Raw genomic sequence first — 288,358 nt, 5'->3', positions numbered from 1 at the left:
GTGGAACAAGGTTGGCTAAAGAAATCCTTTGTTTCAAATGAATTGTGACACTTTTGGGAAATCAAGAGTGAATATTCAGTGATTCATGGAACTGTAATCAGGGTTGGTAGAGCCATTCCACTATCCACACTTGGAGGTAATACGTGAAATTGTGCCACAAAGGTCATTGTGGCATTGTTAAGACCAAACAGAGAGTAAAGAAAAGGTACTGGTGGATTGGTATGGACATTTGTGCAAAATGACTGGTGAGAAACCGTATGTGGGGTGCTAATTCCGACAAATCATTAAGGATATTGAGTCCTAATACGAGTGAGCCAATTATTCCTGATAGACCTTGGCACAATGTAGCTATTGATATCAGCATACCATCAACATATATCATTGCCATGATTGATGTGTTCTTCAGGTGGCCTGTGATCAAAATGGTAGAGAAAATAACCTCAGTGGAAGTGCTAATGTTTACTGACAAGACTTTTGTGGACGAAGGGTTACCTTTCCAAATCATCAGTAATAATGGTGTACAATTTTATCAAATTTAGCCAAGAATTATTTTGAGAAAATCGGAGTGAAGCATACAACTACTGGTCTATATAATCCCAGACGAAATTGCATGATCGAGAAGTTTAACAAAGTCTTGAAGGGTGCAATACAAATGACTATAAAGAATAATGAGGATTATGAGATTCAAGTTCCTAAAACTGTTTGGACATATAGAACCACCATTCACGAAGCCTTGGATTTGTCTCTTTTTGAAGTAATGAGAGAATGGGAGACAAGGACAGAGTGCAATCCTGTATGGTTACTGCAGGCATCTGATTTCAATATTCCTATTGAAGTGGTGAAAAAAAGGATTATTGATAAGCCCTGGAAGTATAAAGAACCATTTAACCGCAAGAGGGGCTCAGAGATTGTAGAGATCTGTGATGGTATGTGGGTGAAAGTTTATACAACTGCGGAAGGTTAAAAAAGGTGAAAGTCAATTCTCCAAACAATTACTAGTGTGTAAAGTCTTACATAATGCTGTCCTTTTGAGCGATGGAAAGGTATGGAACCTCAGAAGAATTGCTGAGGGGACAATAATTTGCACAAAAAGGGTTTCAGGAGTTTGGGTGAAGAGTTACAACTCGATCCTGCCATGGAGAATAAGGATCTGTAAGTGAGCAATGAGAAAGAGTGATGGTCATACAAAGGGATGGAGACAGTAAAGTGGTGGCTGAAGAAGAGATGGCTAAAACAGAAAATGTACCAGTCAGTTATAGTAATTCTGAAGGTGACATTTGTTCAGATGGTAATTTGGATAATAATTGGAAGTAGGAAGGCCGTAATACAAAAGATACGTTTTAAACTGAAGTGAATGGCAGATTTTGTGTGCGACACGGAAGGACGTTGAAGACATCTGTAGTTTTTTTTTTACTGTTCTGTTAGTTTTAGCAATTCATTTGGAAATTCATTAAGAGGGGAAGATGCGTCATGTTTACTTTTGTCATGTAGATTATTACTGCCTTTACTATTTTATATTATAATAGTCTCACTGTATAACCTTCATGGGTGGGTAATTCGTATCGCCCGACCCCCGAGACATTAAGATTTAATGCCAGGGCAAGAAGTTTTAATTACTGTTTTGTCCGAAGGACAAGTAGACAGTAAATTATGCTAAACTGAGACCTCTTCAAATTGGCAGTATGTGTCGTCCTCAGTGTAATCCTGTAACACACACACACAACACAATTTACAGCAGGGTGCAGAGAGTCTGTTTTCGATTATGGAGCCCGCCTGGGCAGTCGAGCAAAGCCAGGTGAAATGAGGGATAAATGGCTCTGCTCAGCACATGTACCAACTGTAGTAAATTGTGAGGTGTAATGCAGGCAGTGATTCTTAACAGCTTATAATACATTGGACACCGCTTTGGGATCTAGAATCTCAGGAAATCACAGTGACGAGAGTATGCACATGGAGTTTAAAAATTCGAGCTCTGTCTCTTGTGCGTGCGGGGTAAACCACGTAATTACACAAATATCTGAGACCTTTTTCAATTTAGGGCAGTAAGATCACAATGTAAAAGCACAGCTTGAACTTTGAGAAGCTCGGAATTATCCAAACCAGCACATTCGAGAGCGAATGGTCTTTAGTATTTCCTTAGATCACGAGCAAACATGGAGCTTTTGCAGCTCGAGAACACTCCCAGCAATGGTAGGTAGGAGACTGGCCTCTCTGCTTATTGCTTTTACCAGATTTGAACTGTATTCACCCTTTTGATCCTGCCCTTTCTTGTATCCACCCTTGGGCCTCTGGTGCTGAACCCAGGTCGCTCTCCTCTCCCACACCTCCCATCCGCTGGCAGTAAAGTACTCGGATTTCACTTATATTGTTTTTAAGATGTGTAACTTTTATGGTTTGTATTATAAACCGAATAAAGTTTTCTATTGATTAATTGATTACTCTGATTTCTTTTGTCATGCACTTCTTGGGCCCCTCCCTTCACACTTTGCTTGTGGTCTGTGCTTGATGTCTCGGTCTCAAACAAGTCTACATCAAAGCCCTTACTTTCCTTGTGGGGCCCCTGTTGCTTTCATTTTCACCAGCCTCTAATTTCTAAACCAGTCCCTGCACTATGCTCTTTTCTCCCCCTATGGCTCTGCATTTATTCCTTTACAAGCACCCAGGAATCGGAGGCCAGAAAAAGAAAACAGAAGGGGCAAGGCAGAGTTTGCCGGAAGGCAGGATTGCAGTGATATACTTACCACAAACTAAAAACCTTAATTTTATCAAAAACCCCTAGTGGTTTACAAAAAGCATTGGCAATATTTCACGAGTTCTGTGTTGATCACGGACTTGAGGTGAATGCGTCCAAGACAAAACTCATGGCTTTTAACCCACATAGAAATTTTAAATCAAAAATTACCATGAGTGGTCGCATCCTGGAAGTTGTAAAATCCTTCACTTATCTGGGGATCCTGATCTCCAATGACAATAAGTGGCAGCAACATCTCAATATTGCCACATTAAGGCACAAACAGCTAGCCGGCACTATAATCAAGGAGCATAGGAAGTCACTGACAAAACCCATTAAACCACCCTTGATAATATATGAGGCAAAAGCAATTGGGTCTGCTTTGTATGGTGCCGAGTTATGGGGGTATGAAAATCTCCATGAACTCCAACTATCTGAAAATAAATTTTTGAGGTCGTTGACAGGTACCCCTCAGAGCAGTCCGCTATTGCCCCTGCGCTACGAGTTAGGTAGAAGAGAAATTACGGAAAAGGCAAAACTACGTCCGATACTATTCTGGCGTAGACTTTGGACTACGCCAGAGCTCTCCCACTACGCGGAAGGGTTCATAGATGTTATTAAAGCTGACCATTATAATAAAATCAGATGGTTTAAAACACTAAAGATTGCATTGTTCAATCTAGGACTGTATACTTTATGGACCGATCCTGCTGGGGCTTTATTTCCCTCTAAGTCTGTTTTAAAAGACATTTTTTGGGAATATGTTGCCAATAGGAGTATGCTCAATACTAATAGTGGGACCATGGCCACTAGTTACCTAGAAGTTAAAATGTACCCCACTTATGAAAAGTATTGGGATTACATAACGAACCCCTTGGACAGGAAACTGCTATTCCAATTGAGGGTAGGCTCGCTTCCCCTTCGTAATTTAACAAGTAAATGGAAATCTGGGGGGGTTGCATTTTTTCCAGCCTGTGGGGTAGGAAAAGAAACTCTAGGTCACTTTTTGTTTTGTTGCCCAGTATATTTTGCCCCAAGGCGAGCCTGGTTGGCTCCTATGTGTAGGAATTTAGGTACAAAAAGTAGCATGGTGGCACTGCGTATTGTAAAATCCACTACTGAAGAATGGATCAATATTGCAACTGCAAAGTACTTGGGGTGGGCATGGGTTTTAAGGCAGAGACTGTTGGTAAGTTAACTACTCGCCATCAAGTTGATCAGAGACTGCTAGACAGCTGTCTATTCTCTGTAACAGCTCAGTAATAGCCAGAGACTGCTAAACTAATGTTTATTCTCTGTAAATCTTTTAGCTGTCCAGAGACTGCTAGACTTTTGTCTATTCTCTGTTTATGTTTATGCTTATTTAGTGTGTCATCGGCTTGAACTTTGAACTTTCAATGGAATGAATTCTTGAGGATTTTTTAATTGCTATTATGATTATCATCCCTCTGGTATTTTTTAACGGTAATGATTTTTGCACCTGTATATATGATGTGTCATTGTTTTTAATTGCCTAAATTGTGTAATAGTTTTTAATTGTTCAAATTGTGCAATGTGCTTTGTCCGATTGACTATGTAAATTTAATTGTTTTTTATTATATGTTTGTATGTCTTGCTTTTATGAGTAATACTCGAATAAAGCACTTTTTGAATTGAATTGAAAAACCTAAGCCGCACTGGGGCGCTAGACTGAGGGTGATTACCTTAAGTCAGGACAAAAGCCTCACGCAGTCACAGAGACTATAACCAGGGCCACTGGAATTATGTGATTGAACATCTGCTGCGATTTTAACATAATCATAGATTTTCCGCATTTGCCACATAATCCTTCATCTGCTGCATAATACCCAAATTTTAACAGAAAAAAAATTTGCTTCTAGCTAAAACTGCGGCGATGCGTTTTGCTGCGCAATGGAAGCCGCTTTGCAAAGCTGGACTGGTCACCTTTCTGTTGCTTATTGCTGTATTTGGATGTTCAACCTATAATAATGAGTTGCAACCAATGCCCACAGGGTGTTACCAAGTTTAAAAATGTTGAAATAATGAACTAATACTATTTCAAAATGTGCTGCATTAGGTTACATAAATTAGCTTTTTCTGGCTGCATAATTTACTCAACCATGCCACATAATTCTGTCCTCTCTTGCCACATAATTCCAGTGGCCCTGGTTATAGCTCTTGGCTGACTGACAACAGGGTGCCCACAGCCATTTCTATATCCCACATTTTACCTAATTTAGAACAATAACAGGGAAGTCTCTGAAAGCTCTTCTTGTCCCCAATACCCCCTCCAAACACTATTAAAGTTAGGGTTAATAACAGTGCGCATGTGCTGTTTAGCAACTTACTGTTGTTTTAGGTAGCTCTTATTAAAATAGTTAACCTTTAAATGAGCACTAATAATCTTGCAAGATTAGGATATGGAGTACCAGAAAAATAAAACGCTTGCTTAAGTGGTGGTGAGTCTAGGTTAGAGGCTCAGTACCCTTATTTGGAAGCTGATAAGCCACATTCCTACAAGAGCGTGGTGTACTGCACGCTAAGATAAGGCAGGCATATGGAATGGTTACCTCAAATTTACCGGGAGGGGTAAATAAATAAAGGTGCACATATGGCTGGAGAGTGTGTTTTATATGGTGCATTAAAATGGGCTTTTTAAAAGTGTACAGAGTAAAGCAAACATAGTAATGTAAATGTGTTCAAATAAATCCTGCTTAGAGTAGATAGGTTGGTGAGGCCTTCTGTTGCTTGTCAACAGCAAGACTTGTGACTTTCAGGCTGTAAATTCTTCTCTGGGCCTAGAAGTCTGTCCGTTGTGTTGTGCTGGTCATCTCTACCCTATGCCCTGGATTGTATATTACTGCTACATCTTGCAAGGGAGCAGTGCTTGAGATGGCAACACAGAGATAAGGTCTGTACCCAGAGGCAGTGAGGAAGGCTTGTTTTTTTGCTGTTTGAAAGAAATCACATGTAAAGCAAGTGAATACACTACATGTAGAAAGTCCTATAGAAGCTGAGAACTCAGAAAGAGCTAATGTTACAAACCTCTCGGGAGATGCAGCAGAACAAGTGAAATTGTTCTTATGCGGTGTGCTTTATATCAGAAATCACAAAATGCCAACTACAAGGTGTTCCTTTCAAGCTGCTGCAGACTATTTATTTAGGGTGCTTAGATAGACGTCTCTGTTGCAGTAAGGATTCAGGCTTAGTGATTTTTCCACATGCTCCAAAAGACACTTCATTCCCTAATAATGCTTCTAGGACTGCCTGTGTAATGCTGGTAAGACTTCTACAGGATACCTCGATCTTGCCGTTATGTATCACAATGTCACAGATTGAGTCATCCAAATGAAAACCTTACACACTTTTAGAGATGATGCTTTGATCTAACTGGGACTGAAATCTGAAGACCCGTCCCTTAGGGAAAAAAGGAATTGTCTCCTACCCTTCCCAGGACAGCACGCAATTGGCCCAAGGGGGTGCATGTACCGCCTTCTCTGTTCTCTGGCCTAGGGTGCTCGGGAGCGAGCATTAGCATCATCTGTTTCCAAATATTGCGCCCATTAATTGGAAACCGATGGCGGTCGCGCTGGACCTGGTGCACTTTAAACGCGGCGCTTTCACTTTCGTGCTTTCCACATGCTGTCTTTCTCCTCTCAGATTTCCTAACATTCTCATTCTTGCCCTCTGCGAATTCTCTCATTCTGTCCATTTTGTTTCATTTTCATCCTTTCTCCTTGACTCTCTCTGTCATTGTACTTGGCAGCCTTTAGCCCTCACTCCTCAGCTATGCCAAGTTAGCACCATGGTGTGATCTGTGCTTCAGTCTGACGGCATGCAGACAGGAAAGGCATCCATTGAGGGGGTTCATGACAGAACTGAGCATGTACAAGTAAACATGAAGAGCTAGGAAGTGGAGAACGCAGATTCTTCTGTTCTATGTAGCTTCCCTGTCGCTGCTTGATGCATCTTAGAAGCTGACGCACCTCAACCGAGACCTCTTCAAAGGATAACATTCATACCACTTTTAGGAGGCGCTAGGACCAGTTTAAATTGGAGTGATTAGTGATCTCGCCGGGTAAGAGCGCTATATGAAAGTTTCATTAGACTGACGCATTCTGCCGCTAAATGGAAAGCAAACTTATACGTCATTCTCCGTTCCCGTGCTCCTCTCTCTTTCTTCATAATTGTATAATGTGACTCCAGGGGATGTCTCCTCTCAGAATCCCAACAACAATAACTTCTCTCAATGCTGATAACGGTGCGTGCAGCAGTTTAATCAAAAACGTACCACTTCGGTGAGGCGGGCTTCTAGAGGAGACTGTTTGGGAAATACAAGTGTTGCTATGGACATAGATCCGGAAAGTCAAACCAATGTCATTCCCCAAAGGTGTAAATGTCGCCATAAATGTTTGCTTGATGGAAACGAATGAGGATTGCGTGGTGAAATCCACTTGGTGGCGGTGATGCAGGTATAATGATCAATATGAGAGAAGGCACAGTTCAGTGGCTGGTATGTCAGCTCCCTGCCAGCAGAGGATGTGGCGCAAGACAATGCGAAACTCAGAGGCTATCAGAAATGATGCATTCGTAAAAGTCACCCTTGACGAACACTTGATTTATTTAATTTTGTGATTTTGCGCTACATAAACCCGTCTCTATCCTGAATGTACCCAAGCAGTAACATTTGGTTTGAAATTAAAATCACACATTTGAATAGCTTTTTCTACAGTATGAAAACCCCAAGTATTTATTTATTGGCTAAGGCAACACTCTTACAATGCAGCGAAGATGCACAGAAGAACTTTTGGAGAACAGGGCATTGGGCAAGGGAAAGTCATAGCGGCATTAGACCACAGAGAGCTGGTGCTTTTTGGGTTTCGCCTGAGCCAGCGCGCATGTGTGGCAGGTACACAATACAGGGCATCTAAGTTCATGCTCCCCGTGTACTACTTCAAACAGACAACATGGCGGCGGCAATAGCAGCCCCTTCTCCGCAGGGCGGTGGCAGGAAGGTGCTCACCCACACACTGTGGCACAGATCAATACAGAGTTTGTTACCCAGGTACACGCTTGTTCTCCAGACCACTTTTAAAAAAGTGCTTATGTTACAATCTCACTAAGCATCAGTTTTGAGTAAGGACTCCTATAAAACATACACAGCACATAAGCGACACTCCAATACTGACAAGTTACATGTAGTAAGAATTCTGCACTTCAAGCCACCTAGGATATCAAATAGGAGCTGGATAGCAAAAAGAGGTGCCCTGTGTCTATAAGGGACATGCATTGGTGTGTTGTGCGAATGGTGCCCAAATCCCGGCGGTCAGAGGTAGTTGAGAGATAATGCTTGCATCTTCAAGTTGACAGATGCCATGTGGGTGAAGGTTAATAATACATGTGCTTCAAATATCATGCACAAGTTTTACCAAAGATAACTCAAAGCTATTGAGAAGCTCATCCTGGTTTTTTCAACTGCGCAGGATCCGTAAGATCTGCCGTTTTCTCACCAGAGAGGCACTCATTTTAGTCTTACTGGCTCTGGTCATCTCCAGGATTGATTTTGCTAATCTCCTGTACGTGGGGATTCCTGCTTATCAGCTCCATAAACTTCAGTTAATCCAGAATCAGGCGGCCCGCTTGGTGTATCACCAACCTAAACACCAGCATGTTTCTCCCCTTCTGAGGAACCTTCACTGGCTCCCAGTGGCCCAACGGTGCTCCTTTAAACTCGGATGCACCGTCTTCAAATCTCTTCACGATCGCGCCCCTGAATTTGTGTCTTCTAAACTGAAGAGATATCTTCCCACCCGTAATCTAAGATCATCTGCTGATAATCTTCTTTGCATTCCATCTTCCCGCCGGAAGCGGCATGGCGGCTTGCGCTTTTCTTCTCTCGGCCCCATCTTTTGGAATTCCCTTCCCTCTTCTTTTCGTCACTGCCCTACCTACGAGTCATTTAGGAGAACCTTAAAAACTTTTCTCTTCAAAGCTGGAACAGTGTGATCTCCTGGCCCTGGTTTGTTATGTCTGTCATGAGCGCCAAGAAACCGTTTCGGTGTACGTGTGCGTTATAAATTACTTAACATAACATAACATAACATAACAAGCTCGAACTCCCAGAGTAAATGTAGTTGTGCTTTAGACCACTATGTGTTCCTGCTCACAAGCTTGTCTACCTCTTCCCTACCCTCCATGAGTAGAGTACCTGAGCGCACTGCCCCAGTCCTCTCCGATCCTCGCTGCATGACTAACCACTTCTAAGGTCCCAGAGGCGAGACCTATTGGCTATGCCAATGCTTGTTTACTCTGGCAGCTTGTTCAAATACTTGATTCGATAGGAAAACAATGGATGAGTTATTAGGTGGGAATCCACCAAAAAGCATAACAATACAAATTCATCAGACACCCATTTTTTTTGTCAAATCTGTTTATTAGTAATTTTTTTTAGGAACATTACAGTGAAGAAAATAACAGTGCATTGGACTTTTTCTCATTGGCGGCGCAGCAATTGGGTATACCGGACACACTACGGCAGGCCTTGTAACTGGTAATCATGGGGTACAAGTACATATGTGTAATTAGTAGGAAGAATACCCATCCAGTGCTGGCCAAACACATTCTGTCAGGGCCATCGCGCCAGGGTAAGTCCATAGCTGTCCACACGCTAAATCTTCGTGCATTAGCATAGTTGAGGATGGATCCTCCTAGCACCAGGTTTGCGCACAAGATTGACTTTTACATAACAGTTGAAACCAAACAGTAAAGGAAAAGAGAGAAAAACAACTGCAGCTGAAGTAAAAACACTGGTACCGACTGGTCCCCCCACCCCAGGAACAGCCCCCCCCGCACGAGCTCATTCATTGATCACAGCTTTACTACACACCGGGAGCCCACGTACCCCAGCAATCAAGGGTGTTATTCAAATAAATAATCGAATTGGAGTTCATCCCGCAGCACACCCCAATCTTCTGATGATACCACTCAAGCCTCCGCATGTCCTGCGCCCCCCGCCCCACCATCCTGCTGTAAGACACCAAGCATGCACTCCCAGCCTCTCCGCCATGGGTTCCCTCCGGAGGCCCACCGTTTCCTCCCTGAGTATGGCCGTCCACTCCGCCCGGGCCCACGCCTGAAGGGAAGAGGTCCACACCTGCACACTTGGCGGGTCACTCGCCTTCCAGTGCCTCGTGAGGAGGCACGTACCCACCACCAACCCCAGGTCCAAGAAGCGAGAGGACGCCCTTTCTTTGGGTGGTCCCTTAAATTGATGTAATATGTATTCTGGCAACTCCAGGGATATAGTACGTCCAGTGCATCTACGAAGTACCTCGCCGATTTCACCCCAGTAGGAGCCCAACCTGGGACAGCTCCATAAGAGGTGAAGGAGCACCGCATCTAGTTCCCCGGACCTGCGGCAGGACGCATCCGCACGGTGGAAATATCTATTTATGAGTGCAGGTGTGAGGTAGGCCCTGTGAACTACATAAAGTTGTATTTGGCGGAAGCAAAGGTTTCTGGGGATGCGCACCGGGCTTTTGAGTATTCTATCCCATTCCTCTTCGGACAATGTCCTACCCATGTCCTGCTTCCATTTAGCCCTGAGTGAAGTCAAACTAGCCCCTGTATGTACCCTCAACGACCTCAAACCAACGTACCAGGTGCCTACCCCTCCCCATGACGTGCAGGTATTGCATGGTTAAATGTGTGGCAGGCTCCGATGTCATGTCTCCCCACTTGGCCGACATCTTTGCCACTAGGGATTGGTGCAGCAGGAACCCCCCAGGGGGAAGCCCGTCTTCCTCAACCAGTGTCTCATACGGTACCAGCGCGCCATCACTGAAGAGGTCTGCCAGTGTCTGTATGTCCGCCTCTTTCCAATGGTCCAACATGGGCCGCGCAAGAACTCCGTCACCCCCCAGGAAAGCCTCCAGAGGCATCGCAGGCGCATATATAAGTACTCTCCGGATAATGTAGAGGGCTCTACGAAAGCACTTGTAGGCTACTGCCAGCAGTAGCGGGGCAGGCCTCGTTGGTGTCGCCAGTGGGTGGAAAAGCAGAGTGATTCGCTCTAGCGAATACGGTGGATCCACTGTGGCGGTGTTTTCCTACCTCTGTCTGCCAGCCAGCGGGCGACCCATTGGAGCTGTGCCGCTAGGTAATAATGATCAAAACAGGGAGCGGCCTGCCCACCACTATCCGTTGGCAGCAACAATTTCGCAAGCACCACCAGTGTCGGGACGTACCCCATATGAAGTCCGGTAGCGTCGTATTGAGCGACGAAAAGAAGGAGGACAACACAAAGAGAGGCAGATTGACAAAATACTACAGGAATCTAGGGAGCATAACCATTTTGGCCAGGGCCACCCTGCCCGTCGTGGTAAGCAGAAGGGTAGTCCAAAAACGTATCTGTGATCTAAGCGCTGCCACTGCCCTTTCCAGGTTGACGTCAAACAGATTAGCCGGCTGCTTATAGACCTGTACCCCTAGGTACCGGAAGGTGTCGGCCTTCCATTGGACCCTCGTGGCACTAAGACAGTACCCCGGATCCTCTGTCTCCGCATTGACAGCATAAAGACATGACTTGCCCGCGTTTACTTTAAGCCCCGAGACACCTGTGAACTACTCCAGCACCTGGGCCAGCCTCTCCGGTACGTGCCCCACATCATTAACGAACACAAGCAGGTCATCTGCATAGAGCGAGACCTGATGGGTCACATCCCCCAGTGGAATCCCCGCTCCCAGTGTCTGCCGCAACCCCATCGCCAACGGTTCCACCGCTAGTGCAAAGAGCAGCGGGGACAGGGGACATCCCTGACGGGTGCCCCGGCCCACCGCCACCGACTCGGAAATATATGGACCCAGCCGCACCCGGACCTCAGGGTTCGTGTAGAGGAGCTGAACCGCTTGTAAGAAGCCCTCGCCCAAATTGTAGCGCGAGAGCACCGCAGTGAGGTTCCTCCACTCAAGGCAGTCGAAGGCCTTCTCCAAGTCAATTATCAGGCACCCTGCCCTGGGCCAGTGTAGGAAGGTGGATACCGGACTATGGTTACCCCAGATTTTTTGCCTAGTGTTTAGCTGGTTTTCTACTTAGTTGGCCTGGGATCCTGCTAATCAGGGCCCCAGGCTATCTGCTCTCACTGTAAAATGGACTCCATGTACCTTAGGTAAATCACCAATTGGGAATTGGGTCACCTTATGAGTCCCTGTACAGTGTACCTTAGGTACCCAGGGCATAGGTGCATCCAAGGCCTACCAGGGGCTGCAGCATGTATTATGCCACCCCTGGCTGGCCATTCACATTGACACAACTGGCTGATCACTCAGCCGGGGCAAGGTCGTGTAATCACCCCTTGCTTAGGTGTAGCATCCCTATACATACCTTTACATATAGACACATATATACCCATAAGTCACTCCTTCGGCAGGCCTTAACAATCCTGGAGGCAGAGTGCTTGGTTTTATGTGAGATGAGGCTCTTGCATGAGCTGAGCCGGACTGCAGCTTTCGGAGCCATGTCCTTTTAGCTGTTCTATGATATAGCCATACCATATACTCTTAAGTGCATTATCATCCTCACGGTTAAATACTAACTTTGGTTTGGCTTTATCAAAACATGTCGTGTAAGGTGTCATACGCTTTGGAATACTACCCCCTCGCCAGTTCCGGTGACGGTGGTAGCATTCCACCCTTTTAGAGGGAGAAGACATGTTGTTCCTAGTAAACCCGGTTAAAGTTAACCAGAGCCTCAGCATCACAAAATGGATGCTGCTGCCACAGACACAAGTCTGACCTCCTGCTGCTGGGAGTCCTTCCAGCTAGGGGGGCTTGGAAAATAGGTTTCCTGTCTTGGGAGGTGCTAGCACCACCCCAGACAGGCCACAGTGTATTGGGGCAGGGAGGGCTGAATGAAATGACACAGCCAAGGGCACACAAGGTGTGCCATACATAGGCCGGTTCAAACCAGTTGCTTGGGCACTCCAGCCCCAGCTCTGGCGCGAAACTGGACAAAGGGAAAGGGGTGTAACCACCCCCTTCCCTGGTCCCACCTTAGGAGGGACCTAGCAGGTAATCCAGCCCCTCAGATTGGTATACAGGTAGGAGCTTAGTCAAGAGACTTTAGATTTATCCTGAACTGAAACTTGAAACGAAACTCTGGACCTATGACATTCTATTGCAACTAGAAGACTGAAGAATCTCCCTTGTGGTCAAGGAGTGACCACCCTGTGCAAACATGCACCATCCAGCGATCTGCGGTTTGCTTTGTCAACGCTCCCGCCGGAACCCGATCACAGTGCCTGACAAGAACCAGACTTCCAGACTTCCATGAGCCCGATCCACAGCCACAGCAAAGCTGAGACCTGTGGAGGTGACGAGAGACGTGGGACCGGCCATCTTGGAAAACCTGGACTTTGCTACCTGCGCAGCTCCCGAGGCACCCTCGAAGCTGTGCATTGGGGATTGAGAAGCCCCAGGCCCGAGCACCTTCTACACTGACGCACAGCCCTCCACATTCCATGAGTGCCGCGTGGGGCCTGCTAGTGTTTTTGTGCTCGGCGCCTCTGTCCGGTCACTTTCCTGTTGGCTAGTGGCCTCTGTGATGATGAACCTACAAATTTACACTACTGGCCTGGTTGTTCCAGGCTTAGGCTTGCCCTTGCTTCCCTGAAAAGGAGAAGCCCATCAGACCTTGCTGGGCTGATCAAGAAGCCATCTTCGATTCTTGCGTGGGTTGCCTTTGCCAAGGCTTGTTGACTCCAATCCGGAAGCCGACACCTCCGACAGCGAGATCCTTCGTGGGACAGTCTGTGCCCAGCTCCTGGTCATCTTCGACACCTTCTGGACCACGTGGCTGCAGAGACAACCTTCACGACTTCACCTGATTGCTTCACAACATAGCCTGGTTCCTTCCTGGTCACTGGCTAGTGACCCAGACTCTGTACCCTCTGCTTTCTGGTACTCTTCATCCTCGATCCGCCCTTGGATCCACCCGGACACTTCTCTCCTGGTTGCCTGCAGCATCTTTCTTCAAGGCTCCATAGGATTCAGCAACGAAACCCGACACATTTTGACACCTATGCACCCGCTTCCTGTGGGTGAGGTAACGCGAGTACTCCGGTGCTCCTGTAGGTTAACTATCCTAGTGTCTTAGTTTTCAGTAGCTTTCTCCTAGTCCATCCGGAAGTGTCCTAAAATAACTAGTTTCCATTTCTTTCGTTCCCATTCTCTCTATGGTAACTCACGTGTGTGTAAAGACACTGCACACGACTCCTGTGGGCCTCCTGCTTCCTATCATTGGGTAGTACAGCGTAGCGCCAGTGATTCCCTATATCCTAGGCCTATTCCTTGTTTGTGACGTGGTTCTTATACCACTATTTTAGTATATGGTTTTACTTGCCCCTAGGGCTCTACTGTATATTGTGCAACTTATTGTATGATAATTAAGTATCTTGTAATGTGCTTGTGCCTCTGACCTCATAAAGAGTTCAGAGGGGTTGTGTTAGTAAATAAATACATATATATTTTATATATAACCTGTGTGGTGTCCTTTCATTTGGGATTAAAGGGGTTACATATGGTAAAACAGCTGGCTTCACATGCCCGCTTGAGTTTAGCCTAAGACTGCTTTGTCCATGCTACCACTAGGATAGCTGATCTACAAGGTTGACTTTACAACCATCACCATAAGGGTTGTTTGGACTGATACAGGGTGCCCACTAACATAGTGGACATCACATATCAGGCCAACTTCTCACAGCCTGTCCCTTGGTGCCTCTGCCGCCACCCGAAAGAAACTCCTGAGGTTCAAAGATGTAAATCTCGCCGGCACAAACCCGTTCTGATCAGGGTGCACTAGGTGTGGGACCACTGCCGCGAGTCGCTCTGCTAAGATTTTCTCGAAGACTTTATAGTCCGTGTTTAGCATTGCCAGCGGCCTATACAAGCCTAAAGCAGTGGGATCCCTGTCCAGTTTAGGTAAGGAGACTAGAAACGCTTCCCGCATGGACGGGGGGAACGAAACTTCGTCTATGGCCGTGTTAAACAGCTGAAGGAGTAGGGGCGCCAGAGTATCCCTGTACGCCTTGTAATATTCCGCATGCAGGCCATCAGGCCCAGGAGTTTTGCCAGCCGCCATGTCCCCAATTGCGTCTCCCACTCTTTCCAGAGTGAGTGGAGCGTTCAGCACGCCCCTATGATCCTCAGTCGCCACGGGTAAGGTAAGGGCGTCCAGGAACGCGTCCAGTGCGTGCCGGGGGCCCGTGTCTCGAGACTGGTATAGTTGCTTATAATGGTAGGTCAGAGCGCAGTGAATTTCTCTCTGAGTGTATATCATCTCCCCCTCCGCGGTGCGCAGCGCGCCTATAGGGACTAGACGTTTTTCGCTTTGCACCAACCAGGCCAACAACCAGCCGACTCGGTTCGCCTTGGCATGCGTCCTAGCCGCGTGTGCCGCGTAATTATGTCAGCGCAACTGCTCCATGAGCGACGCAGCCTCCCAGCTGATCTTAAACCATAGGGGATTATGATCCGAGTGCGTTCTCCCTAAGTATTCTGTCTCGGCAAGGAGTGGGAGCAAGGACTGGATACCGATTATTATATCCAGGCAGACGTGTAAGTCGTGGACTGGGGAGTAGAAGGAGTAGAAGGAGTAGATTCTGTCTGTGGGGTGCTGCACGTGCCAGAGGTCACACACCCCCCAGTGTACAAGCCAATCCCTAAACGCTTGCGTGGTAGACGCCACTGTCGCGGCTCGAAGGGGAGGAAAGGACCCATCTAAATGCGTGTCCAGTACCATGTTAAAGTCCCCCCCAAGTAGCCTGGGGAGTCCAGCGTATGGGTGAAGGATGTGGTTCAGGCTCTCCAAGTAGGCAACCTGCTCTGTGTTCGGGGCATAGAGGGAGCCTAGCAGTATGTCCTGGCCATTCAGTCGCCCTCGCGCCAACGCGTACCTGCCCGCAGGATCCACCCGCAAGTCTGTACAGTTGAATGGGACACCCACACGTATCCAGATCAGGGTGCAGCGCGCGTGTTCAGAGAAGGTTGTACCAAATATCTGTCCTCTCCAGCGCCTGCGCAGCTTTTCTATCTCAGCCAGTGTCAAATGTGTCTCCTGGAGAAGTGCTATTCCCACCCCATGACACTGTAGGTAGGAAAACACTGAAGATCGACGAGAGGGGGTGTGCAAACCGCGGATGTTCCAGGACACTATGTTAGTGTGTGCCATGTGTCAGTTCTGTGCGCAAGCGCATCGGAGCAAGGGAGTGCCCTGTGAAGGGTCCGGGAGCGCCAGCGGGGTAGGAAGGCCAGTGTGCTGCATTAAAAAACATGTGAACTGACACAAACGGTATAACAGGAAGGGCGAGTCCCCAGCAGGGTGTACGTCTAAACAGAACAAGATCCACCACACCATAGTGAGCTTAAATCAGCGTGTTTGCTGATTGGGTACGTGTGCTGCCAACAATCCCAGTGCTCTACACCCCTAACACTTATCAGCTGGTATCACAGTAGGAGCCCCTGAGCACCTAATACCTGTACTCTCGCTTTAGCTGTGTGTGAGTCTCCTGCAAGGGAGCCCCCTAAACGATTAAGCTGTCAGTGCATACTAGACTCAGTCCAGAAGTTACACCCCACCTCCCCGCAGCCCAACAAGTGTCCGCGGCCATGCAACTATACATTGGGGAAGGCAAGCGTGTCTCAACAGTGTCTCTTCCGCGCGCTCAGCAACAAAAGGAGGCAAAGAAGCATCGTTAACAGTGAGCAAGCTAACAGCAAGTCCCCTTTTTCCCGTTCACCCCGGAGCACATCACATAAGAAGGTCTGCTGTCTGTGGTGTCACCACTGGCATGGCCACGTTATCGGAGAGCACAGTTGATGGGGATGACGGGCTGCTAGTGCCTGGGTCGCTCCACGTCTGCGAATTCTGTCGGCCCGTGCGGTGCATTACTCCCAGGTTCACAACCGCTTCGAGGGCTTCCTACCTCTCGAGCTGCTTTTCCTCCAGGCTAGGAGCTGCTGCTCCGATGCTTTGGCCGCAGCGGGCACCCTGTTTCCTGCGCCTCCTCGACTTTTGCACCTGCCATTCACCTTCCCCCTCCACGGTCTCAGGTCGCGCGCCCTTCCATTGCCCAGTTTCCTCCAGCCAGTCCCATACATCCGACGGCGCGTCGAAGAAGCGGGCCCCATCCTTGGTAATCACTGAGTCGGGAGGGGAACAACAAGGAGTATGGCAGACCCAGTTCCCGCAATTGCTTCTTCACCGCCAGGTAGGTGCTCCTCCATCTCTGCACTGTCGCCGTGTAATCAGGGAAGAACATCACACAGCTGTTCCCCACCGTCAGATTGTCCAGCTTCCTCGTTTCTCGCAGCACCACATCCCGGTCACAGTAACTGAGCAGTTTGAAGAGAAACGGGCGAGGTCGGGCGCCAGGGCGAGGCTTCTGCGCCGGCACCCTATGCGCTCGTTCCACAACAAAGTGCGGGGACAACACCTCATATGGCAGGAGATCTCTCAACCAGGACTCGGCGTATCTCTCCGAGTCTTTCCCTTCTTCGCCTTCCGGGAGCCCGACCACGTGAACATTGTTGCGGCGGGAGCACCCTTCCGCATCCTCCAGCACGTGTACCCTGTAAAGGATGTCCTGAAGCGCCGAGGTATGTTGATGCACCACTGGCTGCAACTCCTGGAACGACTGGCGCTGCTCTGTAACTGTGTCCACCAATTTGCGATGGTCGGTGCCAAGTAATGTAAAGTCTGACGTCACCTTATCTATTCGTGTTTCAAGTGATGTCTTTGTCTGTTCCAGCGTGGTGCCAATGTGTTCCACCGCCGCCAGCACGGAATCCATCTTGGCTGCAAGGGCTGCCGTCAGACCCAGGCCGGCTCCCTGAGAGCCATGCGGATGGCCCGGTCCATCCGCAGCCTGCTGTTTCTGCAGGATTTTATCCCTGAGCCTGCCCATCACAAGCTGCTGCGCAGACGGCATCCACTCTCGCTGACAGCTGTCCGACCTTTTGTTCCAAGCTCCCACCAAGGGTTCTATGGAGAAGGAACCTCTCTAGTCCAGTGTCAACAGATGCCGCCAGAGGAATCGTCGAACCAGTCCAAGCGTCCACACAGGCAAGGCCCCAGTGCCCAACAGACCCCACTCGCCCCTCGGGTGCCTCCAGGAGGGGATCAACCGGAACCGCACAGTCCGGCAGGGGTGAGAATCTCCAATCCTCCCGGGGCCCTACACCAGCAGATCCACGCCGGTGAGCTACTGCTATGCCCCCTCAACAGCTCCCGGGAACATAGGGCCCAGCGTCACAGTGGCGAGATTTAGCAGGCTTCTCACAGATCAGAGTTCTCGAGGCCTTCCCTGGGCACGACGCCTAGCACGGGCCAGGGGCGGCCGTCTTGGGAACAGCACCAGGCGAGATGACACCAGCGACCACAAAGATGGCTCCAACGCTGACAACAAAATGGCGCCCAGAGCCCGTCGTGCCCAGCCACGGGCGTACAGCCCGGTCCCAGCAGTCACGGCCTAAGGATAACAAGTGCGGCCACTCAGTCGACCCCAGTCAGCACCCAATACTGCAATCCGCGCCAGCACCTCCATCCAGGCTAGGGGCAAGCTCCATCCAGGTGGGCCAGCAGTGTCTGTCCAGTCTCAGCCCCTGTCAGCCGGCGTCAGTCCCGCATATGCCTCCAGCAGCAGCTCACCACGCACCACGGCCCACAGTGATAGCGCACCTGCGCAGACCCAGGCGGCTACTACACAGATGCCTCCGCGCACAAGTGATGGCGACTGCAGAGCTTCGGTGGTCCCAGCAGCGGAGGTCTCTGCCGTGCAACCAGGATAGGCAACACACTCCACTGGGCCTTGGTCACCTGACGGCCTCTCCCCTCAGGGTGCTGAAGTGTTCCAGGCACAGGGGGATTAAAATGGCTCCCACACATCCACTAAAATGGCACCCAGCTCTCAGAATGGCGGCCCAAAGGCACGAAACTCAGTCAGTCTTGGCTGCCCGGGGTGTCGCGAGCATCCAGCCTTCCATAAACGCCATCCGACTCGTAGGTCCACACAGATCTGGGGCGCCCGGGCTCCGGAGGCACCATGGGCCCGGGACAAACACCGCTATCCACCGCGGGCCCTCCTGGGTCCCCCAGCGGCCGCGTCTCCCAGTCCGTGTTGGTCTAGTTCCCAGGGGCAGCCCTACCCCACGCAACAGTCTCTTCCTGCATGGGCTGCCCAGGTCGCTGGCACAGGCCCCTCTCCTCACCTCCAGTCCAGGTACAGCGCTGCCCATGAGGTGTTGCTCTTCGGAGCAGGCGCGCCGCTCTCGGCTCTCTCCCCTCACCTCGGGCGCCGGCAATCTCCTCACCAGGGCCGCCAAACGCCGAGCCCGCCTCCAGAATCGCCAAAAGCTGGCGCCGGCTGCCCGAACTCCACACCTCTACAGGGCTTCTACTGATATGCCCAAGGTCCCGCTCTTCACCGTTGGCAGGGCCCTGCCAGCCGCAGCTCCAGTGTCACCAACGTGAGGGGGCCGCAGGGAAGTTGCCACAGGCCGGACTCCTGTGTCAGGTCTCCGGATGCCGCCAGGCCGCGATCTGCACCGGCCTCAGATGTCTCCTCACGCCTCTTTCCATCTGTGTGTGGCCCCCACGCTGCGTCTAGCTGCTCCGCCTGTCACTCCACCAGGCAGCGCCAATTCCTCCGCGGGCCCCACAGTCCTCCGGGAGCCCGGAGCAGCACCCAGCGGTCCGGAGCCTCTCTCCGCCTCTGTGATGGCCACCAGTCACTCCGGGCAGCACTCCACTGCGGGCCGCCCCACCCCGCCGCTGTGCACTGCCCCAAATTAATGCCAGCCGGCTCAGAAAGCTCCCAGATACGTTCACACACCGGCACCTCGCGGCACAAGCTCTGGGGGCACCTCCTGTAGGGCAAATGCAGGATAAATAGGGGTTTTGGAGTGGAGCTCTACGCTGGCACGTGTGCCATGTTGGCTGGCTAGCCACGCCCAATCATCAGACACCCATAAGCAATATAAGCCTAAATCCCAGGAAGCACTGATTAGCCCCATGTATGCTTTGAACACAGACTAATGGGTTTGGGCTGGGAAAACCTGTAGCAAGAAGGTGTTAGTTAAACAGAAAAGGAGACGGGCAGAATGAGGACAGTGATTTGGGCGAAGGGACAAAGATTCTGACCCTAGGCTGTTTAGTACTGGATGCTAGTAGCTAAGTTACCAGACTTTGGTCGTAATTAAGTGGCATGAAGGGAAAAATTGGGTGGGGTGATACTTATTTGTTTGATAGATGATTTGGGTTTAAACAGCGAGAAGGCCACAGGAAGAAACCCTAAACCTTGCTGCTGTATACCTAGGCACCCAAAATAGATGCCTTGGGAGGAAAGATTAAGTATACAGTACCGAGGTGGGAGGACTCCTGAGTAACAATGCATGTCACATGACCTTGCCAAGCCTCCCACATAGCTAGCTGTGGTGAAGGAGGAAATAGCAGCCCAAAAACAACGCACAAAACACATCAAGAGCAACAAGCCATGGCAAAGCCAACAGTTCTGGCCTTTAATGTCAACAACACAGACTTATTAGTTTGCCAATGTACTCTGCATTGGTGAAGTAATTTGAAACTGGAGGCAAAAAATTAAGCTGGTATCCTTAGTTTGATTTTGTAGAAGTACAGCAAACAGAATCTAGTGTGGACTATTAGTGGCCTCAAATTAAACACTTGTATGCACTTCCAAAAAGAAAGCAAGTATTAGGAGCAAAAAAAAGCCAAAGTGATATGTTCGGGGACGTCGCCATAGCCATCACTGCTGCTGTTGCTGCACACCAGGGACCGCACTGGGCACTCCCAACATCCGCAGTGCCTTGCTTCTCCCAGGAGGGAGGGGCCTGGAGATGCACTCTTAAGCGCCGAAGCTTCACCGCGGTGCGGGACGTACCCGGGAAAAGCCCGGGTTAAGGGCGGGCCCATCATTGCCAGGGAGAGGCAGGGCAGGACCTTCCCCTTGGCTTTAATCTTTCAGCAGTCTTATCCTGGTAAGACTTTTCTGGACCCTCAAACTAACTCTGTACACGCTGCATTTTCCCACCGTTTTGTATAGTTGCCAACATTCTCCCTTTATCTACCATTGGGAGCTGGTGGTGGAGCCAGGAAACTGTAACCCAGTGACCCTTTTTTAATTTTTTTTTTATTGATTTTGTCTTATACAACAAGAAAAAGCAGATCATACATCAGTCATGTGCACCAATTACACATGTCTCAGAGTTCCATCTTTAGATCTAATATGTAACATATAAAGTTAGCACAATGTCATAATTATAGCACAAGCATTGATACTAACAGTTCAGTCATGTTTAGCGATGATAACAGATAGTAAGGTCTAGGACTGGAACGTGGCGTCAGAGACCATTGTTGACAGATCTGGGTTGCTACGTAAATAGTCAGATAGCGGCGCCCAGATATCAGATGGTCTAGAGCCTGTCAGCAGTTCCTCAGCATACAGTAGAAAGTTATCTCCGCAATAGGTTGTGTCAACTAACCAGTCCCTAATCGCTGGAGTTCGTTTGCTGTCCCAGTGCATGGATAGTCTACGTTTCGCTAATATAATAGTATGCACACCAATTTCTTTCGTAACCCAGTGACCCTTAAGTAAAATTAGTGAAATCCATCTAAGCCTTGTATTACCCGGGGCAGCAGCTGAGACATCTTCATCGTGTCCACTGACTCCTTGACTCCCTCTTTCTATTTTCTCTTTATTTGTGTTTTTCTTAACTGGCCTATTTGTGGTATTATATCCCTTCTTGATTTGAACATGGGAAAGCGTGCTTGTGCAGCAAAAAACACACCCTAATGTGCCCATTCCTGCTCCTCTGCCCGTAACTTCAATTTATAGGAAACTCCAGAGGGCTTTAGAGGTGGTAATGACCGAAATAGAGTTGACGGAGAGGCCCCTGTCTATAACTCCAGATATTGTCTGTCAGGTGCCCGTGCCATTTACCTCCCAAGCTGTAACCCCTGGGTCTGCATCTAGGCTAGTAGAATCTATATCTGGGCCAATAGAGTCCCTTCCACCTTCACCTGAAAAACTGCCAGTGAAGCCGGTAAATTGTAAAGGCGGTACCACCGCTAGTTTATCGAAGAACGGGAGACGTGAAATTGGAATTGGGGCAGGAGCTAAGAGAAAGAATAATATTGAGCTAATTCCCAGCGAAAACAAAATAGCTAGCACTGGGAGAGTGATAGAAAATCCTATTTACTCTCAGTTCCTGACTATCCTTCTTGGGTGAGTGTTGAGTAAATATGTCCAGAATCTGAATACTTCCATGAACTATTTATTGAAGTAATTAGTAATAAAGGCCAACACTGTAGCAGCTGCTCAACACAGCTGCTACAACAAGTCCACCGTTGCTTCAAGTGATCCCTGATGTTAAATGTTAAATGTTAAATGTTACTGGATTTCTAAAGCGCATGGCTGCCCGTGAGCGTCCCAGCGCTGAACAAGTACAGATGGAAGAAGGAGAGAAGCTCACGGGAACAGCCATGTCTTCAAAGATTTTTGAAATGTCAGAAGGTTGGGTTGTGCGCGGAGGTCAGGGGGGGAGGGAGTTCCACATCTTGGACGCATTGTATGAAAAGCGTCGGCCTCCTGATCGTGCTCTATGGATCTTGGGTAGTTTAGTAAGGTGGGCATTGGATGATGGGAGGGGTCTGGAGGTGGTATAGGGAGTAACCAGACCTCCGAGTATGGGGGGGGGCTTTCCCGTTAAAAATGTTGTGCGTGAGGCAGAGTGACTTAAACAGCACTCTTTCCATGACGGGTAGCCAATGCAGGGCTCGTATGGCTGGTTTGGCTGAGCAGCGATTCTTGGTGTTGGTCAGAATCCTGGAGGCGGCATTTTGAACTACCTGTAGTTTGGTAGTAACTTTTCGTGGTGCGCCCAGGTATAGTGCGTTCCCTTAGTCCAACCTTGACAAGATGAGACCCTGTATCGAAAGTTTCCTTGATTGGAAAGGGAGTAGTGGTAGGATTTTCCGGGTGGAGCGCAGGAGACCAAAACAGACTCCTGCCGTTTTTCTTGCTTGGGTTTGCATGGTGAGATTTTTGTCTAGCCATAAACCGAGGCTTTTAATCTCGGGTTTAGGGGTTGGAGGTTTACCCATGCAAGGGGGCCAGAGGGAGTCTGTGAGGAGGTGGGCTTGATTCCCCATCACCATGATCTCCGTCTTGTCGCTGTGAAGCTTCAAGTGGGATCTGTCCATCCAGCTGACAATGTCAGTCAGGCAGGAGTAGAGGTCTATGTTGGGATTTTTCTGCTGAGTGAGGGAAACCACCAGCTGCGTATCGTCTGCGTATGTCAGGAGTTTTATCCCATGTGGGGTGACTATCTTTTCAGGGGGGACATATATACGTTGAAGAGTGTAGGGCTCAAGGAGGAGCCCTGTGGCACTCCACAACGTATAGGGGTCTCTTTAGATGTATAGTTGCCCTCTATGACCTGGAATGAGCGGTCTTGCAGAAACGATTTCTGCCAAAATAGGGCGAGGCCTGAAATCCCAAGATCGCTAAGTCGCTGGGCCAGGTTCTGATGGTTGACCGTGTCGAAGGCCGCACTTAGGTCCAGGAGGATCACTGCCACTGATCCTCCTGTATCCATGATCTTCCTGGCCTCCTTGACCACCGTCAACATCGTGGTTTCAGTGCCCTGACCCGGGCGGAAGCCTGTCTGTGAGGATTTGAGTAATTTGTTGGTCTCGAGATAGTTGGACAGCTGGGAGTTTATTAATTTTTCTGTTATCTTGCTTGTACACGGGAGGAGGGAGATTGGCCTAAAGTTGGAGAGGTTGAGGGGGTCTAGATTCGGTTTTTTAAGTAGAGCCCCGACCTTCGCCTTCTTCCAGCTGGGGGGAACCGTTCTGTTGGTCAGAGAGGCATTCATTACATTTACCAGTGGCTCGAGAATAGTCGGCGTTACCAACTTTAAGATTTTAACTGGGGCGGGGTCTGATGGTGAGCCACTTTTGAGTGACTGGAGGATAGGCGACAGAGTGTCAGGCTTATGAGGGTGAATGAGTCAAGTCCCGTGTTAAGGGTGTTGGTCTGTTCTGCAGCTACCGGAGGATGATCCGTATTGGAGAGGGGCGGAAGTATTTTTAAGATATTTTGGATTTTTTGGTCAAAAAATGTAGCCAGTTTGTCACATTGGTTGTCTGAGGGGTCGATTGGTCCTGACGGTTCTGGTGTTTTTAGGAGTTGTTTAACGATTCGGAAAGTCTCCCTGGATGAGCAGGATGCCGCACTAATTTTCTCTTGAAAAAAGGCGGTTTGTGCATTTTTCAAGGCTTTTTTGCACGTAAGAATGGACAGTCTGTAGTCTTTCTTGCGATCAGGGTCGAAGTCTTTCCGCCACACTCTTTCAGCTTTTTTACAGAGTTTTTTTTAGGTGGCGGGTCTCCTGGGTAAACCATGGGGCAGGTTTTTTTTTACGGCAGGTAAGGTGAGTTTTTTTTGGGGAAGATCGTGTTAAGGGAGTTTTCGATCCAAGAGGAGAACTTCATGTCTGCTCTGATAGGGTCTGTTTCATGGATTGGTTTACGGAGTTCTAAGGCCTGTTTCCATTTATCAATGTCTAGTTTGGCCCAGGGACGCATGGGGGCGTCAGAGGATTTGTTGGGGAGAGAGATGATAAGTACTTCCCATCTAAAAGGGATGAGTAAGTGGTCCGACCATGGCAGAGGGATCAGGGCGTTGGTTTTAAGATCATCAATGTTGCATATGATAGGGTCAAGTAAATGTCCGAGCCTATGCGTAGGTTGATTGTTCTGGAGCTGTAGCTGAAAAGTCGCTAAATCTGCGAGTAATTCTGTTGCGGTATCGTCATCGTCCTTATCAAAATGAATGTTAAGGTCCCCTAGGATTATCATGTTAGACGAAGTGCTAGATAGGGCAGTTGAAAATTCCAGGAGGGAGCTACAAAATTGGCCCAAAGGCCCTGGTGGGCAGTAAATGAGAACTTCTGAGAGGGAGTTACATGGGGATAGTTGGATGTTAAAATGTACATTTTCACAGTTCGATAGGGGGCTGTCGTGAAATCGTCATGTGAATTGGTTGTTGTAGATAATCGCGATCCCTCCGCCCTTACCCTTCGCTCGATCTAGATGTTGCAGTAGGAAGCCCTGAGGTAGCGCCTGGACAATGTCGTAGTCCGAGTCTGGTCTGAGCCAAGTTTCTGTGAGAAATAGGATCTCGAGTTTCTCCTCTTCTAATAGCATATGTATTTCCTGGGTATGCTTGGGTAGGGATCTACAATTTAACAAACCCATTTTAATGGTTGTCGGGGGTAGTTGGTTCTTCAGAGCTGGGGTGAATTTGAAAGGACAATTTGGACAGTGAGTACACTGGTTCTCACCTGTGAGGGAGTTGGTGCAGGAAGGCTGTAGGGGCTGGTTCAGTCGAAGCAGAGAGTCCCTGGAGTAAGACAGCCTTGCTTGAGTGAAAAGGTCCAGGGTGGCTGGCCCTAGGCCCGTTTTGGCACGGACGGGCGCAGACGGGCTTGCCTTAGGCGCGCCTTAGGCGCGCCCGCTGCGCTCGTCCGCTGCCCTTCCGCCAGAGGCACATATTTATTGGTGGAGAGAGAGCGCTGGGGGGGGTGTGGCCGCGAAGGGGCGTGGCCTCGGTGCACGCCGGCAATGGCGTCCGAGAAAGTTTGTTTTGGCCCAAGTCCGCTCTCAGCGCTAAGATCCGCTGTGCAGCGTGTAGCCAAGTGAGGGTAGTCGTTTCTACAAGTGCTCAATATGAGGTAACTTTTAAAAAACAAATACAATCAGCAAGTGACACTCAAATTTTTAAAATCAATTCTGCTCCCGGCTTCCGCCTCAGGAGTACTCATAGAGTTCTGTGTCATCAGTGATATGCCACGAGACAGCTCAAGGTATTTAAAGTGACACACATAAATACAACACATCTCCTTCCTTTTGCAAATTAAAGATACAAATATACTTACTATACAATTTGTTCAACGTATAAAAACAACACATATCCTATCAATTTATTCTAATAAAAATATAAACATATCTAAAATACATTTTCAAATAAAATAGTACTAAACAGAATTCCAAAATAAAAATTCTATTCTATCATTTTCTACTCTGCAAACGTATACAAGTAAATATAAATCTCTGAATAATCAATTCTTTGTTAAATAATCATTTAAATAAACAGGAGGTTTAATGACTCTCCCAAAACTGCTCACAGAAATGTTTTCTGAACAAGAACCTTGATCATGAATATCGACATTAACTGGATCAATCAACTCTGTTCTTCCAAAATCGGAAGAAGTCTCATCCTGCCCTTGTTCTTGATCCAGCCAATGGAAACTCATAGAGCTATGATGATTCTGAGTTTCTATTTCGTCATCTAAAATGTTCTTACATTTTACAATCCTTCCTAGATGCCACACCTTTCCATCAGACAATCTGGCCGAATTCTTGAAAATCTTAATTTATTTATTTATTTTGAGGGTTTTATAGAGCGCGAACAAGATCCTTGCGGATATCAGAGCGCTTTACAGTGATCAAAGCTGATTCCTTTAAAGGTACAGAAAATTTATTTTGACCTTTTCTTACTTTGAACAGTAACTCTGACTATCTCCTACCTCCAAAACAACCACTTTAGTGTTATGTTTGGAGTCGTAATGTCTTATATTTTTCTTGATGTAACTTAATGTTTTCTTTCACAAGTGTTGGAGTCCACTCCAATAACCTTGAGTGTTACATCAAACACTGGTTATCTTTGGTAAATGGTACTCGCCCCTTCATTATAGTAAAAGGGCTAAATCCTGTGACAGTAGGTGTGATGCGATACATCCAAACCATTTTCTTAATTCCAATGTTCCAATCCTGCCCTCTCAAATTAGCTAATTGAATGGAGTCTTTAATAACACGGTTGAACCTCTCAACCTCTCCATTCCCACTAGGATGATAAATAGACATAACCTTGTGAGTAATACCATTCCGTGTCCATTCTATGGCATTTAAATTGAGTACATTATCTGTAATAATATTTTTAGGTAAACCCTCTCTTTGGAATAATTCATCCATGAACTCCAAAACACAATCTGAATCTGCTCTGTCCACAACCTTAATTACCGGCCATTTAGAAAAGTAGTCTACAGCGACCAAGATATACCGGTTACATTCATCTTTTAAAATAGGCCCTGTAATATCAAAACCTAAAGTTTCCCATGGCATTTCAGGACACTGAATGGGACTCAAAGGAGTACTCATTTTCTGGGATTTAAACAAGCAGAACATGCTCTAACAGTTCTTTCAACTTCTGAACCAACCCCTGGCCAACAATACAATTCTCTTAGACATTTTTTGTTTTTACAATACCAAGGTGTCCTTCATGACAAAACTGAATAACTCTTACTCTTAAATCCTTTGGTGGAATGATCTTTTCTCCACGCAAAATATTGCAATCCACCAGATACAATTCATCACGTACCTTCCAGTATTGCCTTAATTTTTCCCTCAATGTACTTTTGCTTTGCCAACCATTTTACAATGCACTCCTTTACCTTTACAAGTAGTTCATCCTTAACTACACTCTCTTACCATTCTTGCGGACTTAAGGACTTATGGTCATGTTTTAAATCAATAGCTGCGACTTGTAAATCATCTTAATTTTCAGTTGAGGATACTAATGGCAATGGTAACCTGCTTAGACAGCTGGCTACTTGATTCTTTACACCCGGAATGTAAGAAATAGTGTACCTATAATCGAGCAACCTTACTGACATCTTAGCAATTATAGGGGTCGCATTTAACAACCCTTCTGGAGAAAGGACTTTTACTAAAGGTTTGTGATCACACCTCACATCCACATGCAAACCCCATATAAAACTCCTAAAATGTTTCAAACCCCATGTAACAGCCAATGTTTCTGTAATGATGAGAAGTCCACACGTTGAGTAGTATTTTGTGATGCTTTATTCCAAGTTGTATAGAGAGACCCCACCAGGAGCATCCAACATGGTGCTCAGCCCAGCCAACTGTAATCTGTCAGGCAGATCACCAACATTCTGATAGATGCATCACATCAACATTCCAATAGAGGTAGAGAGAGATAGCATAGAGAATACCAAGATACTACATTATCCTCTCTCCTTAAACAGAAAACAAAAGGCTTAAAACAGCAACGGAGAACAGGAGAAAATGAAAGCAAGTAAATTGAGCAAAAGCGGAAAAAGAAGAACAGTAAAGAGGAAACACCTTTAAAAAGAGAACAAGAGAGAAGAATGGAAAAAACTTACAAACCATCCACCCTTCTTACACCATATAAACCATCCTCTCTTCTTACAGAACTTTAAAAAGAAGAAAACAAAGGAAAGCAAAAGAAAAGAAAAGAGAAAGAACAAAATAAACATTAATTTCAAAATGAGGAAAAGAAGAGAAACCTCATCAAAACACTATTACCACTAAGCAAAATATAATAACATAATGCAAGAGATAACAGTGCAAAAAGTTGCAATAAAAATACATCAGATCCGAACACATGTACATCTGAACATATTTAGCATAAAAAGCATAAATGCACATAAATAGTAAACATAAGCTAAATATGAGGACATAAAACTTTTAAGACCTAAAAGTGAAAGTGAACAAAATAGTACCATAGGACTATAACCCTAGCATAACTCCTCTGAAGGAGACAAAAATAATGCACACCCAAAAGAGCACAAAACAAAAAAATAGACTAGGTCCGTGTGGACAACTGACATAGTGCCAGGTGGGACTAAAACCCATAACAGCAAAATGGGACATGAACCCCATAGCAAAAACATTAAATTAAGTAGATGGGACTAAAACCCACAACAAACAAATGGGACTGAAACCCATCGCAAATACAAAGAAAATGCGCAAGTCGGACTAAAACCCACTGCAAGCAAAATGGGACTTGAACCCATCGGAAAAACATTGCAAAGTAAGCAAATGGGACTAAAACCCATAGCAAAGAAATGGGACTTGTACCCATAACAAATTAAGCTAGTAGGACTGAAACCCACAGTAAGCAAGTGGGACTGAGACCCAATGCAAATTAGACAGGTGGGACTGGAACCCACAGTAAGCAAATGGGACTGGAACCCAATGCAAACATTTAGGAAACACAGATGGGAATAAAACCCACTGTAAGTAATTGGGACTAGGACCCATCGCAAACATTCAAACCACACAGGTGGGACTCAAACCCACTGTGTTGAAATGGGACTAGGAACCCATTGCAAGAACAACGAAAATAAAGCAGATGGGACTAAAACCAACTGCAAGTAAATGAAAACGGGACCCAACCCAAAAACATAACTAAAGCATGTAATCAAAAGAGCAGCTGGGACAAAAGCCCACTGCAAGTGTAAAAGGCACTGTAGTGCACAAGCAGGAAACATGTGTGTTGTGTGCAAAACGAAACGATGTGGCATTAAAACATGAACCAATGCAAGTACAGAATTGCCCAAAAAAAAACGGCCAAAAAAAGTAACATAAACAGCAGAAAGAGTAAATATTATTCAATTAAACCAAAAGTCAAAAGATAGTTCATATATAGACATCTAATTAAATCTTAAACGCCGGAGCTCGATCGTTGCCCCCGATATATTATCCTTAAAAATGAAGTACATATTGAGATTCATGACAGCGCTTCCAAAAGACTCCGTAATTTTCTTGTAGTGTACAGTACCTTAAATTTTGTTGAATTTACAAACTCATTTGACACCTACACAGTTCCATTAATATATTTCCATCTTCTACCCTCGAAAATCCATTCAGCGCTGAAGGAAGAAAAGATTTATGACACAGCTTGAGCCAGGCTATAAAAAGAAACTGACACCGCTTTTCCTCGAGATCACAGGAAGAGATTAATTTCGTCACTTTCTTCTGCTCTGTGAAGAAAAACAGACAGAGCTCTGACGTGCAGACAAGCTTCAAGCACGCATCCTACTGTGCTGAGGAGTGCTCAATCACGTTCCAGAATGACTGATGACGCAGCCAGATCACCGAATCCCTTTGCTGGATTCTACTGCATCATCAGTCTCAACAAGAAGCAGACCGATGAACAGCTCCAGTTCCAACAAACTTCCACGGAGCACTTAGAGCACACAGCTGATGTTAATAAGGCAGTCCACGGAGACATCCATAAATATGACTAATTTTAGCAGATAACACCATGCCCCTCCCGTTAGCCTCCTCACCAGTGCATTATGAACAAAAATCAGGCGCTGGAGAAATAGACAATGTGGCAGACTACTCTTCAGTAAAACTCTGCAGCAAGAAAAGGTAGGGCACATTCTGCTTTTCATTTCAAATGCCGTCCCATTCACTGCCATATACAAAAAAAAAAGGTATTAAGTCATATTTCTTCCCCAAACAACGTGATGAAAGTCAATGCCTACTGTCATGTGAGGGCAAAACACAGGATGAGCCAAGAGCAGAAACGATTCAGGTAAAACTCATTAGAGAGCACAGCTCCCCAAAAAAATTTAATTGACTCTCCTTGTAAATATGGCAAAATGCAGAGTTGGCAAATAAGATGCTTACCCTCATGTGAGGATACAGCGTGAGTCCCAAAGTCAAAACAAAGAGGCTTACCCAGCGTCAGGGCACAGCTCCAACTTAAATTTTGTAGACTCACTGGTACACAGGACGACTGCCAGACTGCTGTGGGCGACCGGTTGTAGGTCACTGGTGGGGTCATGCTGGCAGTTGGGGTAGCTTTTCTTGTTGTAGGAGGTCCTTTCATGTTTTGTAGTTTCCATTCTTAATTTCTTGTAGTTTGAAGTACTTCTTGACTTGACAAAAGTAGGTTCTTTCATAAGATCGTCGCCATGAATGTAATGATGAGAAGTCCACACGTTGAGTAGTATTTTGTGATGCTTTATTCCAAGTTGTATAGAGACCCCACCAGGAGCATCCAACATGGTGCTCAGCCCAGCCAACTGTAATCTGTCAGGCAGATCACCAACATTCTGATAGATGCATCACATCAACATTCCAATAGAGGTAGAGAGAGATAGCATAGAGAATACCAAGATACTACAGTCTTCCCTTTCGCTTACAGAGTATCTCTCCTGAGCTGGAGAAAGGGCCCTTGAGGCATAAGCAACTGCCAATTCTTTCCCATTCAACTCTCTTTGGGCTAACACAGCACTTAAACCCTTATTACTCGCATCAGTGGTGATAATACATGGTAAACTAGGATCAAAACCAACTAACTCCTTCGCATCACACAACTCATTCTTGAGCTGAATAAAATCACTATTTAAGTCAGTTGTCCACAAAAATGTTGACTTATTTTTCAGTAACTGATGCAGGTTGAATGTTTTCTCAGAATTGTTTTTAACAAACTTACTGTAAAATTCTATCAGGCCTAAAAAAGATCTCAACTCATCTTTATTCATGGGTGCAGGAGCTTCCCTAATGGCCTTAACAAGGTTCATTTTTGGTTTAATACCATTAACTGAGATCTCATGTCCAAGGTAATCCAAATAATTAACCCCAAATTTGCATTTAGATATTTCTGCTGTTAGCCCTCTGTCTTTAAGTATGTTTAACACCATATGAATTCTTTTATCATGAACACAACTGTTTTCAACCACGATAAGAATGTCATCCTGGAAGAATAGTACTCCAGGTAGTTCATGAAAGAATTTTAACATAAGCTTTTGAAACACAGCTGCCGCTGACGCAAGGCCAAACGGCATGCGTAAGAAACGAAAACATCCTTGGGGAGTCATGAAAGTTGTTAAACTTCTACTTACTTCATGCAGTACAAGTTGCTGGTACGCTGACGTTAAGTCGATAACAGAAAACAATTTCATGCCCTTAGTAAGAGACATTAATTCATTAATTTTGGGCAATGGAAATCTCTCAACGACAATATTCTCATTGAGAAACCTCAAATAAATACAGAGACGAACCTTGCCATTGGCCTTACGGGCTACAAATAAATGTGCAACCCAATTAGAAGCCTCAACTTCTTCAATGATGCCATCATCCAAAAGACGTTTCAGTTCCGCATTGACTTCCTCCCTAACAGCTCAAGGAACATGCCGGGACTTCTGAACGACAGGTTTTGCATCCTCTTTAAAAATGATTTTATGAACAAAACCATTCAATTGGCCAACCTTTTTTGAGAACACTTCAGGATATTTCTTCTCTAATTGGATATGATAATCTTTGTTAGAGTTTAGAACCATTACCTGTTCAACACCATTAGGATTAAGAATTATGTCCAAATTCCTTTGGCCAATCCACCCTAATACTGGAGGCCCATCTACTGCAACATACAATTTACCAGTTGAAGATCTATTCTTGAACTCAAAAGTAAGTTCTCTATAACCTATTAAGTCAATTTTTTCACCTGTAAAACTTTCAGGAGAAATATCAGGAGGAAGTAGGTTAGTCCCTAAAACTTTAACAAAATCTTTTTCAAACAGTGTTTTTTCAATGATAGTGTACGGAGACCCTGAATCTGCTACAATCAGTATTTCAACACCTCCAATAGTACTCTGACACACAGGTTTTGATCTTGACTTAATGTCAAGAGCATTAACAGAATCAGAAATTCCCAAAACACAATATACACTTCTATTAGAATTATCATCACATGACGAAGTAAGGGAAGAATCGTTTTACTCTCTAACAAGAGTAACCTTTTTCTTCTTTATAACACTCCGCTGACAAGCTTTGGTGAAATGGCCAATAAGGCCACACTGAAGGCATTTCTTCTTTCTGCCAGAACAGTTTTTAAAATTAGCCAAGTGACTTTTGCTACCACACTTGAAGCATTTCAAATCCTTATTGGCACTCTCTTTAGCTGTAGGTGTCATAACAGACTTAGCTTTAGTCTTAGACGAAACCTTACTTACAGTAGATTTATCTACACCCTTAGGCGATTCAACAATCGCTTTGGCACACTTATTGGTAATTTCCGCTTTTTTGACTAAAGCAACTACATCAGATAGTGTAGAATCATCATGCACCCAAAGACGTTCCTGCACATGTTCATTGTTCACACACATTATTATTTGATCACGGATAAGTTCTTTCTCCAATGATCCAAATCTGCAGGTCACTGCTAGCTTTTTTAAATCAGATTCAAAATCTTCTATTGACTTCTCCTTTCCTTGTTTCCTCCCAAAACATTTATGACGATCAATAGCTATACATACAGAAGTTGATTAATACTTGTCTAGATCCTCTAAAACATGTAGAAATACGTTAGGATCATCAGCAGGGTGGTCTTTTTTTTCATTGACTTGTAAACATTTAACCCTTGTGAACCAAGTGAGTGAAGCTAGATTTTCTTCTTCCTCTTTTGTGATAATTCCTCTTCACCATCCTCTAAAGCGTCAATATAGTTCAAGAAATATTCCCGCCATTCAAGCCATTTAATAGGAGGCTCTCCTTTGGTTGGCAAGAACGACTGTGGAGGAATAAGTGAAAATGTCTGTGCAGCACACATTTAAGCATGGGCGGAAAATCCGTTACGCTCGCGGATTTTGCGGCTTTTCGGTAAATTCGCAATCCGCGAGATTCGCGAATTTCCCGCAAAATCCGCAAATTCGCACGCAGCGGATTTTTTTTCTTTGCGGTGTAAGTTCGCAATTGCGAACATGTAGGTGCGGCGGGCAGCAACAATCTCGCACTCGCGAAATTACAAAAATTCCAATTCTGCACAAGAAATCTACTAGCAAGCAGCATAGACCTTCTGAAAATGATTATTTTTATCAGAATAACTCCTCAGGTTGACATTTGCCTGCACTTTTTTAGATTTGAGGCCTTTTGATTTTCTTTGGATAACTTTTGGATTAGAAATCAACTTTCTCATATAAGCTTGGTGGGGCATTAAAGTTGCTGTAATGCTGCTCTGCAGAAAAACGAGTTTTGCAAAAGTGAAAGCAGGTTCAAAAGTTCAAACTCATCATTAGTAACCGTTCCCTGTAGTGCTTCCTGACAAGGGCCCCTCCAGAGTTTAGTTGCTAGTTGCAACAATTATATGATCCTGCTCTGACCCTCACAGCAGGCTCATAGAATAGCTACAAATAGGCCACAAAGGTCCTGGAAAAAAAATTGCACTGCAACAGAAAGCAAATTACAGATAAGGAAGCAGGTGCCAGACTGGAATTTTAAAACAGTGACACATTAATAAATCAACCCCAAATTAATTCATGTCAGTTGAAGCAGGCAGGTGTGCTTGCTTTTTCCCCCCATAATCTACAGTGATGATGAACCAGAGGGTGGCATAAGGCATTGATGTACCAGAGGGTGGCATGGGTAAAACAGAGGGTGGCAGGGGTGAAACAGAGGGTGCTGGGAACCTATGATGATGAAATAGACGTAGAAACACAATCGTGACCGTTGCGAGCCGGCATGTAAGTTCGCAATTGCGAACTGTTACAAAACCCTCGCGAACTGTCAGAAATCCTTGCGAACTGGCAGAAATCCTTGCGAACACAAAAAAAAAATCCGCAAATTCGCGAGAATTCGGGAATTTTGCGGATTGCGAGTTCGCAAATTCGCAAAATTCGCGAACGCCAGATTCGCAAAATTCACCCATGGTTACACACATTCCCAAAAACCTCAATTCTAATTTTACTTTTCCTAAAGTGATAAACTAAAAAATGAAATCTTCAAAAGCTGTGTAATCTGTAATAAAAATAACTTATTAAATGTAAAATTGATAATATCAACTTGTTTAATAAAGGGCCTCCAAAAATCAATAGTGTGCGTATCACAGGAAAAGAGGCAACACGCTGGTTTGAAGGCTTAAATTTGAAATGGTGTGCGTATCACCGAAAATTGTACCGGAGTAAAAAGGAGGCAAAACACACACCGATAGGTGTGCCCATCACCACAATGTTACCAGATGAGTGAAGCGCACTATGTTGCTGTCGGCAAATTGCGGAAGTGAAAATTTACAAATCCAAGATGGCTGTGCGTAAATTCAGACACTCTGTTCATCACCACCCCCTTTTCTGAATCGTTCTTGGCCACTATAGGTGTGGCAGGGTATACTCAGACATGAGTCCCTTTCTCACTGCTCCATCAGGATTCAAGCAAGCAGGGCCGAAGACGGCTGAAATGCCAGAAACCGGTCCCCGGTAGCTTGTTTCCTTTCTGGTGAAGAATTGGCTTGGTAGTTTAGTCTGCCCTGTTCCCATGATGCACTGGGCCAGGGACAGACTGATTTGCATATAGCCAGGTTCTGAGCTGGGATGGGGCAGTGAGATAAATAACGGTGATGGATCAAGCCCTGATCTTTGGACTGGGTAAGAGTGGTCTGTTTAATTCAGACACTCTGTTCATCACCACCCCCTTTTCTGAATCGTTCTTGGCCACTATAGGTGTGGCAGGGTATACTCAGACATGAGTCCCTTTCTCACTGCTCCATCAGGATTCAAGCAAGCCGGGCCGAAGACGGCTGAAATGCCAGAAACCGGTCCCCGGTAGCTTGTTTCCTTTCTGGTGAAGAATTGGCTTGGTAGTTTAGTCTGCCCTGTTCCCATGATGCACTGGGCCAGGGACAGACTGATTTGCATATAGCCAGGTTCTGAGCTGGGATGGGGCAGTGAGATAAATAACGGTGATGGATCAAGCCCTGATCTTTGGACTGGGTAAGAGTGGTCTGTTTAATTCAGACACTCTGTTCATCACCACCCCCTTTTCTGAATCGTTCTTGGCCACTATAGGTGTGGCAGGGTATACTCAGACATGAGTCCCTTTCTCACTGCTCCATCAGGATTCAAGCAAGCCGGGCCGAAGACGGCTGAAATGCCAGAAACCGGTCCCCGGTAGCTTGTTTCCTTTCTGGTGAAGAATTGGCTTGGTAGTTTAGTCTGCCCTGTTCCCATGATGCACTGGGCCAGGGACAGACTGATTTGCATATAGCCAGGTTCTGAGCTGGGATGGGGCAGTGAGATAAATAACGGTGATGGATCAAGCCCTGATCTTTGGACTGGGTAAGAGTGGTCTGTTTAATTCAGACACTCTGTTCATCACCACCCCCTTTTCTGAATCGTTCTTGGCCACTATAGGTGTGGCAGGGTATACTCAGACATGAGTCCCTTTCTCACTGCTCCATCAGGATTCAAGCAAGCCGGGCCGAAGACGGCTGAAATGCCAGAAACCGGTCCCCGGTAGCTTGTTTCCTTTCTGGTGAAGAATTGGCTTGGTAGTTTAGTCTGCCCTGTTCCCATGATGCACTGGGCCAGGGACAGACTGATTTGCATATAGCCAGGTTCTGAGCTGGGATGGGGCAGTGAGATAAATAACGGTGATGGATCAAGCCCTGATCTTTGGACTGGGTAAGAGTGGTCTGTTTAATTCAGACACTCTGTTCATCACCACCCCCTTTTCTGAATCGTTCTTGGCCATTATAGGTGTGGCAGGGTATACTCAGACATGAGTCCCTTTCTCACTGCTCCATCAGGATTCAAGCAAGCCGGGCCGAAGACGGCTGAAATGCCAGAAACCGGTCCCCGGTAGCTTGTTTCCTTTCTGGTGAAGAATTGGCTTGGTAGTTTAGTCTGCCCTGTTCCCATGATGCACTGGGCCAGGGACAGACTGATTTGCATATAGCCAGGTTCTGAGCTGGGATGGGGCAGTGAGATAAATAACGGTGATGGATCAAGCCCTGATCTTTGGACTGGGTAAGAGTGGTCTGTTTAATTCAGACACTCTGTTCATCACCACCCCCTTTTCTGAATCGTTCTTGGCCACTATAGGTGTGGCAGGGCATACTCAGACATGAGTCCCTTTCTCACTGCTCCATCAGGATTCAAGCAAGCCGGGCCGAAGACGGCTGAAATGCCAGAAACCGGTCCCCGGTAGCTTGTTTCCTTTCTGGTGAAGAATTGGCTTGGTAGTTTAGTCTGCCCTGTTCCCATGATGCACTGGGCCAGGGACAGACTGATTTGCATATAGCCAGGTTCTGAGCTGGGATGGGGCAGTGAGATAAATAACGGTGATGGATCAAGCCCTGATCTTTGGACTGGGTAAGAGTGGTCTGTTTAATTCAGACACTCTGTTCATCACCACCCCCTTTTCTGAATCGTTCTTGGCCACTATAGGTGTGGCAGGGTATACTCAGACATGAGTCCCTTTCTCACTGCTCCATCAGGATTCAAGCAAGCCGGGCCGAAGACGGCTGAAATGCCAGAAACCGGTCCCCGGTAGCTTGTTTCCTTTCTGGTGAAGAATTGGCTTGGTAGTTTAGTCTGCCCTGTTCCCATGATGCACTGGGCCAGGGACAGACTGATTTGCATATAGCCAGGTTCTGAGCTGGGATGGGGCAGTGAGATAAATAACGGTGATGGATCAAGCCCTGATCTTTGGACTGGGTAAGAGTGGTCTGTTTAATTCAGACACTCTGTTCATCACCACCCCCTTTTCTGAATCGTTCTTGGCCACTATAGGTGTGGCAGGGTATACTGAGACATGAGTCCCTTTCTCACTGCTCCATCAGGATTCAAGCAAGCCGGGCCGAAGACGGCTGAAATGCCAGAAACCGGTCCCCGGTAGCTTGTTTCCTTTCTGGTGAAGAATTGGCTTGGTAGTTTAGTCTGCCCTGTTCCCATGATGCACTGGGCCAGGGACAGACTGATTTGCATATAGCCAGGTTCTGAGCTGGGATGGGGCAGTGAGATAAATAACGGTGATGGATCAAGCCCTGATCTTTGGACTGGGTAAGAGTGGTCTGTTTAATTCAGACACTCTGTTCATCACCACCCCCTTTTCTGAATCGTTCTTGGCCACTATAGGTGTGGCAGGGTATACTCAGACATGAGTCCCTTTCTCACTGCTCCATCAGGATTCAAGCAAGCCGGGCCGAAGACGGCTGAAATGCCAGAAACCGGTCCCCGGTAGCTTGTTTCCTTTCTGGTGAAGAATTGGCTTGGTAGTTTAGTCTGCCCTGTTCCCATGATGCACTGGGCCAGGGACAGACTGATTTGCATATAGCCAGGTTCTGAGCTGGGATGGGGCAGTGAGATAAATAACGGTGATGGATCAAGCCCTGATCTTTGGACTGGGTAAGAGTGGTCTGTTTAATTCAGACACTCTGTTCATCACCACCCCCTTTTCTGAATCGTTCTTGGCCACTATAGGTGTGGCAGGGTATACTCAGACATGAGTCCCTTTCTCACTGCTCCATCAGGATTCAAGCAAGCCGGGCCGAAGACGGCTGAAATGCCAGAAACCGGTCCCCGGTAGCTTGTTTCCTTTCTGGTGAAGAATTGGCTTGGTAGTTTAGTCTGCCCTGTTCCCATGATGCACTGGGCCAGGGACAGACTGATTTGCATATAGCCAGGTTCTGAGCTGGGATGGGGCAGTGAGATAAATAACGGTGATGGATCAAGCCCTGATCTTTGGACTGGGTAAGAGTGGTCTGTTTAATTCAGACACTCTGTTCATCACCACCCCCTTTTCTGAATCGTTCTTGGCCACTATAGGTGTGGCAGGGTATACTCAGACATGAGTCCCTTTCTCACTGCTCCATCAGGATTCAAGCAAGCCGGGCCGAAGACGGCTGAAATGCCAGAAACCGGTCCCCGGTAGCTTGTTTCCTTTCTGGTGAAGAATTGGCTTGGTAGTTTAGTCTGCCCTGTTCCCATGATGCACTGGGCCAGGGACAGACTGATTTGCATATAGCCAGGTTCTGAGCTGGGATGGGGCAGTGAGATAAATAACGGTGATGGATCAAGCCCTGATCTTTGGACTGGGTAAGAGTGGTCTGTTTAATTCAGACACTCTGTTCATCACCACCCCCTTTTCTGAATCGTTCTTGGCCACTATAGGTGTGGCAGGGTATACTCAGACATGAGTCCCTTTCTCACTGCTCCATCAGGATTCAAGCAAGCCGGGCAGAAGACGGCTGAAATGCCAGAAACCGGTCCCCGGTAGCTTGTTTCCTTTCTGGTGAAGAATTGGCTTGGTAGTTTAGTCTGCCCTGTTCCCATGATGCACTGGGCCAGGGACAGACTGATTTGCATATAGCCAGGTTCTGAGCTGGGATGGGGCAGTGAGATAAATAACGGTGATGGATTAAGCCCTGATCTTTGGACTGGGTAAGAGTGGTCTGTTTAATTCAGACACTCTGTTCATCACCACCCCCTTTTCTGAATCGTTCTTGGCCACTATAGGTGTGGCAGGGTATACTCAGACATGAGTCCCTTTCTCACTGCTCCATCAGGATTCAAGCAAGCCGGGCCGAAGACGGCTGAAATGCCAGAAACCGGTCCCCGGTAGCTTGTTTCCTTTCTGGTGAAGAATTGGCTTGGTAGTTTAGTCTGCCCTGTTCCCATGATGCACTGGGCCAGGGACAGACTGATTTGCATATAGCCAGGTTCTGAGCTGGGATGGGGCAGTGAGATAAATAACGGTGATGGATCAAGCCCTGATCTTTGGACTGGGTAAGAGTGGTCTGTTTAATTCAGACACTCTGTTCATCACCACCCCCTTTTCTGAATTGTGCGTAAAACGTGGTTACGTATCACTCAAGGTCAAAAGTCAAATGCGTGCTTAAGAATTTCACTGCGACGTATATCCGTGGTGGCGTCACACAGTAGGAAGAATACTGGGGCGCTCGACTTCTAAGCATGTACGTTATAGAATCTTGCTGCTTTAAATGATGTAGAGTTAATAAAATAAATATATTAATAATCCTCGGTGTTGGCCTTATAAAATTAAAGTTATTTAAAGATTGTACTCACAGACATTTACCGACAGAGATCTTGTCTAACAAGAATTTGAATATTTCTTCGTCGATTAGCCTGCGAGCCCGATTCTTGATTCCTGATATTTACTTGAAATTAGTTTCCATTCGTTCTTCCAGTCGTCGCCAAGTTTGTTGAGTAAATAGGTCCAGAATCTGAATACTTACATGAACTATTTATTGAAGTAATTAGCAATACAGGCCAACACTGTAGCAGCTGCTCAACACAGCTGCTGCAACAAGTCCACCGCTGCTTCAAGTGATCCCTGATGACTCAGAGTTCTATGTGTCATCAGTGATATGCCACGAGACAGCTCAAGGTATTTAAAGTGACACACATAAATACAACAGTGAGAAATTTGATTGCGGATTTAGTGACTTAGCTGAGAGCTATTGTAAAGGACGAGCTTGCTCATTTACTCAACCATATAGGCACAAGACATCTAATTGGTCATAGTAGTCATGCCAGATCTTATGATAGCACTACCCAAGTTCTAGGAAAGAGGAAAGACTGTAGCTCCCAGACAGATAGTGTAGGCCAATCCTCCCCAGGTAAGTGCGGTCCCCTGAGGGCTGTACTCCCCAGTGTGTCAATGTGTGCCAGTAGGGCAGGGGATTATAATACAGAGTCAGCTGAAACTATTCTGTCTCACTCAGTAAGGCCACAATATTCAGCTGACCCAAGATAAGAGGACAGCAAGAGGCCCCAGGAGCCTTACCAATGCGAAAGGGAGCCACAACCCTGTATCCAACATGTAGGACTTAAACATAAGAAGGCCCACCAGTAGAGAGCACAGGGCAGGCCGGGAAAGGGTGGACCTTGAAGTGATAGATGAGAGAGGATTAGGTGTATTGACTCCCCTGACTATAAATTCACCCCAAGCCTAAATTCCTTATGTTATTAGATTAAAAATGGCCAGAAGGAAACGCAGCTGGACCTAGGCACACCCAGTTCTCCCTCGATAGGGCAGGAGAAATTTTAATGGTTCGTAGAGTTGGCTGGGTGGGTAAGAAACCAAAATCAATGCAAGGGGACTGTATAGTTATCAATTTTAGTAATCCCCTGCCCATTCATATCCTAGCAGGCCAGACCTCGGGTCCCTATGTACCACATACAGAGGTCAGAGCTCATACTCTGGACTACATTTCTTCCCATACCCACAACCAACCTAGGACCCTCAACCCCAGGGCCCCAGTTAACTGGTTTCAAGAACAAGCAATTGCAGATCTACCCCTTAGACCTCTACTATTTAACATTCCAGTAGCAAACAGATTTGGGGCCATTGAAGAGGTGGGCTGACTTGTGCTGAAAGGTGGCCATCTAGGGGGTCTGCCAAGGAACCAGGGGAAAGCAACAGTGGGCAGCTAAGCCAGAATAACCTTTGTGGCAATGGGGATGATTCTGGGGGTCAACAATTCAAAATCCATCTGGGAGCCTCAGATCTTTATGGGACATATGAAATCCGAATATTAAACCAGTTCTCATTTCTTTAGACTTCTTAACTTCTAGTCCAATTAGGAGTGGTCCCCCAATGGAAGTTGCAGAAGTAGTCCCCATCCCCCAGCTGGAGACCTCCCAAAGTCTGAACCCTAATAGCTGTAATGCCCTAGGTGACAACTCTCACGCAGCCACATCCTGAGGGTGTTATCATGGAACATTGCAGGTAGGGCAGGGAACTAATCAACAGATCTCTCCAGTTGTCAGTAATTCCCAAATCCTGGAAGCATGCTAAGGTAGCTCCTTTACTGAAGAAGCCATCATTGGATGCTTCTCTACCAGAGAATTTCCGGCCAATCTCCCTACTTTCCTACTTGGTCAAAGTCATGGAATCTCATGTCAATTTCATCCTGACCAAGTATCTGGAAGATAATGTGATTTGGACAGGTCACAAAAAGGGTTCCGTCCTAAACATAGTAAGGAATCCGCCTTGTTGGCAGTCAAAGAGCAGCTGAGGGCATCGCTGGACGAGGGCAACACCTCAGCACTGATCTTACTCGATCTGAGTGCGGCCTTCAACACAGCCTCTCACGAGATTCTGCACCAGTGACTCAGGGAGTTCGGGTCAGTGGTAAGGCCTGGGCCTGGTTTGCGTCTTTTCTATCCGATTGCTCCTTTCATATCCACGCCCCACCTTACATGTCCAGTTCTTATCCCCTCAGCAGCGGTATCCCTCAGGGCTCTGCTCTGAGCCCCACGTTTTTTTAACATGTATGTATGGCCTTTGGCCCTTCTGGCCAAAGTCCGGAAGATCAAGATGATTTCATACGCGGACGACACACAATTGCTATTCACTTTCACCAACAACCCAGCCCACGACCAACTGAAGTTTTGTGAAGATATCTCTGATTGGTTGGCGGAAAACTACCTCCAACTTAACTCCAAAAAAACAGAGGTGCTTCTGGATGGCCGAGACCCCCACAAATGGGACGACCAGTGGTTGCCAGCTGCACTGGGTATTCCACCCCAACCAAAAAGCGCAGTGAAGAACTTAGGGGTCCTGTTGGACAACTCCCTCTCATTCGAACTCCATGGCAAAAAATTGGAAGGTACATGCTTTGGCCACCTACGCAGTCCCATCCTGGGTTTCTTTGACGCTTCTACCCAACAGGTGATCATTAAATCGGTGGTACTGTCACGTCTCGACTACTGTAACGGACTGTTACTGGGCGTCAATAAAACTGTCATGAAGACACTCCAAAGGGCTCAGAATGCGGCTGCTTGCATTCTTTTTGCCCTCCCTAAGCACTCACACCTCCCAGGTCCTGTATCACCTGCACTGGCTTCCTATTGAACAGAGAATTCAGTTCAAGACTCTTTGCACCACTCACAAGATCCTACACGGCCAGGGCCCTCAGATACTGCAGGGGCTTTGCACTTCATATGCCCCAACGCGTGCACTGAGCTACGCAAATCTGCACCTGGCTTGCACTCCGAGGGTGCGCAGGAGCAGAGCGGAGGGTCGTACATTTAGATCCCTGGCCCCAGCCCTTTGGAATTCTATGCCAGTCACGACGCGCAGAATACAAGATCATTGGACATTCAGAAAATAGATCAAAACCTGGCTGTTTTCATCCATCTAGCTCATTCTGCACGGACTTGCTGTGTGCAGGTCCCTTGAGTCTCTAAAATCAGATATTCCATGGCTGTCTCTCCATCTGGCTAGTAATACTCACCCTGGCCACCCGTCTGCGAGCCTGGGATGCCCCGTTGCTAGGTAAGCCACGTACTATGTAAGCATCCAAAAACAGACTTTGCAAGTAACAATGAAGGAGGGGCTGGCAATGGAACACTTGAGGCTAGGCCTACTAACACCATCTCTACCCAGACTGAATTTCCCCTTGCCAATGGCTCTAACGCAACTGATATGGGCATTGGCATTTTGGACACCTTGATGGAAGGCTTTGAATCCAGATTGGATGACTCAATGGGGGGTTTTGCAAAGAAACTGGATGGCCTATGGAAAGAAATGCATAAAATAAATGATGTAGCAGTAAATATAAAAAGGGTGGGAGAAGGTATAACTGCTTTGCACCCCATGCTGTCTGGTCTTATAACTTGTGATAAGGCCCGCACCGCACCCTCAATGTGTAGCCGACACTATGATACCACCTCAAGTAATGCCGGGTGACGTATGCAGGGACAGGGGGGGTTCGCCACTTCAGGACAAAGATGCTACCAATACTAGTAGAAGCAGTAGTTTGTTTCCAGTGACCACTTCTGGAAGCACGTACAAGGGAAATGCAGACTGTTAGACGGACCGGGAGGGTCGGCCGAGATTACGGGGAGAGGTCTCCAGGGAGAGCCGTCTCCAACGACTGTACAGATAAGTAACTTCCCCCCCACAGACGGACACCACACAAGATTGAAGGTTAACGAGACTTTATATGCAATTCTTAGGTTACGTTGATATGATACAAGGAGGTCTGGACTCAGGGGTCCCCTCGGTTCTGATCTCTGGTTGAGGAAAAGGGTAGCGGGACAGTCTTAGTTACCAATGCGTAAAATAGCTCTCAATCCTCGAGCTCGGCGTGGTTGCTGATCGGGCCGTGGAGGAGCCAAGCAGGTCCCGAGATGGATGAAGGATGGTCGACGGGCCGTGGAGAAGCCAAGCAGGTCCCGATGAAGATGACGGTTACAACGGTCCGCGGCCTCGCCAGCAGATCCGGACGACGGTGAAGGATGAAGGTTACGACGGCTGTGGCAGCGCCAACAGGCAGGACGATGGTGCACAGGACAGAGCTACGGCAGCGCCAGTAGTCCGTCCAGGATGAGTTCCTCTTACGTCTCTCGACTCCAAGATACAACTGCCTTCCTGCTCTGGAGCTGCCCCAGTTATAGGGCTGGCGTGCTTTGATGTCCGGACCCTCGCACTTGGAGGTCGGGAGGTCCGGGATGAGGGAGTCCAGACACCCAGCAGGGGGGTGGAGCCAGCGCCCGGGGAGGCGATGGGCGAGCGGCACTGGGCGGGGGAGAGCCATCGGCACCTCTTGCTCCCATTGACTTGCCAAGTAGCCCGCTCACCTCCTGGGTGGAGGGTGGTGCCGGAGTGTCGGAGGCTGGGCTAGGCCCAGGGTTGAGGTCGATCGGGGGCCAGGTGGCCTCGTGGCGAAGTGTCCAAGATGGCGGCCCGGGCTGGGCGCATGGGCCGGCAGTGGATCGGACCCACGAGGTTATCATGTTCGAGGGCAGGGGTCCCTGAGGGGACGTAGGGCGTGCAATGGTGGTGTGTGGTGCTTGCGTGACTGGGCTCGGGCCTGGTCGAGCCGGGGGAGAGCGGCCCGTCATGTGGCCTGTCCAACATGCGTCCCCCCCAGCTGAAGGCGGGGAGAGTTACCCATCCTCTTGGGGACTCTCTTCGTCGAGGCGGAAAAACCGGGACAGGCCATCGGCGTTAGCGTGGTCGGACCCAGGCCGGTGTTCGACTGTGAAGTCCATACCCTGTAAGGAGATGGACCAGCGTAGCAATTTTGGGTTTTCCCCCCGCATATGCATCAACCACTGCAGGGGTCGGTGGTCAGTCTGCACCCGAAAGTGGGTGCCAAAAAGGTAGGGCCGGAGTTTCTTGAGGGCCCATACCACAGCGAAGGCTTCCCTCTCTATGGTGCTCCAGCGTTGTTCCCGGGGTAGGAGTCTCCGGCTGATGAAGGCCACCGGTTGATCAAGGCCTTCGGTGTTCACTTGGGACAGGACCGCCCCAATGCCCTGGTCGGAGGCGTCCGTCTGGACGACGAACTCCCGGCTGTAGTCTGGGGCCTGGAGCACAGGAGCGGAACACATGGCGGCCTTTAACTGTTCGAATGCCGCTTGACACTCTGGGGTCCAGTTCACCTTCTTGGGCTGATTTTTTGACGTGAGTTCGGTGAGAGGCCCCACGATAGTACCATAGTCTTTCACGAACCTTCGGTAGTAGCCCGTGAGGCCCAGGAAGGCTCGCACCTCAGTTTGAGTGATAGGGGGTTGCCAGTTCTGGATGGCGGCAATTTTCAGCTGTAGAGGGGCCACTAGGCCGCTTCCCACCTGGTGTCCGAGGTAGGTCACCGACCCTTGTCCAATTTGGCATTTGCTGGCCTTGATCGTGAGGCCAGCTCGCTGAAGGGCTTGCAGCACTGCTTGGAGGTGGAGGAGGTGCTCGGTCCAATGATGGCTGTACACAGCGATGTCGTCCAGGTAGGCGGCGCTGAACTCTTCGAGCCCCGCCAGGACCTGATTGACGAGCCGTTGGAAAGTCGCTGGGGCATTCTTCATGCCGAAGGGCATGACCGTAAAGTGATAGTGGCCATCGGGGGTGGAGAAGGCAGAGCGTTCTTGTGCTTGGGGTGTGAGGCCGATCTGCCAATAACCCGCCGTCAGGTCGAAGATGCTGAGGTAGCGGGCAGCGCCCATGCGGTCGACCAGTTCATCTGCCCGGGGGATGGGGTGTGCGTCCGTTCTGGTGACTTCATTCAGGCCCCGGTAGTCGACACAGAACCGGAGTTCTGGTGTGGTTCCGGGGGCGGCTGCTTTGGGGACCAGTACGACCGGGCTGGCCCATGGACTGTCTGAGGGCTCGATGACCCCGAGCGTGAGCATCTTAGCTACTTCCGCCTGGATGCAGGCCCGTACCCGATCAGGTACGCGGTAGGCCCGGTGGCGGATAGGAGGACTGTCTCCGGTGTCCACATCGTGCACACACCAGGAAGTGACACCTGGGGTGAGGGAGAACAGACTGGCGAACCGTGATAGGAGGGCTTGGCACTCTTGGCGTTGTTCTCTGGTGAGGGTCTCCGAGAGTCGGACCCCATCTACGGAGCCGTCTTGCTCCTGGGTCCGCAAGAGGTCAGGGAGAGGCTCGGAGTCGTCTTCAACCCCATTGTCTGTGGCCATCAAGAGGCTGAGTTCTGTTCGTGCAAAGTGGGGTTTCAGTCTGTTGGTGTGGAGGACTCGGAGCGGATTCCGGGCGGACTCCATATCGATCAGATAGGTGGCAGGACCCTTGCGCTCGATTACCTTGAAGGGTCCCGTCCATTTGTCTTGGAGAGCGCACGGTTCTGTGGGGGACATTACCCAGACCTGTTGCCCCGGCTCGAATTCAATGGATGAGGCGTTCTGGTCATACCATTTCTTCATGTCCTCTTGACTGGCCTCTAGGTTGGCTTTTGCTAGGTCTCTGAACCGCCGGGACTGGTTGCGGAGGGTGAGGAGGTACCGGAAGACATCTGGAGGACTCTTGGCCGGAGGCATCTCCCAGCCTTCTTTGATCAGGCTGAGTGGCCCCCGTACTGGGTGCCCATAGAGCAGCTCGAATGGGCTGAAGCCTAGGGACTTCTGTGGGACCTCCCGGTAGGCGAAGAGGAGGCACGGCAGCAGCACGTCCCACTGGCGACGGAGGGGCTCTTCCAATCCCCCGATCATCCCTTTTAGCGTGCGATTGAACCGCTCAACAAGTCCGTTTCCTTGGGGGTGATAGGGGGTCGTGAAGCGGTAGGTGACCCCACACTGTTGCCAGAGGGACTTCATATATTTAGAAATAAAGTTCGTGCCTCTGTCACTGACGACTTCCCGGGGGAACCCCACACGGGAGAAGATCCCCATCAGGGCCCGGCCGACCACTGGGGCTGTCACGGTCCGGAGAGGAATAGCCTCAGGGTAGCGGGTGGCGTGGTCCACTAGTACCAGGATGAAGCGATGGCCTTGTCTTGTACGCGGGTCCAGGGGTCCCACAATGTCTATCCCGACCCTCTCAAATGGGGTCGTGACTACTGGAAAGGGTTGCAGGGGGGCCTTTAATTTGCGGCCGCTCTTCCCACTGGCTTGGCACGTGGGGCAAGATCGGCAATGCTGGTGCACATCGTTTCTCATTTTGGGCCAGAAGAAGTGGGTCACTAGGCGGCTGTAGGTTTTATCTTGTCCCAGGTGCCCTGCCAGGGGGACATCGTGGGCCAGATTTAGCAGGAAGTCTCTAAAGCGGAGGGGCACCACTAGTACTCGGTTGGCCCCCAGCTCGGCGATTCGTTGCTCGCTGTACAATAGATCATTGTCCCAGTAGACCCAATGAGTTCCGGAGGTATCCCCTGCGCTTTGGGCGAGCGCTTGTTGTCGGAGTCCCTCAAGGGAGGGACAGGTCTTCTGTTCCTGACGAAATTGTTCTTGTGTGGGTCCCCCTTCTTGAGCCCACTGATCAAGATTAGCGAGGTCGGAAGGTTGAGCAAGTTCGAGGGGGATGCCATGGTCGGGGGTCTCGGCGGGGGCGACCGGAGGCGGTGGCGCCGGCCATTCTGGTTCTTCCGGGTGATGGTTGGCACGGGCGGCCATGGACCGGGTGGTGACGCACGCCCAGTCTGGGACGCCCAACATCCCCAAGTGTTCTTTTCGCTCCACGGCTGCCCACGGGGAGCTTTCCAGGTCATTTCCGAGGAGGCAGTCCACGGGGGCGTCGTCTCGGACCGTTACCTTCAACATGCCGGAGACCCCTCCCCACTCAAAGGGGACGCAGGCCATCCGACACAGACTTTCCGAGTTGTCGGCTGATCGCACAGGGCAGAGAACGTTCGGTAGATATTGTTCTGGGGTCACCAGATGACAGCGGACGGCTGTCACACTGGCCCCGGTGTCTCGAAGGGCCTCGGCCCGTTGTCCATTGATGCTCACCCATTGGCTGTACTTCTGGGTGTTAGCGGGTAGGGGGACCCGCGGGACCATGTCTTTTCCCCCTAAGCACGCGAGAGTCATGGCGGCTGGCTCCCACTCTTGATACTCCTGCTCGCCTGTTTCTTGTTCCTCGGAAATCTGTTCTTCTCCTAGTGCCGCGGCGGCCACCTGGCGGGGTCTTGGACTCTGATACTGCGGGCAGCTTGGGTCGTTTGCATAGTGGCCGACTCGTTGGCATCGGTGACATGTAACATTGGCTCTGTATCCCGGTCGCGCCGGGGTGCTGCCCCGGTTGGCCGGGGGGGTGGTGCTGGTAATGGGGGCGGCCGGAGTATTGTCTCTTCCTCGTCCTTGGCCCCCTCCTCCTCCTCTGGATCGGTGGTGACCATTGTTGTTCCTGTTCTGCTCGTAGGACCCATTCCGGCCCACTCTGGTGATCTCCCACCGGTCAGCTTCGGCTGCGAGCTGCCTGGGATCGGTTAACTTGCTGTCGAGGAGGTGTTGGCGTAGTTCAATGAAGCAATTGTTGGACAGATGCTCCCATACCATCAGATTGAACAGCTGCTCGTAGGTCGTGACGTTGTTCCCTCTGATCCAGCCTTCGAAGGCTCGGCTAAAGTACGTTACATAGTCCACCCAAGTTGTACCTGGAATGCGTGTGCAGTCTCGGAACCTCTGACGGTACATCTCGGGCGTGAGGCCATAGCGGGTGAGGAGGGCCGCTTTCATATGGTCGTAGGAGGTCATCTGGTGGTCTGGGAGCTGTAACAGAGTATCGCGGCCCTCATTGAGGAATTTGCCCCATAGGCCGGCTCCCCAGTCGGCTCTATCGATCCGGTGCGCAGTCATCGCGATCTCATAGGCCTTAAACCATTGCTGGATGTCGTCTTCTCGAAAATATTCTCGGACCACATCCTTGGGGATGTGCACTTTTTTCTCCGTGGTCCCTGGGGTGGACGGTCTGTCGGGCACCCCTAACTCTTTATTCTGTTTGCGCAGGTTGATCTCGGCTAGGTTCCGTTCGTGCTCGTACGTTAGTCTTTTTTCTTCGAGCTCCCTTTGCCTCTGTTTCTCCTCTCTTTCTTCTCGGAGGCGAAGGTGCTCTAAGTTTATTTTTTGCTCGGCCAATTTGAGTTCTATGTCCATCTTGAGTCGGGCCATTTCGAGTTCGTGTAGTCGGGCTTTTTCTCTTTCTTGGATCTCGTCTTGCGAGAGACTGGTTCTTTGCCCCTCAGGGGCCGTGTTGGTATTTTTCGCGGTGCTTTGCTCAGGGGCTTCGACATCCCCGGTCTCTGCCCAAGATTCTAGGGCCTGCTTAAAATCGTCCTTGGTACTTAGTCCGGTGGTAGCGATACCTAGTTCGATGCAGAACTGCTTTAGTTCACGATGGCTGTATTCCTCTAGTTTTTCCATTTGGAACTTCTCAGTTGATCCGCTCTCTTTAGTCGACATTGTTGTTCGTTGTGGGGTGAGCTACTCTCTGTACGTTATGCGGTGATTCGGATCGCGCCGCTGGCCACCAATGTTAGACGGACCGGGAGGGTCGGCCGAGATTACGGGGAGAGGTCTCCAGGGAGAGCCGTCTCCAACGACTGTACAGATAAGTAACTTCCCCCCCACAGACGGACACCACACAAGATTGAAGGTTAACGAGACTTTATATGCAATTCTTAGGTTACGTTGATATGATACAAGGAGGTCTGGACTCAGGGGTCCCCTCGGTTCTGATCTCTGGTTGAGGAAAAGGGTAGCGGGACAGTCTTAGTTACCAATGCGTAAAATAGCTCTCAATCCTCGAGCTCGGCGTGGTTGCTGATCGGGCCGTGGAGGAGCCAAGCAGGTCCCGAGATGGATGAAGGATGGTCGACGGGCCGTGGAGAAGCCAAGCAGGTCCCGATGAAGATGACGGTTACAACGGTCCGCGGCCTCGCCAGCAGATCCGGACGACGGTGAAGGATGAAGGTTACGACGGCTGTGGCAGCGCCAACAGGCAGGACGATGGTGCACAGGACAGAGCTACGGCAGCGCCAGTAGTCCGTCCAGGATGAGTTCCTCTTACGTCTCTCGACTCCAAGATACAACTGCCTTCCTGCTCTGGAGCTGCCCCAGTTATAGGGCTGGCGTGCTTTGATGTCCGGACCCTCGCACTTGGAGGTCGGGAGGTCCGGGATGAGGGAGTCCAGACACCCAGCAGGGGGGTGGAGCCAGCGCCCGGGGAGGCGATGGGCGAGCGGCACTGGGCGGGGGAGAGCCATCGGCACCTCTTGCTCCCATTGACTTGCCAAGTAGCCCGCTCACCTCCTGGGTGGAGGGTGGTGCCGGAGTGTCGGAGGCTGGGCTAGGCCCAGGGTTGAGGTCGATCGGGGGCCAGGTGGCCTCGTGGCGAAGTGTCCAAGATGGCGGCCCGGGCTGGGCGCATGGGCCGGCAGTGGATCGGACCCACGAGGTTATCATGTTCGAGGGCAGGGGTCCCTGAGGGGACGTAGGGCGTGCAATGGTGGTGTGTGGTGCTTGCGTGACTGGGCTCGGGCCTGGTCGAGCCGGGGGAGAGCGGCCCGTCATGTGGCCTGTCCAACACAGACCCCCTAAGCTGTCCCTAAGGCCAACCGATGGTAGTAATGATGCAATTCGAGCATCAAGTGAGTTAAGTGCCACCAACAACCCGGATGTTTTGCACCTCCCACCGGCCTCCGTACCATATGTTCTGGTCTTAAGAGGCGTCCCAGCACTAAAAAAGGGACAGAGGGAGTCCTGGTTCGACCTGCAAAAAAAGTCAGTGGACTGGCTCCACAAGCATAAAAGTTTCGAACCACACAGAACGGAGGACATAATCATGGCCAGAAGAGTTGGGTGGGTAGGCCCCTCACACAAATGCATTCAGGGGATTATTTTGTCTTAAATTTTAGAAGGCCCCAGTAGGTTCGCCATCTTTTCACCGATGAAACTTTTAACCCTCCCACTGATATCAGTGCTCTCCCTTTGGGCTACTTTTACAAACGACCATCTACCCCCAATAGCGGCCCTAGAACAACCACGCTCCTGCCAAATAATTATCAAGTTTCTCATAGCTTAGACCAACAAGATTGACCACCAAAGCCCTTAGATTCCATGGCCGATAGTATTATGCCAATTGAAGATACATTGACGGTACCACAGTGTGCCCAAGGGAAGAGAGAACTAGCAAATAGGGATAATGGAGTTAATCTGAGCATACTGAGCTGGAATGTGGCAGGTCTTCGATCTAAACTTGACAATACCGAATGGGTAAATTCAATAAGGGAATATGACATTTTTATGTTCCAGGAAACCTGGGCGACCGAAAATCTATTCATCGAGGGTTTCCATTGTTTCAGTGTCCCTTCAGAAATACCCAGGAAGGGCAGGTCATCGGGAGGATTATTTTTGGGAATTAATGTGGCAGCTGGGGGAAGTTCTAAAGCAATCTTAAGGCATAGCCTAGATTTCCAAGCAGTATTGTTTAAAAGAGGTTTCCAACTTTACCTATTACATTTTTACATTAGTGATTTGCAGTCAGTTCCAAACAAAAGTTTTTTAAAGTTATTCGATTTTATTTCAAATTTAGATAACCAATCTGACAAGGGCGATTCTTTGGGTATTTTAGTAGGTGGTGACTTTAACGCTAAAATTCACGGTCTAGGCCCGGATATGGGTATAGCTTTCTGTGCTCAATCCTCGCTTAGCAAAGGTAGAGAACTTAAAAGACTGATCCAATCTTATAATCTATCCAATGTTATGGACCTGGTTGCAGGTTCTGCTAGGACCAACCATCCGACATATAGGGGAAGGGGGTGTAGTTTTACAATAGATTATATATTTGTATGCCCTCTAACTGAAAAACAGTTGGTTTCCGTTGCAGTTGTACCCTCCGATTTCGGGGACCATAACCCCATTAAGGTAACATTATATACAACCAGACGGCCTATTTCTCAGATCGAATGTGGGGCAGCAAATTTACTGGTCTCAACTGATAACCTAAGATTATGCTGGAAGGGGGTTGATAATGTAGAAATCTTCAGGACAATGGTAAAAGGCAATATGCCACTTATCGATTCCTGCCTTTCCCTTGAATCCCCACCAGCGCAGATAATTGAGGATTTCGGGAAGATATGTCAGACGATTAAACCTATCTTATCTAAACCTGACCAAAAGGTGGCATCTGCCCCTAGTTGGTTCAATCATGACTGTTCTGAAGCAAATAGGAACCTACGTAGGGCATTAACTACTAACCCGAGATGCCCCATTATGGTTAAAAAGGCTAGAAATGATTTTAAGGTGGCTACCAAGATTAGGAAAAATGAAGTTCTGAAGGAACGCTGGGACAAACTGTCCAATGACGCTAATCTAAAAAAATGGTAAGATCTTCTGGGTGGCAGTGAGGGAAGTGCGCTCCATGGGTCAGTCACTGATGCCAATTAGCTGCAATATAACTAGTGATGCCTGGGTGGATAATTTCTCAACTATCTACTCTGTCCCATCCTCATCCGACTCAACTTCTATTCTTGGTAATCCAATACCTATAGATATCAGTATTTTAGAAGTAACTGAAGCAATTAATCAAAGTCTAGGCAATAAAGCGCCTGGCCCCGATGGGCTGCCCATAGATTTAATTAAGTGGAACCCGGCCTTCTGGGCCCCCTTGCTTCTGAATATTTTTAATAATCTGACGTTGGCAAAGATACCAGACACAAGGGCCAGAAGCATAATAGTCCCGATCTTTAAGAAGGGAGATAGGTCACTTCCGTGTAACCACTGCCTCATCTCCCTAATAGATAATACCCTTAACATTTTAGGTAGAGTTCTTTATAATAACATTGCATATTGGACAGAAGCAAATAATATCCTAGATCCCTGTCAGCTGGGTTTCAGGGGTAAGGTAGGAACCAAGGAACAATGCCTCAATCTGAACCTAATTATTGGCAAATATGCTATTCCTAAGAAATCCCCGGTCTATTTGGCCTTCATGGATTTGTCCACAGCCTTTGACCTAGTAAATAGGCCAAAGCTGTGGGCAATCCTTCTGGCCGGGGCTCTGACAGAGATCTTAAGGCCCAAGTAAGAATTGGGGCGGGTGGAGAGGTCTCGGGATTCATTGACATCGGCAGGGGGTCAGACAAGGATGTGTGTTGGCCCCCCTGCTTTTTATTATATACATCAATGGCCTGAATGCGTCCCTGAAATTGGCCACAGAAGACGTTCCATATATTAACAAAGTATCCATCCCTGTGCTGCTTTATGGGGACGATGAAGTTTTAATAGGCCGTACACCAAATTCACTGCGCCTACTGTCCAAAATTTTAACAATTTTATGAAAAATCTAGACCTGCGGGTAAATTAAAAAAAATCATTTTTTAATGAGCAGTAGCCCGGGGAAGCGTGACATACACCCGATCATAATAGACGGCCATAAGATGACAGCGGTAAAATCTTTTTTATATTTGGGATTGGCCTTTGCTGCGAACAACTCCTGGAGTGAGGATTTAGCTCACCCCAGGAGCAAGTTCTCAAAGGCCGCTAATTCGATTTGAAGCATACCCTGCCCTAAGACCATGGGTGCAGTATTATCTGTACAAAAAATGTACAAACTTCAGTGCACCCCGGTAGCCACATATGGCGCCAAGATATGGGGAACGGTCAATTGCTCAGTTACACAGGAGGAGAATAGGTTTTGTAGGAAACTATTGAATGTCCCAATCTCAACCTCCCAATATATATGTCACAAAGAGCTTAATATTAATTTTATTACTGATTTTATTCGGGCTCGCCCAGCACTCATGTGGATTGCAGTATGGAAGAATGAAGCAGCTTCCTTGACACAGTTGATCATCAAGGACTGTCTAGGTTGTGCTAAGCGTCTAGAAATCCCATGGTTGAGTGGTGTGCTGAGTAGCTTGCGCAGTATAAATATGGAAAGCGTTTTTTGGGACTCCACACTTGCTGCCTCAGTTGCAAAAAAAGAAATGCAGAATGCTCTGTACTCCCTATATAAGATCGAGCAGGTGGCGGCAGAGGCCAGGAAAATACCTGTGCGCAACTACATGGATATTGAACGGTATTAGTCATCCACTCCACATGTATCTGTCTTTACCCATGAGCCGATGGGAGACAAGCTTATTGTTTCGTCTAAGAGCTGGTACAATTTGTTTTGCACTCTGCTTTCCACTTGGTTATAGTCCTAACTCAAATTTGAACTTGTGCCCTTGTGACGGGAGGAGTGAGCAAACTATCATGCACTTTATATTTTTCTGCAAATACTATATCAAATATTTTAAACAGTTCTTATTTTCTTATTTTAATAAAAGACCAATCAGTCTAGAGGTAGCATTTCGCTCCATGTTAGTATTAGACGATGTTGATCTTATTTTCCGCACTAGCACTTTTCTAAAAACGGTAGTAAGGGCGCGCAGAACTATGACGGACCCTTGATATTGTTACAAATAGACTCTGTAATGCTTTTCTATTTCAACAATTTATATGTATGGTTATGATGTATAGCTTTGCACAGTCACCTTAGTATCTGTATGATGAATATTTTTAAATTATTTCAAATTTTATGGTCAATTTCTGTGATGTATTTGTTTTGTGTGCTTTTATGGGTACTGCAGCATCCGAATAAAGTTGAACTGAACTGAACTGAATTAATGATTTTCCTCGCAATCAACATTTGTATCTAAATATGGGTCCATGCTGGACTTGCATGTCACTGTATTTGATGTTATTTTCCATTACTTGATTTATGCCAATAAAAAAAATTGCTACACATATTGTGTGTATTTGTTTGACATATACTTGTTTCAGTATTTTTGAGTATTGTTTTCAGGTTGAAACAGAAAAAGATTAGGCCAGGAAACATGGCATCAAGTATTGATTTGGGGGGCCAAGCCAGACAAAAGTTTAAGAACTTCTAGATTTAACGTAGAATACAATCCTGTTTGTATTATGGTTTACACAAACCATTTTATCCTATCGGTTTTATGTGCAAAAAAAGACACTCCAAACAGAAAGTCGTCAAAAAGGTATGTCCAAAACCAGTCTTTATTGTCAGTAACAGCAGAACCCTGTGCAAAGATTAACAATATAACACTACAGAGAAGGTTAAACATAGGATACAAAGTTCTGACACTATTAAATCGTATATTGCATAAATAGGCCCTGAGTATTTATAAGTGTTTCCAAACACAAGCCAAGCTGAAGTTCAGCACATTAACAGCTCAAGTTCAAATTGTGGTAACTATTCAATAAATGAGGGGAGGGGAGGCATTGCACTCTAGCTGGAAACAATATGCACAGAGCCTGAAGCCACTCACCACCAGAATAGTCTCGTGGTTTGAAAGTATCCGAATGCCATCTTGTGACTGGACACTTTCAGAAAAATGTTAATAGATAAAAATCACTAGGACATTGTAATGTAAAAATGAACTGTCAACAGTTTCCTGGACAGACACTGCCAGGACAGTTCCTTTTAGTAAGAAGCTGCCAAGATATAACTTTGTACCAGAAGCCCTCAGAAAAGTACCTTGTGGCCAGAACCCGTCAGCTTATATAAATAATAATTTACTCTTACTGTTCTTCTGGCCAAAAACAAACACGTTTAATGATTTGCGGCCCACCACCATCTCATTGTTATCAGGAAGAGTAGAAGCCACTAGAATACTTTCATCTAGCTGAAAATCTAACATATTGTCTTTAGGTCGAAAAACAATCACAAAACCATCAATGCGATGCCCTGGAGCTAAAAACCAAAGGAACAGTTTCTTGTCATCCTGAATATAAGTGGTGCATGCTATACCTGGTCATGCAATGAGGAAAGCTCAGAGGTAGCACTGATCACAATAAAACCCTAATATAAAAATGCGAAAAAATATTGGGACATCAAATATAGCCAGCTATAGACAACCAGATGGGCACACAGGTAAGCCAGCAGGTTTTCTAATGCAGAGTTTATAGAGGCATATTTCTGGAGTATGATGGGAAGGCTTCCTGCAGGGAGGACCACAATGAAGCCCCAGACAAAAACACATGTGGATCCGCTAGGCATCAGAAGCAGAAAAATCATCCATAGTAGGTGCTGTGGAGAGTTTTGGGTCTTATTGATCAGTTCACTGAAGGCTGAAAGACACCAGAGAACACAACCAGCATAAAACTAGGAAGACAAAGCTCTTTGTGGGTTTGATTTTTATACTTGGGCTTTCAACACAGTTATTACATAGTGAACAGTCAGGTGGAATTTTAATTTATGAACCACAGTTCAATTATTTCCAATGTTGAATATTTGTATTTTTTTACTTCAAAATGATGAGTTACTGAGAGTTATTTTCTTATTGAACACTGAACCTTAAGGATCTGTAACAGTTACACAGAAAAGTACACCAGACAAGAGTTGAAATTGAGAAGAGTGGAGATAAAAAACTAGAACAGGAAATGGAGGTGGTGGGGACAAAAGAGAGAATGCTTCATAGAAAGTAAGCGTGGGCGCAAAATCAGTTCCGTTCGCGGAATTTGCAGATTTTTGGCAATTTCGCGGTCCACGAATCTCACAAATTTGCCAAGAAATCCGCAAATCGCAAGCCGGTAAATTTTTTTGCTTGGTCGCGCTTGAAAAATACAATATTGCACGCGCGGCGCTGAATTACCTTTATTCTGAGTTCTCCAAGTTGTTTTTCATGCCATCTTACGTGTGTTGCGACATTTTGGAGCAGGCTGCGTGATCGCGCGAGAGTTTTTCGACCGCTAGTACGTCATCGCGACCCGCCATCTTGCAGTGGGAGAGTTTGACAACGCGAGTACGTCATAAGGGCCCGCGATCACGTATCGTGGGAGTAAACAATTACGAACACGTGGATGCGGCGTGCAGCTGACTTCCGGCGGGCGATTTGAACAGCTCGCGTTGCCGAACTTGCAAAAATTGCAATTCTGCACAAGAAATCCACCGCAGGCAGCATAAACCTTCTGAATATGATGATCTTGATCAGAATAACTCCTCAGATTGACATTTGGCTGCACTTTTTTGTGCAAGGAGTCCATTTTTGGGGAGGGGGGGAGAAAGGAAGTGGCCCAGAGTCTCCAACTTCCTGTTCCTGTCCAGCAGGCTCCTCCCAGTGCTTTGTCCATGGCCTGGTCACTTTTCATTTGGATCTGGAGCTGGAAGGATTACTTTTTGTGGCTGCTGCTGGATATTTGTATTTGATAAATTTTTGGACCACTTTTGGATTTGAGATTTTACAAGTAAGTTGGTGTTGTTTGTTTGGGGCATTGCAGTTGTTGCAACTACAATTTTTAAACTTTTCCACAACTTTTAATAAAAATATATTGTGGGTAGCTACAAGGCCCAGGGTTAGTCATGGGTGCATGATACAACTGTTTCTGTGAGTTTTGTTGAACTTAAATCTCATTATGTTATGGTATTGAATTTAATAGCTCACTGTTATATGTGGAGTTGGTTTAATTTTGGGGTGCGTGTAAAGCCACACTGGCCCAGTAGGCCCAGGGGTAGTGACTGGTGCATGGACCAAGGCTTTGTGTGGGGTTTAAACATCATTGAGGGCATGGATGGCATTGGATTGTGGTGATTTTTGTGTGATTTTCGACTTTTTGGGGTGTTGTTGGGGCCTGGCCATGTGGGTTGGGGCCATTTTGAGGCCTGGTCCAGGCAGGGCCTGGCCATGTGGCTGGGGGACAAGGGGCCATTTTGAAGCCAGGCAGTGTGCTTTGTGCCACAGGCCTGCACCCAGCCTGCCCTGCTTTCACCCATTATGCCCAGGGGTAGTGAGTGGTGCATGGACCAAGGCTTTGTGTGCGGCCTCTTGAATTTAAACGTTATTGAGGGCATGGATGGCATTGTATTGTGGTGATTTTTGTGTATTTCTCAACTTTTTAGGCTGTTGTTGGGGCCTGGCCATGTGGGTGGGGGCCATTTGGAGGCCTGGTCCAGGCAAAGGCTGGCCATGTGGCTGGGGGACAAGGGGCCATTTTGAAGCCAGGCAGTGTGCTTTGTGCCATAGGCCTGCACCCAGCCTGCCCTGCTTTTACCCATTATGCCCAGGGGTAGTGAGTGGTGCATGGACCAAGGCTTTGTGTGGGGCCTCTTGAATTTAAACATCATTGAGGGCATTGGATTGTGGTGATTTTTGTGTTTTTCAACTTTTTGGGGTGTTGTTGGGGCCTGGCCATGTGGGTGGAGGCCATTTTGAGGCCTGGCCATGTGGATGGGGGACAAGGGGCCATTTTGAATCCAGGCAGTGTGCTTTGAGCCATAGGCCTGCACCCAGCCTACCCTGCTTTCACCCATTATGCCCAGGGGTAGTGAGTGGTGCATGGACCAAGGCTTTGTGTGGGGCCTCTTGAATTTAAACATCATTGAGGGCATGGATGGCATTGGATTGTGGTGATTTGTGTGTTTTTTTTTACTTTTTGGGGTGTTGTTGTGGCCTGGCCATGTGTGTGGGGGTCATTTTTGAGGCCTGGTCCAGGCAGGGCCTGGCCATATGGCTGGGGGACAAGGGACCATTTTGAATCCAGGCAGTGTGCTTTGACCCATAGGCCTGCACCCAGCCTGCCCTGCTTTCACCCATTATGCCCAGGGGTAGTGAGTGGTGCATGGACCAAGGCTTTGTGTGGGGCCTCTTGAATTTAAACATCATTGAGGGCATGGATGGCATTGGATTGTGGTGATTTTTGTGTGTTTTTTGACTTTTTGGGGTGTTTAACTGATGTTCCTCTGACTTCCTTTGCTTTTAGGTGCACAAGAGAACCACAAGTGCCAGGAAGAAGTCCTGGAGCGGTGTGTGCAGCACAACGTCACATGACGTCACGTGTGGCCACAGACAACTCTGCAACTCGTGCAACTGCAGCCTGCTATTCTGACATCTGAAGAAGATGGGCCCAAAGAAAGGTGGGGCCGTAGCTCCTCTACAAAGAAAGTTGCCAGTGCCACTTCCAGTAAGAAAGAGCATAAGAAGCAAGCGGTGCCACTTACCCAGGAGACTGGTGTGCCCAGACACTTTTTTTTCGGTAAACAAACAACGCCTGCAGCAGCGGGGTCCGCCGGGGACCAAGCTGGGAGCAGCACCTCCGCTTCATTAGGCTCAGTGCCACCATGCAAGGTTAGGTCTAAGCCCATGAGTGCTCCAGAGGCAGGCACTGTCATTGCTCAATCACCATCGACCAGTGATGTTGGTTCATCGCAAGAAAGTAGCACCCAAACAACGCAGGGTGTAACTCAGCTGACGAGTGTTCAACAACCACAGTCGCAACGATAACCACAGATGCAACTTAGTACAAGCGCAAGTAGATGGGCAAGGAGAGGCGCACGAAGAGGCACAAGGAGAGGCGCAAGGAGAGGCGCATGGAGAGGCGCATGGGGAGGCACAACTGCCCACAATGCTTGTTCCTACAGAAGTAGGGGCACATCAGGAAATCGAGATTCAAGCGGAGGTATCATCCGAGGAAGCCACTCCTCCTGAGGATGATCCATTGTCTTCCAGATCCCCAGCAAGAAAAAGGTCAAGGAGGGCTACTACAAGTTCTTCTTCAAGCACCCTTCCTTCTGATGATCTTGATTGGAACCCACCAATGCAGTCTGAGGGGGAGGCACGCCATGAGCCGACAAAGGTAGCTAAGCCTAAAAGGAAGGTTCCCGCAAGGCTTTCAGTTATGGGTGATGACGACGAACAAGAAGTGGTGTATTCTGCTACTGATGAACAGTCTGACGACGACCCAGTCATCACTCCAGCCCCAGCGGGCAAGCAGCAGACACACATTTTGACCCTATCCTGAATGGCTGCTGGGCGGGATAGGGGCGGCGTGGCACTGGTACCACCACCAACGGAGTTACCTACAACACCAACACAACCTACAGCTTCCATATTTTCTCATCAGAAGGGCCGGCAGGGACCTCCATCCAGCTCGACCTCCATTACCTCAAGTAGTGGTGCTGTAAGTGAACAACAGAGTGGAATTCAGCCACGCCCATCCTCCACTTCATCTGGCATTGAAACTGAAAGTAGCACCTCCACCATCAGCAGACATCTCCAGTCCCCAGTTTGGGACTTCTTTAGTGTTAGCCAAAGGCGGAAAACATGGTTGTTTGTTTGATTTGTAAAATATCAGTTAGTCGGGGTAAGCTTGGTACCAACTATGGTACCGGAGGCCAGAGAGGTCATCTCAAAAAACACCACACTATCCAGTGGGAGGGGCACCTAAGTAAGATCCAGGAAGCCAAAAGAAAAACAAATCCAAATGTATCCTTTCATATTGCATCTGATGATGATGAGGGGCTGATCGTGCAGGGGGGGAAGTGGAGAAGCAACAGACATTTTTTCTGGTACACCCAGTACCCCTGGCAGCAGCACTGCAGTGGTAGCGCCCACACCCTCTACCCCTGCAACATGTATGAGGCACACTAGGAGCCTAACTGGTTTGAAAATTCTGCATCATCATCATCACGTAAAACGGTCCAGACCACCTTTAGAAGCATTATTTGGTCAGATGCGCCATTTGAACGCAACCACCCAATGGCACGTCTGTATAACGCAAAGCTGGCTAAAATGCTAGCGCTGGACCTTCTCCCTTTTTCTTTCGTGGAAGGGGTGGGTTTTCTAGAATTTGTGGCAAGTCTGCCCTAAATGGAAGGTTCCTAGCCGGTCCTATTTTGCCAGAGTTGCGGTTCCAGCACTACATCAAGATGTGCTGGAGGTGATTGGGGCAGCTTTGCAGAAGAGTGCTGTTCACACTATCCACCTGACAACAGACATGTGGACCAGTTGCCAAGCCCTTGATTACATGTGCATCACTGCACACTGGGTCTCTTTTGCAGGGGTTAGAGACAAGATAAATGCAGGTGTTTACCTGGACAGTTTTTCAAGCTACTCGGAAACATGCAACAGTAGCCATGTTTGCCATGGAGAAATCTCATACTGTAGTAAACCTTTTGGAGGAGATAAACAGTAAGGTCTTTCAATGGCTGCATCCAAGAAAGCGCATGATTGGTTATGTTTCCACAGATAATGGCACTAATATAGTTAAGGCCACGCATGACGGTGACTATTTCAGAGTGCCGTGTTTGGCGCACAGTATTAATATCGTTGTGCAAGATTTCTTGAAAAAAGAAAAGACAGTCAGCAAGTTACTGACCACCTGCCGAAGAATCTGCAAATATTTCAGCCATTGTTTTAAGGCCCGGAAGCAGCTGAGGAACATGCAACGTGAACGTAGACTGCCAGTCAGAGGACTCATCCAGGAGGTGGTAACACATTAGAACTCAACCTTCTACATGCTTGAACGTCTGTCTGAGCAGTGGGTGGTAATCAATTAGTATGTCTATGGACTGGGTTCTTCTATGAAAGACATGTGGCTAGAGTTGGAGGAATGGAAGCTAGTTAAAAGCCTGACACACATGCTTCGTCCTTTTGAGGTCTTCACGCGTGAAGTCAGCAGGGAGGACTGTACTTTGGGCAAAGCTATCCCATTGTTGCACATGCTAGAGCACCAACTGAAGGCGGTGTCTTCAACGTTCCGAGATGATGCTGAAAAGCAAGACACATATCAGTTGGCGCAGAGGTTATTAAGCTGCCTATTTGACAATGAAAGGCTTAAAAAAATACATACAGAACAACATTACATTTGTGCCACTATTCTGGATCCACAGTACAAAAAGGCCGTGGCCAGCAAAGCATTCATTTGTTTTAATGAAGCAGATGTTTCAAAGTACAAACATTGGCTAGCTCTGTCAGCCACTCAGTTCGAAAAAGAGCTGCAGAAAATTGAAGGATCCGGCAGAAGTACTACTGAATCAGCAGGCCATCTGGCGTCAAGGTCCACTTCTGAATCTGTGGCCGAAGGGAGCCACTTTCCCTCATAGCCGTTAACGACACCAGCAACCGTATCATCATCCTCACTTGCCCCAGGCCCAGCCATAATATTGTCGGAAGCGGATTGGCTAACTCATCAAGAGTTTGCTCGTTCCAGTGATACAAAGGCCACTGATGGTACGCAAAGTGGAGCAACCCTGGAGAACCTTAAGTCGGTGGTGCAGGCCTATCTGGATGACACAACAGAGGTCTTTGTTAATCAGAACCCATTGCAGTATTGGTATGGGAAAAGGCCTCTATGGCGACTGATCACCAACCTGGCTCTAAATTCTTTGTCTTGCCCACTCGCAAGCGTATCTTCTGAACATGTTTTCAGTGCTGTTGGTGCCATTGTAACTGCAAAAAGGACCCGCCTCTTGGCCAAAAATGTGGAGAGGTTAACAATGATCAAGATGAATCAGCACTTCATACCACCAGATTATAAAATACGTGAATGCACGCAGGAAGAAGAGGGCACAGACTTAGCTGACGGAAGTTCTTCTCTGTTAGCTACTCCCGTCTCAATTCACAGAGTTTGAGGACGAGCTCTACTTCCCTGATAGAGGCCAGAAAATTACTTCGTTTTTTTTCGTCCTTATTCACTTTTATTCCTGTGTGTCTTTCTTTGTTTAGCAACTTTTACCACAACAAAACTCTAATCACAAGTCCATCAGCAGCACTGTCTTCTTTCCTTATTGATTTGAAGGTGCCGCAGTCTGCATTCCTGAGGTTCACAATTCAATCATGCTCCTCAATCATCCTCCTCCAGACTCCCCCTATCCATTTCCCTCAAGGCAGATGGCTGGATTACGCAGAATAAAGAAACTTTGTCTTTGTAGACCAGTCCCCTCAAGTAGGACTGGAATTACTAACTACATGCTTGCTGATTGCTGACAGTTACTACTGAAATTGACAGGAGAGGCTGCCCTGTGGGCCCTCACTTTCAGAAGAAAATGCTGTCAAAAAGTGGAACAGGTAATGAATAATGAGAAGATGGCATGCATTGGACAGCAACGGCTGTCTGGCTCTGATGAAAGCAATTGCTGTTTGTTTGTTGTGCATAAAATGAATCATATGTCTTTTGTTATTATTTAATCTTTTACACACTAAACGTAACCCAAGTCTACTCTGCTTTTTTTTACCTTGTTTAATTCAAATTGTACTTCAACTGCAGAGGCCACTACGTTGCATTTTCCAATATGCAAAATGTCCTTGGACGTACTGTTTGCCAATATACCATGATGATTGATGAAATAATATATCTTTTTTTCTTTACAGTCACTCACTGGGATGAATAGATCATCCGCGTCGGTTTACAGAAGAACTATGGCCAATTCGTGAGTGGCAAACAGGTAAACCAGTCTACAACAACTACTACAGCAGAACTACATGTCTGTCTAGTCGTGGTATGGAGTGGTCGAGGCAGTGTAGTGTTGTTATGCCAGGCAGAGTCCAGACAGCAGTTCATGTAAAATTGGGGCTATGTTGCTTGCTGCATACAATTAGATATGCTTTGTCTGTCTGTGACAAAGAGCCTAGGTATACTACATCAGGTTGCTTCACTCAGTGATGCCTGCCTTGACCGTCTGCATGGCCCTGCCGCAAGCAGGCTCGTTCATAATGATGTTGGCAAGGTTTTAGGGGGGTTTGACGTTTTTTGGTCCAGAATTGGCTGAATTTGGCCTTTTTTGGTGTTTTGCGGGCGCGTGTGTTTGGGTGAAAAGCTGACACCTTCCAGTGGATCGTGAGAGTTGGGAATGTCTAGTATTGAATGCAAGTGGTTTGAAGAAAATCCATGGTGGAAAAGGGGGGTTTAGGCCTAGTTGCAGAGAGCGTTTTGGCACGATTTTAACTTAGGCCTAGCAGTATTGCATGATTTTGGGGGGCTGTTTAGGGGTGTTTTAGATTTTTGAGGGTGGGTTTAGGGGTCTGGGAGCATTGCTGGGAAGGTCTAATTTTGATTGCAAGTGGTTTGAAGAAAATCCATGGTGGAAACGGCGGGTTTTGGGCCTAGTTTTGGAACGATTTTTAGTTAGGGCTCATGCCAGGTAGCAGTATTGCATGTTTTTGGGAGGGTACTGTGGGGTGTTCTAGATTTTTGGGAGTGGGTTGAGGGGTCTGGGACACTGCTGGGAAGGTCTCATTTTAATTGCAAGTGGTTTGAAGAAAATCCAAGGTGGAAAAGGGGGGCTTGGGCCTAGTTGCAGAGAGCATTTTGGCACAATTTTAAGTTAGGGTTCATGCCAGGTAGCAGTATTGCATGTTTTTGGGAGGGTACTGTGGGGTGTTCTTGATTTTTGAGAGTGGGTTGAGGGGTCTGGGAGCACTGCTAGGAAGGTCTAATTTTGATTGCAAGTGGTTTGAAGAAAATCCATGGTGGAAATGGGGGTTTTGGGCCTAGTTTCAGGGTGCATTCTGGCACAATTTTAAGTTAGGGCTCATGCCAGGTAGCAGTATTGCTTGTTTTTGGGAGGGTACTATGGGGTGTTCTAGATTTTTGGGAGTGGGTTGAGGGGTCTGGGAGCACAGCTGGAAAGGTCTTATTTTGATTGCAAGTGGTTGGAAGAAAATCCATGGTGGAAACGGCGGGTTTTGGGCCTAGTTTTGGCACGATTTTTAGTTAGGGCTCATGCCAGGTAGCAGAATTGCATGTTTTTGGGAGGGTACTGTGGGGTGTTCTAGATTTTTGGGAGTGGGTTGAGGGGTCTGGGAGCACTGCTGGGAAGGTCTAATTTTGATTGCAAGTGGTTTGAAGAAAATCCATGGTGGAAACGGCGGGTTTTGGGCCTAGTTTTGGCACGATTTTTAGTTGGGGCTCATGCCAGGTAGCAGTATTGCATGTTTTTGTGAGGATACTGTGGGGTGTTCTAGATTTCTGGGAGTGGGTTGAGGGGTCTGGGTTACTGCTGGGAAGGTCTCATTTTAATTGCAAGTGGTTTGAAGAAAATCCAAGGTGGAAAAGGGGGGCTTGGGCCTAGTTGCAGAGCATTTTGGCACAATTTTAAGTTAGGGCTCATGCCAGGTAGCAGTATTGCATGTTTTTGGGAGGGTACTGTGGGGTGTTCTTGATTTTTGAGAGGTCTGGGAGCACTGCTAGGAAGGTCTAATTTTGATTGCAAGTGGTTTGAAGAAAATCCATGGTGGAAATGGGGGTTTTGGGCCTAGTTTCAGGGTGCATTTTGGCACAATTTTAAGTTAGGGCTCATGCCAGGTAGCAGTATTGCATGTTTTTGGGAGGGTACTGTGGGGTGTTCTAGATTTTTGGGAGTGGGTTGAGGGGTCTGGGAGCACAGCTGGAAAGGTTTTATTTTGATTCCAAACAGCAGTTTGGTCGCAGGTGGAGGGGAAAGGTGATTTGGCCCTGTTTCTAAGGTGCATTTCGGCCCATATGCTGACATTGCCGGTAATGCGTTATTGCAGATGTAACTGGAGACAACTCTTATGTCACTTTACACAGCTGTAGTGTAGGAAAAGCACTATACATTTACCCAACAAGGTAGCACTTACTGGATTAGCCAGTAGAAAGTTCTCCAGTAATAGTTATGCAAATTGCAAAAAAATCCACGAGTTTGCGGGAAAATCTGCGAATTCGCATTTTTTTGCGATTTCCCGCAAATTCGCGGACCGCAGATCCGCACAATTCGCCCATGCTTACAAATTACTATCCTTGAAAAGGAGACTCAGAGTACGCACATTCGAAATGATGCTTGTATGTAATACTGTTGCCTCTGAAACTGAAAGTGTTATTTTTGCACTACACAGCGTACCTTATATTTTTTTCGCCATGGTGTTAATATCACTTCCTCTTTTTCCATCAATTACAGGCCGGCTTTTACCCTGTGCGATTGGAAAAACGATTAACTCAGACTTACCATTAGTGATCCGTAATTCCGCATCCGCCAGGGAGGCAGTGGACAGTGTGTCTGGTCACCAAGATTGATCGACGAAGCGTCAGATGGAATGGAGGAGTACCGCAAATAAGAGGAATGGTAATGCACGCTACTTCCCAAATTCAACAGGACAACTTCAACATAGTTAGAGTATCCTCTATACTTCTCCTTATCTTTTAAATAATGTTGTTGTTGTGAACTTCTAGGAGTGTGACTCTGTGCATTTGTTTGCTCTCTGCTTCAAATTCATCCATCCAGCCATTGTATACGTTTTTGTTTGCCATTTTTAAAACTAATTTCATGTACTAAGTGTTGTTTATTCTCTCTGAGGGCATAGGCAAGTGATATTGCGTAATAACTGCAGCCCTGTACTGTCACATTGTTTCTTCATAGTTAGTAAGTTGTAGAAAGTACTACTTTGTTTAAGTAACCTAACCATCAATTAAGCAATCAACTTAATGCCTGCAGTAGTGCATGCACTTCCTTTATGTCCCTTAAAAGATTTATGGATATCTTCGTATCCAAAGATATTTTTATCGTCATTTGTGGTTTGTCCATGCTGTTTTTTTTCCTCTCTCCACAAAACTTTCCCCAAAAAATCCATTCCTATCCAATTTTCAAACCCTAACCCTCTTCCCCCGGGCTGTGTGGTTTTCATGGAGGTGTGACTAAATGACAACAATAATTCCACACACTTGCTGGGGAAGATAAGGTCAAAGCAACAGAAAATCAATTTCAAGGCTGGTGAAGGAATCCGAGGATATATTCTTACTCAGCTTGACACACACCCATGACTATTTGCAAATCAAATCTGGTGATTTTCATGTGCGCCATCAACTAGATTGATCATCAAGAACATTCTCCTCCTACACATGGCAAATGATTACGCTGCTGTGTCCTTCTCCTTCAGTACTATTTCTTGAAGTAGCCAAAGCCAAACTGCACGCAACTAGTAGTTTGAATACTTTAGTATTTGTTAGGCTAAATTATGGCACTGTTCTTGTGTACTGTGCTATCTATCATACTGTTCTAATGCTCCGCTCAAGCCACTCAAGGTTTCATTTTCTTTTTTTTCATATGCGGCTACTGCCACTGTGTACCACCACTACTTCCACCACCACCACAACGATGCCATTTCATCCGCCCAGGATTGCCAACCTTAATCGCCATTTGCCATGCAGCCAGCCATGTGCCTAGCCCTATTCTCAAACACGAATCACAGGTTAGATAAGCGTTTGGGGGAGGAAGAATAATGGAGTAGGAGGAGAGAGGAGAGACTGACGGTAGTACTAGTAAAGTAGTAGGACAATTGAATTCACTAACTCTGTGAGTGGCACTTACTTTTGTAAACATTTGGGCGATTACTTCGACAATTTGAATCAAGCAGCCAGTTAAGTTTCAGGAAAACAAACGTACAGTTAACCTCTCCCGCAAAACAGTAAAAACGTGTATGCTATGTTTAAGTTGAAGGTAAATAATTATTTAGACTCTAACAAAAATAAACTAACCCACAAGACTCGACCCACCCCCCTCCCTAACCCCAACTAATGTCCATGAAATGTCCGGAAGAAAAGTTCCAAAACCCCAACGCCCAATTCCCACCCCCAAAAGTCTCTCCTCCTCTACTGCCGCCGGCGGTGTCCTTTGGCCAGGTGGCCCGACACTCCTCCCTGCGGCGGGCCTTGAGCAGGGTTTTGAGTCTTTCCACCTCCTGGTCAAGGTGGGACACCCTTGAGGGCCAAGCAGTGCAGACGAGCCTTGCACCTGCTGTGGGGGGCAGCTGATTTTTTGGCTGCTTGGCGGTGGCGGGTGGCTGCGGTACCACGGCTCCGTACCGCTGGAGGCTTGCGATGACTGGCTGACCCAGGGTGCGTGGATGAGGATGCAGCTGTCGTGGTGGATGTTGTGGACTGAGACTGCGTGTCCTCCTCCTCCTGGGCCACCAGCCGCTGATATTCTGCGACAATCGCCTCCAGCTTCCTTTGCCGGGCCCGTCTAGCCAGCTCCTTCCGTGTTGGTTTGGAAGGAGCATCTATATGAAGAAAGAAAAACATACTGTAACCAAAGCTCTTTAAGATTAACACAAAATAATTCAGCAGAAAGTTGTGCCACAGTAGCACTAGCAACTTGCAAGCACAGTACATAATATTTGTGGCCTGTATCTATCTAACCTTCCACTTCGTCGGCCTCTGCTCTAACATTAGTGGGAGTTTCAGGAATCAATTCTACTAGCACTATATGGACCCACTACATTAGACTCGAACAGTTCACCAGTCTTCTTCTTCTTCTTCTCTCTTGTTTAGCGAAATTGGTACGTAACTTCTGGAAGCCGGCATAATGCCAGCGCAGTCAATTTGCATCCGAGAAAAACTGACGCGTTATTGTACCATACATGCAGGTGGTGAAGCTCTTACTTTTCTATTACGGGTGGCACAGGCCATACTCTGTTACAAGGGCTACTGCTTGATTAATTTAATTTTCACCCTGCAGTGCCAATGACTACTAGAAAAGGAAAATGAAGATAAATAATATGATTATCTATCCCTTCACAGGATATTTGCTTATATATGGGATGCTTTGTTTTTTATTGAGTAAACACTGATAGGCCACACATGAATGACAGAGTTGTAATAAAATTATTAACAGAGGTAGTGAGTGGCCCCTGTAATGGCAAGATATATGCTGTGCTTGCAAGCTACTGTTACTAGTCATGGTAGTATTCTGAAAAATTACAACTTCTTTTCCTCGCCTTTGCTACACTGGAATGGACGTGCGGGTGAGGTTTTACATGCTCTTCAAAGTAACACTTACTTCATCCAGTGACCGTCTACTCGGTCTACATACACCTATGCTATCTATGAGTTAAGATAGCACCATGATCCAGGCATTCATCCATTCAAAGTAAATGTCAATCATTCTTCTTAATGTCTCAACTGGACAAACCTTAGTTTTTCTCACGGAAAAACAACCTTTTTATTTTATATTGGAAACCGCCAGCCATGCATCCGTGCTCGACGTGCATTTGAATTTGAACCAAAGGATATATTGCGCACACATACAGTTTCTGTGTCACCCACCCAGGCAGTCCTCTTCCCTTTCTCCTTCCACCCATCTTTGCTTCAGCCTTCATCTGGCCATGCATCATATTCCCAGCCACCTCCGGCGGCATTCAAAAACGCGTATCATTCTTTGCAACTCGCTCGTCCTTCCTTATACCCTTCTTTCCCGTTTCGTTCATCCCATCCATCAAGTTCATCTCTGATCTGACTTGGCTTCTCGATAAAACTTTCACAGCTCAGTTGAAGTCAAATTTAGAGTAGGCCATTGGTTACTCGTCAACTTCCGCCGCTAATGCGATTGCTCATCTAAAGTCAAGGGTGAATGTCTTCTACCAGGTTGACAAAAACTTACTTCTAAATTTGTAAGTCTTCTTAACAGTAAAGTGTACTTGTACTGTACAACATATACACCCGTGCAGAGAGCACACTCTGCAGCCTGCAATCTTAATAAGTAAGGAATATAATAGCTTACCACTGCCTACCACTACCGTGGCATCACCCACAGCAGTTCCCGATGGCTGTTGTACCACCTCCGGCCCAGGAGTGCCCACCTCCGCGCTGGCCCCGGCAATGGTGGATGGCTGTGCCGATGTTCCGCTTAGGAAATACATTTCATATTCTTAGATGCCATATACACCACTCCCTATTTTGTCTAGGAATGAAAAAAAGTACCTGTACTACATAAACAAATTTAATAATTTGTGACTCTCTAGTCTCTAAACTACAAATTTCCCTTTCTTCAGGGAAGGTTTTTTTTATTTATGCTTAGCCGTAACATGTCTTGCTACACTTTTTGGCACAACTGATGAATGCTTGCTTTTTAACACGCACCATTTTTTCTCATAACAGACAGAAGCTTCCCTTCTAAGAACAAGAGCAAGATCAGATCATTATCACTTGGACGGAGTCAGCAACGATTCATCCCCACAAAGAAGACTTGAAGTTCCACCCAGGTGAGGGCTCTCCCACAATTAATGTGTGAAATCAGCCACTTTTCAGTTTTGAATCCTTCACCGTTTACCATATATGATGAAGTTGATTTTAATAAATGTTTTTACTTTTAATAAAGCTTTAAAACTTACATAGACTCTGTAGTTTTTGGTCATGAGTGAGTGAGCGAAAGGGTTTGCAATTTGCAAGCATGAGTCCGTGGCTCAGAGAGGTCGGGACTTTGACTCCGTAGTCTTAAATCCTGGGTTGTATAATCATTGGGGATCAATCATCGCTGCATTCGGGAGCTAAATAAGGACTCTGACAAACTAGCTAGTCAGTAAGGAGATTGGGGGTTCAACTTCTGTTATGACTGAGGTATGTGGAAAATCTAACTGCGCCTATTATAATTTATAACCAATGCCCTATATCTTGTCCATAGTTCTGTTTGTGCAGAATAGTCCCTGCAACAGTAGTAGTATGGATTGTCCTCCTATCCAACCAAAAAGAAAACTAGTATCTTATTCTTGGTGGCCATTCACATTTTATTGTTGGGAAATGTCAAAGCATAAACATTTAGAAGACTTAAATAGACATTAAGGACAACCCTGAGGACTGCACTCAGTGCATAGAGCGATTGCTGAATAGAATAGGAGTTTTGTTTAACACCTTTTGCCAACTGTGCAAGCTTAGTTAGCTACACAGACAGACTAATAATAATCTAGTAGTACCACAAGGAGTCATACTAGAGGCAGGATAAGAATTTAGAAACAGTCTATAAGAAGATTAAAGACGAGTTAGGAAAAAGTAGAATGAGGAACATTTGGAAAAAATACAGGTGCTGTGAAAGATAGGGAAGTATAATTATTAATATTAACAGGAAAACTTACTGGGGCCAGCAGAGGAGCCCTCGCCAGACCGATCCTGGCCTTCCTGCTGTTGTCCCTGCTCCACCGGCGCCGCTACCTCCTCTTGTGTCCCCTTGCCCCTGGGGGAAGCTGATGTACAACATGAAAGAAAGACACAAACATGGATGATTGTTGTCAACCACATCAAACATTTCAAAAAAACAATAACAAATTATTTCGGGGAAATCGACAACAATTGCACTAAATTTATTGACCTATCTGATGTGGTCTACTAGGATATTGCTGGATTCGCGGACCGTCTACTTGGAAAGTTATGTTACTCACTAAACCAACTACAAAAAGGCTCTACTAGGACTGGCAGGCAGCACTCCGCAGCACGCAAAGTGACAGACACAGTCTGTCATGATCACTACCACTATCTCTTCTTAGTGGCAGGAGTACAAAGGAAGGACTGGACTTGAGTCTTTAATGTCTAGCATTACGCAGTTCTGTAAAGTACACTGATATATAATCATCACTCAGGCCAAATGAACACAAAATTGAAAACAAGTAAGCATAGTAGCACCACCAGTGAGCAGGCCAGCACCTGCGATCACAGAAGCTTTTGAAACATAATTTACCTGCAATGTTATCAGCAGCATTCTTGCTCTTCGGAAAAACAAACATTTGCAATATGATAACATAGAGCAGGAGAAAACAGAGTAGTGATTAAATAGCTACTACTACTCACCAAGCCCAGGGATCTTGACGCCTAGCAGGTCGAGCAGGTCGTGTTCCAGGTCCAGGACGTCGGACCACCGGTGCGTCGCCTGGCTGTAGGTGCGCCGGACCTCAGACTCCCGATACATGCCCCGGCACACCTTCCCCCATAGGCTTTGACGCTCCCGGAGCCAGTACCCAGGACAGAGCCTGCCGCGACGGTTTTGGGGAGGTGGCGCTTAACGAAGCACATCAGTGCGACCACCTCCACCGCGCTGAAAATCTCCAGGGCTATTACTGCTTCCCCCTTAAGTGCCCACATGGGAACGGGTACGGGGTGCGGGACCCTTCCCCTTGCTCTTCCCGGCTCCCTTTGCCATGGTCCTGGACAGCTGAAAAAAAATAGGAAAGAATAGGGAAAAAGTAAAGAAAAGAAAAGAGTTTAAAAAAAGTAGCTTCAAAAGTAGAAAAAAAACACAAAATATAGATGTAGAAAAAGAGAGGGATAGATAAGGAGTAAAAAAGATTTTTAAAAATGTCAAAGAAACAAAGGATTGCAAAGATTAGGGGAGGATTGAAAAAGCATGCCCAGAACCATAGCAATGAATGAAAAACAAGATGGTCACGCCCATTGAGGACCGCGTGGGTAAGTTTGCGCGATATTTCCCCCGTGAGCATGCAAAAACGCACGTGAACACGTAATTGCGCCCCGCGCACAACGCAAGCATGCAAATAGCGTCTGGAAACGGAAATACGCAACGCGAACAAGATGGCCGCGCCCATGTACGACCGCATGGGTAACTTTGTGGTCGATGCGCTGCAAGCGGCCCGCGAACACGCAAAAAGCCCCACGAACACGCCAAAAAAAAAAAATCTGCAAATTCGCGGATCGCGAATTCGGCCCATACTAAGATTGGCAGAAAGGTCTGGAAAACAGTAGAGTGCTAGAAAGAAAAAGGGAGACAAAGTGTTACAGGGAAAGCAGGAAAGAACAGAACAAACACTGACAATGCCAATCGGTCTGGCTTTAAAGAAATGTTGATTTGTGCTGCATTACAAATAAGATGGGAATAGATATGTATTTGTGTGGAAGCAAAGAACTGTAGAATACTATAGGTGTAGGTTTAAAGGTAAGGTGACAGTTGCACTGCCAAGTCAGACCCAAAAATTTGTGTAGGTTAATGACAGTCCTACTCCAATTTGTGCTGCCACCAGAGAAAAAAAAATAAATCATCAAGTTATTTAAGATACTTTATTTGCATTCCAATGTCATGTGTATGTCCTTTGAATTTCAAGCTTAGGCAGCTGGATAAAAAACAACCTGTACACTGTGGTTCTCCAGTATTGATATCTTGTTTAGATTCACATGCTTGAATCTTGCCCGTCATCATGGTGGGAGCACCACGTTAACATAAGAAATAGCAGTAATACAACATCACTATAGATCTCCATAGAACATAAAACTCACTTAAGTAACTTTTCAGCCTCATTTAAAACATCCAAACTACAGCCAATCACAACTGAGACATCAGATTTCCCTTCCCCACAGAGTAAACATACCTCAGATTTCGAGATAAAGTGTATAAGTATCCAAAAACTGTGAGGTGATTGGTGAGCCTAATAGGGGAGAAGGGAGGGTTGCATGTGAATCTATAAAAGATATATCAGTACTGGTGAACCACAGTGTATAGGTAAGTAACTTGTTTTTCTCCAGTATTGAATCTTTTATAGATTCGCATGCTTGAATCAGACTAGTAAGCAGTAAAATACATAATAGAAAAAGAAAGGTAGTGGGCATGCGAACCATCCCACCATGACGTAAACTTGTAGCATCAGAAACCAAGAAGAGAATCATAAGCATACAAATTTACAAACAGCATGTAAAGAACATAGAAGGGTAAAAGCCGCCTACCTAAGGCAAAGAGACGTCGGAATGTAGCTTGTCCCACCGCAATATCTGAGTTTTTCCAACCCTCAAGGCAGTGATGCTTTGTGAATGTGTGGGAGTTCGCCCACATTGTCGCCCTGCAAATGTCAGGGAGAGAAGCTCCCGCAAACATGGCAGAGGAAGACACCACTTTACTAGTAGAGTGAGGTTGTGCTTTCGCAAGAAGTGGACGGCCAGCTTTTTCATGACAGAAGATATTCGTGGAGGTGACCCAACGAGCAATGCTGGCCTGTGTCAAGGCCTGTCCTTTCCAGGGTGCCGAGAAAGAGATCAGTAGCCGAGAGGATTTACAGAAGGTCTCCATTCTTTGCAAATAATTTCAACATTGTTTAATATCCTGATAATGCAACACCCTTTTTGCTGCTGAGGATGGATTAGGAAAGAAAGTTGGTAAAACAATTGGTTCATTGAGGTGGTAAGTTGAAGGAACCTTAGGTATAAAAGAAGGGTTAGTGCATAGGATAACCCTGTCCGGCAAAAAATGCAGCTATGGTTCCTTTAACATGAGAGCTTGGATTTCACTGATACGTCTGGCTGATGTGATGGCCAAGAGGAAAGCCACTTTAAAGGAGAGGAACTTTAATTTGCATTTGTGTATTGGCTCAAAGGGAGGACACTTCAGCTATGACAGAACAATGTTTACTTGCCACAAAATTGTAGGAGGCTTAACAGGCAGAAAAAGCTCTAAAAAGTCCCTTAATAAATTCTTTGACAAGTCAGTTAGACCACAGAGAGGTTTGATTTGAACGTCTTCTATACCTAGACATCGAAGCAAGGTGAACTCTTATGGAGGAGTGAGAAGTCCTGATTTTGCGAAGTGCAAGAGATAAGGAAGCACCTGCTCCGGAGATGAAGAGAATGGGTGCAATGCTTGCGAGATACACCAAGCACAGAATCCCTTCCATTTAGCTGTGTAACATTTCAATGTATTTGGAGCTCGAGACTTCTGTAGTATCTTAGTAAACTCCTTGAAAAGCTTCAAATTCCCAAATTCAGTGTAGTGAAGAGCCAAGAAGACAAATGAAGAGGAAATCTGTGGATGAACTACTTGGCCATCGTTCATGTAGAGAAAATCCTCCTTTGGAGGGAAGAGAATCGGAGCACACTGATAGGCGATGCAGCTCGGTGTACCAGAACGGTCTTGACCAACCTGAAGCAATGAGAATGATCCGACAAGGCTCTTGCTGCACTTTTTGCAGTACTCGAGGAATGAGTGGAAACAGGGGAAATGCGTAGGCCAACATCCCCGTCCAAGGAAACTGGAAGGCACCTCCCCATGAATTTTGATGAGGATGTCTACTTGCAAAAAGAGGACACTTTTTGTTGATAGAACATACCGAACAGATCTAATGTTGGGTAACCCCATGATTGAAAAACCTCCTTCAAATGTTGGTCATTGAGTTCCCATTCGTGGCACTGTTTGGAAGCCCAGCTGAGAGAGTCCGCCTTCTCATTGTGAATCCCTGGAACATGCTCCACTCGCAAGGAGATGTGGTTGACAAGGAGCCATTCCCATATCTGTTGAGCAAGAAGGGAAAGTGCTCGAGATCTCGTTCCGCCTTGCTTTCGGAGGAAAAACATTGTTGTAGTTTTGTCCGTCCAGATGAGCACTGATGCACCTTTGATCCGAGGCAGGAAGGCCTTCAGACCTAAAAACACTGCTTTGAGCTCCAGAATGTTTATATGACACTCCGATTCCTGTTTGGACTACTTGCCATGAACCAGTAATGCTTGAAGGTGTGCCCTCAGTCCATTCATCCATCGACGCATCCGAGGTTATCACCAATTGTGGTACAGAGTGAATGAACGAGATCTTGCGACAAGTTGTCCTTGACCATCCACTAGGCCATAGTGGCCATCATTGATGCTGAAATGCAAACCTTTTGCAGGTTGAGGGGTACTTCCTCCATGGCCTGCTTGAGAAGAAGCAAATGTATTTCCTTCTTGAGATCTGGAAGGTGACGGAGCAGAACTTTGCATGGTGGAACATTTGGAGGATGCTGAATGAATTCTAGTGTGTGACCATGTTGGAAGATGTCTAGAACCCATCTGTCTGAAGAAATGGAATTCCCTTTACTGAAAGGTTGTGGAGAAGACGTGATTGTGGTGTGGGAAGATTTGTAGCAGGGTCCTGAGGAGATTCACTGTCTCCTATTGGAGTCTAGGGCCTTTAGAGCAGATTGCTGCCTCTTGCGTCCTGCTGGTCTTGAATAAGTTTGACCGTTTTTGGACCTGGAAGGATCGGTTGTATGGCTGGTAGGTACTCTGCGGATATGGCTGGTACCGCTGCTGAAATTGTAGACAGGTTAAAAATTGCCCCGTCCTCTAGTCCAAAAGGATTGAAAGCGGCGCTGCTGGAGATTGCGTAAGGCGTTGACTGCATCAGTTTCCTTCTTGTTAGGTTGTAGCTCCTCGTCTATGTGCTTACCAAACAAGCACGCGCCATCAAAAGGCATGTCTAAAACCTTGGTTGCTTTAAGCCATCCCCGGCGATGATGAACCGCCACTCCAGCCATCTGTCGAAATGCAGTGGATGAAACGTCCATAGGTATCTCAATGAACTCTGAAGATGCTCTATCTCCCTCCAAAAGAATATCTTTTGCCTTTTTATTTTTCTCCTCAAGAAGATACTCCAACAGAGTAGAGCTGTACGACCATATCCTCCGGTCATATCGCCCCAAAATGGCCATGACATTAGTGGCTCTAATGGAGGTGGCCACCCGAGCCGAGAACCTCTTCCCAATATTGTCGAGGAGACAAACCTCTTTGTCCGGTGGGGAAGTGAAGGGAAATGCTGGATTCTTGGCTCTTCTCTATGCTGCTTGCATGATCACAGAGTCCAGCCTCGGGTGACTATTAGGCTTGCAGTCGAGTCATCAGGAGCCTTGTATTTTTTGTCCAGTTTTAGAATAACAGCTGGAACAGCGGCAGGTGCTTTCATTAACTTTAGCCCTTCTCGTCATAGTCAATTGTAGGGATTCCTCTCACTGAACGTTGAGTGCCTGGTTTAAAATCATACAGAAAACATGCAGTCTGTTTAGTTAGCATTGGCAAATCAAAACGTTTGGAAGCACGCTCTAGAAGATCATGAAATCCTTCGATATCTGCTGGAGGGGAATCGGCAGCAGGAGGGTTAGGAGATTGTGGCTTAGGGGCTATGTAGTCATCCCATTTATCATGGGCATCTGTGTCTGTTTGCATCTCACTTGCTTCTGTCTGACCATTCTCAGTGTCCTCCGTGATGACTACAGGAGGAGGAAGGGTTGTCTCCCTTGCTGGATTTGGGAGTACTTTGGCCTGGAACAATAATGGGCTCCTCTTGCGGAAGTAAAGGCCTCCGAGGAGCATTTGCGTCGGGAAAACGCATGTAATAGTAATTAAGGATGTGACGGAGATCAGACAGGCACTGGACAGTTCATTGATGGTTCCCTGAACTGATGACGCTCCACCTCTCTGTCATTGTAAGGATAACATTCCTGGAAGGAATCCTGCCTCTGCATGACAGATGTGTCTCTTTCCGCAAAAGAAAATTCCCCTGCCAGATAAGAAGATGGATCACTCCTCTCAATGTCCTCATCATCAGAAGTTTGGTACTTGACCCTGAACTGCAATGGACTGTATGCAAGGCCAAACATACCTTCATCCTCTGACTCTTGGAAGTCCAGAAGGTGCGCAGGAGGTTAAGGAGATATTTTGGAGAAATCCTGAATTTGCTTGGGCTTAAGGAGACAGATTTTTCCCTCCGTAGACGGTCCCCTCGACGGTGCAACCGACTATGTAATCGTGTGTGGTACCGTCAACAGTGCTTGGAAGGCCTTCGTCTGCTGGGGATGTCGTCGCTGGAACAGTCAACGAACCTGTGGTCGATGGTGAGATTCTCGTCGACGGTGAAGGATTTGTCGACATGGTTACTGTCATCGAAGCTCCCGTCGCGGTCATTGATGTCTTGACACAGTTGTTGTCGTAGTTGTCACCGTGAAGCCGTTGACGGTGCAGGAACTTCTGGTTTTTTTGAGGAGAGTGAAATCTTCGACGCTGTCAACGGTCAAGAGGGTTGGTCTCTGAGAGGAGTCAGAGAAGCAGACACAGAAGTTGAAGAGGGTTTTGAAGCCTCTGACTGAGGTTTCTTGTGGTGTGTAGGCTCAGATTTGTTCCGGGACTTAGATCTCTTTGAGTCCCCATGATGTCAAGAGGGACTGCCCTCCTTTCTTTTCTTTGAGAAAGAATGGGCCTTTGCCTCAGGTTTAGAATCCGATATGAAGCAACGTTTCTCTTCTGTAGCCAGAGTAACAGCCTATCCTCCCTATCTTTGAGGGTTTTAGCTGAAAAGGTGTGTCAATACTTGCATTTCCTGGGTTTGTGGTCAGGGTAGAGGCAATATAGGCACGGTTTGTGGGTGTCTTCTGAAAAAAGCCTACACTTCCCACAGGTCTTACAGGGCCGAAAGACTTTTTTTTAGGCTCTGGCATCTCAAAGCAGGAAGGTCAAAAGTATAAAGGCCAAGAAATACCTTGAGAGTAGCTAAAGCAGAGACTGATGGTCAAAAGTTGAGAAGAAAATACTGTAATTGAGCAGAGCTCAGGGAGACTCCCTATCACATGACATGCGGTAAGAAATCTGAGGTATGGTGGCTCTGTGGGGAAGGGAACTCTGAGGTCTCAGCTTTGAATTTTTAGAACGAGGCTGAAAAGTTACTCAAGTGAGTTTTCCGTTCTATGGTGATACTGTATTGCTGCTATTTCTTATGTTACAGTGGGACTCCCACCATGACGACAGGGAAGATTCAAGCATGTGAATCTATAAAAGATTCAATACAGGAAAAAAAAAATGTAAACCTGGCTTCCAACATGTTGACGGACCCAAAGCACTCTCCAGAAATGCTCACATAATTGCCTGGCAACAGCTGTGCTGTGAAGCCAGACCATAATGAGTAAAAAGAAGTAAGACAGGGCTTGCTTGATAGTTGCAAGTGTTTCAATTTTTTAGTGCAAATGAATCAAGCTAAATGCCATTTTCTTGTAACCACAGTGTTGCGAAATTGAAAACACTTTTGATTTTAGCAGCAACACAGATTTAGTCCTTAACATTGTAGACAGCCGAAAGCAACAATCTGTAGCAGACATTGTGATCCTGGGATCAAGCATTCACTTGGAAAAACAATCAACGTTTGCGAGTAGATAAAAGGAATAACGTTGTATTCTATACAACTGAACACTTACTACAAACAAGTGCATAGATGTTGGGCCTTTAATCTGAAATAGTTACATAGGATCATACCAGCTGTAAGGAAATACAACTTGCTTCAGGATACACATACTCAAAATACAAGAATCATAAACTGACTGAAGACTTTGCAAAAAGTATACTCACATCAGTAGGTAAGTTTGAGTATTTTCAGGCACACGTCATAAGTGGTCATATTAGACCACGAGTGAGCACCCAGTGGTAAACAGCCATTGCTTTGAGATGAAACACACTTTACAAATGAATTGAGGAAATTGTTTTGCTCCTAGATACTATTTATATAGAACATGAGAAAACGTGTGTGCACATGCCTTGTTTAATACCAGGCTAGAAAAAAGATTCTACATAATATTTAAAAAACGTTATTCTAGGTCTGAGACCTGACAAGCTCATAATTGTAATTGGTACAGATTTGTAACACAGGACCTAAAACCTAGCACTGTTTACAGTATTCTTCGATCGATAACAAGTGGTCCCGAGTAAAAAAGCCTTTTTAGATGAGAACCAGAAGCTTGAGAATGGCACCCTGAGATTGCAAAGCTAGCAGCAGAAGCACAACCAGATCAGATATAGTAAACCTCAACCAGTCTCTTAACCACAGCTTCTGTTGGCTGTACACAAGGGATCAGTAGGATTATTCAACCTTATTTACTGTGTCGACTGTCTCACTGTGCATTAGTCTGGCAGAGCCAGTCATATGAGCCCAACATCTGGCATCACCAAAAGACAATCATATGGTAGGTACCTCCTGCACACCACCGCTCTGGTATATCAGCTCAAACAGCAAGGCTAATCCAAGGGGAATTAACTACTGGCCAGGTCCATAGCTATCAGTATCAATAGTGCAACAGGTGCAGTGAGACTGGGTCCAAAGGGTGTTACTGTTTTTTTGTTACTATCAACCAAGGGGATGTGGGGCCAATTTGCTTACTTGCATGAGGGTTCAGGTCTCCCTGACTAAGTCACTGTTACTGACCCTTGGACTCCTGGGCATTTTTGCAAACAACATCTAATCTAGTGCCTACCAACAAATGGCCAACAGGACACAGCATGCCACGATGACTGAGTTGGAAAAGTCTATTTGTGCCAACACAAGTGCCTCTAGCAACCAGTGGGGTCTTAAAGTGCTTCTCTCAAATAAGGCAGGATTTTAAAAAATAAATAAATAACTTTTCATAAAAATACACAAATGTCAATTGCACTGTATAGATAAAAAGATATACAGATTCCTATATCAAAATACCCAACAGGCCTAAAGAGTTAAAGCCACGGTCCTATGTATTGCAACTGAAATCTTGCATTCATAAAGTAGATTTGAAAACTTCGAAAGCATCCTTAGTATACTGAAGGGCTATGTTGTGCATCACAATGCTCACTCCCCAAAAACATAAGCAACCCCCGACCCATTTTCTAAAATGCTGAGTTATAACAACTAGCACAGAGTACTCCTTCAAAATGTAGAATAATATTAATGAAACAAGGCTGTGATCCATGGGAGGAACTGAGTATGAAGCTCAAACTGGTATAGCGATACCAAGCAGAAGCTCCTCTCAAGAATGCACAGCTAAATATTATAGGAAGATTCTCTTCCTTTCTGTGCCAGTGTTAGGAACCATGATCACAGATATGGCTATGGAGTGGCTGGCACAGTTACCTTTTTCCCCTTATGCCAGCGACCCTTACAACGAAGATCACCAGAGGCCCCTCAGAGCAGCAAAGGAAATCTAGCTCACCAGGATAGAACAGGGGGTACGTGGACAAAGTGAATTCGTAAAAACGTGGTCTGGGCAAATATTAATCAAAAGCATTGTATAATCATACACACCATCCAAGATGAACATCAGAGAGGTTAGATTAGCCGTTAAAAAAAATAGAAGAGTTAATTTTCTATCTTTTCAGATGAGCACCAGCAATAGTTCTCATTTCTATGATTTGGGGTATTTAGGTTTCACCATTTAAAATGTGAAAACAAAACATTCTGTTTATCAGGGTTATTGTTAAAGATTGCTTACGAGCTTTGCCTGATTCCTCTTTACACATCACCTGACAGCTCAGTGACATGAACCTGCAAAAAGAGTACTACTTAATTAAGACAAATACTACTAGTTTGATGTACTTACCATAAAAAGGTAGATATTCCACTCAAAAAGTGTATCTAATGCCTTGAATAAACGGTACAAGTTTGCCCTCAAATCGTGGACAGAACTCCGTGAAGCACAAGGTTTTGGTGAGAAATAGGTGCTATGACTTTCAAGATGACTAAAATGTTTCATGACCAAGTTTGGATAGCACAGCTCTATATGCTTGAAGTAAAAAAAAACAAAAGGTGAAAGGAGGGTGATCTCTTTTATAATCGCTATTCTGAAGACATTTAGAGGGGGGGTACAGTAAGTCTACTCATATTTCTTTATTTTAATTGTCTCAACTTTCTCAGTAAAAAAAAAAACTGGACTGCGTTAAAATCAATAGATGGCGAAGTGGAATATAATGCCATGCAAGATTGTCCTGTTTCGATGACAAAAGAAAATACTGAAAAACATGACCATGAAAAATCAACAGGATCTACCGTATTTTCTGCGTATATTCGCTTGCTTATAAAATGACCCCGGCGTATAAGACGACCCCCAACTTTTGAATAGATTTTCAAGGGTTAAAAAGTTGTCTTATACACCAGAAAATACGGTAGGTAGAGAGGCCTGGCGCCTTTAAGTTCTCACTTTCCAGACAGTACATGCTGTATGGTTGCCAGAGACCTATTGGGAACATATCCCCCCTTGCTTAGCATTGATTGCCTTTCTTGTCATTCATTTGCTTGCTTCTAATTTGATGGCTTGCTTTACCCATTTGTTTTTGTCCCTACCATGGAGCAAAGCCCCTTTACTTGTTTCATTCCACTGCTCACTTTCAGGGAAGCTTTTTTACTTTCAGCATTCCATGATACGCTTTTGTTTTCTTACTTTATTCCTCATAACTATCACCTGCAGCACACACTCCATATTGATCCTTCTCCCCCACAATGTGTTCTACTGTATGTTTAATTGTAGGCTTAGTTGCAGTTATACAAGTTTATTTTTGGTATCTGATCTGTTTATATGATGCACAGTAAAGCTGGTATAAAATAAATCTTGGTCTGCTCTGAACATGCGCTCAGCTTAATCACCCAAACACTATATATGTTACTGGAAAAGGCTTGGGGTGTAGGACACAAATGCCCCCCTCAACGCTTACGCTCCCAGTTTGAAACTAAGGATATTTTTCTACTTGCTTGTTTTCAATACTAAACATTCAATGACGTGGTTTCCTTTGTATCAGAGTAAATATTGTAAAAAAGAAATGTACACAAAAAGAAATTAGTTGCTCAGATACTTTCTATCAGTTTGCAAAGCTGCAATCTCTGACGAGATGATCTTGGGAGGGGAGGTTCTCCCTTGACTTTAAAGTTTATCTTTCTTCCCAAAACATTTAGCTGAAGTGGGGGTTGTTTCAAGTGCCATACGGTCACAGTGATCTGCTCTGTGCTGTGACATAAGACGGTAGTTAAGTTTTGAGCCTCGGGAGCTCTGATAGCATGTTTGCTTTACGTAGGCCTTTGATTGCACACCTCATCATTTTTTACTGCAGTTTGTACAGCACTCAGGGGCGGCTCCTCCACTAAGGCAGAGGAGCGTCACCCCACTGCTCTGTGAGCAGGTGAAAAAGGAAAAATAAAATAACGCATTGTGATTATCATTTTATCTTTTGTGTTGTTGCTCAACTGGTTAGGGGTGGGGCTGGGCTGGGTCAGAGGTGCAGGCAGGGAAGTGGTGGCATTCTGTAAGTGCGCATGACAGTTTGGCTGTCTGTCTTTGGTCGGCCAAACAGTCATGCACACTTAGCATGTTCTCCACCGGGCTGTGATGCATAGCCCGGTGGAGAACATGCCCAAGCTCCCAGTCCCTTCTCTGTGCGCTGAAACACAGCACTTGGACCAATCACAAAATTGCTATCAGCAGCGTTGTGATTGGCTAACGGAGTCTGGAAGCCTGGTTGCTTCCTGTTCCTGGCCCTGAAGTCCTGAAAGCGGGCAAAGAGGACAGAGAGGCAGCGGGTGACAGATAGGTAAGGGATTTTTTTTCCCATTCCCTCCCACCCCCTCATCATCGTTAGGCAGCAGTCGCCTCTGACAGCACTAGAGTAAAAGGACTAGTTACACTGCTCTCAGTCAGCTGCTTGCATAGAAACACGGAGCTCAGAGGCGCTGGACTATGGAGCGGAGACATCTCTCTGGCACTAAATAGGCTCTTTTATTGCTTAAATTGTAGGCTGTAATGAGAAAGTGTTGAGGCATTTCATGTAGTAGGTGGACATTGCTCGGGTAGTTTGTTTTGGAACAACAAAGCGTTGGGAAGGCTGGCAAAGCAAAGTGTTTTATGTCCACAAAATATTAATTATTTCGAAATAAAAAGGCATTCAACTTTTATTAATTGTGTATATCTTCCTGTTCTCCCTGACCTTTTATTTAACTATACTAAACTATAACATGTTGTTTAAGTAATGGCCCGGACACCAAATACACATATTTTAGATGTGTAGTCTGTTGCTTCACAGGTGAAATCACCGTCCACCTACACTGCGAGGATTTGATCTGACTTTAAATCAAAATGTGTAACACAGGCCTAGGAGTGATGAACCCAGGCCACATTTTGAGGATATGCACTTAAGATAACTTTACATACAATGAATTTAAATGGAATACATTTCCTAAATTGGTGGCTGCTTTCAAAATCTGGTGTTGACTGACCTTCTGGACCTAAGTTGGAACCCCCTACTTCAAAGTTTATGGCTCAACCAAAGGCACCTCTTTACGCAACCATGGCAGCATCTACCTACTTGGTTGACTTCCCAAGTCCTCCCCCCACCTCACTCCCACTGGAATGTCATCTGTGGATGGAATCCATTAATTTAACGGAGATGTAAATCTGTGTTCTAGCCTAAGACCACAGATGCAAAACTGAACACATCCATATATGTGCTCTTTATCTTCTGGATCCCTCTTTAGAGATTAACAGGGCACTTCGTAAACTGTAATAATGTAAATCACCTCATCAATTGTGAATTGTGATAGTCTTTAATATGTATCCACTGTGCTACCGAAAAATGATATATAAAAGAAATCTTGAGAAAAAAAATCCTGCCCTGTGCTACCTCCGTAAGACCTCTTGATTTGGGGAAGGGGAGGATCACGGTGCCAGATCATTTTCTGTTAAGCAGTGTCACTTGGTGTATGCACCATGCTTTCACTGCTTGTGGCCTTATTCAACTTGTCATGTAGCTGTACCACACCTTTCAGTTTAAGATTATAACCTGGACTGTGGATAGCCAATATTTCAACAAGGTTCACTTGCACCTCCTGTTACAAGTGATATTGCCCCACATGTACTATTTGTCGTGCTTGTGTCTTGTCTTCTTCATCCGGAAGTACCACACTTGTTAATGTATCTTAAATGCGATTAGCAAGTATTACCTACGATGTACAATTCGCTTTAACGGTTGGTACTCTTTGTATATAGACACAGAAGCAGTGCAACCATAGACACAATTGAGCCTTAAGTTCTTAGGAGCTTTCAGTATGAGGAGAAATGTATGGTCTAATGCAGTATAGGTGGAAGCCAGCCGACGAGTACACATATGAATCCGCTTGCACCACTGGATCGGACAGAAACCTAATACTGTATTTCTTGTCTAGAACACGCAGAACAATTTCTGGTGGAAGCCACATGTTGTCATTATAGTTATGAACTATCATTCTGCATAAAAAAACGGTACAAATGAAATTATGTTTAAGGTACTTATCTGAAGAGCTTCAGATACACATTGGATAACAAGTGTGTGGCCCAGTGATGGTGATGGGTGAATAAGGTGTTGCACAACCATGATTTCATGAATGGGGCATGGCAAACTCAGAAAAACAACTAATGGGCTCCAAAACTTTAGAGATGCCTGCGAAGGCTGGGTGAATGACCCCATGCATAATCGAGGTCTCCAGGTGAGCAGGGCATTTCTCTGTGAATAGTCTTGAGCCATTACTGGTCACATTTTCATTATGCTTACACTAATAATACAGAGGCAAGTTTCTTTCCTAGCCTAGGCTCATTAGGTCGTTTTTAGGCCTCTCCTAAGGAGAACGTTAGAGAGAGCATGTGAGAGAGTGAGGGTGTCTGTCTGTCAGTCAGAAGCTTGGTCCAACTCGATAAAAGCACAAAAAGAAGCATATTAAAAATCATGTATATCTGTAATTAACATCAGAGATCTCACTCCTTTACTGGTCCGTACGGTTATGGAGTATATCTTCAGTCTTCATTTTTACCGCTGGGAGCATTCACAAACATTTACCGGTGATATGGCATCATGCAGGTGCCCAGCCACCCGTTTCTGGGCAGTATTTCAACTAAAACTTAAAATAAGTGTCTAAAAGCGAGAAATTTTCCTTAGCCATGCTATGATTTCCAGAGGATGAGCGTTGATTCGTGATAATGATCGAGTCCTCTCACTCTGGGGTTTGGTTTACATAATTAAGTGCATTTCCTTCAATTCTGGCCAAGGTGCTTGATAATGGACGGTTGGTAATTTTTGTAGAAATAGCTTTTGCCAGTCTTAATTTTTTGGCCTTCACAGGAAAGGCTCCAAGTAGGTTCAGTCCTTCATATCACGTACCAGGCCACCAGCCCTGCAACCACTGCCATTGAGGCTGCCAGAATCAATTGTACTGAGGGGAGCCGTAGCAATGCGACACCGGCATGGAAAGGGCAACCTGCACCTTCGCTGCTACCTGGAGACAGACGTGAGAGAAGAAGAAATAATCACAAGTGTTAAGTCGAGTGGTCGTAAAAAACAGAGAATCACACATCAGGTGGTACTGGGCAAAATAAAACCACAACATGGACAAGGAAAGCGTCACAGTAAAGACAGATTAGCTGATCTATATTAAAGGCACAAAACAACTGCCCTATCATAACAATGGCAGGTGGTTTGTCAAGTATACGTTGTGGCTATTGTACTCCTATCTATAGGCATCCTTCCTGGGTACTTATGAGATGTTCTCTGGATACTGGAGGGGTCAGCCTTTGTTTGCTTCTTTAAGAAGCCTAAAGCTATGGAGGAAGGGTGTCCCACACAGGGCTTGCAACCGCAACACCATCTCTGGTTTCTTGAACCGCAGTCCCCCCGTTATCTGAACTCCTTCCCAAAAGCAAGCATTGGCAATTCAAATAGGTCTGGCTTCAAAGGAATGCTGTATGGTAATGTACATGTAAATATGTAAGAGTGGTGGCGTTTAACTCAGCAACATCCCCCTGTGCACAGCCGAAAGCCTGCTAGCAGCAGGATGCAAAATGTTTAACTGAAGTTCTAAGAAAGATAGAAGCTTATCAAATGTTCGTTTATTTGTTTATTCGTGAGATATGGATGCTTCATATCCAGATTAAATCAATTGACTGTCAATAAGTCCATATATCCATTTTCACATATCTCCAGATGCATTTCTGGCAGGTAGCCCTTCGTCAGGGGAAGTATCTATAAAGTTAACCAGCGAAGAATATCAATTGGTCACCAAACAAAAAAGCATTGGCATAGCCAGTAGGTCTCGTCTTTGGGACCTTATAAGGGTTTAGTTACCTAGCAGAATATCGTTGGTGCAACAACATCAAGTGTTGCATGGCTAAACACTTATAAGGTCACAAAGGCGAGACCTATTGACTATGCCAAATGATTATTTTGTTTGAGTGGCTCATGCAGGTATGCCACTGTGAGGTAGCGATGCTGCGAGTGCTTTTACAGGAGACATGCCTTTCCAGGACTTTGGGTCTGATGCAGAACATTGGCTACAGAAGTGACCACAAGAGGGTGCCATATTGCACGTGCCTTTAAAACAAGTCTTGCTGATAGAGGTAGGGAGGCGCAAAATAGTATTCGGCCCTGGAAACATGAAACTACTTGCACCTAGGCTCGGATTAGCTGGGCAAGAAGAAGGGCGAGCAGCACCCACGTCAAAGCTTGCATCTCCCATTTGCCCATAATTAATCTTCATCTTGTTTTCAATCATTTTCTTCACCGAGACCAGCGCAAGCCAATAGGTCTCGCCTATGGGACCTATTGGCTTTGACATATGCTTTTGGTGAGACCGTACAGCATCGGGAGACACACTGGGCAGAATCTTTACTCGGATGACCAGAGTCCTAAAGGTAATTTTTCTCGCACAGACGCAAAATAAATTTACTCTCGATCTCGCTCAATGAAAATGGTGTTTAAAAAAAATATTACAAACATTTAGAAACATTGGGTCAGTTACAGATCATAACGTGATGAACAAGTATGCTTAGATGCTGGGCGGAGCTATATTTTGTGTATTAAGTGCAGTAGCACCGGGTACCAGGAGTCTTAGGCAGTATCTGAACTCCAGTCTTGGCTTTATTTTTATAGCCCACCAGAGAAGCGGGTTCATAGTTTGTCTGCTTGCACCAGTGCACCTGGCACCCTTACTGCCCTTCCGAAACCTGCCTGCAATAAAACACAGTTTACCGATTGCCCTGATTGACTCTGGGAGCTGCAACGCATGGCGCAGTGGGGTTAACTCAGGTTTATAATGTGCACCCGGCTGCATTACCTAAAGCTGAGAGGATTTTACATGACAACTGCAGCCCCGCTTCTCTCTAAAAATACTGCTTCCACTGCACACACCTCATGATGTATATTGAACGCTCAGATGCTTGGATGACGTTTCACAGTGGGGATGGCTTGTGAGCCGGGAGCTGGATGCAATACGGTAAATAAACACAAATAAACATCGTAGGTGACTTCATAGCCCATTTTAGAGATCAGCTTATCTGATTTGTGAATATTAATTTGGAGTCCGCGACAAACGTTTAGTTCTATCCATCCGGGTTTGCTTGGTACATCATAAACGTGCTAGAATATTTTGTGTCATCTTATAGGCTAAGCTTTTTAAAACGTAATGCAAAAGCTGTGTTGCAAAATGCACTTTTTAATCCGTTTTTTATGTGAGAAAACTCTTCGGCCCACCCTTGAGAAAGTGGATGCAATTGTTTCACTGACTCAGTTTGTGGCAGGTCCAAGGTCCCACAACTTCCAAAGATCATCAGCCGCCACTGGAGTCTTCAGCCTCAGTTAATTTGTGATGTTCATGTTTAAAGAGGGCAGGCAGCATAGCTATCATCCTACTAATACAATTTCTTAGACATGAGCACCCGGCTGTGCAATGTTTTTTTCTGTTAATGTTTACTTTATGAAATATATAAGGGTATGCAATATCATGAGCATAAAACGTACATGCAAAAGTACTTCAAATGTCAATTAGTGTAAATATAAATCAATATAAATTAATACTATTATTAATACAAGTTGTGCTACATGAGTTGTTCTTAGTATTTCTAATAAAAATTAAATAGGCAGTGAGCAAAACTCTGAATACAAAAATGAAAAGGTAACCTGGTAAGTCACTACCACTGAAGAGTGCACTACCCATCTTGTTTAAAAATAGTGAAATCTACACATTAAGGGTTCTGCTGAAAAATTGTATCGGCAAGGATGACATCTTGGAGGCTTTCTCTTAGTTTTAAAGCAGCAGGCGGTACCACCGGTTGCACAATAGCAAATAAAACATACTGAGTTCTCTTAACCCATTGTTATGTGTGGTCTGTTGTTTGACAGGAGCATCATCTTCTGACCGCCCCAACCCAAGATCCAGGGTTGGACTATGAAGGTGGGTATACAGCCGCTGCCTGAGGTCAGATGTGGGCCATTTTTGTGAGCCCTGAGCTGCAGCAGCCCTTTGCCATCCTATCACAGACTGTGGAACGACCCATTGTCATTCTGTCTGCTGGCCCATTGGCACATTCAGAATGGCAATGGGCCGGGAGGATTTTCCCCAGGAGATGTTGCTTCGGAGCAGAAAAGTTAATGCTCACCTCGCAAGAGCACATTTTGGGGGCAATGAGGGCATTTTTGTCAAAGGGCGCAGCTGGCATGGTTGCAGCCAGTACAGTGCATCGGTGCATGAGGGAATAGCCTTCCTACCTCCGCACCCCCTGAATTGCATGTTCTTATATTTTTAGGCACTGTGTAAATCCCTTCAAACCAACCTTTTAAATAAATGGTTTAAGAAGGAATGCAAGTGGCAGTATTAGAACGTGTGACAAATTGGCAGGAAGAGAGCCCATAAACAGAGTGTTGTCATTTTATTGTATTATGAGGTTGAGTGAGAGCAGAGGGGGGTCCACTGTTCCATAACTGTTGCCAAATGCGCCTTGCACTCAGCGATTTTCGGGGCTAGAAAAGTACCATTTCAGTGTCCCATAAACAATCCAAGCAAAGGATAGGGAACCCAACTCCAGTCTCTATGGAGCGCTAGCAATGCGCTTGGAATACTAATAAAGCCCCACGGGAAAATGTCAGCGCGTCCCAACGATGCTGACTGCAAAGTCCTTCCGGGGGCCGAAGACCGGAAACAAAATCAAGCACAGAAGCACTGGCGAGCTTGTCTTCAATGCAGAGCGAGCCAATGTGCGTCCGTGAATGGTCATCCCACAACCACTAAGAAAGCGGCAAGAACACCAGCATAGAACAAGTATTTACTGCGCGGCCTTGAAAGGCACACGGCAGCGCAGCAGAGAAAGTGAAAGTGATTGCGATCATCTGTGCTTGTCACGCCCGTACTTGTGCGCGTGATAGTGAGCTGATCGCCACAAAAGAAGCATTTCTTAGAGCACCTACAAAAGTCTCGGCCAGACCAGCGCATGCGCTGGATCAGGCCGAGACCTAAAAATATGGAGAAATATCCCTACACCTACATGCGCTGGATCAGGCCGAGACCTAAAAATATGGAGAAATATCCCTACACCAATATAACCTGGTATCTGATATAAGTGAATAGAACCGAGACCAGTTGGATTTCCATGTAGGTTTATTGTAGATCAGGAATCACAACATGGAGTAGTACAGAATTAGATGTAGAGTAGGTCTTCTCTACAGAGTCACAGAGCCCCACCAGGTGCAGCTCCCTTGCTGATCAGCTCATACTCCCAACTGACACTCATCCACCAGGCATCCCCAACATTCTATTACCTCACCACACATACAACATTCCACTGTACTTCCACACTGGATGAGCAGCAAGACAGATAAGCAAGAAAGATGTATTGCACTTAAACCAAGATACAACACACCTTTCCCCTTTAAAGAACAAATGAATAATAAAAGTAGAGAGCATAGCAATAGCAAAATTAAAACTTGCAATAAATCCATAAAAGAATGACAAGACATACCGCTTCCCCTTTACAAAGCAAAGGAAGAATGGTAATAAGGAAATGCAAAACGTCAAACAATGAATTCAATAAACAAATCTTGCAATAAAAGTTGCAGAAAGAATACAAGAACTTGACCAGCAGGACACACCAGTTGGCCAGACTAGCATAAAGATGGCAAGTAGAGAACGTTAACCATTTAAAAAGAAAAACACAATAATGAAAAGCACTACGAGTTACTCCCAACAAATTACACCAAGAAAGAAAATGTTTGCGCACACAGAAGAAAAAGGAGTGTAGGTTGAATTAAAATAAATCCAACATGACAGTAAGTATGTGAAATCAACCACAGGTCCCATGTGAAAGTGGAAAACACACTGTCAGAAAATAGTAGCTAATAGCTATCACAACATATACCTAAATTAATACCGATTCCCATACAGAAACTTGTGAACAAAGTACTATAGATTAAACAACATGTAGGCACCATATAGGTGACAAATCCACGTGCAATAACTTGAACAAAGGTGGAAGGTCACATGCTCAAATGCTACACATAGCACTGTAAATTAAAATAAAACATCATGCACTAAAATTGTAGATGACGAATCCCTGAGCAATAATGTAAATAAAGGTGGAAGGTCATATAGCCAGTGGGATATGACAATGCATAACAATTAATGAAAATTATTATTGTGTAGGTAAGTTAAATAACATACAGTAATAATGTAGGTGATGTATCCACCCATAAGTGAAAAGTCACAGGCTATCAAACGCAAACAATGAAAATTATGTTACTGAAACTTACAACCCAAGCACCGTAAATTGGTAGGCTATCATCACATAACTCAAATAATGGAAATTCCAATCTTGGAACTTATTGTTAGAAACAAAGCCAATCCCCAAAACAGTAGTACCTTTCATTTTAGCAAGCTAAAATAAACATTTGAATTGAAAGTAACAAGCGTGTTACTATACTTAAAACAAACAAGAAGGTATAAATCTCCCATGCTTCTTATAACTGCCCCCAGCTATGGAGGAAAATGTACTTTACAAAAGACTAAGCTGCAAAACCAAACGTCTGTAAAAGAAACAGCACAACACATCATTGCCAAAGGAAGACGAATCCCACGTAGGCAGACTGAGGCACGCCGGAAAGAAGACTGTGGAAAGGTAACAACTTGCTCCCACGTCGGAAAATGAAAACGTCTGTTTGTTCTTTAACAGAAATAAATGCGCTCGAGATCTCCTTTCTATTTTTAAATTAGATCGCACTTGCATGACCTACCCCTCAGTGTTTGTTGAAAAGGAGTGTGTCGATATAATATTCGCCGAAATTGCCAAAGTTTGAGTCTTCCATACACGCAGCACTCCTACGCTACATATGCTGTGAACTTTGGATGCCCCAAATGCGAAGAAGAACACTTGCGCCTCTAATAAATCATCGACAATCTTGCACACGAGGATCGGAAGCCCCAACAAAGACACAAACTGCAGAGGAAAGAACACTGTGGATGGCAAGACCTACACAAAGCACTCTGAAAATTGTAATTAATGTGAATATTCCAATCCTAAAATGGTGGCACATTCATGACGTAGAGCCGGGTGGCTCACGGCACGCCCGTGCATGTAGGCATCTAAAAGTAGCAGGAATCAACCGTACAGCGAGGAACGCTGGATCCATGACGACCAGGACAATGACATGCAGGTGAGGCTGTGCGCACTAGGTGTGTGCGCGCAGTAGGCAGCTCATGCTGTGTTTTCAAATGAAAAGCAGCAGTTCAACTGCCAACATGCAGAAAATGTCAATGGCGCAGTAAAACTTTAAAAAGCAATCTGAGGCAAGGCTCCAATGTAAAACTAGGAAAAGTACTCACAGCATAAGTATAGAATTATTCAGATTAATCCTACCCTCTGAGCACAGATGTCCATGTGTTATCTGTACAATGCATCAGATGTGGTATGCTGACCCTTTCTGCTTTATAACTTGCAAAGCGCTACTTGAGCTATTATAAATCAAGCCCCTAGTGTCCAACAATCCCTTCTAAAATACTGAACCATCACTGGCACATTAAGTTTAACGGTGATCAAGAACTGGTGTCTTCTGCCGACAAATTAACTACACATGTCACTTGTGGCAATGTTTCAGGCAGAATAAAGAGTGTAAAACAGTTCTCCAATGCCAGTAGAAGAAGCGGGTATCAAGATAGGCAATCCGCAAAACAGAGAAGCAGTAGTGCACGCAGGCAGGAATTCTCACATTTCAGCTCTGTGTGACAGGCGATAGTAGGTCAGCATGTAGGAACAGTAACGTAACAGGCAGGAACAGTTGCAAGTAGAAACAGCAGGTCGAAACTGGCACATTACTGTTGTGGGCGACCAATTGGAGATCACTGGTGGAGCTTACCGGGTGCCAGTATGCCTTTTAAATGCGTAGCTGTAGTTGTAGTAAACTCATACCTTGGAGTTGCTTCCTGCTTTTCAAAAATTCTGTAGACTATCAGGTGGCAAGGCAGGCTCTTTCCGGATCGTCGCCAAATGATATAAGTGAATAGAACCGAGACCAGTGGGATTTGCATGTAGGTTTATTGTAGATACTGTAGCTGAACAATTGTTACTTACCTGTAAACAGGTGGTTCTCCAGTATTGGTCTCTTTCATAGATTCACATGCTTGAATATTTCCAGTTGTCGAAGTGGGAGTACCACGGTAAATAACCCCTCATCTGTATTGGGGGCTCACTGCGGGAACCCTAATAAAGTGGGTCACAGTAGCAGAAGTGAAGTTCTTTTAAATGTCTCTTCGTGTCATCTTCAGAATACCTGCTTGGTTCCCTCGGCGATAGGTGGGGTACGGTATAAGGGCAATGCATTCATGCTAAACACCAAGGGCAAGGCCCCAGAATTATGCATGTGGAACCCAGTCTTAGGATCCCCAAGAGTTAGTAGAGCATTTACTGTACCCAGCTCTGACTTAAAGTTTGCCTCTTGGAACAATGCCGGTCTAGCTAGCAAAGTGGTATCTACTGAATGGTCCGCTTTCATTAGGAACTTTGATATAATATGTTTCCAAGAGACATGGGCAGTGGACAGGGTATTTTTTGAGGGATACATTACTATATCCAAACCAGCTGTACAGGGTGAAAGGGGCAGGCCGAAGGGGGGCCTGACAGTGTGGGTTAGGCAGATTCAGATTATTAAGATAGAGGAGATCGCCATTGATTCGCAGGACATTCTTATTGTTAAGCTAAAACTGGGCAACTCCTTGGAAATCCTGATTATTAATGTTTATTCCAGGGGTCTTCCAGGGGGGAAGGCCTCTGATACTGTTGCCAACCTAGATGGCTTTTTACTGAATCACAGTGGTTACTTGAATACTGTTATAGCCGGGATTTTAACTGTACCTAGTATCCCAGAATGCACTGCAGGTCCCTTTTACTTTCAGTTCTTTTTGAAGGCGTAACACGCCAGACCTGTAGCATTCCTTACATGAATATCTCTCCACCGGGGAGGAGGGCGGGCGCTTATGACTATAACAGAGATACCCCTACTTCAGAACTGGAGTTACAGGACAGAAACTACTCCTTCTGTAGTAGGGGATCTCTTGTGTATAGTCATAATCTAGTGAATAGAGTGGCAAGCCCATCCCCACACCAAAGCGGCGGTGGAGAAACGAGAAATAACACCACTATTGTGCGAACAGATTTCGCAGCGAAGCCTGCCCAACCTGAGCATCTGCCCTGGCATCAGTGTCCAGGCAGTAATGCTTAGCAAAGGTATGGACCGACTTCTAAGTGGCCACCTTGCAGATTTCTGCAATGGGAACATTACGGAGCAAAGCCGTTGTGGCAGCTTTGCCCCTGGTGGAATGAGCCTTAGGTTTACCCCCTAAGGTCTTATTAGCCTTTTGGTAACACAGTTGTATGCCGGACACAATCCACCTAGAGATGGACTGTTTAGAGGTAGCAAGACCGGTCCTGACTGATCCATATTTGATAAACAATTGGTCTGACCTACGAATATCTTTGGTCTTATCCAGATAAAATTTCAACACCCTCCTAACATCCAGGGAACGTAAAGACCTTTCCGCTGGAGATGAAGGATTCTGAAAAAACGTAGGCAAAGTTATGGTCTGGTTGACATGAAAATCAGAAATACCTTGGGAAGAAATTTAGGGTGAGTACGCATAACAACCTTAGCAGCATAAAACACAGTATAAGGTTCTTGGCAACACAACGCCTGAATTTCACTCACTGTGCGGGCCGATGTAATGGCCACGAGGAACGCCGCCTTCCAGGACAGGCGCTGCAATGAAGCCTTATGAATAGGTTCAAAAGGCTCCTTCATCAATCTGGACAGCACCACATTCAATTCCCATGAAGGCGAAGGAAGCCGGACAGGAGGGAACACTTTCTTCAAGCCTTCCAAAAAACTCTTTGATCACAGGGATCTGGAAGAAGGACGTCTGTGAAGGGCATTTCCTGTAGGCAGTCAATGCGGCGAGATGAACCTTAATGGAATGAACATTAAGGCCAGACTGCGCCAAATGCAGAAGGTAAAGAAGGATGACGTATTCCTTGCACGTCGTCGGGTCATAGTTCTTGGACTTGCACCAGATACAGAACCTCTTCCACTTGTAAGCATAGGAAGTCCGAGTGGAAGGCCGCTTAGCCTCCTTCAGTATGTCCATGCTATCATCTGGTAGATTCAAATGGCCATATTGCACTATCTCAGGAGCCATGCCGCCAAACTTAAAGATGTGAGGTTCGGGTGCAACATCTGTCCCCCGAACTTCGTGAGAAGGTCCGGCCTGCACGGCAGCCGTATGTGCGGAAGGATAGACCGGTGAAGCAGGTCCGTGAACCACCACTGTCTGGGCCATTTCGGGGCAATCAGGATCATCCATGCCCTGGACTGAGACAGCTTGATGAGTACTGCCGGAATCAGGGGAATGGGTGGAAAAGCGCACAGAAAGCTGTTCGACCAGCTGATCCATAACGCATTCCCCAGCGTCCCCGGCTGGTAGTACCTGGAGGCGAAGTCTCAGCATTTTCTGTTTTCGGCGGTGGCGAACAGATCTACGTATGTAGTCCCCCACACTGCGAAGACTTCTCCTAGTACTTTGTCGTTTATGACCCATTCGCGGTTTTCCTGAATCAGTCTGCTCAGTGCGTCCGCCTGAACATTATGCACACCTGGTAGATGGGTAGCCGTTATCGTCAGTCCTCTGGCCAGAAGCCATCGCCAGATCGCCTGCGCCTCCTGCGGCAGAGTGCGTGATCTCGAGCCCCCCTGCTTGTTGAGGTAATACATCGTGGTCGTATTGCCCATTTGCACAAGCAGAGAGTTGGTCTGAAAGGACGGATGAAAGGCCTTCAAGTGCCAAATGAACAGCTCTGAGTTCCAGGAAGTTGATATGATACCTGGACTCCCTCGGTGACCACGTTCCTTGAATCTGTAAGTCTCCGGAGTGCGCTCCCGAGCCCTGGAGAGAAGCATCCGTCACGATAGTCTGAGTGGGAATGTCCTTGTGGAAGGGAACCCCTCTGAGGAGATTCTCCGCCGAACACCACCACTTCAGAGACTGAAGAGCATGCAGAGACAGTCGTATCTTGTCGTCCCAAGACCCTTTCCTCTGATCCCACTGATCCTCCAAGCACTCCTGCAACGGTCTCATGTGCAGTCGTGCGTGTGGCGTTAGGAAGATACAAGAGACCATCGATCCCAGTAGAGAAGACACCGTCCTCACTGTTGTAGATGGAGTGGTCATAAGAGCCTGAGCCTTCCGAAGGAGTGATAATCTTTGCTCCTCCGAAGGAGACACGCTTGCTGACAGCGTATTGATGGTGGCTCCCAAGTACTAAATGCACTGGACCGGAGTCGGGACAGACTTGGACATGTTGATGTGCAACCCCAGCTTGTTCAAGAGAACGTACGTCTTCTGGAAGTGTGCCCGAGCTTCCGAGAAGGAGGAGGCCTTGATCAACCAATCGTCCAGGTACGGGTAGACAAACACCTTGTTCTTCCTTAGGTGTGCTGCTACCACTGCCATGCACTTCGAGAATGTTCTGGGCGCAGACCTCAGCCCGAATGGCAGTACTGTGTATTGATAATGATTGGTGCTGACTTGAAATCGCAGGAACTTCCTGTGTGTGTGCAATGGGCACATGGAAGTACGCATCCTGTAGGTCTATTGCACATAGCCAGTCTCCCTGTTGCAGCTGAGGATAAATCTGATGCAAGGACAGCATGCAAAACTTTTCTCTGCGAATCCACTTGTTTGCCTGTCGCACGGCCAGAATGGGCCTGAACTCGTTCTTGTCCTTCTTGCGAACCAGGAAGAACCGGGAGTACAGACCTCTTCCTCTTTGAGCCAGAGGTACGTCTTCTATCGCCCTTTTCCTTAACAGAATATCAGCCTCCGCCTGGAGCTCGCGCAGTTGATACTGCGAGCTGACCGGAGGAATCGATGGAGGCGGGCTGGTGAACCGAAGACTGTATCCATAGCAAACAATATTCAGCACCCACTTGTCCTGAGTAATTTTTCTCCACTCTGCCAGAAAAAATTGAACGCTTCCCACCACCGGAGCGGGTAACGGATGAAGGGGAAGTAACAGCTCAGGCTCACGACCCGGCCGGGCCCTTGTTCGCAGTAGAGGACTGCTGTCCCCCTCTACCCTTCTGACGCTTTTGGAAGCGTCTCCGGAACTGCTGCTGTTGTTGCTGCTGCTGTCCCGCAGACTGCCCTCGTCCTCTTCCCTGTGCACTGAACCGTCTCTGGAACGGGCGGTAGGACTTCTTTTCTTTGGGCTTCTCCAAGCCCACAGCCGTCAGGGTCTCTGCCTCCACCTTCATGCGGGCCATCTCATTATCGGCATGCTTTCCGAACAGGGTTTCCCCGGAAAAGAGCAGATTGGCCACCTGCTGCTGGGCCTCCAGCTTGAGTGATGTGAGCCTGAGCCAAGCATGGCGCCGCTGGTTGATCCCATGACAGTACCCATGGGCAGCCAAAAGAGAGATATCTGCAGCCGAGCTGATGACCTGGTTTGACACCAGCATCCCCTCTTTGAGGATCTCTTGGAAGTCCTGCCACTTGTCTTGTGGCAGAAGGTCCGCAAACTGTTGCAGTCCCACAGGGCACCGTCGTACCGCCCCAGCAACGCCGCATCGCTGGAGGCCTTTATGGCCGTGGATGCAGTCCCACAAGCCTTCCTACCAGCCGAGTCGATCCATCGGCTTTCCTTATCTGGCGGCACGGTTGAGGACGGGGAGGTAGAGTATAACTTCCTGGCCGCCGTCACTATAACAGTCGGGTACCGGATCTATACGCAGAAAGGCCGGGTCCGAATCCGGGGCCCTGTACTTCTTGAGAAGTCGGGAGGGAGCGGCCTTCACCACCGCTGGCGTGAGGAACAGCTCCTCCGCAGGTTCTACCAGACCTGGCACTAGTGGTAGAAGAGGGCGAGACAAATGCTTCTTGTGAAGCGTTTCAAAGATCACAGACGTTGTGGGTGTTGGAGCAGTCACCGTGATTCCCAATTTTGTAGCCCACCTCAGGAGAACCTCCTGGAACGTGCTGATGTCGTCCACCGGAGACACCCGTGTCCCTGGGGAGTCCGACAAGGTCGGTGAATAGGATCTTGTCCTGGAGGAGTCCGTGCGGGACCTGGATCCCCGCCTCCTATGGCGACGTCTTGATCTAGTGGAGGATCTACGTCGACTCCTCGATCTTCCTCTCCGTCCGGAGCGCGATCACGACTTCCTAGGCCTCGGTCGATCCGCCGGTTCCACCGGAGCGGCCGTCTTTGGTTTGGCCGGAGTCCCCTTGGAAGGGGTTGGAAGTCTGGGCAGTGAGACCGACCTCGGAGGGACCGGAGGTGGCTTTTCTGGCAACTGAGGTCGAGGTCTGGGTTGCGGAAGTGGTGGCAAAGGAGGAGGAGTAGCGGCCCACGGAGGGAGACCCCTCGGCAATGGAGGCGGAGGTGACGGGGTATACACCTCGGAGTACACCGAGCCCGGTGATCCGCCTTCCTTTCCAGACTGGGACGTTGGCGAACCTCCCATGGCGTCAGGCCTCCTTCCACGTCTCTTCGGCATTGAAGAACGGCCACCGGACAGCGAGCGTCGGTCTCTCGCGGTCGACTGTCTCCTCCTCGACGGAGAGTGTCTACGCCTCAACGGCGACTTCGTCCGCCTCGACGACAACCTCTTGCGCCTCGACGGCGACCTCCTGCGCCTCGACGGCGACCTCCTGCACCTCGACGGCGACCTCCTGCGCCTCGACGGCGATCTACTCCTCGACGACGAGGATCCCCTCGACGACGATCTTCTCCTTTTTGCCGACGGCGAACGGCGGTGTCGCCTCGACGGCGAGCGCCGAAGCCGGGCCTTTCGACGTCGATCACTCGACGATGACTTCGACGAGGACAACGATGAAATAGTCACAGGAGACTTCGACGGCGGTCTGTTCAATGACGTCGAGCGTCGACGTCGCTTCGCCGCAGACGACGGGGAACAGACTGTAGTCATCCCTCTCGACGCCGTAGTCGGTGTAATCGACCAAGACGGAGAATGGGGACGCTTGCTGGTCTTCCTGCCCCTGGGGAGCCCCCCAGAGGCCTCAGCACGGGCAGAGGAAGCCCCTCCAGACCCACCTTGCGCCTTCAGCCTTCTTTCCTCAAGGCCCTGAAGCCTGATCTTCTTTCTGTCCTTCAGGGTCCTGCCAGAGAAGCCCTGACAAATCACACACTCCTCTGGTACATGGGAAGAGGGAAGGCAGAGGATACACACCTCATGGGGATCTGATTTGGCCTTCTTCCTGGAGCACTCCGGACGTTTGTCAAATAATGCAGGCCTATTTGACATCAAAAGGGTGCAAAAACCAAGAAGAAAAGCACTAAAGTACTTTAGAAAGCACTCAATTCGAAACAAAAGTGAAAAATCACCAATAAACCCTTGAAAAGGGAGAGCTCAATGCTCCAGGGTCCAGCTTGCAGGAGCCGGAAAAAAGAACTGAAAGTAAAAGGGACCTGCAGTGCATTCTGGGATACTGTGAAGTTCTGGAAAGTTCTCTTAAAGGCACAGTATCCTGTTCTGAGCCACATAATGGCAGCCTATGGGGCTTGTCTGTCCAGGTCTTCCTCTCTATCATTCCAGAGGGGTTTTGCTGCTGAGGCAAGGGAAATCTGGACAGGCTTTGCTGTTGGTGGATTTTTGGTGGAATTCTAGTTGAAGTACTGGACAGTGTAGCCTGGTTTTATAGGCTGCATTATCTATCTTTAATTCTCTCTTAAGTGTCTGTGCAGTTCTGCATTTTTCGACAGGTTAAGAGATTATTTTTGATTGCTCCGGGGTCCTAGCACACGGGCGGGACTATTCACTAGATTATGACTATACACAGATCCCCTACTGTAGAACAATAGTAATGTCATATAGACATATACATACTAATAGGCCAGAGGCCTCACATTAGTAACCTAAGTCCTTTTGTAAAAAGGACCAAACTTTGCCCAGGAGCCAATCAGCTGCTACCACCCTCTGGAACCTTCCTGGAAGGAGCCCTAGTCCCTCAGATTTTCGTAAGCACAGTGCTAAGTAGTACCAACTGAGAGAACCAAGGTGAGCCCTTCCTGGGGAGGCGGTGGGTTGCATGTGAATCTATGAAAGATACCAATACTGGATAACTGCAGTTACAGGTAAGTAACGCATTTCTTATCCAGTATTATGGGTATCTTTCATAGATTCACATGCCTGAATCAGAGTAGCAAGCAATAGTCAGCACATTTCGTATAATACACCATGTAAGACACTTAATAATACCTTATCATTAGTGCAATACCATGAACCTGGAAACATTATCAGGAGGAAGAAATGTGCAAGAAGGCAATAGGAAGGTGGGATGAGAGGAAGAAGGCTCACCTCTAATGAAATAGATGACGGAGCACCGCTTGTCCCACTGCTGCATCCTTCATAAGTTCTGAGTCCAAGCAGTAGTGCCTGGTGAACGTATGTGGTGTCTTCCATGTCGCCGCTCTACAAATGTCGACAATGGGCACCCCAGCAAAGAGCGCCATGGAAGTGGATACTTCTCTTGTGGAATGAGCCCAAACTTTGGAAGGCAGAGGATGTCCCGCTTGTTGGTGGCAGAAGGCGATTGCCGCAGAGATCCATCTTGAAATAATCTGCTTTGTCAACGGATGACTTTTCCTGGGCCTGCTAAAGGCAATGAATAATTGGCTGCATTTTCGAAACTGTTCCGTCCTATGGATGTAGAACTTCAGACATCTCTTCAGGTCTAAGGAGTGGAGAGATCTCTCCGCTTCCGTGGATGGATTCGGAAAGAAAGATTTTAGAACAATAGGTTCATTGAGATGATAAGTAGACGGAACCTTTGGTATTAACTTAGGATTGGTCCTTAAGATGACTCTGTCCTGTTTGAACTGAAGGAAAGGGTCCTAAATAGATAAAGCCTGAAGCTCACTTACTCTCCTTGCTGACGTGAGAGCCAATAAGAGAGCCGTCTTCCATGACAAGTATTTGATATCTGCTTTATGAATTGGCTCAAAGAGGCGTTTCATCAACTGAGCCAAGACAATGTTGAGTTGCCACGTAGGTGGTAACGGTCTCACTGGAGGGAATGTTCTGAAAAACCCCTTCAGAAATTGCTTGACCAATCTATTGGACTATAGTGACGTTCCAGACAAAGAGCGCCTAAATCGAGAGATGGCCGCCAGGTAGACCTTTATTGAGGCGTGGGCCAATCCCAAGTTAGCCAGGTGAAGTAAGTAAGGCAGCATTTGCGCCGGAGATGACGAAAATCGATGCAGTTTGTTAGCTTTACACCACATACAGAACCTCTTCCACTTAAGGGAATACGTCTTGTTGGTACTGTCAGCCCGGGCCAAGACTGCTCTGCACTCTTGAGGAATATCTAAGCCCTGGAACTCTCTGAACTCAGGAGCCAAGCCGATAATCTGAGAGATGCCATATCTGGATGCTGGACTTGCCCCTGGTTCATAGTGAGGAGATTCGGGTATGGCCTGAATGGAATCGGCGGCTCCAGCGATAGAAGGTGGAGTTCTGTAAACCAGTGTTGGCGCGGCCACGCTGGGGCTACCAGGGTCAGGGTGCAATGCTCTGTTTTCAGTTTCCGGAGAACCCTGGGAATCAGGGGAAATGGAGGAAATGCGTAAGCAAAGACGTTGCACCATGCGATCGAAAATGCATCCCCGAGAGATCCTGTCTGGGGAAGCCAGCTTGCATAATGTTGGCATTTTGCGTTGATTTCCGTCGCGAACAGGTCCAGGTGAGGTGTGCCCCAGCGGGAGAACACTGCGATGAGAGCATGTTGGTCAAGCTCCCACTCGTGGCAAATGGAGCGTTGTCTGCTTAGAGAGTCCGCCAGGGTATTGTCTGCCCCTGGGACATACTAGGCTCGAAGAGAAATGTTGTGTCGGAGTAGCCATTTCCAAATTTGTTGAGATTCTGGAGACAACGTCATCGATCGAGTACCCCCTTGTTTGTTCAAATAGTGCATTGTCGTGGTGTTGTCGGTTCTCACAAGCACTGGGGAGTTCCTGATCCGAGGCAGGAATGCTAGAAGTGCCAGGTATACTGCCCTCAACTCAAGCAGGTTGATGTGCAGTTGCTTTTCTGCCAGTGACCATTGGCCGTTGATCCGGAGCTCCTGCTGGAACGCACCCCATCCTTCCAACGAGGCATCTGTTGTTATTACGTGAGGTGAGATTGGAAGCAGGAATGGAAGGCCCTGGTTCAGATTTTTTGTTTGAAACCACCAGTGCAGGGCCTGCGTCATGACTGACGTGATCTTGATCAGATCGTCGAAGGACCCCGAGCACTGGATCCACTGAGATGACAACGCTTCCTGTAATGGACGCATACGGAGGCAGCAGTGTGGAATTAGTAGGATATTGGAGGACATCATCCCCAACAATGATTTGAAGAGTCGCACCTTGATGGTCTTTTTGGTCCGAACTCGGCTTGCCAGAGATCTTAGTTTGATTTGACGCTCCTGTGAAAGGAAGGCCTTTCCCTGGCATGTGTCCAGAGTTGCTCCCAGGAAGGTGAGACGCATTGACGTCGGCGATGGCTTCGTCGACGCTGGTGTCGACGTCGATGGCTTCATAGACGTCGATGGCTCCGTTGGTGATGCCGTCGATGAGGATTTCGTCGACGCTGATGTGACTTTCGTCGACGACAATGACTTTGCTTTCGTCGACGTGTTAGAGGTCGTCTACGATTTTTTAATAGCAATGACAGATATAATAGACCTACCCGTCGTCATGGCGGAGAAGGACGATGCCGTCGACGTAGATATAGTTGCTGTCGACGTCGTCACAGACATGGCCGAAGTTACCAGCAAAGGCTTCTTGAAGGTGGCATCCTGAATAGAACTCTTCCCTGCCATGGCCTGTGGACGAACCTCTGAAGACTTGGGCGTCTTCTTTTGAGGTGACTTTGCAGACCGGCCTGGAGATGACGGTCTGGGCCTTTTGGAGGAGGAGTGTGAGCTCCTAAAGGAACACTCACTCTCACTTGAAGAGACTGTCTGATCCTTCTCTTTAGGTATTTTGAGCCATAAAAGCAGACGCCCCTCTCTATCCTTCAGGGTCTTGGCAGAGAAAGTGCGGCAGACTTTGCAATCCTTCGCAGAGTGGTCAGGATAGAGACAGTAGAGGCAGTCTTCATGCCCGTCATCCACATGTAGTCTCAACTTGCTGCATGAAGCACAGGGTCTAAAGAGCCCTTTTTTAGGAGTGTCAGACATGGTGGACTGAAGTACTCCTCCACAAGAATAAGTTCTGTGAGAAAAATATGGAATAAATCCAGAAATACCAGAAAGCTGAGCAGAGCTCAGTGGAGACTCCCTTAGCACGACGTGCGGTAGAAAATCTGAGGGACTAGGGCTCCTTCCAGGAAGGTTCTAGAGGATGGTAGTAGCTGATTGGCTCCTGGCCAAAGTTTGGTCCTTTTTACAAAAGGACTGAGATAGGTTACTAATGTGAGGCCTCTGGCCTATTAGTATGTATATGTCTATATGACATTACTATTGTTATGTACCGGGGACTCCCACCCAGAGGACGGGGAATGATTCAGGCATGTGAATCTATGAAAGATACCCATAATACTGGATAAAAACAATGGCAACTGAAAGAGGCCAGTGGAGAACCCCCCACTTGGAAAGGTCCATGCAGAACGGAGAGGATGTGTGGGTGTTAAGGAATCTGGGGCTAGACAAAGTTGCTACCAGATACATTGTTACCGAAGGTAAGAAACTCATACATCTGATAGAGACATCTAGCCGCAGATTCCTTAACTTAGAATAGATACCACAGCCATACCCCAAGGGGGAGGTGGGTCTGCGACAGAACAACGGAAAGTGCCCAAGCACTGAGCCGGCAACAGAGGGACGGACAATGGGGGAGGCTGTGACGGGACAGCCAGACAGCAACCCAATTAGCTCGGAAGCGCAAAAGAGAACGGGAGGCAAGACATCCCAAAAATGCCAGAATGGTGCTACACCATACCCATATAAGCATCAGATGTAGAAACAGCATTAGCCATATACCAGAACAAAAGAGAGAGAGAGAGCGAGAATGAGGCCCAAACGAAGGAGGAAGTAAGACCACTCTCAGCTTAATGGTGCACTATGTGGACACCAACCAAAGGTTGAGGAAAACAAGAAGAAATGCACCCAGAGCCTGCCAGGCTGGTCCACGGAAGGAAGGCCGGAGAGGCTACAGCCAGGATCCAAAGGGCAAGAAGTAGAAACTGAGCAATGTTTTAGAAGTGCAGGTGGGAACAAGAAACACGCCAAGTGCACAACCAGTCACCAAAGGGGGAACAGGGGCTAACAGTAACAATCTGAAGCCCGCTGATGCGGGCCACCATTGAAACATGCACAGAGCAGACAGCAACAGAGACAACAAGGTGGCATAGCTAATTAAACATCGTCTTTAGGCTGCCTGGTCGGGCAGTCCTAAGGCGAGAAGAAACTGACGAAATACAGATATGCACGGTGTCGACCCTAGGACGACTAACTTCAGAAGAGATGAACCGCAGGCACAGCCGATATAGTATAGGGTGATACCTAATGAAAGGGGCACATCCGAAGGAAGTGGCAGCAGAGGCACCAGAGTACCAACAGACATAGAAACGGAGGAAAGAATCTCAGAATTCTAGACCACCTCCTCCGACTGGGAGTAAAAGTAACCCTTGTCCAGAAAAGATATTGTTCAGAATCTGAACACCAAGAAGGGAGCAGTGTAAAGCTGGGAACCACTCCAGGGTGTGAGACGCAAAAAGGGACCCAAAAGGAAATCCCGCATGCATCACTGAAAAGCTCTCCGACACATGGAGACATTGGACCAGACTTCGCAAAACGAAAAGGCACACCTTAATCCTATAAAGTGACGCAATGCAAAGGAACTGTGTGCAAACCCAAGACAGGATGTGCTTTTTAAACTGCCTTTGATGAAATTGCACGTTTGCTCTGAAACGTGTAAGGCAACAATGGGTTGGAGTTGTAATTCTGTCTTTTGAAAAATAAAGGTTTGTGGCCTACCAGCTGGAGGAGTGCGCCTCTAAATGCACGGATATTTCTTGGAAGATGTAACAGCGGCTCGTCCAAGCCACCGGAGATTGCACTGCCCAGAGGAAATCGGAATGGGGACCGGTTCCCTGAATTATTTTGGGAATGGACGGCGCAGCTGGCTCTTCATTGCAAGGACAAAATTCCAACTCTGGAGCCCACTGGAGGGCAACACGGGGTCCATGTAAAGAGTTTTAAAAGCACACAACCACCAAAGGTAATTAACAGGGTTTTAAAACCACGAGCTCCAGCATGCATTTCAATGTAGTAACCAGACTAACCGGAAAAGGCACACCTGAAGCCTATAAAGTGACGCAATGCAAAGGACCTGTGTGCAAACCCGAGTCAGGATGTGCTTTTTAAACTGCCTCTTATGAAAGAGCACGTTTGCTCTGAAATGCGTTAGGCAAATGGACAGAAATGGTTGGAGTTGTAATTCTGTCTTTTGAAAAAAAAAATATATATATATATATATGAAAGAAGGGTCAACAAGCCACAGTAGTTATAGGAGCACACCTAGTGCATTAATGGCAGGTGGTAGCCTCATTTAAAGCGTGATAAACAACATGAAAACCCCCCAAGGAGGAGAATGAGGCATATAAGCAAGACGACCCATGACGTATAGTAGATAGCGCCAAAGTCACAACATTGAACACCCTACAAGGGCAAGATAAGAGCACCAGAGGACACATAGAGCCCAAAAGGATCTCCAGTCCCACTTGAGACAGAGCTATATAATAGCATACAAGTACCCCACATGGGGTATGGCACACAGCACCCAACGGGGGGCACCTCTTAGGGCAAACCAGTCAGAGGACCAGACGCAACAATCTGTGGAACACTGACACAGTAGGCTTACTGCCAGCTCAGAACGCATAAGACATCCAAAGGATGCTAAATGAAAGGATAACCACCCCAGAACATGCAAAAAGAAGACCTGAGGCTTATTGCCAGCTTAAAACGTATAATGCATCTATAGGATGCTAAATGAAAAGGTAACCCCCCAAGAACATACCCCTGAGGAATACAGATCTAAGGGGGAGGGTGAAAGCCTGCAAGGAGGCGCTGAACAGCCGATTCGGCGTGGGCATCAAACAATAAAACCCCATCAAAGGGTACACCAACAAGTCGTTCCTGGATATTTTCCGGGAAGATGCTATCCTGCAACCAAGCATGGCGCCGCAAGGCAACCGAACCAGCCATAGCTAAGGAATCAGCAGTATTCAAGGCCGGGCGGATCATAAATCCAGTAAGGTCACGACCATCCTGGAGAAGATGAAGGAGGTCAACACGAGCACCTTCAGGTAGCGGAAAGCAGAGACTCTGCAGAGTCCCACAGGGCAGAGGTAGCCTGAGCCAAGATACACCCTGTATTTAGTGACCGTAGGGCAGCACTAGTGGAGGCAAAGATGTTCCGACCCCACGACTCAAGCCATCTGGACTCCCGGGAGGGAGGAAGCATTAACTGAGGCAAGGAAGGGAAGGTAGTTTGCAAAACAAACCCTTGCATGTCAGGGTGGACAAATAAGCAAACTGGATCATGTAGAGCAGGACGGTGGCGGTGCAAGAGAATGAGTCACCGGAAGCTGGCCGAACCCAGGTGCCCAAAAGGGCATAATAAAAAGAAGCTTTAAAGGGCAGAGGCGTCTCCACATTCCCTGACCCACGGTGAAGGACATCAAGGAGAGGGTCCACAGACATGGGGACTCAAGGGGGCTGCATGTTCAGAACACAAGTGGCTAAGGAGACTACTCTTAGAAAAGCCGCACCGGCCTCTGTAGCCTTCCGTGGAGGGGACAACAGCACATCTGTAGGTGAGGGCTGTAAACTAAGCCTCCCAAGACACTGAGGGTGTGACCAATGCCCAAAGGAAGGGAGCCCATGGACGAATGGGGGTCCTGATAGGGCTCTTGAGGAGACGGGGAGCCTGACGGGTCCTGGGGCCCCTGAGGAGGCAGGGATCCTGCCGGGTCCACAAATTTTAAGGGGTGCACAGGCAAGGATATATCCAGCGTCGCCGGACGTGAGGGCGACACCAAACTCTTTCCAGAAGCTTCTGGAGAAAAGTCAACAACCCAGCATCGATGCAGTGCCAAAACGACTTTGGTCGGCGCCGAATGTGCCTCGTCAGGCGCAGACTCAGCTCCATCCGGCGCCATGTCGGCCCCGTCCAGCGCCGATTCTATGTCCACCACGACAAGCTCCGCTTCCGAAGAAGGAGATGGTGCTAGAGCCTCCGGCGTAGACTCAGCCTTAACTACAACAGGCTCCGACTCTGAAGTAAGAAGCGGAGTCAGAATCGGAGGCGAGTTTACGGCGCCGGCCCAGGACAGGCCACCACCTGCCTGGAAGGCAGAGGTGTGCTCGAAGCAAGGCTTTGAGCACCGGCAACCGCCTGCGACACCACAGAGAGCCCCACGGGACTATAAGGCACAGCAGGGGTGCATGGGACGTAGAGGGGGACCAAGCCGGGCCGCACACTGACTACACCATATCTCAGTCGTCCCTGGAGGGCAAGGGCTCATGTGGCGCCAGTGGCGAACCCACCTGCGAGTCTGTCAGGGACCCCGTACGTAGCGGAGGCCCAGAGGACACCCCAGGGACAGGAGAGGGCTTGAGGGAGGCCTGCAGAGCCGCGGCATAGGCCTCCATCTGGGACCGAGTTGGCCCCGTGCCCGGAGAGAGTGGGGAGGGGCGACTGCTGAGGGCGCACGTCCGGAGGGTTCCGGGAACCAGTGCCTCCGACAACAGATGAAAGGACCTCGGCGACATGCACCTCGACTTACCAATAAGGGGCGAACAACGTCCCTGGGCCCCTGAGGGTGACCGACGGGGCATCTGGAACCCAGAGGGGCCGGCGCGGCGAGGAGGCCGGAGGACGAGACGACTCCGACCGGGACAGGCGAGCCGAAAGAAGCTTCATCCGATGCTCTCGCTGGGACTTCGGCTTGAGGTGTTGGCAGGCGTCTCAGTCCATCGAGTCATGGTGTTCACCCAAACACCACAAACAGATAAGATGTGGGTTTGTCGCTGACATTTGCCAGGAACAGGAAGTACAAGTTTTCAAACCCGAAGGCATCGCACACTGTTCCAGACGCGGAGCATCAAAAGAGGCCTCAAAACAGGCCAGAGGAACCGCTTACTCCGGATCCGCCTTTCACGTGGAAAAGAAGTAAACTGACGTCAGCGCGCCGGGAAGGACTTATATGACCTCGCTGACGTCCCGCATGTTGACGACGTCAGGGCGCGGTCGTGTGGTGCTGTCCCCCGGCGCGCAGAGGTGCTGCTGCTGCACACAAAAAAAAATCCGGATCCAGTCTGATGCCTGGGGATATTCTAAGTTTAGGAATCTGCGGCTAGATATGTCTATCAGATAAGAGAGACCATTACTGGTTGGAGAGTTAGGGTTGGGTTAGCCTACTTATGAATTTAGATAATCAGGTGGTCTATGCTGTGATAAGTGTGACAAAGGTCAACCTCTGAAGTCGAAGGGCTGATGCTGATGGATAGGGTTGGTCTAGGACCTATACTCCTTCCACCGCCTCCAAGCTGTCCAGCACCTCACACCGCAGCTGGAACAAAGTATAAGAAAGCCAGTGGACAGACGCCCTCAAAACCTCCCACGCTGACACCGCAACTAACCTAGAACAACCTGTCAAGCACTTCTCCGCCTGGATCACCGATTGTGCCGACAAAGTCACCTTATTAAGCCCGCCAAAGGCAAGAGACCCACCTAACAAGCCAGTTGGTTCTCCTCGGAACTGAGAACCATGAAATGAAACTGCAAATGAATGAAACTGCAAATGATTAGAAGGGAAATGGCACATCAGCAAGCAACCCACACACCAAGCCATCTTCAAGTCGTCCTTCAACCAATACCACCATTTGCTGAAAGTGACAAAAAGGAGCGCCCTAGCTGACCGCATCATAGCCAGCCCTAACCACAGCAAAGAACATCTTCAACATCGTCGGAGAGCTCTCGAACCCCTCAGCCATGGGAAACATCGCCCTTTTCAGAAACTCTGTGACTCCCTGGCAGACCTCTTCCACAGCAAAATCTCCACCATCTACAAAAAGTTTGAAACCTATCCCACTGCCGTCAACACCCTCAGCCTCCTCACTCCCACGGATGCCAACCATGATGCGATCTCCAACCACCAGCTCACCGTCTGAGACCAGCTTATCACACAAAAAACCACAGCCATCATGAACTCTGACCACTCGGGAGCATCGACGGAACGCTGTCCCCCACCATATTTTCAGCTTCAGGAGCAAGATGATCAGCAGCGAGCTCACTGCCATTTTTAACTCCTATGTAGCCACGGGCTCCTTACACTAAGTATGAAAACACAGATAAGTCAAATCCCTTCTCAAAGTTTGGGAACTGTGTTTAAGGCTAGGCAGGGATGCTGAACATCCTGTGATTCTGGGCAAATCACTTAGGGCTTGATGCATCAAGATAGCATTTTGCGATTCGCTAATTGCGAATCACAAGGATTCACAATTAGGGAATCGCAAAATGCACTGTATGAAGGTGTATAGTACACCTTTTGCGATTTCTAGGGGATCGCAAATGACCTACCTCATGAATATGATTGAGGTAGGTCACAAATTGCGATGCCCAAGGAATCGCAAAAATCACAGGGATGGTGGCCTGCTGAGCTCAGCAGACCACCATGTCCGAGATTGCTTTTAAAAAAAGCAATTTATTTTTGTAAAGCAGCCCGTTTTCCTTAACAGAAAACAAGATGCTTTACTAAACGAAAAATGAAAAGTTTTCTTTTCAGTTTTTAATAGCAAGCAGTGGTCCTTGATTACACATCATGTGGAGGTAGGCTCAGGGATATTGGGTATGGCATTTAATGCATTACCGGAAGTGCACCCATTCTGTCACCTCCAAGCCTCTTCATTCCACAGAGCTGCTGGTGGAAGATAGTCATCCAATGAGTCAGTGACCCAGCCTTTGGTAAGAGTGTCCAAAGCGAGTCAACGGAGCAGAAAAGGACTACCATCGCTAAAGAGTGGAGGATTTGGCTGTAAGGGCTCGAAGAAATGAACACAGAGATATAGAGTCCGGAAGCACTGTGAACACACATCCGAACCAGATGGTGGAGAGAAAAAAATCTAGCAAAGGAATCAGTGCCCATAGGCACTGCCAATTAAATGAAAAATCACATAAAACCTCATGACTTGAAAGACTTTTTCTAACGAAAACAAGTTGCAACTATTCAAGTCCAATATACGATGGCAGGATTATGCCGAGCATGTGTATTTACAACCGCACATGCCACAAGCATCCTATTTTGCCACTCATCCTTAATGAAGCACCACCAGTAACTCTTATTTGTTTGATTACTTTCCAAAAACTCGCGCTTGGTGAACTGGCATCGGCAAGGAAGAAAAACAAGAAAATGAAAATTTAACAGACAAGAGTAGATGATAGTCAGTGACCTACCCTGTTTGGCAGCATAATAGGGACACTTTCGAATATCCCCTTTTCCATCATGGAGTGGAATGCTTCCTTCTTGGGTTTCCTCCAGTAATGTAGGACTAATTTTGTCCAACTCATCGAACACCTGTGGAAGGAACGTAAACAAGTCATCTGAAGTGGTTGTTGTCATTGGGTCTCCTCTAATCTCTCTGTGTTAAATGATTGAACGCATTTGTTCTAATACCTTGGAAGACTGAGCATACTTAAACAATATAACAAAATGCACATTTACATTATGGAAACATATGGAGCAGTGCGCTCCCATCACCATTGAACTTGAATATCGTTGCATTCAGTCCTATCCCCTCAAACTGGATTAGGTAGCTAACCAAGGTGAAGAATCAAGTTGCGCTTTCATGCAAAATAATGGGGGGGGCGGGATCAATGATGTAATCGTGAAAGTTCTGTAGTGTCTAAAATTGAATAAACTGAAGGCCAACTGGGTAAATGATGTGGAAGATCTGGATGAAGGATTGGCAGGAAGAACTGTCATACTTTCTCGAAGTGGTTATCAGGGCCCTTCTATCATAACAATTAGTTTCAATGCCTCCATTTGTGCTCCTCTCCACTCAAATTTCCTCCCCTTTCTCAATACCTCTCTTAATGGCTCTGATTCGGAAGCAAAATCTGACAAACTTTGAGTAATATTCTACGAGTCTCAATAAGGAACGCAGTTTGTCTTTGTCATCAGGAATCTCAGAATTCACTATGGTACTGTCAAGATTAACTTTTGGCCTCACACCTGTCCCAGGAACAAGGCATCCCAAATACTCAACCTCTCTTAATAAAAATATGCATTGCTCTTTCTGCAATGTGAGGCCTGCATCCATCAGTCTAGACAAAACCTCTCTTAAAGTGCAATTGTGAGTAGCAACGCTGTCTCCAAAGACAAACATGTTGTCCTGGAAAAAGACTACATTGTTGACCCTGGGCAGCACACTAGTTCGTGATGAATGGTGTCATTTGCTTAGATTCGGGGTGTAAGCTGGCCTGATGATAGGCACCCTAGAGATCGAGTTTGGTAAAATATCCCCCACTATTAAAAATATCAATTCAGTAATGTTCTGTAGGGTAAAGTTGTTTATAACTATGTACTGATTTAGTGACCCATCAGCCTTCATCGTTATCACCACTGGAGATAACCACTGAGTTGACCCATTCGGTCTACAATCCTTCTGACTTCCCCTCGTACTGCCACTGGGATCTTCCTTGCCAGATGTCTAACAGGAATAGCATCTTTCTTCAAGACTATTTTATGTTGGTAACTGTAGGAAGGTGGATACCGGACTATGGTTACCCCAGATTTTTTGCCTAGTGTTTAGCTGGTTTTCGACTTAGTTGGCCTGGGATCCTGCTAATCAGGGTCCCAGGCTATCTGCTCTCAATGTAAAATGGACTCCATGTACCCTAGGTACATCTCCAATCGGATATTGGGTCACCTTATCAGCCCCTGTACAGTGTACTATAGGTACCCAGGGCATAGGTGCATCCAAGGCCTACCAGGGGCTGCAGCATATCTTTTGCCACCCCTGGCTGGCTATCCAAAATGACACAACTGCCTGTTCACTCAGCTGGGGCAAGGTGCTGTAATCACCCCTTGCTTAGATATAGTATACCTATATCTAAACCTATATCTGGAGACATATTCACCTATAAGTCACTCCTATGGCAGGCCTTAATAATCCTGGAGGCAGAGTGCTTGGTTTTATGTGAGATGGTGCTCTAGCATGAGCTGAGCCTGTCTGCAGCTTTCGGAACCAAGTCCCTTAGCTGTTCTGGGATATTGCCATACCATATACTCTTAAGTGCATTATAATCCTCGCGGTTACTTGCTAACTTTGGTTTGGCTTTATCAAAACCTGTCGTGTAAGGTGTCATACGCTTTGGAATACTACCCCCTCGCCAGTTCTGGCGACGGGGGTAGCATTCCACCCTTCTAGAGGGAGAAGACATGTTACTTTGCTTAAACGCGGTTAAATCTAACCAGAGCCTCAGCATCACAAAATGGATGCTGCTGCCACCGACACAAGTCTGGCCTCCTGCTGCTGACCGAAACTCCGGCAGGGGAGGCCTGGACAAATGGTATCCTGTCACAGGGAGGTGTTACACCACCCCAGACAGGAAATAGTGGATTGGTGCTGGGAGGGCTGAATGAAACTAGACACTGCCTCGGCCGCACAAGGCATCCCATGCATAGTCCAGTTCAAACCATTGCTGGGGCACTCCAGCCCCAGTCTGGCCCGAAACTGGACAAAGGGAAAGGGGTGTAACCACCCCCTTCCTGGGTCTCACCCATAAGAGGGACCTAGCAGGTGATCCAGTCCCTTGATTTGGTATAAAGGTAGGAAGCTGTGCCAATGCAACTTAAATCATCCTGACTGAAACTTTGAAACAAAACTCTGGACCCTTCGACATCCTACTCAACGTAGAAAACTGAAGAATCTCCCTTGTGGTCAAGGAGTGGCCACCCTGTGCAAGCAGGCACCATCAGCGCATCAAGACTTCCTTTGCCGTTGCTCCCGCCGGAGCTCGAACGACAGAGACTGACAAGACCTGGACTCCCAGACTTCCAACAGCCCGATCCCCAGTCCTAGCAAAGCTTAGACCCGTGGAGGCGACATGAGATGTGGGACCGGCCATCTTGAAAAGTCGACAAAGTGCTTCCTGTGCAGCTCCCGAGGCTCCCTCGACGCTGTGCTTTGGGGTTTGAGAAGCCCCAGCCCCGAGGAGCCTGTGCTCCAAAGATCACCCCTCCACACTCTCCGAGTGCTGCGTGGGGCCCTTTTGCACTTTTCCTGCTCGACGCGTTGTCCGGTCGCTTGCCCGTTGGGAAGTGGCCTCTGTGACGACGATCCATCAAAACTACACTGCTGGTCTGGTTGCTCCAGACTGGCCCCAGCTCCCCTGAAAAGGAGCCACCGATCGGACCTTCCCGGTCCGATCAAGAAGACATCTTCGAGTCCTGCGTGGGTTGCTTTTGCCAAGGCTTGGTGACTCCGATTCGAGTACCGACACTGCCTACAGCAAGAGCCTTCGTGAGACAGCTCGTGTTCACCAGCCGGTCATACTCGATCCTTCCTGGTCCACGTGGCAGCGGAGACAAACTACTTGAGAGCACCTGGTCGCAACCCGACATTGCCTGGTTCCGTCCTGGTCACTGGCTAGTGACCCAGACTCTGTCCCCTCTGCTTTCAGGTACTCTTCATCTTCGATCCACCCTTGGATCCAACCGGACTCTTCTCTCCTAGCCGCCTGCAGCATCTTTTCCTCCAGACTCCATAGAACTTCACGAAGAAACCCGACACACTTTGGCACCTATGCACCCGCTTCCTGTGGGTGAGGTAACGATATAACTGCAGTGCTCCTATAGTGGTTTACACCTTTAGTGTTCTAGTTTTAAGTGGTTAAGTTCTAGTCCAGTCGGAAGTCTCCGAAACCTAACTTTATGATTTTTACGCACCATTGACCTGTATGGTAAACACGGTTGCCTATAGACACTGCACCCGCATCCTGTGGGTCTCCTATGTCCTAACCTTCGTTAGTCCAGTGTAGGCCCAGCGATTCCCAAGGCCCTAGGCCCTACCATTGTTCATGACGTGGTACTTATACCACTTTTTTAATATATGGTTTGAGTGGCCACCCGGCCTACCCATAATTGTGCAGCTTATTGTATGTTATACTGTGTTCGTTGTTTACCGCTTGTGCTTCTGTGCTCATAAAGAGTATAGGGGATTATTCTAGAAATAAATACATATATTTTGTAATATATAACTTGTGTGGTGTCCTTTCATTTGGTATTCAAAAGGATTGCATATGGTAAAACAGCTGGATTCACATGCCCTCCTGAGTTTAGCCTAAGACTGCTTTTGTCCATGCTACCCCTAGGATAGCTAGTCTATAAGGTTGACTTACAACCAATCACCATAAGGGTCGTTTGGACTGGTGCACGGTGCTCACTAGAATAGTGATCATCATATACCAGCACAACTTCTCACAGTAACCCTTTGCCGGACCCATTTTTTTTTTAAATATGGGGTCATATTTATCCAACAGACACAGACCATTCTGAATCCTTGATAACCATGACTTGATCCACAGCACAGGGATTAACTGTGATGTTAAAGTCATACTGGTGCAATCAGTCTGAAATGGGTGGAACTTCACTAGCCACGTACACTATCCCCTGAGTGTGCTGCTCCTTAAACTGAATCTCTGCAGTGATATAGCCTATCATCCCAATACTGGCACCTTGATACTCCTTTAGAATGACATAAGTACTACACAAAGCTCTTTCAGGCCATGTGTTTTCATACAAACAGTTTGGAATAATAGCATAAAGCGAGCCAGAGTCAACCATCAAAGTGACCATTCTCCCATCCACTTTAAAGTCAGCTTTGGGGCGTGCTCTTCTTTTTTCATCCTCTTCAGAGTTCGACACACTGCCTTAAGAGTCAACCATGAGCATCCTGTGCTCCACTGCACCCTCCACTTCTGCAAGCGAAGTCACCCTTTTGTTGCTTGCTTTGCACACGCATGCAAAATTACTCCTTTTTCTACAAGCACGACATTCTCTACCTATGGGATAACAATACTTCAGGTCTCCCATGTCAGCGCTGCTGCCACACCGATAACACTGATGTGTTCTATTCGTGCCCTGTACCTTTGGTAAACTGATAGCTTTTGTGGTCCCTTCTTTGTTTAGTGTTGTGCCAGAAACAATCATCATCTTCTTTACCAGGGCCACAAGCTCTGTGTCAATGTCTACTTCCGCTACTTCCACAGTGCTCTTATTATCCAACCCTTGCATTTCCTTTATACACTTGTCGGACTCCTTTGCCACTTTAGCTATCTTCATAGCTTCCTTTAAATTGGGATAACTGGCCACCCAAAGCTGCTCCTGTATCCTCTTGTTTTTACATAGTGCTGTGAGTTGGTCTCTGATTAGCTCTTCAGTCATTGGCCAAAACCTGCATTTTTTTTGTTGAAAATCTTTATTACAAGAAAAGTAGTACAATCACAGACCTACAACCACAGAGGCCGGCCTGTAGCAATAGATATCAAAATCAAAAATAGCACACAACTCATCAGCCGACAACCCGTGGGTCCGGCAGCGATACCATATGCCAATGCGATGATCTTGCGGTGATAGGAGGATAAATGAAAGGTTTCACATTTTACATTTTAAAACAAACACACTAACAAAAATCCGAGGTAATAGACTATATGATAAGTGGCTGCCTCAAATAGCAGGGGGAGCGACCCAGTTAAAGAAGCTAATTTGAGAGAGGATAGAGGATCTCGAGGAGGGAAGGGGGCCAAGAGTATGCAAGCAAGTCGTATACAATAGGATATGGATGCATGGAATGTACGGTCACGGGGACAGAGGAATATCAGAGGTTTCTACGAAAGGGGGGGTGCAAATCTCTCCACGATACGAGTTCCATTGACCCCATATCCTTCCCCATTTCTTGGGCCTGCCACGGGCGACATACACAGTTTTTTCTCTGAACATGCACCAGTCCATGTTTTCCTTCCATGTTGAAACCAGAGGTGCCCTTTGAGACCCCCACAGCTGGGTTATGTCCCTCTTCGCTATCATGTTGCCGAGGGTGGCCCATTGAGTCTGAGCAACGCTGTAATCATTCGGCTCCCAAACATTCAACAGGCAGCGTCTGGCCTCAGGCAGTAATGAAACACCCGTCACCTCTTCCATAACAGCATGCACACGTCTCCAATATACCACGACATCCGGACATTCCCATAAAATATGGAGAAAAGTAGCAAGCATACTGCAGCCGCACCTACACAACCCATCCAAAGAATAACCCATACTCATCAGGAGTGGACCCGTGACATAGACACGGTGTAAAATCTTCAGTTGCACCAGCCGGAGACGCGCCGGAATCGCAACTTCCTTAGGGGATGATATCGCGGCCTGCCAATCTTCATCATCTAACTCCAGCCCATCACCGGTCCAGGCCCCTCGGAGCTGTACAAGAAGACCAGAGCGGTCATTGATAAGCTTTTTATAAATGAGAGAAATAGTACTATCGGGGACATACCCGTCAAGCACTCTATCTTCCAGGGGAGAGGACTCTGGGATAGCGGTTCCGGCCGGGAAGACCGATTCAAGTGCGTGACGAATCTGAATATAACGGAAGTGCTCCCTATCACTCAATTTGTATTCTCGTTGGAGTTCATCGAAAGTTTTGATCCTATTATTGACCCAGAGATCTCCAACCTTACTGATACCAATAAGGTCCCATTTGTCGAATCCCTTCGTCGTCCAGAGACTGCCCAGTCTCTCTGCCACGTAAAGCGGGGTTGCTCTAGTCAGCTTGTCCGACCATCCTGTGGCAGCAGTCGCACTACCCCACACTCGTACAGCAACCCCAGTGGGTCCAGTCAGATTCTTCCTAGCCGATCTAGAGTAGAGCGCCCTATTATAATCGCCTCCCGGTAGCTGCCATTAATCAATCCCGAATGCTGGATTCGGGACGTACCATACATTGCATGGTTGACTGCACTCAGTTGGGATGCCCAATAGTAGCGTTTTATATCGGGCAACGCCATGCCACCATCGTACCAGGGCAGAGTCAATTTCGCCAGTGCAATGCGAGGCCGCCCGCCCCACACCAGCTTCCTCTGAAGGCCCTCAATCTCGCGGAAGTAACTAGCAGGCACCAAGTCAAGCTTATTTTGGAGGGCGTACAGGAATCGGGGGAGAGACATCTTAAATAGGGCCGCTCTCCCTACCGGGGACAGCGGCAACCCACACCACGCCATGACATCCGATCGAAGCCGGCGAAGCGGCGAAAGCAAATTCCTCTCATACCATACAGCGGAGTCCAAAGAAATGTAAATCCCCAAATACTTAAAACTGTCGCGCGAGACCGTTATCGGACAGACGCGGGGCAATAGGGGCAATTCTCCAGTAAGCGGGTAGATGCAGGACTTGGCCCAATTGATAGCCAAGCCAGAATTCCTCTCGAGGGAGCTTAAAACGTCGAACAACACTCCTAATGATTTACGAGGGGAAGTGAGGTATAACAAAATATTGTCTGCATACAACGATATACGATCCTCAAAGTCAGGGGACCACCTGATGCCTTTAACCCCTTCCCTGCTGGCCCGTTTCCGCCCCTGTGCTGTAAACAAATGAACAGGGGCGGGTCATGACGAACCCCAGCCGTCATCAGCACACGAGCACTGTAGTGCATGACGGCTGGGGTTCGTCATCAGCATGGAAGGGGTTAAGCGATGGCTCCCGCCGAAGCCACGTGGCAAGGGGCTCAAGGGCGAGCGCGAAGAGCAGCAGTGACAATGGGCATCCCTGCCGTGTGCCTCTTCCGAGAACAAAAGGCTCCGAAGCCCTACCGTTGACCACCACTTGGGCTAGTGGTTGTTCATACAGGAGTCTAACCCACCCGATGAAGTTTGGGCTGAAACCAAACTTTGCGAGGACCGCCCACAAATACGGCCATTCTACTGTGTCGAAGGCCATCGAGGCATCCAAAGAAACCAAGATGGCCGGCCCACGAAGCGAACCCGCCCTTGCCAGTACGCCATGAAGGCGGCGAAGGTTGAGCGCAGTATTGCAATGGGGAATGAACCCAGACCGATCCGGGTGTATCAAATCACTAATCACCGTAATCAGACGATTTGCCAAAAGTTTCGCCAAAATTTTATGCTCGATGTTCAATTGCGAGATCGGCCTGTATGACGAACATTGGTCACGGGGCTTCCCATCTTTGTGGATGACTGCAATGGACGCCAGTCTCTGACCCCGGGGAAGGGTTCCAAGATCCTGCGATTCCAAAAACATTTGGCGAAGATGTGGCGCCATTTTGTCGGGGCACAACTTGTACAGCTCTATCGGGATACCATTCGGGCCAGAGGCCTTCCCCGAGCGAAGGGAGCGGTTAGCGAGCGCTACTTAATCAGTGGAAAAATTCGCCTCCATAAGCTCCCTATCTGACTCCGACAGGCTAGGCAAAGCGATATCCCTAAGTAGCAAATGTGAGTCCTCCTCCGGTCTGTCCGAGACCGGCGCATAGACCTTCTGAAAGTGCTGGGCAAAGACCGCGACTATCTCAACCGGGTCCACAACCTGCGTCCCATCTTCTTTTTCCACAACAGGCACCACCCGATTCAACCTTTCCCTCTTATCCAACCACGCAATCAACTTTCCCGCCTTGTCACCAACATCATACAGACGCCCCTGTTGCTCACGACTCATCATCCTGGCAGCATCTGTCACCAGAGCCCTATAGTCGGCCTGTTTAAGGGCCAGAACATGCAACCCCTCAGATGTGACCCCAGATTCCAACTCTTCTTCCAAAGCTGTAATTTCATTCTCCAAACGTACCACCTCCTCATTCTTGCTTTTCTTCGCGCTAGCAATCAAGGACAGAGTTTGACCCCGGATCACTGTCTTATAGGCCTCCCACAGGGAAATAGAGGAGGACACCGACCCCACGTTCTCAGCAAAGTAATAATCCATGCATTTAACCAACTCAGCTCTAGTTTTCGGATTACGTAGATGAGAGGGGTTAATCGCAGCAACCCGGCCCTCAGTTCCCAACTGCACATCCATAGTAAGCCAAAGCGGGGAGTGGTCCGAGATCCCCTTGCAAGATGTCGAATTTCCCTCACAGAGACCACCTGCACCGCTGGTACTAGGATATAATCAAGCCTCGAGAGACTTCCATGCGCTCCAGAGTAAAAGGTATATTGTGCCTGTCCAGGGTGCAGTTGCCTCCAGCAATCAACTAAACCCAACGCATCCAGGAAGTTGCCCTGCCATGACTGTGATTTCGGAAGAGTCCTGGGGGGGCTACGGTCCTCGCTACCACAAACAACCGAGTTAAAGTCCCCACCCACAACCAACATACCCTCAGGGAAGCTCAAAACCACCCTTCCCAAATCAGAAAATGTCCGACCACATTTGTCTGTCATAGCGGCCAAGGATGGCAAGGGAATTAGCCGCCCGGACAGTAGTTGCCGCCATGGTTGGTGGAGAATTTCTTACCAATGGAGTCAAGGCGTCTGTACTCTTGATCAGGAGGAGCTGACAAATGAGACTAAGGATTCCTGGCACAACGTTGTGCCGCCTGAGAAATAACCGAGTCCGGCTTCGGTTGACCAATTAGACAGGCTGGTGAACTGTCTGGTGCCTTGTATTTCTTATCCAGGCGCGGTAGGACTGCAGGAATGGAAGCAGAGTTTTCATGACCTTCAAACCCTCATGCCATATGAAATCAATTATAGGTATAGCCCAAAACTGTTATTGTGGCTGATTTTTGAAATCGAGTAAAAACAGTCCTCGTACTTGAAGACCATAGAGAGATGAAATCTCTTGGCTGCTCTGTCCATGAGGACATGAAATCTATCGATATCAACAGGTAGAGAGTCAACAGGAGTTGGAGTGGTAGGGGACGGAGTTTGTATTTGGTAATTGTCCCACTCAAAGTAGGGATCTTTCATCTAACTCCCCTTCTTCTCTGTCCATATTAGTGGTATGTGCGTCCTCTATGTTTTGGGAGGTGGATGCCACAGGAGGTGGCGGCCCAATGACTGATGAAGGCTGAGGGATAGGCATCTGAGGGATCGATGAAGCTGGCTCCGAAAGAGGAAACCGGCAAAAGTAGTCAAACATATGTTGCAAATCAGAAATGAGTGACATAGGCATCTGTGCATTCGGATTTTCAGGCTGTGATTGAATATTTGGCTCTGAGTAATAGTCATACTCTTGGTCATCTGCTATATCCTGGCACTTGATGAGAAGCTCCGAAGGACTACAGCCGAAACCTCTCATCCTCCTCTGAATCCTCTTCATCCGCCCCATAATCAAACAATTCTACTGAAAGATTAGGAGATGCTTGAATTGGCAATAAAAGGTTCATAAAAGACTGTTTGTGAAGGCTTTATTGCCATCGACAAAGCAACCGTCGACGAGGCAGGTGTCGACAAGCAGGCGTCGATGAGGCAATCGCTGACGGAGCCGGCTGATCCTTGGAGGGTCTCGTCAACAAATTGACGTCCGTCGACGAATGCTTCTTCTTTTTCATCGTCTACGAAGAGAGAGAGGCAGTAGATGAATGAGGCCTCACCGTCACCGATACAAGCATCGACGGAGAAGACGCCAGTGACATCATGATAGCAGGTTTAGGCGAAGAGAAAGTGGCGGTCGTCGCCGTAGTTGTGACGACGGAGGACTTCGTTGATGGAGGAATCTACGACGAGCTCGTCGACGAGGTGCCGGTTTTCTGAGGAAAAAGTCTCTCGGGCACAAATTTTTTGACGCCCGAGACTTGGATCGTGGACACGTAGAGGGTGGAGACTGAGCCTTAGGGAGAGTAGGAGTCACTTTTGAGGAGGAAGACTGGTCTTCACGCTTAGAAAAGTGGTGTTTCTTCAGTACCTTAGACTTAGGAGATGTAATCTGCGCCTCACTAGCCCTTTTCTTAGAGGCAACAGTTTTGAGAGAGGAATCACTCTCAACATCTGACAATGGGTCATCCTTCATCTTGAGCTTCTGTAGCCACAGAAGTAAACAAGCATTTACAATGCAATGGTTTCGCCTTTGCCAAAGTTAGAGCTATTGGCATTGTAAATGACAACATTTTTATTTGTGTGTCTATCGCATCACTCAGCACCACCACAGCATCACTCGGGGGCACCACAACCTCAATATGCGTTACCACAGCATCACTCGGCGCCACCACAGCATCAATCTGTGCAACCATTCAACAACTGGTTCAAATATGTTCTCTCAATGTTTCAAGCTTTATTACAAATGTCACAAAAAAATGTTAATATTTCCCTTCTGTTCTTGGATTTTCGTCATAATAAAATACATTGAACATAATCTTCACAAAAGTTATTTACAAAAGTTTAAGCTATTGCAATTATAAAATACAATAACTTTTATTTAAGTATTAATTATTTAAAAAAACAAAAGCAATTGTTAATTGTAATATCAATACATCTAAGTCACGTAAATACAACACATTTTGCATTACAAAGGCTGTAGGTGTCACATTTGCAAAAGTTATAACTATTGGCACTGTAAATGACAAAGCTATTAATTTCCCTATTTTCAAAACCAACACATAAATAAAAAATGTGTCATTTACAATGCCAATAGCTCAAACTTTCCTAATGTGAGACCTATTTTATTGCTTGTTATCTTGGGAGTTTGTTTTAAGGAGCAGGGGAAGATGTGAGCAGAGTTAAAGGTACCAAGATTTTGGCACCGCTGACCCTTCTTTCTAATTTAGATGGAGCACCACAGCAAAAGAATATTTGCAGAGATAAATAGGCAGTGTAACTTGTTTGTATGCAAAACCCATAATAACTGTGACAATACATAGTTCGCAAGGCGTTGCTTGAGTTGGCGACTTGACTGATTTAGATCGATTAATGAGGGGGCAGAAATGTGAGAAGAGAGGGCTGCAGTGTTTAGGTTCTGCACTAACAGGAGACATTACAAATAACGCATCTTGATTATGTTGCTAAAAGCTTTAGACAAATGAGGATATATGCCCTAATGGCTACATCTCCGGCTTTGCCACCTGGAGACCAGTAGCTTATTCTCACGGATTTCCCTCAAGTAAGCTGGGTCATCCTTGACTTTATCACAATTTCCATGTTAGTCGGCAATCTAGTCTCTACAAAAATAGGGGCCCTTAGAAACAAAAACAAAAATCACATTTTAAGCATTTTTTACAAACAGGTCAAATGTCATTAGTATTTCCTCAAAAGGAGATAATACTTTCATGAAAACGGTACAGTTAGAACCCCTAAATATATATAAAATGTGCCAAATAAAATCTGTAATATTTGTTGAGCAAAAAGCAACAAAATGTTAATTTGGTGAGGAGTGAACATATTTTATAAACCAGGGCTCTCAAATGTTATAAAATATCAACTTGACCAAGAGGCGAGATGCTTTAAAAACCTACCTGACGTGTAAAAAAAATTGTTTGGTATACAAGTAAGACACATTTGTTTTTTTTCGTCCTATCATATCACTGAAGGGACACGAGATAGTTTCGGACAGCTGAGGCACACGATAGCTAAAAGTGTGCCTGTTTTTTTTCCAGCCATAGATCGGCTAAGGTCTTATGTCCTGCAACTAATCAATACAGTAAAGCTCCTCCTGTTTCATTACATGTCAGAGAATGTATGCATGCATATATAAAGGTATCATCTATGAATGGAGGACAAAATTATGTGACATGTGGCAAAATAATGCAGCAAGATAGGACATTCAGCGGAACACTGCGCCAGTATTATGTTGCCATTTTACCACATAAACAGCAGAGTCTGCAAAAGACTCTCCGTATTTGTACCAGATTAGCACCTAAATACAGTGGGGGGAGGGGTGAGGAGCTTACGCACACAAGCAACCAGGGGGAGGGGGTGAGGTGCTCACACACACAAGCAACCAGGGGGGAGGGGGGTGAGGAGCTCATGCACACACGCCAGGCGAAACCTAAAAAAGTAGAGGTCGAGGAACATAATGAAATAAGGTTGGGCAGGCCATGCCCCTTAGATAACGCCCACTTCGTCCACTGGGATAACATCGCCTGGACAGCAGCAGCTCCAAGCCAAATGCCTCCAAGGAAGTCAACACAAGAGTCAAACCCCATCCAGTCTCGCTGCGATACAGACAACAGATCCGGGCCTGACCACAATCTGAAGCACTCAGCCCGGCCCCCCACGGCTCTCGCAGTCACGTCACTCACAGAAAACACTCATCGAAGCCAATAAAAATATCCCAGTGAGATCAATCTACCTACCCTCGCTAATAACAAATAGAATGGGCAGCGCGGGAAAGGTGCGAACAGAAGGCGCGTGCCCAGCTGGGGGTACTCCGAGAGCTCCAGCTCAGAACACCATCGGGTACAAGGCGCCCCCGTGAACAGTTCTCTCAGCGGTCCCATTCCAGAGCTGAGAACGGCAGCACGCCCGGGGTTTAAATAAAAACTCGTTTCACTGCAGCCGCCGCCTCCAAGGATGCCTGAACAGGGGCTGCTTAAGAGGCGGAGGCGAGGAACACGGAGGGGGCCGTGATGCCACCAGTGAGCTCTCAATCGTCTTTTGCTGATGGCAAACATTGGTACACTACAGACAATCGTAGAAAAACGAAAGGCATGGTGCACTGTGCTTCCAAAAACTAGCGCCAACCACAGCAACAGGGAACAACCCGTGGAGTGTGAAATAAGCCAGAAGCAAACATTAAACTAACTCGGCTGCAAGGCCACAGATACCAGAAATACTGCAGGTCTTGGCTTGGAGCAATAGGGCTTACCGGGAGACACAGCTAAAATAATACAGCTAGAAAAACACGGGGTGTGCTGGGAAGACACAACGGTACACGGAGAAGCCACATATGAAATGATCAAAACATGCCGTCCCAAAAAAAGAACCGCCCACCGCCGCAATGACGTTCTACAAGGGGCGGAGAGGGAAATAAATCGCCGGAACGCCCATGAATCGCCTCGGACAATTACAGACAGATCTCTCTTCCAATGGCTAGCCTCTATTTATGGAGCTAGCCAATGGAAGAGAGAGTCCATCCACATTGTTTTAATCACAATGGGGGAGTATACTGGATATACTGGACACTTGAACAATAAGTAAGCGGTTGTACGGTGCCCCGGGGAGGGAGGGGGGTGGGTGATCATGTGAGGATGATGTGATGGGAGGGAATTAGTGACAATACAATCAACCAATTCATTGCACCAGGCAATTCGTGCACCAGGCAATTCGTGCACCAGGTGGCCTTCTAACAAGATATCTCATAGAAAACATCATCCCGGTGGGGCTACAAATTAAGATTGAACCGGCCATCTTCATAGAAGTACCCAAATTCAAAGGAGGGTTCAGCCACGTCGCCAACAACTGCTCCCGTCATTGGATGGTTCTCGGTGTGGAAACTGCCGCTGAACAAGTTCAACTGATCACTGCTGAAATCAAGACTTTGAAAGCGGAGATAGCGGCTGATGCCAACTTTGCCAGCACCAAGGAAACCCTGAACAACCTTGAGGCCTCCCTCAAGGACTTTGACTTAACTACCCAGAACTGTAAATTGGAGAAACTAGCCCGTGACATACGGCTGTATGACAAGAAAAAGACTTACCCATACTTACAGGAAGATTATTTCCGCCAGGATAATCAAGGACGCTTCACCAACCGGGGGCGAGGATCTTATAGGGGCAGACGCAACTACCAAACCTTTTCGGATTCATCATATAGCTCAGAGGGCGAACAAGAACAACCCGGCCCTAGCTATCAATATAATTATCCAGACTACGGACATCAACACCAATACAATCCTTTTTTAGGTCAACGTCAAGGGACATGGCGCCCTCCTCGCGGCAGTGGCAACAACTGGCAACGTGGCAAACAACGTGGACCCCAACAAAACACAAGCAACTGGGACGGAGGACGTGGACAACCCCAGAAGCAGGTACACTTCCAGACGGAACAGCACGGGGAACGAGTCACTCGCAACAAAACATATAGGTGGTAGATGCTATAGATGGCTACATCCAACCGAAACTACTTGGAGGAGCACCAACCATGGCTGTCAGCCCCGTTGTCAACATATCCAAACAAACTCTAAATGATGATGAACTAAAAGTATTGGGCAAAGGGTTATCATACGTCCCCACGAACAAACCGGATAACTTCACTGTTCGCACAGAACTTTTCAAATTATTTCGCAAAATTAGGCTCAAATACTTCTTTCGAAATTCAGAACCGGTGGCTCAACCATCACTAACTGGTTTAAGAATTCCTTCCACCTTCGTTCCTTACACCAGCACCATGTCACATAAAATTCTGGCTTACGAAGCAGTGGTCTGGCGAGATGTGCAACAACTCTTGGATGCCAAATCATTTATCAGATACAACACTAGTAAAGTGGAGAAGACAGCATTGCAGTCACTCGCCCGGAACAACCAAGTTGTGATTAAGCCCGCAGACAAAGGCGGCGCAATCGTTGTCCAAGATGTATCCTCCTACGAGTCCGAAATTCTCCGCCAACTGAATGATGGCGCGAGCTACCAACTATTGCAGTCCGATCCCTCCAAAGCCATTGCTCTTGGAATCTTAGAAATAACACAAGCTGGTCTTGACCAAGGTTTCTTGTCTGAAAATGAGTTCCACTTTTTGAATCAAAAACATCCCCGATTGGCAACCATCTACACCATACCCAAGATCCACAAAAGTATGGTTGACCCCCCGGGACGGCCTATTGTGTCCGGATGTGGCTCCATCCTTGAGCCCCTACGCAAATATATTGATTTCTTTTTAAAGCCATTGGCTGAATCCACTCCTGCCTACCTGTGTGATACCATGCACACGATCAACATCATTGAGAATTCAGCCTTCGATCCTCAACACCAAAGATTGGTTACATGTGATGTGGTATCACTTTACACGTGTATTCCAAAACAAGAAGCGCTAACTGTGATAACACGATGCCTACAACACCGACCGGCCCCTGTACAAGTTCCTACGGAATTCATTGTGGCACTACTACGAATAGCCATGACAAAAAAAAAAAAAATCTATTCAAAAACAAATTCTATATCCAAACGTCCGGAGTAGCAATGGGGGATCCCTTTGCTCCCGATGTGGCCATTGTTTACATGGCGGCTTTTGAGGAAGACACCGTACTCAATCAAGTCAATCCATTCAGAGATCATCTTGGTCTCTGGATGCGATACATTGATGATATTCTTTTAATTTGGAATGGCGACTCAGAAGAATTATTGTCCTTCTTCACCTGGCTGAATCATCAATCTGAACATCTCAAGTTCACCATTCAATCCGACAACCGCACCATAAATTTTCTCGACCTTACCATCTATGAGCAATCGGGAATTTTACTGACCACACTTTACCGGAAACCGTCAGAGAGGAACTCGTTGTTACAATACAACAGTCATCATCCAAGAGCAAGACAATCTGCCATTTGGGCAATTCCTAGGGATCCGTAGGAATTGCTCCAACAAAGACCATTATTTCACAGAATCTGAGGATCTTTCCAACCGACTACTACAACGCGGATACCCCAGACGACTGGTCAAGAAATCCAGAAAACGAGCGTGGTTTTATCCACGAGAGGAATTACTGTCTCCCAAGGTTAACAGGGACCAACAAGAAACCAGGATTGTCTGCGTAACCACATTCAACACCAAGAGCAATAAAATCAAACACATCAATATTCGTCATTGGGAATTAATATCTGATGACATCAACCAGCCTGCTACACCCTTACACGCTTTTAAGAAAGCCAAAAGCGTTCAAGACTATGTGGTACAGTCTCTCCTAGCCACCCCAGATGATCCAACCATTGCCGCCCTATGGGACTTGCACCCTGTGATCGGCCACTTCAAATGTGGTAACTGTAAGGCCTGTGATACCACCATCCAAACAAAGGAATTCCAACATTGCCATCACAAAATTCGGCTAAGAGCACACACCAACTGTAATTCCTCAAATATTATCTACGCGATAATGTGCCCGTGTCAATTGATCTACATAGGCCAAACACAACAAAAAGCTAAAGTGAGAATTCTTCAACACATGAGCAGAATCAGATGCGAGGTACAGGGTGCACCCCTAGTTGAGCGTTTCAAATCGGCATCACACCCCCCAGAGAGTCTCAGATGGGTAGTAATAGAAAAAGCTGTCCTGGTACCCCGGGGTGGTAACATCGCAAGTATCTTAAATACACGCGAGCTAAAATGGATGTTTTTCTTTGATTCCATTGAAACAGGTCTCAACGAGCATGACAGCTCTTTTTCCCAACTAGCTACCTTGTCTTGATTGTAAACCTAACATACACTGTACCAATGTTGGCCTATACCCTCATGTGAGAGGTACGCCATACCATTTATGTTGAGGTATCAATGCTGATGTTTTCCACCATTCGCCCTGGCCTTCACCCTACTGTGTGAGGTACGCCATGAGACTGTTGGTCACCTAAGCGGGCTATGCCACTTCTCACGTAATTCATGTAATCTGAGTACTACCATAGCACATGCCTGGTTTTTCACCAACCACCATGTCATATACCCTATCGTGAGAGGTATGCCAGGACCTCGCATGACATTTATGTGGACCATGTCACCTATTCCAACTAATGTACTCCCGGTACCGCTGTACCAATGTCCGCACATCATGGTATATTTAATTCTTCCTTTTTTAATTGAACTTGATTTTATATTGGGCTAATTTCTCAATGTCTCTTTCCGTAATGAATTACACAATCCCGAGACCACCCTTACTATCCAGGCACATGATTGAATAGTATTGCTTTCTGGTGCGAGCGCTGGGTCTTTCTTCCATCTCTACACGGGTGCTTCGCATCACGTGACCGGGTTTCTATGGCAACACAGGAATCCGGAACCTCGGCTCGCCACTGTGAACACGAGCGGAATTCATTGCCAGATTGACTCGGCGTCGGGTAAGTTCATATCTCCCATCTCCCCGGCTATACCAATTTAGGTGTTCCGCCACCTACGGGCGTTACTAATGGTCCCCTAAATTTCGCTCGACAGATCCATCACTATCGTTTGTACGGTGGACCTTCTATCTCCCTGATCTGAGACGGGTGATCGCTTGCCAAACTCATTTTATGGGTAAGTCACCTTCCTCCTTATATCACTGAAGTCCGATTAGCTTTTCAGACACTACTGGTTTACCCAATTCCGAATTGCTTACAAACTGTACCTATGAGCCACAGTTTGATCCAATCTCCGTGTTCTGTTTCAGACACAGCGAAGCGCTCCCTTCAAACAACCCAATCCATGAATCTATACTACTAAGGTAAAGCCGGATAACCTTTAAAGTATTATGTTACTCTGAGATCCTCTTGTTTTAGACACCACCCCACAGGGCCAGTTGACGGCTCCAATCGCTCCCTGTCTTTTCCTTATAATTGCTCAGTTACATCATTATGATGATTCACTCATTCTCCCAATCGTGTATTTAACGCATAAGACTCACCACACGTTTTTTCCCCCAATACGGATCAGTCATTGGATCAGTGTGCCTTCTTTGGTCCTTTATGAATGTAGTGAGGTATATCCCTTTAGTTTAAATTTAAAATATAATCCCTATTTTCTCTATATATTAAATAGGTTGCCCGCCCCATGCTTTGTCCTGATGAAGACCCCACTGCAGGGACAGCATTAATACCTGCGTATTTTTGAGGGTCGAAACGTCGACAACCACCTGCTTTTGATTATCAATTTCACGCCCTAATTTTTCATTGATTGTACTATGTGAAGTATTTATCACAAAAGAGTACCAGAGGGTCAAGAGTGAGACAGGCTAATTATCAAAGACAGAGAAGGTGTAACGCTCCCACTAGCCATATGACTGAGAGACGAGTGATGTAAAACATGCCAGATCAAGATCAGTGTCTGGTCTCTGGCTCCCATCAGTCACCACTCGGAACCGCCCTTCATCATTTGGGGCTCCGAGGACCAACACTATACTAGATCAAATGTAAGGGGGTGAGTAAAATTGGTCACACCACTAGACAGGTCATAGATTTACCCTGTCTTGGCTATTTTTTAATATTGGTGCTAGGAGCTATACCCTATTAAATTATTTTTTTGCTCCTTAAAACCAATTTTACTCACCCCCTTACATTTGTCCTGGTTTTCCTTGCACTGCACACCACACCTTTTTTTCAACCCTGTCAGTTACTTTACCAACACATATGGTCTCAACCATAACACCAACACTTACTAACTAACAGGAAGGTTAATCCCTTTCTGCTAGAGAACCAAGATCTAGTATAGTGTTGGTCCTCGGAGCCCCAAATGATGAAGGGCGGTTCCGAGTGGTGACTGATGGGAGCCAGAGACCAGACACTGATCTTGATCTGGCATGTTTTACATCACTCGTCTCTCAGTCATATGGCTAGTGGGAGCGTTACACCTTCTCTGTCTTTGATAATTAGCCTGTCTCACTCTTGACCCTCTGGTACTCTTTTGTGATTAATGTTAGCTGGGCATGTATTCAGAGCTGGTCATTAAATTGCCCATGGGTCCCCTTTACAGTACGTGGTTTGGACTATGTGAAGTATGACATGCTTTGAATTATAATTTGAACTTATGGTCCTTTGTTTTGTACATAGTATGCAACTCGCCAACCAAATGGTTTCAATTGGTTGATTGTATTGTCACTAATTCCCTCCCATCACATCATCCTCACATGATCATTCAACCCCCTCCCTCCCCGGGGCACCGTACAACCGCTTACTTATTGTTCAAGTGTCCAGTATATCCAGTTTACACCTCCATTGTGATTAAAACAATGTGGATGGATTCAATGTCTTTGTGATTATTTTTTGTCATTGTTTATATTATTACTTACTCGTGCTGGGACCCCTTCCTCTGAGTACTTAGTTAGCCCAGGTCCCAGTGACTATGTTTGGGTAAATCCCCTATTAATACACCAATGGAAGAGAGAGGCGGGACAAAGCCACATACTGTTCTAACGTAAGATTTCGCCTGTGCGAACGCTGCTGCGCAGCGGACGCCAGGCAAAACCTAATAAACGTCCTTCTCTGTCTCTTAAGGTTTTTTGAGAAAAAGTCCTGCATATTTTACAGTCTCTCACCTGATGGTCAGGATGGAGGCAGTAGAAACACTTCTTGTGTGGGTCTTCAGAATGAAGTCGCAGTTTCCCAGAAGACTCACAGTGTCTGAAGAGTGATCTCTTTGTAGTAGACATTGTAGTGAAAATGTAAGAAGAATTCCGGAAGAGGAAAGTTGGAGTACTGAGCAGAACTCAGAGAGACTCCCTTCACACGACGTGCAGTAGAAAATCTGAGGGTCTGAGCCTCTGGGGAGAAGGTTCTAGAGGGTGCCGACGCCTGATTGGCTGGAGTTTGGACTGTATCTAATGACTTGGACGAGCGAGTAAAGTGTCAAGTTTATTCCTATTGATTGCTATGTTACAATACTTCCTATGGCATTTTTTAGCTATGCTATTGTTATTCTTTATTTTATGTACCGTGGGACTCCCACTTCGATGACGGGGAATGTTTCAAGCAAGTGAGTCTATGAAAGACACCCCAATACTGAAGAATAGGAACTTATAGACAAGTTAAGAATACCAATTAGGAGTATGCCAAGTCATTCATGTTTGAAGAGAGAGCACAGGCATTTCACTATGGGTTAGCATGTGCAGAGAGTTCTAAAGGCAGCAAAAACACATGGCAAAAATCTGTGGGTTAACACCAAAAAGATAAACATTTCCTAAAGACACTATTCCCTTTAATGCACTTTGCTATGTCCAGTTCCTCGCCTGCACTAACACACCGGATAGTTTGAGAAGAAAAAGGAGTCCCACTACCCCAATCTCCTAAAGACTCAAAGTCAGGAGCCTGGTGTTAAGGTTTATAAACAACATGCAAGAATCCACCTGAAATGCCAAAATGACCAGACCATCTATTAATACTTCCTAGTGCGACAAAAATAGCATACATGAATAGTAATAAAATAATAAGACTTTATAGTTTGATTACCTAAAACCATTACAATTTAAAACACATTCAATTGGTTTCTATAAAAAACTAATTAAAAAACTACAAAACAGTTTTTTCTTTTAACTCTCTTGAGCCCTGAAAACCGTTAATGTTCAGCTAAAAAGCCAGGCTCTAATCAGCAGTTATTAGCAGTCAGGGATTCTGTGGATGAGCCTATGATCAGTTTGCCACCCCCTTTTGTACCGCTTTTGGCCGCCATAAGTGTGGCAGGGTATGCTCAGACGTTAGTCCCTTGCTCACTTTGCCACTAGATTCAAGCAAGCCGGGCTGAACACGGCTGGAATGCAAGAAACCGGTCCTCGGAAGCTTGTTTCCGGTCCAGGGAAGACATGGCTTGGCAGTTCGGGCTGGACTGGTCCCATGAGGCACGGGGTCAGACTGATTTGGATATAGCCATGTCTGAACTGTGGTGGAAGAGTGGGCTAAAGAACGGTGATGGATTAAACCCAGATCTTTTGACTGGGTGAGAGTGTTTGATTGATTCAGATGCTCCGTCCATCACCACCCCCTTTTGTACCGCTTATGATCAGTTTGCGGCACTGCTGGGGTAAGGGAGATTTGCGGTACTAGTATCTTCCAATATTTTTGACGCTACCTTGGCAAATTTGGTGAGCCCAATATTCAGCTTTGTGTTATCTGGGCTTAAGCGGCTATTATGGCTTGGCGGCATGATCGTACTCCTAGCCTGTTCCATTCTTCCAGCAATAAAGACCATCTAGCTGTAAGCATTGTGGGGCATACACAAACTATGTGCTCCATTACTTCAGAATGATAGCCGCACATCCTAGATTTGATACTTATGCTGGGTCGGCGCCGTTCAGGGAGATTCTTTAAAAAAGGCCATTCGCCGATCCTCAGAGCAATAAACTGTTGTTTCCAATAAAGTGCAAACGTGCTTGATAAATAGGGTGACTCAGCACATGGTTTAAAATCAGTAATCACTGCCCAAGCATATTTCCTTCGTGACAGTGTTGTTGTGTATGAATGAAAAGGCCACAGCCGAACGCTCTTAATGATTGCCTTTGGCGCCAGCTGTGAGGGTTTTGTTCCCCAGAATTCTTTGACTCCTAGTAGTTGTAGGCTGTAATCCAGGTGATGCCGATATTTATGGCTGGTGTGGCTTTTCAATATTTTTTGCCAAAGTCTAGCCTCTAGAGAGTCCTCCCGACCATGGCGCAAGCTATTGCAAAGCTTTATGAACGTACCAGCCTCTACGCCATGGTGGTCTAGTAGGCCTAGTTTGAGTCGAACTTGGGCTGGCAAAGCTGATCTTTGCAGGCTGAACAATTTAAAATGTTGACAGTTAGATTATTTAGTAAAATGATTGTTTTACCCTTCAAGATCTCGTGCCCATACAACAGGGAATTGGTTATCTTCGCCTTCATCACCTTCAGCATACGGGTTAAGCTTGGGTCAAGTAGTTGTTTAGACAATTTTGCAGCGGCCTCGCGTGACAAAGCTTGGCCCTTAGAACTTCTTTCTGCTTGAGGAATGAACATCTAGTGTTGAGGAAGATTTCCAAATTAGTAGGTTGTTGATTCAAGCTTTACATTATTGAAATGCCACCCTCCGCGTGGTGAAATTGTTTTTGACAAATTCAACTCTAAAGAGTTTCTTGTAGAGTAGGGAAGCAGTTCAGCAAAGTAGCCTCTGTGGTAGTACCAGGTCATTGGCATATAATAGGTTACTGATGGGCGTTCCGTCTAGTTGAGGGGATGGCAGTTAACACTAGCAAGTGTTGGGGAGTAGTCCGATATGAACAAGTTAAAAAGGAGTGGGGCGGGGGGCGTGGCCAAGATGGCGGCGGAGTAGGACGTGCTTTGAGTCGCTCCGGCGCCGGGCCTTACAAAGCTTTGCCTAGCACTTATCCCCGGGCCAATCTGCGAGCCTTCGGACGCCCTTGCATCCCCTGGGGGCAGTGTCCGGCTGTTGGCTGCGGTCCAGCAGCGCTGGAGCCCGAGATCGGAGCCGGGCTGAGGAGGCGTTCCAAGAGGCTGATCGGAGGTGCAGCGAGGCCGCAGGGCAACGCGGACGACTGGCGGTAGGAGGAAGACAGGGGCGGTCTAGGAGGGCAGCCGGACCTGGCGGCTGAGAAGGAGGGCCCCGGTGTCAGAGGCGCAGCTGGACCTGGCAGCTGAGGAGGAGGGCCCTGGTGACGGAGGCGGCCCCGGTGTTGGTGCGGAGGCGGGCCGGAGTGGAGCGGTAGCGGTGACTCCCGGCCGGCAGCCTACGCGAATCCGAGGCTTGCGGCCTAATCGCAGGGGTGAGCCGGGCTCCGCAGAGGGCCGCACTTGAGCACTGGCGGTTGCCTGGAACGGCAGAATTCCCGCACAAAGTGATTCGGCGGTTCCTGGAGGAGAGAAGGGGCACGGCTGATAGAGGTGGGGGCCCCGACATCCGGCCCTGCTACCCACGCTAGCGAGCGGCCGGTGATCTAGCCAGCACGGGGGGGAAGAGGCAAGTGCCGTGGCTTCTGGTGTGCTTGGGCCCCTGGCGCCTGGGGGAGTTGGAGAAGGCGTACGGCACCGGGCTCCATTAAGTACTAGGAAGAGGAGTGGGGGACCCGAGCGCGACACGGAGAATCCCCGCACCAAGTGGGAGCGACTGATGGTCCGGATGGGACATTGGGGTAAGCCTGGCCCCCCCCCCCCTCCCTCCCCCTGTGGTAGAAGACTCGAACTCGCGCCTGGGATATACCATTGTGGAGTGGCGCCCGGAGTGAGGCAGTGGGGGTCAGAGGTGCGGCCTCAGGAGGGGCAACGTGGGCGGCCGCTGGAAGGACTCCTCTAGCCACGCGGTGGTGGAGGCCTGAGCTGGATCTCTGACTGCTGTGCATTCTCATTACCCTCATCCCTTGCAGACGTGTAAACGGCCGACATTGACTTCCAGACGGAATAGGGGGGCCGCGATGTCCTCCATGCAGCGCAAGGGGAAGCCTGGCAAGGATGGCCAGCCCAAGGGCTCCCAGCAACCGGCGTCTCCTGGCGCCAGCTCTTCCCCCAGGAAGTCGGATGATGATGCCCCGGCGACCAAGGCTTTCATGTCGGAACTCTTCGCGTCCATAAAGGAAGATATTTCGGACCTCCGAGCCCAACTGGCGTCTGATCTTCGCGAGGTGCGTAGGGACGTGGATGGCATTGGCGAGCGTGTGGCTACCTTAGAGGATCATGACCTGAGCATGGCGAATGATGTCCACCAATTTCAGCAAGATGTGCTGCGGCTCACGGAACAGAACCTGGACCTGCAGTCTCCCGCGGAGGACTTGGAGAACCATTCCCGTAGGAACAACATCCGCATACGGGCAGTACCGTGGGACAGCGAAGCGGGCGACCTGCGAGGCTATGTGCAGGCGCTCTTCCTGCAGGTCCTGGGCGAGGAGGATTTGCATGAGATCAAGATGGACAGCGTCCACAGAGTAGGCCTCCCTCGGCAAGGTGGAGGGCCGCCACCTGACATCCTAGTCTGCGTGCATGACTTAGAGTTGAAGGAGCGGATCCTCCGGAAAGTGCGGGACATCCCAACCTTGCAGTTCCGGGAGCACCGGCCCCAGCTTTATCAGGATCTGGCCGCGACAACGCTTCAGAAGCGGCGCGAGTTCAGACCAGTGACTGCCTTTCTAAGCGAGCATAACATTCCCTACTCGTGGGGTCATCCCTTGCGCATTGTCTTTCGGTGGCAGAATAAGCTGGCGCAAATCTGTTCTCTTCAGGTGGCAAAAGAACTTCTGGGCATTGAGGATACGACTCCTGCATCGGCAGCTGGCGGCTCTTCATCGCGGAGGAGGCGTCGATCCTCCTCGTGGCACAGATTGGGATCGGAGACGGATCACGGGCGGCCTGACCGCACAACTAGTTTGCTGGAGAGGGGAGAGGCGGTGGCGTCAGTTGCTTCAGCGACACGGATGGCTTCCTCGCAGAGCTTCGGGGCAGCCTGATCTTCGGGCTGATGGCTGGATGGTGCCGGAGGGGCGCAGGAACTCAGGCCCGTGGGTATGGTTGTACTTTTTGAGAAGACACCCCGGGCCGTGGCCTTGGGAGACCCATCGGTGGTTTCCCACCCCCTTCCCAAGAACTGTTCTATGCTGTGTACCAATCTGGGACTGATAAGTACTTTTTTCTTGTTCATTTGTTTGAAGGGGGGGGTGGGGGGACCTGGGGGTGGACTGCGCGGGGGTAGGTTGGGGCTCGGGGTGGGGGCGGGCAGGGGGGTGGTGGCGACCAATGGATGCTTGTGGTGAGTGTTGTCCCTTCTGGAGGAATGCTGAGTGGGCCTTTGGTAACGGAGTTTCTGTGCAGGTGCTATCACTGACCCTTGCTGTGATGGGGGTCCTATGCTTATTGCCGTATGATTGGACTTTGGGGGCCTTTGGGGCTCGGGCCTGAGGTGGGATGGGGGTCAGGCGGGGGAACTCGAGGGCGGGATTGGACCCTGGGAGGAGGCCTGGATGTTGGTGAGAGAAAGGGGACGGGGTCAGGTTACCATGTCGAGTGCACAGCATTGGGGCTTCATGACTCCTTATGACTGTTAGTGTTGCCACTTGGAATGTGAAAGGTCTCAACTCCCCACAGAAACGCCAGAAACTCTGGAAATACCTGTCTGACCATCATCTTGATGTGGTCAGCCTCCAGGAGACTCATCTGGCTAGGAAAGATGAACTCAGGCTCCGGCACAGACACTTCCCTCTCATCTATAGGGCTTCTGCACCCACCAAGCACAGGGGGGTGGCTCTACTCTTTCGGGCGTCCCTTCACTTCCAGCCTGTGGGGGTGAGTAGTGATAAGAAGGGCCGTTGGTTAATGGTGAAAGGGTCATTGTATGACCGATTATGTACCTTTGTCGTGGTGTATGTTCCCAATGCCAGACAGAATAGCTTTCTACAGGACTTGTTGGACAAGGTGGGGGACTTTCTGGAAGGGCACTTGTTCCTCTTGGGGGATTTTAACATGGTGTGGGACAAAGCTTTGGATAGCTCCTGTGCACAGAGGGCGGAGGCTGGGGTCTTCTCCGCTGAAACGCAGCGACAGGGGGGGAACTTGGGTTGATTGATAGCTGGCGCTTCCTGCACCCCCAGACCAGGGATTACACCTTCTCCCACGAATCGAGTCCGTCCAGGGTGACCCTCCGACCTCTAACAGCGGTGCGCGGGAAGCTGAAGGCCCACTACAATAACCGAGCTGAATTCACTCTCTTGCGCTTACGGCGAGTTTCCTACTCGCAGGGGAACAAGGTGGGGCGGCACTTGGCCCGGCAACTCCGGGATAAGAGAGAGAGGGACTACATTGGAGAGATTAAGGATTCGACGGGGTCCCTGCGGCACCGAGATGCGGGCAAGGCGAATATCTTTGGCCGCTTCTATGCCGAACTTTATAGGAGCGACGTCCTAGATCGGGATGCCCAATCTGAGTTGCTGGCCGGCCTCCGATACCGCAGGTCTCCAAGGAATGGAATGAGTTGCTATCTGCCCCTATCACCAGGGAGGAGGTGCTGGACGCTATCAAGGCCCTGAAGCTCCACAAGGCTCCGGCCCGGATGGCTACACTGCCTTGTTTCATAAAACGTTTGCGACGGAGCTGAGCGATTATCTGGTCTCCCTCTTTAATGAGATGGCAGTCACCGGGCTGACCTCTGGGACCATGGCTGAGGCCATGATTACTGTGCTCCCCAAACCAGGGAAAGATCTCACCAAGTGCTCATCGTATCGCCCAATAGCTCTTCTCAATGTAGATGCTAAACTGTATTCCTCTATCATCGCGAGTAGGATCCAGGACTTGATGCCGGCCCTCATTCATCCGGACCAGTCCGGGTTCATAAAGGGGCGACAAACACACGACAACCTGAGACGGGTGCTCCATCTGATAGAAAAGGCTAACAGGTTCCATATCCCGGCGGTGCTGGTGGGGCTCGACGCGGAAAAAGCATTTGACCATGTAGACTGGGGATTCTTGTACCGTACTCTGGAAGCCTTTGGCTTCTCACAACAATTCATAAAAATGATCAGTGCCAATTACAGCAGCCCCACCTCTAGGGTGATGGTCAATGGGAATCGATCTGCCTGCTTCCCTCACTCGCGCGGGACGAGACAGGGTTGTCCTCCCTCCCCTCTTCTCTTTGCTTTAAGTATCGAGCATTTGGCCCTTGCAATCCGGGAGGAGGAGCAAATCAAGGGTCTTCCCTTTATGGGTGAGCAGCACAAAATGTCCCTCTTCGCAGACGATGTGTTGCTGTCGGTGGGGGACCCGGCCCAATCGCTACCTCACATTCAAACGGTGCTCTCTGACTTTGAAGGGGTGGCAGGATTCAAGGTCAACTTTGACAAATCGTACATATTGAACCTGACTCTTCCCCCCGCGGAGGTAGACCGGGTGCGCGCGCTTACGCCCTTATCATGGACGTCTGCCTCTCTGTTGTATCTGGGCATCCGGCTAACACCTACCCTAGGCTCATTATTCTCGGCTAACTTCCCCCCCAATGCTGACGGCAGTGCGCGCTGAGCTGGAGCGATGGAAGCCGAAATACATCTCTTGGCTAGGTAGGATCCACGCTATCAAGAAGGTCCTACTTCCTAAGTTCTTCTATCTTTTCCAGGCTCTACCCATACCGGTGGAGTTGGATTTTTTTCGCCGCCTCAAGACTTTGATGCTGAAGTTTGTGTGGCAGGGAGGCTGGGCGCGATTCTCGTTTGCAACGCTGAGGCGACCGCGGAGGGAGGGAGGAGTGGGGCTCCCGGACATGCACTTGTACTATAAAGCCACGCAGTTGCGGGTTCTGGTGGAATGGTCCCAGCAGCTCTCAGAGAAACACTGGCTGCATATGGATCGGAGTGTGGCCGGAAGGTCCATATGGGATTTGGCCTGGAAGCCTAAGGTTGACCGACCCAGGAATGCGTATATCAGCACTCCCACCAGCACGGTCCTGAAAGTATGGGACACGGTCAGTGGCGATGACCGCTGGACCACGTTTCCGTCACCGTTTACGCCCATTCACTTTAACCCGGTATTTACCCCGGCTCTGAGAGAGGAACCCTTTGGACTATGGAGAGAGGGAGGCTGTAGAGCCCTTACACATTTGTTTCACGGCACGGTGCCTCTCACCTTTCATAATTGTATGCGAGATTATGGTGTTCCGCCCACTGAACGCTTCCGCCACAATCAGCTCCTGCATTGGGCAACCTCGGCGGGAGTGGTGGACGCCGCCACAAGACCATTGACACCATTTGAGGCCATTATTCTCCGCACGTCCACTATGAAAGGGACGATCTCCTTCCTATATGGGTTGTTGCTAGACACTGCAGTATCCCCACGTCCCCGCTATATGGAACACTGGGAGGCCCTTCTAGGCAGGGACATTTCAGACAGCGAATGGAAAAGCCTCTGGCGGGACGTGGCGGCGCATAGTCACTCGATGGACCTTAGAGAGGCTCACTTGAAGCTCATGTTCGATTGGTACCTCTACCCGTCCAAGCTGCATCGGATATTCCCAGCCACCTCAGACAGGTGCTGGAGAGGTGCGGTCTGTTAGGAGACTTCCACCATATCTGGTGGGATTGTCCTGCCATCCGCCCGTTCTGGTCTGAGATTCTGTCCCACATCAAGGATGTCCTGGGTTATCCGATTCCGGAGTCGATGGATTATGTCCTGTTGGGGCTCCGTGACCCGATGTTGGAACACCAAACTAAGGCCGACAAACGTATTATATGGCTATGTCTGGGAGCAGCCAAGTTAACACTAGCGGCAGCCTGGAAGAAACCGACTGCCCCGGCTATATCATTGTGGCACGCAAGGCTATGGCGATTGCTGAGCATGGAGAGAATGTCAGATATATTTTTGGGCAGTTTTAAAAATGTCTTGTTCCGATGGGGTCCTCTGGTCCGCTTTTTGTCTCGAGGTCTACCATCTGCGGTCTGTCCCTCCGCATTTCGTGCTCTTCACCTCTTCCAGATTTAACCAGCTGGTCTGTATGAGTGCCTGGAGTGAATGAGTGAATGGTCGCCACCACCGGGGAGGGGGGTGGAGGGGGGGAAGGGGGGGGAGGGGTTGTTGTTGGGGTTGTTGGTTCTTCTCTGTTGCGACACTGCTTAACCTATGGAGACGGACTGTTGTTGGAATCTTATGCAGCTCTGTCCCCCAATCGGGGTCGTCACTCCTTTTGCTTTGGCTAACATTGACTCTGATACCTGCATTTAACGCTTATATATGCTGCCTTCTCTTGCCTTCTTTGTGAAAGCGTTCTCCAGCACCCTCTGTGTGGGGTTATTTGCGGATTGTCGCCTTTACTTTCCCTTTTTTTCCCCTCTTTTCTTTCCCTTTGTTCTTTTTTCCTTCTTTCTTCCTGCAAAACTAAATAAAATTAAAAAAAAAAAAAAAAGGAGTGGGGCCATCCATGAATAGGCAACAACATCCACTCCATACTGTTTCTATGAAAAGGCACGCCTGCAGTAACATGCATAAGATCAGCAGCAAGTTATTAGGTATATGAACAGGTGGCATCGATTCAATAGTTTTTGGGGTGAGGAAGATGAGGATGAAGAGAAAAAATTACGTGTAGAGCGAGGAGGCGAAGGCAAAAGAGAAGGAGAAATAAAAGTAAGGGAGGTGGAAGAGGGGGATGGGAAGGAGCAAACCTAGCCTGAATGTTTCTCTCATGGTTTATTGACTGTATCGCATGGCCTTATCTCACACTTATAATGTCCTTTTTGCATCTCTTTTCAAACCACAAAACCAGAGAACATTACAGGGAATCACTGTACTAGCCGAAGCATGAGCAGAAGGAACCTGAACTGCCAAGGAAATCTGAATTTGTGGCAAATGGATAAATAATCTGGATCGTTAGTAGGGTTGAAGTGGAGTGAGACTCTTCAGGCTCTGACAGGTGACTGAACTTCAACCTTCTAAAGGTGCAAGCCTTCAAGAATATCATTCAGGTGCTTCTGGGTACATATACTGAGAGATAAACCTCCAGGAGCTGTACTTCATGGTTTCGTAGGAGTAAAGCGTTTTCTGGATGTCATCCCAATCTCATAACTTGAGTGTTTTAGCATACACTAATGGCCTGATTTACAAAGACCCTTCACAGTCATGCCTGAGGCTCCGCAGTCATGGCAGAGACTCCACACTTGTGACGGAATCTCCACACTGCAGTTTCTTATTGCGGAGATTCTGCGATGACTGCAAAGCCTCCAACACAACTGTGGATGCTCTGTGTGAATCAGGCAATAAGTTGTGCTATGCCACTAGATAGTGCATCAAAGCCTTGGCACACAAAACACCTGCTCGAAATCTGCATCTCTCAAGTCAGGGGCCTAGGCTAAAATATTTGACACAGAAATAATGCATAAGCTCTGCTCATGCTAAGGCAGAATTACAGTGACATTTGTTAATCGGCTACTTAGTATATTTGTACGTTGCTCTGCTGAGCTCTCGTTAGAGGAAGGTAAGATGTCTTGAACAAAATTATAGTTTTGCAACTTCAAATGAGCCATACCTTCATATTGAAAAGGAAAGCCTCCACAGCCTCCTCCACAATTCTCTCTTTGGTTCTGCTGTCCAGCTCTAAGGCATTCATTCTAGCTCTGTAGAGTTGTTTAAATCGCAGGGCATTAGTGACATTTTCAAACATGTAGAACTGGATGCCCTCCCCGGTGCTGGGCAGATGTAGTGCTCGCTGGGCCACCTTTTTCAACACCTGGCCCCCAGAGAGGTCGCCCATGTAGCGCGTGTAGGTATGGGCCACCAGCAGCTCTGGTTCATTCTGCCCCAGGTGATGGAGCCTATCCACATACTCCTGTGCAGCTGCAGAACACTGAATCGCTGTCCTCCATCCAGAACCATAGAAGAAGGCCAGGTCTTTCTCAAGCGCTTCTTTCCGGTGAAGCTCGAGGGGGAAGTACAGAGGCGCGAAAGATGGGTGGTCCTTGTTACGTTCAATCTCCTCTTCCAAAGCAGAGTACGTATAGTAAAGGGCCACTGTAGCCAACTGCAAACAAATTAGAAATCACAGGTAAAGAATCATTTTTAAGATGCTCAACGTAAACATTTTGCTCTTTACTGACAACTTTTCTTTGTCACAGTCAGATTGGAGGCTAGGTATCTATTGCTAGAACCAAGACAATAAGATATTCATTAAGTTGGTTAAGCTTTCATGTGAGTGGCTGGAACCAAGGTCAATTGCAGTATTCTCCAAGAAAAGAAGAACACTAAATAGATATTCACTTAATGCTCTGCAACTCAGGAATGAGATGGGAGGTATGGCTGTGGGACACCTCCTGCAGTACACAAGTTGGAGAAAAAAACGTCCAAATATTTTATACATATTGGGCCAGATTATTATTATTATTATTATTATTATTTATTTTTATAAAGCGCGTAGTCACCCGGAGGTATCCCAGCGCTAAAGACCCTAATTCTACAGACCTGTGGACCAGGAACAGAGAGCAGAAAGAGAGGGGGGATGAGGATTCAGAGGAGGGGGGGGGCAAGCAAAAACTAGGGGAAGAGGTGCAGATGTAGGTAATTCCGATTTACCGACTCTTAAATACCGACTCATACGAATCGGTATTTATGAGTCGGTAAATTGGAAGGAGGCAGATGTAGGTAAAAAATTACCGATTCTGTAAGAGTCGTATTTACCGATTCTGTAAATACCGAATCTGTATTTCCCATTGATTCCTATGGGCCTTGAAGCCCATAGGAATCAATGTGAAATACAGATTCGGTATTTACAGAATCGGTAAATACCGAATCCTGGCAGGGGGAACGGGGTGTCACTTTGACACCCTGTAGCACCCCAAATGCAGGCTTGTGTGCCATGTGGCACACATACATGCCCTAAGGGCATGTCTGTGTGTCACATGGCATAGGTGTACATGCACAGATGTGCATGTACACTGGAATTCGGTTTTTTACCACCCAATAGGATTGGGTGGTAAAATAAGACATCCTAAGGGCCTGTGGCACTGCAAACTATGCCACCTACATATGGATTTACAGAATCGGTATATTTACCGATTCGGTAAAATACCTAAGTGGTAAATTTACCGATTCGGTAAATATACCGATTCTGTAAATTCTGACCCACCTACATCTCAAAAGCCAAATACCAGTCGGTAACGGCCGAAATCGGCCGTTACCAACCGGTATTTGGCTACCTACATCTGGCCCTTAGAGTGTTAATTTGGGTGGTTAGGACCGTAGGCATACAGGATTTTCTCGAAGTAGTAAACACTTATGCAACCCCACTTACAAATGTCTGCCTTTCTGTTGAATGACAGAATGGAATTAAGTGTGCCGGCGGCTTTGGAAAAAGTACATCCTCTCGCTGGCACAGCTAACGGCATAAGGAACCAAGTTGCTTTACATAATTTCTGTTACAAACTGAACTCTCAAAGTTTTTCATCTTTTGCTACGAAGTCTGTGGTGTGCAGGGCATATTTGGTTGTTGTCTACCCAAAATAAATGTGTGTATAACTATCAAATGTGAGCACACGTTAACATCCACGCCAGTCCTGGATGATTAAATTCTGGTTGAACTGCAGATCCAACCTACTGATACCCGTTGTACAGTAAGTAACCACAATAATCTGACTTTTAGAAAATTAACAAAAACTGTCTATCTTTTTTAGTGTATTTCTTATTTGTCCACTCTTGTTTGAGCACGTGCATGCCCGTCTGTTTTTAGCACTTCATTAAAAAATAGAGTATAGGAGTTTGACACGAGTAAAGTTGGAAGCCAAATCTATGCACAATGCTTCAAAATGCCATTATTCTAGGCAGGAATGCAACACAATGGAACTGGGTGTTCATCACTTATTATTTATTTTAAGAATTAAGGATTTGTTCAGGGATTGATCTACCAGTGACAGAAGCATTACGTTTCGCAATTCATAGTCCTCAATAAGAAAGAGGAAAAGTAGCTCTGATGATCAAATCTGACCTTCTTTGTGTCATCCAAACGTCTAATTTGACCATATCTGCGGTATTCAAAGGTTTGATTACGGACGTAAATGAGGATGTACTGTGCCATGAATGGGGAATGAACTATGTATTTCCTCTAAGAGTTCTCATACGTTTGTGCTTGGCGATGCAAGCACATAAAGGGGCAACATTGATGACTTTCCTACAGCCTCAGTAAAATCAGGGACTCTTTTGCATTTACCTATTTTGTTCTGAGATCAAGGTCCGATTTCAGCAATATGCTGAGGTGTGTTACTGCTACAACGCATCTTTTACAACGTAATGCTGTTACAACGCAGCTATTACATCGCAAATACCATTACAATGCATGCCATTACAACGCATGGCATTACATAGCAGATGCTAATACAACGCATACCATTACATCGTAAGTATTGGTAAGTATTTAATTTTTTTTTTTATTTTATTTAATATTTTATAATTGATTTAATTATTATTAATTATAAAAAAATATTTATTTCGTTTTTAAATATTATAAATTAAATATATTATTTTAAGTAATTTTTTAAATAAGTATGAGTATAGGAGTATATGTTTTGGGGTACTGATGTATAGGTTTTGGGGTGTTTGGGTATTTTTAGGTTTTAGGGCAGGGTTTGGGTTTTGGGGTACAGGGGTGTTTTTGGGTTTTAGGGTAGGGTTTGGGTTTTGGGGTACAGGGGTGTTTTTAGGTTTTAGGGTAGGGTTTGGGTTTTGGGGTACAGGGGTGTTTTTAGGTTTTAGGGCAGGGTTTGGGTTTTGGGGTACAGGGGTGTTTTTAGGTTTTAGGGCAGGGTTTGGGTTTTGGGGTACAGGGGTGTTTTTAGGTTTTAGGGTAGGGTTTGGGTTTTGGGGTACAGGGGTGTTTTTAGGTTTTAGGGCAGGGTTTGGGTTTTGGGGTACAGGGGTGTTTTTAGGTTTTAGGGCAGGGTTTGGGTTTTGGGGTACAGGGGTGTTTTTAGGTTTTAGGGCAGGGTTTGGGTTTTGGGGTACAGGGGTGTTTTTAGGTTTTAGGGTAGGGTTTGGGTTTTGGGGTACAGGGGTGTTTTTAGGTTTTAGGGCAGGGTTTGGATTTTGGGGTACAGGGGTGTTTTTAGGTTTTAGGGCAGGGTTTGGGTTTTGGGGTACAGGGGTGTTTTTAGGTTTTAGGGCAGGGTTTGGGTTTTGGGGTACAGGGGTGTTTTTAGGTTTTAGGGCAGAGTTTGGGTTTTGGGGTACAGGGGTGTTTTTAGGTTTTAGGGCAGGGTTTGGGTTTTGGGGTACAGGGGTATTACGACTTTATATAAATTAAATAAATTTAATTAATTTTATTTAATTTAATTACATTAATAACTATATTTACAGGGGTATTACGACTTTATATAAATTAAATAAATTAAATTTATTTTATTTTATTTAATTACATTAATAACTATATTTACAATTATTAATTTAATTGTATTAATAAACGTTTATAATTAAATTATATTATTTAAAAATGTTTAATTAATTAAATTCTTTTAATTATATTAAATATAATTATATTATGTATTATTTATAAATTAATTAAATTATAATTATATTTATTGTAATTAATTACATTATATTATTTACTATTGATACATTTTTTATATTTCATTAATTATATTATTTTAAATATATTAAATTAATATCAATTTTAAAATTAATTAAATTACTATAATTAAATTAATTACTGTTTTAAAAATGTTATATTATTTTTATTAATTTAAATTATTTAATTAACTTTATTACATTTTTTTTTTAAAAAGATATACTTACCTATACTTACGATGTAATGGCATGCGTTGTAAAAGTATCTGCTATGTAATGCCATGCGTTGTAATGGCATGCATTGTAATGGTTTTTGCGATGTAAAAATCGTGTTGTAACGGAATACGATGTAAAATAACGCGTTGTACTGACACCAATCCATATGCTGAACGTACTCTCTGATCGGTAGGTTATGAGTCCTGTAAATTACATTTCATCCATCAAATTATCTGGTCATACGGTGATCACAACCAGGGTCAGTGGTCTTCACCTTAGACTAAAGTGCCCTCTAATAAATCATTCGTCTTATTAGGTCTGAGGCAAATTACATGATGTTGTGTTATTTTATGTACATTTCTGTTTCTGCCAACCCCTTCTTATCTTATGAGTCTCCATAGAGGAGACTGAGGTTTGTGAACAGTGGATATCCAGTCAGAGGCGTCTCTGTGTGAGGCAAGCAGGAGTTCAGACATGCCACATTCCCCTTTCACCACCTGATAGTCGACTGTGTAGTCTGTGGGGTTTCCCTGTTGTGGTGCTCCAAGGTGGGGATGGAGAAGGAAAGATGGGAGAATTTGCCAGCAATATTCCAACCAACTTTGCAAGTGTAAACGTGTTTGTAGGTCCCTAAGAGATCAATCTAAACTGCAGTACTTCCAGCATATGTGCGCATCCCCTATTAGAGACGACCCCCCACCCACCACGTTTTCATCCCACTTAAAGCTCCGGACAGCAGAGGCAGTAGAGAGGCCATCCCCTGCAATCAGCGTGACAGACCCCTGAGAGGCCAGGTCAGGAGTCACTGACAGCAGAAAGACCTGCAGGTGTGAGCTGTGACTGGCAGTGGAAAATCCAGAGGATGGAAGCACAAACTCATCAGTTGACATACAAGAGCGCTCAGAATGTTTTGAAAGTGCTGGAACCAGGGGTGCTGGCACCGTTAAAGTTGTTCCAGCTTCACACATCTTGCAAGCTATTACTATTGGTTGAAATCATATCAATTTAAATACTCGTATAAAATACTCGCAAAATGAGTTCAGCACCCATGCGTTTGTGGGGACAGGGGGTGTAGTTACCGCTCTCCATAGCATTCCGATGATAACATTCAGACAGAATGAAACTTTACACCAGAGAGCAGGCAACAGGCTTGCCTGCTGCTCGCAGCTAAGGCCCCTATATTCCACCCACTCTGTCAAGTGGGGACTCAGGGGCAGCCTTAGGCATGTGCAAGCTGTGCACCTGCACAGGGCCACCAAATCCTAGGGGGCTCCACACCAATATATATCCTTAATATAATTATCCTCTGAGGATGGATACATATTTGCTTAGTGGTCACATGCTGGGATTTGGCGGCCTCCGGCTCTGTTCCACTTCCAAACACCCTGACCCCAGTCCCCCCCTCTTCACTGTCCTCTGCGCCTGCATTCCTCCTAGTTCCTGAGCTGTGGGGGGCTCCTCCCCGCCCGGGCCCCCTCGTCCGGGGCCCCCTACCTACGCTCCCTGACCAGGGCCGCCATGAGCCTAGAGCCACCCCATGGGGACTAATTGAAGAACAAGGTCTCTGCTTGCAAGGGAGGAAACGCATAACCGCAGCTAAATATCGCGCATCGTGCAAGCAGACTCCACATGCATGTCCCAAGAACTTTTCTCGCCCACCCTTCCCCCAGTGCAGGAATGGAGGGATGTCCTTGGCTCTCTGTCCACTGTATTACATTCATGAGCTAGGGCCCACTAGCTACAGGCAGGGGTGGCTGCCCTATCATTGGATGTGGTGCTCGCTATCTGCTCTATCGTCCCTACTAGTCAGGTATCTTATAGAAGCACAGCCTCCCTCTGCGCTAAAAGGCCTTGCCACCACCTGCCAGGGCAGCGGCCTGTGCAACATGCATCTCAACCATTCACTAGAATTTTTGTAAAACGCCCACTCCAACTTTTCAGAAGCTTCAAGGTGTTACAGAAAACAGGGCAATAAAGTAAAACAAGCTGTCACCATTGCACAAAAGCAGCCACTTGTTTAGATGTGCATTGCGCTTTCACTTTACAATAGGTGCTGACCCACACAGCACTCGCGGGGTGGGTCAGCAGCTATTGTTAAAGTGAAAGGGCGATGCAAAAATAAACACGCAGCTGCCATTGCCAAAATAGTGCTCATCGACTAATGAAGGAGACAGTGTAACGCCACAAGTAAAAGATCCGGTCCTGATGGGCGGTCGCAAAAAGAGACAGGGCGGTAACGAGGAGGGACTAAGAAGCCTCATATTGAATCGGAAGACAGTGTTTACCAAAGACAATGATACCAGCCAATAAAAAAAATATGGGCAGGGCGTCCACTGCACTTCCACAACATGCAGAGCGAGCAGCGCATCTGCTGCAACACTAGGCTTGACCTAAAAAGGAGGACATTTCTGATACATATCATAACTCTGTGCTGATCAGACATCTTTTCGGATGTGCCAATGATAGTACTTTCGTCAAAGTGATCCTCATGGTAAAAAGGTCTCTGAATTTTGAAAAAGCAGTGCTCCAATGATATGTCCTCTAGTTTTTCAGGGTGGAGGACAGCTTGATAAATTAGATAGCACAATATTTGTGGTTTTCACAGCGACGACCGACCTAAGAATTTCTCTCAGTTCCTTGCAACTAGGATTATTCATATTTTAGAGGCAACCTTCAAAGTGCAATAACAACTAGCCTTTGGAAGACTGGCAAGAGCTGGATTCTATGTCAAGACTACAAACTTTAGACTAGGCTTTACTGTAGTGTAGTTCCTATTTTCCCTATAGGCCCTGCACATAGAAATAACATAAACAGCAGTGTAGACGTAGGACTGAGGTCTAGGTCTCTACTGACTATGTTAGACTTAATTTAGGTTTGCGCCAGCTAGCTCAGAGGTCACTGGAAACTTTCTTGACTGAATAGGAAGTGATCAGCTTCCCTGGCTCAGACAAGAAGAGATTCAGCTTCCGACAACCGCATAAACATGACAACTTTGCTCCCCAGAATAAGAGTCAATCTCTAGAGTCGTGTGAAAACAATAGACAATTATTTCACTCAGTCAGACGTGCGTTCTTAGTTTCACCAGAGTGCAGAGAGAGAGCCGGGCGTTTTCAATAAAGGGTATTATTTATTGAACAGTCTTCCTTCTCATGCAAGAGAAATGGATTGCCACAATTGCAATACTTAATATAAAGTAAAGTACGTACAGTAAGAGGAGTATTATGAAATAATACTGTAAAAGCATTGATATGGTTTCTTAGCCATAAGATGGTTAAAATGAATAAAATATATACAATATATACATTCATATATACATTGGCTAACGACCTCAACTGGTGCTTCTAACTACGCCTACCCCGGTGTACCCGGCCTAAGCCTAATACGTGGGAGGGAGTAAGTAAGTAGCAGTTTAAGTTAAGTTGGTTTTGCCAAGAGTTTGATTCAAGAATTCTCTCTAAGGGTTTAGTCAGCACCGTACCTTTGGAATAGAATGTAGGAGGTCTGGTATCTCCCTCTCAGGACCAGATATCTCAGTCACCCGCAAGGGTAGGCTGGAAACGCCGGAGCTGGATTTTCTCGGCAGGAGAAAAGACAGCGTCTTTCTCAGCGCGTCAAAGAGGAGGGGCAGCGTCTGTGGGCTTCTCGCATCTGCTGGGCTCTCTGCAAGGGGACAGCTGTTCTGCTCCAGTATTCACCACCGTGTATTTGCTTAAGGCAAAGTTGGTATATTTATACCTGAAAGATGCCAAGTTTGACGTACGTTTTGGACATAAGACGTCAATAAAGATGTCACTAAGAACTGGTCGTTGTTACAGTGCTCGCAAGAGTTCTATTACTAATCAAAACAAAGCAAACAAGGCTTTCCCAGGGGGTTTGGTGTGTCGAAAGAACTCGGTGTGCTCTCTAGGAATCTAAGGAAGTAGCTTCTGCTGTGTCATGGACTGCAGAGGCGAGTTACTGAAATATGGCTCTGATTATTATGCCATTATAGGGATATTTATTGATTATAGCCGTATAGGGGCACACGGTCACAATATTGATCGGGTTCCTAGATAAAACACATCATTACTTTCTTCTTTTATTTAGCTTAGCAGCCACCAACAATTACCCACAACACTGCGAATGACTTCAACTATCAACCTGATAAAAGAAGAGCAGAATCCATCAATCAGGCAGCTCAGGCACCATATGAAGCCATCTTCAAGGAAAAAACACTTCCTCTTTCTTCACTGCCTAGCAGCCAGATACGTGAGCTAACAGTCAATTTCAGGTTTCTCATCTGAGGATACAGATCATCCTTTCGCTCTTGTGTTGTGGAATTACGCGGTAGCATGCTGGGTCACCGCTCTGTCTTTCTTACATTTTGGTACCTTTACACAGGGGTTCTGCAATTGTTAGTGGGCAGACACAGCCCTTCACTTAAAATTCAGGTCCTGATCTTCAATGGCAGGTTCCAGGGAGGGGAATCCATCCAGGTTGGGAGAAGGTTAGCGCCTTGAGACCCTCCGGGTAAGTAGTGCGCTCTATAAATGTCTGTGATTGATTGATTGATTGATTGAAGGTTGATTCCCCCTTTATTTTGGCCAATGAGATTGTCAATATGATTGACGCTAATAACAGAGGGCCATATCCCTCACTTTTAGTCACTGTTCAGCGCAGGTTGAACCCAAACCCTCCCCCCGCCTGTAGTGCCAGAGGCACCCCCATGTATTGGGACCACGTGATGACCTTTGACTGCCATTGTTTTAATTCACTTTAGGTGTTTCCTGGAATGTACAACATCATGTTTCCTGAATGTGCCTTTTTTTCCTTGAAGATTTCTTTTGTGTCTCCTTGTAGCTGCACAGGGGGGAGTGTACGCTTCTTACAGCCCTGCCAGGAACAGAACATGTGGGATGTGCATTTGAAAACATGAGAGAGAGAGAGAGGAGAGAGAGAGAGAGAGAGAGAGAGAGAGAGAGAGAGAGAGAGAGAGAGAGAGAGAGAGAGAGAGAGAGAGAGGTGTGAAATGTACTCCTCTGAGTGCAGTGTTGTATGTAGTGGTGCTCAAATGTGTATTATGTTGTACATTGGGAGATGATGTGAGGGATGCTATAGGCATTGGTGCACAAATGTGCATTGTGTTGTACACTGGGACATATTATGAAGTTCTTACTATTGGCTTTGACATGCCCTCATGCCATCTTGAATTCTAACTATGTTTAGCTTAAGCTTTGCGCACACTGGCAGGCCCCCAGATCACTGAAGTTGTTTAGGCTATTCAAATTTAAGGTTGTTTTCTGTACTTTTTGCTGACGCGTTTCGAGGCAGGAAGCCTCTTCATCTGGGCAGCCTCGCAGCCTCTCCGTATTTTCAAGGATGGTGCTGTCCTGCGAGGAAAAGGGAATCCAATATGCTGCTTAGAGAATGCCACAGAACCCACTAAAGGTTAAAACTAGCTCAAGGGAATTGACTAACACTCCCAGCATGCCTAGGATCAACGCCGAAACGAGGCAGGGATATAAACAGGCATGCAGAGGACTCTGTGAAAATGTATTCCAGCTGCCCAGATGAAGAGGCTTCCTGCCTCGAAACCAATCGGCACCGATATTGAGAATACAGAAAGGAGCTGTTGGTATGCCTTTAAAATAAACCGCATGGTTACAATCAGATGCGTGTGCGTCCTGAATTGGCATGGGAGTTTGGTGAGCAACATAATCAGCGGGGAGCCCTTTTCTCGCAGGCAGCACCATCCTTGAAAATACGGAGAGGCTGCGAGGCGGAAACTACTTTTCGCCCGTGATGCAGTGCATCTGATTCGGCACACAAAGACCAAAGCTCGTTCTGGACTCCTACTATAGGGAATCAAATATGCTGCATAGAGAATGCCACAGTGATGTCATTTGAGATGTCATCAGTGATGTCATGAGTGATGTCACTGACCATGTCATGAGTGATGTAATATGTGACGTCATCACCAGTGCATTGCGGGCGCACAAGTTATAGTTAGCTGAACTAACTATAACGGGGGGATTTCAATGGTTTTGTATGAGTGAAATATCCAGCTAACTATAACATGTGTGAAACTTATGGTTTTTTCAGTGAATATATATATATTACATATACTACACGGGAGAGTTGGTGCAATCTCGCCAATTCGAACCCCATCGCACCAGCGGTTTGAAGGTTGGAACGTTTTGCGGGGATTCAAGGGGTCAAGACGGCAAGAGAGCACCTCATCAGGTATGCCCAGACTTATGAACGCCAATACCGAAAAGAAACAGCTTTGGTTTCCCACAACACGCATCCCCAGACATATGGCATTCTGGGAGTTGGAGTTTGACATTTACTGCAACTCGGCGGTTGATCACATGATTGGGGTGGCGCTCATAAGAGGACTTTTCATTAAGCCACTAACATTTCATCAGGGCATTACGGACGTGAGGAGCGGCAGCTAAGGGTGTCTGACGAAGGTTTCATTACCGAAATGCATAATGCCCAGGCTGCCTAAGTTTCCATTAAACTTGAACCCCACCTGAAAAATCCCTGCGTGTGGCTCCTTCCTTTCACTTGTTGGAGGGCGGATGGTGATATATATATATATATATATTTTCTGTCCGCTCCTCCCGTCAATGGCTACCGCTTTCACAATGGGTGCCTCCAGCTCACGAGGAGGTACTCGTGCAACATGCATTGCCAAGAAAGACACTGGGCACTCTGGCCTCCTTAAATCCTACAAGTTTATTTAGATTTGTATGTGAAACCCACTGCTGACAAACGTGTTTCCACACCTTGTCCTTTGTCAATGGATAATGACAAAGGCCAAGGCGCCTAACCGATTTTTTCAGCAGTGAGATGCACGTAAAAATCGAAATAAACATTTAGGATTTAAGGAGCTCAGAGTCCCCAGCGTCTTTCTTGAAATATATATACATATATGCCAGGATTACCATGCTTTCATCAAGAAGGGTCCTGCACTCGAGACTCTGAGATATCCATTTTATTACAAAGACAGCACATGCCAAGATTGGTGTCAAAAACGGAATGCGTTTCGGCCGCAGGATCGGCCTTTGTCAACCATAAAATGCTTGAGTTGTGAATTTTATTTAAATCCTTCTCACAGGTGTTAGTAATAAAGTAGACATAGAAGAGTCACCGTTGTATTATATTATTCTCGTGTTTAAAGTCTCTCAATAAAGGTTTATGCAAACACCTGTTGAAATATGTGCTTTTAAAAAAAGATTTCTTTCGGTTCCAGCGAGAAACAATACAACTTTTGTAAGAATTTAATTGTGCTTACTGCATATTCTTTGTGGAGTCAATACAAGAGTGATGTATTTGATTCACTTTCCCTTTACAGATGGACCGGTAGTCTTTCTCACATACATGTGTAAATTAATGGTAAGTATTTCGACAAAATTCGCACTGCATATTCTGCCACTTTCCATTTGAAATTACGATGCAAATTTAGTTTTTGTCCACGGAGTTTAGGCATCAGCTTTTATCTTTCGGTTTCCGATTTTTATTGCTGGAACTTGGATTTTCATCACCAGTGCTGTCAAATAATGAAAGGGCCCCAGATAATCACGGCTGGGTGTGTGCTTGTAGCTGTGCCTGGCTCTGAACATTTCAATATAGCAAATAAGAAGGGTTTCATGTGAAAGTCTAGTCCCCGCCAAGCGTAGCAGTCAAGCTCCCAGCCGAACAAGGAATTATCACAAGTACCCCTTTCATTCTTGGATGTTTCCTTGTAATGCTCGGGGGCTCCCCCGTTCATACCACTGCATTCTGGGTTTTGTGGGATTCTGGATCGCAGCCAAATCGCCAGTGGTGCAGGTTTAAGGTGATGCCACAACAGGCCTTTTTAAGTGGCAGGATTACCATTTCTTCATCAAGAAGGGTCCTGCACTCGAGACTCTGGCATATCCATGCTTTGCATAGACTATATAGCAGTAATCTCCCTAAGCGATGGCCAACCTGTAGTGGCTGTAGTTGTTTGAAATAGTGTTTTAAGGACTGCTTGGCCTATATTTGTCTGTTGTCTTGAGGGCACATCTACACAATAATGTTTGATGAATGTGTGCAGTGTAGACCATGTTGCTGTCTTACAAATGTCAGCTATGGGGATATCTCCCAAGAAGGCCATAGTAGCCCCTATTTTGAGAGTGGAATGCGCTCTAGGAGGTACTAACAAAGTTCTCTTTGCTTTAGCATAATATGATTGGATACATTTTACAATCCATCTTGCAATACCTTACTTAGAAATAGGATTGCCCTTATTTATTTAAACAGTTTTATATAGCACTGGCAAGACCCGAGGGTATCAGAGCGCTTTACAGGAGAAGGATAAGATCACATAATATAATATTAAGTTAAGACATAAAAGAAAGGTAAAATATGAGAAAGAAAAGCAAAGGACAATAGATAAAAATTAAAGATATAGGCATTAACAATAAGAACCAGACTGGGCATTGGATGACTGAGTAAGTGGGAAATGCCAGAGTAGATGGGAGAGGACAATAGGGGTCGGGTGGGGATTAGGGAGGGAGAAAGGAGAGAAGAGAACATGAAGGGGAATGAGGTGAGAACAAGAGAACAGGAGGAAGGAGGAAAAAGGTAGATGTGGGGAGCTAAGCGGGGGTGGCCGGTCAGGTAAGAAGAGGAGAAGGAACATGATGACATAAGGGCCAGGTAAGGAAACACCTGGGAGGTAAACATAATTAAGGACCCCAATATTTGAGGAGAAGGTGCTGTTTGAGATCTTTTTTGAAGCTGAAGTATGAGGGGTTGCAACGTAGATCTTTGGGGAGAGAGTTCCAAATGTGGGGCGAGTTACAGGAGAAAGAGCGTGCTTGAGTTGATTTCTTTTTAACCAAAGGAGGGACCAGCATGATGGCATTGGAGCTTCTCAATTCTCTGGAGCAGCCGGCTTTGTGAAGTTTTTGGGAGAGATACAGTGGGGTTTGAGGGTGCAAGGCTTTATGGGTAATGCAGGCATTCTTGTAGATGGCTCTGTCATTAAGGGGAAGCCACTGGAGATCTTTGAGGATGGGAGTGATGTGATCCCGCCTTTTAGTATCAGAGATAAGCCTGGCCGCAAGGTTAAGGACTGACTTGATTGGGGCTAGGTGAACATTAGGTGTACCTAAGAGCAAAGCGTTGCCGTAGTCGAGTCTGGAGAGTACTAATGATTGGACGACAGATTTAAAGTCATCAGCAGGGATGAAGGGTTTGATTTTTTTTTGAGGAGGAGAAGTGAAAAGAGAGCTCCTTTGGCGGCGTTTTTTATGTGGGGGGAAGAGGCTGATGTTTTGGTCAATGCTAATTCCAAGACATTTGACTGAGCTAGAGATGGAGAGGGAGCAGTGGAGAGTATTAAGGTCAGAGAGCCAGTGTTGAATGGGGAGCCGGTTATTTTTGGTGGCAAAGAGAATGACTTCAGTTTTTTTAGGGTTGAGTTTCAGGTGGTTGTGATGGAAACATTGTTGAATCTTAGTTAGTGTGTCGTTGAGGTGCAGAATGTCTGCATGGGATTTAATTTTACAGTCAGCCACGGCTGGTAGTAGGTGTAACTGCAAGGCGGTGACAAAGGGAGGGGGAGGGGCAGGGTGGAGGGTTGTAATGTATGGATTACGGACTATAACAGGTAAGTAAACTTATAAATAAATAAAACTAATTTTGTTGTGTGCACTGCATCACCAAATGCGATGCAGTGCACACAACAAAATCGGTTTCATTTATTTAAATGTTTACTTACCTGTTATAGTCTGTAATCCATACATTACACTCCCCCCACCCTGCCCCTCCCCCAGTCACCGCCCTGCAGTTACACCTACTACCAGCCGTGGCTGTTTACAGTAAAGTTGGGTATCATCTGCATAGAGGTGGCAGTTGATGCCTGCTTTATTTAGAATGAGGGTGAGGGGCTCCATGAAGAGGTTAAATAGAGAAGGAGAGGGAATAGACCCCTGGGGAACACCCAGGGAGACAGGTATGGGTTTAGAGAGGCAACTGCTGATTTTGATTTTTTGGATCTGTGCTGGAAGAAGGAAGTGAACCATTCAAGAACGTGGCCATTGAGGCCAAACCGATCGTTGAGAGTATCGAGTAGAGTAGAGCGGTTGACAGTATCGAAGGCAGCAAAAAGGTCAAGAAGGATGAGAAGGGAAGCCTCACCCTTGTGGAGGGAGTGATGGATGTCATCGACAATGTTGAGCATTGCAGTTTCAGTGCTACAACCCTTTCGGAAACCTGACTGAAAGGGAGAAAGAGTCAATGTGTTTGTCAAGTTGGTGCAGGACGCATTTTTCGAGGGCTTTAGAGAGTAGAGGTAGATTAGAGATGGGGCGAAGGTCGTTAAGGTCGTTAGTGCCAGCTGTGGCATTTTTAAGGACTCCTTTGTACTTGTGACGTGCCTCCTGGACCATAAAGGTGAAGTCAGGAAAAAGAGACAAGGTGCTGCCCTGCCACTGAATCTCACCCTTCTCGCGCGCAGCTCGAACGGCAGCGTCGCGGTCACGAAAATTCATGAGCCTAGCAATGATAGGGCGAGGAGGCTGGACGGGGGACCAAACACCTATGGGCTCATTCCACTACGAACCCCTGCGTGAACACCTCTCTGCCAAACAGGTCAATGAGCAGTTTTTCCACGAAAATATCCATTCGTCCAGTTGACATTGTCTCCCCCACGCCAAGGATGCGGATGTTGTTGCGACGGCTACGCGCCTTAAGGTCCTCATTCTTGATGGATACTTCTTTGAGGATTTTTTCGGCACGTTCCAGCCGTTCCAGATTTCGATGCGTTGTCTTCTATGTCCGAGACTCTGGACTCCATTACATCTAGTCGTCGGTCATGAGCCTGGACTTTGGATCCCATGTCCGCCAGTTTTTGTTCGAGACTGTCAAATCGGTCGTCCAACGATTTGAAGCCCGCCCTAATCTCACTTATCATGGCGGTGACCAAAGAAGTCACGTCGTCTCGTACAGTAGACTCCGTAGCGCCCGTGGAGGAGCTCGGCGGGGCATCCGTGGTGATGAAGGACCCTTTATCAAAACTGCGCTTACTTTGGTTTGGATCCGTTTTCCCCTTGGTGTAAGTCGATGGGTGCTGGGCAGTGTCAAGGCAGCGACTTGGCAGAGATTGACGACTTCGGACAAGAAGGAGGGATCAAGTACCAGCGTGGGAGCGCTCACGATCACCTTCGAGTGAACGGCATAGGCAGCGACAGGCGTGCAATGGTCAGTGTATTATTGTGGGGGAGGCAGTGGAGGGGCAGATGAGATCAGCACCCATACCCCTGGCCCATCTTGTAATCGATCATGAGACGCCCATAGAACAAAGTTCCAATGTCGGAGACCAAGTGGCAGCAACAAAAATTAGCAAGTGACCCTGCGGTAATTGGCACGTGGCGCCAAAATGGCTCCGCAGTGAAGGGCAGCAGACTCGCCTCAGCACGACCCCAGGATAATCATCGAAGGCTCCCCAGGACTGAACTGCTCTTAAATGGTGGCTACTGGCTGGGCAAGTGCAGGTAGATCATCAAAATAAAGCTGTGTTACTTGTTCAAGGGATTGCAGGCTCCCGGCAGCCCATTCACAGCAGGGGGGCAGCTGTAGAATAAAACGCTGTGGCTGGGGAAGAGGCAATGAGAAACGGGCGGAGCCGCCACAAAGCCGGGGGGCGCCAGCACCCGCAGCGCCTGTCACTGCCACTGCGCACCCCCGCGGCCCACAGAGAGCCCAGTCCCGTCCCCCGACCCAACAGGCAGGACCGCCACGCGAGGCCCCGGTCCGGGACGGCACCGAAGGCTCAAGAGCCGCGAGCGCGTCCCCGGAGTCCGTGGCAGCACTGCCCCACCCAGAGAGGGAGCGGGGAGAGAGGGAAGGCGAACCACGCGCCGCGATCGGGCGCAGAACGCAGCAGGGGCACGACGGGCGCGGCACTCACCGTCTGGCCGGACGCAGTCAGGGATTCCACCGGAGAGGGCGGGGAGGCCCTCGCTACCCTCCGCCGTTTTCATTCCTCACGCCATCCCCAATCGCCGCGCGGGGCGTCAGGAGGTGCCAGACCGGGGCCGCTTCCGGATGGCTGTGTGTTGCAGGCTTAACAGTGAGTAATTACATTATTGAATGTTTAATTGGGAGTCCGGCCGGCGGAGCTTCAGGCAGAGGCAGCCATCTTGGTTGCCTTCGTGGTCACGCCCCCCCGGTCGGTGCACATCCTTGGCGCAATCCTGGTGGTCCGGCCTTGCGGCCCAGGGCTGAGCTCTTACTCCTCTGGTGTTTAGAGGCGCACTCCCCCGGTGCGAAGGCCGATTGGTGGGAACACGTCGGAGGAGGACTCTGCACAAAGATATAGCCATTGAATTCACGGAGTTCCGCACCCCGCCTGCGAAAAATTGCTGTACCCCTAGCAACTGGGATCGGCGGCAGTTGAAGGAGCACTTATCCCCCATCTGAGGATACGTAAGGTGTGAGTCTTGTAGTCCTGTGCCCCACCGATCACGGCTACGGCCACACAATGATCGAAGAAAGACACCATGAAAAAGGACGCTTACATTAAGGACATACTCCAGAAATCGGGCGGGTAGAGGTCAGGGGGACCCGGCACGACCCCCAAGGGTCCCAGACCGGTGATGCAGCGACTCACTCAGCCACAGGGCATGCTGCTGATAGGGTCACAAAAGGGTTTAGGGAACAGCTATTTAGCTCATTATTGGGTGACTTCGCTGGACTGTGACAAGAGATGGCCTCAGATATTAAGCAGCTCAGGACGGAGCTCAGTGAGGTGGGTGAGAGTGGACACCCTGGAGCGCAATGGGGACTGACGAGAGCAAGAGTTCACTGAACAGGCCTGGGAACTAATCAACCTCTGCGAACGGAATGAGGAGCTATACTTCAAGCTGGAAGACCTGGAAAACAGCTCGAGGCGCTCTAACAACCGCATCAAAGGCGTGACACTTCAAGCAGACGGCAGTAATCTGGTAGACTGAGTTCTTCGCCTTTTAAGCACATGGCTCCTGAGTTGAGGGACAAGGAAGTCACTTTGGACCGCACTCACCACGCCGGGCGGCCCACCTCAGGCCTCAGCCAACCACAAGATATCCTAACTTGCCTGCACTCCTACCGGCAGAAGGAGATTATTATGGCCATCACACCTGACCGACCAACAATGGAATTCAAGGGTCTCCAGGTGGGGGTTTTGCAGGATCTCTCACCCCTCACCCTTCAGAAGCGCAAAGAGCTACGACCAGCTACGTCCTTCCTCCGAGAGAAGGGAATTTGTTACAGGTGGGGACACCAGACCCTCCTGTCCTTTGTCTGGAATAAAGAAACACATGGGGTGCCCAATCTACAAGAAGCGAGGGCCATACTTGGTAGTGCTCTAACAGTGGCTCAGGACTCGGATGCGACGGAGGGAGGCGCATTATCGGGAAAAGTGTTTAGAGTGGACAGGAGACGTGGTCCTAGGAAGGGGGCCAAGACAAAGTAGTCAGAGCAGAAGCGCCATTAATAACAGGAAGCCCTGCTGCTGATGGAGCAAGGTTTCGCACAATTAGCGACGTGCTTGTATTCATGAACCTCGAATAACTATACCTATGTAATCAATCTGTTTGTGTTACTAATATTGCACATTTTACACTGCACAGGGTGTCCCAGAGACGCTTGCATATGTGTTTACTAAAAGGTAATACGCTTGCTCATTAAAATGGTCGCTGCTACGCGGGAATTTAGTCTGGGCATGCGTCGGTCATACCCATGTGATGTGACGCACTCGCAGTTCTGGTGGGAATGTATTGCTCATGCGCAATGCAATTAAAATGGCTGCTTTGTGTTCTCACATGCTCTGAGCTTGCATTGCCGCTTTTGCAAAGCAGTTTGTTCTGCACTTACCCTAATGCAATAGTTATTATATAGTAAGGGATATAGTATAGCCATTTCATGGTATACAGTGTAATCTTTTATTCTGTGTTTCTAAATTGTTTTCGCTTGCTTTTCATGTATCGTATTCTTTGGGCCTGGGAGGTGCTTACTACCCCATCTTTGAAGCCCGTATGGTACCAGTCACGTGATGGGGGAAAAAGAAAGCCATGCAGCAGTGGAACCCAGCCAGCTGGCAGCCTTGCCCAAGATGCTCCTGGGAACCGACCTGTAACCCAGCAGGACGAAGCTGAATTGTACCTGAAATTGCTACATTTGTAATAAACTGCTGTGTACTCTATTGTTTTCTGTAAAATATATGCCATGGGAAACTAGAATGTAAGGGGTGGGTACGAAAACTGAATATTAAGCCTGAGAAAGTCTAAAATGTAGGTGGTGTGATGACTTAACCTTCTCCTTTGTCCAATCAGAATTTGGGGATCCTTACACTTGCAACATTGGGGGGGTGGTACACTGACCCGAAAACAGTATAACTAGCCTAAGTTTAGCTAGAGAAATTGTCCGACTTGTCCGAATAGCTGACCTGTCACTGACCCAACGCACTCTGTAGGTGACTGATACAGAGAGCTGCGGAGCACTCTGTCCTTATTTTCCACAGACCCAGTCGGGGTTTTGGGGAACCTTAAGTGCTGGCGAAGCACTTTGCTGGGAGATTCGAAAACCCAATTGGGGTTACTGGCAGATTCCTTGCAGAGAGGGAGTAGCGCAGGCGTTGCAACCGAAGCTGTGGGTGTTGGTCGGGTCCGGATCCAAAAGTCTGGGGTTAGCCTGTCCTGACTGTCCATGAGCTGTACCTGCTCGCCTACTGGCAACCTAAGTCCTTGAGGGTCCTTTCCCGTCTTCTCAAACGGACCCGTGGCCAGGGTTGGTCTTCATTCTATCCTAGGTAAATATAAGTCTGTGTGGGTGTTTGTTTATCTAAACTTTCTTTCCTCTCAAATAAAGCATAATTGCATACGTTCCTTTCTTCCCTGTCTCTATAAATGAGATTTTCATGTATTATTTGTCTATTAGCATGTTCCACTTTTTCCTACCTTTAGTGATATACTAAATTGTTTTGCATATATAGTTTGTTCCAATTTTACCCTCCCTATAGTGAAAAAGCACATGTGGATAAATCAAATTGCATAAGTTTCATTTCCTTTGAACCGTTAGAGAATTTCGAAAGTCTACTTTGATTAGCATGTTCCCTTTCTTTACCCGCCTTTAGTGAAGTTCTGAAAGTATGTTGATCCAAAATAGCGTGTTCCTTATTTTCTCCTTCCAGTTAATTTTCGATTTCTAAATGATTCTTTGCCTCATTCATAGCTATACGATATTTCTAATTCTAGTTATAGACAGTTTGATCTGTGTCAATCTTGGGCTCATGGCATATGATAATAATGATGATTAGATAAAGGTTTTCAAAACTTCCTGAGTTTGTGGTTAATATAAAGAGTACAAACATATTTGAAATTGTATATTGTATTGTGTTGTGTTGTCTACTTACTCCACAGCTAGCTCCTTGATCCATTGTGATCTTAAGTACCTGTGACGAGGATTGGTAAGTCAGGTACACGGAAATAATCAGAAGGGAACTGAATTGCTGGTAGTAGATACTGTGTGTCTCCTGAGGCGGAAGCCGGGAGCTTAGCTGTTAGTTTTTAAAACTTATTGTCACTATTGTCACTTGTTTATTTTAACATTAAATGCTCACCCTTACCGCATCTTGACGCTCATTGCATCTCCGTGCAGCGGATCTTAGCGCTGCCCACGGAAATCGACAACAACAAAGGCAGCCCCGCCATTCCTGGAGCGAAGCACGGCCACGCCCCTTTTCCGAGGCCACGCCCACTTTCCGCCTATTAAAGCGCCGCTGATTACGAGCGACCTGCAGATACTGTGTGTCTCCTGAGGCGGAAGCCGGGAGCTTAGCTGTTAGTTTTTAAAACTTATTGTCACTATTGTCACTTGTTTATTTTAACATTAAGAGCTCACCCTTGCCGCTCATTGCATCTCCGTGCAGCGGATCTTAGCGCTGCCCATGGAAATAGACAACAACAAAGGTAGCCCCGCCATTCCTGGCTCGAAGCACGGCCACGCCCCTTTTCCCGAGGCCACGCCCTCTGTAGTCGACCTCCGTGTCTCATAAAAATGTGCCATTTCCGGCCGCGAAGCGGGCGCGCCTAAGGCAAGCCCGTCTGTGCCCGACCGTGCCGAGACCGGGCCAAGGGCCAGAACCCCTGATCAACATCCTCGACAGGTTCCCCAAGTCTATCTCAAATCTACACTGATGGCACTGCGCACGATAAACACCTACTGTGCTCAATATAATCCACACACGTTTGGATACCACAAAATTCACATGTCCCCATTGCAACGTTAAGCTACAGATAGCCAATGATAAGGTCAAAACAAATGCTGCTACTGCAGCTAAGTCCACCGATATCTCCGCTGCACTCATTAATGCACGATCCCTTGTAAAGCACCGGCAGGAAATACATGACTTCATCATGGATAACAACCTAGACTGCCTCTTTCTTACTGAGACATGGACGGATGAAGCATCTGATCCTGATATGGCAGTCGCGACCCCCCCAGCCTACAACGCCTATCGCTTAGATAGAGTAGGGCAGCGTGGAGGAGGACTAGCCATCATCGCCCGCGACCACATAACAGTAAGAATATCACACATCCCCTCCACCTCCTGTGAAGCCCTCCTATTCGATCTTAAACTCACTTCGTCGTTCCATTTTAAAGGCATCCTCCTATATCGACCCCCAGGCTCGCTCACAAGCTTTCTAGCTAACCTAGGCGCAATACTAGAAGCTCCATCGTTGGAAGACTCCATTACAGTAATGGGCGATTTGAACTTCCATCTTGAGAACGAATCTGACAAGGACACCCGCACCTTGATATCAGATATGGACACCATGAGTCTTCGGCAACTGGTCACCACCCCTACCCATATAGCCGGCCATACCTTAGACGGCATCTTTTCTAACATGCAAGGCGTAAATATAATAGACACCTTACCAATGCCATGGACCGACCATTTCGCCATTTTAATAAAAATATCAGTCAAATTAAATAGAATTCGACCTCACCCCGCATGGAAACCACATGCCATCAAGGTATGGAAGGACACCGATCAAGCGGAGCTAACGGCCTTACTTGAAAGAACCCGACCTGATCCATCCTTTGATCCTAACTCTGCCACACGACAATTTCAGGAGTGGATAGGAATCGCCACTGACTCCCTAGCCCCAACTAAACAACTCTCAAGAAACAGAACAACGCCATCAGCCCCGTGGTTCACAGAGGAACTATGCAATAAGGGACAATTCTGCAGAAACAGGGAGAGACACTGGCGCAGATCCTATAGCGCTGAAAGCAAGGCTAGTTATAAGGAAGCACTTGGACAATATAAAGCCCTCATTGTTGAGACAAAGAAAACCTACTTTACTGAACAGATCAACACTGCTAAAAACTCAAGTAAAAAACTCTATGAGATAACTAAGGTCTTAGCGGGAAACGCACCGGACTTGAATCCGCCACAATCCCAAGTCTTTTGTGACTCACTGGCCAATTTCTTCTTCACAAAGGTGAATGATATATACCAAGCGTTCTCCACGAAAATAGTAATCAACTCACCCATGCCCAACAATGGGATTAAAAATATCGAACTATCTCAGTTCCTAGACCTTGGAGAAACACAAATTAAGGAAATAACAGCCACTATTAAATCAGGCTCAGCATTAGATCCCTGTCCTCTTAAAGTCATTCGTCCGATCATGAACTATCTAGCCCCCGACATTGTCTCAATCTGCAATACAATGTTCAGAACAGGGATATACCCGGACTCCCTGAAGAACACTTTGGTCAAACCCCTACTTAAGAAAGCCAATCTGGACAAGGACCAACTAAAAAACTACCGCCCCATAGCCAGTCTACCTTTTCCAGCTAAGGTAGCGGAAAAGGCTATGAACATACAACTCTCAGAGTTCATAGAGAAACACCAATTATTGGACAACACCCAATTTGGCTTCCGCAAGTACCATGGTACCAAGACTGCCTTAATAAAAACAACAGAGGACATAAGAATGATCCGGGACCAGGGAGGTACAGCAATACTGGTATTGCTCGATCTGCCTGCAGCCTTCGACACGGTCGACCAGAAGATCTTGGTCGACCGTGCCGAAAACTTGGGCATCCGCCACATGGCTAAAAATCTGCTTTCCTCCTTCCTGGCGGGGAGATCACAGGGGGTCACATTGGTGCCCTTTCAATCAGACAAGCTGTCACTACCGTGTGGGGTACCCCAAGGCTCATCCCTCAGTCCGACACTATTCAATATCTATGTGTCGGACCTGGCCTCTGTCATCAAGGCCCATGGGATGAGCCTTACCTCATACGCAGATGATACGCAGCTTGTGTTGGCCATCAACGGGAATGGAGAAAAGGTAGCAGAAAACTTCCAAGAGGGCATGCGGGCGATCGGAGAGTGGATGGCCTCCAATTGCCTAAAACTAAACTCTGAAAAAACGGAGGTCGTCATATTTGGACATCTTTCTCCCGGATGGTCAACTACCTGGTGGCCCCCTACGCACGGAACTCCACCTAAACCTGTCCTCACCGTCAGAAATCTAGGGGTGACTTTTGACGATAAACTAAATTTTATGGCCCCCTCAAACAAAATAGCAGCCACCGCCCACCATAAACTCAGGCTGATCAAGAAAATCATGCCGTTCTTACCAACCACGGCAGGTAAGACGCTGGTAAGCGCCCTCGTGTTGTCATCTCTTGACTACTGTAACGGCTTATTCATCAACGCCCAAGCAAGAGTGACCAACAAAATGCAGACCATCCAGGATGCTGCAGCCCGTCTCCCGTCTGGAACCCCGAAGTTCTCACCAATCTCTGAGACAAAAAGGGACCTGCATTGGCTCAAGACTCGGAACAGGATCAAGTTTAAAGCGCTGTGCATAGTCTATAAAGCATTGCACAACTATGGTCCGCACTTCCTGAAATCCCAACTCAGGTTCCAGTCTTCCACAAGATCACTCCGATCCAACAACCTTAAACTCCTGCATATTCCGCGAACAAAAACAGTCAACTGGGGCGATAGACGCTTCCTAGTGGCAGCTCCCAGATTAGGGAATTCCCTGCCAGCATCTATCAAAGACAGCCCGTCCTTGATGCAATTCCGCAGAAAAATAAAGACCTGGCTGTTTGATCAAGAATAGTTACTGGCTCAGCCTTTGGGAATACATGCACAGTTTCTAGCGCAGAGACGCCTACGGGCAATTGTTTGCGCTGTACAAATTACAAAAATAAATAAATAAATAAATAAATAGAGTGTAGGTTACCTGATTAAAGTGTGAATGAAAATATTTTTATGGGCCCAAGTGAGCATATTTGGTAAGAAAATTAGTCGGGTGACCTGCGCGCTCTATCAGTAATTTTCTGGTAGCAGAGGATGGTTAAGGACTAGTTAAGATAGGTAGATAGGTTACTTGCTGATAACTGTGTAAAATATAATTGCTGCTAATAATTTCATTGCTGCTAAAAGTATCGATCGATCGAATGAAAAATTGCTTTGAAATGTTATGAAATTGTTTTGAAATATTTTTTGAAATACTGTGATATTGATTCATATATTAACACAACTCGTTAGTGACGGTTATATGTTTGTCTGGAATCCCCGGGGGCAGAATAGCGGGCGGTGAGGAGAATTCACCTCGCAGAGAGGTCACTTACGTCGAGGAAAATTAGTGCATGGTTAGGCAGAACTGGAAGTGCTAATTAGGGTTTTCTGTATGAATAGTTGAATAAATGATAGCAACGAGTTCGCTAACGAAACTTCAATTGTGATATAACCTAGTACGGGTCACACGGAAGGAGTAGTAGGTTCGTCGGAGCTTGAGTGATAGCAAAAGAGTTCACTAGTGAAACTTTAGACTTAGTATATATATCCCGAAAAGAGTGGATGAGTCAAAGAAGTAGCAGGTTCTCTAATGCTTGTGTGAAGGGTAGGCAGAAGGAATCTATCCGCAGTATATGAAAAGTAGACAGAAAAGGTTTACTTGCAGGGAAACAAATCTTTCCTTTCTAGACACTCGAGTACAGTGGCGAATGTTATACTTTATAAATTAAATAAAGCACTTGTACTTAAAAGAAGAAAGAGAGTGTCCGTTACCTTGTGAAGGAGGGAGTCAGTCGCGGAGCTGCGCTGACGTCACTCTGTGCCGCGCTGGTATTGGTCGAAACAGCGGGTGTGTAATGGAGCTGGTTTTGTAAAGGAGGGGTGAGCGCAGGAGCGTGAGAACGTGTCTCACGGAAAGGCCGCACTCCCATTGGTCGAAATTATTTGCAACCACAGTGTTGATTGGTTGTCGAAAATTGAAAGACGCGCTAGCATTGGAAGAATATAGTAAACAGGAGTATGTATTTTTACATGTTTTAACCCCTTAGATGTGGCCGCGATTCCCCTGGTGTGCTGTAAACAGCACAAACAGGGGCGGGCCGTGACGAACCCCAGCCATCATCAGCACACGAGCACTGTAGTGCATGACGGCTGGGGTTCGTCATCAGCATGGAAGGGGTTAAGTCTTTGCGAAATATATGTGGTATCCGACTCATCCCGAGACTCGACCTGATCCAAGATATCAAGGGTTTGTGAGAGATCAGTGGAAAGGTTGTAGACTAAACGGAATGTACGGAGGCAAGAGAAAATGGACTCTAGTAGACAAAGTAAAGAATTATTTTAAGAGAGACACACAAGCCAATCAGAACTAGAGAAGGAGTTATCATTCCACCACCAAACACTCCAGCTTCATTTATGATGTTTGATAGAGGGTATCATGCTTGTGTATGGTTGGAAAATTGGGTGGAATACACTAAAGATGACGGAATTTTAGCATTTCCCTTAGAAGGTACCTTTAATGGTAGGATTTTGTTTAATTTGAGGACTCTAATGAATGATTTGCATCCCAGACCCAGACTAACGCAATATGAGGCCCTAGAAGAATGGGAAATAGAGGCCTTTGAGCGAGACAGACCCAGAATGGATAAAGGGTTAGCAAAATGTTATCCAAAAGCACAGAGGGAGACCCGAGAGAAAAAAAATGAAACAGTGGAGACAGAATATGATGGTAGAAGGACTGTTCCCAGTATTAATTGTAGACAAACCCTCGGGAAGTAAAAGGACAGAGAAAACTCGACACTTAATGACTACTGGTGATTCTGAGGATGAATACCTGGAGGATTTATTAATGAAAAATCCACTACCATATAATGAGGAACCTAGGTCCCCGAGTACGAAAATCCATTCTTTAGGCATCCCTGTAATGAGGGATCGAGCACGTCAGAGATGACTGTTCCATATTATAGACCTTCCTGTCATGAAGGACCAAGTATGGCAATTCCAAGAGCACCAAATCTTTACCCTCCTTTGATCCCACAGATTGTACATGAAACCACCTTGGAAAAGGTTTTACAGGACCGAGAAAAAGAGGCTTTAGTTAAACAGAGAACTGAACTTATTCAGAAAATTTCCCAGTTAAATACAAGTTCTGAGGCTTTGACAATCCCAGTAACTATTGGCCCAGTTGTTCCTCTTTATGGGGATAAACAGGCTAGTCCAAAGACTCCAGTTATTACTCCAGCTGTAGTGCAGCCAAGAAAAGAGCCCTTAATAGTTGATGATCGGGCAAGTGAATGTGAATCTGTAATTTCCCTGATGGATTTATCCATAAGGGAACCAGAAGGCAATTCACAGAGAGAGAACATTCACATTGGTGCAAGAGAAGTCCAGATTGAGTCCTCGTCTGGTACTAGAAGTGCCACAGTAGTGACTCCTGAAGAAATAGATCGATGGACCCGGGAATTAGAGAAAATAAATCCTCAGCCAAAACCATTAGATATTTACAAATTAAGAATAGAATTGGAAGAATTAATGGCTGGGAACGTAGGATTGGACAGGCTGAACACCCTTAGTGAGTAAGAATTACTATCCATTTGCAAAAGTATTACCCGAAACACCAGAGTGTTCCATGAGAAATTAATGGACACAGCAGCTAGCATGGGAATAGACGTCAGCAGATCCAAAGTATTGCAAAAGCCTTACAGAGCAGAATTTTCTGACAAAGATTTAGAAAACATGAACGTGTCAGGGAAAAAGGTGCAGATAAGAGAATTGATGAACCTGTTACAGAAATGGGGAGACTTAGAAAAATGGAAAGCCAGGTGGGCAAAGAAAAAGGAAGGCAGTAGATCCAGACAAGTGACTTCTGAATCTGTCCTAAAAGAAGCTGACAAGGCAGAAACATTGTATCCTATGAGAGAAGTGCCAGGTGGAGGATATACACATGTTCCATGGTCCAGACAAGATATTGTGTCATTTACAAATGATTTCCCAAAATTACGAGAGAAACCTGTAGAATGGTACAGACAAGTTGAGAGATTTGTTAAAGTTCAAAAATGCCTCCTGAAAGATCTAGATGGGGTCTTCGACATTGTAGTTCCCGTAGATTTGTGGACAGAATGTAAAATTGCTATTGATTGGCCAAGTGAAGAATATGCCAGAGACCCAAAGACAGGAGCTTCTTCAGGGGAGGTGATGAGGAATGATGACCAGGTAATATTGTACCTGAAAGGAAAGGTGCCTGCAAAAGAGACAGATTGGACTCGAATAGATAGACTACCCAGAATCGAGATGAAACTGTGCATTCATACTATGAACGACTGTTACAGGTGTTCATAACGTACAGCGGGCTAGATAATATTGAAATGAAGGACATGACTCATTTCATTTATCGATTTGTGATAGGATTGTGACAGTGGATTAAAGATAATAAAATCTGCTGGCAAGCAAAACCAATTGATGAGGTCCTGAAATATGCCAAATACTGCGAAGATGAGCTAGAAAATAAGAAAACGGAATTATAAGAAAAAGTCACGTGGGCACAAGTAAAATTAGCAGAGCACCAAGAACAACAGTTAAATAAAATGACAAATACTCAGAATAAGAACCCAGGGGGTGGAGGAAAACCAAGAGTTTTCTGGTGAAGAATTGGCTTGGTAGTTTAGTCTGCCCTGTTCCCATGATGCACTGGGCCAGGGACAGACTGATTTGCATATAGCCAGGTTCTGAGCTGGGATGGTGCAGTGAGCTAAAAAACGGTGATGGATCAAGCCCTGATCTTTGGACTGGGTAAGAGTGGTCTGCTTAATTCAGACACTCTGTTCATCACCACCCCCTTTTCGGAAAACCAAGAGTAAAAATGAGTCGAGAAGAGTCCAGGAAAAAGTTCCCATGCCATGGGTGCGGAAAGATGGGGCACTGGAGGGATGAGTGTAAGGCTGTGCAGAACGATAATGTCCAAATTAATGATTTAAATCCGCAGGTGCAGAAGGAGGGACCACGGAAGACACAGCAACAGGTAAAACAGAATCAGTTGCCTCATGCACCTATGCCAAACTATAGGAGCAAAGCAGAACAGAGGGAGGAAGCAGAGGTTTGGGAAGGAAAGGAGGATAGAAATGCAGCAACTTCGCAATTTTTGTTGAATGATACATTCCTCTGTGACGAACCTTTCTGACCGTGCCTGAGGGGGGAAGATGAGGATTGCGTGCTTGGCGTTTCCTTGCCGGTAGACCAGTCAGGGCCATACATTGAAGGAAAGGTTGAAGGAAATGTCGTCACCTTTCTGTTGGACACTGGTGCTACCCGTTCTACTGTGAGAACAGCAGACATTCCAAACCTACCCCTCTCGGGAGAAGCAATCCAAGTAGTGGGCGTTTCTAATCAATTAATTAGTACCCCAGTCACAGAACCCATGGAAATTAAAATAGGGAACTTCAAAGAAATGCATAGATTTGTTGTTTTCATTTTAAGTCCTGTGAACTTACTAGGACGGGATTTGCTGTGCAAAATGAACTGCACCATCTTTTGCACACCAAAAGGCGTTGAGATTCAGACCCCAGATGAAGACGGAATTTACTAATTAATGTTAATAAGACGTGACTCAGAAATTAAAAGACTGACAATACAAGACTTACCTGAAGAACTCCAACAGACAGTGAAACCAGAGGTGTGGGATTTCACTGGGAAAGATGTAGGACTAATGGCAAATGTTGACCCAATTAAAATTTCAATAAAAGAAGATGCAGTTTGCCCAAGTACTAAACAGTATAAAATAAGTGCAGAAGTGAAAGCAGGAGTTGCTATTGAAATAAAAAGATTGTTGGAAACAGGCATCATACAAGAGGTAATGAGAAGTCCTTATAATTCACCCATAATTGGAATCAAGAAACCAAGTGGTAAGTACAGGTTAGTTCAGGACATGTGCAAGGTAAATAAAATTGTTGTTCCTTGCTGTCCTATTGTGCCAAACCCTGCAGTGATCTTGTACCAAATACCATGGAATGCTGGATGGTTTACTGTCATCAACCTGTACCATGCATTCTTTTCAATTCCATTGCATCCAGAAAGCAAATTTCTTTTCTCATTTGAATTCGACAGTCATGTTTACGTCTGGAATCGTGTCCCTTACGGGTACACGGAAAGTCCTTTGATTTTCAATCAAATTCTGAAAAAATGCCTTGAATCCTTGGTATTGCCTAAAGAATCAGTCCTGGTGTAATACATAGACGACCTCTTACGGGCGCCTAAAAGCAGGAAAGACTGTCATTGATACCATTGCTTTACTGAACCACTTAGGTGAAGGGGGACATAAAGTGTCACCAGACAAACTACAGTTCTGTACGTCTTCAGTGAAATATCTGGGGCACCAGATAGAGAAGGGTATCAGGAAAGTTACTACAGAAAGAATTAGGTTAATTCGAAACATGCATCTGCCAAATACCCAAAAAGAAATCAGAATGTTTCTTGGAGTTGTAGGGTACTGTAGGCAGTGGATTGTGGGATTTGCAGTCCTAGCACGACCATTGATAAAAATGACAAAGAAAGGAGCAAAAGACCCAGTTGAGTGGGATGATGAAAGCATTACAGCTTTTGTAATATTGCGAGACTGTCTGTGTACAGCTCCTGCATTGGGAATGCCCGATTACACAAAAGAGTTTGCATTGTTCTGTGACACACGAGACAATTGTGCACTTTCAGTCCTGACTCAAAGTCATGGTTTAACCAGACAACCTGTAGCATATTTTTCCTCTACTTTAGATCCAGTGGCTGCTGGATTACCTGGATGTCTGAAAGCAGTAGCTGCAACTTGCATGAGTCTTGAACAGAGTGAGTCCATCATTATGGGACATCCTGTAACTATGTATGTTCCACATGCAGTCGTAATTTTGTTCATCAGAACCAAAACTCAGTACCTCACACCTAGTCGGCTGACTAAGTATGAGGGGATTCTTGTAGGTGCAAGCAATGTAACCATTACTCGATGTAATATCTTCAATCCAGCCACTCTCCTACCAAACTCACTCACAGCAGGAGTGAAGGGAGAAGTTGAGCATGACTGCCTAGATCTGACTGAGTTCAGCACAAAACCACGCCCTGACATAGGAACAGTACCATTAAATGATTAAGATTATGAGCTGTTTGTAGATGGCTCATGCATGAGACATGAAAGCGGAGGCTTAAGTGCTGCCTATGCGGTGTGCACTTTAGGAGGTCCAGTAGTAGCATCCTATTTGTATGGAGTCAAGGCTTGCCAAGTAGCGGAATTGGTTGCATTGGCAAAAGCCTGTAAATTTGGGAAAAACATGAAAATAACCATATACACTGATAGCCACTATGGTTATGGGGTTGTGCATGACTTTGGCCAATTGTGACTGCAAAGAGAGTTCCTGACTTCTTCAGGTACTCCTATCAGAAATGGAAATTTTGTGCAAGGATTACTGGAAGCAATCCAGTTACCAAAAGCATTGGGAGTGGTCAAGTGTGCTGCTCACAAATCTGGCGATGACAAAGTGACATCAGGTAATCGATATGCTGACCAACTGGCCCAACATTGTGCTAAATACAAAATATCAATCAATACAAATTTGGGGGTAAGTAGAAACAGCTGCCAACTTATGGTGTTTGAAGACATAAAACATGGGAAGAACTGAGTGATTTACAGGATGCAGCAGAACAAAAGAAAAAGAAAGGTGAAGAAAATGTGGTTGTCGCAGGAGAAATTAGGATGGTGTTATTGTTTACCTTGATGGTACGCCTGTGTTGCCAGACTGCATGCTTGCTCCTATGGCTAGATTGATACACGGAGATACCCATATAGGAAGAGATGCCATGATTCGTGTTTTTAGACAGACATGGTTCAATTCGAAATTCAGAAACATAGCAGAGGCACTCTGCCAGAGGTGTTTGATATGTCAGCAATTTAATCCTGGAAAGAAAACAGGAGTTTTACCAGGTACAATTGGAAAAGCAGAAGGTCCTTTCATAAGATTGCAAATTGATTTTATTCAGTTACCACCCTGTCGAGGAATGAAGCAGGTCCTCGTCATTGTCTGCCTATTTTCAAAATGGGTAGAAGCTTATCCTGCACGCAGAAACGACAGCATCACTGTAGCCAAATTGTTACTAAGGGAACTGATACCTAGGTACGGTTTTCCAGTCACAATTGAATCAGACAGAGGTGGGCATTTTCAGAACGAAATAATAGGACAAATCTGTGAAGCATTCAAAATCACGTAAACACTGCACTGTGCACATCGCCCAGAGGCTTCTGAAGTTGTAAAACAACTGAATGGCACAATCAAATCAAGATTGGGAAAAATGTGTGGATAGATGCCTTGCCCTTTGTCTTGACGGGACTTAGAAGTATTCCAGACCGGAAGACAGCCTTGAGTCCCCATGAGATACTGATGGAAAGAGCAATGCGGCAAGCATGGGTGCCAGGACACAAACTGATAAACATATCTGATGATTTGGAGCTAGAGTACTGCAAGCAACTGGGTGACCAAGTGCGTTCTATCTCTCACCAGATTGCAGAAGACGCCGTCGCCAGACCAGCAACTCCAGCCCATGACTTGAACCCTGGTGATTGGGTTGTAATTAAGAAAAATACTCGGAAGAGTTGCCTTAAACCGAAGTGGGGAAAACTAAGACAGCTGATTCTCGTTACTACAACAGCGGTGAAGTGTGCAGGTGCGCCCAGGTGGATCCATGCCAGCCATACAAAGAAAGTGACAGAAGATGAAGAAGAAACTGAGGCTGAAGATTGTGCAGCTGAGGGGTCTCCTGAAGATGGTCCTGAAGTTGCTGAAGAAGTACAACCGAGCTCCAGTCAAGATGATTAGGTCCCAGTAATCGACCTGACTCTCGATCCAATAAGAACCAGAAGACAAACCTACTTAGATAGAGAGTGGGATAGTGAGGACGAGACAGGAATAGAAGGAGAAAATCAGATCATCGAAATCCATATCAAATCTGATGATGAGGAAGGTCAGGTAGGGACAGAACAAGTTATTGACACACCTCCAAAAACTGACGTTGATGGAGTTGTGCACTACCAGGATATCCAGGCGATAATAAAGAAGCTCAATCAGTTTCTTCGTTGCAAATGTCTTTATTTGACATAATTCCAAAATATAAAATCAACAGCCAACGCGTTTCGTTCTTACAACTTTGTCAGGGCTGCTTGTTCTCCTGTTGTAAGCTTAGTACAGAATCTAGGAGTGGCTACTCCAGATAAGTCCCTAGACAATTGTGTAGGCCTTCTTTTTAAATGATTGTAACGTTTTTATTCACTTTGTGGTCTGTACCATATGAGTTTGGACCCTTATGTATTTTGTTTATGTTTTTATCTACAGCCCTGACGAAGTTCTAAGAACGAAACGCGTTGGCTGTTGCTTTTATATTTTGGAATTATCTATACTAATATAATAAAAAGAGAGCCCAAACCTTTGAGGCGGGTAATCTCAGGAACCACAGCACCAATCACAAAACCCAATACAGCGTTGGAAAGGGCAGTTGCAGCAGAAGGACATAGGCTATGCAGATGCCCACCATATACATTTAAAAGGTAAAAGAACCGTGCCAGCAAAGTAGTCCCTTGTGGGCGTATCTGCGTTGTGCTGTGGGTGTGTGCTGGGGTGTGACAAACGCTGGGGGCGTGTGGTACGTTCCGCCCTTCATGCCATGTCTCATACGTGTGCTAATCCCTCCCTGCTCCCTTTAAATACCCCTGCACCCCATAATCATAACCCACCCTTAGTCCTTAAAATACCCCAATACCCTTAAACACTAACCCATCTTAACCCTATAAATATACCCTGTACCCCAAAACCCAAACCTATCCCTAAACCCTAAAAATACCCCTGTACCCCAAAACCCAAACCTAGCCCTGAACCCTATAAATACCCCTGTACCTCAAAACCCAAACCTACCCCTGAACCCTAAAAATACCCCTGTACCCCAAAACCGAAACCTAGCCCGGAACCCTAAATATACCACTGTACCCCAAAACCCAAACCTACCCCATAACCCTAAAATACCCCTGTAACCCAAACCTACCCCTGAACCCTAAAATACCCCTGTACACCAAAACCCAAACCTAGCCCTGAACCCCCAAAATACCCCTGTACACCAAAACCCAAACCTAGCCCTGAACCCCCAAAATATCCCTGTACCCCAAAACCCAAACCTACCCCTGAACCCTAAAATACCCCTGTACCCCAAAACCCAAACCTAGCCCTGAACCCTAAAAATACCCCTATACCCCAAAACCCAAACCTAGCCCTGAACCCTAAAAATACCCCTGTACCCCAAAACCCATACTTATCCCTCAACCCTAAAACTACCCCTGTACCCCATAACCCAAAACTATATCTGAAGCCTTAAAATACCATAACACCCCAAAACATATACCTCAGTACCCCAAAACATATACTCCTATACCCATACTCACCTTATCCAAACATTTTTAAAAAACGTGCATTTACCATTCATGCATTTACAACGAATTTCGTTGTAAATGTATGCGTGGTAAAAGCATATAAAATGTAATGCCATGCCTTATAATGGCATTGCGGAGTCATGGTACTTTCGTAATGAAAGTATGCAGAGTGATGGTATGCAGAAAGAAAGTTGCGGAATAATGGGTGTTTACCCTTCCCCGGTAAGTACATTGGTGGCACGGCGGCCCACATCTCCAGCAACATACTCATATGTTTTTACCAACCATTTAAAAAATGCACAGGTCTCTCTCATTGATGGCCAGCACCGACATACACTTTTAGATACACCTCCCGCCACAAGTTCTAGAATTGCGAACTTTAGAGCTGGGGAGCTATGTTCGAATCTCAGCATCAGCTCAACATCCTGTGATTCCAGGCAAATCGCTTTGTCTCCCTGTGCTTACCACAAATAAATGTGTTCTTCTGTAATGTAAATTGTGCTCATGCCATGTTGTCGAGTTCGCGCTATATAATATTGCAAAAAAAAAGTAGGGAAACTCGAGTTCACACACTACTGAACGCGCACTGTGAATCGGAGCGTTTCAGAGGCCTGTCACAGATAAGAAATGCTATCAAAACGAAATCCTACAAAACAATATACTAATGGCAGCAATTCATACCCGGACAACGTCGGGACGGGCTGCTAGTATCAAATAAAGACTTTTGCAACAAAGAAACTGATTGAGCTTCTTTATTATCGCCTGGATATCCTGGTAGTGCACAACTCCATCAACGTCAGTGACTTTCTTTCCATCCCCTTGGGTTGTACCCCGCAACGGTGGGTGCAGGAGTTATGTTTGCACACTAACAGCTTATAAGTACTTTTTTGACACTTGTGGAAATAATCAGGAGTTGGTGCGGCATCTAGAGTCCACCGTTGGCATTCTGTACCTGTTACTACACCTCTAAAAACTCATGAGCCTGGAAAGGGACAGATAGAAATTAGAGCAGAAGTTCAAGCGGAAGAAAATCAAAGGTTCGAAGTGCTTGAACAGGATCAGATAGAAATAGATAAATGTGTTCGGGAAGAAGAAATTGAAACAAAACAAAGCCAAATCCAGCACATACCTGAACAAGGCCAGCTTAGTGACCAGGCAGAAGAAACTGACATAAGACCTGGAACTAGTCAGACAGGAAGGGAAGAAGAAGACACTGAAACAGATGGGCCGCAACCGAACGAAAATAAAAGAACATTTGGAGAAAGCCAAATTACAGTGCCAGTTAAAAGATTCAAGAAAAAGGATAGAGAACCAAGATTTGTCAAAAGACTGAGACTGAGACCAAAAACTTTAGACGAAAAACTTGAGCAGGAAAGTCAAGACTCCAGCAAAGCTGACCAGTCTGGAGCAAAGCCTAAGAATAGAAGTGCCCGAATAAAAAGACTAAACAACAAGTATCAGAGTTATGAATTGACTTATCTGGTGTTGGATGAAGTTGAAAATCTTGAAATAAGTGACGAGAGTGATGAAGAATTGATTGCTGATCAGACTGACGAAGAAGTACAACCAACCTGAAAATTGCCCTGTGTAAGCAACCTGTGTAAAGTTACAAAGAGGGGTTGAGACTTCTTTTAAGCCAAAATGTCTGATTCCACTGTGAATGGAAGGCCAAGGCGAAATTGTTGTAATACATGCTGCAAAGTATGTTTATGTAGTATAGCATTAGTACTGATATTATGGATAGGACTAATAATAACTATTCCTTACATGATGAGTAAATGTACTAATTTGTACTCTACTAAACCAGTGACAGAGGACCCAGAAAAGCCGCAAACGAAAGACGCACCACAAAGAGTAGATACACTAGAGAAAGCAATTAGCCTTAGACAAACTAGAATGGACTTAGATGCATCAGATGAGGAAGGACTACATTATCACAGAATAAAGAACAGAACTCATTTAAATGTATTTGCAAACTTGTTAGTACATTACGTAGAAGCAATGGAAATAGAAGACTATTACGTCTGTATGAAGCTACCTACTTCAGTAGCTGAGGGTGTGACCTACCATCATTTACCACTAACCTATGGAATTTCCTGTAGTATTTTAGCTTGTTTATTCTATAAAAGAGGACCGTTACAGTACTACTATTCTAACTCAGACGTGATATTTTCTGAACTTCCTATACGTGGAAATCTGAATCCTGTACATACTAAGAGTGATGTAACACATTATATGGGAGAATATTTTCTAACCATAGGTACAATAGATTTAAGTGAAGCACATAGAGATAACTTAACATGTTCATTACATGAACAAGAGAAAATGTTTCTAAATATGGCAGAGAAAAGAAGAGAGAAAGTTTCCAAAGAAAATCAAATGATAAAAGACAGAAAACTCCTAAGTGGGCTGAAAACACGGGGAGCACCTCAAATGGTGGAGCTAATCCTGCGTTGTTACTGGATTTCGAATAGAAAGGGAAACTTTGTCTTCACCGAGAAAAGACTAGTTATTATAATAACATTTTCATTGGTTCCAGTGAATGTGAACACAATTACAAGGTAATTGGAGGTTGGGGTTTCAAAAATGGGTCAGAACCTGTGTTTCCCAGAATCTATTAAATATGTGGAAACAAGGCTTATTTCAAATTGCCAGATCACTTGTATGGAAGCTGTTATTTTGGAATTGTCTTCCCAAAAATATACCATGTGAATGAAGTTGCTGGAAGCAATGAAAACACTAATGGATTAGTGCGTAGTAAAAGAGAAAGTGTAGGAGAAATATTAGGTGATATATTTAGTGCATTGATACCTGCAGTGGGAGAAACTCTGAATACACACAGAATCTGCAAATTGTCTACAGTGTTAGATCGGTTATCAACTGACACTGCTGCAGGTTTCCTGTTGGTTAATACCGAAATGGTTGCGATCAGATCTATGGTTTTACAAAATCGGCTTGCTCTTGACACTTTATTGGCAAAAGAGGGCGGAGTCTGTAGAATGTTGAAAGAGCAACATTGTTGCACTTACATTCCTGAGAAAAGTGTTGAAATGAAGAAATATGTGAGAAACATAACTAATTTGGAAAAAGAGTTCAAACCACTGAGGGTTGATAGTGGCTGGAAGAGACTAACTGATGGTCTCTCCTCTGTAGGTAATTGGTTTTTTAACTTAGGTAAAAGTCTTGTGAGTAAAATACTGATGCCAATAGCGGGAATAGGCTTATTCGTGCTCATCATAATAATTTGCTGCAAATGTCGAAAACACAAAAAGAAGTATGCTGTGAATAAGAGAGGAATGAAACGAAATGTTGATAAACTTGAATTAGAAGAGCTGAATAATCAGATGTATAAAAGGGTGAAAAATTCTCATGCTAATAAAGATGCAGAGAAAAGGCGGAATAAAAAGTTTGAAGAAATTGAATTGGGTGAAATGTGAAAAGTTAGCATCTGGTTCCATTAATAGTGATGATAGTAAATATCATCAAAGAGGGGATTGATGGAGCAAGGTTTCGCACAATTAGCGACTTGCTTGTATTCATGAACCTCGAATAACTAACTATGTAATCAATCTGTTTGTGTTACTAATATTGCACATTTTATACTACACGGGGTGTCCCAGAGACGCTTGCATATGTGTTTACTAAAAGGTAATATGCTTGCTCATTAAAATATTTACAACAAGGGGTGGTGAAGGACAGAGTCTCTGAATTAAGCAGAAAGCTCTCACCCAGTCAAGAGATCAGGGCTAGATCCAACACCGTTTTTTAGCTCACTGCACCATCCCAGTTTCAGAACCTGGCTGTATGCAAATTAGTCTGTTCCTGTCCCAGTGCATGATGGGAACAGGGCAAACCAAACTACAAAAGCCAATTCTTACACTGGGAAGGAAACAAGCTCCCGGGGACCGGTTTCTGGCATTACAGCCGTCTTCGGCCCGGTTTGCTTGAATCCTGATGGTGCAATGAGCAAGGGTCTCACATCTGAGAATACCCTTCCACGCTTAGGGTGGACAAAAATATTTACAACAAGGGGTGGTGAAGGACAGAGTCTCTGAATTAAGCAGAAAGCTCTCACCCAGTCAAGAGATCAGGGCTAGATCCAACACCGTTTTTTAGCTCACTGCACCATCCCAGTTTCAGAACCTGGCTGTATGCAAATTAGTCTGTTCCTGTCCCAGTGCATGATGGGAACAGGGCAAACCAAACTACAAAAGCCAATTCTTACACTGGGAAGGAAACAAGCTCCCGGGGACCGGTTTCTGGCATTACAGCCATCTTCGGCCCGGTTTGCTTGAATCCTGATGGTGCAATGAGCAAGGGTCTCACATCTGAGAATACCCTTCCACGCTTAGGGTGGACAAAAATATTTACAACAAGGGGTGGTGAAGGACAGAGTCTCTGAATTAAGCAGAAAGCTCTCACCCAGTCAAGAGATCAGGGCTAGATCCAACACCGTTTTTTAGCTCACTGCACCATCCCAGTTTCAGAACCTGGCTGTATGCAAATTAGTATGTTCCTGTCCCAGTGCATGATGGGAACAGGGCAAACCAAACTACAAAAGCCAATTCTTACACTGGGAAGGAAACAAGCTCCCGGGGACCGGTTTCTGGCATTACAGCCGTCTTCGGCCCGGTTTGCTTGAATCCTGATGGTGCAATGAGCAAGGGTCTCACATCTGAGAATACCCTTCCACGCTTAGGGTGGACAAAAATATTTACAACAAGGGGTGGTGAAGGACAGAGTCTCTGAATTAAGCAGAAAGCTCTCACCCAGTCAAGAGATCAGGGCTAGATCCAACACCGTTTTTTAGCTCACTGCACCATCCCAGTTTCAGAACCTGGCTGTATGCAAATTAGTCTGTTCCTGTCCCAGTGCATGATGGGAACAGGGCAAACCAAACTACAAAAGCCAATTCTTACACTGGGAAGGAAACAAGCTCCCGGGGACCGGTTTCTGGCATTACAGCCGTCTTCGGCCCGGTTTGCTTGAATCCTGATGGTGCAATGAGCAAGGGTCTCACATCTGAGAATACCCTTCCACGCTTAGGGTGAACAAAAATATTTACAACAAGGGGTGGTGAAGGACAGAGTCTCTGAATTAAGCAGAAAGCTCTCACCCAGTCAAGAGATCAGGGCTAGATCCAACACCGTTTTTGAGCTCACTTGTCTCCTTTCTGGTAAAGAATTGGCTTGGTAGTTTAGTCTGCACTGGGCCAGGGACAGACTGATTTGCATATAGCCAGGTTCTGAGCTGGGATGGGGCAGTGAGATAAATAACGGTGATGGATCAAGCCCTGATCTTTGGACTGGGTAAGAGTGGTCTGCTCAATTCAGACACTCTGTTCATCACCACCCCCTTTTGTAAATCGTATTTGCTCATTAAAATAGTCGCAGCTACGCGGGAATTTAGTCTGCGCATGCGTCGGTCATACCCATGTGATGTGAAGCACTCGCAGTTCTGGTGGGAATTTATTGCTCATGTGCAATGCACTTAAAATGGCTGCTTTGTGTTCTCACATGCTCTGAGCTTGCACTGCCGCTTTTGCAAAGCCGTTTGTTCTGCACTTACCCTAATGCAATAGTTATTATAAAGTAAGGGATATAGTATAGCCATTTCATGGTATACAGTGTAATCTTTTATTCTGTGTTTCTAAATTGTTTTCGCTTGCTTTTCATGTATCGTATTCTTTGGGCCTGGGAGGTGCTTACTACCCCATCTTTGAAGCCCGTATGGTACCAGCCACGTGATGGGGGAAAAGAAAGCCATGCAGCAGTGGAACTCAGCCAGCTGGCAGCCTCGCCCAAGATGCTCCTGGGAACCGACCTTTAACCCAGCAGGACGAAGCTGAACTGTACCTGAAATTGCTACATTTGTAATAAACTGCTGTGTACTCTATTGTTCTCTGTAAAACATATGCCACGGGAAACTAGAATGTAAGGGGTGGGTACGAAAACTGAATATTAAGCCTTAGAAAGTCTAAAATTTAGGTGGTGTGATGACTTAACCTCCTCCTTTGTCCAATCAGAATTTGGGGATCCTTACACTTGCAACATTGGGGGGTGGTACACTGACCCGAAAACAGTATAACTAGCCTAGGTTTAGCTAGAGAAATTGTCCGACTTGTCCGAATAGCTGACCTGTCACTGACCCAACGCACTCTATAGGTGACTGATACAGAGAGCTGCGGAGAACACTGTCCGTATTTTCCACAGACCCATTCGGGGTTTTGGGGATCCTTAAGTGCTGGCGAAGCACTTTGCTGGGAGATTCGAAAACCCAATCGGGGTAACTGGCAGATTCGTTGCAGAGAGGGAGTAGCGCAGGCGTTGCAACCGAAGCTGCAGGTGTTGGTCGTACCCTTTGGTGAACCCGGTCCTGATCCAAAATTCAGGGTTTATCCTGTCCTGACTGTCCATGAGCTGTACCTGCTCGCCTACTGGCAACCTAAGTCCTTGAGGGTCCTTTCCCGTCTTCCCAAACTGACCCGTGGCCAGGGTTGGTCTTCATTCTATCCTAGGTAAATATAAGTGTGTGTGGGTGTTTGTTTATCTAAACTTTCTTTCCTCTCGTCTCGAATAAAGCATAATTGCATACGTTCCTTTCTTCCCTGTCTCTATAAATGTGATTTTCATGTATTATTTGTCTATTAGCATGTTCCACTTTTTCCTACCTTTAGTCATATATTAAATTGTTTTGCATATACAGTTTGTTCCAATTTTACCCTCCCTATAGAGAATAAGCACATCTGGATAAATCAAATTGCATAAGTTTCATTTCCTTTGAACCGTTAGAGAATTTCGAAACTCTACTTTGATTAGCATGTTCCCTTTTTTACCCGCCTTTAGTGAAGTTGTGAAAGTCTGTTGATCCAAAAAAGCGTGTTCCTTATTTTTTCCTTCCAGTTAATTTTCAATTTCTAAATGATTCTTTGCCTCATTCATAGTTATACAATATTTCTAATTCTAGTTATAGACAGTTTGATCTGTGTCAATCTTTGGCTCATGGCATATGATGATAATGATGATTAGATAAAGGTTTTCAAAACTTCCTGAGTTTGTGGTTATTATAAAGAGTACAAACATATTTGAAATTGGATAATGTATTGTGTTGTCTACTTACTCCACAGCTAGCTCCTTGATCCATTGTGATCTTAGGTACCTGTGACGTGGATTGGTAAGTCAGGTACACGGAAATAATCAGAAGGGAACTGAATTGCTGGTAGTAGAGAGTAGGTTACCTGATTAAAGTGTGAATGAAAATATTTTTATGGGCCCAAGTGTGCATATTTGGTAAGAAAATTAGTCGGGTGACCTGCGCGCTCTATCACTGCCACAGATGCAGGACCGGGAGGGTTCCGGTGACCAAGGCCACTGAATGATCATAGTAGTCATTGTCCTGCAACCTGGTGATAGGAAGTGGTCCGAGCCTAAAGGTTTGAGGCATCGTTCTTGGTGGGGGGATCCCCATCTTCAGAGTGGTCATGACCGACCGTTGGACACATGGACCCTTGCACGTCGGTGCAAATTGTTCCTGTTGGAAGACGACATTGCAGTCTCCTTGTGTTTTTCTTCTTCGCTCACTTCTCTTTCTTTCTTCTCTTCTTTCTTCTCTACCCACGAGAGATCTGCAGCCCTCCCACAGACAGGTATGGTGAACCTTCGATACTGGTGGTCAGGGGCGGCAAGCGGGGGCAGAGGGGACAGGGCACTAGTGGGGCAGGGGAACGGGCCGCTGCGATCAATGGAGGTTCACTGTCTGTCTTATTTGCTTTTCCCTGGAAGGCAGCGCTGGATGCATGGACCGGTGCCCTAGGCTTACCCATCCACACACACATAGGGTCTGCTCAATCTTGCTCAATGGAAACTGTGTGGCGCTGCGGGAGGGAGCTGGAGTGACCTGGAGGCTGTCCACTGGCGGTGTGCAGGAGGGGGGAGCAAGTACCCTATCGCTGCTGGCTGTATGTGCGAAGTGCTAGATAAGTATTCCCCTCACAATATCCCATGACAAGACTTAAAGTAGTTATCATGAGCTTCAATGTTCGGGGGCCTTAACTCGTCTGAAAAGCGGCGAGCGATTCTTGCCTTGTTGAGAGATGCTAAGTGTGATATCTGTCTCTTACAGGATACCCACCTTGTGCGGGCTAACTGGAAGTGACTTCGATCCAAATGGTTCGATAGACAATACGAGCCTTTCTCAAAGATGTTTTGTAATCATGGGGTTAGAATGTGGTATTATTTTTTGTTTCCGTTTATATAAAGGGGTCACTCCTTCGTGCAGGTTTTAGGATTAAGGACATTGTCATATGTATTCATTAATCAGAGAGCATATCAGAACAGATCGTTATGCTATGAGCATTATCGATAAATTCTAGATAGTATATACTTGAGATTTCGAGACCTTATATGTTTGCATTTTATTAAATCCAGAGGTAAAATATTAGAAAGTTTTATTTTCTTCTTACAGATTTCCCTGATGAAGGCAATTTTTGCCGAAATGCATTGGAATGATGGAATCTAATGAATGATCTTTAAGAAAGTAGTTCTGATCACAAGAACATACGCTTATTCATGGAAATGAAAAAGATAAATCAAATTTAAGCCATACGTATGAATAAAATACTTTGAAGAGTTACTCCAACTGTGTTTCACATTTAATTTGAAGAACTTTTAGTAGCAGAATTTTAGCACACCTCTGTGCCCCAGGAGACACTCACACACCCTGTGTAGGTGCAACCTTATTGATCCTACTTTCTACTCCAGTGCAGGGAGTATACCTGAGGAGCACAAATTAATTTAATTAACTTACTTTACAAAACCCGTAGGGCGAAGCACAACATAGAATTCGATAGACAATACCTCATCGGGGCCGGGGAAGAAGGCTGGAGTGGCGATCCTTTTAGCCATGCACTTTCATGGGACAGTAGTGGGAACCCATACGGAAGTCGCTGGATGATTCTTTGCCTTACGGGTGTTGCTAGAAGAGCAGGTGCACACTATAGCTTCGGTTTATAGCCCCAATGAGCACCAGGATGCATTTTTACATGATATGATAAATCTGCTCCTGGAGTCCCCTGATGAAGACTTAGTAATTGGTGGGGATTTTAACTTGGTCCCGAACGCATCTTCGACAGGTCAGCGCTCAGGGTGGGACACTCTGGATCGATATCCAACACAATGCTTCAGAGACTGAGGGAGGGATAAGTTACTTACCTGTAATCCTAGTTCTCTTCCAGGGGTATCCTCATCAAAGTCATAAGCACTGAATATTCCCGTCCATGTGCGGGACCCCGGAAACAATATAAAAATATATATGTAAAAAACACATATCTCGCTCCACATATATGTATGTACATATATTATTTTCTCACACCAATGCATAACTGAGGCTAAAACAATGTAAACACATATACATCCACTGCAATTAGTTAGGAAGCAAAAGAAAAAACACATTAGGTCATATAACCTTTGAATTTTGTGTTTTAATGAGTAGACCACTCATAAATCCTGAAAATTGCTTGTAAATAGATATTGTTAGCCCTCAGGCTGCATTGCAAAACGAATAGCATAGAAAATGAAACAATTTTCAACAAAAACTGGCACCGTGCCTTTAAGGCAGCCATGACCCCAGGCTTCCCATCATGCCTCAGGGGTGACAGTTAGGTCAGTTGTTCTTTGCATAACCCTGAAGACAGGGCTCAACCACAAGATTGAAATAGTACCAAATCTCATTTACCTGGGGAGGCGGGTGGGTTGCTTATGACTTTGATGAGGATACCCCTGGAAGAGAACTAGGATTACAGGTAAGTAACTTATCCTTCTCTTCCAGGGGATCCTCATCAATAGACATAAGCACTGAATAGAATAGCAAGCCCCTCAACCACCTGCAGGTAAATGAGAAGTACATGACCCAACCAAGCCATAACAGCCAAATAACTCAGCTGTTAAACAGATTCCTCAGGGAGGCCTGGCCCACCTGGGTATCTGCTCTCGTGTCAGAATCTAGACAGTAATGTCTGGTAAATGTATGGACAGACCTCCAGGTCGCCGCTTTACAAATCTCAGACATGGGCACATCATGCAGGTAAGCCGCCGTGGCCGCTCTACCTCTAGTGGAATGCGCTTTAGGAGTACACCCCAGAGGTTTCTGCGCCAATTGGTAAGCAAGTTTGATACACAAAACTATCCACCTGGAAATGGAACGTTTTGATGCTGCATGACCAGTTCTGATCGATCTGTAGTTAATAAACAATTGATCAGAATGTCGAATAGACTTGGACCTGTCCAGATAGAACTTTAAAACTCTTTTCAGGTCCAAAGAGTGTAACGCCCTCTCAGCTGGAGTAGAGGGATTAGGAAAGAAAGTGGGTAACGAGATAGACTAATTGACATGAAAATCTGACACCACTTTCGGCAGGAAAGAAGGGTGCGTTCTGAGCACCACTCTGTTCAAATGAAACACTGTATACGGTTCTTTAGTACAGAGGGCCTGAATTTCGCTCACCCTACGGGCTGATGTAATCGCTACCAAAAAAGCCGCTTTCCAGGACATATGCTGTAAAGTAGCTTTATAAATGGGCTCAAAAGGAGGGCCCATCAACTTTGATAGTACTAGGTTCAGCTTCCAGGGAGGAGAAGGAGGACGTACAGGAGGGTACACCTTTTTCAGACCTTGCAGGAAGTCTTTTACTGCTGGCAGCTGGAAAAAAAGTCTGTGAAGGTGATCGCCTATAAGCCGTTATAGCGGCTAAATGCACCTTAATGGAGTTAAACTTCAAACCTGCTTTAGCCAGGTACAACAAGTATGGAAGAACTGCTTCTTCCTGACTCTTCACCGGATTGTGACCATTCCGCATGCACCACATATAGAACCTCTTCCACTTGCATGCATAAGAATGTCTTGTGGAAGGACGTCGTGCTTCTCTCAGAATGGACATGCAGTCCTGTGGCAGCCCTAGATGGCTGTACTGAATGACCTCAGGAGCCATGCTGCCAAGTTCAGTGACTGAAGGTTGGGATGGTGAATCCTCCCGTTCATCTTTGATAACAGGTCCGGCCTGCATGGAAGCCTCTTGTGAGGAGACACTGACAGGTGAAGTAGGTCCGTGTACCACCATTGCCTCGGCCAGTCGGGGGCAATCAGGACCATTGTTGTGCATGAGTGGTTCAGCTTGCTCACCACCTTCGGGATCAGAGGAAGGGGTGGAAAGGCGTACACAAATTCCCCTGACCAGTCGATCAAAAGAGCATTCCCTCTTGTTCCTGGTCGATAGAACCTTGAGGCGAAGCTTGCGCATTTGCTGTTTAAGTCGTCCGCGAAGAGATCTATGGAAGGACGACCCCAAAACTGAAAAATGTCGTCTAGCACTTCGTCGTTGAGAACCCAGTCTTCTTTGTCTTAGAAGTGCCGACTTAGTGCGTCCGCCCTCACGTTCTGCTCTCCTGGGAGGTGGACTGCTTGAACAGACAACTTGCGAGCCAGAAGCCAATGCCAGATGCGCTGAGCTTCCAGAGACAGAGTCCTTGAGCGGGTTCCTCCCTGCTTGTTCAAATAAAACATCGTGGTGGTGTTGTCCATCTGTACTAGAACCTTTTCCTCCTGAAGCGAGGTAAGGAACGCTTTGAGAGCCAGGTGGACCACTCTCAATTCCAGCAAGTTGATGTGATAAGTGCTTTCTTTGGGAGACCACAGACCCTGCACTTGTAGAGGACCCATGTGCGCCCCCCAGCCTTGCAACGATGCGTCTGTGATGATCGTTTGAGTAGGAGGAGGTTGATGGAAGAGAACTCCCACCTGCCTGTTCTGTCTCTTTGTCCACCACTGGAGGGAAGATTGAGCTACCTACGACAAAGTGATCTGATCGTCCCAGCGATCTGAATGCTGGTCCCATTTGTCCTCCAGATCCCGCTGAAGAGGACGCATCCGAAGTCTGGCGTTCGCTACCAAGAAGATGCAGGAAGCCATCGACCCTAAGAGTGAGGCTATCTTCCGCACTTTCTGAGACCTGTGGCAAAGAACTTGCTGGCACTTGAGCGCTATCGAAAACTGTCTCTCCTCCGAAGGAAACACTTTTCCTACCTCAGAGTCTAGCAGAGCCCCTAGGAAGTGGATCTTCTGAGTGGGTTGAAAGACAGACTTGCTGTAGTTGACATGCAGGCCTAGACGCTGACAAAGTTCTATGCATGTCTGTACTTGATTCCTTACATTGCCTGGAGTTGGACCTTTCAACAGCCAATCGTCTAAGTATGGGTATACAAAGACTCCCCTGCGGCGTAGAGCTGCCGCCACCACTGCGACACACTTCGTGAATTCCCTGGGGGCCGACTTCAACCCAAACGGAAGGACTTTGAACTGGTAGTGGGAGGTCCCCACCCGGAATCGAAGGAATCTCCTGTGATCGGGTCGTATTGGAATATGAAAATACGCATCTTGAAGGTCCATCAAACACATCCAATCCCCCTTCCTGAGATGTGGATATATTTGGTGAAGCGCCAACATGAGAAATTTTTCTTTTCGTACATGTAGATTGAGTGTTCTCAAGTCCAGAATGGGCCTGTATTCCGCCTTTTGGCCCTTTTTTCTGACAAGAAAATACCTCGAGTACACTCTTTTCCCCCTTTGGGCCACCGGCACTCTCTCGATGGCTTCTTTCTCGAGGAGTGTCGCTACTTCTTTCTTTAACCTTTGTAGCTGGTGGCTTGACGTTGACATCGGAGGAACGGGTGGAGGTAGACGATGGAAACTAAGACAGTACCCATTCTGCAGCGTAGACAACACCCATTGATCTTTTGTAATGGCCTGCCACTCTGTCCTGTGATACGCAATGCTTCCCCCCACTGGAGTGGACAACGGCGCTGGGGGAAGTGAAGACTCATTGCTTCTGCTGAGATTTATTGAAGTTGTTGCCTTGGCGCTGATTTCCATTTCCTTTGGAATTGCGCTTGCCTTTGTATTGAGACTTTTGTTGGCCTTGCTGGTTCTGGCCCTTCTGCCAGTGAGGGGTTTGAACCCTCTGCTTCGAAGAGCCCTTGTTGTCCGAACGGAACTTCTTCCGGAATTCCTTTTTCTTTTCAAGCCCCACGGCTTTGAGGGTGTCTAACTTAGTCTTCATCCGCTGCACCTCCTCATCAGCACTCGCTCCAAAAAGAGACGTGCCTGAAAAAGGAAGATTTAGAATTCTGGCTTGAGCCTCGGGTTTCAATGCCGTCAGGCGCAACCACGAGGATCTCCTCGCTGTGATTCCATGCACATAACCATGCGCAGCCAGCGTTGCCCCATCTGCCGCCGCTCCTATAATCTGATTGGAGACTTGACCACCCTCCATCAGAATTTCCTCAAAGTCCTTTCTATCTTCCTGAGGAAGTTTTGCAGAAAACCTCTGAAGTGAGTCCCACAGAGATCTATCATATCTGTCGAGCAGCGCTTCCGCATTGGAGACCTTGAGGAAAGAAGCTGAGGTGTTACAAACTCTTCTCCCCCATGAGTCTTGCACCTTGCTGTCCTTATCCGGCGGTACCGTGGATGAGGAAGCTACCGCATTGGATTATCTAGCCGCCGCAATGATTACTGAATTCTGGCGGGGGATCGGACTTGAGGAACAGAGGATCCTCATCAGGAGGACGATACTTCTTGAGAATCCTCGCTGGGACGGACTTCACCGTTGCCGGAGTGAGGAAGACTTCATTCACTGGTTCCATTATACCCGGGACCAACGGCAACAAAGGTTTGGGTGCCATTCTGTGCTGTAGGGTTTCAAATATGACCGTCGTCTTGATCTGCGGAGTTGTCATAGGCACCCCCAGCTTCAGGGCTCCCCTGCCCAAGATGTCTTGGAACGAGAAAATATCTTCAGTTGGAGATATCCTCGAGCGTGGACTGTTTGTCAGGGTCGGAGAGTACTCCCTGTGAGATCGGGTCCTCGAAGAACTTGAAGAGCTACGGGTCCTCCTGGACCTAGATCTTCTACTTGAGCGCGTTCTAGAACGAGATCGTTCTCTGTGACGAGATCTTCCCTTACTTGAGTGCCTAGAACGAGACCGTTCCTTGCGGCGGGAAGCCTGGTCTCGATACGCCCTCAGCCGATCTGCCGTCTCCTTGTCCTTGGCCCAGTGGTGAAGAGGTCTATACCACCTTGGGGAAAGACGAACAGGAGGAGATTTGCGGGTGGGATCCTTCACTGGTGAACGTGACCGTGGAGGCTGATCCGCTTGATCCTGTTGTGACCTTGCAGGGGACTTGGACCTCTCCTTATCCGAATCGCTGTCTTGTCCATCCGAGGATCTGCCACTTCGAGATGCTGAGGACGATGAGGATAGGCTCACTAGAGATCTATAGGAAGACCTCGACCGAGATCCCTCTTCTGCGACCCTCCTTCTCTTGGCAGGAGGATCCTGTACTGGAGATTGACCCACCTCCGCAGCCGATGCTGATCCTGGAGAACCCAATTGAGGCCTTAGGACTTGAGACTGGTTCAATGGTTCACTCTCTTTCTCCTGCATCACCTGCTTCAAAGGTGACCTCTCCTGTGACCTTGCAGGAGAGATGACTGGCAGCGAAACGCTCCGTTCCCTGGATCTTCGCTTATCCATCGACGGTGGCTGTATCGACGCCGAGCGCCGAGCAGATAGACGCTCTTTCGACGTCGACCGTGATTTCCCCAACGCCAACCTCGGATGGCGATGACTGCCCTTCGGCATGGAGCATCTCGCCGTTGAAGGTTGTCTGCTCGACGACGACGGAGGCTGCTTCGACGCCGATCGCTGGTGTTCTGTCGGCGACGGGGTGTGCCTCGAGTCCGAATGCCGCTTGTCTAAATGCGACAGAGGCTGCCTCGACGTCGAACGCCTTTGATCGGGCGTCGACGTGGACTGCTTCGACGTCGACCGACGATGTGTCGACAGAGGCTCCCTCGACGCCGAACGACCATGACTAGTCACCGACGGAGGATGTCTCGACGCCGAACGCCGGTGGCCAGGCGTCGACGGAGAATGCCTCGACGTCACAGCATGACGATGCTGCTTCGACGTCAGTTGGCTCGCCGTCAAACTCTTCTGCTTCGACGGTGACCTATCCCTCGACGCTGTCTGTAGCGGAGGTACCTTGGATGTTGACGCTGAAGCCTTCTTCGTCGCAGTCGACTGCTTCTCCAACGCCGATCTCGACGCCGAATGTGAACCAGTCGGGGCTTCTTTCGACGTCGACCGTGCCTTCCGACTTTTTTGCTTCTTGGGAGATCTTTTCATCTCAGAAAGCCCATAAACCCGAATTCTCTCACGTTCTTTCAGAGTCCTAGATGATAAAACCTGGCAGTGTTCACAGGTTTTCGAGGAATGAGATTCAGGTAGGCACAGGATACACACTGAATGAGTGTCAGTCTTGGCCATCTTCCTTCTACATGAAGGGCATTTATCAAAGAGGGAAGGCATCTCTGACAGAAAAATCACCTTTTTTAAGCCTAAAAAAGGTAGCAGTAACACCCTATGTCTAAAAGACGTCGAGTGAATGCAAAAAATTGTAGGTAACAAGAATATTTTTTGACAAAAAGCCAAAAATAAAGGGAGCTGTTTCACCAGGGTCCTGACTGAAGGAGCCGTAAAGAACAACTGACCTAACTGTCACCCCTGAGGCATGATGGGAAGCCTGGGGTCATGGCTGCCTTAAAGGCACGGTGCCAGTTTTTGTTGAAAATGGTTTCATTTTCTATGCTATTGGTTTTGCAATGCAGCCTGAGGGCTAACAATGTCTATTTACAAGCAATTTTCAGGATTTATGAGTGGTCTACTCATTAAAACACAAAGTTCAAAGGTTATTTGACCTAATGTGTTTTTTCTTTTGCTTCCTAACTAATTGCAGTGCATGTATATGTGTTTACATTTTTTTAGCCTCAGTTATGGAGCTGCATTGGTGTGAGAAAAATAATATATGTACATACATATATGTGGAGAGAGATATATGTGTTTTTTACATATATATTTTTATATTGTTTCCGGGGTCCCGCACATGGGCGGGAATATTCAGTGCTTATGACTATTGATGAGGATCCCCTGGAAGAGAAGCTGGTCTTACAGACGCCTGGCCTCCCGCTTTCTGTCTCCACGGGAATACAACTTTTTCTCGGCGGCACATCAAACGTACGCCCGCATAGATTTTTTTTTGGACCACGCCTACAGTCTCAGCATCCACCGACGACGTATCTATCGGGGTGGCGGCGCTTACTGACCACTCCCTGATTGTCTTAATGTTGCTCCTCCCTGGCGGCTCCCTGCGGCAGGGTTCGTAGCGATTAAGACATAACCTGCTCACATACAATGCCAATATTATTAAACTGAGGGGCGCTATCAAAGCCTACTTGGAAGTAAATGACGCAGGCTCTGTCTGGGTAAACACGCTCTGGGATGCCCTGAAGGCGGTCCTCTGCGGACGCTATATTGCTATCGCGGCGGACCTGAGAAAGGACGACAAGGCCAAGAGGGGGGAATTGGAAGACCAAATGAAGGAGATGGAGGGGGTCCATCGCCGTACTGGAGCGGTCCAAACACGGTGACTACTCACGCAGACGAGGAAGCAGCTGAGGGCGCTTCACCTCATTTGCGTCGAATATGTTCTGCTCCGCACTAAGCTGGGCTACTAGGAGCGGGGGGGACAAGGCTGGGAGACTCCTGGCACACGCTCTTCGGGTCGAGACGGCCGCACGTCGGCTCGCAGAAATTAAGAATGGCCGAGGAGAGATCCTGAGGGCGGACGAAGACATTGCAGCCAAATTTGAGGCCTTTTATACTGCTCTTTATTCAGCCTAAAGCCTGGACCCTACTGCGGCCAAGGAGTACACGCAGGCTGCGCCGGTGACTCCACTACTGGACACTGCCGCGACCAACTTGACCGCGGATATTTGACCTGATTAAGTCTTGCCGTTCATTAAGGGACTTTCCGTTGGAAAGGCACCAGGCGAGGTCGGCTTCCTGGTCGACTTCTATAAAATCTTCACTCCGGACCTTGTCACCCTCCTGCAGCGCCTGTTCAACACCTTTAGCACAACTGGAAAAGCTGACCCATCGATGTCCATGGCAGAGGTAGTGGTCATTCCCAAGCCGGGGAAGGATCCTCTAGAGTGCTCCTCATACCGCCCCATCTCTTTGCTTAATGTGGATCTGAAGATCTTCACCAGTATTTTAGCGTCTCGACTCACCCCCAACATGCAAGGCCTGGTGGACCTGGAGCAGTCGGGCTTCATACCGGACCACAATTGCGGCGATGGGTCTCGACGAGTGTCACCTATTGGATAAGACGCAACACACCCAGACCCGGCGATACTCCTATCGGTGGATGCTGAAAAGGTCTTCGCCCAGGTCCATTGGCCTTACTTGCATCAGGTCCTCTGCTGATTTGGGTTAGGGGAGAGATTCAGGAAATGGGCCAACTGGGTCTACCATGGTCCATAGGCCCCCATCCGGTTTAATGGGGTGGTCTCCCGTCCCTTTCAGATCGGGCAGGGCAGGAGGCAGGGGTGTCCCCTCTCCCCTATCCTGTTCAAGCTCTATATGGGGCCGTTTGCAAAAAGGGTCCGCCAGCTCCCCACGGTCACTGGGATCTGGATGGGAGATAGGGAGCACAAGATTTTATTATATGCCAACGATGTGCTCCTTTTTTTAACTTGACCATTGCCATCTCTTCCCCCCTTATTGGCAGAGGTGGATGCCTTTAGAGCGGCATCAGGATTAAAAAATTAACCTGAAAAAGACTCAGGCTCTTAGCCTCACACTGCCTGCCATAGATCAGCACCAGCTAATGATGCACTTTCCATTCACTTGAGCCACTAGCGACATCACATACCGGGGGCTCCAGATTTTGTCGACCAAGGTTCGCCAAGAACTGAGCAGTTGGAAGAAGCATGTCCTTTCATGGCTGGGCAAGATAGCCACAGTTAAAATGACTATTCTGCCCTGTCTTCTTTACATAATGCAGACACTGCCCCTGATACTGGCCCAACTGCAGCAACTACTCAATGGCTTCATTTGGGTGAGAAATAAAGCACGCATGGCTCGCCATCTCACATACATGAGACAGGAGGGGGGACTCAGGGTCCCACATCTTGGGGGCTACTATGGGGCAGCGCAATTGCATTGGATGATAGAATGGTACCAACTAGAGTCGGTAAAACACTGGTGCTTCCTTGATAGGGGTGTGGCAGGGATCAACATCATGAAGGGTCCCTGGCTCCCCAAACGTCATCGGCCACAGAGAGTGTACATCTCCCCGGTTCTGCATGCCACCCTGAAGGTATGGGACAAGGTAAAGGAGAAAAGTGAACTGTCTACGGCCGTGTCTCCCTTGACCCCTTTTATTGGGAACCTAGACTTTCCCCCGGCTCTCGTAGGAAACGCATACTTGAAATGGCAAGACGCAAACTGTAAACGCCTAGGTGACCTTTCCCCAACTGGTAACTGGCTATGGGATCCCCAAGGAGGGGTACAGGCAGTAATTGGCGCTGCGCCACTGAGTCACACAGCCCCAAGTCCGGGTACATGCAGGTCAGCGCCTTACAAAATTTGAGCTTTGGTATGTTACCAGCACCTCAAATAAATGCCTCCTGTCAGATATCTATAATTTCTCAACAAGGCTAAGAACCAAGCTAAGTCCCCAGCACAGTGTAAGTGGGATTCGGAGCTAGGTCGGGAAATTTGGATGAAAGAATGGGCGACATCATTCACGGGCCTCATCGTGCAGTACCTTGGAGAAGGAGATGCTCCTAAAAATTGTGCATTATTGGTATTATACCCCGACGCATATCGCCCAGTAGAAACAACCCAGCAGCGATCTTTGTTGGCGCAAATGCGGACAGACGGGCACACTATCCCACATTCTATGGCACTGTCCTAGGATACAAGCCTACTGGGACTCTATACTACCTTTGGTTGACCACTTATACCAGACAGAACTCCCCAGATTCCCTAGCTACATTCTGTTAGGACTTCCCACCCTCTCACATTCCCACTCAGGTCCTGTAGGGGGAGGGCGCTCCCCCTAGCTCTGGGGGCAGCTAAGCAGGTTCTCCTAGCAAAATGGGGTACGGAGGACATTCTAAATTAGACTGGCTGCACAGACTGTGCAAAGTGGTAGGGATGGAAAGGATCACTGCTGGTATTAATCACACATTGCCTAAATTTGATAAGACCTGTGTGTCCACTGTGGCATACCTATCCTCTGAGTTCGTTGAGCTTACTTGCCCTCGGTACTTAAGGATCCTGCAATTTCGCACTGCTCTCCCTGCAGACACGCTGCCCGCTCCGGAGGAGATTCCATCCTAGATCGCTTGCAACAAATTCAATAAAAGCGATTTAAACCATAAAAGAGAAAAGACCAGTCAAGAGTATCAAATGCCTTCTCAAAGTAAATCATTATGAAGGCTCAAGGATCAAAAAATGTGTGCGTCTGTGCAAGAGCAATGTGCACTCTGGATGCAGTGCTGTGATTGCGAATGAAACCACACTGGACTTCAGCAGAGATCTTAGTCTCTGTGTTCACTAAGGAGATGGGGCAATAGGATAAGCAGAGCTCCTGTGGGCACCCTGATTTAAGAATAACCGGATGGCAAGGCATCCATGTGTACAACTTCTTGGTACATATTTGGAAGGTGGTGGAACAACAGTAATTTGAATTTAGTATAGTAATTAAGGGGCAACCCATCCAGGCCAGGTACTATTGCCTGGACACAAGTCACATATGGCGGGCGCAGGTTCGTCCCCTGTGATAGCTTGATCCAACATATCCCTGTCTAGCGAATATAGGGTTGTGTGGTAGGTAGTTATCAATGAGCGGCACCAGTTGCTGTCAGAAATCTCCCACTTAGTATATAAGGTTTGGTAGTAGGAAACATAGGTAAAAGCCACCCCCATTACAGTGTCAGCCTCACTCCCACAGTATGCACTGGACAACTGTAGCCCTTTCCATGCTCATGACGGCTCCACGCCGTCATGAGCCACGGGCGGCGTGTGCTCAACTGCTGCTCCGCCCACGTTCCGCCTGCGCGGCACTAATTCCCCGCCTGTGCGGGCGAAGTAGTGAGTGGGCGGGGTCATGACGGCTCCACACAGTCATAAGCACACCCCGTCCGTGACTCATGACCGTATGGAGCCATCATGAGAAAGGGAGCACCACGCCTACCCCCTAGCCCCGCCGAAGAGGCTAGAGAGAGTGTGTTTAGTGGTCAACCGGTATAGAAGCTTCTATCTCCCAATTCATAAACACATCTGGTGGAGGCAATCCATATTTGTCAGCACGGATTCTAATTGTTATCAAGTTGGAGCTGGAGAACCGTCTTGTGAGTAGTCAGGCACTAATGCTCAATTTTAGCCTCAAGGTTAGAAGTAATACGTTTTTTTTCTTTTTCTTTCCCCTTCAAAAATGTCTTCACCATAACACAGAGTACCCTTCCCAACTGCCTGGTGGAATCACAGTTTATATGTTGATGAACCAAGACTCCTCCCCATGGGGATTCTGCTGTGCTCGTACCTGCTCACAGACTGGGACTGCAAGCCTCCCACAGGCTTTGCATCACAGCAAGACGACTCGAGATGGAGGCATAGACGGAGCCTGGGATAGAGTTGTGCTGAAAGCTCACACCTGGTATTGTGGTACCAGAGGTTCATTTCCCCGCCCTCACGATACGTTCTCTCCGTGGGGATAGCAGTCGGTTGGCCGGCCCCAGCCTACAGGAAAGACGGCTTGACGGCCTGAAAACTCCCCCGACCTCTTAGCCACCCTACGGTCACTGATGCACTCTTCATCATGCTGCTGTCACAACTGTGCCAAACACTGGGGGGGGGCGAATTTAGGCGCAGAGCAGAAGTCAGGGGTACACGCAGGTTCACAGCGTTCACCCACTCTTTTCACAAGGTGGATGCCGTCCCCCCTACCAAGACGTCGGGCCCCACAGAAATTTGCCGTACTTCTCCAAGGGGGTAATTTTCAGACACTGAGATGTTCAGCAGGGCATGCACATTATCTGCTTTTGATAACCAGCAGCAACGTGCAGGTGAAGCGGGAGAGGGCTTTTTTAATTCACCTAAGCTGGACCGAATTTAAGAGGCCATCAGGCCCCTTTTTGTTTGAATATTCTGACTGAAGGAAGCCCGGGAACCTCCCACTTAAATGTAAATCCCACAGAGGGAAACAAAGGCACACAGCTTATCTCTTCACAGGTACTTAAGAGAGGCAGCATTTGCCTTTGTTCAGTTCTTGTATGTAATAGATGCATGCACTGTAAAAATTTCAGGTGTGTTCATCTGTCCCAGTATTTACACAAATAATTTCAATAGCACTATTTTATTTCTTCTATAGCTCTATGCAACCTAATGCAGGGTGTCAGAGCTCTTTACGTAACATACACATTATATATTGACAATAAATCATGTATATGTGTAAATCAATGTAGAAGATGAGTTACATGAGATGAGACAATGAGGGAGACAAGGCGTAGGAGTCACATATCCTTCATACCTCACTTTGGTCTTTTAGAAGGATTACAATTTATGAACTGCAGGTAACAAAAGGATGTCTGTATTAAAAGCAGTAACCCCCTTTACTATCTACATAAAATAAAAATCTGTCATCTTCGTTTTACATGATGTGCTTAGCAGGAGACACATTAACCTTCTAAACTACTTTGATTCAAATCTGCGACTTCACAAAGCACAGGTCTCTCCCAAAAATGCATTAACCTCTAGAGATATCTCACCATTATTACTATTCCCTGAGATTTACTGGGCACCTTCACAACAGATGCCTTAGCCCAATAAAATATTTTTAAATGTAGGCTTTGCAACCAATTAAGCAGAACAGATCTCTTGTCCTGCTTCTCCTTGTTGCCATAATCTTTGTGACATGGTTTAAAAAAATAAAGGTATTAGTTGAGGCCCAGATTTTACGTTCGGATTGCACCACTTTTTTGGCACATCCCCAACGCCAAATTTCATTTGTTAAATCTCGTAATGCACTTAAATGTACTCATGATAGCTGATAATCGTGTGGGAGGTGTTAATATCTGAAGTCACTTCTTGTGATGTCCCTTCCACAAAGGTCCTTTCCTTTGAAGGCACATGCAATGTCACATATCGTGACATCATGCACTGTGAAGGCACGTGTCATGATTTCACTTGGGTACTGACAAACCTGATTAGTCCCCCCACTTCTTTTTTTAGGGCTTTTGCTCTGGGCACATGGCAAGGTGGATAGGTGGTTGGATTTGGTGTAAATGGGTGCAAGTGGCACGGGGTTGGTGGTTGTGGAGGGCCCAGAGCAACATTTGGCATCGCCACGCAGTGTCCCCCCGGAATTATCGTTCTTCATGCTCTATGCTTGTGCTAGGGCTTTAAGTGGAACGGGTACTAAAAAGCAGGTACCGAGACGGGTCCCTATCAGGCTCTCCATTTTTGCCCTCACCATCAGGGCGAAAAAGAAATTGTAACTCTGCAGCAGGACCACCCTACACTGCCTGTGATATAACTTCAAAGAGACTAGTTATAGTTCTTGCACAGTCTCATTATTTCAGAACCGAAGCATTTTCAATATTATAAACAACAAAGCCATGGTTGTTGCTCCTTTATCTTATGCAACTAAGAACCATTGACTTAGTCAATAGTCCGGGCTTGCTGTAGGTGTAATGTTACTTGTTGTATTATGTGTCCCTGCTTCTTTAATTCCATAGATTCCGTTCTTCTACGTTTTTATTTTGAATATGAGTCCCAGGGCAGCAGAAATAGCCAAGGCCTATAGATAAAGCTTGGCATTCGTGGCCGATCGGGGATGGGCAAAGAAGGAAAAGGACTCTGTCTTTTTCTGGTTGCCCAGAGAATACAACAACAGTGTCCACTTCTGCTATGCGGCTTCAGCTGCCCCCCCCCAACCTCTCTTTCTTTCTTACTCTTAATTCCTCTCTTTCTGTCTAGCAGCTTCTCCTCACACAGAAAAGTTTCTCACCCTCTCTATCCTCCTTTCATTTATTTGTTCTCCAGTGAAATTGAGCCAAACAAGAAAAACACTTTTGCTGTGAATGTTGTCTTTTTCTGACATTTTTCTATACCAAAGTGCAGCCTCTGGAATAAAAGTTTCAAAATATGAAAAATAACTAAATAAAGCCATACCGAGTGGTAGTAAAGTGGCAAGATTGATTTAGTTCACACGAAAACACATTTGCCCCAGTCTACAGAGTTTGCCAGTGAAGCACTACTTTTGTTTTCTGGTCTTTCTTTGAATATCATTGTTTACCCTGGCAGGGAACTAGTGCACCACTCCTGGAGGAAGTGCAATGTGTGGATTGGAAAAAAAAAAGTGTACTGCAGATCGGTGTTCAGGGAGGTGGTCTTTTTTCCATACTGCATAAGTTTTGTAAGGATATAAGCAATGGACATTGAAATGGGTCCATTCCGTGCCCTGTAGTCATGTCCTTAACTGATTTCTGAATAGTAAGTATAAAAGCTTTCAAGTAACCATGTTGTTCCTGCTTACATTTCACATGTTTTACTTAATTTTGCATTCCCTATGAGTGTTTCCTTTTTCCAGGATGTTGTTACTTTTTTTTTGTAGGCAGCATATTGCTCGTCTAGTGCATAATTTCAATTGAGCCGCATTGATGTGTTATAGCGGGGCACAATTGAATTGTAGTTGAAGGCAGTGCGACTTCCTCTCCGTTGGGCAGTATGGTGTTCTGTAGGGGAGAGGATGTGGCACTATGGTCAGAGCTGCCTAATTTGGAACTGGGGAACCAAGTTCAGCCTTTATGACTAGCCCACCAGACCACCCACCTGAGGAAGCACATTCCCATGCTAGACCTTAGAACAGGGATACTCAAAGTGCGCTGTTAGAAATGGAATTTCTGGCTAGCTGAGACGTGCGTCATAGCGAGGCAGAAACCACCACTCTAGTCAGGATAAGGAAGTTACACTTCGAAAATAACCCCTGCTCACCTCCTTGGTAGCCTGGCATGAGCAGTCAGGCTTATCTTAGAGGCAGTGTGTAAAGCATTTGCACATAACCAACAGTAATACAGTGTACACACTACAAAATGACACCACACCAGTTTAGAAAAATATCAAATTTTTATATACTTAAGACAAGACCAAATACAATTAAAAAAGAATCCACAATACTATACTCCAAAAACTTCACTTATCAAAATATGCTTTTCAAATATATGTCCTTAAGGTCTATAACTCCGTCCGGGGCTATCGCGGCGATGTGAACAACAAATCCAAAAACAGTTCTGGCTGACTGCTGGGTTGCAGGCCAACCACGGTGTCGGGAAGACCCGCAAACAATACCTTTCAGAGATGCAGGGCGATGGGGCCCTTGCAGTCACTCGCGTTGCAGGTTGAGCTCCTTTCTGATGGGATTCGGAGAGCTGGTGCCAACAGGCGTCCGGTGCTGTGGTGTGAAGCGCAGCGGTGCGGCGTCCACAGGTTGCGGTGCGAGCAGCGGCTCAGTGGCGGCGTCAGATGGCGTAGTCGGTGAGACCAGGGTTGCGCTGCGAGATGGAGGTGGGTGTCGTCACAGTGCTAGCAGGTCACAGTGCAGGGAGCTGCGTTGTCGTTGCAGAAGCGCTGTTGTCGGCTGACGAGCTGGAGTCGATGGGGCTGGCATCGGTAGGCCAAGGCTGCGGTGTGGGATGAGGGCGGTGCGTCGTGTTAACTCACGAGCGGTGCCCTCGAACCACGGTGCAGGCTGTGGTGCCGATTTCGGAGGGAAGTGGCGGCGTCAGGAAGGCTACGGCGTCGTCGTGTAGCAAGGTGGTGCAGAGTGCGGTGCCCACAGGTAGCAGTGCGAGCAGGGGCTCGGTGGCGGCATCAACAGGCATCGTCGGTGAGACCAGGGTCACGGTGCAGCGTTGCGGCGGTGCCCTCTGCAGTGCCAAAGCTTCGGCGTGAAGCAAGCCGGTGCGAAGTGCGGTGCCCACAGGGCGCGGTGCGAGCAGCGGCTCAGTGATGGTGTCAGCATGAGTCGTCGGTGAGACCAGGGTCACGGTGTGGCGTTGCGGCGGTGCCCTCTGCTGTGCCTTCAGGATACAGGTTTGGCAGAGTCGTCGTAGATGTTGTCTAGGGGCGTTCTTTGCGGTGCAGCACAAAACACACAGTCCCCAGTGCTGCGGGTCGAAGAACCTGAAGTCTGTGCTGTTCCTCATTTGTATCCAAAAATCCTTTGATCTTTCAGGCAGAGGGTGTCTGTGTAAGGCCAGAACCAGTTGAACCATCTCTTGCGTGAATTTCTGACAGGAGGTAGAAACGGCATTGTCAGAGGCAGACCAGGCCCTTTGAGGAGCAAGGAGATTCTCTCCCTCTTCCCCCCCATCGCAATCCAGGTCTGTTGAGCCCTTTCCTGAACTACCTAGACTATTAGGGGCCACCTCTCTCCCCAGCCATCTGTCGTCCCAAAAAGCAGACAGGCAATCCACATTCCAGCAGAGGCACACGGGACGACCAAGCAAAATAATACCCACTTTCTAAAAGTGGCCTTTATGAACTCAGAATGAAAAGGGCACCATTGCTAAAGGCTGCATTTTTAGACGCTGAGTTCAGGCATACCAAACTTCATTCACTTATACCTTTTTCGAGCTACGTACGTGGGTGGCACAATGCGTGCTGCAGGCCCACGAGCAGCTGCGGACTCATAAGACCCCGGCTCTCGCAGTGCCCGTTACTGGGGGCTGACAAGTGAGTCGCATATCCAATCATAACACAATTTACCACAGGAGCACCAGCGCTTTACTACTGATCAGCAGTGCGAAAAGCATGCAGAAACGTTATATAAGGAAAAACAGAGTCAAAACCAAGAGGGCAGAAAGCAAAAACTTGGGGGAAACACGCCAAAAGATGCCAAGTCTAACAGCGGCCCTCCTGACTTTTAATTACGGCCTCCTGATGAGCAGCAGCACTGGGCTGTTTACTTGACAGTGCAGGAGCATTCAGTAAGCTGTGAAACGGACACAGTTTATTTGCAGGTTAACTGAACTAAAAGTAAAGAATGTTTTCTAGGCAACTTCTCTTCATCATGCATCTGCTATGCATCCCCAAACGAACCTTTCAACACCCGACCCTCTCCTGCTGGCATTGGTGCGGTCCTCAGGAAGCCAAAGACAATACTTTGTGGCCCCCTGTTAATTTGTTGTGAGTACAAATGCCTTAGAAGCTCCACAAGATCTTAGAAGCCCTGGTGTCTTAGCACCAGCAGGTCGACCCTGGCGGTGACAAGTGTGGGTTATCCTTGAAGGCTTATCCAGCACAATCCCTACTGACTTTCACCTCCACTCTTGCGGGCAGGCCAATGAAGCAGCACACCCTAGAACAACAGTGACTGCCACAGAGGTCAGAGGACCCTTTAGAAGGGCCGTCTCTAGGGCGGTACAACATGTGTGACAGCACCAGGCACTGACTTTGGGTGGGGCATCGTGTTTGCAAGTATATTATGGTTTTAAAGGTGCTTGCTACCTCCTTTCTGGCCTCGCAATTTTCAGCAACAATAACAATTTCATGATAACAATGGAGATTAATGTTCTTCCTAGAAAGCAATCAGAGTTTTGTTTAGTGGAAGTTTTGACTCATGGAGCAGTAGCACAGAGGGTTAATGTGCCTGCTGCAAAGAACATGTATCATGCAGATCAAAAAGTGCACATAATGTAAATAGTTCAGTGGGTTACTGCTTTTGTCAGGGATCCTTTTGTTAAGTGCAGTTTATAAGTCAAGAGAACCCCCCAACCATGGTATTACATTTTAAATTCTGAGTTTGTGTTTCTCCAGACCAATCACTAATAAACTATACGGCCTACTAGTATAGTTGTCATGCGACTCCTACAGCTTGTAGTCCTTAGTCTTATGTAACATGTTCTATGCAGCGATTTACACATGTATAATTGATTGTTTCTGTGTAATGTGTGTGATGTAAAGTGCTCCGACACCCTACACTGGTATGAGTGGCGCTGTAAATCAAATTAAATGAATTTGAGAAAGAGAGTGGTTGTGGAGTCTTGAGGGGCACTGTTAAAGGGTGGTAGTGAGGGAATCCATGGCGGAGGTGATCATTGGAAGGCACTAACAAACATTGTTGCACAGGGCGCCACCAGCGCTAAAGCTGGGACTGCCATTGAGGCCAGTCCGCCTCACCCATTGGTACCTCCATTAGCTTTGTTTCAGCAGTAGCAGCTGCAACTCACCAGGGATCGGCAATGGAGGATTTGCACGCACACCAAACTAAGACCACAAACTTCATGGTCTCCTCGCTTCATTCACAAGCACTTTTAACATGTGCTGCCTGCTTTAGGGCCACTGGAATTATGCAGCAAAGGAGGACAAAATGATGCCCCAGTGTTGACTAAATTATGCAGGAAAAAAAGGCTGCATCGTAATAAAGTATATTTTCTGATATTTTAGTATTATGACATTTGTACAAATGCTAAGAGTCTCTGGAAAAATTTTGCCTTATTAGTACTACTGTAACATACAAATGCAGCAGTGAGAAAGGTGATCAGTCGACCTTTCCAATGGGCCGCCCACTTCGCAGCAACACAACGTTTGATCCGTTTGAGCTACAGACAATTTATTAGTTAAAATTGTCAGATTATGCAGCAGATCTTGTATTATGTGGCAAATATGACAGAGCCATAATTATATAAAAACATTGCCAACTAGTCTATTTTACCATTCATGTTTGAACTGCTCTGTGAAATAAGGGAGGAGAAGTGCTGATGACAGGAACTCCACGGCTCGGAGACAAATGTTTTGGGCTTCCACATTGAAGCCTATTTGGGACATTCTGTGATTGGAAACATATCCCACTTTGTGAGTTTATTGTAATGTCAATAACTGATATTAAGCCTTAACCAGTTTAGTGCAGCGGCAATTCCACCGAGGTGTGGACGTTCGATCGCAAGGGCGGGGACTTGTCGGCCAACGGACGTGCGCAGCACTACCGAGGTAGTGCTTGCAATGGACGTTGGCCGACGAACCCACTAAAGGGGTTAAATACTCATGTATATCCATTGGTTAAATTAAATAACATAATAAGCTGTAACTGGGCAGTGAAATGTCAACAAACACTAAAAATTGAGATGTTTTGAGCATTCTGGCCACACCTCTGACTCCGCCCACTGATCCAATCCTTGGGTTACTCCCGCCCTCTAATTCTCCGCTCACTGTTCCCCTACTTTCTTTTCCCCCACTTCGACCACTGGTTACCACTATGGAAGGTTTTCTGACTCTGGCTGTTTCAGTAATATCTAAAGAAATTAAGTTGGTGGAAAGGAGGTTATCGTTAACTAAGGGTAGCCCCTTGAATTCTCCTTTTGGCCATTCTTTATTGAGACATCTAGGAGGGAGGAGGGAACATCTGGTGTTTGTGCACAGGAGTCGTCGAGGGTACAAGGGGGCCAGGGGGCTTGAGGGCCCCTCTTTTGGATTCAACTCCCACTCGCCCCACTTGTTCAACCAACAATCTGAGAAGAGACAAAAGACTGGATCCTGGGAGCCTTAATACTTCCGGAGTGTCCTGGGTTGATCCCATTTTGTTTGGTCAACCGGGGGTGCCCACCTAATAGAGATTTAACGAACAAGTTACTTACCATCAGTAACAATATATCTGTAAGAGACAGATTAGTTATAGATTCCTCACCTTAGAATTACCCCCAGGCGTCAGACTGGATCCAGAGAATTTTTTCCTCAGCAGTACCCCTGCGCGCCATTAGGTGGCATCGGTTGACTCCGCGCTCGTCGTGGTCGCTGGAATGACATTGCGGTATCTATTTAGATGCCGCCATTGTGCGCTGGCGTCAGTTCTTTACACGACATTCCGCGCCAGAAGCGCAGAACTATGCAAGACACTGACCACTGGTACACAAAAACTAGGGCCCTGAAAGGGAGTCCCTTACCTTAGAAGTCAGTTTGCAGAACGGGGAGGATGAGTGGGGCGCTGAGGAATCTATAACTAATCTATGTCTCTTACAGATATATATCGTTACCGAAGTTAAGTAACTTGTTCATCTGAAAGAGACAATTAGTTATGGATTCCTCCCCTTAGAAAAAATACCCCAGCAATACCAACCCCGGTGATGGGTCTGCGAACCAAGTTCACACCAGAAAGTCCTGGAGAACTGAACGGCCAAAGAAGCAGTCTCTCCGGACTTGGCTGTCCATGCAGTAGTGTTTGGTAAACGTGTGCAGGGAAGCCCACATAGTTGCCTGGTGTATGTCAAGAAGGGGGACTCTATGTCCAAAAGCAGTAGTGGCTGCCGTTGCCCTGGTGGAATGGGCGCGCAACCCCACTGGAGGTTAGTTTTTTGCTAAGGAATAGCAGATTTTGATGCAAAGAACTACCCATCGGGAGAAGGTACATTTTTGCACGGCCCAACCTTACTTGGCGCCTACATAACCAACAAAGAGCTGTTTTTCCGCCCGGAATTGTTTTGTGAAATCTAGATAGAACAAAAGCACACCTTTTGGATCCAGACGGTGGAGCCTCTCTTTCTCTTTTGAAGGATGCGGAGGTGGAAAGATGGTGTGTAAAGTGATGGTCTGTTCTATATGGAAAGAGGTATCCACTTTGGGAAGGAAAGAAGGCCTAGTGCGAAGGACAACTTTGTCCGGATGAAAAACCAGGAATGGAGGCTTAGAAGCTCACTCACCCAGCGAGCAGAGCTGATGGCAACCAGAAAGGCAGTTTTAAGGGTCAGAAGTCTGAGAGGACAGTTATGAAGCGGCTCGAAAGGAGTGCACATAAGGTAAGTGAACCAGGTTCAAGTCCCACTGGGGCATTACGAAAGGAGTAGGAGGAAACAAGTGAGTAATGCATTTAAGGAAGCGATTTACAATAGGGGTCTTGAAAAGAGAAGGCTGGTCAGGCAGCCGAAGGAAGGCCAAAATGGTCGAAAGATAGCCTTTGAGAGTGCCCATAGAAGAGCCCTGCTAGGCCAAAGAAAGAATGAAGAGGAGTACCTCTGAAAGGAGGGCAGAAAGGGGATCCACAGCCTTTGCTGCGCACCATGCCACAAACTTGTCCTATCTGCAGGCGTATACCGTTTTGGTGGAGGGACACCTGGCTGCCAAGTTAACATTACAGACTTCGGGAGGAAGGTCGAAATCTGTCAACTGTCGCCGCTCAATCTCCACGCAAGGAGGTGGAGGCTGGGCAGGTTCAGGTGGAGGACTGTCCCCTGCTGCTGCGACAGAAGATCCTCCAGCTGAGGATGTAATAGCTCATGATACCAGACTCTTCGTGCCCAACCCGGGGCCACAAGAATGACTTGGGCCCAGTCACGCTTGATCTTCTTCAGCACTCTGGGCAGAAGTGGTATAGGCGGAAAGGCGTATATAAGACCGCAATTCCACTCGCGACACAAGCGTGGCCTATTGAGTGCCGCCTTGGAAATTCCGAAGCGTTGAACTGCTGACATGGTGCGTTCTCTTTGGTGGCGAATAGATCTAACCAAGGGTCTCTCCACTGCTGAAAGAGACCTTGCACCACCTCTGAGTGAAGATGCCATTTGTGATCCATCATGCACCTGCGGCTGAGTTTGTCTGCCCTGGCGTACAGAGAACATGCCAGGTGTTGACCCATCAGAGATATGCCCTGGTGTTCCAGCCATGTACAAAGGTGGACAGCCTCTTGTCATAGGGTCCACAAACCCACCCCGCCCTATTTGCCGCAGTACCACATGGTGGTGGTGTTGTCTGTGAACATCTGCACTACTCTTCCCCTGACAGAGGGAAGGAATGCCTTTAGTGCAAGACAAAACTCCTGAAGCTCCAGAAGGTTGATATGGAGTCCGGACTCCACGGGAGATCCGAGGCCTATGATCTATGCCTCACCCATGTGGCCGCCCCAACCCAGCAGAGATGCATCTGTCACCACTGTGAACCCTGGTTGGGGAAGGGAGAGGGATCTGCTGTTGACCCAATCCCGTTTGTTAGCCACCACTGGAATAGATGTGCAGTGCCCTCCGAGATCTGGACGCAATCGGAAAGATACCCCTGATGCTGTGCCCACTGAAACTCCAGGTCCCACTTCAGAGACCGCATATGCCGCCTGGCATAGTCCACCAGCAGGATGCAGAAGGCCATGAGGCCCAGTAGCCCCAGGGTCATTCTGACCGAAACCCGGGATAGAGGCTGAAAGATCAGAATCGTAACCCAAATATCCCGTAGTAGCTGCTCAGGAGGAGAAGCCCGAAACTGTGCAGTGTCCAGAACGGCTCTGATGAAAAAGAGCTTCTGAGAGGGAATCAGGTGGGACTTCGGCACATTGATGGTGAACCCCAGCGAATGCAGGAGGTTGGCCGTAGTCTGGAGGTGGGAGACGACAGCCTGGGGCGAGCCCGTATTCAACAGCCAGTCGTCAAGATAGGGGAAGACTGGAACCCCTGATCTGCGCAGATAAGCTGTGACAACCGTCATCACTTTTGTGAAAACCCGAGGGGCGCTGGTAAGACCGAAGTGCTTATGGCCTACAGTGAACCGTAGGTAACATCGATGGGCCGACAGGACGGGGATGTGAAATAAGCGTCCTATAAGTCCAATGCTACCATCAATTGCCAGGGTCAAGAGCAGACAGGACATGAGGCAGTATCAACATTTTGAACTTTTCCTTCCGGAGGAAGCAGTTGACGTTTCGGAGATCCAAAATAGGACACAGGCTCTTGTCCTTCTTAGGCACCAGAAAGAAGTGGGGATAACAACCACAAGCTACTTCTGGCGCAGGAACTCGCTCAATGGCTCCCTTGGCCAAGAGGGCCATAACATTCTGTTGGAGAAGGGCCAAGTGATCCTCTGACATGCGATGTGTCTGAGGTGGCATGGATGGAGGCGTAGTCTTGAAGGGGAGGGAGTAGCCCCTTCGGACTATCTGCAAAATCCACCTGTACGACATGATGTTGAGCCAGTGGGGGAGGTGATGGCGAATCTTGCAGCTCACTGACAAAAGGTGGCCCAAAAGGTCGGATTAGGAGGGCTTGGAGGCTGCTGCAGAGGGGGTGCTGGTAGACGGGCCCGCCCGCTCGCCACCAGACCCACGACGATGGGTCCCACGTGCCCGTCCGCACAGAGGCTGAACAGCTTGCGCAGGCCTGTGGCTCTGGGCAGGACGTGGTGGGGCACCCCTTCCGTAGCCACAAAAGGGGCAAAAGGAAAACTACACTGGGTGAGAGGTGTATGCGACGCCCAAGGACCTGGCCGTAGCCCTGGAGTCCTTAAAGTGCCAAAGCACGTTGCCTGCCTTGTCGCCAAGCAAGCGGCGGCTATCAAAGAGCATGTCCAAAACCGTAGCTTGGACATCACCCGAAAAGCCAGTAGACCTCAACCAGACGTAGTCTCTAAGGGCTACCAATGTGGAAACCGTTCGGCCTAGTGAGTCGGCAGTGTCCAGCCTACATCGGATGGCGAACTTCGCTCATCTTTCTCTCTGGCAACTGCACAGGAGAACACAGCCTGTGCCTCCTCCAGGCACTGTGGCAGCAGCTGAGAAACCATGTCCCACACCGAGTGGAAGTGACGGCCCAAGAGACATGAGGTGTTGACCGACCGCAGTCCCAAGCTGGAGAAAGAAAACATCTTCTTCCCAAGGTGGTCCAGCTTCTTGGATTCCCTATCAGGTAGTGCTTTAGGGAATGTGCCCTTGGAAGTCGAGGATTGGACTACCAAGCTCTCAGGGATGGGGTGGTAAGAGAGAAAAATGGGGTCGCCCAGGGCCGGGCAGTAGCTTTGTGCAATCATTCTATCCATAGGAGCCCCTTTGTTGGGCTTGGACCAAGTGCCCAAAAGGATGTCCGTGAGGGCCTCATTGAACGGCAGTTTGGGCTCTGAAGAGGCCACTGCTGGCTGAAGTACCTCAGTCCGGAGGTTAGTCCTGACCACCACCACCATAGGAAGCTCACGGTTTAAGGCCTCGGCTGTCCTACCCAACACCACTGCATAAGATGCACCCTTCTCCATAGGCACGGTAGGGGAGAATGTGTGCCAAGGTCTTTGGAGGTGCCCAGACCACTGGCATCACCAACTGCTCTCTCCAGTCCGGTTCCTTTAGCCTGTCTGCTAGAGGGTCCACAGACCCCTCCCAGTCCTCCTCACCCTCCCCTGGTAGCCCCTCAGGGTGATAGGAAACACCAGGGTAGAACAGGGGTACAAAAGTATCAGTCAGCGCTGGTCATGACGTAAGCAGACGGTGGTTCGGCTCCGAGTCTACTTTGAGGGGGAGGCTCGGGTCAACGTCGGCTGGGGACACAACCGGCGTCCGAGGGGGGTAGGTGTTGTCACTGGATTTGGTGCCGGAGGACATGTTGCGAGGTCGACCGGCGCCAATCTGGATCTAGGCCTGGATCCTTGGGGGCCCTGCGGCACCGAAGCTGCCGGCATCGAAGGCCTAGAGCCCCCAGCCAGGTCTGCGGGCCCCGAGGGCGCACCAGCGGAGTCGGACTGCCCATAGATGGAAGGTAAGGCTTCGTAAATGTTGCAAAGCTGGGCAGGCATCGCTTCGGCTCAACAGGCTCCGCGGGCAGAGCCGGATGACTACTTTCCGCTTTCTGCGTCGGCCGATGGATGGGGGAGAACGCGAAATCGATGCTTCTTCGCCTACTCTGTGTGCTTCGACTTACCCGAAGACGAAGACTTCGATGACGAGGGGTGGTGGTGGCTACGTGACCGGAGTAGACTGCCGGGCCTCAAGAAGCTTTCGAGACTGCTCCCGCAAAGACTTCGGGTTCATGGGCCGGCAGTCGAAACACAACTTTGGGTCGCTCTCCAAGCACCAAAAGGCACATGAGGTGCGAGTCATTGACCAACATAAATTTGCGACAGGAGTCGTAAGCCTTGAAGCTGGTCCGATGTGACATCCCTCCGTGTACCAGGAGTCCAACGACTCAAAAAGGTGTTAGCAAAAGTCATAAAAAGTGGCGAGGTACCGCTCAGTCCGGATCTGCGCTGGCTGGCGTGGAAAAAGAAAGAACTATCGTCAGCGCACGAGAGCGATGTCTAAATAGATACCGCAACGTCATTACGGCGACCATAACTGTGGCCTACTCGTTTTAAAATAGGATCTCATTTTGTGCGAATTTAATAATCAACGGTGACAAGAACTTCTACCAAGTTAAAAGAGCATCCACACGCACATTGAGACCTCTACTAGTTTAACCCATATATGTACTAATATCATTATTACCATTAGTTGCCACAAGACCATATTTTTATAATCATGCGCAGATCAAATGCGCAGCAGAATCACTGTCAAAATATTGGGCTCAGACCTATCCAGGAACACACGTCTCACACGCACGCCACTCGCTCTCAGCGCATGTCAAATAGGACGCGCTTGAGAGCTCGGGTCGGCATTCACCGCGAGGACCCGACGGAGATAGATGGCCTAACAGACACGCCCAACTAAGTACATAATCCCGCCCACCCTTCATTTGAAAGGATCTGCCTAGATAAGACTAAGTGATTGTACACCAGTGCATGCGAGTATTTTCCTCGACTGTAATTATACAACCACCTCGTTCTTTTAAACAAATCACTTTGGCAAGGATGTTAACACTCTGTTCAGCGGACATCAAGCACCTCACTTGTCACAATGGGCAGCCTAACCCTTGCCCACGAGGCCTTTTACCATAAGATGTCAAACGGAAAACTGGCTCCAGCCTAAGCAGGTCGCATTACGAAGTACCGGCGCTTAACAGCAACAATGCACATATCGTCCTGGAAGTAATCGTGCCACATTGGCCCACTTCTGGCTCTAGTCCAGTCTTAGGCGGACATCAAGCACCTCACTTGTCACAATGGGCAGCCTAACCCTTGCCCACGAGGCCTTTTACCATAATATGTAAAACGGAGAACTGTCTCCAGCCTAAGCAGATCGCATTACGAAGTACCGGCGCTTAACAGCAACAGTGCACATATAGTCCAGGAAGTAATCGCGCCACATTGGACTCTTAGATCGAACCATAGAAAATCTCTGACAGTCCCTAGGATTAAACGGGCACGTATGGGTGGCCGACATTTTTCACTACATGCTGCAAAATTCTGGAACCAGCTCCCCGACTCCATTCGGTTGAAACCTAACTATCTCAGCTTCAGGAAATTGTTGAAAACCTTCCTTTATCCCTGAACAGTGAGGAATGACTAGGTGTCTTAATGCGCTGGGATGCCCCCGGGTAGCCATGCGCTATATAAATGCGGATTCATTCATACATTCACATTGGCCTCCTTCTGGCTCTAGTCTTTCGCCATAGTTATCGTATGACTCAATCAGGAACGATATTACTTACTAATTCACATCAATCTCCAAACGCCGCTTATTCACAAACTGAGCACTTATTAGCCAGAAGAGCATGTTTTTAAAGTTCCACCTGGAACACACTAATAGTCAATCACAGACAATACTCGAATAATATCACCCCATGCACAACCATTCACCCAATAACATGCTTGAACTGATAGCAGTACTGAGATCTGACCTATCACTCCCTTAGGCAATCGCCAAGGCGGCCCAGACCCGTAAATCTTCCCACCGGCTGGTGTAGGAGAATCAACAATACAAGGTATGATGAGACCCAATCACTGTGGGGACATTAATAGTAAATCACCTTAATTATGTATGCACTAAGGTTCCTATCATACATTAATTATAGAACCAGTGAACCAACAGCACCACATGGGCTTGTCGGCTGACAAGCACCATCAGCAGTAAAGGACCAGAGGAATCATACACCTAACAACAAGGTGGGACCAGTAAGGGTGCCCCTTACTTTGTTTTTAACACTGACCTATAGAAGGCCCTGACCCTATGTTATTTACATTTATAGGCTGTCCAACCCCCTCTACAGTCCTGATGAAGACCCGCTCTAGATGCACATAAATTAGCGCATCACCACTAGGGTCAAAACGTCGACGCACTTTGCTATATATCCGACTGCACAAAGTCCAATAGGAACAAAAGAAACAATTTAATCCCCAGAGATTATTGTGATTAAAGTAGATAGTTTGAAAAAATGTATCTTTATGTATACATGTTGTGTTACCTGTAACCGTCAGTCACAAATCACGATCTATACCCCTTGTAAATTCACTGTATATGTGTTTTTTGTACATTGGACAGCATACCTAATGCTTTATTGATTTAAGATGTATGAGAAAGTTGAATACTAAAGATTTACTTCCTCCTCATTGGGGTCAGTGTTCATTTATTTGTTTATTTCATATGTACCTTTCATGGGAAATATAAGTACATTGATGTATTAAATACTATGTTCAATTGAAATGTTTCTCCCGACAGATAGGGCCTACAGGCAAGGAGAATGATTACCCATGGGTTAGCTCAGTGCCACAGAAAGTTTAGACAGGAATTCAAATGGATTCAGAGAGACATAGAACTGGCAAGTACCCCTGCACTAGTGGGCCATTGTCCAGATTCTATCGTCGTAAGCAGGGAAGGCCAACAAGGTACTAATTAGGCTACACTGGCTTTAGACATTTTTTTGGGGTTATATCTTTTTATTGAATTTCAAGAGAGCAAATTACAATGCCGCCACGCAGGGCAGCGAATAATCGTCAAATAATCAAACACAACAAACCAAAATTGATTGTACAACTCACAATTATCCTAAACAAAGTAATCGCCACACATTACCCCAATCTCACAAATCAAAGGATGTGTGTCACATCTTAATACCTTTAGCCATCCGTTGTTGTATCGCTTTGGGCCTCATTACTAGATACTGCCTCAGTGGTTTGGATGATGACGGTAGCTCTTCTGTATAAAGCTCGTGATTTTCTTTGCACAAGACAATATCCCTTATCCAATGTTCAGTGCGTGGGGCCAGTGAGCTCTCCCGGGTTAGTGCTACACGTCGTTTTGCCAGTAACAGAGCAACCCTCAGGAATTTCTCCACTGCGCCCTTCATTTGTGGCACAAAACACAGCAAGCAGACTCAGCTTAGACATGACCCTCAGACATTCTATTACCTCTTCCCAGCATTGTGTAACAAGATCACATTGCCATGCCAGGTGCCACAAATCAGCTTCAGAGCGACCACATCTTTTGCACCCACTATTGTCCCAGAGGACGATTTTATGTAATTTAAGAGGTGTATGATAGACTTGGTGAAGAAATTTGAAATGGATGATTCCGAGATTCTCATTGGGGGTTAGTTTGCCAGTTAATTCACAAATGTGCTCCCAGTCTTTCGGTGTCAAGTACCCTGGCTTTAGACTTGAGGGTGGGGGTGGGTGGGGGGGGGGGGAAAGGCTGTGTAGGAAAATGGCATTCTCCGAAGGATCACACCAAACTTGTTGCCTTTCTCCTATTTTTCTGACCACCTTTTTGTTAGCCTTAGGACTCTGACCAGTGCTAACATGCATGTGCTCTCTCCCCTAAACCCAGGGCCTGTAATTTAACTGCTACTAGTGAGCCTGCAGAACTTATTGTGCCACCCACATAAGTAGCCCTGTAAACATGTCTCAGGCCTGCCACGGCAGAGCCTGTGTTTTCAGATTTACTGCCACTTCAACTTTTGCCAAGCCTTAAACTCTACTCATATGTCACCCTTAAGATAGGCACTAAGTAGCCATAGGGCAGGGTGTCGTGTATGTAAAAGGCAGGACATGTACAGGTACGTACTTCATGTCCTAGTAGTGAAACACTTACATTTGTTTTTCCCTACTGTGAGGCCTACACCACTCAGATTAGCACTGGGAATTTCTTAATATACTTTTAAGCTGTAATTCCTGATCAGAAAAGAGTAGCTGCATCATGTTTCATATTGTTGGAATGGTAATGATGAACCCTCTTCAATGGTAAAGTTGGATTTAACATTACTATTCTAGAAATGCCACTTTTAGAAAGTGGGCATTTGTCTTACCTTACAGCTCTGTGTGCCTGCACCCTGTCCCCCAATACAAGTCTCGGGTGGGTGACAGGTACACTTTGTGCATTCCCTCTAGCCAGCCACAAACACAGTCCCCAATACAAGTCTCGGGTGGGTGACAGGTACACTTTGTGCATTCCCTCTAGCCAGCCACAAACACAAGATGGGTAGGCGTGACAGAGAACTCATATGCATTCTGATAGCTCTTCCTAAGCACAAAGAGAGGGGGGCTGACACACCTGAATAGGCAGTGTCCTGTTTCTCACACAAAGGGCTGATTATTCCCTACTGATCGTCTGGAGCCAAGGCTGAGAAGAAAGAAGAATGAGCCTGCGTGCACTTCAAAGATCCTTCTCACCCCCACTTCAAAGGCACAACTGGGTATAAGTACTGGGGCTCTGGCCCTGCAAAGACAGTACACCACTGGACCTGTGAAGAACTCTGCCAGGAGTAAAGACGGCTGTACTACTAAATTTCCACTCTGCTTTGGTGCTGCTCTGGAAGAACTGCTTTTCTGCTTTTTCTTTGCTGTGCTGCGCTGCTGCCTGCTTATCTCTGCCCTGCATAGGAGAAGGACTGGACCCATCTCAAGTGAACACAGAGCGATACCAAAGGCTTGGTAGCTTGCACCCTGTTTAGAATTCTCAGGGCCATCAAAGTTTCCTTCAGCAGCACCTGTACTCTGCCATCTAGGAGTCCTGCCCTGCCAGGTGGTGGCAATCCAGTCCTGGGCCCTTGAAAGTGAGTTTCTGCTGCGCAGAACCATAAGAATCAACGCAATGCCAACTTTGCACCAATTGGAACAGACGCATTGCCTTTCGACGGAGCTGATAGACGATATTGCTTAGATGGACTGCACAGCTCGACAACGGCAGACAAATTCAGCTCTCCTGCATCGTGAAGGAGTTTGTAGGTGAAGCCTTCATCGCCTGCGTGGAATTGGAACCGAAGCATCGAGTCTTCGATGCTTCCTCCATCTAACTAATTGCTTTTCGCTTACTCTGCTTGAGTCCTGTAGCTGGCCTGCCCTCCATCGCAGGTTGGCCTGAACTCTGGATTTACCTTGGTCTAGTGTGACCTCAGGCAATCCTTAAATGCTTTTTTTTTCTTAGTCTACATTTTGATTTATTCAGAACTCCAGTCCTACTTATTAGATTTTTGTCGTTTTGGTCTAATTTTACTGATAGAAATATTATCTATTCTTCTAGCCCCGTGTGGAGTATTTTTTTGGTGCTTTGATAGTGTTTGTGTGTGTTTCACAAATACTTTACAAATTGCCTCTTTAGATAAACCTGACTGCTCTGTGCCAAGCTACCAGATGGGGAGCACAGGTTATCTTTTAATGCGTATCTAGCTTCCCCTGACAAGAGTCGTGGTTCCTGCTTGGACAGGTGCATACCTCTGCCAACCAGAAACTCTAGTTCTAACACATACGGTTTAGGTCGGGGTCATGGAGCGTGGGTCTTTGAACCAGTCGATTCAATATGCTCATCTATTGGGGTCGACGTCAGAATACACGTCGATGGTGCCAAATGTGAGAACATGGATTATGCCAGGAGCAAAGCCGGCTTTAGTGCTTTTGATGCCGGGTGCGACAATCGTTTGGGGTACTGACGGCAGATTGAATAGAGGCCCCCTCAGATCTGTGGGGCCCAAAGGTGCTTCAGAGGAATCTGATGTGGCACCAAATGTAATTCATGGACAACCTTCAGTCGCTGTGGAGGAGGGTGAGGGGGGAGGGTTTGGTTGGTACTGATGTAAGACCACCATCGGAATTGGCTCCGCACAGGAAAATCAATGAAGGCATTTTGAAAGAAAGGAATTTGTCAAGTGTGTGGCTACTCAAAACATTATACTGAGTGCAAGGTAAAAATAAAGTGCTAAAGACTAATCAGCGAAAAGCCAGGTCTTGAGTTTCTTTCTAAAAAGCCCCTCCTCTTCCATTTGATGCAGTTCTGAAGGGAGCTTGTTCCAGGCCAGAGTGCCCAGGTGGGTGAAGGACCACTCTCCAGCTTTAGAAAGAAAGACCCTGAGGTCTGCGGCCAGATGGCTATTCTAACAGGATATCCTGGAGGACAAATAGCCCAGACTAGAATGATCCAGAGCTCTGTGCATCAAGAGAAGGGTTTTGAACAGAATGCACTTGTTCCTGGGAAGCCAATTTAGGTGCTGCTAATGTGTAGAGACATGCACCTGTCTAATGGAGATTAAGCACAAGCCAAGCAGCCGGATTTTTTAAAGTTTGCAATTTCCTCACTAAGTAGTGTGGAAGACCTGCATACAAGGCATTGGCATCGTCCAATCTGGACATAATCAAGGCCCGAACAACTGTTATCTTTACTGGAACAGAGAGGACATGCAGAATTTGTTTTGTCATACACAAGAGACTAAAACACCTGCCAACAAACGTGTTGATTTGATTATGAAAAGTCATGTATTTATCACCATTAACACCCAGGTTTTTGACAGTATCAACTTGTAGGTTGGGCAGGGAGATCCCATCAATCCAATGTACTTGCAGATTTAGGTGGAAGTTGTGTCGAATCTGAGAACCTCTGCTTTTGGTGCTAAATTTAAGTTGGGTGGTATTTATCCAATCAAACACTGCAGAAAGACAGGGATTGATGGCAACCAGCTCAATTCACTGATCTTTCTGGTAGGATAAGACAATGTGTGTGCTATCAGCATGAGAGATTATCTTGGCCCCAAAAGATTCAACCAGGGCAACGAGCAGAGTGAATTTGAAGCTGAACATTATGGGGCTAAGGGCCGAGCCCAGTGGCAGTCCAACTGAGATACCTCTGCAACCAGGAGAATAAGAGAGCTGCCAAACGTCTTGACACACACCGGCAAGGAAGGATTTTATTCACTTCCTGACCGTAACTCTAATGCCTAATGTAGTGGAAACTACTCCATATCCTAGAGGTGCCCAGGGCATGGCAAGATAAAGAGAGATCCATGCTATGAGTTTTTTGTGCTTCTTGTGGCCCTTCTTGACTTATCTAAGTCTTGGGACTTTGATAACGGGGCCTAATGAGAGTACAATTGAAATAAAAAAAAAATGAATTTTTTTTACCTCTGGAATTTGGCGATATCTGTCAAACACAGTCACAATAGAATTTAAACCCTGTAGTTTTAGTGGAAGACATTGTCCACACACTTGGGAAGATTTGAGGGAAACACATCTCTGTGAAGAGTGACAGGATTTGAATAAACTTCAGATCCGCATAGACTGGCAAAGAAAGAATGGAACTGATGCCAGCACAGAGGTGGCGCATACAAATTGGGGCCAGATGTCACATCCGGAGCAGCAAGACACCACCTATCGAAGTGCAAGGGAATTGCTGCAAACTTTGCTGGCTCCAGTCGGACGCCTGGGGGGAATTCAAAAGATGAGCAATCTTCAGACAGCTGTCTTTATCAACAAGAGGTGCACATTAAAAAGGGAACACTAAATTCAAATTCCAGTGTAGCATCACAACTGTTGGTAAAAATCAACACTGAAAACCTTTAAAAAATATCACAACAGGTGAAATAAATAAAGAAGGCTGATCCAACAACTGCAAATAAGCAGAAAGAGCAGGCAAATAGCCTTTAAAACTGCCCAAAGCAAGTCCTTGCTGGTCCAGAGGAAAAAACAAACTGCATAACTTCGGACAAGTAGGTTAGTAGTGGACCAATTTGGCAGGAGCCTCAACAAGCCACTAATTTGTTTCAATGTCTAGCGCACACTGATTTTGTGGAAGGATCCCTCACCACCAAGATGACATCAATGAGCTTAGGAGGAAAGTCAACTGAGGCCAACTGTTGCAGCTCAATCTCACAGCATGTGGACCCACTCTGACGACTTCCACAGCAAGATTGCCACTATCTACAACAATTTCTACCCCTTACCCACTGCTTTCCACCTGAACAACTTAAACCATCCAGCGCACACCAGTCGAATGATCACCACCTGGTCTCCGCTCACCACTCAGACCACTACGGCCATCATGTCTTCCATACACTCCAGGGTGCCCACTGACCTTGCCCCACAGACTATTCAACCTCAGAACCAACCCAATCAGTACGGAACTCTCCAGCATCATCAGCACCTCCAGCTTCACAGCAGCCTTCCCGGACAAGTGGAAACATGCAGGATGTCAGACCCCACCTAAAGACCCCCTCCGCTGACACCAGCAAACTAAAAAATGATCAATCTATATCCCTGCCCCACTGCCTGGCCAAAGTACTCAAGAAAGTCAACAACCACCAGCTCACCGAATACTTGGAACAAAACCACCTACTCAACGCCTCACAGTCAGGATCCCATGCCAACCACAGCACTGAGACCACGCTGATCGCTGCCACAAAAGACATCAGAACTCTCCCTGACCACGGAGAAACTGTGGACCTAATCCTCCTCGACCTCTCTGCTGCATTCGACACAGTCTCCCACCACACCCCCATCAACAGAAACTACAACATCGCATACAACAAAACGCCCTCAAGTAGATCGCCTCTCTCTTCACAGGACTCACACAGAGCATATGACTGCCTCCCTTCACCTCCAAACCCTAGCACATATGCAGCGTCCCCCAAGGATCATCCCTCAGCCCCACCCTCTCCAACACCTACACAACCCCCCTTGTAAATGCTGTCAGATCCCATGGCCTCAACATAATCTCCTATGTAGATGATACTCAACGAATTCTCTCACTCACTGAGGACTCCGTCAAAGCCAAAACTAACTTCTGCGACGCCATGACCAATATAGCCAACTGGACTCAACTCTGACAAGACAAAAGTGCTGATTCCCGGAAAGAACCCCTAGTTTGGGACCACAGCCAGGGGCAAGCAGAACTCGGACCAACATCTACGCCAACAGACCTTGGACGCAACCTAGACATTATCCTCAACAGCAAACTGACCATGCAACGATAAGTCAAAGAAGTCACCTCCTACTGCTTCCACACCCTCTGCATGCTCTGCAGGATCTTCAGATTTTTCCCAGTCAACATCAGAAAGACCGTAACTCAGGCTCTCGTCACCAACCACCTCGACTATGGCAACGCTCCCTATGGTGGCATCTTCACCCAGCTCCTGCTCAGAAGACTCCTAACCAAGTAGAACGCTGCAGACAGATTCATCCTGGATCTCCCCAAAACGGTCCAACATCAACGCCCAACTCATAAACCTCCACTGGATCCCCATTCAGAAGAGAGGCCAGTTCAAAAATCTCACTCATGCCTACATAGTCTACACAATCTAGGACGGGCCTACATCAACCATTAACTCAACTTACATCTACCCACTAAACATCTTAATTCCTCCGCACTTGCCCGCGCGCACACCCCGCATCTGTCGCCGCCGTGTCTACTTCTCCTATATCGCTATCAAGACCTCGAATGACCTGCCGCTCCACCTCTGAACAGCACCCTCCTTGGCGGACTTCAGAAAGAAACTCAAGACTTGGCTTTTCGATGGAGACTTGGCACCCTCAGCACCCAGATGCCCCTTAGGGGTGATATTGGTATGCTATACAAATGCTGGCTGATTGATGTGGACGCAAACTGCACAGACTCAGAGCACCCTGCCCTGCTGCTGGGACAAAACACCCTCACTAAGTGGCAGCTTGATCGAAGGGCAAATGCTCATGCCCAGGTATACCACACTCTTGGCCCAATCCGGTGCCACTAGTATAACTTGAGTTCAGTTATTCCTAATGGACTACAGAACACCGGGCAGAAAAGAGAGTGGGAAGGAGGGATAGAGGAGTCTCAAACTCCACTCTAGGCAGAATGAGCTTCTGAAAAAAAAAAACTTCTAGGGAAATCCAATACACAAAAGTGTTAACATAACGCTTTTTCGTCAGGTGCGAAAAGATCATGCCAAGTTCCTCTCCATTTATGGAACAGACTCTGTGCCTTCTCCGGATGAAACTTCCATTCATGGTCCACTAAGCGTCAGCAGCTGAGTTTGTCCAGACGGTCAATGGATTTCGCAGGTGGGGAAACCAACTGGCGGTATTTCTACATGTCACTGTAGTCTCTGCTATAGGATTAGAGTCTTGGCAGAGGACAAGAGGTAACTCAGGATCCATGTCTGGTGGCGCGGAAAGAAAGGAACTGATGTTAGCATGTGCGAGTGGCACCTATATAGGCCCTGTATGTCATTTCCAGAGCGGAACATCATCAGTGCAGAGCCGCATAGTGCCACTTACCAACCCGTAGAGGTACGGCTGAAAATACTCCAGATGCAGTCTGGGGAATAGATAAAAGGTCATGAATCTGCAACTGGTAGTCTCACTCAGAAATACATTACCAATCTCCAATGGCCTTCATAACATATTCGGAGCCATTGCTATCAGCTACCCTACTCCCTTTGCCAGATTTGGAATACTGTCCCGCGCCACCATGTAGAACAGTATTCTTCTGTGAGCAATTGATGACTGTTCGTACATCTCCACCTCTGTAGCATTAGCTACACTTCTAGTAGTAACTGCTTTCATGGTAGGTCGGATGCCTGCCGTGGATAATCTTAAGTGCTGTTTCTTCATTATCACCCTTTTACTCTAATAATATCACATTAGATACATCGCCTGTAGAAACCTGCTGAATATTCCTTGCTTTCGTTTATGTGCAGTTTTGCTATTAAAGGTGCTAGCATCGATTTCTCTGCAACACCACTTCCATTCCTAATCTGAAAGAATGAAAGCGCTAAAATATTATTGATGAATTTGCATGGCTTAAGAAACAATGTGCAGTAAGTCATGTATAAAATACATCAACCTGTGCTTCAATTTTATGACATGTTGGGGAGAAGATTGCTTTTGGGAGAGGTCTTGGCTGTTACGTATACTAACTGATCCCTGAGAAAATTTAAGGAGAAAAGAAAACATCTATGAACATAAATGAGACTGCTTAATTCATTTGCTCTCCAGGCTGTGAAATAATACTAATGAACAATGACCCACACCTTGAAGAGTTCCTTCTTGATACGTCCTTTTAGGAAATCTTTGACAAATTGTGTGTTCTCGGCTCTCTCGTGGACGTCCTTGGTCCCTTCCTTCAGCAGTTCGGATAGGTCAGTGGGTCTAAAGAGAAAAGAAGCGTCAGCAGCACATTGGATGAACGTCAGCAGCACATTGGATGAACGTCAGCAGCACATTGGACTTATGTTCACATCGTTTTAAGATATGTTTTCTACTTACAATTTCCCCTTCTACACAGGGTACTAACTGCAAATGGTCTTAGCTCAAATCAAATCAATGTTCGAGGTGCTCGTTTAGTCGATGCGATACAAAATCAAAACATTACTTTCCCTTCCAGGCCAAAGCATATATACACATTAAGATAAGAATGAATGATTGGTGAAGTTATAAAGTACAACCAACGCCTAGTCAGGGCGACCTTGCCCTGGCACAAACAAAATCCTAACTAAAGAGTCTCGTTGTAACTTTTTTTTCTGAAAGTGAAGTTCTGGGAATCATTACAGATGTTCAACAGAGCCCAATCCAAGCTTTTGTGGCAAGGTTAAAAAAAATAATTCTTCCCCTGATCAGAGATCTCTAAAACCCAATATGTGATTTAGGGCCATATGTATCAACAACCTGATTTGCGATTCTTAAATCGCGATTTTTTAGAAATCGCTATTTGAGAATCGCAAATAAGGATGTATGTACAAAAACGCAATTTTTAGCGATTTCTTAGTATTCCTTAATTGAGATTAGCAAATTGCGAATCGCAATTAAGGAATACTTTTCCATTCATTTCTATGGGCCAGGAGGCCCATAGGAATGAATGGGAAATTATTCTCAATTTGCAATTCGCAATTTGAGAATCGCATATTGAGAATAATTTCAAGGGAGCAGGGGTGTCCAAAGGACACCCTGTTGCACCCCTGAAATTAGCATGGGTGCACATGTGGAACGCATACATGCCCTAAGGGCATGTATGTGCTTCACATTGCACTTTGAAAAATGCAAAACAGTGCATTTTTCAGGGAATTCGCAAATTACCTCCAACTTGAAGTTGGTGGTAATTTGCGATTCCTTAAGGTCAATTTGCATTTTTTTTATGCTTCTTACATTGCATTAAAAGGAATCGCAAAAATTGCGATTCCTTAAATGCAATCGCAAAATAAGGAATCGCAAATTTTGCGATTCTTATTTTGCATGCAGATTTCTTTCATACATACCATTTAGCACTAATGCCTTCGCAAACGCCGAATTTTGGCGTTTGTGAATGCATTAGGGCTTGATACATATGGCCCTTAATGATAACTCGACCTTGCTAAAGCTTTGTGACATATGCACCCTGCAATTACGAGGGTTCCAATGTCGGTTCTAAATGAATGGTGCTAGGGTATAAGTGAAAACAACAGTTGATGGACAGAATGCAGAACAATGTCATACATTCATCCCAGTACAGAGATCTGAGCCTAAATCCATCGTTTTTTTACTCACCACACCACCCCAGTTCAGACATGGCCGTATGCAAATCAGCCATGACCCTGTGCCACATGGGAACAGTCCAGCACGAACTGCCAAGCCATGTCTTCCCTGGACCAGAATCAAGTATCCTAGGACCGGTTTCTGGCTATCAGCCGTCTTTAGCCAGGATAGCTTGACTCCAGTGGCGTGGAGAACAAGGGCCTCACGTCTGAGCATACCCTCCCCACTCGGGGTGACAAATGCAAAAACAACAGTTAATGGACAGAATGCAGTACAATGTCATACATTCACCCCAGTACAGAGATCTGGGCCTAAATCCATCGTTTTTTGGCTCACCACACCACACGACCCCAGTTCAGACATGGCCATATGCAAATCAGCCATGACCCTGTGCCACATGGGACAAACTGCCAAGCCATGTCTTCCCTGGACCGGAATCAAGCATCCTAGGACCGGTTTCTGGCTATCAGCCGTCTTCAGCCAGGATAGCTTGACTCCAGTGGCGTGGAGAGCACAGGACTCACGGCTGAGCATGGTATTCCAATGGTCTTCCTCTTAAGTGGATTCCTGCTTGGAGATCGACCCAGGAGGGCGATCCCTAAGCAGATATTCACTCACTAGGCACCAGTGAGGAGGGAGCTGCCCCTTGGGCAAGGGCCTTTGCTCCCCCAAATTTAATTGGGTAAATTCAGCCTTTTTGTGCCCCCCCCTCCCGGAAGCAGATGGGGGCAGGAGCCCCCAATCCGAAGCCCACCAAATACCAGGGATTTTTTTTTTCACTGCAATTAGGCATAGGGGCTGCCCAAGATGGGCATGCCAATGCCCCTACTGCCCTGCAAAATTCCAGTCTTTCAGGCCCAATCTGCTCCCTTGGGGAGCAGAAAGCCCACTAGATGCCAGTGACTTTTTTCATTGGATTTAAGGCTGGGGGCTGCCCATGATGGGCATGCCAATGCCCCCACCCCCGCAAAATCCCAGTTATTGTGCCCTCCCTCAGGAGGCAGATGAAGGGAGTAGCCCCCGATCTGCCCCCACCCCAAGGGGGGCAGAAAGCTCACTGGATGCCAGGGGTTATTTCTTTAAAATTGTTTTATGGGTGGGAGCTGCCCAAAATGGGCATGCCACTGTCTTTCTGAGCCCCCCACGGAGGCAGATGGGGCAACAGCCCCTGATCTGCCCCTGGGGGGCAGAAAGCACACTTGGCACCAGGGATTGTTTTTTTTAATGTGTAGGGGTGGGGGCTGGCCAAAATTGGCATGCCAATGCCCCAACCACCCCAACACAAAATTCCACACCTTTTCTGCCTCCCCTGGGAGGCAGGTGGGGGACAATAGCCCCCAATCTGCCCGCGGGGGACAGAAAAGCACTCTAGGCACCAGGGATTTTGTTTAAATGCATCTTGGGGTGGGTGCCCAAAATAGGCATGCCAATGCCCCCCCCCCAAATCCCACGGTCTTTCTGTCCCCCCAGAGGCAGATGGGGCTATAGCCCCAGATCTGCCCCTTCGGGGGGCAGAAAGCCCACTAGGCCCCAGGGTTTTTTTGTTTTTTTTTTAGACGTAGAGGTGGGGGATGTTGAGAATGGGCAAGTCACATTTTCCCCACATTTCCATGAGGGTAAGTTGTAGATCACTGTGGAGGCACACATTGCATACTACCCAGAATTCCCCATGGTCTCCGGAGAAAAATGATACCTTAATTGTGAGGATGCCCAAAGTAGCTTCAGCTTAAAAACGTAAAAAAAGCCCTTTTAGACCCACCTTGGGGCCCCCTCAATGTCTACACGTTGTTGGCACTTCCATGTCATAGGCACTTGGCCCATCCACACAAGTAAGGTATCATTTTTATCGTGAGACTGAAGGGAATGTTGGGTAGTCGGCAATTTGTACTGTGCGGTGATCCCACAACTTTCCCACACAGATATTAGAGGAAAATTTGACTTTTTAGCTAAATTTAAGGTTTGCAGTGAATATTGGCATGAACAATGTTGGGGAATAACGCAAGCCACACCTACCTGGACGCGCACAGGTATCTAGTTTTAAGAAATGTCGGGGTGTGGGAGGTTTCCTTAGATGTTAGTTTTCCTTAGATGGCCGCCGTACCCGGGGCCAAAAAACCCAGGTGACTGTTGTATATTATTCCTACCTTTGTCTCCATGTTTTCCCCTCCTGTAGCCTTATCTCATATGTTCCAGAATGTAGGTGGCTCTGGACTCTTCCTGGGATTCTAGGTTGAGACAGTTCGTGCCTGGCAGCTCCTTTTGAAGATGTCCGGCTGTTTCTCTGTGAAATAAACCTGCTGTTATGCACTGGAAGCTTCTGAGTATTTACTACAATTTTGGCGACGATTTGCAGCTAGTCAGTAGTACTCCTGTTGGCTTCCGGCGATTCCAAGACGTTTTTGTTCGTTTTTGGTATATCGTTAAAATTGTGCCAGCGTTACAGCTAAGGATCTTCAAAAGACAAAGAACCCATTGTGTGCAGCTTCAGCTCCTGTCCTGTGCCAGCGTGTCTCTTTAAAGAAGTTATCACAAAATTGTGACTATTCTTTTGAGCACTCTTGGCAAAAAAGGGCAGAGAGTTTTCAGATTTTTACCAATAGCTTTGAGAGCTAATGGCCAGGATATGGATGATGAATTTATGGAGGCTGTAGCAAGGCTCGAAGTCAGATTCTCAGAGGAGGAGAATCTAGTCATGAACAGTTACAAATTTTACACTCAGCGTCAATAGGAGTCAGAGTCCATAGATGACTTTGTGGCTCGATTCAGAGAGTTGTCTATTAAATGTAAGTTCGGTGCCATGAACGACGAACTTATAAGGGATCAGCTAATTGTCCAATGCTCTCATAAAAAGATTCAGGAGAGATTATGGGCGGCAAAGAATCCTTCATTAAAGGATGCCATTGACTTGGCAAAAATCATTGAAGAATCTAGCAAATGTATGAAGGTTCTTGATTCTCATAAATTGAGTCCTCAACAAGAAGTCTCTGTAGTTTCTGATAGGAAAAGTGCTGCAGAATGTGAGCATTGTGGAGGCGATAATATTGCGGTGGTAAAAAATAAACCAAGATTTCCACCAAAAAAAAGCTTCACTACCAACAAGTTGTGCAATAGATGCAGAAGCAATAGTCATTCTTCTGACGCAAGATTTTGCTTCGCTGCAAACAAGAAGTGTCTCAAGTGTGGCAGAATTGGACACTTCTCAAAGATGTGTAAAGCTAAGCCTAAGCAAAGAGTTGCTACTGTGGATGACTACGAATGCGAAATTACAACTGAGGCTGAAAGACTCTTGGTGGTGGATGAAGTTGATGTGGTTGGCGAGGATCCAAGACAGAACAGACCAAAGGCAGTTTTCAAGATTGACTCTCATGAAGTGTCATTGATGGTGGACACAGGGTCGCGTCATACCATCATTCCTAAATCTATCTTTGACACTTTCTGGGAAGGGTTAAGCTTGAAAGAGAGTGATATTTCTTCTAAGGGTTTCAATGGTCAAAAGATCAAAATTCTTGGTTTCTTTGAGTCTAAAATTTATTTTGAGAAGAGATCTACATTTGGTAAGGTGTACGTCTCTTTTGATGGTCCTCCCATCCTTGGTTGGGTACATCAGTACGATCTATACATTGTCATCAACCCCAGAGCAAAAAATCAAATCATGGTTGTGGAAGATGATTCTCTTGAAAGTATTCTTAATGAGTTTAGTTCTGTGTTCAAAGAAGAGCTTGGTGAGCTGAGAAGTTACTCCCACCTCATTAGACTTAAGAAGAATAGCTTACCTGTACAGCACCGTGTGAGAAGGGTTCCCATTTCTATTCCTGAGGATGTGAAAGTGTTAATTGAGGAAATTCTTCAGTCTGGAGTGATAGAACCCACGGAGGCATCAGCGTGAGTTTCTCCGGTGGTCATTTCTAAAAAAGCGGATGGAAAATTGAGGTTCTGTGTTGACCTCAGGGCATTGAATAAGTGTGTCGTTGCTGACACATTTCCCTTGCCTAATATCTCCGAGATGGTGTCTACTCTTCAGGGAGCGAAATATTTTTCTAAGCTAGACCTGAAGAGTGCTTACCATCAGGTCAAGCTTCATGAGTCCTCAAAGCACCTCACCGCCTTTATCACTCCGGAGGGAATTTTCCAGGTCACTCGTCTTCCCTTTGGCTTGATATCGGCGGCGAGTGTGTTTCAAAGGTTAGTTACTGAAATTTTCAAGGGGTTAAAGAATGTAGTGTTCTTTCAGGATGATATCTTGATTTTTGGTGATTCGGAGTCCGATCATAATCATGTTCTTAAAAATGTTTTGCACAGGATTTGGGACACCGGACTTACCGTGCGTAGGGAGAAGTGCTTTTTCCTTGTTCAAGACATTGAATATTTAGGTCATGAAATATCCTCTAGCAGAGTTAAACCAAAAAAAGATCTCCTTGAGGCTATACGTTCTGCCCCTTGTCCTGCTGATAAGGACCAATTACGTTCTTTCATGGGATTGATTGAATATTATTCTAAATTTGTAGAGAAATTTTCAGAAAAAACTTTACCTTTGAGAGCTTTGTTAAAAAAAGGTTGTAAAAGTTGGTGTGGGGGCCTGAACTTGAACTCTGTTTTAATGACATCAAGGATGCTATCTGCAGCGCAAAAGTTCTTGCGCCTTTTGATACCAACAAAGTCTCTACTTTGTTGGTTGATGCAAGTGCAAGTGGTCTTGGCGCTGTTCTTGTGCAAACACATAGGGATGGCGAGAGGCCCATTGCCTTTGCTTCCCGCACTCTTTCTCAATGTGAACGGAATTATTCAGTCATTGAGAAAGAGGCTTTGGCCGCTGCTTGGGGTGCTCACCATTTTCCCACTTACTTGTGGGGTACGCGGTTTAATCTAAAGACTGATCATAAACCTCTTATCCGAATTCTTTCCCCTGGTGGTGCAGCCTGTAGTTCCCCAAGGTTGGCCTCCAAACTGCAAGAGTATCATTTCGACATATCTCATATCCAGGGTTGGAAAAACTTCCAAGCAGATTGCTTGTCTAGACTTGCTGTGTCGGCTAATATTCAGTCTAATGGTGGCTTCAGTCTCGAGGGTGCAGAGGAAAATATTGCTTGGATTAATGATGTTCTTTTTCTTGGCGAGAGTTCTTTTTCACGTGTTGATTGGTTGGAAGCTATGTCTAAGGACAGTGTTTTGCAAGAAGTTATCCAATTAATTAAATTGGGTTCGCGGAGGGAGAGTTGTGTACAACTCTCTGTTCGCCCTATTTTAAAGGTTATTGATGATTTATATGTCTGTGAGGACAATGTCATAATGCGTGGAGACAAATGTGTTCCTCCTGCTGATTTAAGGTCCAAGCTTATTGCTATAGCGCATGAGGGCCATCTTGGCCAAACTTTAACGCAACAAAGACTTAATCTGAACTTTTGGTGGCCTGGAATGGACTCCTCGGTTTCTTCCTGGGTTTAGGATTGTCCTACGTGTAAGGTGGGAGAGAAAAGGTTGAAAATTTCTGTTGGTTCTCAGATTGGTGAGTTGCAATTTCCTGAGGTTCCGTGGCATACCATTTGTCTGGATTTTATAGGTCCAATGGATGAATTACCTGTGTCTCAGAGGTTTGCTGTTGTTGTGGATTGTTTTTCCAAATGGTTGTCAGTCGAATTTTTGAAGGACATCACCACTGATACTACCATCAAACATTTGAGATCTTTGTTTTTCTTAGAAGGTTTTCCTAATGTCATCATTACTGACAATGGAACGCAGTTGGTTTCGCATAATATGCGCACCTTCCTAACTGATTGTGGTGTTTCTCATCACAGAACTTCCCTCTATAATCCTCAAGGGAATGGTTTATATGAGCGCTTAAATAGATTGGTCAAAGGTACCATTCAGATGGCTGTCTCTAAAGGTTCTTCGGTTTCTGGTCTTGTACGTGAAATGGTTTATGCCTATTGCACTACTCTTCATGGTGCTCAGCTCAAGTCTCCCTTTGAACTCATGAGGGGTAGGGTTCCTAGCACTAAGTTGACTCCCTCTTGGCTTAAAGATTTGGTACTACAGTCTGATTTAACAAGGAATGTTAATGAGTCTGTGTCTTCTTCTTCTCCTTCAAATACGTCTTCATGTGGGAAGTTGCCGAAGCTTGTTTCCAATAGGCTTTCTAAGGTTGACCTTGTTAAAGTGAAGTCTGGCAGAGTTTCTGGTGGATTGTCTAAATTTCGAGGTCCCTTTTCTGTAAGAATGGTTTACCTCCATTATGTTGTTCTCTCCATAGGGAGAAGTGGAGCTTGAGGAGAGTGGCTCTTTATCAGAAAGCTTGTTCTGGTACTTATTCTAAGGTCTCTCGTTCTGTTTCTGTCCAGGTTAAGCGTGATTGTAGGGATGATTGTTGACCAGTTGTAGGTCAGTTCAGTTCAAAATACTTTATTTGGTTAAAAACAGAGAATAACCATAAAAGTAGCATGAAAAAGAAGTACAATTTACAATGGGTCAGGCGATCATTATATAAGATCTCAACGGAGAAACATATAGGAAAGCAAAGACATAGATACAGCATAAAAATTAATTCATATAAAGTGATTTACGACATTTAAAAACTAATTTAAAAAATTCAGCGAGTGATGCTACCATAAAAACAGTTCCAATTTTTTAAAACTCAAAAAACGCTAAGGGACATCTATATACATTTAAGTCTTTAAGAATGGGGATGAAAAGTTTTCTACGATAAAAAGTGTAAAATTTACAAAAGAATAAAATATGAATATCGGATTGTGGGGACAAATCATCACATGGACAGGGACATAGATCTTTCGTCCAACAATTCATCACAGGAAAGGATAATAACCTAAAAACAATGTTAAACCTAAACCGGGTTAAAAGGAAGCGTTCATGGTTGGACATGTATAAAGATAGGTATGGCTGGAGTTTCTCTCCACTTATAATTGCTTGATGGACAAAAACAGTCTTTTTTTTTCACCTCCTCCAATTGTCTTTTTTCCCTGAGGTGGGCAATACACAGATTTTTCAGTCCTCTTCTTGAGATATTTGCCATCGACAATGGATCCTCGAAATATTGGACACAGCTTAGTTCTTCGAGGAAATTTCTGACATAACATATCCATTTAAAATTGTTAATATGGGGGGGCGTGGCTAAGATGGCGGGCTAGGCGGACGTGGTTTGCCTCGGCTCCCCGGCCCGAATCCCAAGATCGCCTTTTCTGCGGTGCAGTGACCCCCGCCTCAGGCGATTGCTGTCCAGCTGTGCAGTGCGGCGATCGAGGCCGCCGTGAGGGGCCCCTGACGGGCGGGGAACACCGACAAGAGGAGAGGAGGCTCCAGCTCAGAGCGAGCAGTGGCCGCCATTACCAGAGGCCCCGGTAGCACCGCGAGCCGACACCAGCGGAGGGCGGCCTTGTAACCAGTGGCGGCGGCGGAGAAGGGGAAGAGCGGCTGGCCCGGAGGGGACCGGAGGTGAGGAGAGGGACCCGGAGGGGCCCAGGGCAGCGGACCGCAGCGGCCGGTTGGCGCCCGGCGGGCGGGCTGCTCCCTGCCGGTCCCCGGCCCGAGACTAGTCGGCCCGCTGGCGGCTTGGTCGGTGGGGCGTCAGCACAAAGACAGGAGGCGAGGCTGGCCGGCCCTGGCGGAGGTGGCGGGGGAGGACCGGACAGTCGGAAGTCACACCGAAGGCCCGGAATACCGGTGGCGGCCAGGAGAGGCGACCGACCGGCCAGCCACCAGGGCCGGCAGAGACACTACCTGGGGCCCCGGCTTCGGGCCTAGCCGTTCCCACAGAGCGGAGGAACCCTAGCGTGCCGCAGCCGGAAGAGGCGATCCGCCGGCCGGCTGCCCCGGTCGGCGGAGACATTACTTGAGGCCCCGGCTTCGGGCCTGGCCGGCCTGGTTGAGAGCGGTGACGTGAGAAAGTGACCCCGCTGCCCACAGGGTCCTTCAAAGAGGCCTGACATCGGCCTGGTAGAGCGGAGAGGCCAAAGAGGCCCAGCGTGACGCAGCGGCAGCATGGCGGACGCTGGGGGAGAAGAGGGTGACCCCCCACAGCACACAGGGCCCTTGCCTGAAGACTGACCATCGCCGGCACGGGAGGGGAAGCGGCGCGCCCCTGGAGGGGGTCATAGGCAGCGAGCGGTGGCAGCGGTTTTGAAAGCTGGACCAGGGGCAGGACAGTAGCCTCGCGGCTGGAGGGGGGACTACCCGTCGCCCGCGACCACTGCAAGGAGCAGACCGGAGCGCCAGGGGCACTATCTGGAGCCTGTCCGCCTGGCTTACTGAGGGCTGAGCAGGGCGGTGTGCTGAGTCAGGATCTCGGAGAGCCGAGGGGGTGGATTGACCCCCCCGAAGGTGCTGCAGGACCCCCTACACTCTCGCTGCGATCCGAATAGCGCGGACTCACTGGCGGGACCCATCCAGGGCAGGCCCGGAGCTCCACCTCGGGGGACAGGGAACTCGGGTACCCGGCGAGAAGAGCGGGGACCACTTGCTGGGGCTGATTTAGCCATAACACGCCCGCTGGCAGAAATCTAGCAGTGAAGGCTTCGTGTGGAGGCACAGGCCGGGTGAGGCAGCGATCGGCGGCGACGGGGGTGGACAGCCCGGGCAACTACCCGGAAGCCGGAGTGAGCCTCCCCTGGGCTCGGGTGTGCACGGTCTGGGCCCAGGTGGGGGCATGGCCAACGCGAACCGCGGGACCAACCGCACAATTCCGGATATGCTCCACAAACCGACTGCTAAAGGGGGGAAGGCCCAGACGCCCCCCCCCCTGCCCCAGCAGTTACGGGGCCGCAACCTCTGGACGAGCAAGACGCCCCCATCACCCGCACTTTTCTGGAGTCCCTCTTCAACGCTCTTCGAGAAGACTTCCAAGCTCTTAAGCAGGACATCGCAGGTGAGCCACGAGAACTGCGGCGGGATTTGGATGGACTGGGGGAAAGAGTGGCAGCGGTGGAGGAGACTAGCCAGGCACGCGGCGAGGAGCTCGCACACCTGCAGCAAGAGGTTCTCCGTCTCCAAGAACAGCAAGTCGCCTACAGGCACACGCGGAGGACTTAGAAAACCGCTCCCGGAGAAACAATATACGGGTCAGGAATGTCCCACAGAATGCTGAAGGGAACAGCGTCACCGGATATTTGCAGGACCTCTTCCGGGAAGTTCTAGGAGAAGCGGTGGACTTCCCTGTTAGCATTGACCGGGCCCACAGGGTGGGCCCGCCGAGACGGGCCCCGGCCCCTCCGCCTGACATCCTAGCTTACCTCCCGGACTTCCCGTTGAAGGAGCGAATCCTCCAGGAGGCCAGACGGAAGCAGCCTCTACAATTCCGAGGGGTTCAGGTGGCGCTATATCAGGACTTATCGGCTGTCACGTTGCAGAAGCGGCGCGAATTTAAAGTGGTGACTGCCTTTGTAGGCGACAAAGAGGTGCCGTACTCCTGGGGGCACCCGTTTCGGATCATCTTTAAATGGCAAGGAAAGCTGCACCAACTTCGCTCCCTCAGGGACACCTGCGCCCTCCTGGGCATCGACCTGCCAGACCCTTCGGACACGGAAGAGGGGTCAACCCATGGCTCCCAGAATGGGGCGGCGCATCGTGATCGGGATGACTGGCAGAGAGTGCGCCGACGGCGCAATCGTGGGTCGCGTTTGAGGCCAGATCCCACGACTATCGCCCAGGAACGAGCAGCGGCGGTCCAGGAAGTGGAGAGGGACACCGCCATTCCCCCTTGAGCAGTAAGCAGGGGATTCTGCAACACACATCGCTTTGGGGGGAGGAGGGTCGGGGGGCCGGGGTGGAGCCGCCACTGCCACGTCCCTGCGGAGACTCTCCACGGACTGGTAGGATTACCAGGACCGGGACAATGGTTACTTCTCATTGGTTTCAAGTTTGGACTTTGTTTGGGGGGGGTGGGGGGGGGGGGGGGAGATGGGTGGCTCCAGGTGGGCTGGGCAGTGTTGGATCTGACGGTTGGGGTTAGGGAGGGTGTGACTGTGGGGGGGAGGGGAGGGGGAGAGATGGGGGGGGTACCTTCTTGTCCGTCGAATCTGTAGGCTTCCTGGCGCCTTTACCTCTTGAGCCCCAGAAGCGCACTGCACGAGCAACAGCGTGCTTCCCCCACCGGGTGATATGCCTCCACTGACTGTTCTTTCCCTGAATGTCCGGGGTCTTAATAGCCCCAACAAGCGAAGGGCAATCCTCTCACTGCTAGAACACTCCAAAGCGGACATTTGCCTCCTGCAGGAGACTCACTTGCTTTCCAAGGACCATCACAGGCTGAAGTCACGCACCTTCCCGATACAACACTTCTCCTCCGCATCCAAGAAGGTAGCTGGGGTGGCCATACTGGTTGCACGGTCCTTCAAGGGGCGTGTGCTGCAGAGGGAGGCAGAGATTAAAGGGAGACTGCTACTCCTTAGCTTTCAGGTGGCGGGTCAGACACTACTCATAGGGTCCATATACGCCCCTAATGATGGGCAAGAGAAATTTCTACACTCTGCACTTGACACCGCCGCAGCCAACACACACCAACATCTGCTTCTGGGGGGGGACCTGAATCTGGTTTTTCACAACATCACCGATCGCTCCAATGAGAGGGTGGGACAGGTGGGGGCGTTATCAGCGGAGGGCCATGCACACCTCACGGATCTGGGTCTTACGGATTTGTGGAGACACATGCACCCACATGACACGGCATATACACATTACTCGGCGGCCCACAAGTCCTATGCACGGCTAGACTACTTACTTTGCTCTGCGCAGCTAGCGTCCCGAGTGCGCGACGTAGAGATACATCCAGCCTCACTATCCGACCACTCGCCGGTATCGGCGTTCTTCCTGGTCCCCGACACGCCCACCCCGCAGCGCCACTGGCGCCTTCGCGATGGTCTACTGCGGAGCCCTACCACCGTGGAGAAGATCAAGACAGCAATTGGTCAATTCCTCGCACATAATGCCAATGACAACACCTCTAAAGCTACACAGTGGGCTACGCTTAAAGCAGTCCTTAGGGGCAAGTTCATTTCTCTAGCAGTAGCCAACAACAGGGAGCGCGCTCAGAAGAGGGCTGAGCTGACACAGCACGTGAGGGAACTCGAGCAGCTACACCAACGCACCGGAGCAGCTAGGGCATGGCGCCAGCTGTGCGCGGAGCGGAAGATGCTTGCGGCGCTCGACCAAGATGTCGCAGAATTCGCGGCTATAAGGTTGAATCATGCCTACTCTACCGGGGGGGGATCGCTGCGGGAGGCTATTGGCATGCAAACTGCGAGAACAAAGGCAGCAGAGACATGTCCACGCCATCCGAGACGCACGGGGGGAGTTGCGGACCGAGGATGCTGCCTAGCAGCTACATTTGGGTCCTTTTACGCAGAGCTGTACGACGCTGATGGGCTGGGCACGGCAGATGGCGATGAGTACCTGGACGGGGCGCTTCTCCCGTCCTTGACTGAAGCGCAGTCCCAGTTCCTCGATAGACCCATTGGTCTGGAGGAGGTCATCTCCGCGATCTCCCGTCTCAAACTTGGGAAATTCCCTGGGCCCGACGGTTTCACCACGGCTTTTTACAAGACCTTCTGCCAGCAGGTGGCCCCCCTACTGAAAGACCTTTTCAACACCTTTGATCAGGCAGGGGCTATCCACCCAGACCTTCTGGAGGCGGCAATATCGGTGATCCCCAAGGCCGGTAAAGACCCCACTCAATGCGGATCCTATAGACCGATTTCGCTTCTAAATATAGACTTAAAACTTTACACAGGCATTCTCGCGAGCCGCCTGGCGCCTTACATGCAACAACTTGTCGAACCCGACCAGGCCGGCTTTATCCCTCAGCGACAGACGAGTGATAACACCAGACGCGTCCTCAATCTTATCGAGGCGGGCTCCCGCACGAGACCGGGGTGCATGCTTCTAGCGATAGATGCTGAAAAGGCGTTCGATAGGGTGCACTGGCCCTTCCTTGAACAGGCACTCCGGAGATTCGGCCTCGGAGAGACCACCCGGAATAGGATATTTAATTGCTACCGTCAGCCTACTGCGACGGTACGAGTGAATGGCCACACCTCCCCGCGCTTCCCGATAGGTAGGGGGACCAGGCAGGGCTGGCCGCTCTCTCCTCTCCTGTTTGCGCTCTATATGGAGCCGCTGGCGCAGAGAATTAGACATAATCAGCGCATCCAGGGCATCCCTTTCGGGGGAGATGTGCATAAGATTAGCCTGTATGCGGATGATGTTCTGCTCTCCCTGATGGACCCTATGCAGTCGCTGCGAGCGCTTTTTGTGGAATTGCACTCCTTTGCGCGGGCCTCGGACTTTAAAATCAACGTTGGGAAATCGGAGGACCTGGACGTGTCCCTACCACCCGACGTCTTCGCGGATGCTGAGGCTGAGTTCGCTTTGCGGTGGTCCACCTCCTCAGTCCCCTACTCAGGGGTACTATTGGCGCCGACGGTGCGGGGAACAGCGGAGGCCAATTACACCAGGTTGAGAGCACAAATAGCGGAAACGTTGAGGAAGTGGAACCGCCTCACACTCTCCTGGCTTGGACGCATCGCAGCAGTCAAGATGACCCTTTTGCCGCAAATTCTGTACATCTTCCAGACCCTGCCCCTACACCCCCGACGGGTTGGCTCCAGAAGACGCAAGCGGACCTGACACGTTTTATCTGGAACGGGCGTCGCCCCCGCTTCAAGCAGCGGATAGCGACTCTCCCTCCTGCACATGGTGGCGTGGGTATGCCGGACCTCACACTGTACTTTCAGGCGGCGCAGTTACGCACCCTGGTTGAATGGTATCAGCTGGAATCCAGCAAACACTGGCTCTTCCAGGACTAGGCGGTGGCCGAACACCCGCTCCAGGGGGTGCCCTTTCTACCGCGCTGCCATAGACCCCCAAACTTCTACGCTTCCTACATCACCAGCACAGTGATGAAGGTCTGGGACCGAGTCGCGGTCCGGAGTGCACTTACTTCGTTCCCATCTCCGCTGACCCCCATATTCGGGAATCCCGACTTCAACCCCGGCCTTGACGCACAGAGCTATAGAGCTTGGAGGTCTACTCCCTGTAAAGAGGTGGGACACATGTTCAACCTGGAAGGCATCCTCTCTTTCCAAAAAGTGAAGGAGGACTATGGGATCCAAGAAGCAGACCGGCTCCAGTACTTACAGGTGCGTCACTGGGTCCTTCAGCCTTCAGTCCGGACAGGGGCGCAGCGATTCCTTACCCCCTATGAAAAATGGCTCCTCACGCACAAGTCCGAGAAAAAGCTACTCTCCGACCTGTACCAACCTCTGCTCCTCCCTCACATATACACCTATCATCCGGGGGTAGCCAGGTGGGAAGAGGACCTGGAGAGGCAACTTCAGCGGAAGGAGTGGGAGGGGATTTACCACAGAGCCAGGCACTCAGCCTACCACACAGGCCTTATCGAAACCCTAACTAAAGTGGCCATGTACTGGTATCATACACCGGCACGCAAGTTGTTAAGAAAGCGGCAGAGGCGGCGGATCCCTCCAGGGATAAGGGGAGGCTGTGTGGCAGTGAGATTCAGCATTTTCAATTATCCAGCAGCACCCAGGTCAGTTTCTCCGTCAAAAAGTGTCCCCTTGTAGGTCAGAAGACCCTGAGCGATATGGTACATGAAATATAAATAAGTGAGTACTCCTTTCTAATTTATTTCGCAAGGGTTAGAATAACCAGTTCCACTTTTGGTTATGAGGCCAAGCTTACCCAAACCACAGTTATTTTCTGTTCGGGTGCATGTTTGGGCGTGGCTGATCCTGTGTGATTTTGGATATGTTCTGGCTTCTTTTGGGGTAGTATTTGCAAAAAACAGATGCTGAGTAGTTTATCATCACCAGCGTCATTTTGTAAACTGGAGTGCAATGACTGGAGGGGGGTGAATGTTTCTCTTCTGTCCTTGTGCTCCGTTTAATTTCTAGAGCGGTTATAGAAGAGGATTAACAAAAAAAAGATGGTTTTGGTGCTTTTCTTTGCTCCAGCATCTGAGTGCTAGATCATCAGCTCTAGAACTGTGATGGCATCACATAATAAGTGATACCACAGGATGGGGCTGATAGTTAGTTCAACCAAGGAGAGAGGCTGAGCCGGTAAGTTGGCTCTTTATGGGGCATCCAGTTTCCTAAGGCCCAATATGGACTCTATTTCTAGATGTAAGAAGACAGCATGGTTCAAGGAGAAAACATGAATTTCATAATACTGCAACAGGACACCTTTCTACAATGGGGCACAGCCAGTGAGCAGTGTTCCGTCATTTACAGCCTAGTTAGTGTAAACACACAGCAACAAAGGATGGGTTTTTGGTACACTATAGTAAAGTGCTTAGTTTAAAGAGTGCTATATTACCATGTGTTCTACGTTGGAAGCATTTTTGTGTCCCCACATCACTTTTACTCTAACACTAGATCATTATGTAATAATAAAGCTCACTGGGTCAAGTTCTTACAAGGTCCAATTCTAAGCCCTTATTCCTAGAACTCAGTATCTCTAGCGTTTTGTGAATTATTAGAAGTACCAGGATCCAGAATGTTTGTAATCTAGAGCAGGTAGGTCACCAATTCTATATTGTATAAGAGCTATTACAGATGACTATGTTTAGGTTTTCTGTGAACTATCATCTTTAAAAAGCTGCTCAATATTAGTTGAGTCGCTTCGTTACTTACTTGAGTCTATTGCCTTCTCCCCCGTCCTCGTTCTGCAGGTCCTCTGCATAGGAGCTATTTTCAATATCCTCAACATCCTCGGTGTCCTGAAAATCCTCAGGGGCAACGGTCTTATCTGAAGGCATTGCTACGGGTGGTTTGTTTTCGAGTTGTATTCCGTGCTTTTCGATTTCTTATTTTCGGTTATTAAATGTTGTACGTTTGACCATTCCCGTTTTGATCTGTTGAGAAAGCACAGCACAGAATATCAGCATGATTGAAACACTCTGGAATGCAAAGTTAGCATATTTCCTTCTAGGAGAGGCGAAAATGTTCTTGTCAACTTTACAAAGCCGGCAGCTGGGGGGTGGGAGGGGGGTTCAAACATTGGCAAAGCCAATTGGTCTATGCTCTTTTAGGTGACTGTTCTTTGGTGCAACAGGTTTAGGTTGGATCGCTGAAGGATGTTAGCCTTATGCCATTGGATAAGAGAACAAGAATTGCCATAATTCGTTAGGCTGCCCAACGAAAAATCATTAGCATGATATAAGCCAAAAATCTGCTGAATAAGAAACAGCTGCAACCTGCTCATGAACATTACCAGTGGCCTGTCAATGACTGCTAAGTTTCATGTGAACTGCTGAAGTAAGTTTTCTGCAGATAACTTAACACTGATGTTTAGTATTAGTGAGTGGCAATTTATCATGTAGAGCCCATTTGCAGGTACATTTTGAATACTCATGAAACAACGAATACTTGAGGTAGAAGTCATAACCCGCAAAATTATCAGTTTTATATGCAAGTGAGATGCTAAAGCAGAATTGTGTGAAAACAAAGACGTCTTTGCAAATATGGCTATGTGGCGCAGTTCTTCGAGAGTAGGCAGAATGCATCCCTGATCTTTCAAAATAGGCAACATTTCTGTAGGTCAAACTGTACAGTGTATTCACGCAGGCTTGCAAAACTGTAAGGTGAGTCCACTGGAAAGAAAACAGACGAGTGCCTGAAAACAGCACCAATCTAGTCATGGGAGGATACAAAATTTCTTGTAGGGGTCCACTATGGTAGATGCGCTGTATTGGAATGAATCACCTGTTCCGCATTCTATAGGACAGACTGCCTGTCTGGTTACTAACGTGCTGTAACGCTGGCGAAATCAATCTAATTTAAGGACAAGTATCTTAGATATCAATCTACCCTTCCAAAGGCTAATAAACGTTAAGCACAAACTAGTGACTACTTTACATCAGCTGTTCTGTACAAGCCACAGAGTTCCGGAATTTCAGAGCATATGACCACCTACCAAGATTCAAGCTCTTGGCTTGCCACACAGCCTTGAGGCCCAGCATCGATAACATTATTGATTAGGATTTGGTACGCTCAGTCTTTCACATGCCTGTTTGTATTTAAGAAATGCTATTCCCTGAATTGTGCTTTGATGCCCTTGTAACAAGAAAGCACCATCTTGAACACATCTTGAGTGCATAGGAATGATGTCCTTGCCTTTACCGACTTAAAGCACATCTGCTTTTATTACTTTGGTGACTGCTTTTTGAATGCAGCATGCTGTAGTAAGCTTTAATTTCCGTGCACAAAGCAGTGCCGTTATGTTTTATATTTGGAAAGCCAGACATCTAAATCGGTGATTGCTAAACCCAAATAACTCCAAAAATCTAATAACATAGATAGAGCATGTAAGGTGAAAATATAAAGCACGACCTAGTCAATCGGGAAACGCCTGCTGACCTTTTAAAATTCTTAGTTTTAGAATATGTTTTCTGAAACATCTCTGGACAGCAATTTAGAATTTTGCATCTGGTGCCAACACAAGTCTAACATAAGAGGTCTGAAACCCCAGCATGGGTGACCCCACAGGCAAACTTTCCCATGTAGATAAGTTGCGAGTTAAAGACATGTTATTTACACCCAAATGGCAAAGCTGGTAAAGATGCTTCTGGTGAACTGTGGCGGAAATATTACTGGCCACCAAGAGGGTGTAAGTATTATCCCCCCACAGGGTGGTAGACCATCATAGTTTCAGACTGGTATGCTGAATGTAATTTCATTTCGGAGCTTAATTTATTCTCTCGGATAAGAAATTAGAAAATGATACCCATACATGTTAACAACACACTCAAATGTGCATCTTTACCATTTGCATAATTAGAGCAATTAACAGGACACCTGAAATTTGCAACACGAGGATCCTTGCTTTGTATGGAATTCTGTGAAATAAATACAGATTATAGATGATATGTCTAATTTTGAAATTGAAACGTAGGGCCAGATTTAGAAAGCTAACTACACCTTTCAGCAAATTTACAATTCTGAGTAAGTTTACCATGTTTTGGTATTCACAAACTGCACTTTTGTAGTATACTTATGCTTTTGTAGTAATCCCAATCAATCAAGTGGTACTTGTATAGCGTGGCTAATCACCCCAGGGGGTATTCAGGCGCTGCAGGTATCAGCCAAAGAGCCAGGTCTTGAAGCCCTTCCTAAAGTGGGCCAGCGAGGGTGCGGTCCGGAGGTGAAGGGGAGGGTGTTCCAGGCTTTGGTGGCAAGGTGGAAGAAAGAGCATACTCCAGAGCGGCAGCCACGGATATGTGGTGTCAGAGAAAGGGCAAGGTGTGCAGAGCAGAGATTTCAGGTTAGTTAGTGGAAGAGCAGGCGGTGGTTCATGTAGGCTGGTCCTTGGTTGTCAAGGGCCTTGTAGGCGTGGCATAGCACTGCATATGGCCAACCACTGGTACTGCAACACCCTTCCATAGAAAACAATGGAGGTAGGTACTTACTACAAAAGTGCAGTTTGTGAACAGCGCCATGTGGCTGAAACATACACTAATAAACTGAAAAACCCTTGGGTCTTAATTACCAAAGAGAGGAAAAAACCCAGAAATTATCTCATGATGCTTGTGGAGAGATCCCTTTGTTAGGACGAAATCCCTCAACCACAGTAGGTGGCATGCTTCATCATTGGGATTCTCCTCGTGATGGGAAAACCTAGTGCCGCCACAGGCTACAACCCCCTCAATGAGAGGGAGGAGCTCAGGGACATTTTGTTCCTAATTTTTAGGATATACTAAATCCTGCAATGAGAAGAAAGGTATCAACTTTCCCTCATATTACTGCATGTATAATGTGTCATGCTATTCATTATGTATAATCAGCTTTGATCACTGTAAAGCGCTCTGATATCCGCAAGGATCTTGTTCGCGCTCTATAAAACCCTGAAAATAAATAAATAAATAAATAGCATAAAAATATATATAAACTGTGGGGGTAGTGGTGTTAAAACTAGCTACCAGGTACGAAAGAAATGACTTTGACTCATCCCTGGGGCCAGGATTAAAACAAGCATTGGAAATGCAATAGGGCTCGCATTAGGAAAGTTTGAGCTATTGGTCTTATAAATGACTTTTTTTATTTATGTGTTATTTTTTAAAATAGCTAAATTAATAGCTTTGTCATTTACAATGCCAATAGTTATAACTTTCGCAAATGTGACACCTATAGCATTTGTAATGCAACATGTTTTGTATTTACGTGACTTAGATGTATTGATATTACAAATAACAATGGCTTTTAATTTTTTTAAATAATTAATACTTAAATAATTTATTTAATTTGTAATGGCAATAGCTGAAACTTTTGTAAATAACTTTTGTGAAGATTATGTTCAGTGTTTTTTATTGTGAAGAAAATCCAAGAACAGAAGTGAAATATTATCGAGAAGGAGATTTGTTGAAATTGATAGGAGCGACTCAATAAAACGAGAGGGGTCCACCAACCCAAAGGGACAGGACACCAAGAAGATGCTCAAGTCTGAGAAAGATTCCCTTTGGGGTATTCTCTAGTCATACAATATGTCCAATCATACCTCAGTATTCAACAACTCTACAACACACTCATTGGGCCAGTACCAACAACACCAGAAAATCAATAATTAAACAGAAATTATTTTCCATGAGGAAAAAACATATTTTTATTATTATTACACTTGTTCATATAAAATTATATATTAAAAAAATCTTGCTAAAAATAGCACAACAATATACACATTAAAAACATCTGTAAACACCAAGTCACAAAATACACAAAAATGAATAGCAATCTTCACAATAGTATAGCATCTGTCACTTATGTAAGAAGATAATGTACAGATACAGATAACCATGGTCAATTGGTGATATAGCCTGAGTAGTTTATACGCATATAATTTATGAAATATAGATTAGGATAAATGGATTCTAATAAATGCGGTTTTGTGACTTATGGAATAGACTAAAATGCAGAAACATATAAGCTATACTTGTAGCAATAATATTGATAAATGGAATAGACATCATGGGACCAATAGCAACCATATAACAAATAAAAAATATCTTTGTGATTGAATAGATAACATAAATCATGTTGGCGTAATCTTAGTGATTTGATATATTTTGCGTGATGCATCCACGCAGGTGCTCTGGATAGAATGATTTAATATCTTAGTATTCTTATCAACCAATAAACGTAAGGCGCAGTGGTTCTTTCTGATAGTGATAATAATACTTCGATTAATGCACTGTGTTTCAGCATAATAAATTCTTGTGACTTAATTACCAATCTATAATGGAGGTGCATTCACTAAAATAGTTTAGGTTAGTCCATTCATGATGTTGTTGAGATCATCGGCTCGAACGTTATTAATAATAATTAATTAAAGTTTTTTTTAAATAAAGATAATATTTACCAATTTTAGCGTAATGCATCCCAGATAGTGATAACAATATTTAAATTAATGTACTTAGGCATTTTACCAGCAAATGCTTTCGAGATTGAAATACCAATCCAAAATGGTGGCTAATTGGTAACCATAAGTTTAGGTTAATGCCTCAATATTGTTGCTGATATCACCGCTAATACTATCCTCATCTAAGCAAAATAAACAAATATTTTAAATAGTTATTTTGGCATTTATAATCGTCTTCACAATACTTTCCTTTCGCAATTGTAAATCTGGTAACACGAGAAGACGGGATAAACAACACCACTCTAAAATGGCGGCAGAAGTTTTATAACCAATTTAGCAATGTCCGTCGTTCACGTTGTATAAAACCCGCTGACGACGGAGTGCGTTTCTGCCAATTAACAATCGTATTTAAGGGCCCAGGAGTCCGTGACGTTTGCATACGTCGGTTGGTGGATGACCCAGGAGATTCTTTAATCCCGGTAATCTCGAAGGAGATAGAATGGCATGATAGTAGTTTGCCGTGAGGCTGGGCGCTGTATTTGAAAACTGTAGAAACTTTTTTTAAGATTAGAAGGGCTCTTTCTATCAACAATATCAGTCTAGCACGCAGTGGCCAGCATGTATTTCTTGACCCCGCAGCAGGTCACATGTGTCAATCATTTAGAGTTAGGGTAGATCGTAACTCGGCGCACTTTAAAGGGGCTACGATATGGGTGTTAAATTTGAACACTAGTGAGCATAAATTGTGGCTGAACATAGCTTGCAGTACGAACACAAACAATGGAGTGTACACCCGCAGATTAGGTAAATGTAGTGCCCGAGCACAATGCACACGACAACAGCAGCATAATATGGGGAGGAGAAATGCCGGCCTGAGGCAGAGCACACGCTGAGAAGCATGTGGGAGGGGGGCTGGGCTGCCTTTGATGTGGTAATGCGAGACAGGCAGGCAGGCGGCTGGTGGCATTGTGCAAGCGCTTTTTAGGGCTTGGGCTTGCGCTTGCGCAATGACCTAAAAAGCACATGCACTGCGTGGAATAGCCAGTGGAATCATGCTTGGTTAAACGCTGTTTAAGCCCCTATAGAGCTTCGCCAGCTGTGCGCATGCGCACAAGGCGAGCCCTAAACAGAGCACCGACAGTGATAATTTATAACTACAGGTAATGGACAAAGACAGGTCTACATGTTTCAGCCTATAGACCCAGAAAGGTATCGCAGCTTTCGTCAGGACATAGTTTTGCTACTGCTTAACAAACAAAGGGATCTCTCCACAAGCATTATGATATAATTTCTGGGGGTTTTCGGCTGTTTGGTAATATAGACCCAAGGGTTTTTCAGTGTTTATTATTAAATGTTTAAGGAACCAACACTTGCAGGCCTTTAAACTTCCCTTGGACCCCCCCCCCCCCTTATATATTTTATTGTGTGTACAGTGAAAAATACGCTAGCCATCTTAGTTTGGGATAAAGCCTATTGGATGCTATGAGGCAAGATGTGAAGATTTGTTTCCCCGTTCGTTTCATGACCATCTGTCCGCACGCGGCTGCAATCATGTTCCAAGTCTCACCACTTGCATTCCACAGAAACAACTGCCAGGAGGGTTGGTGTGCAATGCACATGGTGCCTGGAGAAGGACTCTTAGTTCTCCTCGTGCATGCCCCTTGGCAATGCGGCTGCAGACAGTAATAGAACAAAATTCCATCAATCATACTGCCTGACATGGCAACCAACTAATTGCTGTCTTATGGGCTGTCCTAACATGCAAATGTCAGTGACAGCTGACCTATGGGCTATTGCCGACTCCACTTATACTGTCCTGTGGATTGATGCAAAGTGTGTATGACAAACCAATAAGCCAATGGCTGAAAGGGGCTGAACAAAAGCCCCTCTATATTTAAATAGTGTTCTGTATAATTTTTCATTACATCAAGTCTAGGGAGACAGATAACGCTGTCTCTAGCCCAGACCTAATAACCTGCTAGACCCAGTGTGCTTTGTATAGGGAAGTGAGAACAAGTATCAATTAAAATGGAAGAAATGTAAAAAGGTGCTAAATCAGTCAGCACCTAGCTGGCTAAGGATGCAATTTGGGTAAGGTATAAAAGCCTCAAGTAGAAACAATTCAGTTTGGAGCACCCTGAATATGCAGCGTGTGATAAATAAGACCTTAATGTCTGTATCTAAAACTCTTGGATCCATGCGTGTACACTATACTGACCACGTAAAAAATGTCTTGGTTTTGCTCCAGGCTATATTTGTGAAAGGTGTTTTTGTACAGTCCAAATTGAATTTATAATCATTAGCAGCTGTTTGGAGCAAGTACTGGCATAGCCAACACGTCTTGGTAATTCGAGAGCTGTTGTCAATGTCAAAGTCTTTTAAGCCATGGTGAATAGCAACGTGGCTGAAAGTCATGTTAAAATCCTAAGCATATTGCACCACTTTAGTTTTTTCACTGAAGTAACACAAGAGCGCGCATGCAACAAAGCCCCAGTGCTGCAGTCTCTGAAAGTGAGAGGCAAGACAGGGTGGAGCTGGGGTCAGGTCAGATTTATCTTCTGTGTAGCAGGCACGAAAGAGAAGTAAAAGATGGGGAGGGTGGCGCAAAAAGATAAATTAAAACAAAAATGGTGGTAAATATTTGATTTACCGTCTTAATTTCTATGCAGGTAAGTACTTAATCAATAATAGCTCAATCGGAAAGAAAGACGCAGAGTCCGTGGTGTTAGAGTTCTTAGGGGTTTTTATTCCTTAAAAAGGAATGGTCATGACCGGATATCTGGTTCCTGCCACCACTGGGGGTGCAGGAAGGGATAGAGCAATATTTTATTGACAATACATAGCTTATATACTTGAGTTACATTATAGAAACCAATATAGTAGGCGTAACAGCTGAGAGAAACAAGATAAAACACACACGTGGTAGTGATACGTAATTAGAAGGCGTGAACTAGGCGTGAACATAGAGGTGTGTGCTAGAAACGTCACAGGTAGGTGTCATAAGTGGGTGGCAACAAAAGCAGAATCTTGCAATGTCAGCAGAAATCTGAGGCCTGGATGCGCGCGCAGCTGCATGACGTGTGACTGGCGTGAAGCTGAAGGGTGCAGGGGACTTGACATTTTAACTAACGGAAAGAGACAGAAGTCTGGCATGTCAGATCAACTTGTGCTTCTATCATATCTGATATCTGATGTTTAGGAACTGAGCTATCCGGGCGGAAAGGTCTCTGGGGCAGAAGCTATTCTATACTGACTGTGAGTGCGTGTATAAGCGCCTAAGTGTCTGCATGAGAAGCGTGGGGGCATGGGCCTTCCATGGTAACAGGGGCTATGAATCACTTGCACGGAGACAGTAAGACCAGGCCCTTCGCTCTGCAGCTGGGGGAATGTTTACTTAGACTAGTAGGCAGGAATGCATTTTCGGAGAGGGAAACAGATAACTCGAAGGTTGAATTCATTCTTGGCAGGCAGCAGGCTGAGCTAAACGCGGTGGGCCGCGCTGGGAGTAAGGCAGAGTTCACAGGTACAGGGGCAGCCTGGGCTGAGGCTTTCAGAGTCAGAAAGCAGAAAAAAGGCTCGATGGCAGAATTCAGGGCCTACTTTGCCAGAGCTGAAAAACGTGTAAAGTACACCACAAAAGACGTTGGCATGGCATACTTAGGAACGGACTATTCAACCCATTCAGGGTGGGTCTGAAAGAGGACATGTTAACGTTGGACGCAAATGTATTTGCGTCTTCATAGCTGGCACAGGAGGGAAGTTACATGCACTTTAAGCTCGTACATGGAGACGGTGGGGTACACGATAGGGAACATAACTTGACCAAAAATTTATATTTCCTCAGATTGATGCAAAGTGTGTATGACAAACCAATAAGCCAATGGCTGAAAGGGGCTGAACAAAAGCCCTTCTCTATTTAAATAGTGTTCTGTATAATTTTTCATTACATTAGGTAAATGTAGTGCCCGAGCACAACGCACACGACAACAGCAGCATAATATGGGGAGGAGAAATGCCGGCCTGAGGCAGAGCACACGCTGAGAAGCATGTGGGAGGGGGGCTGGGCTGCCTTTGATGTGGTAATGCGAGACAGGCAGGCAGGCGGCTGGTGGCATTGTGCAAGCGCTTTTTAGGGCTTGGGCTTGCGCTTGCGCAATGACCTAAAAAGCACATGCACTGCGTGGAATAGCCAGTGGAATCATGCTTGGTTAAACGCTGTTTAAGCCCCTATAGAGCTTCGCCAGCTGTGCGCATGCGCACAAGGCGAGCCCTAAACAGAGCACCGACAGTGATAATTTATAACTACAGGTAATGGACAAAGACAGGTCTACATGTTTCAGCCTATAGACCCAGAAAGGTATCGCAGCTTTCGTCAGGACATAGTTTTGCTACTGCTTAACAAACAAAGGGATCTCTCCACAAGCATTATGATATAATTTCTGGGGGTTTTCGGCTGTTTGGTAATATAGACCCAAGGGTTTTTCAGTGTTTATTATTAAATGTTTAAGGAACCAACACTTGCAGGCCTTTAAACTTCCCTTGGACCCCCCCCCCCCTTATATATTTTATTGTGTGTACAGTGAAAAATACGCTAGCCATCTTAGTTTGGGATAAAGCCTATTGGATGCTATGAGGCAAGATGTGAAGATTTGTTTCCCCGTTCGTTTCATGACCATCTGTCCGCACGCGGCTGCAATCATGTTCCAAGTCTCACCACTTGCATTCCACAGAAACAACTGCCTGGAGGGTTGGTGTGCAATGCACATGGTGCCTGGAGAAGGACTCTTAGTTCTCCTCGTGCATGCCCCTTGGCAATGCGGCTGCAGACAGTAATAGAACAAAATTCCATCAATCATACTGCCTGACATGGCAACCAACTAATTGCTGTCTTATGGGCTGTCCTAACATGCAAATGTCAGTGACAGCTGACCTATGGGCTATTGCCGACTCCACTTATACTGTCCTGTGGATTGATGCAAAGTGTGTATGACAAACCAATAAGCCAATGGCTGAAAGGGGCTGAACAAAAGCCCCTCTATATTTAAATAGTGTTCTGTATAATTTTTCATTACATCAAGTCTAGGGAGACAGATAACGCTGTCTCTAGCCCAGACCTAATAACCTGCTAGACCCAGTGTGCTTTGTATAGGGAAGTGAGAACAAGTAACAATTAAAATGGAAGAAATGTAAAAAGGTGCTAAATCAGTCAGCACCTAGCTGGCTAAGGATGCAATTTGGGTAAGGTATAAAAGCCTCAAGTAGAAACAATTCAGTTTGGAGCACCCTGAATATGCAGCGTGTGATAAATAAGACCTTAATGTCTGTATCTAAAACTCTTGGATCCATGCGTGTACACTATACTGACCACGTAAAAAATTTCTTGGTTTTGCTCCAGGCTATATTTGTGAAAGGTGTTTTTGTACAGTCCAAATTGAATTTATAATCATTAGCAGCTGTTTGGAGCAAGTACTGGCATAGCCAACACGTCTTGGTAATTCGAGAGCTGTTGTCAATGTCAAAGTCTTTTAAGCCATGGTGAATAGCAACGTGGCTGAAAGTCATGTTAAAATCCTAAGCATATTGCACCACTTTAGTTTTTTCACTGAAGTAACACAAGAGCGCGCATGCAACAAAGCCCCAGTGCTGCAGTCTCTGAAAGTGAGAGGCAAGACAGGGTGGAGCTGGGGTCAGGTCAGATTTATCTTCTGTGTAGCAGGCACGAAAGAGAAGTAAAAGATGGGGAGGGTGGCGCAAAAAGATAAATTAAAACAAAAATGGTGGACTGTCGTTTTTAGGTCTCGGCCTAGCGGTACACTGAGCAGCAGTGTTCGCGCAGCCAGAGTCCTTTTGTACCCGTTTTGAAAATGGACTTGTAAATTCCACACGCTCATGCGGGTGTTTTTTCCTTTCCGGTCTGCTATTGGCCTTTGAGCGTGTGTTTGTTTTAAAGCAAGCCTACCATAGGTCAGAGACTCGGGCGCATAGCTCCGCCCCTGGCCTATTGTTACGTGCATTTCCTGACATATGCTTTCAATTATCTTGGCCCGACACGGGCGTGATAATTGAAAGCATATGGCAAGAAAGGCATGCGCACCATTCGCGGCTTTGTTTTCCCGATCACGGATCCCCAGCTCTCAAGTTGTCAGCTCTATCTGCTGCGCCACGGACTGTCTCTCACTCTGGGCATCCCTGTGTTCGCCTTAAAGGGTCTGCTCTGATGTTTTGCCAAGCCGCATCTTTCTTCTCTTTGGCACGGCTCGCAAAAACTCTAATTTTTCTGGTTTAAGATGTCTTTTATTTTTACTTCTGCCTAACATTTCACCCTCCTACTTTTTGACAAGAAGTGATTCCTCGGCTGCGGGTGTCCGTGGAGGGCTCTAGGTGATGGGCTGGGCGCCGGCACCCACCCGGCCCATGGGCAGAGGGCGCTGCTGCTGTCACCGCACAGACATGCCCAGCTGTCACTCCCCAGCTCGGTCCATAATATATATTTTTAGGTCGAGCAGACCTAAAAAGCATGCGAAGCATGCTTTGTCTGCAAGACATTTTTTGCTGGCGTGTCGGGGGGAATGTGAGACAGCGATCGCCCACGCGCCTCGCTGTCTCAGATTCCTCCTCGAGGGCGCACACGTCGCCGTGCACATCCCCTGCCTGCCATTCACTCTCAATCACACACAGCCACACTCACGCATGCACGCACACACACATACACCCACACAGGCACAATGCATACACACACACACGAGCGCCCATGCACGCACGCACATACCTACATGCAGAGAAACCCCCGCACACATACACACACGAGAGCACTGAGGCCCCCCCAGCCCTTTGGAACTTACCGGGCCAATCTCGGGGGACTCCACTCGCAACACGCTCCTTTCCCGGGGCTCCCACTTGGTCAAGGGAGCCCCGCAACACTTCCGCAACCTCCTGCTGGCGGCCCCGGGGCTCTCCACCGCTCGCAGGAGCCCCGGGCCGCAAGACGGATTTACGCCTCCTCTTCCGGTCCGAACGCGGCCACGCCCCGTCACAAGGCGACCTTGCCTGACTTCGGGTGCGGCCGCGGCGGGATTCACTGCGGGTTTAAGGTTGCAATTCACATAGCAGCCATTGGGGTCCCCTTTTCAATTATGTGCACCGGTGCTCTTTTCTGACTCTTCGTGTTCAAAGAAACTTGTTTGTGTTTACTAACACGACACTCATACCATGACGCTAAGTAACGCATGGTGTGCCTTAGGGAACTACAAGATGGCATGCCCTCTTAGCTCATTTCGTCCTTCTGCATTGTCCTTTCTCTGTGTTTGTTTCCTCTAAAGCACATGTGACCCGACGACGTAGGTCAACGCAGAGTCAAATGTGCTTTAAATAATGGCACCTCCGCTCTAGCTTCAGGTATGCCGGTGACCATGCCGAGTTCGGAACTCTTCTCTCCGTATAGGTAAGCTTTTCTGCAATGAGAGATACTCTTATGCATGATGGCTAGATGCCCTCTGTTCCCGGACCGGTTTTATTTAGCCAAGCAAGTACCCCGTATGTATTTTAGCTATTTAGTTACATCACCCTACTAATGCTGTTAGTGCTTCATTCTGCTTATACAGGATGTGCATGCTCGATCGCCGTTCCGTGGAACACTTGCAATGGAGTTAATTGACTCGATGTTGCCGACTACCCCACATTAGCCACTTTGGTTCCGTTACATTGACACAGAAATCTCTACGTGTAGTGTTCATGTTAAGCTTTCCGGGTGCTCCCAGTTTTAGAGTGTTCGCTCCTTTCACTTTTTATCTGTCTGTGGACTTACTTTTAGTCATCCATGGTTGCGTCACGTAATGCACATTACTTGAATTATTGACATCTATTGACCTATATCTCTAAGTTTCGATGGGACACTTGTCATGTACACCGGGAGTTACTACTGCATGCACTCCATTTCTGCACTTCTTTAAGCGATGTTGCTTTGTTTCTGGTTAGTCATGCCGCATATGATAATGGCTCTGCGGTGCCTGTTTTTTCAGATATGATATGAGTTTCTATACATTTGAGGATGATAATGTATGCACAACATGCGTGCAACATTTGAAGCGATTATTCTTCGTTTCTCGCGATTGGGCTCTTGTTGATTTGGGCTTGCGCAATCTAGTGGCCACTCACGATGGGTAGCCTGGGTGTATTTTGTCATATTGCTGCGGTGGTGGTTCTGCATTCTACATAGTCTTATTTTTCTTTATCGACATACTACAATGATGTCCTGATTGTTTACTCTTCCAACAGACCACACAACATGAACCATTTATTATAAAGCTCTTGGAAGAAGGAACCGCTCATGGACTTGTGTGGTTTTTGCATATACTTGAGATAATGAACTGTGTGCCTCCTTAATTTTGAGGTGAGTCTGGGGTATATGAATGAGTGATGATGCTCTTTGAGCCCACTATCTTCGATTTTATGAGTGATGGCTCTATCTTGGAACACTCATATTGTTTGATATATGGAGCTCCCCTCTCTCCATTATAAATTGGAGCAAGTTGTTTCACACTTACTATATGGTGCTTATGAGTAGCCTCGTCATTGTTATCCATGGGACGGTAGTTGTGTTCATTTTCCATTTCTATGATAGATTATACAATATGCGCCTACTTCCGCTTTGATGCTTACCGCGATTTGGAACGATATACTTAACGTTATAAACCTACATACTGAGTCCGAAGCCAGATGTTTCAGAGGTGAGAAATAAGTTCACCTGTCTACCTGCACGTGGTCTAGGTACTGTGGCATATCTTATACACAATATATAATTTTATAACCCATATGCTTATTTGTAAACCATATAATACTGAAATGAGAATAAGCTCATCCTCTTCAACTTTCTAACAGCACATTGCCTTTTTTCTGCAGATAATTTTTCCCACTCCGCCTTCCTGTCAGGTTTTATCTCTATTCTATTCTGTATTTAGCCTCATGTGAGGTACTTTTATGTCCTTTTCGATAAAATTATGTGTTATTTGCTTTAGTAATATACTATTTCACTGTATGTTATTTTCACACTGTATATATGTATATGTTTATCTTTCATAGACATTTGTCTGTTCTTTGATCATATTATTATCTGTTTTCCTTTCTTCACTCTTGGGAGTATGAATAGATTTGTTTCTGGTGATGCAATTTATACATGTTTAAGTAATGTGGAATTGTGTAATTGTTGTATGTATTAATGTGTAATGTAATTGTGGTTTATGTAGGTCATCTCAGGTTCGTGATTTTGTTATTATTTCTGTCTAGTTGTTGTTATGTGGTATTTATGTTATGTTTGTTTGTAAGTGTTACAACCCTGACAAAGTTCCCTCTGGCAACCAGGAATGAAACACGTTGGCTGTGTGCCAGTTTTTATGATAAACTTAATCAAAGAAGCAATTTTGGATGAACTTAAACAAATTAACCTCATGCTGACACAAATTACTAGAGTAAAAAATAACTAGTACTTTTCTTGCTGAGGAACAGGAAAAAAAATAATAGTTATTCAGTTAACAGAACTTTTGTTTCAGGACTCTTTGTTTTAATTCGTTGTTATCTGGTTTAATTATGTTGTCATCTTTAAGAGCATTAAAATATAATTCCTTTTACATTTTGTTCTCCTTTTAAATTGCAGAGAAGTGAAGAAGGTAATTTTCAAAAATGAATCTTCTAGTTTGACATACAATTACATTTATGTCAAAGTTCCAGAAGAATCACTCAGCGCAACCCCAGCATCACTCAGCGCAGCCCCTGCATCACTCAGCGCAGCCCCAGCATCACTCAGCGCAGCATCACTCAGCGCAACCCCAGCATCACTCAGCGTAACCCCTGCATCACTCAGCGCAACCCCTGCATCACTAAGCGCAACCCCTGCATCACTAAGCGCAACCCCTGCATCACTCGGCGCAGCCCCTGCATCACTCGGCGCAGCCCCTGCATCACTCGGCGCAGCCCCTGCATCACTCGGCGCAGCCCCTGCATCACTCGGCGCAGCCCCTGCATCACTCGGCGCAGCCCCTGCATCACTCGGCGCAGCCCCTGCATCACTCGGCGCAGCCCCTGCATCACTCGGCGCAGCCCCTGCATCACTCGGCGCAACCCCTGCATCACTCGGCGCAACCCCTGCATCACTCGACGCAGCCCCTGCATCACTCGACGCAGCCCCTGCATCACTCGGCGCAGCCCCTGCATCACTCGGCTGCATCACTCGGCGCAGCCCCTGCATCACTCGGCGCAGCCCCTGCATCACTCGGCGCAGCCCCTGCATCACTCGGCGCAGCCCCTGCATCACTCGGCGCAGCCCCTGCATCACTCGGCGCAGCCCCTGCATCACTCGGCGCAACCCCTGCATCACTCGGCGCAACCCCTGCATCACTCGGCGCAACCCCTGCATCACTCAGCGCCATCACAGCATCAATCTCTGCAACCATTCAACAACAACTGGTTCAAATATGTTCTCTCAATGTTTCAAGCTTTATTACAAATGTCACAAAAAGATGTGAATATTTCATTTCTGTTCTTGGATTTTCATCACAATAAAATACACTGAACATAATCTTCACAAAAGTTATTTACAAAAGTGTACGCTATTGCCATTATAAATTACAAACACTTTTATTTAAGTATTAATTATTTTTAAAAAATTAAAAGCCATTGTAATTTGTAATATCAATACATCCAAGTCACGTAAATACAAAACATGTTGCATTACAAATGCTATAGGTGTCCCATTTGCGAACGTTATAACAATTGGCATTGTAAATGACAAAGCTATTTATTTAGCTATTTTCAAAACCAACACATAAATAAAAAAATTGTCATTTACAAGACCAATAGCTCAAACTTTCATAATGCGAGACCTATTGCATTGCAAATGCTTGTTTTAGATTGTCTGTGCCATCACGGAAGGAGACCAACCTATGCCAACTTTGCACCCTCATCCCCCAGAACCTGTTCTCGACTGACAGGTATTAACTGAAATAAACATGCCGGTAGAATGGAATATTCAACACTGGATTTGTTCAGACTAATGACCAAATACTATGGAAAATGCAAATAAACAGGCCAGTCTGTGATATATCTTTTTTTAATCTTCTACTTTGGAACCAGAGCACCACATGGTTGTGAATGTGGCATCTGTGTTTCATAAAATGTATCTATTTGTGTGACATATTATTTTCAGCACTCTTCACAGCAGACGCCAACTTTTCAAAATATATATATATGAAACGTGAAAATATATTCTGTGTTTAGTTATTCTTTGCTATTGGGTTTTAATTGTCTGTGGATCACAGCATTTCACTTCTAAATGCAATTAGCTGTTGTTTCCCTAAATTGAAAATACCAGAAGGTGTGCTGTATGAATCACTCTAACCTAACATTATACAGGGCAGAGCTTCAATGACTGATGCTAGCCAAGTGGTGCAATGTTGTTTAAGCGGTTGGAGTCAGAGAGGGCAATGCAGTCAAATCATAGCTAGGAATAGCCTCCCTGTGCCTTATTATGTGAAATTCGCAGTGCCATCTTTTTGCTCTTGTTGGTTTTGCGCAGCATGTTTCTGATCTTACCATAACATCCTTTGAAATGTAACACAACTAAAGATGGCGGTCTGGAGAGCATGGGAGAAACCAATATTCCTCTTTCATGTTTGTGTACACAGTGTCAGATAACAGCCCAGAGACGCGGTCTAATGATGTATTGGTTTTGTCCAGCCCCTCGGGCAGGAAAGAACAGGTGTCCTCCAAAGCATCAGTAACAACTTTGCAAACGAAGATTCATATTACAAAATAACGTTTGCTGATTCAACATGGATCCGTCGTGTCAAGCTGTGTCCTCTTCTAAGTATTTTTGGGTTATAAATTGTACACTTAGGAGCACCCATAGTTTTGTACCTGTCATTCCAATGGCTCTTGATCGCAAAATAATTTTTTGAAGAAATACTTTATTTAGTATGTTGTTATGCTTCAAAAAATGGAAAGTCTCCTGGTATTTTATTTGATACAAATACTGACCCACCCAGCGTGACCTCCCCTATCTTCATTACTCTAAAAATGTTGATTTTGGGTGAGTCATCTCACGTCATTTGAGGTTATATCTCTTCAGACCCTAGCACCCCATGCGCACCATTAAAGATCACTTTGACCTCCTTAACAACCTCCAATTAGGCTTCAGAGCAGGGCACAGCACAAAATCAGCGATAACTCACTTTATTGATGATGCACTACAAATCCTTGATCAGAACAGATCATTTCTACTCATCCTGCTAGACCTATCTTCAGCCTTTGATACGGTCAAACACGTAAATCTGCTTGATCTTCTCAAACTTAGGATGGGTCTTTCAGGATCAGTGCCAAACTGGTTTACCTCTTTTCTTCATAACTGAACACAACAATTCAAGATCAATAACACTCTTTCCAATCCAGTACCAGTAAGGCTGCGCGTTCCGCAAGGACCCTCTCTATCCCTACCACTGTTTAACCTGTTCATGGAGCCACTCACCGAAATTCTACAAGCGTCTAACGTGCAATATCATATGCTCGCTGACGATGCACAACTTTATCTAAAGATTAATATCTTAGAAAACATTAAACGGCTTAATACCACACTCATGAACACCCAAACATGGTTGGCAGAAAACCTTCTCAAACTGAACGCTCAATTTTTTTTTTTTTTTAAACAAAGTTTTCTTAATAGTTTTCCATACCGTACATTTACAATAAATGCAGTACATGACATGGACTGACAGAACAATACACCTACCCCGTGTTTATAGCTGTCACACATGCTGTCTATACTAGTCTAAAACTGAACGCTCTAAAGACCGAATTCCTCCTTATAGCTCCCCTTGATGCAAGACTTAATCCAACAACTCACTGCACTCAACGTTCAATCAACTATTGTGGACTCTGCGAAATCCTTGGGAATAACTCTGGACAGCAATCTCACTATGCAGAAACACTTTAGCAATGCTACAAAGAGGCAAACTTCCAGATAAATATTCTAAGGAAGCTGAAGCCATTCTTCCAAGTCAACGACTTCAAGCTGGCTGCACAAGCTCTAGTTACCTCTCATGTGGAATATGGAAGTGTCTCTTTATGCGGGCTTCCAAAAGAGAATACAGATCCCCTTAGAACCTCATTAAACTCTGCAGCAAGACTCATCACTAGCTCGAAAAGAAGTTCCCACATCTCCTCCGATCTAAAATCCCTGAACTGGCTCCCGCTTGAAGCAAGAATTCATCTAAACATAGCTTGCATGACACATAAGGCCTTACACCACAAGGCACCTATCTACCTCACACAGAAATTGACAATAGCTGGTGGCTCAAGGTCCTCTAGAGGTGCAGACAACCTACTTCTGAAACCTCAAATATTCAATAAAAAGAAAACATATAAACCAACCTTCTCCGGGATGGCACCTAGGATTTGGAATTCTCTTCCCCCAGAAACCAGACTGAATTCCTCTACTGTCTCTTTCAAAAAGGAAGTAAAAGCGATTCTCATGGCAAAATGTACTTGACTACTTTACCCTGCCCGGGACTTTATTCAATCCAGACGCTCCTGTTATGTTCTTGGACTTTTCTGTGATTTATTTTTTCCTGTTATCCCATGCTTCTCTACCTTAAGACTTTTCCTGTGTACTCTTATTTTTATCCCAGGCTTGCTCTTTCCCTCATATTACTGCACTCATATTACTGCATGTATAATGGGTCATGCTATTCATTATGTATAATCAGCTTTGATCACTGTAAAGCGCTCTGATATCCGCAAGGATCTTGTTCGCGCTGTATAAAACCCTCAAAATAAAATAAATAAATGCTTGTAAGAGGACCTCTGACACAGCATCTTTCAGCAGGCGGATCCCTCACATTAAACATGTGAGAGTGAAAGAGGCAGATTTAGGGCAAGGGACACTGACACTATGACACGTTGATGAGCCTACTGCCTTCACCCTCTACACATACAGTTTGTACTTTGTACCCTCTTGTAACATACACACGTCACTTTTTTCCTCTTGTAACGTATCGTTTGATACCCCTTGTATTTTGTTTGTTCGATACATGCACGATTGTCACTTTTGCCTTATGTAACATAACGTTTGCTTTTGTAACATGCTCACTTGTAATTTCATGTTTCACTACTGTTCCTATTGTGAAGTGCTCTGACACCTTCGGGTAAAGTCTGCGCTATATAAAAGCACATAAAATAAATAAAAAGTTATGGGGTGGACGTAGGACAGAAGGGTCAAAATTGCATGAGGTAACTTCAGCTGGGAGAAACAAAGTTCATGTTCCCTGTTGTCTGTCCTGAGTCTAGGAGTGACTGTGACAATGGGGAACTGGCACGCATTCTTAGATATGTTGCAATAGGTCTCGAGGTGGCGTCATTGCCTCAGTTATACAATCTGCAGCATAAAGGGAGGATGGAGAGTCCTCAAAAGTGGAGTAAGGCGCCTGTCTGATAAACTTGCATGCAAATAAGATATGGCCAAAGTTGTGAGTGTTTCCTGTTATCTATGCTGTGTGTATGCAGTTGGGTCTTTTTTTTCCCTCATTCATAAATAAGCATTGCAGGTTGAGTAGTGATGTAGGCGTTGCGGGTTGAGTGGTGATGTTGGCGTTGCAGGTTGAGTGGTGATGTTGGCGTTGCAGGTTGAGTGGTGATGTAGGCGTTGCAGGTTGAGTGGTGAGGTAGGCGTTGCGGGTTGAGTGGGGAGGTAGGCGTTGCGGGTTGAGTGGGGAGGTAGGCGTTGCGGGTTGAGTGGGGAGGTAGGCGTTGCGGGTTGAGTGGGGAGGTAGGCGTTGCGGGTTGAGTGGGGAGGTAGGCGTTGCGGGTTGAGTGGGGAGGTAGGCGTTGCAGGTTGAGTGGCGATTTAGGCGTTGCAGGTTGAGTGGCGATTTAGGCGTTGCAGGTTGAGTGGCGATTTAGGCGTTGCAGGTTGAGTGGCGATTTAGGCGTTGCAGGTTGAGTGGCGATGTAGGCGTTGCAGGTTGAGTGGCGATGTAGGCGTTGCAGGTTGAGTGGCGATGTAGGCGTTGCAGGTTGAGTGGCGATGTAGGTGTTGCAGGTTGAGTGGCGATGTAGGCGTTGCAGGTTGAGTGGCGATGTAGGCGTTGAGGTTTGAGTGGTGATGTAGGCGTTGCGGGTTGAGTGGTGCTGTAGGCGTTGCGGGTTGAGTGGTGCTGTATGCAGTGGGAATTGAGTGGTACTGTAGGTGTTGCGGGTTGAGTGGTTATGTGGGTTGAGTGGTGATGTAGGTGTTGTGAGTTGAGTGGGGCTGTACACGTTGGGGATTGAGTGGTGCTGTAGGCGTTGCGTGTTGAGTGGTGATGTAGGCGTTGCAGGTTGAGTGGTGATGTAGGCGTTGCAGGTTGAGTGGTGATGTAGGCGTTGCGGGTTCAGTGGTGATGTAGGCGGTGCGGGTTCAGTGGTGATGTAGGCGGTGCGGATTTAGTGGTGCTGTAGGCGGTGCGGATTGAGTGGCGATGTAGGCGTTGCGAGTTGAGTGGTGATGTAGGCGTTGCGGGTTGAGTGGTGATGTACGCGGTGGGGATTGAGTGTTGCTATAGGCGTTGCGGGTGGAGTGGTGATGTAGGCGTTGCGGTTTGAGTGGTGCTGTACGTGGTGGGGATTGAGTGATGCTGTAGGGGATGCGGGTTGAGTGGTGATGTAGGCGTTGCGTGTTGAGTGGTTCTGTAAGCGGTGGGGATTGAGTGGTGCTGTAGGCGTTGTGGGTTGAGTGGTGATGTAGGCCTTGCGGGTTGAGTGGTGCTGTACGTGGTGGGGATGGAGTGGTGCTGTACGCAGTGGGGATTGAGCGGTGCTGTAAGCATTGGGGGTTGAGGGGTGCTGTAGGGGTTGAGGAGTGCTGTAGGCGTTGGGAGTTGTGCGGTGCTGTATGCAGTGGGGATTGAGTGGTGATGTAGGCATTGGGGGTTGAGTGGTGCTGTAGGCGGTGCACGTTTTCAGCAGGCACACTCCTCCAGCCGTCAGTGCACACTTTCACCAGGCACACACCACTATCCGTCACTGCACGCTTCACCAGACATGCACACCACCAGTTGTCAGTGCGTGCTTTCACCGGGCAAAAACACCACCAGCCGTCAGTGCACGCTTTCACTAGGCACACCACCAGCCGTCAGTGCACGCTTTCACGAGGCACACACACCACCAGCCGTCAGTGCACGCTTCCACCAGGCACACACACCACCAGCCGGCAGTGCACGCTTCCACCAGGCACACACACCACCAGCCTACAGTGCACACTTCCTCCAGGGGCACACACCACCAGCCATCAATGCACAATTTCTACAGGCACACACACCACCAGTCATCAGTGCACACATCATTTGTTAACGCATCCACAATTAACTATTGTAGCAATCGCAGTATGGCGCACTTTACTTTTAAACATATTCATCTAAAGCGTAGCATGCCACCATTGTTACAAAAATAAATAAATAAAATGTTGGCCTACAATTTATAGACTTTTGTTGCAGTTGGTGTTGCAATACTTAGCAATGCCAATAGCTCAAACTTAAGTAACCCGAGGCCTATTGCATTGTAAATGTTTGTATTACGTTGGGAGAGGATGGGGCGTAATCTGGGAAACTGGGTGCGAGTTTCGGCGGGAGGATCAACAGCCTGTGCTTGTGGGCAAATCACTTTATCTCTCTATGCCTAAAAACGAATATGTCAGTCAGTGATGCAACTGGTGCTCATGTGAAGCGCTCAGATTCCTTTGGACCGAGTTTGTGCTCTATAATACTAAAAATTAAAAAAAAACTAACACCAGCTTGCAATTTTGCTAATTTGTAGTTAGTGCAGTTTAACAATGCATACATAGTTTGAAATGAAGCCCTGGTGGGAGGAAAACAAAGAGCTTGTAAAAACATGAGCACTCATGTGCACTGCTTAAACAAAGAAGAAAGAAGCTCCTAAAACGGCAACAGTGGATGGACACAAGTACTTTGATCATGCTACGAGGAGGGCGAAACACAAGAAGAGGTATACTATGAATTTGATCTGTTAGTTAATTTTATTGTGATTTTTAATGCCTGTATTTGTTCTACTTTTATGGATAAATTGCTATCCGGATAAAGTCTTTTGGATTTGGATGAAGAGGTATCACGTATTCAAGCCGTGGACAAATGGGGACAACGGATAGGAGAGGCACGATGGAATGAGCAAATGGTAAGCCTATGGGCAGGCTGAAGTGCACAGATTGAACACAACAAATCTCTTTGAGGCAGCGCATTCACTGTCTAGCTGGACCTAAAAACGGAGGGTATGGATTTAGTGCAAACCTTTTTAAAACCTACTTTAAATCGTTATTTTTATTATTTTGTTTCTAACAAAAGGAATAAAACAGTTACTTACCTGTACACTGTGGTTCTCCAATTTTGATGTCTTTCATAGATTCACATGCTTGAATCTTCCCAGTCGTCATAGTGGGATTAGCACGGTAACAGTAATATAAGCAGTGCTAATACATTAGCATTAAAACTTCTGATTGAAAACAATATACATTGTAGCCAATCCACATTGTTTTAATACATCCAAACTTCAACCAATCAGAGCAGAGACACTGAAGCACTCATCCCGTGCAGAGTCACCATATCTCAGATTTTACACACTAGTGTAAATAAAGGAAACAAGAGGTTTGAAAGTGGTGAGCCTTAACAGGGAGGAGGGAGAGTTACATGTTAATCTATGAAAGATATCAATACTGGACAACCACAGGGAACAGGTAAGTAACCTGTTTTCTCTCCAGTACTCTATCTTTCATAGATTCACAGCTTGATCAGTCTAGCAAGCACTACCAAGGTAACAATGGAGGGGGGTAAGGCAAACCTTCCCACCATGATAAAATTAACGCAGCAAGAATAAACGCATTAGCATCAATTCCATACAATGATCTGAAAAAACATTAAGTGACAAAGCCACACTAAAGATGAGAGAGAGAGAGAGAGAGAGAGAGAGAGAGAAAGAGAGAGAAAGAGAGAGAAAGAGAGAGAAAGAGAGAGAAAGAGAGAGAAAGAGAGAGAAAGAGAGAGAGAGACAGAGAGCATCATAAAGAATAATGCATGCATAGCCAAAAGTTGCATATCTTAGGAAAACAAGCGCTTTAATGCAGCCTGTCCAACTGCCACATCACCTTTCTCAAGGAATCCAGACCGTAGCGCTTCCTGAAGGTGTGGGCATTAACCCACATCTCTGCCCGGCAGATCCCGGGCAACAACACACCTGGAAACAGGGCTAAGGACGCTATATCAGCCTAATGAATTGGTTATTTGGTTCAAAAGGAGCTCTTATGAGCTGAAATAAGACTCTGTTGAGCTGCCAAACCACAGGAGGGGACTTCACCAGAGAGAAGACTTGAAACAGGCCCTTCATGAACTCCTTAATCAGCTTGTTATACCATAATGAAAATTCTCCTGACTGCCTCCTAAATCTGGAGACAGCAGCCAGATGGACCTTAATAGATTTGTGAGTCAGTCTTGATTCTGCTAGTTGCATCACTACACCAGGAGCAAAACATTTTCCATTTTGCAGAATAACATGTACTTGTGGAGTCAGCAAGAGTGTCCAGGAGAATCGATCTGCAATCTTCAGGCAGGTTTAGTGTCCCAAACTCATTGTAGTGAGGAGTCAAGCTGACAAGTTGAGTGAACGTATTTGGGGATGGATAATCTGCCTCTCGTTCATCAACAGCCTCCGATGGTTGGAATGGAAAATGCATGCACTGTGATAGGCAAAGAAGCTCGGTGAACCAGCACTGTCTTGGCAACGCTGGAGCTATAAGTTTGAGATGGCAAGGTTCCTGCTTCATTTTGCGAATGACCCTGTGGATGAGAGCAGGAAAGGAGGTAAAGCATACATGAACTTCCTCGTCAACGCTAGGTGGAATGCATTTCTCCAAGAACCTGGTTGCTGGTATCTGCAGGTGTACAGCCAGAATTTCTTGTTGTAAAAAGAAACAGAGATCCAGGTTAGGAAAACCACAATATTGAAAAACCTGCATCTATTGCCATTGATTGAGTTCCCACTCGGGGCACTGTTTGTCCTGCTTAAGGAATCTGCCCATTTGCTCATCCCTCAGGAGACTGCTTCTTAGCCACAGCATAGCAGATTTTTACGCAGGGAACGACCCAGCGAGAAATGGTCCTTTTCTACACTGCCCAACATTTCTTTGCTGCAATATACCCCACAAAGAGTTGGCCGTCCACCTGGAACTCTTTTGTGCGGTCCAGTTGGAACAACACTCTTTTTGGGTCCAGATGATGGAGATGCTCCTCTTCTTTGGAGGGATGCGGAGGAGCAAAGAAGGTGGGCAGTGTGATTGATTGACCCATATGGAATGAGGTTACCACTTTCGGCAAGAATGAAGCACAGGTGCGAAGCACCACTTCATCTGGAAAAGTCACCATGTAGAGGGGCTTACATGATAGCGCCTGCAACTCACTCACCCTCTGGGCAGATGTTATCGCCACCGAAAGGTTGTCTTGATGGTAAGCAGCCAGAGGGGACAGTTGTGCAAAGGCTCAAAGGAAGCACACATAAGAAAAGTGAGGACCAAATTAAGGTCACCCTGGGGCATGAAAAAGGGCTAGAGCAGAAACAAGTGAGCCAGCCCTTTCAAGAGCCTTTTCAATTGAAGACTTAAAGAGAGAGGGTGATCTGACAGCTGCAAAAAAAGCAGATAGAGCAGAAAGATAACCCTTAAGAGTACCCAATGCAGAGCCATGCTGGGCAAGGGTAAGAATTAAAAGAAAAACAGTAGAAAGAAAAGCAGAAAGAGGCTCAATAGACCTTTCTGTACAATATGATACAAGCTTCTGCAAACGGCAGGCGTGTACCGCCTAGCCGACAAAATAACATTGCATACTTCGGGAGGAAGGTCAAAAGCAATCAACTGCCGGCGCTCAATCTCCACACTTGAAGATGGAGAGTTGACAGGTTCAAGTGGAGAACGCACCATTGTTACTGCAACAGAAGATCTTCCTAAAGAGGCAGCCTAATCCGAGGATCAATGCTCCATTGTTAGACGCTCTGCATACCAGACTCTCGTTGCCCAGTTCAGAATCACAAGAATGACTTGGACCCGGTCGGTATTGATCTTTCTCAGAACTGTGGGCAGAAGTGAGATGGGTGGAAAGAAGTACAACATGCCTGAGCTTTACTCGCAATGAAAAGAGTCACCTAGCGGTGGCCAGCTTGGAAACTCCAGCGCAAAATACTGCTGATATTGTGCGTTCTAATGACAGAACAGACCTAACCAAAGTTCTCCTAACTAATGAAAGAGACCTTGCACCACCTCCGACTGGAGACTTGTGTTCTGCTAGGCATCGACGGCCGAGTTAGCCCACCCTGGCGTTCAGAGAACCTGTTAATTACTGCCAAAAACTTGGATTCCTTGGACCCAGAGAGCACTGCTGAAGAATATATCAATCAATAATCAAACTTGTTAATGCATTTATCAACATATTTATGTTTATAGTGTTGAAAATAATCATGTAAGCCTTTCTAATACAAAGACCACCCCTGTAGTCTAAAGCAATCATATTAATGACATACAATCGTTTTAAATTGCATACAAAACATAACAATTGTATTTTTTTTTCATTCTGTTTGTCAGAGAACAAACTGCCCAATGCATTTCAGGATACGCTCCCTTCTTCAGGCTGTTGTATGTAACAAATGAAACAAAAAACACTGAGTCAGTCCTTTAGCTACGTAACTCTTATCGTAAATATTTCTATGTGGTTAGACTTTGAATAGTGACTTTAACCCTTTTACCGCAGCCGAAATTCAGCCGCGGTGCGGTGGTTTTGAAGAGTGAGTGGGGCCGCGTCAGCCAACAGACGTGCGCAGCACTACAGAGGTAGCGCTCGCGACAGCCGTTGGCCGACAGAGGCAGCGACCATATTTACTATGTGACAAAGATGGAAAAAATAACCCATGAAATAAGAAAGAAGAAAAATCCAATGATGACAAATAATCGTCACCTAAAATGAACACCTAGTGTTTATTATAGTGTGTGACCAAGAATCCAAATACAAAAAAATAAAAGAATAAATATTAAATATGCAAAAAAAAATCCGGTCCCATACAGTGATGCTGGACAAAGAAACAAATTTACTGACTCCAAATGTGCCAACGTGATCGCTACGCATGGATGTGAATTAATTTAGAACACGTCTCCATGTAGCAATGAGGGTCTACAAGCCACTCAATATAACCAAAAACGATTTGTGATGTTAGAACCTACTTTCTGAATAGTGAACCTTCTTCTAGTTTACTTGTCACGCAGGCACACGTTCTCTAAAATTTCCCAGCCTAGTGTACGAACCAAATATAAAGAACAAAGAAAGCTGCATAATCTGCCAGGAAGTGTGTAATTTTACCAATATACCAGAAAACCGAGTGATACTTGATTCGACATTACCTGTGTTTGCGCATCTGGTCAGCGTGACGACCATAGAAAGGCAGAAAGGGATGAAAGTTAAACTTTAGAGCCAAGCCCTGCTGGGCAAAATATAGGATGAAAAGGAGGATGTCAGAAAGGGAGGGAGGCAGGCAAACAGAGGGTCAATGGAACATTCTGTTCAATATTTACAAAATTTCTGCCATCTGCAGGCAATTATCGACTCAATAGAGGTACTCCTGGCTGCCAGAATAACTTTGCATACTTCGGGAAGGATGAATGCAGTGAATTGTTGCCACTCATTCTCCCCTCAAGGAGGCGGAGGGTTAACAGGTTTCAAGTGGGCGGCCTTCCCTGCTGCTGTGACAAAAGATCCTCCCTTAGAGACAGCCTGATCGGAGGATCAACACTCATCTGCAGAAGCTCTGGATACCAAACCCACCGTGCTCAGTCCGAAGCCACAAGAAATACTGGTCGCTCCTTCCTGATCTTCTTGTGCACTCTGGGCACGAGTGGTATGAGTGGGAAGGCGTACAAGACGCCTGAGCACCGCTTGAGACAAAAAGCGTTGCCGAGCGAGAGCTGCCTTGGAAACTCCAATGCGCGAAACTGCTTACATCGCCCGTTCTCGACGGAGGTGAACAGATCTCTCCACTGCTGAAAGAGTCCTTGTGCCACCTCCGGATGGAGACGCCATTTGTGACCTGTTAGGCACCAAAGGCTAAGTTCATCCACCATGGTGTTCAGAGAACATGCCAGGTGTTGAACCACCAGGGTTATGCCCTTCTGTTCCAGCCATGTCCAGAGACGCAAGGCCACTTGACCAAGGCAAGCGACCCTACCCCGCCCTGCTTGTTGGAGTACCACATGGCAGTGGTGTTGTCAATGAACACCTGCACTAACTTCCCCTTGACAGAGGGATGAAATGTTTTCAATGCCAACCGAATGGTGCGAAGCTCCAACAAATTGATGTGGAGCCCCGACTCCACCAGAGAACAGTATCCCCTGATCTCCACCTCTCCGAGATGGTTGCTCCATCCAGAAGTGACGCATTTGTCATACTGTGGGATTTGGTTGGGGAAGGAAGAGGAGCCTGGCTTCGACCCAATCGCGGTTCCTTAACCATCACTGCAGATCTCTCACAGATCCATCGAAGATCTGGACCACGTAGGGGAGATCTCCCCGATGCTGTGCCCACTGGAACTTCAGGTCCCACTGCAGAGCCTGCATATGCCACCTGCCATGTTTTAACAACAGGATGCAGGAGGCCATGAGGCCCAACAGCCTCACAGTCTTACCGAAATCCAGGATAGAGGTTAAAACCTCGTAATCATGACCTGAATATCCTAGGCTCGCTGTTCGGGAGGATAGGCCTCAAAGTGCAAAGTGTTCAGAACAGCCCAGATGAAAGGGAGCGTCTGAGAAGGAGTCAGGTGTGACTTCGGCACGTTTATAGAGAACCCCAGCAAATGCAGGAGGTTTGCCATACTCTGAAAGCGGGAGACAACAGCCTGTGGTGAGGACGCCTTCAACAGCCAATCAAGGTAGGGGAAACCCCTAACCTGAAAAGATGAGCTGCAACCACCGCCAACACCTTGTTGAACACCTGAGGGGCACTGGCAAGGCCAAAGGGAAGCACGGTAAACTTAAAGTGCTTGTGCCCTACCTTGAAACACAGGTACCGCCTGTGGCACGGCAGGATGGGGATGTGAAAGTACGCAGGTCCGACGCTACTATCCAGTGTTCTTGGTCTAGGGCAGACAAGACCTGAGCTAAAGTAAGCATCTGGAACTTCTCATTCTTGAGGAAGAAATTGACGGTCCGAAGATCTAAAATGGGCCATAAGGATAAGTTACTTACCTGTAATCCTAGTTCTCTTCCAGGGGTATGCTCATCAAAGTCATAAGCACTGAATATTTCCGCCCACGTGCGGGGACCCCGGAAATAATATAAACATATATATGGAAATCACATATATCTAGCTCCACATATATGTATGTACATATATCAGTTTTGCTCACACCAATGAGGCCCAAAAAAGAGGCTAAACAATGTAAATACTGATACATACACTGTATTCGCAAGTATATAAAAACACATTAGATCAAATAGCACTTGAACTCTGTGTTTTAATGAGCAGAAACACTCATAAATGCTGAAAATTGCTAATAAATAGACATTGTTAGCCCACAGGCTGCATTGTAAAGCAATAGCATAGAAAATGAAACCATTTTCAACAAAAACTGGCACCGTGCCTTAAAGGCAGCCATGCCCCCTGGCTTCCCATCATGCCTCAGGGGTGACAGTTAGGTCAGTTGTTCTTTGCATTACCCTGAAGACAGGGCTCAACAATAAACTATAAACACATTGATCATATCTCATTTACCTGGGAAGGCGGGTTGGTTGCTTATGGCTTTGAAGAGGATACCCCTGGAAGAGAACTAGGATTACAGATAAGTAACATATCCTTCTCTTCCAGGGGATCGTCATAAGCACTGAATAGAATAGCAATCCCAACCAACCACCTGCAGGTAAATGAGAAACACATGACCCAACAAAAGATAGTAACAGCCAAAACAATCAGCCGTTAAACAGATTCCGAAGGGAGGCCTGGCCTACCTGGGTATCTGCTCTAGTGTCTGAATCTAGACAGTAATGTCTGATAAATATATGGACGGACCTCCAAGTCGCCGCCTTACAAATATCAGACATCGGCACAGTATGAAGAGAAGCTGTAGTTGCCGCTTTCTCTCTGGTGGAATGTGCCTTGGGAGAAACCCCTAGGGTCTTCTGCGCCAACTGGTAAGCAAGCTTAATACAAGAAACTATCCACCGTGAGACAGAACGTTTCGAGGCTGCATAACCTGGTCTGATCGATCCATAGTTAACAAACAGCTGATCAGACTTCCGTATAGATTTGGACCTATCAAGATTGAATTTTAGAACTCTTTTCAGGTCTAAAGAATGCAAGGCCCTCTCAGCTGGAGTGGAGGGATTGGGAAAAAAGGTGGGGAGAGAGATGGTCGGGTTTATTTTTTTGTTTTTTATTTTGAGGGTTTTATAGAGCGTGAATAAGATCCTTGCGGATATCAGAGCGCTTTACAGTGATCAAAGCTGATTATACATAATGAATAGCATGACACATTATACATGCAGTAATATGAGGGAAAGTGCAAGCATTGGATAAATATACGAGTACACAGGAAAAGTCTTAAGGTAGAGAAGCATGGGATAACAGGAAACAAAAAAAATCACAGAAAAGTCGAAGAACATAACAGGAGCGTCTCGATTGAATAAAATCCCGAGCAGGGTAAAGTAGTCAAGTAAATTTTGCCATGAGAATCGCTTTTACTTCCTTTTTAGGTCGAGACTGGCGTAGGCTGCGCACATGCGCAGTCTCGCCAGCGAGAATTAATGACTGAGTAGCGAGGGTAAACCCCACCCCTCTTCTCCATTGGCTGGCCTCCCAAGCGGCGGCCAGCCATTGGAGAAGAGGTTTCAGTGTCGTCATTGTCTCGCTTTAATTAAGCCCCATCTTTTTCGGATTGAGGGGCGTGTTTTTTAGGTTTGTTCTACCCTCTTCTCCATTGGCTGAAATGGTAAACAACAAGTCAAAAACACACCAGTTGTTTACATTCCAGCCAATAAAGAGGGGAAAAAGAAAAACACGCCCCCGAGTCTGCAAAGGGCGGCGCTTGGTTTTGATCTTGGATACTCTTGAACGTATAGACCGTTTATTCTGTTGTATCGGGCCATTTCAGATTTTTTCACTTCTTTACCTGTAATTCATCACATGCGCCACTTTACCATGCGGAACGTGTAGACTCTCCATTTTGCTTCCTCTACGTTGCATTACTCACCTGCAGGAGAGGGGATGTTGTTTAATGGACCCTTCCCCGGCCTCAGGCTGCCAGTCTCCCCGGTCTGCTCCTGTCTCTGACAGACTCCTGAATTCCTCCCACTCGACGCAGTCTCCTGCCGCCACAAAGGTACCGAATTAGTCATAGTCTTCGCCGCCGCAGGCCACCACCTCGCTCTTCATGGTGCCGGGCACTGCTGCATAGTGGCTGCTGCCATGTAAACACATCTGCGGCCCGGCGCGAGGCCGGTCGGCAGCGACAGCAGTTGCCATGGTTCCTGGGCTGTGCGGCTCTCACCCCAGGCACAGGGTCGGGTGGGCGCCCAGCTCTGGGGAAGCAGCAGGGCCCGCCATCGGTCCATGGAGACCGGGAGCCCTTCTAGTGAGCCCGGTCACACCCCAGCGCGGGCTCTCCGCCGCTCTGTTTCGAAGAGTCGAAGAACGGGCTTCGATAATCCCCGACTGCTCGCCCCCCTCCTGCAGGCTCCTCCTGGTGCGTGAGCGCCATCATTCCTCCATCTCGCTATTCTGCCAGGCGGCTGAAACGGCTTCTGTTCTGTGACTTGATGAGGCCGGGTGGTTCAGTCACTGCACGCTTAGTAATGATTTCAAAACCTGCAGTGCACGTGCAGGGATTAACCACAGCATCCCCGTGAAATACGTACCAGAGGTCTAAAATGTTCACAGATTACCTTGTTTTTTAGTTTTCCTCTGAGCTCACTAGTTGCTCATGTTCACTTGCAGATTATTGTTCATTCCAATTGAACATGTCGTTATAACCTCATATCTTCACACATATCGAGGTAAGCCACAAGACATGTTATTTTCGTTTTTTTAATTCATGTTCGGGTCTATGACTTATATAGTTTTCTTAACCCATGCTGTCTTTACAGCTTCGCTGTTTCAGCATCTTAGCAAGAACAGACAGACTTTTTTCCCCATGGTGAGAACAACATTATAATCGCATCCTGTTCTTTATCGAAATCTTACTCCCCCCACAACTTTATTGCTGGCCTCTCGAGCACTAACATAACACTGCGCTGCCCCCTGAGGGCTTTTATGAGCCGCTGCAACCAAACAGTAAGTATCGCATTCTGTTCTGGTGGTGATTTGGGTGGCCACACCCGACCTGGCCGCACAACGTTGTCCTGGGCTGTACTGGTACGCACATGCGTAGTTATTGTTTCCGGTGTTAGCAGTCCTCGTTCAACGTTATAGAATGTCTATTTAACCTGTTGAAACAATTGCTTGCCCCCCACTCCCCCTCCAGTTCCCGGTGTGCACACTTTCCTGTCTCTGCACAAGTGCAGGTCTCTATACTATCAAGGTATTTCGCGCTCAGCGACTCCTTCGTTCGGTCCCAGCTGTTGGGCCATGAGCTCACAGAATGGATTTACGACTACTAACTTTACGTCCGCACTCGGGCCGGAAATTCTGTCCCGTAGGTGGAGCTTCCGACTTGGGGGCGCAGCTTGCGGCCAGGAGGCGGAGCTTCCGGCTCAGAGGTGGGGATTTAGCCATGGCTTAAATCTCCACCTCTGGGCCGGAAGCTCCACCTCTGGGCCGCAAACTCCGCGTCAGGGCTGCAAGCTCCACCCCCCAAGCCAGAAGCTCCGCCTCTGGGCTGCAACCACCGCCCTCAAGCCAGAAGCTCCGCCTCCGGGCCGGAATTTCCGGCCCGAGTGCGGACGTAAAGTTAGTAGTCGTAAATCCATTCTGTGAATACCAAAAGTAGTAAGGTGTGTGTGTGTGTGTGCGTGTGTGCGTGTGTGCGTGTGCGCGTGTGCGCGTGTGTGTGCGTGTGCGCGTGTGCGCGTGTGTGTGTGTGTGTGTGTGTGTGTGGGGGGGGGGGGTGCGTGTGTGTGTGCGCTTGTATGTGTGTGCCTGCGTGTTTAGGTGGGAATCTGAGGCAGGAGATGGGCATGGCGCCGGCCTGAAAGTGCGCGTCCACAGACACCAATCGCCGCGCGTGCCCGACCCTTGTCTCAGATTCCCAGGAGACAGGCAACATTAGTTGTCGAGCTGGACAATGCTTCGCATCTTTCTCCGGCTCGACCTAAAAATCCTCTCGTTTTTCCAGTCTGGATTCAGGTCACACAGTTCAACCATTGACAGCATTATTGCGCTGACATATCTTTCTAAACAAGCGGTGAAGAAAAAGCATCCGCCCTTATTCTGCTGCTTCATAGACTACAGCACCACATTTGACAGGGTGGACCGAAGCAGATTATGGGAGAAATTGACCATCTGTGGGATCCCGGAAAATGTCCTAAAGGGTATTACACCTTTATATCAGGGAACATTGGTCCAGGTCAAAACAAGCCCCACTACAGAGTTCCCACAAATATCGGGCTTAAAAAGGGATCTTTACACTGCAGACCTGGGGACCACCTTGAAAAGGCACCAGCTTACTTGCCTCAAGGCTGGGCAAGGTGAGACTCCCCATCTTACAATATGCGGTTGACACAGCAAAAATGAACCACACTAGTATGGGCCTCCAGAGAGCCCTCAATATACTTCATTGCAACAATCAGAAAAAAACATCTGCTTATCAACCGGAGTAAAACCAAGATTGTTGTGTTTGGTAAATACCCACACAAAATGCAAGCCCCGTGGAAACTGGGAGAATATCAACGAGGGACAATAACAGCCTACAACTACCATGGAGTCTGGCTCTCGGAGAGAGCAAAACCTACCACAATACGAGTAGGGGGTTTGCATAGCCACCTGCAATCAGCAACCATCAATGTTTGTTTTTAAACTTGTATCAAATATTTTTTTTATGAAGGGATATCTTTATGTAGGGGCACACAATTACAACTCAATTCACCTGCAAGTAAAAATCCTAATGATTTGAGAGTATACGTGGGAGGTGAATCCCAGTAGTTTTGGGACGGGGGAACTGCGCGAAAGGGGGACGGCAAACAACAATGCATATTGTACTGTAATGATTTTAATTTATTGAACGGTTAATAAACTGTACTTGCTTACTCACAAAAAGAAACACACAGCAAGGGACCAAGATAGCCAATTGCTCAGGAGCTCCCAGGCTCGGTATATCACCGTCATGGCGTGGATCCCAGCGGAACCCTTCATCTAGCCACCGCATGTCGGGAGTCGAGGAATACAATTGCTCCATCACCCATGGCAGACAATGGAGCCCAGGATCGTGGAACAGGGCGACACAGAGAGACACGGAGAGAACTGCACAGCAACAAAGGAGAAGGGGAATGCGGGAGACCACCCTTTTCGAGGTGAAGCCCACTCCAGCAGGAAGATTGTGTGCTTTGTTGCCAAGCCGGGCCCGAAGTGTGATCCTGGGTCTGCTGATGCGCTCTGCCATACCCAGTGAAGGTACAAGGGAGACTACTAAAGCCCAGCCGACTGGTAGCAGGGAGACTACCACAGCTGACATGAAAGAATCAACTCGACCCCAAAGGGGAGCCCGTGGCCTCCACTAACTTGGACATCCAAAGTCAATGTAAAAATTGCTTTATTTTGATAACAAGTATCATAAAAGCATTAGACAAACCATTTTAAAGATGGGCTACATACAGATAAACATCATAAAAAGACGTAACAAGCACATAATATTTGAGCATCAAGGCCTAATAACATCATTTTTATTTTATTTATTTATTTTGGAGGGTTTTATAGAGCGCGAACAAGATCCTTGCGGATATCCGAGCACTTTACAGTGATCAAAGCTGATTATACATAATGAATAGCATGACACATTATGCATGCAGTAATATGAGGGAAAGAGCAAGCATGGGATACAAATACGAGTACACAGGAAAAGTCTTAAGGTAGAGAAGCATGGGATAACAGGAAAAAAAAAAAATCACAGAAAAGTCGAAGAACATAACAGGAGCGTCTCGATTGAAAAAAGTCCCGGGTAGGGTAAAGTAGTCAAGTAAATTTTGCCATGAGAATCGCTTTTACTTCCTTTTTCAAAGAGACGGTAGAGGAATTCAGTCTTGTTTCTGGGGGAAGAGAATTCCAAATCCTAGGCGCCATACCGGAGAAGGTTTGTTTATATGTTTTGTTCTTATTGAATCTTTGAGGTTTCAGAAGTAGGTTGTCTGCACCTCTAGAGGACCTTGAGCCACCAGATATTGTCAACTTCTGTGTGAGGTAGATAGGTGGCTTGTGGTGTAAGGCCTTATGTGACATGCAAGCTATTTTTGGATAAATTCTTGCTTCAAGCGGGAGCCAGTTCAGGAATTTTAGATCGGGGAGAAGTGGGAACTTCTTTTGAGCCAGTGATGAGTCTTGCTGCAGAGTTTAATGAGGCTCTAAGGGGAGCTGTAATCGCTTTTGGAAGGCCGCATAAAGAGACACTTCCATATTCCACAGGAGGGATAACTAGAGCTTGTACAGCCAACTTGAAGTCGTTGACTGGCAAGAAGGGCTTCAGCTTCCTTAGAATGTTTATCTGGAAGTTTGCCCCCTTTGTAGAATTGCTAATGTGTTTCTGCATAGTGAGATGGCTGTACAGAGTTATTCCCAAGGATTTCGCAGAGTCCACAATAGTTGGTTGAACGTTGAGTGCAGTGAGATTTTGGATTAAGTCTTGCATCAAGAGGAGCTATAAGGAGGAAGTCGGTCTTTAGAGCGTTCAGTTTGAAACTAGTATAGACAGCATGTCATCCCCCCTTATGTCATATTGGAAGAAATGTAAATGTGACCGCTATAAACACGGGGTAGGTGTATTATTCTGTCGGTCCAAGTCATGTACTGCATTTATTGTAAATGTACGGCATGAAAAACTATTAATAAAACTTTGTTTAAAAAAAGAAAATAGAGCATTCAGTTTGAGATGGTTTTCTGCCAACCATGTTTGGGTATTAAAGAGAGTGGTGTTAAGCCATTTAATGTCTTCTACAGCATTAATTTTAGATAAAGTTGTGTATCGTCAGCGACCATATGATATTGCACGTTAGACGCTTGTAGAATTTCGGTGAGTGGCTCCATGAACATGTTAAACAGTGTTGGGGATAGAAAGGATCCTTGCGGGACGCACAGCCTTACTGGTACTGGATTGGAAAGAGTGTTCTTGATCTTGAATTGTTGTGTTCGGTTATGAAGAAAAGAGGTAAATCAGTTTGGCACTGATCCTGATAGATCCATCCTAAGTTTGAGAAGATCAAGCAGATTTTCATGTTTGACCGTATCAAAGGCTGAAGATAGGTCTAGCAGGATGAGTAGAAATGATCCGTTCTGGTCAAGGATTTGTAGCGCATCATCAATAAAGTGAGTCATCGCAGATTCCGTGCTGTGCCCTGCTCTGAAGCCTGATTGGTGGTTGTTAAGGAGGTCAAAGTGATCAATATGTTTAGTTAGTTGGTGGTGCACACATTTTTCAAGCAATTTGGCCAGGGTAGGGATATTGGATATAGGGCGGTAGTTGTTAAGATCCGTGGGGTCAGCTGTTGGATTCTTTAGGATGGGTGAGACCTTACCGATTTTGAGGGAGTCCGGAATGCAACCTTGTTGCAGTGAACTGTTGAAGATTTTGGTCCATAGCGGAAGCAGACACGGGGTTAGGTATTTAACAGCGTTAGCGGCTCGATGAGGTGGTTTGAAGGTTTCAGGGCATTGAGGATCTTACCCAAAGCCTCTTCAGTATAGGTGTCGAAGGATGCCCAGGCTGCTTTTTTCTTCAGGGGAAACTTTGAAGGAATTTGGTGTGACGTAGTTGGTGGTGCAGGGAAGGTTTGTGAATGCGGCAGAGAATATAGTAATAGATCATTTAGGTGCTCCTTCTCGATGTTGTCGGTCTTCTGAATAAAGAAGGTAGAGAATTGTTCACAGTTGGGTTGCGGTTGAGCTGCGTCTTGTAACCGTTGAGGTACGTCCTTAAATTGAGTTTTGATAAGCTCAAAATGTTTTTGGAGCGATTTCTCGCTTGGTCTTATTGGTGTCTAAAGAAGTCTGCTTTGGTGCGCTTGATCTTTTTGTAATAAGCATTTCTTTTTTTCCTCAGTAACTTAAGGTGATTAGTAGACGGGACTGATCTCCAGACGTTCAGAAGCTCTGAGAGATTGTCTGTCTTCATTAAGTAGGCTATTGTACCAGGGTTTTGAGTCTTTAGTGGAGACTCTCTTTAGTTGAAGGGGGGCTACCTCATTGATTATTGAGGTCATCAAGTTGCGGTAGTGGTTGGAGAGGTCATGGACGGCTGCTGTCCCAACAGGTGGCAGTAGAAGTATGTAGCTTGAGGAGGGTAGTGTGTTTGGGCTGAGTAGTTTCAAGTCTCTTTTCCAGATCTTTGGTTTGGTGGATTGACACGAGTTAAATTTGACCGTTTCCTTGATAACGAAGGTGATGATACGGTGATCAGACCAGTCACAGGGTTGTATCGATTCCATGTGAATGACGTCAGTTTTGGAGATTATTAGATCTAAGGTTGATCCTTTCTTATGTGTAGGGATATTGCAAGTTTGGGTAAGGGCTAGATCATCCAGGAAGTTTTTGAGGCAGTCGTCATTCCTGTGGAGATTAAAATCAGCAAGGAATATTTGGGTATTTTGTCGTCCGTTGTTAGTTGAAATCATTTCCATGAGGTGTTCTGAAAATTTGAGGTTGTCACCTGGTGGATGATAGATGATGTGAAGTGAGCAAGCTGGTTTGCCGTTGCTGCTAACATCTAGGCAAAAGTAGTCGCAAGAAGAGAAGACCTGGGATGTGGCTCTATTTACAGTGATGTTACTGCGATAAATACAGGCTATACCTCCCCCTATCTTATCGATTCTGTCTAATCCGATAATGTCGTAGTTTGGGGGAACTAGGATGTCAATCAGTGGGGTGGAGGAATCTGATATCCAGGTTTCGGTTAACATTAGCAGGTCTAGTTCCTGTGAGATGATGAGCTCAGCTATATCCGCCGCTTGTCTGGAGGAAGATCTTTAGTTTAGGAGTGTGCATTTAAGACAGGGAGTGATGAGGGAGCAGAAGGGGTCTTGGGTGAGAGGGACACTTCTAAGGTTGCTATCGATGATCCCTCTATTGTTATGTCTGGCAGCTCTTAGTGGGTTGGGGGGGGATAGTAGGTATGGTCAACTGAGTAGAGGTAGTGCAATTAGTGGGAGAGGGTTCGTAGGAATGTAGAAGAGATAGCAGATCGCTCTCAGAGAATGGAGTGATGCTACTCCTAGGGCGAGAAAATTTATTGTGTAGGAGAACTGAATTCCAATTGGGTGGGGTGAGTTTAGGGGTGCACTTTATGTGGTGTGATCGATCGTTCAGGTTAAAGGCTCTGGAGGAAATAATACGCCAAGGTTGACTAGATATCAGAACCTTGAAAGATTGGAGTTCATTTTTAATATGGCGCAGAGCCAACATTATTTCCTCAAGTCTAAGGTCGGGTTCAGTTATGAATGTGGTTGGAGGCTGTGTTTTGCATGTGAATAGCTGCAAAGGTGCGGTATGGATATTGTTGGAGGAAGTGTTGTGTGAGAGGGTGGATGAGTGAGGGATGTAGATGTCCGAGTAGATGGGGTGGAAGGCTGTAAAGTGGGAGGGGAAGGGGAAAGTGGGGGCAGGGGGTGCTCGTCACGTAGTGCATTATCATTGCAGTAGTGTGAAATCGAGATATGAGACAACCCAAGACCTCGGAGGGGGTGTGTGTTGTGGGGTGAGTATGTGTGTGGAGTATCATTATAGGGCAGTGATGCCGAGACCGAAGGTATGTTGGGAGATGTAGATTGCTGAGTAGAGGGGGTGGCTAGTTGTAAAGTGGGAGTGGTAAGGGTAGATGAGGGCAGGGTGTGCTTGGAAGGTAATGCGTGATCATTATGTTCCTGTGGTGTCAAAGCATGTGGCAAAGCATGACCTTGCATGGGGTAGCTGAGAAGGGGAAGAGTACTTGACAGGAGTGGCAATAAAGGGCAAAGATGCCGAGTCAAGAGTGGTGTTGGCATTAGCGTGGAGGGGAGCAATAGTCTTGTAGTGTCAGGGTTCAGTCTCTGTTGGTGGGACATATGCTGTATCAGCCATGTTGGGTGGTCGGATGTGTGGATTGTTGAGGTGTGAGGTTAGGGGGGGAGGGGACGTCTGGGTGTAGCTAACGTAAAAGTCAGACGTCTGAGGTGGACGGGGAGGACGTGAAGCGGGGAAGATAGGAGTTCTGGGTGGGTTTGGTGGGGTGAGGTGTATTGGGGAGGGGTAAATTGGGTGTCAACGTAGTGGTCCGATGTCGGAAGAGGACAGGGTGGAAGAGGGAAGTCAGGCGTATTATTTGGTTTTGGTACCGTGACATGGTGTGTTAGCGGTGTGGGTAAATAGGGTGGAAATCTGGTGGGACTCCAATGTCGGAAGGGGGCGGGGAGGTTGGGGGGCAGGGTTGTCAGACTGGTTGGGTGAAGTGACTCCCTGTGTGATGGTACTGGATGGAAATTGTGTGGAGTAAAAGTATTTCATTATGATAAAAGCAAGATTTAAGATCAACAAAATTGTTAAAAAAGTAAGAAACTGATATACCTTGTGTGGATGGCAGGGCAAACATATTAGTTCAAGTGATACTTAGTCATTCATCTTATGCTCTTGTGTGTTCTTCATACAGCTTATAGTGTGAAGTTAGATCGCACTACGTAGAGAGCTTTATGTCTGACTATCCAGGCGCAGCTCAAGAACTTGGCCACTCCGCAAGCAAAGAGGGTTCTCGCATCAAATTTTAGGATGCTTACAGCGATACAGTAATCGAGAGTGCCTAGTTGCTTGCAGATTGGGATTAACCATCTAGACCTAGCCCTTGCGTACACCGGACAGGCAAACATCAGGTGGGTGATATTCTCCTTCGGTGCCCTACAGCAAGGACAGTCTTCTGTTGTCTGTTTTGGGGGGTTCCATTTAGTGGTCATTTTGTGGGCCGGAAGCAACCCAAATCTAAATTGGCTATAGAGCGCCCCATCTCTTGGTTTCTGGATTATATCCAAATATGGTTCAAGGCTTCTACGTTATTTTTACTGGAAGAATTCTTCTGTTAGCCTTACCACATTTGGATTACTTAGATCCCTGGTGTCAATCCAGGCCCAATAGATAAGTTTTAACTCAGACTTGCTTGGGGGTTTTGGTTCTCCCAAGAGTCCTTGAGGCCGAGAGTTGTCAGTTTCTTAACATTAGATATCCACTTAACCCATTGGTTGACATCTAAACGAATTACTTCTGTGAGTGCTTTGGCATAGTTCATGAGTTCATTGGTCCGCCTGAGAAGAGGCCAAAAAAGCAACGGGCGTAGCTTAGCAATGTCGCAGAATGAGCGTCTAACCCTGTCATACATCAAGGGAGGTAAGGGGACATTCCGGGGTAGGACTTGGACATCCCCGCAAACCATCCCACTCGACTGTCCCCCCATTTTGGCCTGGTTTGTGTGCTGGGTTAAGGAACAGGAAATCAAACTTCCGTACCCCCATCAATACCCTGCAGACCCATGGGGATCTCTGCTGCTGCCTTGGGAGTTGTTGAGACAACTGGGACAATGGGAGTGGGGGACATCCGGAAATCGCCAGCTTGAGGATTCCCTCCAGGCTCTAGCTCACCGCCCATGAATACAACAGCACCCTGAAGTCCTGACTGAATGTGCACCGCAAAAACTCCAGCAATGGGGAGAAAGTCATGCTCTGTAAATATGTAATATATATCTGTCCAACCCCAATTGCTTCAACTCTTCTTAAATGTAATCTTGAGTTAATTTTCAACTTGTATATATGTATCTCTAACCGCTAGTATCTGTGGTAGACATGTGAACTTACTACTAGGGTACAAGTTGGGGGTGTACGCAGGTGCACAGCGTCCACCCACTCTGTTCTCAGGGTGGATGCCGTCCGCCTTGCCAAGAAGTTGAGCCCCACAGAAATATGCTGAAAACGTGCCCCGGTGTAATTTTCAGACACCGGGACACGCTAAGCAGCGCCTGCCTGCAGTTGTCTGCTTTTGATTTCCAGAAGCAAAGTGGAGGGAGCTTTTTTCCACCTCCAGATGGGCCGATTCAAAGAAAAGGTCTCCTTTTGTTTGAATATCCTGACTGGAGGCGGCCTGGAAGGGAACCTCTCAGTTAAATGGGAAACAAAGGCGCACACAGCTTGTTATCTCTTCACAAGCACTTAAGAGAGGCAGCTTTTGCCTTTCTTCAGTCCCTATATATAATAGATTCATGCACTGTAAGAATGTCAGGTTTGTTGGTCTTTCCCAGTATTTACACAAATAATTTTAATAGCACTCTTATTTCTTGTATAGCGCTATGCAACCCAATGCAGGCTGTCAGAGCTCTTTATGAAACATACACATTATACATCGACAATTAATCATGCACATGAGTTAATCAATGTACAAGATGAGTTACATGAGACAGTGATGGTTACAAGGTGTAGGAGTCACACGTCCTTCATACCTATCTGTGGTCTTTTAGAAGGATTACAATTTATAAACTGCAGGTGTCAAAAGGATCTGTGTTAAAAGCAGTAACCCACTTTACTACCTACACAAAATAAAAATGTGTCATCTGCGTGTTAGATGGTGTGCTTTGCAGGAGACACATTTACCTTCTTTACTACTTTGATTCAAATCTGTGACTTCACAAAACACAACTCTCCAGCAATTGCATTAACTACCAGAGTTATCTCACCATTATTACTATTCCATCAGATTTACTTGGCACCTTCACAGCAGATTCCTTAACCCAATCAAATATTTTAAAATGTAGACTTTGCAACCAATTAAGCATAATAGATCTACTACCATGCTTCTCCTTGTGGCCAATTTCTTTGTGGCAGGGTTTAAAAAAATTAATGTATTAGTTGAGGCCCAGATTTTGCGTCAGGATTGCACCACTTTTTTGGCACAAACCCAACACCAATTCTCATTTTGTGCTTAAATGTACTCATGATATACCTGATGAACATATGTGTAAGGTCTTAATATGTGATGTCATTGTGGGATGTCAAGTGCAATGTCATGCCATCATGCGCTGTGATGTAACGCGTCATGATTTCACTGCATACTGACTATTTTACGACTTGTGCCCTGATTACTACTCTTCTTGTGCGGTTTTAGACCGTACTTGTTTCGTATAATTTATATCATTCATGTACTCTTAAGTCCTTATGTAATGTAACTCGTTCTATTGTGAATGGCTCTGACACCGGATAGAGTTCGCGCTACATAAAAACGCATAAATAAATGTCCTGATGTGCAGAGACGAGCAGAATACCCAGTACTCGAACTACTGAGCTCGTACGCAGCTTCTCGACTTCCTCGCATTTACACTGTCAAGCAGAAACACTATTAAAATAAACTCTGTCCCTCAAGGAATTGTGCCAAATAGGCAGCCTCTCAACTTCCTCGAATTTAGACGGCATCACAATAATACTGATAAAACGAAAATAATGCAGCACGAAAAATTCCTCCCCACTCGTCTGTCACGCAAAGCTTGAAGTTTAACCTACAGCGCCTTAACTAACATGACAACCCATCAACTGTAACTTACAGGGTTCTTCCGTGAATCAGTCTAGTATCCGTTGTTGGTCGTTTAACAAATGACATTAACCCTCAATGTCAGAGCTTCCGGATCCCAAAACAACCAATACTGTCTCTGAAGTTTCTCTGTGAGCGCAGTCTGTGTGTGGGGCGGTACTACTGAGGCGTAAACTGACCTAGGATTGGAACATTTAGTCTCCTCAGCAAAGCCAATCACATTGCTCTTTATAGAATGACGGAACCGGTGATTGGTTGTGGAGCCGGACGTTGAACAGGCAAGTTCTCACATACTCCAGCAGTTGCTTGGTTTTGTCCAATTTAGTTGTGGTCTGTGTCTTCTTTTGGGGGGGCTATTATACAAGTTATCAGGAGTGGGGCTATGATACGAGTTATTCGCGTACTGGACGGTATTTTGGATCTCAAAGTAGTGGGGAGTGGTTGTTGTGAGCCGTTTGAACTAGTCTGATCCGTGGTGGTCAGCGTGAGCGAGGATTGAGCCCGGTCACTCTTTCTCAGCGCGGTCTCGAACCAGGTCTGTTCAGTACTCGCTAGCGGTCCACAACATTTTGAAAGGGAGGTTTAGAGGCCACGGCGGTTTGTGCGCACGCACTTGAGACATATTTTGTATTTTTATAGCGCTTCCTAAACCGTTTTATATTAGAAGAGATTGCCAATTGTGTCCCTGTCAAGTGAGTGGGCTGCTCCAAATAACCGCAATCTAAGTAACAAATACTTCTCAATACGTTAAAAAAAATCAACAGAAATGACCCCATAGTTTTATTTTTAATTTTCTCCAATTTTCCCTTATATGTCCATGTTTTATCGTGAAATGATCGCTGTGTTGATTTAAGTCTAGAATCCAGTTTAGGATTTTCTCTTAACACCTCATCATTGGGTGCTGTAAAATCAATACTGCCAAATCGTGGAACACAACCTTTCACCAGTGTAGTTTTAAACAATCATTGGCAAAACTAATAAGTATTGCTCATGGGCTGTGGCAATCTGGTGGGAGTGGAGAACAGGACAGTAAACAAATAAACAAGCATTTACAATGCGATAGGTCTCGCAATAGCAATATTTTGACCTATTGGCATTGCAAATTGCAATGCTTTTTATAACATTAAAAGGCATTGTCATTTACAATACCAAGAAGTCAAACTGTAGCAAAATCAAGACCTATTGTATTGTAAAGCGCAGTGTCCATGAAACGGGCACCATGCTCACCAATAAAGTAGGGAAAAAAAAGAAACTGTGTTGTCCTTGAAGCAGACGCTGCGCTCAACATTAAAGTAAAAAAAAAAAAACGGGCGCCACGCTTAACAATATATTCAAAAAAACTAAACAAATAAACTGAGCGCGCTGTCCCTAAAGCGAGCGTCGCTCTCAGCATGCAAATTGTTTTTAAAAATAACAAAAGGTGAAAGAACGAGGTGTCCATGAAGCGGACGACGCGTTCTTCTAAAATGTTGTAATCATTTTAAAAAGCAAGGCAATAGTGTAGTGAGTACTGTGGGGGAAGGGGGCAGCTGCTTTAGAAATTAGATTTGCATAGCGCTGTATACGAAAAGAAGTGGACGGCTACAAATACACACAAAAAAGCAGCTGCCATTGTTTGTCCCTATAGTCAGTAAACAAAATAGTGCTCACCCAGATATAACGCCGACCGTGTAACTAGCCAAGTAAAAGGTCCAGTCGTTATGGGCATTAACAAATACAGACAAGGTGGTACCAAGGAGGTACTAACAAGCCTACTAACGAATCAGAAGCCTTCATTTATGAAGGACAGTGACATATATCAATTACAAATATGAGTGGAGAGTGGGATGGGGCTTCCAGTGCATACCCTAATATAGCATGCCTCGCAGAGCGAGCAGCGCATGCACGCTGCCCTTAGGCTCAACCTAATGAACGTGTCAGTCTGTAATGCAGCTGGTGCTCATGTAAAGTGGTCTGATACCCTTGCGTCCAGTTCGCGCTATATAAAACAAAAAATGAAATTAGCGTGGGACGACATACTTGCCCACTTTGTGAAGTCGTCTGTTCTCTGCTTTTTAATGCGGGCAGTCTTGACTCTGGCATAACGGTCATTGCTATGAAGAACATATAAAAAATGTTTTGGGATTTTTATTTTGAGCATGAATGCTGCTCCCTCCTCGCTCTGAGTACCTCCAATCTGCACATTTTACTAAGATCTACTACACTGTTCTATGAAATGCTTTCACTTGGCAAAATGTAAAAACATGCAATTGCAAATCATACCTATTAAATCAGGGCTTTAAGTAGGATGAAAAAACTGGGGGCTCTTATAAAGGGGCGTGGCCAGTATAATTAAGGGTGTAGCTTTAAAACACGTAAGCTAAAAATCTGTGTTTAGCATAGTGTGCCACCCAACTTGTATTTTGCTGTTTCTGTCATTACATCCAGATATGGTACAACAAGTAACATCATACCTGCAACAAGTCAGGACTATTGGCTTTGTCAATGGTTGTTATTTGAATAAGATAAATGCACAGAAACTATGGCTTGTATATAGTATTGAAAAAGCTTCCACTTACAACCCTGGTGACACCACGACAATGTTGCTGCTCCTGAGTTTCAAAAAGAGAAGGGAAATCCAGAGAGAAAATTACTCTCATTAAAGAATTTCCCTTCCCCTAGAACACTCACCTGGCATGACATCATGTGGTAACTTCTCCACTAGTGAGAAGTAAGCAGTGTGAGTATGTGCACATTGATGTGCCTGCTGTCACTGCAGTCTGGAAGAAACGGACCACCTGTGCCAGGGCACAAAACAGAGACCCGTTTCGAGGCCCCCTTTAATAAACTGCCGGTGCTCAACACCGTTGAGACCCAGCCCTCTTAAAGCCCTGTATTAAAGTTAGAATTATCCCTAATTTAAATCGTAAAGAAACGCGGGTCAAGAGAAGAACACAAAGAGAAAGGCGGGGCCGGCACCGGCCTCGCCGCAAGTATGGCGGGTGTTGGACCTGGCCCTTGTTGGCAGGTTCACCCCGAAACTTTTTGCTTTTTCCTAGCCTATTTTCTGTAACCTGGTGTTGGTGAATTTTACGTCTCTGCGCACTTTTTCACTGTGGTCCAGTGTAAAGTGCGTGCGCTCTCTGTGTGTGTGGTGAGAGTGACCTGCCTTCCCATAGGAATGCATGGGGAATATGTGTGACCATGGTAGTTCCTGATGTGTGGGGAGTGTAGGGTCGAGTTTGGTATGTGCGAACTCGTGAGATTGAATGCTGCGCAATGATGTATGCGGCATGCTTGTGTCTAGTGTGAAAGTGCCACTTCTAGAAGATGGCATTTTTGTGTAATTTGTGTCTGGCGTGTGATTTGCTGGAGCTGGCTGGTGAGCCTGGCTCCAGGAGTCAGGATGGGTCTGCCCCAGTGGGAGTGTTGAGATTAGCATGCTGATGTGAGGGAGGGGCTGCACCTGGGACCTGAATAGGGCTGGGTTTTCCCTCCACAATGTTGGCTCCACCCCCTGTGGTGCGTCTGATGTCCCTAGCCTGGCCAGTGAAAGGAGTTCCCCATAACTAGTTGTAGCTGGTTCCCACATTGCCTACACCCTGCTAGACAAAGGGATTTTTGTGTATAAAAAGAGGCTGTGACCTCTTGTAAAATGTTCTTGTTTGCCAAACTTGAAACTACCAGGGGCGTGCTGCTTCTTGGGCCCAGGGGAAGACTTGCCTCCCTGGGCCCTGCCCAGCCCCTGGATTCCTGGATTCCTGGAGACTTGCCTTTACTGGGAGCTTCTGTGCTCCCTGTTAATGCTCCAGGACTTCTTTGGACACTTTTCTTTCTGCAGGGGTGATCTCTGGGGACTTGTGGGGCTGTCAGTGCCCCCAGCGCGATGTGAGCGATTTATTTTTGGGCAGAGCGCTGTTGTTTTCCCTCGGAGGGAAGCGCTCCTGCCCTTTGTGCCCCCGAGTGTGCAGGAGCCACCCTGCCTTCTGCCTGATTATTTATTGTTTGGTAAATATGGGTGCCACCCCGTTTATAGCGTCCCAGGAGGAGCCCACCCTTATATTTTAATAGAGCGGGTACCCACCCCGCAGTGTGCCCTCAATATCGAGGGAGCCGAAGGAATCGCTGCAAGCAGCCTGGGAGGAGCACCGGAAGCTATAGTCCGGCCCGCCGCCTGGTTGTGGGCGGGGCCGGGTGTCCGTCACTTCCGCTTCCCGTCTGCCTGGGGGAAGCCTTTGTGTGTTTTCTTTTCCGGTCTCCCGTATGTAGAGGGAGACCGGAGATGCCTGCCTGCCCGCCCGCCTAGCCAGAATGCAGAGAGAAGCTAGAGGAGCCGGGTGCCAAAGTGAGGCGGGGCTCCCATGGCCGAGGGAGAGCCCCGCTGGCACCCGCGACTGCCAAGGGTGAGCGGTGGGGGCTCGAGGCACATTGCCGGTGCCTGCCCCCCGCCTATGGAGAGAAGAGAGCGCCGCCCACGGAATTCAGGTGAGCGGGGCGCGGGTGCCGGGCAGAGGACCTGGTCAGAGCAGTCCCAGTTGGGCAGTGGACTGCTCCCACGTATGGCACCTTAGTTGTTGGAGAGGCTCAAGGGCATTAACAGTTCGAGCTGCAGAGGCTCAAGGCTGCATCCCTTCTTTAGAGCCAGAGAGGCTCTTGGCCGCATAATTTACCGCGAGTCCCCCGAGAGGGACTCCGACATCCGTGGGGGCTGCTTTTGGTGCCGGTGCGAGGTACTGTGTAAGAGTGGCCCCATGTGTCAATGGGCCGCTCCAACGAGGAGTATGGTTGCGCGGGCCCGGAGGGGCCCACACTTTGCTGTTAGGGCCGTGTGGCTCCATTTTCAGTGCCCGCATTCTTTGTTTCCAGCTGCCCCCGTGTTGGCAGGGGTCAGCTGCAATGAGGGGCATGATTGTTGAGGAGCCAGAGTGCTCCAGAGAGCACATGTGTGTTCAGAGCCTGGAAGGCTCCACCGGTTGCGCAAAAATGTATTTACAGAGCCCTGTGTGGCTCCAGCCTGCACATATTTGTTCCAGAGCCTGTGTGGCTCCAACCCCTGCGGCGCAGTTTGTCTAGGGCCAGTGAGAGCCCATGCCGCAGTTTTCCTTCCAGCTGCCCAGCACTTAGTGGGCAGCTGCACCGTTTAGGCGCAATGGAGAGAGAGTCCCTGAGAGGGACAGAAGTGGCACAGAGGTGCTAGGCCTTCTACAGCTGTGCAGCACTTAGTGCCAGCTGCAACGTTTAGGCCCTGTTACTGTTCCCAGCTGCCCAGCAAGTAGTGGGCAGCTGCAACGTTTAGGCTTGCGCCTGTGGCGCACCCCTGACGGTGCTGCATTGGCAGCACGTCCTGACATTCTGGACACAGGGCATTTGAGCCCCTTCTTGAGATGGCCATTTGGCCAGGGGGCTGGTATGTGGGTAGGGCGCAAGGCCCTAATGTGATTTTACTATGTTTATGATGGTAATTGCCTAATGTTATTTTTGCGCAATGTGATTTTACTATGTTTATGAGGGTAATTGCCTAATGTGTTTTCTGGGCTAGAGTGGTGTGGTGCTAGGAAATGTAATGCATTTAGTATGTTTTACGCACCCTGTGTTGATACCTCTAGAGATGGTTTTACCTGTGGAGGTTTATGTTAGGGAGATTATGTCTCACTCTCTGAGTTACGCCCCTAAATGTGATTTATTCTTAGGAGGCAGAGTCTAATGTGTTTAGACTAGTGAGAGATTGCCTACTGTAGTTATACTGTTTAGGCCTAAATGTGATTGCTGCGTAATGTGCTTTGCCTTTATGCTTGTTATACTTCTTAAGGTGCTCATGCTTAGAAGTTTGCTTTGCCTAGTATGTTATACTAGAGAGGTTATGTGTCCATGCATAATCTATGCCTATGTTATTAGTATTGCGTAGTGTGTACCTACCTGTTACCAGTGGTTACTGGCTGTGATTTATAATTGTTATTTGGTGTTAGTTATTCTAAGTGCTAGTTCTACTAAGTGCTGATTCTGACAGTGGCCCACGTGGCCCTGTCCTGGTGTAAATAATCCCTTGTGAATATTGCCCGTGCCAGTTGGCACAATGTATATTGTGTGATTACTATCTGATGTGTTTTGACAATACAAAAGTTATTTTTATATAACCTTGTGTGGAGTTCCTTTTGTGGTGTGCCTAGGATGTTGTTGCTGTTGTGTGCGTGCGCAAATGCTTTACACATTGCCTCCGGGATAAGCCTGTCTGCTCGTGCCAAGCTACCAAGGGGGTGAGCAGGGGTTATCTTGGCGTGTGACTCCCTTGCCCTGACTAGAATGGTGGTTTTTGCCTGGCTTTGGCGTAAGCCTTAACCAACCAGAAATCCCAGTTCTAACAGCGGGGCACCGGCCCCCCTCCCCCCCCCCCCCCGCATGCTCACCGTGGTGGGGCGCGCCCCATCACCTCATTATGACGCGTTGGGCGCACCTCCTCACGGATTGGCCAAGAGGGCTCCAAAGTGGCCCGGAAGCGATTGAATCGCTTCCGGGTCACTGAGGGAGCAGAGGTCAGCCAGGTTAGAACCAGCCTGGCCAGTAAGGGGGTTTAAAAGACCGGGGAGCGCAGGAGTCGGCCTCTTTTACCCGCGCTCCCCGGTCTGCCCCACCCAGCCTCTAGGAGGCTGTAATCTTTTTCTTTTATTTCCCTCTGTCTAGGTTGTCATCTCGTGCCGGGCTCAGGATCATCGGGGGAACAGCACGCAATTCTGTGGTGTCGTGAGTATCGCCCCCTGAAGATGCGTCGGTGCGGCTTGTTTTGTTTCTTATCCCCCTACAGGCGTGGTGGGAGTCCGTGCAACGGAGGGCGGAAGCACACAGCCGGTGATTCTGCGTCGCAAGAATTATCGGAGCTTTAATCCAGAGCCGGTCCCGCCTGGTAGCGAGAGGGCACGAGCTTTTGAGTGCTCGGTTTGTAGCGCGGAGGACGAATTGAATACTACACGCTGTGCAGGGGACAGCGAGAAGGCGTTGTTGGCACTGCAAATAGCATTGCTTTGTGACCATTGTTGGAGGGATCCACGTTGGCACAGACTCTACGCAGTGACGCATAGGAGTGTTTCTCGGTCATCAGAGGTCACAGACAGGCCTGCATTTCACTGCTTCTGTGGGCTGCCGGGCTTGAGATTACTTGCCCAACACCCAGGTTAGCTGGTGTGGCGCTGTCCCAGTTGCGTGGTGCTTACGGCCAGTTTGTGTACCTTTACGGTGCTCAGGTAAGTACCTGGACAGGTTTCCAGGTCAGGCAAACAGTGTGAGGAGGCTCTCTGTGACAGACATAATTTAGGAACAGATAACATTGTGTTCGCGGTATTATTGCTTTCAGTGCATAAATTACCTACAAAATTGTTGTCTCACGAGCTATAGCTAATACACGTGGCGCAAAGCGTTCCCGCAAGGAACATATTTTGAAATCAATGATGCGTAGGATGGCGACAATGGATAGGAGATGGGGTAAGGTTGAGCAAATGGGGCAGAGCCTTGGAGAGCTCAGACAAAGAGTAGATGGGCAGAGTGGGCCAGCAGGCAGGCCTAAGCGAACCATAGTGCCCCCAAAACCCAGGGGGGAATCGGGCCCACTCCCCAGGCGGGCTAGACCCAGGAAGGGGAAGGATCAAGCACCCATGCAAGTCAGCCTTTAGGGGAGATTCCTCCGAGGGAGGGTCCCTCTGGAGTTCCAGTGACACCGGTGAGCCCTACACCAATACCAGTTATCCCTGCACATGTCCCATTGGTCCCCGCTCCTACCCCGTCCATACCTACACCAAGTCCGGTGGCTCCCGCATCTACCCCGGTGATCCCAGCGTCAATGCCTGTGGTGTCCTCACCTAGCCCAGTGATACCGGTTCTGAATCCAGTGGTCCCCATTCCTGTCACAGCACCAGCAGTTGTTAATCAGGTACCACAGGAGCTAGTGGTACAGATAGCGGCAGTTCTCCCTTCGCTAGGAAGGGGGGATGTTGCCAAATTCGGTGGGTGCAAAGGAAGTAGGGGAGGACCCGTTAGCGGAGGCACAGAGGATGGTGGTGAAAATTATTGCTGCCCCAAGCGGGGTGCCAGGCGAAGGCCCATTTTTTATCTGCCCTCCAAGACTTGCTGGCCACCCTGGTGATTAACAACTCGTCAGTCCTCTTATTGGGCGACTTTAACTACTGGCCGGGCGACCCCAGGGAAAATCAGACCTCCAAGGATTTCTCGGACACTCTCCGTTGTTTTAATTTTGTTTCGCACATCCATACCCCCACTCATGTCCATGGTCATACTCTGGACCAGATCTGGACGGCTAATCGGTCCATTTCCTCCATTGATACGATTCCTTGTACTTGGTCTGACCATTCCCTCATTACTTTTTTTATTGGCTTAGCAGTTAGGGACAAGCCCCCCTTACCCAAGAACGTCTTAGCACGAAATTGGAACCGGGTAGACTTTAATGCTATTCAATCTTCTTTGGCGACTTCTTTCCCTGATCTACTTGATCTTCTCCTCGACCATCAGGTGGCTGCCGTTAACACCTGGCTATCCACATCATGTGATTCAGTCGCCCCCCTCAGGAGGGTCAAGGCTTGTCGCCTTTACAAAGCCAATAAATGGTTTACTAGTGAGCTCAAAGCCCTTAAAACGGCTCTGAAACACTCAGAGCGCCAGTGGAGGCGTAACTACTATCCCCTTCTGAGGGATCAATATAAGTCCCTGTTAAAGAACTATAAGAGAGCTATCCTCTCAGCTAAATCTGACTATTTTTCCAGCAAAATTTTATTTGCGGCCAATAAATCGAAGGAGATTTTCTCTATCGCCCATGACCTGGCTACATCTGACCGTATCAACCCCAACCCTGTCCCTTCTCTAGCCCTCTGCCTCTCTCTGAATAATTTCTTCCTTGAGAAGATTGCTATCATTAAACGGAACATTCCCCCGATATCTTTCTTCTCTCCCCCCGCCTTCTCTTCCTTCTCTGTCCTCCTCCTTTAATCACTTCCCTCCTATTTCGAAAGAATCCTTTTTTGCCCTGCTCAAAAAGGTCAAGTCAGGCTCTCCTGCTGATTACGCCCTAGCCCGTATCCTAAGGGACCTATTCTCGGGCTGTCCTGAACCTCCCCTATCTCTTCTGAATGCTTCCATCTCTCAGGGCATTGTTCCGGCCTCATTTAAATCAGCAACCATTATCCCTATCTTGAAAAAACCCGGCTCTGACCCTAATGTCCCTGCTAATTTTAGGCCCGTCTCACTGCTCCCTTATTTAGGCAAAATTCTGGAGAGCCACATCACTTCCTGCTTGTCAAACTATATTGATAGTAACCATCTTTTGGCTTCCCACCAAGCGGGATTTCGCCCGGCTCACTCGACCAAAGCTGTGGTCCTTGCTGTACTGGATGAGTTGAAAAGCAAGGCGGACTCTAATTCTCCTCAAGCCCTGGTGCTCCTTGATCTGTCTGCTGCTTTTGACACGGTTGACCATTCCATCCTTCTTGACCGTGTCAAGGCAGCAGGCATCCAGGGCACCGCTCTTTCCTGGCTTGTTTCTTTTCTTAAGGGCCGTACGCAGGCTGTCCGCCTCTCTGGTTTCTCTGCTCCCTTTCTCCCGGTGCCCTCTGGGGTCCCCCAAGGATCCTCCCTCTCGCCCCTCCTTTTTAATCTTTACATTTATCCCCTTATTATTTCACTGCTTAATATGGGGGTCTCCGTATACAATTACGCTGATGACCTACAGCTTGTTTTTGATTTGTCCCCCTCTCCTGAGTCCATTCTCAAATTCCAAACCACCCTTATTTTCGTTTCTGATTGGATGAACCAATCCTAAGTTAAACCCGGACAAAACGGAGTTGGTCCTGATGGGTGGCCCCACTACCCCTTGGACTCCTGCCTTTTGGCCTTCCATCTTCGGCCCTCCTCCGATTCCCTCCTCTTCTGTTAGAACCTTGGGAATCAAGGTCAGTCAGGACCTCTCCATGCGTCCGCAAATTAGCTCTGTGATGTCATCCTGCTTCCTTTCCCTCCGGATCATCCGCAAGATATCTCGTTTTTTTTTTCATTTGACGCCCTCAAGATAATTGTCTTAGCTCTGATCCTTTCGAGCCTAGACTACGGGAATTGCCTGTACGTGGGCATCCCAGCCTACGTGCAGCGCCGCCTTCAGACCATTCAAAATCAGGCCGCTCATCTCATCCATCCACTCCCCAGGTCTCATCACACCACTCCCTTACTTAAGTCCCTCCACTGGCTCCCCGTCCTGCAAAGATCCCTCTTTAAATTGGGATGCATGCTCATACGGCCCCTATTTTTATCAATTCTAGGATTATCCACTACTGTCCTGTTCGTGACCTTCGTTCCTTCCAAAGCCAGGCTCTCCTTAGTGTTCCCCGCTTCCGAAAAACCGGAACCGGAGGCACAAGGTTTTCTATCCTTGCCCGCGCTTCTGGAACAATCTTCCATTCTCCATTAGGTCTATTCCTGATTATTTGGTATTCCGCAAGGCACTTAAAACCTACCTATTTGCCCAAGCGTTTTCCCCTCAATAATCTCCTGGCCCCCTCTTGCTCTGTTTTCGCTTTCCTCCCCCAGCGCCAGGAAGCCGCTTGGTCACAGTGCGCCATATAAATTCTTTCAATTTTCAACTTTCAACCAGCGGTACAGGAGAGCGGCAATGGAAAAGACAAGGTGACAGAGCCAGCTGGAGTTGGGGCAATAGGTAAGGAAGTGTTATTGCCACTGCTGGGCGCGGGTGTACTACCCACTAGGAGGGAACATCTGGCTAGGCATGTAACAGGCGAGGTGAAGGAATTGGTATGGTCTGGTGCTTACATCAATATGTTCTCCTTGCTTGTGGATAGCAGAGAAATAGAGTATGCCAGGAAGCAAAAGGATTGGATGCTTTCTAGTGAATGGTGTGCTGAAATGTTGAAATTCAGGGTGGAGAAGACTTTGAGCAACTGGATTAAGGCTTTTTTGTATTTATGGCTATAATAGCTGAGCGTTCGCCTAATTTGCAAGTGGTAATGGCTTGTTACCCGAGCTGGGTTACTGTGACTCATGATAAATGTGGGGGCGTAGGATGGAAGGAATATGACGTGAATTTCAGGAAGGCTAAGGAATTTGACCCATCATTTACCTGGGACCGAGTCAATTCAATCTCGTGGTTTGATCAGTTTGGCCCAGGACAGCCGGGCAATGCAGTTCAAAATTTGAACAAGGGTCACACTTCCCAAGCGCCTCAGCCCTTTCGGCCACCACAAACTGCGGGCATGGCACCTAGTCCAGGGAGTGGTCTGGGAAGGAAAGGGGCATGCTGGGATTTTAATAGACGGACATGCACCAGGGCCCAAGGCACTTGTAAATTCAGGCATGCATGCTCCATATGTAATCACCCTTCTCACTCAGAAACACAATGTCTCAAAAAATCAGGAAATAAGGGAAAGAGGAAACAGGAGTAAGGGGAAGGCACTAATGGTAACACATTCACCCATTGACGTTCTGGCTATGACTCCTTGGTTAAACAGGTACCCAGACCATGCCACGGCTAGGATTTTACAAGAAGGGTTTTTGTATGGCTTTAGGATTCCGGCCGTTGACTACACAGGGGTACCAGAGTGTAAAAATCAGCTTTCTGTAAGGGCCAATCCGGGGGTGGCAGCGGCGAAAATTGCAAAATAACTACGCCTGGACAGAATAGCGGGTCCTTTTGATCACATCCCTGTGCACAATTTTGGCTGCTCGCCCCTGGGGGTGGTCCCGAAGAAAGAGGAAGGGGAGTTCCGGTTGATTCATAATCTGTCAGCCCCTAGAGGCAATTCATTAAATGACGCCATCAACGAAGAAATCTGTAGCGTGAAATATGTCTCTTTTGACCAGGCAGTAGATATGCTAAGGGTTCTGGGACCCGGTGCCTTGCTATCCAAATCAGATATTGAGTCCGCCTTCTGGCTGCTGCCTGTACATCCTCTAGATCACCACCTTCTAGGCTTTTCATTCCAGGACAAATTCTACATGGATATGTGCATGCCCATGGGTTGTTCTGTTTCCTGCTCTTACTTTGAAAAATTCAGTTTGTTTCTGGAATGGGTTATGAGACAGGCAACAGGGCACCAATACATCTTGCATTATCGGATGACTTTCTCATTCTTGGGTCGGAGGGCTCCCAGGGATGCGCTTGGGCATTGCAGAAATCATGCGTGCTTTCGGGGTTCCCCTGGCGCCAGGGAAGACGGTGGGTTCAGCAACCACAATAGAATTTTTAGGCATTGAGTTGGACTCTATACAGGGGTGTTTCCGGTTGCCTAAGAAAAAAATTGAAAAATTTAGAGCAGCAATGTTTGGCAAAAGATAAGGTAACCTTACATCAGCTACAACAGACAGTTGGTCAGTTGAACTTTGCGCTAAGGGTAATGTCTATGGCATGGCCGTTCTCCCGCTCCATCGCTCAGGCCATGACAGGCCTCCAGGAAAAACACCATCACACCAGACTGTCATCTGAGGTTCGCCAGTACATGCAAATTTGGATCGCATTTCTGGAGGGTTTCAACGGCAGGGTAGCGTGGCCCGGTCCCCGCACTACTTCCGCGGAGTTAGGTTTATGGACTGATGCTGCAGGCAGTGTGGGTTTTGGTGAACAAAAGAAGAAAGAACGTACCCCGCCAATTGATGATGTGGTCCCAAATCTGGGATCCCAATGTATGTGGGGTGATAAGCCTAGAAGTTGGTACTGCACATTACAAGATAAACTTGATTTAAGTATTTGCACGAGAAAGTATTTAGCAAATATATAAGTACTTTTATTTTAGTGTAAAAAAACATTTATATACATCTATAACACATAATTGTCATACAGATATAGCACAATAAATATAGTCAATTCAGAAGAAAGATAAAAGTAACAAAATTACATTCTTCTTTTAAACCTACCCAGCAACATTTCATACTACAATCAAACTATCATTCTTTCAATTTTTACAAAAACCTAATCCTACCTAGAGTTCAGACATTCCACTCTCATTCTTCAATACATACAAATGGTTCTGTTGTATGCCACATAAGGATGGTAGATATGTGGCAAAGAGCAGAATATTGTTCCAGACAATTGATTTTAACACGGCATTTAATTGGTACTACATAGTATGCCGTATTTCTGGAGCCACGAGTTTTGGTGCCATACTTGGGAACAAATGGGTGGGCCAACATTGGCCGGCTTGGTGGGTGGAGAGATTTGTGACAACCAGTATAGGTTTTCTGGAACTCTTTCCCATCTGGGTTGCACTGACTGTTTGGCCTCATCATTTGCGTAATCAATCTGATTTTCTGGTCA

At 46.8% G+C, this 288,358-nt stretch overlaps 1 protein-coding gene across 1 annotated transcript; it reads right to left on the bottom strand.

The window, feature by feature from the left end:
• Positions 1 to 78,124: 78,124 nt before the first annotated feature.
• Positions 78,125 to 275,267, bottom strand: LOC147685431 (heme oxygenase 2-like). The gene is made up of 6 exons (XM_086941334.1): positions 275,078 to 275,267; positions 233,572 to 233,792; positions 217,441 to 217,558; positions 139,604 to 140,095; positions 109,501 to 109,621; positions 78,125 to 84,947 (listed from the first exon to the last, which is right to left on the bottom strand). The coding sequence occupies exons 2-6, from the start codon at positions 233,694 to 233,696 to the stop codon at positions 84,820 to 84,822; spliced, it is 984 nt and encodes a 327-aa protein (XP_086797460.1). The 5' UTR covers positions 233,697 to 233,792; positions 275,078 to 275,267; the 3' UTR covers positions 78,125 to 84,819.
• Positions 275,268 to 288,358: the final 13,091 nt, after the last annotated feature.

Source organism: Lissotriton vulgaris, chromosome 10, assembly GCF_964263255.1.
Source record: "Lissotriton vulgaris chromosome 10, aLisVul1.2, whole genome shotgun sequence".
Classification (NCBI taxonomy): Eukaryota; Metazoa; Chordata; class Amphibia; order Caudata; family Salamandridae; genus Lissotriton; species Lissotriton vulgaris.
This window is presented reverse-complemented; position numbering and strand designations above follow the sequence as displayed.

Coding starts and splice junctions, on each gene's coding strand:
- LOC147685431 (XM_086941334.1), bottom strand. CDS start 233,696: ATGCCTTCAGATAAGACCGTTGCCCCTGAGGATTTTCAGGACACCGAG. Junction 217,559..233,571: donor GGAGAAGGCAATAGACTCAA/GTAAGTAACGAA, acceptor TTTTCTCTTTAG/ACCCACTGACCTATCCGAAC. Junction 84,948..109,500: donor CTATTATGCTGCCAAACAGG/GTAGGTCACTGA, acceptor GTCTGTCTCCAG/GTAGCAGCGAAGGTGCAGGT.